Raw genomic sequence first — 261,741 nt, 5'->3', positions numbered from 1 at the left:
AGGATAGGTGGAGAGATTCAAATTTAGGTCGCTGGCATTCTGCAGGAACCTGGAAGCCAGGTCATTTTTTCCTTAAACATTTTTTTCTTCCAGTTTTATTGAGATACAATGGACATAGAGCACTGTATAAGGTTAAGGTGTACAGCATAATGAGTTGACCTATGTACATCATGAAATGATTACCACAATAAGTTTAGTGAACTTCTACATCTCATATAGATACAAATATAAAAGGAAACGGAAATTTTTTTCCTTGTGATGAAAGGTATTAGGATTTACTCTCTTAGCAACTTTTATATATAACATAAAGCAGTATTAATTATATTTAACATGTTGTACATTACATCCCTAGTACTTTTTTGTCTTATAACTGGAAGTTTGTGCTTTTGACTACCTTCATCCAATTCCCCTCACTCCACCCCTGCCTCTGGTAACTACAAACCTGACCTCTTTTTCTATGAGTTTTGTTTGTTTTTGAAGTATAATTGACCTACAACACTATTTTATTTCCTGGCACACAACATAGTGATTCAACATTTCTGTACATTACAAAATGATCACCACCACCATAAGTCTAGTTACCATCTGTCATTATACAAAGATATTATATTATTACTGACTATATTCCCCACACTAAACATTTCATACCCGTGACTCATTCATTTTGTAACTAGAAGTTTGTACCTCTTAATCTCACTAACCTATTTCCCTCACGCCCCTGCCCCACTCCCTTCTGCCAACCACCTGTTTGTTCTCTGTATCTATGACTCTGTTTCTGTTTTGCTGTGTTTGTTCATTTGTTTTGCTTTTTAGATTCCACTTATAAATGAAATCATAGGTATTTGTCTTTCTCTGTCTGACTTGTTTGACTTAGCATAGTACCCTCTAGATCCATCCATATTGTTACAAATGGCAAGATTTCATTCTTTTTATGGCTTAGTAATATTCCTTTGCATATATATATATCCACATCTTTTTGTCCATCTATCAGTGGGCTCTTAGGTTGCTTCCATATCTTGGCTATTGTAAATAATGCTGCAGTGAACATAGGGGTGCATATATCTTTTTGAATTGGTAGGGTTTTTTTTTTTTTTTATAAATACCCAGGAATGGGATTGCTGGGTCATATGGTAGTTCTGTTTTTAATTTTTTGAGGAAACTCCATACTATTTTCCATAGTGGCTGCACCAGTTTACATTCCAATCAGTAGTGCCCCAAAGTTCCCTTTTCTCCATATCCTCACCAATATTTGTTTCCTGCTTTTTTTTGGAATAGCTATTGTAACAGATGTGAGGTGATATCTCATTATGGTTTTAATTTGCATTTCCCTGATGATTAGTGATGTTAAGCATGTTTTCATGTACATGTTGGCCATTTGTATATCTTCTGTGGAAAAATGTCTATTCAAGGTATCGCCCATTTTTAATTTTGTTTTTTTTAATGAGTTGTATGAGCCACTTACCTATTTTGGATATTCACTCCTTATCAGATATATGGTTTCCAAATATTTTCTCCCATTCTGTAGGCTGCCGTTTCATTTTGTTGATTGTTTTTCTTGTTGTGCAGAAGCTTTTTAGTTTGATGTAGTCCCACTTGTTGATTTTTGCTTTTGTTTGTGCTTTTGGTGTGATATCCAAAAAATCATTGCCAAGATCTATGTCAAGGAGTTTTTACCCTATGTTTTCTTCTCAGAGTTTAATGGTTTCATTGCTTACATTTAATCTCTTGGTCTACTTTGAGTTAATATATGTGAATAGTGTAAGAAAGTGGTCTAATTTCATTTTTTGCATGTGAATATCCAGTTTTCTCAGCACCATTTATTGAAGATACTATCCTTTCCCCATTGAGTATTCATCATTCCTTGTCAAAAATTTGCTGACCATGTAAGTGTGGGTATACTTCTGGGTTCTTAATTCTGTTCCATTGGTCTGTATGTTAGTTTTTTTTGTTTTTTGTTTTTTTTCCAGTATGCGGGCCTCTCACCATTGTGGCCTCTCCCGCTGCAGAGCACAGGCCCCGGACACACAGGCACAGTGGCCATGGCTCACGGGCCCAGCTGCTCAGTGGCACGTAGGATCTTCCCGGACTGGGGCATGGACCCACGTCCCCTGCATCAGCAGGTGGACTCTCAACCACTGCGCCACCAGGGAAGCCCTGTATGTTAGTTTTAATGCCAGTACCATACTGTTTTGATGACTATAGCTTTGTAATATAGTTTGAAATCAGGACGCATGATGCTTCCTGCTTTGTTATTTCTCTAGATTGCTTTCACTTTTGGGGTCTTTTGTTGTTCCACATGAATTTGGGGATTGTTTTTTCTATTTCTGTGAAAAATGCCATTGGAATTTTAATAGGGATTACATTGAATCTATAGGTGGCTCTGGGTAGTATAGACATCTTAGAACAATATTAACTCTTCCAGTCTATGAACACGTGATGTATTTCCATTTACAGTAAATCCCGTACATATGAACCTTCAAGTTGCGAACTTTCAAAGATGCAAACATGTGTTCACATGTCCAATCACGTAAATTAGTTCACGTGTCTGGTGTACATTGTCACGTGTATGCATCCTCTACAAGTGGTTGTGCTTTTGTGTACTTTACTGTACAATAATAGTAGTACAGTATCTTTATCTCAAGCCCAGGATGTCCAGAAGCAAGCATAAAAGCAGCTGCGATGTAGCTGATAAGGTACTGTACTTTTCAGAGTACTGTACTGTAAGATTAAAATTTTTTCCTTTATTTTTTTGTTTGTTTTTTATGTAATTTGTGTGAAAAATACTATAAACCTATTATAGTAGGGTAGTATATAGCCAATTGTGTTAGTTGGGTACCTAGGCTAACTCGTTGGACTTATGAACAAATTGGACTTACAAATGCGCTCTCGGAATGGAACTCATTCGTATGCAGGACACTTACTGTATTTGTGTCTTCTTCCTTCTTCAGTTTCTTTCATCAGTGTCTTATAATTTTTACTGTGTAGGTCTTGTACTTCTTTAGTTAAATTTATTCCTAAGTATTTTATTGTTTTTGATATCTTTTTTAAATTTTTTGGCTGCACCATGCGGTGTGTGGGATCATAATTCCCTGACCAGGGATCGAACGCACGCTCCCTGCATTGGAAGCAGAGTCTTAACTGCTGGACCACCAGGGAAGTCCCTGACTCTATTTTAAATGGGATTTTTTCCTTTTTCATATAGTTTATTGTTAGTGTATAGAAATGCAACTGATTTTTTACGTTGATTTTGTATCCTGAAACTTTACTGAATTTGTTGATTAGTTCTAACAGTGTTTGAGTAGAGTCTTTAGGATTTTTTATATATAAGACCATGTCATCTACAGAGACAATTTTATTTCTTTTCCAGTTTGAATGCGTTTTGTTTCTTTTTCTTGCCTAATTTCTCTGGCTGGACTCCAGTACTATGTTGAATAGGAATGGTGAGGGTGGGCACCCTTGTCTTGTTCCTCATCTTAGAGGGAAAGTTTTCACTCTTTCACCATTGAGTATGATGTTAGTTGTTGGCTTGTCATATATGGTTTTAATTATGTTGAAGTATGTTCCTTCTATACCCAATTTGTTGAGAGTTTTTATCTTGAAAATATATTGAATTTTTTCAAAAATTTTTTGCATCGGGCTTCCCTGGTGGCGCAGTGGTTGGGAGTCCGCCTGCCGATGAAGGGGACATGGGTTCGTGCCCCGGTCCGGGAGGATCCCACACGCCGCGGAGCGGCTGGGCCCGTGAGCCATGGCCACTGAGCCTGCACATCCGGAGCCTGTGCTCCGCAATGGGAGAGGCCATGGCAGTGAGAGGCCCGCGTACCGCAAAAAGTAAAAAAAAAAATTTTTGCATCTATTGAGATGATCACATTGTCTTTCATTCATTTTATATGGAGTATCACATTTATTGATTTGCATATGACGAACCATCTTTTCATCCCAGGGGTACATCCCACTTGACTTTTTTTTTTTTTTTTTGTCATGCCTCTTGGCTTGTGGGACCTTACTTAGTTCCCTAACCAGGGATTGAACCCTCACCCTCAGCAGTGAAACCACAGGGTCCTAACCACTGGACCGCCAGGGAATTCCCCCACTTGATCCTTTTAATGTGCTGTTGAATTTAATTTGTTAGTACTTTGTTGAGGATTTTTGCATCTGTATTAAAAAGGGATATTGGTCTGTAGGTTTTTTTTTAACATCTTTATTGGAGTATAATTGCTTTACAATGGTGTGTTAGTTTCTGCTGTATAACAAAGTGAATCAGCTATGCATATACGTATATCCCCATTTCTCCTCCCTCTTGCGTCTCCCTCCCACCCTCCCTATCCCACCCCTGTAGGTGGACACAAAGCACCGAGCTGATCTCCCTGTGCCGTGTGGCTGCTTCCCCCTAGCTATCTATTTTACATTTGGTAGTGCATATATGTCGATGCCACTCTCTCACTTTGTCCCAGCTTACCCTTCCCCCTCCCCGTGTCCTCAAGTCCATTCTCTACATCTGCATCTTTATTCCTGTCCTGCCCCTAGGTTCTTCACAACCTTTTTTTTTTTTTTAGATTCCATATATATGTGTTAGCATACATATTTGTTTTTCTCTTTCTGACTTACTTCACTCTGTGTGACAGACTCTAGGTCCCTCCACCTCACTACAAATAACTCAATTTCATTTCTTTTTATGGCTGAGTAATATTCCATTGTATATATGTGCCACATCTTCTTTATCCATTCATCTGTCGATGGACACTTAGGTTGCTTGCATGTCCTAACTATTGTAAATAGTGCTGCAATGAACATGGTGGTACATGACTCTTTTTTTTTTTTTTTTTTTGCAGTACGCGGGCCTCTCACTGTTGTGGCCTCTTCCATTGCGGAGCACAGGCTCCGGATACACAGGCTCAGTGGCCATGGCTTATGGGCCTAGCTGCTCCGCAGCATGTGGGATCTTCCCAGACCAGGACACGAACCCGTGTCCCCTGCATCGGCAGGCGGACTCTCAACCACTGCGCCACCAGGGAAGCCCCCATGACTCTTTTTTTTTTTTTTTTTTTTTTTTTTTTTACATTTTTAACTTATTTTATTTTTTTGCTTTATAACAAATTTAATCAGTTATACATATACATATGTTTCCATATCCCCTCCCTTTTGCGTCTCCCTCCCACCCTCCCTATCCCACCCCTCCAGGCGGTCACAAAGTACCGAGCTGATCTCCCTGTGCTATGCGGCTGCTTCCCACTAGCTATCTACCTCACGTTTGGTAGTGTATATATGTCCATGCCGCTCTTTCACTTTGTCACAGCTTACCCTTCCCCCTCCCCATATCCTCAAGTCCATTCTCTAGTAGATCTGTGTCTTTATTCCTGTCTTACCCCTATGTTCTTCATGACATTTTTTTTTCTTAAATTCCATATATATGTGTTAGCATACAGTATTTGTCTTTCTCTTTCTGACTTACTTCACTCTGTATGACAGACTCTAGGTCTATCCACCTCATTACAAATAGCTCAATTTCATTTCTTTTTATGGCTGAGTAATATTCCATTGTATATATGTGCCACATCTTCTTTATCCATTCATCCGATGATGGACACTTAGGTTGTTTCCATCTCCGGGCTATTGTAAATAGGGCTGCTATGAACATTTTGGTACATGTCTCTTTTTGAATTATGGTTTTCTCAGGGTATATGCCCAGTAGTGGGATTGCTGGGTCATATGGTAGTTCTATTTGTAGTTTTTTAAGGAACCTCCATACCGTTCTCCATAGCGGCTGTACCAATTCACATTCCCACCAACAGTGCAAGAGGGTTCCCTTTTCTCCATATCCTCTAGAGCATTTAATGTTTGTAGATTTTTTGTTGATGGCCATTCTGACCGGTGTGAGGTGATACCTCATTGTAGTTTTGATTTGCATTTCTCTAATGATTAGCGATGTTGGGCATCCTTTCATGTGTTTGTTGACAATCTATATATCTTCTTTGGAGAAATGTCTATGTAGGACTCCTGCCCATTTTTGTATTGGGTTGTTTGTTTTCTGATATTGAGCTGCATGAAGTGCTTGTATATTTTGGAGATTAATCCTTTGTCAGTTGCTTCATTTGCAAATATTTTCTCTCATTCTGAGGGTTGTCTTTTCGTCTTATTTATAGTTTCCTTTGCTGTGCCAAAGCTTTTAAGTTTCATTAGGTCCCATTTGTTTATTTTTGTTTTTATTTTCATTTCTCTAGGAGGTGGGCCAAAAAGGACTTGCTGTGATTTATGTCATAGAGTGTTCTGCCTATGTTTTCTTCTAAGAGTTTTATAATGTCTGGCCTTATATTTAGGTCTTTAATCCATTTTGAGTTTATTTTTGTGTGTGGTGTTAGGGAGTGTTCTAATTTCATTATTTTACATGTAGCTGTCCAGTTTTCCCAGCACCACTTATTGAAGAGGCTGTCTTTCCTCCATTGTATACTCTTGCCACCTTTACCAAAGATAAGGTGACCATATGTGCATGGGTTTATCTCTGGGCTTTCTATCCTGTTCCATTGATCTATATTTCTGTTTTTGTGCCAGTACCATACTGTCTTGATTACTGTAGGTTTGTAGTATAGTCTGAAGTCAGGGAGCCTGATTCCTCCAGCTCCATTTTTCTTTCTCAGGATTCCTTTAGCTATTCGGGGTCTTTTGTGTTTTCATATAAATTGTGCAATTTTTTGTTCTAGTTCTGTGAAAGATGCCATTGGTAGTTTGATAGGGATTGCATTGAATCTGTAGATTGCTTTGGGTAGTATAGTCATTTTCACAATGTTGATTCTTCCAATACAAGAACATGGTATATCTCTCCATCTGTTTATATTATCTTTAGTTTCATCAGTGTCTTATAGTTTTCTGCATACAGGTCTTTTGTCTCCTTAGGTAGGTTTATTCCTATGTATTTTATTCTTATTGTTTCAGTGGTAAATGGGAGTGTTTCCTTAATTTATCTTTCAGATTTTTCATCATTAGTGTATAGGAATGCAAGAGATTTTTGTGCATTAATTTTGTATCCTGCTACTCTACCAAATTCATTGATTAGCTCTAGTAGTTTTCTGATAGCATCTTTAGGATTCTCTATGTATAGTATCATGTCATCTGCAAACAGTGACAGCTTTACTTCTTTTCTGATTTGGATTCCTTTTATTTCTTTTTCTTCTCTGATTGCTGTGGCTAAAACTTCCAAAACTATGTTGAATAGTAGTGGTGAGACTGGGCAACTTTGTCTTGTTCCTGATCTTAGAGGAAATGGTTTCAGTTTTTTATCATTGAGAATGATGTTGGCTGTGGGTTTGTCATATATGGCCTTTATTATGTTGAGGTAGGTTCCCTCTATGCCTATTTTCTGGAGAGTTTTTATCATAAATAAGTGTTGAATTTTGTCAAAAGCTTTTTCTGAATCTATTGAGATGATCATATGGTTTTTCTCCTTCAATTTGTTAATATGGTGTATCACATTGATTGATTTGCATATATTGAAGAATCCTTGCATTCCTGGGATGAACCCCACTTGATCATGGTGTATGATCCTTTAAATGTGCTGATGGATTCTGTTTGCTAGTATTTTGTTGAGGATTTTTGCATCTGTATTCATCAGAGATATTGGCCTGTAGTTTTCTTTTTTTGTGACATTTTTGTCTGGTTTTGGTATCAGGGTGATGGTGGCCTCGTAGAATGAATTTGGGAGTGTTCCTCTCTCTGCTATATTTTGGAAGAGTTTGAGAAGGATAGGTGTTAGCTCTTCTCTAAACGTTTGATAGAATTCTCCTGTGAAGCCATCTGGTCCTGGGCTGTCGTTTGTTGGAAGATTTTTTTTTTTTCGATACGCGGGCCTCTCACTGTTGTGGCCTCTCCCGTTGCAGAGTACAGGCTCCGGATGCGCAGGCTCAGACGCCATGGCTCACGGGCCCAGCCGCTCTGCGGCATGTGGGATCTTCCCGGACTGGGGCATGAACCCACGTCCCCTGCATCGGCAGACGGACTCTCAAACACTGTGCCACCAGGGAAGTCTGTTGGAAGATTTTTAATCGCAGTCTCAATTTCAATGCTTGTGATTGGTCTGTTTATATTTCCTATTTCTTCCTGGTTCAGTCTCGGAGGTTTTGCTTTTCTAAGAGTTTGTCCATTTCTTCCAGGTTGTCCATTTTATTGGCATATAGTTGCTTGTAGTAATCTCTCATGATCCTTTGTATTTCTGCAGTGTCAGTTGTTTCATCTGCTTTTTCATTTCTAATTCTATTGATTTGAATCTTCTCCCTTTTTATCTTGATGAGTCTGACTAATGGTTTATCAATTTTATTTATCTTCCCAAAGAACCAGCTTTTAGTTTTATTGATCTTTGCTGTTGCTTCCTTCATTTCTTTTTCATTTATTTCTGATCTGATCTTTATGATTTACTTCCTTCTGCTAACTTTGGGTTATTTTTGTTCTTCTTTCTCTAATTGCTTTAGGTGTAAGGTTAGGTTGTTTATTTGAGATTTTTCTTGTTTCTTGAGGTAGGATTGGATTGTTATAAAATTCCTTCTTAGAACTGCTTTTGCTGCATCCCATAGGTTTTGGGTCATCGTGTTTTCATTGTCATTTGTTTCTAGGTATTTTTTGATTTCCTCTTTGATTTCTTGGTTATTTAGTAGCGTATTGTTTAGCCTCCATGTGTTTGTATTTTTTTACAGTTTTTTTTTTCCGGTAATTGATGTCTAGCATTGTGGTTGGAAAAGATACTTTATATGATTTCAATTTTCTTAAGTTTACCAAGGTTTGATTTGTGACCCAATATATGGTCTCTCCTGGAGAATGTTCCATGAGAACTTGAGAAGAAAGTGTATTCTGTGGTTTTGGATGGAATGTCCTATAAATATCAGTTAAGTCCATCTTCTTTATTGTGTCATTTAAAGCTTGTGTTTCCTTATTTATTTTCATTTTGGATGATCTGTCCATTGGTGAAAGTGGGGTGTTAAAGTCCCCTACTATTATTGTGTTACTGTCGATTTCCCCTTTTATGACTGTTAGCATTTGACTTATGTATTGAGGTGCTCCTCTGTTGGGTGCATAAATATTTACAATTGTTATATCTTCTTCTTGGATTGATCCCTTGATCATTATGTAGTGTCCTTCTTTGTCTCTTGTAATAGTTTTTATTTTAAAGTCTATTTTGTTTGATATGAGAATTGTTACTCCAGCTTTCTTTTGATTTCCATTTGCATGGAATATCTTTTTCCATCCCCTCACTTTCAGTCTGTATGTGTTCCTAAGTCTGAAGTGGGTCTCTTGTAGACAGCATATGTACGGGTCTTGTTTTTGTATCCATTCAGCCAGTCTGTGTCTTTTGGTTGGAGCATTTAATCCATTTACATTTAAGGTAATTATTGATATGTATGTTCCTATTACCATTTTCTTAATTGTTTTGGGTTTGTTTTTGTAGGTCTTTTCCTTCTCTGTGTGTCCTGCCTAGAGGAATTCCCTTAGCATTTGTTGTAAAGCTGGTTTGGTGGTGCTGAATTCTCTTAACTTTTGCTTATCTGTAAAGGTTTTAATTTTTCCATCGAATCTGAATGAGATCCTTGCTGGGTAGAGTAATCTTGGTTGTAGGTTTTTCCCTTTCATCACTTTTAATATGTCCTGCCACTGTCTTCTGGCTTGCAGAGTTTCAATGAAAAATCAGCTGTTAACCTTATGGGGATTCCCTTCCATGTTATTTGTTGATCTTCCCTTGCTGCTTTTAGTATTTTTTCTTTGTATTTAATTTTTGATAGTTTGATTAATATGTGTCTCGGTGTGTTTCTCTTTGGGTTTATCCTGTATGGTACTCTCTGTGGTTCCTGGACTTGATTGACTATTTCCTTTCCCATGTTAGGGAAGTTTTTGATTGTAATCTCTTCAAATATTTTCTCAGACACTTTCTTTTTCTCTTCTTCTTCTGGGACCCCTATAATTCAAATGTTGGTGCATTTAATATTGTCCCAGAGGTCTCTGAGACTGTCCTCAATGCTTTTCATTCTTTTTTCTTTATTCTGCTCCCTGGCAGTTATTTCCGCCATTTTATCTTCGAGCTCACTTATCCGTTCTTCTGCCTCAGTTATTCTGTTGTTGGTTCCTTCTAGAGTATTTTTAATTTTAGTAATTGTGTTGTTCATCACTGTTTGTTTGCTCTTTAGTTCTTCTAGATCCTTGTTAAGTGTTTCTTGTATTTTCTTCATTCTGTTTCCAAGATTTTGGATCATCTTTACTATCATTACTCTGAATTCTTTTAAAGGTAGGTTGCCTGTTTTGTCTTAATTTATTTGGTCTTGTAGGTTTTTACCATGCTTCTTCATCTGTAGCATATGTTTTTTCTTTTCTTTTTTTTTTTTTTTGGATGGGTGGTGCTGTATTCCTGTCTTACTGGTTGTTTGGCCTGAGATGTTCAGTACTGGAGTTTGCAGGCAGTTGGATAGAGCCAGGTCTTGGTGCTGAGATGAGGACCTCCAGGAGGCCTCACTCCGATTGATATTCCCTGGGGTCTGAAGATCTCTGTTAGCCCAGCAGCTTGGACTCAGAGCTCCCACCACAGGAGCTCGGGCCCGACCTCCGGCCTGGGAACCAAGGTCCTTTAAGCTTCGTGGCGTGGTTAAAAAAAAAAAAAAAAGGAAGAAAGAAAGAAAAAAAGGAGCAGTACAATATCAAATAATAAAAAACAAAATAAAATTAGAAAGATAAAATATATATTAGGAAAAATAAAACTATAATTGAAACAACTAAAACAAGGTAAAATAAAACCACAACAGAAAAAAGAAAAAGGGTGGGGGGGGGAAACAAGCCAAAAGGAGAGATCACTAACAAACTATAAAGAATAAAAGAAAATTAGAAAAATAAAAGATTTATTGGGAAAAATAAAAATATAAAAGAATCAACAGCAGTGAATCAACAAGGTAAAACAGAACCCCAGTGTAAAATAGGAAAAAAGAAAAAAAAAACATTGGCTATGGGGGTGGAGTCTGGGGTGTGTGTGGAATTTAGTCAGGGGTGGGGTTTAGGGGGGGCCGGACCTAGGCATGTGGGGGCGGTGACATTTGAGCATGGAGTGGGGCCTAGGCAGGGCAACGTTCAAGCGTGGGGCAGGGCCTCTGCTTAGGACCTGCGCTCAGAAGGGGAGAGGCAGCAGGTCAAAAGGAGGGTCTCTGGGGTGTGGAGTTCCGGAGTTTGGAGGTAGGACCCTGAGTAAGGGTGTGTGGGTGGAGTTTAGGCCCAGCTTGTTGGAGGGGGTCTCCGAGTGCAGAGGTAGGGTCCTGGGTGAGGATGTAGGGGTGGGGCTTGGGCTCTGTGTGGCAGGAGGGAGGCTCTGGGGCAGAGGATTAGGCCCAGGAGCCCAAGAGGCTTCCTGGTGCCTAAGTGGACAGGGAACGCACTGGCCCTGTTCCCTTCCATTCCTTCACGCCCCTCCCCCACCGTTTCCCCCAGGGTCTCCCCAGTTGCCACTGAACCCCTAACCGTGGGTGGGTCCCACTGGGTGTAGGAACTCCTCCCCTCCCCCAGCCACCCCTCAGGGGTGCTGGTCCGGAGGTCCGGTCTTTACTTTTGCTCCCCCTTCCCTCCCACTCCCTCAGGACCCACACGGCTGGAGGGGGCTTCCATGGGCAGAATCAGGCCCGGGATCTCAGCAGGTTCCTGGGGGCCCAAGTGGGCAGGGGAAACCTGGCCACATTCCCTTCTGATCCTCTGCCCTCCCAATGGTCCCCAATTTCCCCCTTTGTGTGTGTGATCCATTCCCCTCCCCCAGCTGCCCCTCAGGGGTGCCAGTCCCATCCCGCCTCCACTTCTCCTCCCCCTTCACTCACCCCACACCCCATGTCCTACCAAGTCGCTGGGGGTTCCTCCCATCCCCTTAGGGGTCCATGGTCCCCCACTGGTGCCTGGTAGGTGCCGTAGTTGTGAGGAGACGGGAATTCTGCTTCTTCCTAGTACTCCATCTTGACTCCGCCCCCTGGTCTGTGGTTTTCTTTCTTTTTTTTTTAGTCTCTAGTTTTCTTGAAGTTTTGCTATCTGGCTTTGACATCACGGTAATGCTGGCCTTGTAAAATGAGTTTGAGAGTGTTCCCTTCTCTTCAAATTTTGGAAGAGTTTGAGAAGAATTGGTATTAATTCTTCTGTAACTGTTTCATAGAATTCACTCAAGAAGCCATCTGGTCCTGGTCTTTTGTTTGTTAGGTTTTTTACTGACTCCATCTCCTTACTTGTTATTGCTCTGTTCAGATTTTTATTTCTTCACGATTCACACTTGGTAGATTGTGTGTTTGTAGGAATATATTCATTTCCTCTAGGTTGTCCAATTTTTTGGCATATAATTAGTTATAGTAATCTCTTATAAATCCTTTTTATTTCTGTGGGTATCTATTGTAGTGTCTCCTCTTTCATTTATAATTTTATTTATTTTACCCTCTCTCTTTTTTCTTTGTAAGTCTAGCTAAAGTTTTGTCAATTTCATTTAATCTTTAAGAAAATAAAGTTTTCTTGATCTTTTCTGTTGTTTTTCTCTTCTCTATTTCATTTATTTCTGCTCTGAGCTTTGTTATCTCCTTCCTCCTACTAACTTTGGGCTTTATTTGTTCTTGTTTTTCTAGTTCTTTGAGGTGTAGAATTTAGTTGTTTTGTAAGAGCATTCATTTTTTAAGTTAATGTAGGCATTTAGTTTATAACTATAAACTTCCCTCTTGGAACTCTTCTGCTACATCCCATACGTTTTTGTATGTTGTGTTTCCATTTTCACTTGTTTCAAGATATTTTTTATTTCATCTTTGACCCATTGGTTGTTCAGGAGTGTGTTGTTTAATTTCCACATATTTGTGATTTTTCCAGTTTTTCTCCTGTTATTGAATTCTAGTTTCATGCCATTGTGGTCAGAAAAGATACTTGGTATAATTTCAATCTTAAAATTTGCTAAGACTTGTTTTGTGACTTAACACATGATCTATCCTGGAGAATGTTCCATTTGTGCTTAAGAAGAATGTGTATTCTGCTGCTGTTAGATGGAGTATTCTGTATATTTCTGTTAGGTCCATTTGATCTAAAGTATAGTTCAGTGTTTCTGTCTGGATGATTTATCAACTGTAGAAAGTGGAGTATTGAAGTCCCCTATTATTGTTGTATTGTTGATTACTCCTTTCAGATCTGTTAGTATTCGCCTAATATATCTAGGTGGTCTGATGTTGTGTATGTATATATTTATAATTTTTATATCCTCTTGATGAATTAATGCCTTTATCATTATGTAATGACCCTCTTTGTCTCTTGTTACAGTTTTTGACTTAAAGTATTTTGTCTGATATAAGCATAGCTACCCATGCTCTCTTCTGGTTTCCATTATCATGGATAGCTTTTTCCATCCCTCTACTTTGAGCCTATGTATTTCCTTGAAGCTGGAGTCTTGTAGGTAGCATATATTCAAGGTCTTTTTTTTAAAATACATTTAGCCACTCTGTACATTTTGATTGGAGATTTTAATCCATTTTTATTTAAAGTAATTATTGGTAGGGAAGGACTTATTTTTGCCATCTTGTTAATTGTTTTCTAGCCATTTTGTAGTTTCTTTGTTACTTTCCTCCTCTGTTGCTATCATCCTTTGTGAATTGATGATTTTCCATATCAGTGGTGTGCAGTTGAACATGGTGGTTAGGGGTGCCAACCCTCCATACAGTCCAAAGTCCACATATAACTTATGATCAGCCCTCTGTATTTACAGTTCCTCCATATCTATGGTTCCTCTATACCTGTGGTTCTGCATCCTCGGATTCAATCAACTGTGGATTGTGTAGTACTGTAGTATTTACTTTTGAAAAAACTACCTGAATAAATGGACCTGTGCAGTTCAAACCTGTGTTGTTCAAGGGTCAACTGTACTTTCATTTCACTTTCTTTATCTTTTCCGTATCTATTATAGGTTTTTGTTTTGTGGTTACCCCATGGCTTACTCAAAACATAGATATAACAGTTTATTTTAAGCTGATAACAACTTAAATTTGATCACATGCAGAAACCCTACCTTTTTACTCTGCCCTGCACATTTTACGTTTTTGATGTCACGATTTACATCTTTTTATATTGTGTACCCATTAACAAATTATTGTAGCTATAGCTATTTTAAAAATATTTATGTATTTATTTGGCTGTGTCAGGTCTCAGTTGTGGCACGTGGGATCTTTATTGCGGCATGTGGGATCTTTCATTGTGTCACACGGGCTCTTCGTTGTGGTGCAGGGCTCCTCTCTAGTTGTGGTGTGTGGGCTCTAGAGCACAGGGGCTCAGTAGTTGTGGCACGTGGGCTTAGTTTCCCCATGGCATGTGGGATCCTAGTTCCTGGAACAAGGATCAAATCCACATCCCCTGCATTGGAAGGCTGACTCTCAACCACTGGACCACCAGGGAAGTCCTTAGCTGCGCCTATTTTTTTTTTTTTTTTTTTTGCGGTATGAGGGCCTCTCACTGTTGTGGCCTCTCCTGTTGCAGAGCACAGGCTCCGGACACGCAGGCACATTGGCCATGGCTCATGGACCCAGCCGCTCCACAGCATGTGGGATCTTCCCGGACCAGGGCACGAACCCGTGTCCCCTGCATCGGCAGGTGGACTCTCAACCACCGCACCACCAGGGAAGCCCCAAGTGTTTTTGTTTTTTTTTGGTTTTTTGCTGTACGCGGGCCTCTCACTGTTGTGGCCTCTCCCACTGTGGAGCACAGGCTCCGGACGCGCAGGCTCAGCGGCCAAGGCTCACGGGCCCAGCCAGTCCGTGGCATGTGGGATCTTCCTGGACCGGGGCATGAACCCGTGTCCCCTGCATCGGCAGGCGGACTCTCAACCACTGCGCCACCAGGGAAGCCCCCGCTATACCTATTTTTAATACTTTTGTTCTTTAACCTTTGTACTAGAGTTAAGTGTTATCATGCCATCATATTACAGTATTAGAGTATTCTGAATCTGACTATATACTCACCTTTACCAGGGTATGGTATTTTTTCATGTTATTAGTTAGCATCCTTTCATCTCATTAAAAAAATTTTTTTTAATTGAAGTATAGTTGATTTACAATGTTGTTTCAGTTTCAGGTGTACAGCAAGGTGATTCAGATATATATACACATATATATATATCCTATATAATTTCTTTTATGTGTGGAATCTAAAAACATTGAACTCATAGAAACAGAGTAGAATGATGGTTGCCAGGGGCTGAGGAGTAAGGGAAAAGGGGAGTTGTTTGTTGGAGAGCATCAACTTTCAGGTGTAAGATGAACAGGTTCCGGGGATCTAATGTACAACATGGTGACTAGAGTTAACAATAATGTAAGTATACTTGAAAATTTCTATGGGAGTATGGCTTTAATGTTCTCACCATAACAACAACAACAAAATGGTAATTATGTAAGATGAAAAATGTGTTAAGTAACTTTACTATGATAAACATTTTGTAATATATACATACATCTATATCTATATCTATATCTATCTACCTATCTATCTATCTATCCATCTTTTCTATCTATATTCTTCCCTTCATTTTAGCTTGAAGTGTTCCTTTCAACATTTCTTATAAGGTAGGTCTAAGCAATTAACTCCCTCAGCATTTGTTTGTTTGGGAAAGTCTTCATCTCACCTTCATTTCTGAAGGCCACCTTTGTTGCATGAAGTATTCTTTGTTGGCAGTGTTTTTCTTCTCAACACTTTGAATATATCATCCCACTCTCTCCTGGCTTGCAAGGTGTCTGCTGAGAAATTCACTGATAGCCTTATGGGGGTTCCCTTGTATGAGAGAATTTTTTTTTATCTTGCTTCTTTTAAAATCCTCTCTTTGTCTTTGATTTTAGACAGTTTTATTATAATTTGTCTTGGAGAAGATCATTTTGGATTGAAATTTTGGGGTGACCCATTAGCTTCATGAACTTGGATGACCAAATCTCTCTCCAGGTTTAGGAAGTTTTCAGTCATTATTTCTTTAAATAAGCTTTCTACACCTTTCTACCTCTCTTTTCCTTCTGGGACTTCAATGATATATAGATTATTTCTCCTGATGGTGTTCCATAGGCTTTCTTCATTACTTTTCATTCTTTTTTCTTTTTTTATCCTCTGATTGGATAATTTCAAGTGATACATATTCAAATTCACTGATTCTTTCTTTTACTTGGTCTAGTCTGCTGTTGAAGCTCTCTATCAAATTCTTCAGTGCAGTCATTGTATTCTTCCATTCTAAAATTTCTGTTTGGTTCTTTTCTAATGTTTTCTATCTCTTTGTTGAACTTCTTTTTTTTTTGCTCTTGTATTGTTTTCCTGATTTCATTAAATTGTTTGTGTTGTTTTGTAGCTCTCCAAGCATCTTTAAAAAATTATTTTGAATTCTTTGTCAAAGAATTACTGTATCTCCATTTCTTTGGAGTCAGGTACTAGAAGTTAACTGTGTTCTTTTGGTGGATTCATGTTTCCCTAATTCTTCCTGACCTCTGTAGCCTTGCATAGATGTTTGCACATTTGAAGCAGTCACTTCTTCCAGACTTTATGGGCTGATTTCAATAAGGAAAGACCTTCACCTGCAGATGTGGATATGTTGGACTGTGCTGTGGTCCTGGGTCTAGTGGGGTAGGGTGCCAAGTACAGAGGTGTGTGGTAGCTCGGTGTCCAGGAGTGTGTGGAGACTCTTTGGCTCAGGCTTCTTGGTTCCACAGCATCAACAACTGCATGGTTCTTGATAAGCACTGTGGGGGGTCTGCAGAGACTGCAGGGGCTGGTGGGATCCTCAGCAGTGCCTCCCAGTCCAGCAGTAGGGACCAGGGCAGGCAGCATGGTGACTAGAGCTGTTGGCATACACACACTTTGCTGTGGCATAAGCCGCAGGTGCTTGTATAGTGGAAGGGGCCAGTTGCAGACACACATGTAGTGGTGGGGATTAGGGCAAGCAACAAGGTTTGGTGCCAACTGGGGATATGCTGACAGTTGTGGGGTCCTGGCTATTGATGTGCACTGCCACAGCTACTGACTCTTTTTTTTTTTTTTTTTGGCTGCGTTGGGTCTTTGTTGCTGCACACAGGCTTTCTCTAGTTGCGGCGAGTGGGGGCTACTCTTCATTGTGGTGTGTGGGCTTCTTCCTTATACTTAGCCATCTCTATACATCTCAGCTTTGCCAGTCTCTGGATAGGGTGAAATCAAAGCGGGTCCTTCCTATAGTTTCCCAAAAGGCTAGGGAAGCTGGTCACTCACCCTGTTCTCCCTTTCCCAGTTAGGGGAACTCTTTCTAGCTGGGGAGTTCCCTCTTGGTGCTGAGTAATGCTGATTGGGGAATGGGATGATTCAGGCAAAATGAAATTGTTCTTCCTTCCCTTTTTGTGTGGTTATTCTTAAGTTTTTTGTTTTTCTGTGTTGTGGGTGTTTCTTAAGTGGATTCCAGAGCTCTTCCAGAGCTGTGTTTACTCCTGTATAGCTGTCTAATTGTTGATTTTTGTGGGGCGATGGAGGCTGGGGCCTCGTACTCCACTATGGTGGTGACATCACTTTTCCCTCCTCTTAGGTGAGACAAGAATGCTGGTGGAGCTGGATTTGGGTATTTCCCTTCTCCCATGTCAAAGGCTACAAGGAGCTGGAGTTGGGGTATTTTTCTTCACCCACATTGTGTAAAGTGAAATAATTTCTTTTGAGGGTAGACCTTGTTAAAGAGAATACAACCCTCTGGGTATATTTCTAAATTGTTACTTTTCCCCTCCTCCTGTTGGAAGCATAATGGGATTTTCCTGGAGGTAAAACTCAGGAAAGTGTGTGGGTTCCCTAAAACTGGGGGCCCAGAGTTTTTAACTCTAAGTCTAGTGCATACTGAGCCTTGAGCAATACATCAGTTTCAATTTAAGTGTTCCTACTCTGCTACTGGCTCCAGCAAGGGGCTTTTGCTCCAGGGCTTCTGCTCCAGATAAGCCATGATTCGCTGTATCCTTCTCCATCTCCAGTTTTTGGGGCCAGTGATTTACCCTGCAACCTCACTTCTCTGATGGATCAAATATGAGTTGGGTTTTGGTTTGTTCAGCTGTATTCTTGTCATTAGTATGAGAGTGATGGATTCCAAGCTCTGTAAATGTCAGTGCAGAAACCAGAAGTCCCTTTGTTGGTGCTATTTTTATTCTGTCTTTTTATACTTGCTGCAAATAAAGAATTTGGAAGTTTACTTTTTTTTACATTATCTGGAACAATTTAGATAGGGATCTGCAGGGAATGTGTTTGTCTTCTTTTTCTCTCTCTGATTCCGTGGAACCCAGCACAGTGCTTGGCACAACATAGACATTGAAATAGAATGATACTGAAGGAATGGAGGGCCCCTACTGGAATTTCTCTCTAAACTCCAGTGAGAACCTCACTGCTGGGTCTGTGAATTTCCAGGCCTATGATACTTCCCCTTACTCCTTTACTAGAGGCTAGAATCACAGGAACTTTTGGCTCAGGTCTAGCCACTTCCTTTGAAAAACCCAATCACAAGAATAAACAACTTTTTTTTAGATGGTTCCAAGCCTGTGGGACAGTTTTACTGTCTCCTCTAAGAGACTGGGTTATAGGTTGTGGCAGCCATGAAAATGTGCTCATGGATCTCCAAATACATGGTATGTAATTGATCAAGGACCCCAGCTTCTGTGCTCTGAGATCCATCACGACATTTGCATACAGAAGCCATGCTTCCCACATGCTGTTACCACCCAAGGATCGAGCTGAGCAAAGATACTAAAGCAAGTCCATCCCTGGGAGACATGGGGCTCTTCTGTGACTAATTTTAGTTTGAGAATTTCCCCACGACCCTGGTGAACTTCCCTTAGACATCAGGGGGATAGTGGAGTTCCAACCAAACCTTCCTTCCCTCTCCTTTTGGGGTCAGTTATGTTGTATTCTCACAGCTTTCCTTCCAGTTTCCTGGCTCTCTCCTTATTTTTCCTTATAGGCATTTTATCTAAAAACATTTGCACATTCAATTCCATCTTGATGTTTGCTTCTTAGAGTACGCAGAGTAACATTATGGGTGGATATGAGGTGGGTCGGAAAAGGCAGAGATCCCTGCACCTGAAGAAGTAAGAGTAAGGCAAAAATATTTTAGGGGAAGGAACTGAAGTAAGAGACCTTTAAGGGCTGTTGAAGAGCAAAGGAAAAAAAAGAATAGGGCTATAAAAATCTGGCACATTGGGATGAGATTGACTTTCTGGAATTTATTGCTACCTCTGTCTCCCTCTAAGCAGTGCTCAGGAAGGCTTGTTGAATGAATGGAGTCAGGTTGGCAGAGCTCTGGAAACAGTTAATGTTAACAAAACCAAACAATTATAGAGCTTATTAAGTGCCAGACATTGTTCTTAATACTACATGTGTTAACCCAAATAACAAACCTATAGCATAGGTATAGTATTATTATTTGTCCCATTTTGTAGAAGGGGAAATTGAGGCATAGAAAATGAAAATTTCCCGGGTTAATAGCAAGTGAATGGTGGAACCCAGCTGGCTCTAGAATCCTTGCTTTTTACCATTATACAAGTGCTTCTCAAACTTTAATAGAAAGATGATTCACCTGAGAATCTTGTTCAAAATGCAGATTCAGATTTAGTAGGTCTGGGGCCTAAGATTCTGCTTTTGTAACAAGCTCCCTGGTGGAGCTGAATCTGCTGGTATGAGAACCACTCTTTGAGTAGCAAGACATTGTCTTTGCACGAGGGACTCTCCTCAGGTCACTGCTGCCACAAGCTGGCGCAGAAAGAGTCTACTCTGCAAATTGAGGATCCAACTGTGTTTACAATTTATTGACCACTACAGATTACAGTGGACTCCATTCCTCCTTTCAAAAAAACACGAATCCTAATTTCTCCTAATGGCCTTGGGAACTGTTCAGTGAGGAGCAAGTGAGAGGGAGAGTGACCATTCTGGATCATGAGCCCCCGGAGAAGCTTGAGTCCTGGAGAGATAGGGAGATAAGGCAGGGCTTGGAGGCTCAGGGCAATCACAAAAACTCAGGTCTCCCTTTACCTCCCACAAAAAGGGCATGTTGGGTATGCACAGCATGGAAAGGCATGAGCTGCTTAGATTTTCCAAGGAAATATCTCAGTGGCAGAAAGTGGTCCTGTACTTTAGATGCTGTGGGTTGGAACCAGATTTATTATATGGTTAAATTGGTAAAAATTCAGGAAAATTTCCACACTAGCCCATAATATTTTGGGGTTTCCTTGACTATGTATGTAATTTTTAACTACCTTGGGCAATATCTGTAAATATGCAGAATTTATAATAAGTACATATTAATACTTCCTGAAAATAAATAAGATAAAAACAAGCAACCAGCAGAAAATGGGCAAAGGATATAAATCCTACAGTGTAAACAATGACAACAAAAAGCCAACATGGACTTATGTCTTTTTTGTTCATTCCTATATACCCAGGGTCTAGAAGAATGCCTGGCAAATAGGAGGTGTTCGGTAAATAATTGTTGAATGAGCACCAAATTCACAGGGCAACTACAATTGACTAATGAATCTATAAAGGCTCTTCAACATTACTAGTAATAAGGAGGTCATAAATAATAGTCTCATTCTCTTGCCTATATGGTGAAAATTCAAATAGATTGATTACAAGTTCATTTGGAAGTTATTTCAGTAGTCCTATCAAAAAATTCAAATCTGCAAGCTCCCTATCCAATAACTCCACTCCTAAGCATGCATCCTAAAGTCATACAGGCACACACGTACAACTATATAATAATTTTCATTGAGACCTTTTTTTTTGAATAGCAAAAGCCTGGACACGGCATAACTATTCACCAAGTAAACTGTGTTAGGCTTACAGTGTGAATTACAGTGCAGTCATGAAAACACAAGAATGCACTGACATGAAGAGATTTCCAGGTACTACTGATAAGTGGAAAGTTCTATAAATATAATACAAACCAACCAAGAGACTAGAAAAAACAATCATAATATTGTATAATGTGGTTGTACACTTGCCTACTTATGTATATAATTGGAGTTAAAAAGTTCTAAAGGGATAAAGGCTAGAATGTTAACAATGGTTAACTCTGGAGAAGGAAGTAGAAATTGACAAAATAAATTTTGTCAATAAAATTTTCCTCTATATTAATTTATATCTTGTTTATTTTCAAGAAGCAGATATAATTTAAATTAATTGAAATATTTTAAAAATAGAGGCAGAAAAAATTAACTATTGCTCTCAGCCATCATGTATAGTCTCAGGACCTTCAGTGTAGAATAGTGGTCTATTATATTTACCCAGATACTTAACACTTCTTTTACTTTTACTTCTTTTCTGATGTTCCAGATTTCTCTCTGGTATAATTTCCTTCCATCTGAAGAATTTTATTCAGCATTTCTTTTAGAACAGGTCTACTGGCATTGAAATCTCTTAGTTTTTCTTCATCTAATAATGTCTTTATATCACCTTCCTTCTTGAAGAATATTTTTGCTAGGTACTGGAATGTGGGTTGAAAGTTCTTTTCTTACAGTGCTTTAAAGTGTTTCACTTCCTTCTGACCTCCATTGTTTCTGATGAGAAATCCACAGCCACTTAATAGTTGTTCACCTAAGTAAAATACACTGTTTTATCTAATTGCTTTCAGACTGGTTTGTTTGCTTGTTTTTTCCCATCAGTTTGATAATGATGTGTCCTGGAATGTATTTCTTTGAGCTTATTCCATTTGTGGTTTACTAAACTTCTTGTTTATATAAACTTATGTCTTTTGACGAATTTGAGAAGTTTGCAGCCATGAATTCTTCAAATATTTTTCTACTTCGTGTTTTTTTCTCCTCTTCTTCTGGGACTCTGATGACACTAATGTTGGACATTTTGGTATTACCCTTCAGGTCTCTGAACTTTTGTTTTCTTCTTTTTTCAATCTTTTTTTTCTCTCTTGTTCAGATTGGATCGTTTCCCTTGGTCTTCGTCATGTTCACTGGCTTTTTTTCTCTATCATCTCCCTTCTGCTATTGAGCCCATCTAGCGAATTTATTTTTGTTATTGTATTTCCATTCTAGTATTTGCATTTGGTTCTTCTTTATATCTTATATTTTGTTGCTGTAGCATTTCATTCATTACAAGAGTATTCACCCGTAATTCCGAGAGTACAGTTATAATTTCTGCTTTAATATCTTTGCCTGATAATTCCAACATCTGAGTCATCTTTGAGTTGGTGTCTGTTGATTGAATTTTCCCTTGTGATTTGAGAGTTTTTTGGATCTTCATAAGCCATATAATTTTGGATTCTATCCTAGACACTTTGGATATTATACTATGAGACTCTTGGTCTTTTTTATAACATAGGGAGAATATTGTGGGGTTTTTGTTTTGCTTTGTTTTAGCAGATAATTGACCAGGTTAGTTTTAGGCCTCAAGTATTAACCTGCCTTCTGTTGGCTGTGGTTCTAAAGTCAGTTGTTTAAAAGTGATTGCAGTGCCTGCAGGTGTGCCACCTTGCACCTTGTGGTCAGTCCTGGAACTGGACAGTCCCTCTACTCTGTAGCGTATCTCTTAAACCATGTTGTTTGCTGTTTAGAGTGAGATCCATACATGACCTTATGGGATCACTCCTCTGATCTCCCTTGGTCTCCATGGCTCTATGGGGCCTCTATTTCTGGACCTTCAGTCTGAAAGCTGAGGCTTCAGTTTCCCTTCTCTGCCACAGATTTCCAATGATGGTGTCTGCATTCAGGACCAAGTAGACAGATGACAGAAAGATTTGTAAAAAGTAACAGGGATTTGCTCCATGTTCTTGGGATCACAGATCCTTTCATTGCAGAGAAGTTTTCCCCTTCCTTAGAGTTTTTGACACCTGTGGATGAAGCAAGAAAGAGGAGAAAAAGAAAAACAGAGAGAATTCCCCTACTGTCTCTGAGGTGTGATCCTCTTAATTCTCGTTCCAAGACTAGAAAGAGAAAGATTCTAATGGAACTCTTTGTCTACAGCCGGTGTGCACTTCTGAGTTTCAGGCTGCCTTTGAGTCCAGGCTGGGCAGTATCAGAGGAGGAAAATGACAAACACTATTGATTCAGTGGAACTTCAAAGTTTGGTATTTTCACAAATCTAATCTGCCTGCTACTATTAACTTTTCAGAAATCTAAGATAGCCACTCCATACATTTTATATAGCATTTATAGTTTCATTTGGTAGGAGAATGCATCTGTACAAGGTGGAATGTGATTACTTCACCTTCCCTGGAACCAGAATTTCCTTTTAGTTTTTAAGCAATAGCTTCCATCAGAATATGTCTTTTCAAAAAATATGATTTTTAAAAACTGGACAAATCAAATTATGTTGACAAAAATTTTGTGCAATCAAGGCCACACTGAAAGGATCATATTTGAAATCAGATTTAATTTTATTAGGTTTGACAGTACTATCATCAAGAAACATGAGTTGGGAACTTCCCTGGTTGTCCATTGGTTAAGAATCCACCTTCCAATGCAGGGGACGTGGGTTAAATCCCTGCTTGGGGAATTAAGACCCCACGTTCTGTGGGGCAACTAAGCCCGCACACCACAACTACTGAGCCCTCATGCCGCAACTACAGAGCCCACGTGCTCTGGAGTCCACATGCCACAACTAGAGAGAAGCCCGTGTGCTGCAAGGAAGAGCCCGTGCACCCACAATGAAACATCCCGTGTGCAGCAACTAAGACTCAATGCAGCCAAAAATAAATAAATAAATAGATATTAAAAGAAAAAAAAAGAAACATGAGTTGTATTTCATATGTGGAATTAGTGCCTAAGAAGCTCATCTAAGAATCTGGTCTGAGGTCTATTCATTTGGGCCTATGGATCCTAACCTCACAAAGAATAAGGAATATTACTGGCAGGCCGGGAATTTAGCAAATTTTGGAAATCTAGAGGAAAGGAGAATTTACTCACATTTACTGGTGCTAAAGACAGAACTTGATTGAGATAAACATCTTGGTTTTGGTTTTCTAGCATTGGAATAGATGAGCAAGCAAGAGTAATAACAACATCTCTGAAAGACAGAGGCTATTGGAAATGCAATCTTAGATTCCTTATGTAATGTCCAAACAGCAGTTAATTCTGTGGACCTAGTAGTTGCTCAGCGTTGTATGGCTCTGAATTTATTGACCATACAAAAAGACTTAATATGTGTTAGTAAATACCCTTTGCTTTATCTATGCATTTGGTCAAGCCATCATCACAACAAAACCTGCAATTGAACTACCTTTTAATGATGAACAGTATTTTAGAATTATTCATAATCACATGGAGGGATTAAGAAAAATATCCAAAACATGGTAACAAAGCAAAAAGATAACTTTTAAAAATAATTTTTGAGCACTTTCTATAAGGTTCCCTATTTTTTTGTTTGTTGGTTTTGTTTGATTTTTAAATTTTTATTTATTTATTTATTTATTTTGTGGTACGCGGGCCTCTCACTGCTGTGGCCTCTCCCGTTGCGGAGCACAGGCCCCGGACGCGCAGGCTCAGCGGCCATGGCTCATGGGCCCAGCCACTCCGTGGCATGTGGGATCCTTCCGGACTGGGGCATGAACCCGCGCCCCCTGCATCGGCAGGCGGACTCTCAACCACTGCGCCACCAGGGAAGCCCTGTTTTATTTTTTTAATTAATTAACTTATTTATTTTGGCTGCTCTGGGTCTTAGTTGTGGCATGCGGGATCTTCGTTGTGGCATGGGGGATCTTTTTTTTTTTTTAGTTGCGGAATGTGGGATCTTTTAGTTGCAGCATGCAGACTTCTTAGTTGTGGCATGTGGACTTCTTTGTTTTTTTTTTAAATCTTTTGGCCACATCACATGGCATGTGGGATCTTAGTTCCTTGACCAGGGATCGAACCTGCATCCTCTGCATTGGAAGTGCAGAGCCTTAACCACTGGACCACCAAGGAAGTACCCATGCAGACTTCTTAGTTGTAGACTGCAGACTCTTAGCTGCGGCATGCATGTGGAATCTAGTTCCCCGACCAGAGATCGAACCCAGGCCCCCTGGCATTGGGAACATGGAGTCTTACTTACTGGACCACCAGGGAAGTCTCTAAGGTTCCCTATTTTGTGTAGGGATGTTTGCACAGTTGATTAGGGCTCAGAATTTTTTCAGTTCTGCAAAACCAATTATTATATGATGATTTATTATCTGTCAAGCAGAGCAATTAATCACCAAAGTGTTTTTGGTCTTCGTGGACATTAACCAGTTTGGAATTTTTTTTAAATTTTTTAAATTAATTAATTTATTTATTTTTGGCTGTGTTGGGTCTTTGTTGCTGTGCGCGGGCTTTCTCTAGTTGCGGCGAGTGGGGGTTACTCTTCGTTGCAGTGCGCGGGCTTCTCACTGCAGTGGCTTCTCTCATTGTGGAGCACGGGCTCTAGGCGCGCGGGCTTCAGTAGTTGCGGCACGTGGGCTCAGTAGTTGTGGCACACGAGCTTAGTTGCTCTGCAGCATGTGGGATCTTCCCGGATCAGGGCTTGAACCCGTGTCCCCTGCATTGGCAGGTGGATTCTCAACCACTGCGCCACCGGGGAAGCCCAACCAGTTTGGAATTTAACTTAGCAATCTTATTTTAGCGTTCTTCCCATCCCCTGATTATAAAATTCACACTTATCATATTATCTTTGGCCGGGTTTGTCGTGTTACTGGTTCCATTATCAATGAGTTAAATAAAACTGACCAGCTTACTATCAGTTTGTATAAGAATTTTGTTTTTAACATTTTGAGAATCATTATTTGACAAAATGCAGAAATTAACATCCTTATACTTGTATCCCTGTATGTACCTGTATAAGAATTTCTTTTATATATAATGCTGGAATAAAGCTGATGGCTCATAGAATATTTTGTTCAATTTGATTAAGTAGCTCCAGCTGATCTTTATCAGAATGGCTGCATCAGACTCTCAACAGCAATTCATGATGTTTCCTTTATCTCCACATTCTTTCTCATGTTGGTAATTACTAGATTTCATATTTATGCCATTCTGGTAGGTGTAAAGTGTTCTATCATTTTATTTAAATTTTCATGTCTGTGATTATTAATCAATATTAATAAATAGGATTACATGGGAAGATTGTATTTTATTTTACATATTTTCTTTGGATTTTTTTTGTTTTGGTCAGTTGTCTGTATCACCACTGCCATTCCTGTCTTTTTGTTGTTGCTTTCTTTTATTTTTTCAGATATTAGTTGCTTGTTTTTTCAGACATTGCAACTATATTCTCCTTAACTGTTGTCTGTTAACTTTGCCATGGTTTCTTCATTGGACAGAATTCTTCATTATTGTGTGTTCTAGGACTCGGTCCTTAGTTTTATTTTCTACTTTATCTACACTCATTCCTTTGGCAATATCATTTAGACTCATGATTTTTTAAATTTTAATTTATTTTTATTGGAGTTGATTTACAATGCTGTGTTAATTTCTGCTGTACAGCAAAGTGATTCAATTATATGTATATATACATTCTTTTAAATTTTTATTTATTTATTTATTTTTGGCTGCGCTGGGTCTTCATTGCTGTGTGCAGGCTTTCTCTATTTGCGGCCAGCAGAGGGGCTACTCTTCATTGCGGTGCGCGGGCTTCTCATTGCAGTGGCTTCTCTTGTTGTGGAGCACGGGCTGTAGGTGCGTAGGCTTCAGTAGTTGTGGCACGTGGGCTCAGTAGTTGTTGACTCATGGGCTCTAGAACGCAGGCTCAGTAGTTGTGGCACATGGGCTTAGTTGCTCCCTGGCATTTGAAATCTTCCCAGACCAAGGATTGAACCCATGTCCCCTGCATTGACAGGTGGATTCTTAAGCACTCTGCCACCAGGGAAGTCCCTACATTCCTTTTTTTAAAAAAAATAAATTTATTTATTTATTTATTATTTATTTTTTGGCTGTGTTGGGTCTTTGTTGTGGTGCGCGGGCTTCTCATTGTCGTGGTTTCTCTTGTTGTGGAGCACAGGCTCTAGGCACATGGGTTTCAGTAGTTGTGGCACACGGGCTCAGTAGTTGTGGCTCATGGGCTCTAGAGCACAGGCTCAGTAGTTGTGGCACATGGGCTTAGCTGCTCCACGGCATGTGGGAACTTCCTGGGCCAGGACTCAAACCCATGTCCTCTGCACTGGCAGGTGGATTTTTAACCACTGCACCACTAGGGAAGTCCTGTACATTCTTTTCTTATATTTTTTTCCACTACAGTGTATCACAGGATATTGAATATTGTTCCCTGTGCTATACAGTAGGACCTTGTTGTTTAATCCATTCTACATATAATAGTTTGTAACTGCTATCCCCAAGCTCTCAATCCATCCCTCCCCGACTCCCCCTCCTCCTTAGATACCACAAGTCTGTTCCCTATGTCTGTGAGTCTGTTTCTGTTTCATAGATAGGTTCATTTGTGTTATATTTTAGATTCTACATATAAGTGACATCATATGGTATTTGTCTTTCTGACTTACTTCACTTAGTAGGGTAATCTCTAGGGCCATCCATGTTGCTGCAAATGGCACGATTTCATTCTTTTTTTATGGCTGAGTAGTATTGCATTGTATATATATACCATATCTTCTTTATCTGTTCATCTATCGATGGACATTTAGGTTGTTTCCATGTCTTGACTATGGTGAATAGTGCTGCTATGAACATAGGGGTGCGTGTATCTTTTTGAATTATAGCTTTGTCTGGATATATGCCTAAGAGTGGGATTGGTGGATCATATGGCAACTCTATTTTGTTTTTTAAGGAACCTCCATACTGTTCTCCATAGTGGCTATACCAACTTACATTCCCACCAATATAGGAGGGTTCCCTTTTGTCCACACCCTCTCCAGCATTTGTTATTTGTAGACCTTTTTAAAAAATATTTATTTATTTATTTATTTGGCTGCCTTGGGTCTTAGTTGTGGCACAGAGGCTCTTTGTTGCAGTGTGCCGGCTCCAGAGTGTGCGGGCTGAGTAGTTGCATCATGCAGTCTCTCTAGTTGTGGTGTGTGGGCTCTAGAGCATGTGGGCTTAGTTGCCCTGTGGCATGTGGGATCTTAATTCCCTGACCAGTGATCGAACCCATGTCCCCCACATTGGAAAGCAGATTCTTAACCACTGGACCACCAGGGAAGTCCCTTGTAGATCTTTTAATGATGGCCATTCTGACAGGTGTGAAGTGGTATCTCATTGTAGTTTTTATTTGCATTTCCCTAATAATTAGCGATGTTGAGCATCTTTTCTTGTGCCTGTTGGCTATCTGTATATGTTCTTTGGAGAAGTGTCTATTTAGGTATTCTGCCCATTTTTCTGTTAGGTTGTTTATTTTTTGTTGTTGTTGCGGTGGCTTCTCTTATTACAGAGTACGGGCTCTAGGCACGCGGGCTACAGTAGTTGTGGCACGCAGGCTCAGTAGTTGTGGCTCACGGGCTCTAGAGCGCAGGCTCAGTAGTTGTGGTGCATGGGCTTCATTGCTCCACAGTATGTGGGATCTTCCCAGACCAGGGCTTGAACCTGTGTCCCCTGCATTGGCAGGCGGATTCTTAACCACTGTGCCACCAGGGAAGTCCCTGTGTGGAGTCTTTAGGGCTTTCTATATATAGTATCATGTCATCTGCATATAATGACAATTTTACCCCTTCCCTTCCAATTTGAATACCTTTTATTTCTTTTTCTTGTCTGATTGTTGTGGCTAGGACTTCCAATATTAAGTTGAATAGATGTGGTGAGAATGGGAATCCTTGTCTTGTTCTAGATTTTTGTGGAAGGGCTTTTGGCTTTTCACCATTGAGTATTATGTTGGCTATAGGTTTGTCTTAAATAGCTTTTTCTATGTTGAGATATGTTCCCTCTACACCCACTTTGGTAAGAGTTTTTATCATGAATGGATGTTGAATTTTATCAAATGCTTTTTTTTTGCATGTATTGAAATGGTTATTTGTCTTTTCTTTCGTTGATGTAGTGTATCACATTGATTTGCATATGTTGTACTATCCTTGTGACCCTGGGATGAATCCAACTTGGTCATGGTGTATGATCTTTTTTATGTGTTGCTGGCTTTGGTTTGCTGATATTTTGTTGAGAATTTTTACATCTATATTCATCAGAGATATTGGCCTGTAATTTTCTTTTTTGGTAGTGTCTTTGTCTGGTTTTGGTATCCAGGTGATGTTGGCTTCACAGAACATCTTTGAGAGTGTTCTCTCCACTTCAGTCTTTTGGAGGAGTTTGAGAAGGATTGATATAAGTTATACTTTGTATGTTTGGTAGAATTAGTCTGTGAAGCCATATGGTCCTGGACTTTTGTTTGTAGGGAGTTTTTAAATTACAGATTCTGTTTCACTTCTAATGATCAGTCTGTTCAAATTATCTATTCCTTCTTGATTCATTTTTGGTGGGCTGCATATTTCTAGGAACTTGTCCATTTCTTCTAGGTTGTTGAATTTGTTGGTGTATAATTCTTCATAGTATTCTCTTGTGGGTTTTTTGGTATTTCTGTGATATTGGTTGTTATTTCTTTTTCATTTCTTATTTTGCTTATTTGGGTCCTCTCTCTTTTCTTCTTGGTGAGCCTGGCCAGAGGTTTGTCAACTTTGTTTACCCTTTTCTAAGAACCACCTCTTGGTTTTACTGATTTTTTAAAATTGTTTTTTACTCTCTATTTTATTTATTTCCTCTCTGATCATTACTATATTTTTCCTTATGCTGACTTTAGGTTTTCTTTGTTCTTCTTTTTCTAATTCTTTTAAGCAGTAAGTTAGGTTGTGTTTTGGAGATTTTTCTTGTTTTTTGAAGAAGGCCTGTATCACTATGAACTTTCCTCTAAGAACTGCTTTTGCTGCATCACATAGATTTTGTATGGTTGTGTTTTTATTGTTATTTGTCTCAAGGTATTTTTAAATTTTATTCTTTGATTTCATCGTCAACACATTGGCTTTTTAGTAGCATGCTGTTTAGTCTCCATGTAATCTTCTTTTTCTCACTTCTTTTTCTGTGATTGATTTCTAGTTTATGCCATTGTGGTCAGAAAAGACACTTGAAATAATTTCTATACTCTTAAATTTATTGAGGCTTGTTGTGTGCCCTAGTATGTGGTCAATTCTAGAGAATGTTCCATGTGCACTTGAAAAGAATGAGTATTCTAGTTTTGGGGGGATGTAATGTCCTGAAAATATTAATATCAATTAAGTCTAACTGTTCTATTTATCATTTAGGATCTCTGTTGCCTTATTGATTTTCTGGCTAGAAGATCTGTCCATTGATGTGAGTGGGGTATTAAAGTCTCCTACTATTATTTTATTCCCATCCATTTCTCCCTTTATGTCTGTTAGTATTTGGGTGCTCCTATATTGGGTGCATATATGTTGGTGAGCGTAATATCCTCTTCTTGTATTGATCCTTTTACCATTAAATAGTGTCCTTTATCTTTCTTGATGGTCTTTGTTTTGAAATCTATTTTGTCTGATATAAGTATTGTGACCCCCATTTTCTTGTCATTTTTGTTTGCATGAAATATCTTTTTCCATCCCCTCACTTTTAATCTATGTGTGTCCTTTACCCTAAAGTGGGTCTCTTTTAGGCAGCAGATTGTAGGCTCTTGTTTTTAATCCAATCTGCCAGTCTATGTCTTTTTTTTTTTTTTTTTTGTGGTGCGCGGGCCTCTCACTGTTGTGACCTCTCCTGTTGTGGAGCACAGGCTCCGGACGCGCAGGCTCAGCTGCCGTGGCTCACGGGCCCAGCCGCTCCGCGGCATGTGGGATCTTCCCGGACTGGGATACGAACCTGTGTCCCCTGCATCGGCAGGCGGACTCTCAACCACTGCACCACCAGGGAAGCCCCAGTCTATGTCTTTTGATTGGAGTATTTAGTCCATTGGCATTTAAGGTAATTATTGATAGATGTGTATTTATTGCCATTTTAAACCTTGGTTTCCAGTTGATTCTATATTTCTTCTTTGTTCCTTTCTTTTTCTTTTTGTGGTTTGATGCGTTGCTTTTATATTATGCTAGTGTTTTCTTCTTTTTGATTTTTATGAATATATTGTATATTTTTGATTTGTGGTTACCTGTTTCTCAAGTATGTTAACACCTTCCTATATCTGCTTTCCTTCAACTGATATTCATATAGGCTCAAACACATTCTAAAAAACAACTCCTATTTTGGAAATTCCCTGGCAGTCCAGTGGCTAAGGCTCTGCACTTTCACTGCTGAGGACATGGGTTCAATTCCTGGTCAGGGAACTAACATCCCACAAGCCACACAGTGTGGCCAAAAAAAAAAAAAAAAAGCATGTAAAAAACATACACTTTCTGTGCTTCCCTGGTGGCTCAGTGGTTAATAATCCATCTGCCAATGCAGGGGACATGGGCTGAAGCCCTGGTCCAGGAAGATCCCACATGTCCCAGAGCAACTAAGCCTGTGTGCCACAACTACTGAGCCTGCACTCTAGAGCCTGTGAGCCACAAATACTGAAGCCTGCACACCTAGAGCCCACGCTCTGCAACAAGAGAAGCCACTGCAGTGAGAAGCCTGTGCACCACAACAAAGAGACGCCCCCACTCACTGCAACTAAAGAAAGCCCGCATGCAGCAGCGAAGACCCAACACAGCCAAAAATAAATAAATATATAAATTTATTTAAAAAGCCCCACACTTTCTTACTCTCCTCCTCCACATTTTATGATTTTGATGTCCTCTTTTACATCTTCATGTTTATCCTTTTGCTATTCATTTTGTTTATCATTGTTTTCACAAGAAATTTATTCTTTATTTTTAATCTGTATACTGGCTTATTGAAGTGATTTATTTTCCAATTGTGATTTCCTCTTTCCTATAGCTTCTTGCTTCTTTTTATTTAGAAAAGATCTTTCAGTATTTCTTTTAGGATAGGTTTAGTATTGCTTTTTTCTTTCTTTTTTTTTTTTTTGCGGTACGCGGGCCTCTTACTGTTGTGGCCTCTCCCATTGCGGAGCACAGGCTCCGGACGCGCAGGCTCAGTGGCCATGGCTCACAGGCCCAGCTGCTCCGTGGCATGTGGGATCTTCCTGGACCGGGGCACGAACCCATGTCCCCTGCATCGGCAGGCGGACTCTCAACCACTGCGCCACCAGGGAAGCCCTAGCATTGCTTTTTTCTTTTAGTTTTTGCTTGTCTGAGAAATTCTTTATCTCTCCTTCTATTCTAAATGATAATCTTGCTGGTTAGAGTATCCTAGGTTGCAGATTTTTCCCTTTCAGGACTTTGAATATATCTTGCCACTCCCTTCTGGCCTGCAACATTTCTGTAGAGAAATCAGCTGATTGTCTTATGGGGGGTTCCTTATAGTTAACTCTTTGTTTTTCTCTTGCTGCCTTTAGAATCCTCTCTTTATCTTTAACTTTTGCCATTTTAATGATAATATGTCTTGGTGTAGGTATATTTAGGTGCACCTTGTTTGGGACCCTCTGTGCTTCCTGTACCTGGGTATCTGTTTCCTTCTTTAGGTTTAGGAAGTTTTCAGCCATAATTTCTTCAAATACATTTTTGATCCTCTTTTCTTTCTTATCCTTCTGGAATTCATATTATGCATAGATTGGCATGCTTTATATTATCCCATAGGTCTCATATTGCTTTCATTTTTTTTTCCATTTGGCCTTCTGTCTGCTCTTCTGATTTGGTGATTTTTATTAGTCTATCTTCCAAATCACTTATCCATTCTTCTGCATTATTCAATCTGCTATTCATTGCATTTAGCTCAGCTTTTGTCTTGGCAAAAGAGCTTTCTAATTTTTCTTGGCTCCTCTTTATAGTTTCTAGTTCATTCTTACAGTAATTTGCATTTCTATTGATAGCCTTTCTTAATCCATTCAGTATTTTCCTTATCTCCTTTTTGAGCTTGATGTCTATCAGAATGAAGAGGTCTGTTTCACTGTTTGTTCTTTTAGGGCAGTTCTCTTGATCTTTTAACTGGGAGTGGTTCCTCTGCTTCTTCATTTTACTTATGTTTCTCTTACTCTGTGTGTTTAGGAGAAACAATTATCTACTGCGGGCTTGGAGGGCCATTTTTATGTCAGCGGATCCCTGTATAGCCTGTGTGGGTTTAATATTTTTGGTGCAAGGGCTGTTTTTAGTATGGATGCCTGCTGCCTCTTTCGTCAGTGTGTCCTGGCTGTTATCCCCTTGGTACAGGGTGTGACTGGTGTAGTGGTGACCATAGCCTACACTGTTTAGCAGGACTTCCTCTTTGCTCTGTGGTTGTCACAGCTCTGTCGAGGGCAGGGTTTGCTCCCTAGTTGTTGGAGTAGAAGCCCCCAGATCCATTTCTGAGCTGTCTCTGAGCTGTGGTGCAAGGTAGGCAGGATTGTAGCACTCTCGCTGGGAGAGGAGCAACTGATTATTCCTCTGCCAGAGCTGTCCACTGGTGAGTGCACTCTGTTGTGTCACCTGTCAACTGTTGTGTGGGCTCACAAAGTACACTGTTGATGTCACTGCCCTTGGGCATCCTCAACCATGGGAATGCTGGCAATCTACCCTGGTGTCCCTCAGGCATTGTTTTCACAAGAGCACCAGTGCAGATCCACTGAAGTCATGTCCTAGGACTGCAGTAGTCATGTACCTGGACCCACCGTGGGAGGTGTGGAGGCAGCCCAAGTATCATGATTTTAAATGGTATTTATATGTCAACAATTCTCTTATTTACAACTCCAGTCTAAACATTTCTCTTAAACAAATATATCCAACTGCCTACTAGACATTTCCACTGGAAATGACTGATAGACATCCATAACTTAATATATTTGGATTACACACTTGATTTTTCTCCCACAAATCTGCTCTTCTCACATTTTTCCCCATTTGGTTTGAAGATAACTCTGTCATCTTCATTGCTGAAGCAGTAAGTCATTCTTGGCTCATTTTCTTTCAAATCTTGGCCAAAACTAATATATAAATTTTATTATAATAATTTTTTCATCAACAGGTATGTATTGAACACATACTATGTACTAGACACTCTTCTAGGTAGTGGATATAGAGTAGTCCTCCCTACCATCTGTGGGGGATATGTTCCAAGACTCCCAGTGGATGTCTTGAACCTCAGATAGTACCAAACCCTATATGTACGTTTTTTCCTATAATAATAGGCAGATACTGTATAGAGCATATACTGGACAAAGGGATGATTTACATCCTGGGTGGGACAGAGTGGGTTGGCACAAGATTTCCTCCTGCTACTCAGAACGGTGCACAATTTAAAACTTAATGAATTATTTATTTCTGGAATTTTCCATTAAACATTTTCAGACCATGGTTGTCCACAGGTAACTGAAACTGCAGAAAGTGAAACCATGTTATTATAAATGGGAGACTACTGTATATAACTGAACAAAATAGACAAATAGCCCAACTCCTGAGAAACTTATATTATGAGGAGAGGCAAAAAATAAATAAGAAAATAAGAAGTGAACTATATTTAAAAAGGTGAAAATAATATATGATTTGGCATAAAGAAATAGTGGAACAGATTAAGAGGATAAAGAATCTGTGAGGAATGGGAGGTACACATTGCAATATTAAATAGCTAAATAGGATAAGCATGGTAAGTCTCATTAGGAAGTTAAATATAAAAAGACTTGAAGCATGTGAGGGAGTTAGCTTAGTGATTTTCAGGAGGAAAACATTTCATGCAGAGGAAGAATCTAGAGCAAAAACCCTTAGGAAGATATGTGCTTAGTGTCCTCAATGAACATTACAGAGGTTGGTGTAATTGAGAAAGAATGGTCAGAAGAGCAGTAGGAAATGAGGTCAGGGTGGTAATGGGAGAACCAGATACTTTGGATTTTGTTAAGGTAAGACTTTGCCTTGTACTCTGAGTGAAATGGGAAGATAAATCTTCTCTTTTTAGGGCAGGAGTGACATGGCTAAAGTCTGTCTGGATGCCATGTTGAAAATATAATATAGGGAGGGAAGGGTAAAAGCAGGAAGATATGATAAGAATCTGTTTGAGTAATCCCAATGAGAAATTATGATTACTTTAACCAGGGTGGTAGTGGTCAAGAAAATAAAATAGTCAGGTACTCAATATTTTTTCAACTGTTGAAAAACTTCAAAACTACAGAAAACTTGGAAGAAAAGACCAATGAATATTCATATATTTCCGACTTAGGTTCACTCATTGTTAACACTTGCCACATTCTCTCTCTCCATATCTATCTATCCACCTCTCTATTGCTATACAGATATAGCAGAGAGAGAGAGAGAAATATTAAATGATTTTTACAATGTTACACAAATTTTACAAATATTAAACTATTTTATAGTTAATTAAAGACATAATAACAATTTTCTGCAATACCTCACATACCTGACTCCTAAGAACAAAGGCATACTGTGATGGTTACTTGCACGTGTCAACTTGACTGGGCCATGAGGCGCCCAGATACTTCATTAAACATTATCCTAGGTATGACTGTGAGGGTATTTCTGGATTAGGTTAGCATTTGAATTGGTAGACTGAGTAAAGCAGATTGCCTTCCCCAGCATGGGTGGGTCTCTACCAATCTATTGAAGTCCTCAATAGAACAGAAGGCTGAGCAAGAGCGAAATTACACTCTGCCTGATGACCTTTGATGTGGGAACATTGGTCTTCTGCTTTTGTACTGAGACTGGAACTCACACCATCAGCAGCTCTCCTGGTTCTTAGATTTTCAGAATGCAGATCTTGGGAGTTTGCAGCCTCCATAATCACAGGAGCCAACTCCTTATTTGTTATTTTTCCTTTATTCTTCTGTTTAAATTTTAGATTAAGATTATCTAGTTTTCTTAAAAATCCAACTGAAATGTTGATGTCAATGATTTTTTTTAAGATTTTTTTTGATGTGGACCATTTTTTAAAGTCTTTATTGAATTTGTTACAATATTGCTTTTTTTAATGTTTTGGTTCCTTGGCCATGAGGCATGTGGGATCCTGGCTCCCCTGGTGTGGATTGAATCCACACCCCCTGCACTGGAAGGCAAAGTCTTAACCACTGGACCACGAGGGAAGTCCCTGATGTCAATGATTTTTAATTCATGGATTAATTTGGGGAATTTTTATTTTATATTAATGAATGTCATCTAAGCATAGAATGTTTCTCTATAATTTTCTCTGTACTTTAATGGTGTATTATATTTTTCTTCATGACATCTTGTATATTCTTAGCTAATTCCTAGATGCTTTTTAGCTTTTAAAAAAATATTGTGAAGGATATAGTAAAATGTTTTCTGCTTATTGATAAGGTGGTGAAATACTTGAAAAAAATATTTGAGTCACTCCATCTGACTGGACTTCATTAACCAAAAATCATGGAGAAAATAAAGCAAGATGAGTACCAAAGAAATAGAAGGAATTTAAGAAGAAATGGACAATAGGTGTAAATGAGAGAGTAAAATAAGTAGTTAATCAAAATAAACTTAAAGCAGAATTCTTATACAAACTACTGGAAGAAATAGATTCTAAACCTCTGCACTAGTGAGTCACAGACCTTACAACTCTCACCCAGCTTGTGTGGGAATGAGTTTCTTCATTTATAAAAAAGGGACTAAACTACATTATCTTCCAGGTCTCATTCAGCTCTAAGATTCTAAATAGAATTGCCTTGAACTCGATAATACTAATAACTTAAGTCTTTTTTTTTCTTTTTCTTTTTTTCTTTTTGCCACACCGTGCGGCTTGTGGGATCTTAGTTCCCCAATTAGGGGTTGAACACACGCCTCTCAGCAGTGAAAGCACAGAGTACTAACCACTGGACAGCCAGGGAATTCCCCAATAACTTAAATCTTAAAATCAAATCCAAAGCTTTAAAAATTCCTGTTTCTTTAAATTATGTTAAGCTATAGAAGTGTAATCTTTACAAATAACAGTACTTCTACTCTTTCAAGCAAAAGTTTTGCAGAATTCAATTTGAAAGCAAATCCAGGTCATTTCTCCAAAGTCAAACTGATGGTGGCTGTTGACCAAGAAAAACATTATGGAAATCCATCTGCTACAGTTCATGCATGGGTCTCAGACTCAAACTCTTCCCTGATAGGGTGTAGAGTATCCTAATTAACTGTGACTGCCTGGAGTACCTTTCATTTGGATTTTCCAGGACAAGGATACTGCCAGATGCAGTGAAATACTATTAATATTTTAAAGTTGATCTTGGTTATAGAACACTTGCTGATATTTGCCTTTTGCTTATGTTGGTAGATTATTTCATCAGGAGTAAAAAATGATAGCTTTATCTCTTCCTTTTTCTATCATTTTTCTTTATAATCATGTAAAATTTCTATGTTAAGTGTAATTTCTGCTGTAGTTTTGCTTTTGTTTTTTTTTTGTTTGTTTGTTTTGGCCACACCACGTGGCTTGTGGAATCTTAGTTCCCTGACCAGGGATTGAACCCATGCCCCCTGCAGTGGAAGCGCAGAGTCCTAACTACTGGACCACCAGGGAATTCCCTCCCATAGGTTTTTAATACGTAATTTTTACAGGTAAAGAAGTTTTCCTGAGACTTCCCTGGTGGCACAGTGGCTAAGAATCTACCTGCCAATGCAGGGGACATGGGTTCAGTCCCTGGTCCAGGAAGATCCCACATGCCGCAGAGCAACTAAGCCCATGCACCACAACTACTGAAGCCTGTGCACCTAGAGCCCTTGCTCCTCAACAAGAGAAGCCACCACAATGAGAAGCCTGTGCACTGCAACAAAGAGTAACTCCTGCTCACCGCAATTAGAGAAAGCCCGTGTGCAGCAACAAAGACCCAGTGCAGCCAAAAATAAATTAATAAAAATAATAATAAATAAAAAATAAATTTAAAAAGGAGAATATTGGTCTTTCCTACAAATGACCTCCAAAATAAAGAAAAGAAAAAGAAAAGAAATTTTCCTGAGTTATTTTTAATCAGAATTTTAAAATTTGAATTTTACTGAATGTTGTAGTGGGTTGAATGGTAGCTTCCAAAAAAGATGTGTCCATGTCTTAATACCTGGACGCTCTGAATATTACCTTATTTTGAAAAATAGTCTTTTTAGATATAATTAAATTAAATTAATGATCTGAAGATGAGAACATCCTGGGTTACTGAGGTGGACCCTAAATACAACAGCTAATTTCCTTATAAGAGATGGAAGAAAACACAGAGAAGGGGAGAGTCCATGTGAAGATGAGAGAGAGAGATGATAGTGATACAGCCACCAGGAATGCTGACAGCCACCAGAAGAGGTAAGGAATGGATTCTCACCTAGAGTCTTTGGAGGGAGTGAAGCATTGATAACACCTGGCTATTATAATCTGGCCTCTAGAACTGTGAGAGTTATATTTCTGTTGTTTTAAGTCATCAAGTTTGTGGTAATTTGTTACAGCAGCCCTAGGAAATTAATACAAATGCTTTTCTACATTATTTGGTTTTTATCTTTTATTTATGTAATCAATGTTCAAGGCCAGAATCAAACAATTGCAGGTACTTTATTTTGGGAGGATAGTCATAAGGGAAATGACATGCTTAAAAGATTATTGGTGGGGTTTAAGTTGTAAGCTGCACAAAACTAACTTACTAGTAAAACAGTTTCCTCTGAGAATTCCATTATACACCAGTCTAGTTCTGGAGCTTCCTCTATCACCGAATAACCTTTGTGCCCAGAATTTTGGAGAGAAGACACTAAATAAGTGCTCCAGGAATTAGGGAATCAGTTTAAGAAGTAATACACTTGACCTTAAGCCCTCTATTTTTAGAAATGACTGAAAGTGTGAGAGCATGTTTTAAGAGGTGTTGGGTAACTCAAAAGAAATAGTTTACCCAAATTATTATCTACAAAAATGACCACATTGCCTCATTTTCTAACATATAACTCAGAGAATCAGAATCTGTTTAAGCAATAACATAAATCCAACCTTTATCAAAGTTGAGAGAAAACATGCTCTAATTAGAAATGATGTAATCAGAAAGAATGTAGAACGACCTTCAGTAGTGGATATCAGTTTCCTCAACATCAGAGAGGTCATACTGCTGATAAAAAACACAGTGAATGTAAGGAATGTGAGGAGATGTTTAAATTTAAGTCAGTATTTACCACATGGAAGAGAATTCATAGTGGTCAGAAAATTACATGTTAACAATGAGAGAAAGTCGTTATTTGTGTGGATAATATAGTCAATACCAGAGAATTCATATTGATGTAAAATCCTGTGAATATAAGGAATGTAGGAAGTTGTTTAGAGCTAACTAAGTTCTTTATGCAAACCAGAGAATTCATACTGGTGATAAACTTTGTGACTATTAGTAATGTGGGGAAGCCTTTTTTGTGTGCACACAAGTTACTTAACATCAATAATTTAAACTGATGAGAAACCGATGAATGTAAGAAATGTGGAAGATGTTTAGACTTAATTCAGTCCTTACTGTATGTTAGAGAATTCATACTGGTGAGATGCTTTATGAATATTAAAAATGCAATAAGGCCTTAACTGTGTGTGGACAATTTATCCATATCAGAGTATTCATACAGGTGAGAAATCACAGGAATATAAAGAATGTGGGAAGGTCTTTAGACTTGATTGCATTCTTTCTTCAAGGCAGAGAATTCATACTGGTGATAAATTTTATGAATGTAAGGAGTGAAGGAAAGCATTTATGTGTGGATGAGTTACTCAACATCAGAGAATTCATACAGGAAAGAAATCATAGGAATATAAATAAGGTCTTTAGACTGAATTGAGTTTTTTTCTTCAAGGCAGAGAATTCATACTGATGATAATCATTATGAATGTAAGAAATGTGAGAAAGCCATGATTGCGTTTGTACACATTACTTAATATCAGAGAATTCATAGTGGTGAGATAACTGATTAATATAAGAAATGTGGAAAGACAACCCACAGAATAGGAGAAACTATTTGCAAATAATGCAACTGACAAGGGATTAATCTCCAAGATTTACAAACAGCTCATGCAGCTCAATGTAAAAAAACAAAACAACAAAAAAAGAAAAACCCAATCAAAACATGGGCAGGCAGAAGGGGCTTCCCTGGTGGTGCAGTGGTTGAGAGTCCACCTGCCGACGCAGGGGACACGGGCTCGTGCCCCTGTCTGGGAAGATCCCACATGCCGCGGAGCAGCTGGGCCCGTGAGCCATGGCTGCTGAGCCTGTGCGTCCGGAGCCTGTGCTCCGCAACGGGAGAAGCCACAACAGTGAGAGGCCCGCGTACTGCAAAAAAAAAAAAAAAAAAAAAGGGCAGAAGGCCTAAACAGACATTTCTCCAAAGAAGACACACAAATGGTCAAGAGGCGCATGAAAAGATGCTCAGCATCGGTAATTATTAGAGAAATGCAAATCAAAACTACAATGAGATACCACTTCACATCAGTCGGAATGGCTGTTATAAAAAAGTCTACAAACAATAAATGCTGGAGAGAGTGTGGAGAAGAGGGATCTCTCCTTCACTGTTGGTGGGAATGTAAATTGGTATAGCCACTATGGAGAACAGTATGGAGGGTTCCTTAAAAAACTAAAATGGAGCTACCATATGATCCAGCAATCCCACTCCTGGGCATATATTTGGAGAAAACCATGGTTCAAAAGGATACATGCCCCCCAATGTTCATTTTAGCACTGTTTACAATAGCCAAGATGTGGCAGTAACCTAAGTAACCTAAATGTCCATCGACAGATGAATGGATAAAGAAGATATGGTACATATATACAGTGGAATATCACTCAGCCATTAAAAATAATGAAATAATGCCATTTGCAGCAAAATGGGTGCACCCGGAGATTATAATACTAAGTGAAGTAAGTCAGACAGAGAAAGACAAATATCATATGATATTGCTTATATGTGGAATCTAAAAAAAAATGATACAAATAAACCTATTTGCAAAGCATAAACAGACTTGGAAAACAAACTTATGGTTACCAAAGGGGAAAGGTGTTGGGGGAGGCATAAATTGAGAGTTTGGGATTGACATATAGACACTACTATATTTAAAACAGATAACCAACAAGGACCTACTATATAGCACAGGGAACTCTACTCAATATTCTATAATAACCTAAATGAGAAAATAATTTGAAAAAGAATAGATATGTGTATATGTATAACTGAATCACTTTGCTGTACACCTGAAACTAACACAACATTGTAAATCAACTATACTCCAGTATAAAATAAAAATTTTTTTAAACGTGGGAATATATTTAGACTTAACTCAGTCCTTACAATATGTTAGAGACTGCTGTGAAGCTTTATGACTATAAAATATTCCAAAAAGCCTTTACTGTGTGTGAACAACTTAATCAACATCAGATTATTAATATTGGTTTTAAAAAATCCTATAAATTTAGTCAAAGTGGGAAAACCATTAGTATGCATCAGTAGGCTCCTTGATAATATTCATATTGGTAAGAAGCTCTTTGAGTGTAAGGAATGTGTGAAGGCTTTTAGATATAATTCAAACAATATATGTTGGTGAATTTATACTTGTGTGAATTATTATGAATATATGGAATGTGAGAAAGTGTTTAACAAAGGAAGACACCGTAATATGCAAAATAGAATTCATAATGATGAAAATCCTATAAATATAAAATATTTGGAGAGGCCTTAAATAGTGGCTATCAGATCACTCAACTTCAGAGAATTCATAAAGGGGAGAAACTCTATGAATTCAAGGTATGTAGGAAGACCTTTATTCATGTTAGAGATCTTAGTTTTCATCAAATAATTCACGAGGGTAAGAACAAATTTTAGGAATTTAGGAAGAATTTTAGGCAACATTTACATCTTTCTCAGCTTGGGAGAATTCGTAATATAATTTAATTAACTAAGAAAGCCTTCATGTTTTGTATTTCTGTTTTTAGATAATCAGAATATCTATCCTAGAAAAAAATTGGAGACTGTATAAACTCTATATGCTAATTTAAGTTCATATGTCTCTAACTGGTACAGTTTTACCACGTACAATTTGGAATTATAGTGCTTACTTTGGAGAAATTTTGATATAGACTAGATTGTACATTTTGAAGTACCTTAGAACACAAAGGAAATATTTCTACTTCCCAATGGAGTGCTTTATTTAGTTGCTATGAGGAACCTTCTGCCTTGAAATTGGACTTTAAAATTGCCTCACTAAATAATTACTTAGATAAAGCAAATTAAATTATGAGAAAGTTAGAAATACCTTATTTATAGATCCACAAAACCTCGTTATACTCCCCTCCATATCTCTCCTACTCTTCCCTTACCCGTCTTCCACTTCCAGGACCTTGTTCCTTGTTCATTGATTCCTTACTTTTACTCCTCCTCCTTTCCCTTAACTCACAAAACTACCTTAATGCATCTTAAATTTGATATTCCCACTTGGGAAAGGCTTCAACATGTAGTCATGTTTGGATCTCTATGCCATTGTTTGGACTTCCTGTATCCCAAAATAAAAAGAGAAAAATGTCTATAAAGATGATCATGTGGTTTTTGTCTTTTATTGATATGAAGTATTACATTAGTTGATTTTCAGATGATAAAACAACCTTGCATTACTGGGTTAAATCACCATTAGTCATAATGCTTTATCTTTTCATAATTTTGCTGGATTTAATGTGCTAGTATTTTGTTGATATTTTCAACAATGTCTGTATTCATAAGAGATATTTGTTTGTAGGGTTTTCTTCTTGTGGTGTCTTGTCTGGTTTTAGTATCAGTGGCCTCGTAGAAAGCTGAGAAATATTCCATCCTTTTCTGTTCTTTGGAAGGCTTGGTGAAGAACCTTTTTTAAATGACTATCTGGTTCTGGGATTTTCCTTGTGGGAAGTTTTTTTTTTTTTTTTCCTAACTCAATGTCTTCATTTGTTATAGGTCTATTCAGATTTTTATATTTTTTCTAAACTCAATTTTGTTAGTTTCTGTCTTTCCAGGAATTTTTCCATTTCATCTATATTATCTAATTTGTTGGCCCACACTTGTTCATAGTATAACCTTAGCATTCTTATTATTTCTATAAGGTCAGTAGTAGTGTTCCTTCTCTCATTTCCAATTTTAGTTATTTGATTCTTTTCTCTCTCTTTCTTTCTTTTTGTCAGTCTAGTGAAAGGTTTGTCAATTTTAATGATTTTTTAAAAGAACTGTCCTTTTGTTTTATTGATATTTATTTCATTCTTTTTCTGTACTCTAGTTCATCAGTATCTGTTGTAAGCATTATTATTTACTTCCTTCTGATTGATTTAGGTTTAGTTTGCTCTTCTTTTTTTTTGCTTCAGTGTCTTAAGGTGGAAGTTTAGTTTATTAATTTAAGATCGTTCTTCTCTTTGAACTTACAGTTGTAAATTTCCCTCTAAGCACTTGTCTCCCATTAAGTTTTGGTATGTTGTGCTATATTTTCATTTACCTCAAACTATTTTTTTATTTTTCTTGATGTTTCTTCTTTTGCCAAGTGGTTATTTAGTAATGTATTGTTTAATTTTTACATATTTTTTGCATTTCCTAAATTTCTTTCTGTTATTAATTTCTAATTTCCATTAAAGGGGAACATCCTTTAGTGAGTTAAATCTTTTTTAAATTTATTGAGGTTTGCTTTATGTCTCAACATAAAGGTTTGCTTTATGTCTCAACCTGGAGAGTGTTCCATGTGTACTTGAGAAGAGTGTATATTTTGCTGCTGTTGATGGAGTTCTCTGTAAAAGTCTGTTAGGTCTAGTTTGTATAGACTGTTGTTCAAGTCTTCTGTTTCCTTGTTGATTTTATGCATGGTTGTTTCATATAGGATTGATAGTGGAGTATTGAAGTTTCTGACTATTGTGGAATTGTTTATTTCTGCAATCATTTCTATCAGTCTTTGCTTTATGTGTTTGGGGGCTCTGTTGTTAGGTGGGTATATGTTTATAATTTTTATAATTTAAAGATGCATTGACCCTTTTATCAACATAAAGTCACTCTTTTTTCTCTAGTATCATTTTTAGTTTAAAGTCTGTTTTGTCCGAAATAAGTATAGCCACTCTAGCTTTTGTATGGTTACTGTTTGCTGTGTGTGTATGCATAATTTCCAATCCTTTATTTTCAGTCTTGTATTGAATCTTGATTCAATGTTTGAATCTAAATTGTGTCTCCTGTAGACAGCATAGAATACGATTATGTTTTTAATCCATTCTGCCAATATCTGCCTTTTGAATGGAGAATTTAATCCATGTACCTTTAGAATAATAGTATACTCATAAAGAAGTATTTATTTCTGCCATTTTGCTGTTTGTTTTATGTATGCTTTATAGCTTTTTTTTGTCCCTCATTTACTCCATTACCACCTTCTTTTGTGTTTAGTTGATTTTTTGTAATCACATGTATTGATTTCCTTTTCATTTCCTTTTGTGTTTTTCTATAGATATTATTTTTGTGATTACCATGGGGATTACATATACATCCTAAAGTTATAACAATCTCAATCACATACAAGAACTCTATTCCTATGCAGCTTCATCTCCCCATCTTTATGTTTGACAGCACACATTACATTTTTATACATTGTGTGTCCAATAGCAGATTTAAATTATTTTTATGTATTTGTCTTTTAAATTATGTAGAAAACAAAAAGCAGACTTACTAATCAAAATTACAATAATATTGGCTTTTATATATGCCCATGTATTTACATTGCTGGAGATCTTTATATTATCATTCAAATTTAAGTTACTGTCTTTGATTTGTTTTTGATAAGTTTTTTGTCCTTTGATTTGAACCCAAAGGACTCTCTTTAGCATTTCCTTAGGGCAGGTCTAGTGGTAATGAACTCCCTTGCTTTTGTTTATTTTGGAATGTCACTTTTGAAGGACATTTTTGCCAGATATGAAATTCTTGATTGACAAATTTTTCTTTCAGAATTGTAAATTTATCATTCTACTACCTTGTGGCTTCCAAGTTTTCTGATAAAAAGTCAGTTGATAATTTTATTGAGCTTCACTTGTACATGCCAAGTAATTTCTTTTTTGCTGCTTTCAAGATTCTCCCTTTGTCTTTTGACAGTTTGGTTATAATGTGTCTTAGTGTCGGTTTCTTTAGATTTATTCTACTTGGAGTTCCTTGAGTTTCTTGCATTTGTAGATACACGTCTCTCATCAAATTTGGGAAGTTTTTGACTACTATTTTTTCAAATAATATTTCTACCCATTTCTCCTTCTCTTCTCATTTTTGGACTCCAATAATTCATATATTCTTATTCTTGATGGTGTCTCATAAGTCCCTTAGGCTTCCTTTACTTTTCTTCAATCTTTTTTCTTTCTGCTCCTCAAACATTTCCATTGTCCTATATCTTCAACTGTGCTGATTCTTTATTCTGCCTACTCATATCTGCTGTTGAACCCCTCTGGTGAATTTTTCTCTTCAGTTACTGTATTTTTCAGCTTTTTTCCCCCCATTCTCTCATCGAAGAGTATCTTGTTTTGTTTTGTTTTCAGTGTTTTGAATATTATAATGTTGCTATCAATATTTGTCTAGAGGTTTTTGTGTGAACATAAGTTTTCACTTCTCTGGGATAAACGCCCAGGAGTGCAATTTTAAGTCTATTTTTTTTCCAAAAGAATCAGCCAATCTGTTTTCCAGAATGGCTGTCATATTCTGTATTCTCATCAGCCATATATGAATGCTCTAGTTTTTCTGCATTCTTGCTAACATTTGATGTCAGATTTTTTTATTTTAGCCATTCTGGTAGATGTGTAATGATATCTCATTATAGTTTTAATTTGCATTTCCCCAAACGCTACTGGTGTTAAAATATTTTCATATGTTTCTTTGCCATTTGTATTTCTTCTTTGGTCAAATTTTTTTTTCAATTAGATTAAATTTATTTAAAATATAGATAATCTAACAATAAAGTACAATAAACTGATTTTGGCCTCTAGTTTTCCTCTCTGCCCAAAGTCCTACAACAATGTCCATAGAGATGAACTTTCCAGTGCTCCAGCTCCCTGGATCCTTACCCCTTCATCAACAATGTCGAACTCAGTCACCCCCTCCCCTGGTCACATCTTAGATAGTCATCACCAAAAACTGCACTGTCTCTAAAATCTTGAGTTTAAACACCCTACTCTCTGTCCTCCATCCTTCTTCTACCTACATCATTAAATTACAAACCCCTACAGCCCCAAATTCTTCAGCTCTTGGGAGGTTGCCAAATTACTGGCACTGTGACTTTCTGACTGCTTATTTTTTCCTCGCTTCCCTGTCTAACCTGAAGTCCATGACTTCTCATTGTAATCATTCCCTTGCAAGTATGCCAGCTCCCTGGTTCTCTCCTATTTTCTCTCCAGGGAAAGATCTCCCTCCAAAGCTTTATTTGGCCAGTAGGTTATGATCCTCTAGGACTTTGCCTGAGTATAAGTTCTTCTGGTGGCCTTTCCTGACCACCTTATGCAGAATGCAGTCTGCTATCTCTACCTCAATTCCTTTTCCTTGCTTCTTTCATAGCACTCATGGCAACTTATAAACATTTTATTTGATATGTAATTTTTTCTCCCTGTCTCTTGCACTAGAACATAAGTTCTATCAGGACAGGGACCCTGACTATCTTGTTCTCTCTACATTCCCAGTACCTACCGTGATTCCTTGCACATATTAGAAACTCAATAAACAATAGTTGTACAAAGGAATGATTATCAAATTTTCAAGCCTATTAACAATGTACATTATTTCCAAGTGTCTGTCTGTGGAATGATTACAAAATTTGATAACATATAAGGATATAAATATACCTTAATTAATTCAGTAATAGTGTTAATTATACAACCCACATTCTTTCACCACAATGTAATAAAATCAAATATATAATAATTGACTCTAACCCACTGGAAATCTAAAAAACTCTATTTTCAGTAACTCTTGGGAAAAAAAAGAGAAAATGAAAGATTACAATTAAATTACAAACATTTTAGAAATTATATACCAAAATCAACTGCATGGATCCAAAACTATCTTCAGAAAAATGTATAGTCTTAAATGCTTTTGTTATTAAGCAAGAAAAATAATAAATTAACTATGTATTCATGGGGAAAAAGCTGAGAAAAAAAGCAATGAAATGAACAAACATAAATGAGAGTTAAATTAATCAAGGTAACCATAATATATTAGAGATAAAAGGGGAAAAATTATTTGAACATATCAATAAAATAGATTAACTTTTGTCAAGTGCACTCAAGGTAAAGGAGATAAAGCATAAACAAGTAGAGATAAAATTGGGCACAAATGCACGGGGAGAAAATTAATTTAAGAGTCTTCTTGTAGCTAAACCTTCTTTTTGTTGCTTTCTCTAGATCTCTGCCTAGGAGCCAAACTCAGCTGGAGAGAGCTGCACAAGAGTCCACCCAACGGTTTTTCATAAAGGCAAAGGTTCAACTTTAAAAGGACCTCCCCAGTGCCCCCCAAAATGAGGTAAGTTTCTCTGTCCTGCTCTCAATGACAAGGTTTTTACACTTTCCCTTTGGGCCTCCCCAACTCCCTGCCAGCTTCCTTACAGCAATAGCCTGACCTTTACCTTCTCAGAAAAAATTGCAGCCACATTACCCTTTAACACGAAATAAAATGAAAAAATATAATAAGGAAAAAATAACAAAAATTGACTCTAACTCCACAAGATCTTTGTCTGTGTCATTCACTCACACATCTCAAGCACCTAAGACAGGGCTTGGCTCTATTGCTTTGATCTGGAGGTAAATTCATTTGAGGAGCAAGGTAAATTCATTTGAGGAGCAAGTGGATACCAGGTATACACGTCCCCACCCATTCGAACTCATTCTCTCTGCACCCTCTTCTGATTCAGTGAAAGCAGTGATCTCTCTTCACAACCAAGACCAAGCCTTCCCCCCATGCTTGAACTCCTGCCCCTCCCAGCTTCTCAGGGCCCTTACATTATCAGTTATCCTGTTTCTCTTATTCATAGTCTAAACCACACTCTTTCTAACAGCTTTTAAACATGCTCGAGAGTCTGTTCCACTGAAAACATAACTCTCCTTCAACCAATATCTTCCCTCCAGCTTGCGTCTCCCTCGCTCCTGTGTGATTCCTAGAATTCTTTTTTTTAAACATCTTTATTGGAGTATAATTGCTTTACAATGGTGTGTTAGTTTCTGCTTTATAACAAAGTGAATCAGCTATACATATACATATATCCCCATATCTCCTCCCTCTTGTGTCTCCCTCCCACCCTCCCTATCCCACCCCTCTAGGGGGTCATAAAGCACCGAGCTGATCTCCCTGTGCTATGTGATTGCTTCCCACTAGCTACCTGTTTTACATTTGGTAGTGTATATATGTTCATGCCACTCTCTCACTTCGTCCCAGCTTACCCTTCTCCCTCCCCATGTCCTCAAGTCCATTCTTTATGTCTGCATCTTTATTCCTGTCCTGCCCCTAGGTTCTTCAGAACTTTTTTTTTTAAGATTCCATATGTATGTGTTAGCATATGGTATTTGTTTTTCCCTTTCTGACTTACTTCACTCTGTATGACAGACTCTAGGTCCATCTACCTCACTACAAATAACTCACTTTCGTTTCCTTTTATGGCTGAGTAATATTCCATTGTATATATGTGCCACATCTTCTTTATCCATTCATCTGTCCATGGACATTTAGGTTGTTTCCATGTCCTGGCTATTGTAAACAGAGCTGCAATGAACATTGTGGTACTTGTCTCTTTTTGAATTATGGTTTTCTCAGGGTATATGCCCAGTAGTGGGATTGCTGTGTTGTATGGTAGTTCTATTTTTAGTTTTTTAAGGAACCTCCATACTGTTCTCCATAGTGGCTGTATCAATTTACATTTCCACCAACAGTGCAAGAGGGTTCCCTTTTCTCCACACCCTCTCCAGCAGGTGAAATGTTTCTTCATGTCTTTTGCCCAGGTTCTAATTGGGCTGTTTGATTTTTTACTGTTGAGTTTTGATTATCAATTATAGATTCTAGATACAAGTTCTTTGTCAGTTATGTGCTTGCAGACAATTTCTCCAAAATTTTAGCGTTTATTCTCATACTCTAAATATGGTATTTCACAGAGTAAAAGTTCTTAAATTTTGATGACGTCCAATTTATCAATTTTTTTTTCTTTTACAGGGGCTTCCCTGGTGGCGCAGTGGTTGAGAGTCTGCCTGCCGATGCAGGGGACACGGGTTTGTGCTCCGGTCTGGGAAGATCCCACATGCCGCGGAGCGGCTGGGCCTGTGAGCCATGGCCCCTGGGCCTGTGTGTCCGGAGCCTGTGCTCTTTTACAGACTGTGCTTTTGGTGTCAAGTCTAAGAACTCTTTGCCTACCCTTAGATCCTAAAGATTTTCTCCTATATTTTTTTCTAAAAGTTTTAGAGTTTTATGTTTTACTTTTAGGTTCATGATCCATTTTGAATTGATTTTAGTATAAGATATGAGACTTAGACAGGGGTTTTTTGTTTGTTTGTTTTTCCTAACAAAGTCCAATTGCTCTAACACTATTTGCTGGAAAAGCTATCTTTCCTGTATTTAATTGCTTTTGCAACTTTGTCAAAATTCAGTTAGTTCAGCACATTAGCATGCGTCTATTTTTGGATTATTTATTTTGTTCCCTTGATCTGTCTATTTATCTACCAATAACACAGTCTTGATTTCTGTAGCTGTATAATAAATAATAGGATACACTGATTCCTTCTACTTTTTTATTGTTTTTAAAAATTGCTTCAAGTATTATAGTTCCTTTGTTATTCCATGTAATCTTGTCTATATCTATAGAAAATCTTGTTGAGATTTTGGTAGGAATTGTGTTAAATCTATATGTTAATTCAGGGAAAATTGACATTTCTCCATGAAGTGTCGAGTCATCCAATTCATGAACACAGTAGGTCTCTCCACTTTAGATATTCTTCAATTTTTTTCATTAGTGTTTTGTAGTTTTCAGAATACAGAATACACTTACACTTAAGTATCTTTTTTGAGCTAATTGTAAATGGTATTGTATTTTAAATTTAATTTTGGTATGTATATTTTCATTGTTATCATATGGAAATACATTCATTTTTGTATGTTTATCTTGTTTTCTGTGACATTGCTGAATTCACTTTTCTAGGAGGTTTTTTACTGCCCCTGTAAATAGGGACAGTTTTCTTTCTTTCTCATCTATATGCCTCTTATTTCCTTGTCTTGGTTTATGGCACAGAGTAGAACTTCCTTCACTATGCTAAAACAAATAAGAGTAGTGAGACCAGATATCTTTGCCTTGTTCCCAATCTGAGGTTGAAGACATTCAGTCCTTCACAATTAAGTATAATGTTATTTATACGTTTGTCATGGATTCTCATTATCAAGTTGAGAATGTTCTTATGGTTTTTGAGGAGAAGTGAGATGTAATTTTTATCTTTGTTCCTCTATAAGTAAAGTGTATTTTCCCTCTGGCTTCTTTCAGGATGTTTTTTCAATTAAACTTTTTATTTTGAGATTATTATACATTCAAATTCAGTTGTAAGAAATAATACAGAGAGATCCTGTGTACCTTTCACCCAGTTTCTCCTGATGGTAACATAAAGCTGTAGTAAAATAACAGGATTTTTATTTAATCTTTGATTTTCTATAGTTTGAAATTGATATGCCAGGTGCAGATTTTTTGGTGTTTATGCTGCTTGGTGTTATCTGAGCTTCCTGGATCTGTGATTTGATGTCTGAAATTAATTTGGAGGAAATTCCCGGTCATTATTATTTCAAATATTTCTTCCTTTCCTTTCTCTCTTTCTTCTGGTATTCCCACTATGAGTATGTTATACACCACCACCCCCCTTTTTTTAATGCTATACCTTTTTTTTTTTTTTTCTTTTTGCGGTATGCGGGCCTCTCACTGCTGTGGCCTCCCCCGCTGCGGAGCACAGGCTCCGGACGCGCAGGCCCAGCGGCCATGGCTCACGGGCCCAGCCGCTCCGCGGCATATGGGATCCTCCCAGACCGGGGCACGAACCCGTATCCCCTGCATCGGCAGGCGGACTCTCAACCACTGCGCCACCAGGGAGGCCCTAATGCTATACCTTTTTTAAAGTTGTCCCACAGTCCTTGGATTTTCTGTTCTGTTTTTTCAATTTTTGTTCTCTTTGCTTTTTGGTTTTTGGGGAATCTATTGATATATCCTCTAGCTCAGAGATTCTTTCCTCATCCATGTCCAATCTACTACTGAGCCCATCAAAGTCATCTTTCATTTCTGTTACATTTTCTTTTAAATGGGTTTTTTTCTTCAAAAATGGGGTCTAATATTTCTTTTTGTTTTTTTAACTTCTTTATTGGAGTATAATTGCTTTACAACGGTGTGTTAATTTCTGCTTTATAACAAAGTGAATCAGTTATACATATACATATGTTCCCATATCTCTTCCCTCTTGCGTCTCCCTCCCTCCCACTCTTTTTGGTTCTTTCTTAGCATTTCCATCTCTGTTTACATTGACCATCTCTTCTTTTCTTACATGCTGTCTACTTTATCCATTGGAGCCATTAGCATATTAATCATAGCTGATTTAAATTACCAGTCTGATAATTCCAACATCCCTGTCAAGTCTGGTTCTGATATTTGCTCTGCTCTTCAAATTGTGGAGTTCCCCCCACCCCTTTTGCTATGTCTCATAATTTTTTGTTGATAGCTGGACATGATATACCAGGCAGAAGGAACTGCTATAAAAAGCCTAGTAATAATGAGGTGTTGAGGTGGGGGAAGAGAGGAAGCATTCTATAGTCCTATGGTTAGATCTCAGTCTTTTAGTGATATTACGCTTCTGAACTATGAACTTCACAAGTGTTTCTCATTCCCCTCCACCCCATGTCAGACAGAATGGCTAGAATGCCCTGGAATTGGGTATTTTTCTTCTCCCTCACAGAAAGCTAGAGCCTGTTGGAATTGGCTCTGATAATAAACCAACAATTAGTTTCCCTGAGGGAAGGCCTTGTTAAGAAGAACAGAATACATTTCAAAATGGTTCATTTCCACCTCCCACTGCCAGAAGCATGAGGGGGATTTTTCTCTGATATTTACTGTGGGAATCTGGTCAGGCTCCTGGAGGTAAATTTCAAAACATTTTGAGCCCCCCTCATGACTGATTTCCCCCCCATCTACATTGAGCCTCCAGCAATTTGTCTATTGCAGTTCAGATATTCCTGCTCCAGCTCTGGTTTCCACAGTGGCTTCTGCCCTTGGGTCTCTGTGCCAGTAAGTAATCTGTGACTTTCTGTATTTCCCTGTCTCTTTAATTTTGGGGGTAGTGGTTTGCCCTGTGTCCTCCCCTCTCTTACACAGCCAAGAAGAGTTGTTGATTTTTTTCAGTCTGCTCAGCTTTTTATTTGTTGGAGTGGTGATTTCAAATCCCCTTAAATTCAGAACTAGAAACTGGAAGTCCTTGACAGTGTCTTTTGATGGAAAAAATTTTCACCTTTTATGAAGTCTAATTTGTCTGTTTTTAAAATTTTGTTGCCTGTACCATATCCAAGGAACCATCACCAAACCCAATGTCATGAAGCTTTTGCCCTATCTTCTTCTAAGAATTTTACAGTTTTAGGTCTTACATTTAGGTTATGGATCTATTTGAGTTAATGTTTGTATGTGGTGTTAAGTAAGGGTACAACTTCATTCTTTTGCATGTGGATTTCCTGTTTTCCCAGCACCATTTGTTGAAAAGACTGTCTTTCCTCCCATTGAATAGTCTTAGCACTTTTGTTGAAAATTGTCTGACCATATATGTAAGGATTTATTTCTGGGCTCTCTGTTCTATTCCATTGGTCTATATGTCTGTCTTTATGACAATACCACACTGTTTTGATTACTGTAGCTTTGTAGCAAGTTTTGAAATCAGGAAGTGTGAGTCCTCCAACTTTGTTCTTCTCTTTCAGGATTCTTTTGGCACTTAGGGTCACTTGAGATTCCGTATACTGATTACCAAAAACTAAAGAAGGAAGCCCCATTTTGTCACTGCTGGAGAGAAGACAAAAATGTAAGGAGATAAATTATTTCAAATATGAAGGGGAAAAAAAGGCAAGATTTTAAAGTAAAGTGAGAACGGTAGGAAAGGAGTAGTGCTTTTGCGATGCTGTTTTCAAGGAGAGGTGGCTAGGGAGGCCGGTGCCTGTTGCTCTCGCTTCTGCTCTTCGCAGCCTGGGGGGCTTGCAGCGGCCAGATCCACTACTCGGACCCTGAAGAGGCCAAACACGGCACCTTCGTGGGCCGCATCGCTCAGGACCTGGGGCTGGAGCTGGCCGAGTTGGTGCCATACCTGTTCTGGGTGGCATCCAAAAGCCGCGGGGACTTTCTGGAGGTAAATCAGCAGAACGGCATTTTGTTTGTGAATTCTTGGATTGACCGGGAGGAGCTATGCGAGCAGAACACGAAATATAGTATCCACCTGGAGGTGATCGTGGACAGGCCGCTGCAGGTGTTGCATGTGGAGGTGGAGGTGAAGGACGTTAATGATAATCCACAGGTCTTTAGAGTGAGAGAACAAAGGCTATTTATTCCTGAATCTAGGCTGCTGGATTCACGTTTCCCGATAGAGGGCACTGCTGATGCAGACATTGGTACCAACGCTTTTCTAACATACACTCTCAGCTCCAGTGATTATTTCTCTTTGGATGTACAGGCAAGTGATGAACTGAGTAAGTCACTTTAGCCTGAATTGAAGAAGTCTGTGGATAGAGAAGATACACCAGAACTTCGTTTATTATTGACAGCCACTGATGGGGGCAAACCAGAACTAGAAGGTACAGTTCAGCTGCCGATCATGGTGGGTGCTCAACGATAATGATAACGCCCCATGGTTTGCCCAGGCCGTGTACAGAGTACACTTATTAGATACGACTAATGTTCCAGCAACTGGAACATTAATGACCACATTAAACGCCTCTGACGCTGACAAAAGTGTAAACGGCGAAATTGTCTTTCTTTTGGCAATGATGTTTCTCAACATAAACAAACAAAAAAACAAAAATTCAAAATTGATTCCAGCTCAGGAGAAATTAGGCTAATTGGTAGACTGGATTATGAAGAAACGAAATCCTACGAAATTCAGGTAAAAAACAGTTGATAAAGGAGGTCCTCCAATGTCAAATCACTGCAAGGTTTTAGTGAAAGTGCTGGATGTAAATGATTATGCTCCGGAACTGGCGGTCACATCCGTCTTTGCCTGTAAGAGAGGAGTCTCCACTCAGCATCGTCATCGCCTTCATCTCCTTGTCTGACCGTGACTCTGGTGTCAATGGGTAGGTGACCTGCACCCTGACGCCTCATGTCCCCTTCAAACTGGTGTCCACCTTCAAGAATTACTATTCGCTGGTGCTGGACAGCGCCCTGGATCGCGAGAGTGTGGAGAACTATGAGGTGGTGGTGACCGCGAGGGGTGCGGGCTCGCCTTCCCTGTCGGTCACAGCCAGCGTGTCCGTGGAGGTGGCCGACGTGAACTACAACGCGCCCGCGTTCGCGCAGCCCGAGTACACGGTGTTGGTGAAGGAGAACAACCCGCCCGGCTGCCACATCTTCACGCTGTCGGCGCGGGACGCGGACGCACAGGAGAACGCGCTGGTGTCCTACTCGCTGGTGGAGCGGCGGGTGGGCGAGCGAGCGCTGTCGAGCTACGTGTCGGTGCACGCGGAGAGCGGCAAGGTGTACGCTCTGCAGCCGCTGGATCACGAGGAGCTGGAGCTGCTGCAGTTCCAGGTGAGCGCGCGCGACGCGGGCGTGCCGCCTCTGGGCAGCAACGTGACGCTGCAGGTGTTCGTGCTGGACGAGAACGACAACGCGCCCGCGCTGCTGCTGCCCGGGCCGGGCGGCGGGGCGGGCGCGCTGAGCCAGCTGGTGGCTCGGTCGGTGGGCGCGGGCCACGTGGTGGCGAAGGTGCGCGCGGTGGACGCGGACTCGGGCTACAACGCGTGGCTGTCGTACGAGCTGCAGCCGGCGGCGGGTGGCGCGCGCAGCCCGTTCCGCGTGGGGCTGTACACGGGCGAGATCAGCACGACGCGCGCCCTGGACGAGGCGGACGCGCCGCGCCAGCGCCTGCTGATGCTGGTGAAGGACCACGGCGAGCCGGCGCTGACGGCCACGGCCACCGTGCTGCTGTCGCTGGAGGACAGCGGCCAGGCGCCCAAGGCCTCTTCGCGGGCGTCGACGGGCGCCGCCGGCGCGGAGGCCGCTCTGGTGGATGTGAACGTGTACCTGATCATCGCCATCTGCGCGGTGTCTAGCCTGTTGGTGCTCACGCTGCTGTACACGGCGCTGCGGTGCTCGGCGCCGCCCAGCGAGGGCGCGTGCGACCCCGGGAAGCCCACGCTGGTGTGCTCCAGCGCGGTGGGGAGCTGGTCTTACTCGCAGCAGAGGCGGCAGAGGGTGTTTTCTGGAGAGGGGCCGCCCAAGACCAACCTCATGGCCTTCAGCGCCGGTCTTTGTCCAGGTCTGAGCACGTCGGGAAGAAATGAACATCCAGAAACAAATTCGGTAATATAAGTTCAACTTCCAAGCTTCGGCTTTAGTTTTTAAAAATTTTTACTTATCTAACCATCTTTTCAAATGTCACTTTAAAAGATGTATTCCAAGTGTTCACTAAAATCGCAACAAATCTTACCATTTATTGTAGATATTTATTCTATTACTTATAGCTGCATGTTGAATAGAACTTGGAATCAAACAACAAAAAAACTAATGTAGGAACAAATTGCCATATTCCTTGGATCAAATAGTAGGATACTTCTGAAAGAATACTGAAATATTAAGCAGTCTTGATCATATTTAACACAGAATCTTAACGTAGTCAAATACATTGTCATTTTCAAGTTTATTTGTAGCTTGGAATGAAATGTCAAGCCCTGGACAAAAAATTATCGGCAGATTTACAGAAACCATCTGCCTTCCCTTAAGGTTTTGCGTTTCAAAGTGGGCAATTAAAAAAATCGTTTTAAACAAAAGTAATTTAAAAGATATTTGTAGGGTGATATTTTAATTTTTATGTTAAAATATACAACTATTTTCTTCGTTGCTTTTATGATCAGTATCCTGATGCCAACGACTCTGAGTTCTCCTGGTTCTAGAAAGCTTAGCATGGAATGAAGTTTTTAGTATAGGATCTGGTTAGGAAACACTTAGCACCTTCCATTTACTCACAAATGTCTAAGACACTTTATTTATTTACTTTTAAATTTATTTATTTTATTTATTTATTTTTGGCTGCATTGGGTCTTCGTTGCTGCACGCGAGCTTTCTCTAGTTGCAGCGAGCGGGGGCTACTCTTTGTTGCGGTGCGCGGGCTTCTCATTGCGGTGGCTTCTCTTGTTGCAGAGCACGGGCTATAGGCACGCGGGCTTCAGTAGTTGTGGCACGTGGGCTCAGTAGTTGTGGCTCGCGGACTGTAGAGCGTGGGCTCAGTAGTTGCGGCGAATGGGTTTAGTTGCTCCGCGGCATGTGGGATCTTCCTGGACCGGGGCACAAACCCGTGTCCCCTGCGTTTGCAGGCGGATTCTTAACCACTGCGCCACCAGGGAAGCCCTAAGACACTTTATTTTTACTTCTCTCAACATTTCCAATAACTTTGTGAAGTGCATACTTTAGTCTCACTTTGTGGATGAAAGTGCTGAGGCTCAGAAAATCTAAGTTCAGTATTTTTACTAAGTTTTCTCCAGATTTCCCAAGGATATCCAGAACTTGCTTGTTCTAATGGACTTCATTGCCTTTTATAAAATATTTAAGGTAGCTTACAATGGAAGATATTTACAAGAGCAATTTTAAAAAGTCTGTTTAAAAGCCAAAGTAAAAGATCAAGAGAAGAGTGGGAACAATTTATCAAAAAATCAATCATAGGCTGAGTGCAAATCCTAATACTCACCTTCCTGGAAGTAAGTACAGAAATATAAAAAAGAAGAATAAAAGGAAACTCTCTGTATCAACTCTTTAAGAGAGAAAAAACTCCTCTCTTCCTGCTGTAAATTCAGAGTTGATTACTGGTCATTATATAAGGGTTTAGCAATATCCTGAACAGTATGTTTGATAGCAGTTTTGCAAAACCAGCTGAAACATATTTGTTATAAATATTATTATATATGCTAGTCATTAAGTCAAGAGCATAATGTTAAATTTTATTTTCTATGTTTAATTCTGAAACTACACAAGTATTAAATGCACATATTTTTGTTTGCAAACATTTAAATAAACATGCAGAAAAAGTCCCTTGGAAGTCCCCTTGTGAAAGCATTCTATAAGAAATTACTATAATTTAGTAGTTAAGTTTCTAGATATTTTAATTGATATAGTGCTGTTGCTTAGAGTGTTTTAAGAAACAGGCAGTGAGTATGTTTCTGTAACTTTTCAAATAGTAATTATCATACCCACCCAGGCTTCTGGCAAAAATCAGCAAATAATAAATAATAGTTTTAGATTTCACATTGCCAAGAAAAGTTTCCAGCTCCTTTAAATATGAGATAAACTTTGCAAGATTATAAAACTGGTCAAGATAAATTAAGGAGTCACAAAAATAATTTCTGTTCCCAAATTCACATTACCTATGTCCCCATGTCCAGGCTTAGGAGTTTCTCTAGGGACACTGAATATATTTACTGATGGATCAGAACACAAGCACACATGGAGAGCCTACTGCAAACTAAGTCCTGCTGTAGAAACTAGGGACCTAGCAAGAATGAAACAAGATAGGAGAGGTCCTTGGCTTCAAGGGGACCACATTGTAACCTGTTTAAAATAACAATTGTGTTATGAAAATACTTACATTGGTGTAATATTGCCTTTTCAGTTTTCTTTGTCTAAACAAGGTGTCTATAAAGGAGGATCTCATTCTATTCATGACTTTTAACAAATAGGCAGTATAATGCTGACTGTTATTAGCAAGTTTTCTGGAAAAAAACAGATGTGGGCTTTCCTTCTTTATGCAATTTGCACTCAGAAAACTATATGTAATTCTCATTGCCTCAACTAATGAAAATATAATCAAGTAGATGGAAAATTCTCTGGAAAGGGGAACTAAAATGATCAAAAGATTAGGAGGGATAGAGGAAACTACGTTTTAAGGCCAAACTGAAAAATCATAAACAGTATGGAGAACGTAAACATATTTCTTTTATCAAGCCAAAAAAACTTGAGTTAGAGGTTGACGTTTGAAGCTAGAATGGCACAACTTGTTTCTTCAAGAATTTATATAGGTTGAAAAATCAATTATCTAACAGTACTTCACTGAGAGGTTAATAATAAGATTTCTAATGGAATTGGACATCACTTGATAAATACCAATAGCCCTTTAAATTTGGCCTGAAGAGATTCAGGCATGCCTTCACACAGCTACATTGGGATCACTGTCAAAAAATTTTTAGATGATGCATTATGGATCTAAGAACAGACAAACATTTCTTTCTGTATTATGATTATTGTTGTAAAGGTTAAAATTTTCTGGGTTATTTGAAGGTATTAACTTGGAGGTGAATCTCAAATTTTTGTTAATGACTACTAAACCAAAAAAAGGGGGTTTAAGATTACAAAGTTTGAAAAGTGATTTTTTAGGGCTTCCCTGGTGGCGCAGTGGTTGAGAGTTCGCCTGCCGATGCAGGGGACACGGGTTCATGCCCCAGTCCGGGAAGATCCCACATGCCGCGGAGCGGCTGGGCCCATGAGCCATGGCCGCTGAGCCTGCGCGTCCGGAGCCTGTGCTCCGCAACGGGAGAGGCCACAACAGTGAGAGGCCCGTGTACCGCAAAAAAAAAAAAAAAAAAAAAAGTGATTTTTTTAAATGAAAAGGTACTTCTAGGATGGAGGAAAAGGTGATTATGGAGTGGTGTTGTTACTTAATATTTATTTTTATATAAATATGAATGGATTTCCCATTGGTAGTTAATATGCTTGTGCCATTCAGAATCTTTTTTTTTGTTTTGTTTTGTTTTGTTTTGTTTTGTTTTGTTTTTATGTGCTTTTTTTTTTAATTTTTTGCCTTATAACAAATTTAATCAGTTATACATATACATATGTTTCCATATCCTCTCCCTTTTGCGTCTCCCTCCCACCCTCCCTATCCCACCCCTCCAGGCGGTCACGAAGCACCGAGCTGATCTCCCTGTGCTATGCGGCTGCTTCCCACTAGCTATCTGTTTTACGTTTGGTAGTGTATATATGTCCATGCCTCTCTCTCGCTTTGTCACAGCTTACCCTTCCCCCTCCCCATATCCTCAAGTCCGTTTTCTAGTAGGTCTGTGTCTTTATTCCTGTCTTACCCCTAGGTTCTTCATGACATTTCTTTTTTCTTAAATTCCATATATATGTGTTAGCATACAGTATTTGTCTTTCTCTTTATGACTTACTTCACTCTGTATGACAGACTCTAGGTCCATCCACCTCATTACAAATAGCTCAATTTCATTTCTTTTTATGGCTGAGTAATATTCCATTGTATATATGTGCCACATCTTCTTCATCCATTCATCTGTTGATGGACACTTAGGTTGTTTCCATCTCCTGGCTATTGTAAATAGAGCTGCAATGAACATTTTGGTACATGACTCTTTTTGAATTATGGTTTTCTCAGGGTATATGCCCAGTAGTGGGATTGCTGGGTCGTATGGTAGTTCTATTTGTAGTTTTTTAAGGAACCTCCATACTGTTCTCCATAGTGGCTGTACCAATTCACATTCCCACCAGCAGTGCAAGAGGGTTCCCTTTTCTCCATACCCTCTCCAGCATTTATTGTTTCTAGATTTTTTGATGATGGCCATTCTGATCGGTGTGAGATGATATCTCATTGTAGTTCTGATTTGCATTTCTCTAATGATTAATGATGTTGAGCATTCTTTCATGTGTTTGTTGGCAGTCTGTATGTCTTCTTTGGAGAAATGTCTCTTTAGGTCTTTTGTTTTTTTGCTATTGAGCTGCATGAGCTGCTTGTAAATTTTGGAGATTAATCCTTTGTCAGTTGCTTCATTTTCAAATATTTTCTCCCATTCTGAGGGTTGTCTTTTGGTCTTATTTATGGTTTCCTTTGCTGTGCAAAAGCTTTGAAGTTTCATTAGGTCCCATTTGTTTATTTTTGTTTTTATTTCCATTTCTCTGGGAGGTGGGTCAAAAAGGATCTTGCTGTGATTTATGTCATAGAGTGTTCTGCCTATGTTTTCCTCTAAGAGTTTGATAGTTTCTGGCCTTACATTTAGGTCTTTAATCCATTTTGAGCTTATTTTGGGAACATTCTTAATTAAGAATACATTATCCAAATGAGGAACAAATGAATTGTTAATTTACAAACATCTGTTAACAGTTCAGAAAACAAACTAAAAATGGAATATATAAATATATTTTCAATTTATAAAGTATAAAATAAATACCCTTTGATTCCTATGTGCTTTATGTGAAGAAACTGAGAAAAAATTCTGTTATATTCAAAAGAACTGAAAGCAGGGTCTCAGAGATATTTTCACACCCATGCTCATAATAGCACTATTCACAATAGCTAAGAGGTGGAAGCAAACCTGATATCCATAGACAGATGGATGAATGGATAAACAAACTGTGGTATATACATGCATCAGAATATTATTCAGCCTTAAAAAGTAAGGAAATCCATCACATGCTACAACATGGATGAACCTTGAGGACATTATGCTAAGTGAAATAACCCAGTTACAGACAAATACTGTAAGATTCCACTTATGTGAGGTACCTAGAGTAGTCAAATTCATAGAACCAGAAAGTAGAATGGTGGTTAGAGGGGTGTGGTGTGGTGGGAAAGGGGAGTTGTTTTCTAATGGTTATAGATGGAAGTTCATGTTTGCAAGATGAAAGTTCTCAAGATCTGTTTCACAACAATGTGAATATACTTAACATACTAAATTGTATACTTAAAAGTTGATGAGATGGTAAATTTTGTTACATGTTTTTAACACAATTAAAGGGAGAATGATATATTTCAGAGTTTAAAATAAATATTTTCCCTAAATGAAAGCTATCAGTAAACTTAGACTAGACAATTGTTTAATTTTAAATCTACAGAATAAATACTAGAGCCTACATTTTGGCCACATGATGTCGCTGTCTACTACAGTGTATTCTGTAGGAAGAAAAATATCCAGGACCCTATTGTCACTCCAGAGAGACAGAACAATAAGAGAAGCAGCAGGACTTGAGCAGAGACTAGAGGACAATATTTAAAATTTTGCAAAACATGATATTCTAATTTGATCAAGTCGCTGAGTATTGGTGATGGTGTCTTCTAAGAGTAGGGGCGGAGAGGTCGGGTGTCTGCTACTCTTGCTTCTGCTCCTCGCTGCAGGGGAGGCCAGGAGCAGCCAGGTCCACTACTCCGTCCCCGAGGAGGCCAAACATGGCACCTTCGTGGGCCGCATCGCCCAGGACCTGGGGCTGGAGCTGATGGAGCTGGTGCCGCGCCTGTTCCGGGTGGCGTCCAAAGGCCGCGGGGACCTTCTGGAGGTAAATCTGCAGAATGGCATTTTGTTTGTGAATTCTCGGATCGACCGGGAGGAGCTGTGCGGGCGGAGCGCGGAGTGCAGCATCCACCTGGAGGTGATCGTGGACCGGCCGCTGCAGGTGTTCCATGTGGAGGTGGAAATAAAGGATATTAATGACAATCCGCCAGTGTTTCCAGTGACAGTAAAGACTATCCGGTTTCATGAATCGAGGCTGCTTGACTCGCGGTTTCCTCTAGAGGGGGCGTTTGATGCAGATGTCGGAGTAAATGCTCTTCTCTCCTACAAGCTCAGCTCCAGTGAGTTTTTCTTTCTAGATATCCAGACAAATGATGAACTAAGCCAGTCTTTGTCTCTTGTGCTGAGGAAATCTCTGGACAGAGAGGAAACTGCCGAGATTAATTTGTTACTGGTGGCTACTGATAGGGGCAAACCTGAGCTCACAGGCACCGTTCAATTGCTTATTAAGGTATTAGATGTGAATGACAACGAACCTACTTTTGACCAATCAGTTTACAAAGTACAATTGTTAGAGAACATCGCAAAGGGATCCTTGGTGATTAAATTAAATTCTTCTGATGCAGATGAAGGATCAAACAGCGAGATTGTGTATTCATTTAGTAGTGATGTGTCCCCCAATATAAAGACCAAGTTCAAAATAGATCCCAGCTCAGGGGAAATCAGAACTAAGGGACAATTAGATTATGAGGAAGTGAAATCTTATGACATTCAAGTCATTGCGTATGACAACGGGACTCCACCAATGTCTGGGCACTGTAAAATTTCAGTAAAACTTGTGGACATCAATGATAACACACCAGAAGTCTCAATCACATCTCTTTCACTTCCCATCCGAGAGGATGCTCCGCTGGGAACAGTCATCGCCCTCATCACGGTGTCTGACCGCGACTCCGGTGCCAACGGGCAGGTGACCTGCACCCTGACCCCCCATGACTTCTTCAAACTGCTGTCCACCTTCAAGAATTACTACTCGCTGGTGCTGGACAGCGCCCTGGATCGCGAGAACCTGGCGAACTATGAGGTGGTGGTGACAGCGCGGGACGCAGGCTCGCCTTCCCTGTCGGCCACAGCCAGCGTGTCCGTGGAGGTGGTCGACGTGAACGACAATGCGCCCGCGTTCGCGCAGCCCGAGTACACGGTGTTGGTGAAGGAGAACAACCCACCCGGCTGCCACATCTTCACGGTGTCGGCGCAGGATGCGGACGCGCTGGAGAACGCGCTGGTGTCCTACTCGCTGGTGGAGCGGCGGGTGGGCGAGCGAGCGCTGTCGAGCTACGTGTCGGTGCACGCGGAGAGCGGCAAGGTGTACGCGCTGCAGCCACTGGACCACGAGGAGCTGGAGCTGCTGCAGTTCCAGGTGAGCGCGCGCGACGCTGGTGTGCCGCCTCTGGGCAGCAACGTGACGCTGCAGGTGTTCGTGCTGGACGAGAACGACAACGCGCCTGCGCTGCTGCTGCCCGGGCCAGGTGGTGGGGCGGGCGCACTGAGCCAGCTGGTGGCTCGGTCGGTGGGCGCGGGCCACGTGGTGGCGAAGGTGCGCGCGGTGGACGCGGACTCGGGCTACAACGCGTGGCTGTCGTACGAGCTGCAGCCGGCGGCGGGTGGCGCGCGCAGCCCGTTCCGCGTGGGGCTGTACACGGGCGAGATCAGCACGACGCGCGCCCTGGACGAGGCGGACGCACCGCGCCAGCGCCTGCTGGTGCTGGTGAAGGACCACGGCGAGCCGGCGCTGACGGCCACGGCCACCGTGCTGCTGTCGCTGGAGGACAGCGGCCAGGCGCCCAAGGCCTCTTCGCGGGCGTCGACGGGCGCCGCCGGCGCGGAGGCCGCTCTGGTGGATGTGAACGTGTACCTGATCATCGCCACCTGCGCGGTGTCCAGCCTGTTGGTACTCACGCTGCTGCTGTACACGGCGCTGCGGTGCTCAGCGCCATCCAGCGAGGGCGCGTGCGGGCCCGGGAAGCCCACGCTGGTGTGCTCCAGCGCGGTGGGGAGCTGGTCTTACTCGCAGCAGAGGCGGCGGAGGGTGTGCTCTGGGGAGGGGCCGCCCAAGGCAGATCTCATGGCCTTCAGCCCCAGCCTACCTCAAGGTCCAGACTCAGCAGAAGAAAGGCAGCAACTCTCGGAATCAGAACAGTTTGGAAAGGTGAGTCTTAAAAATTTTTTTTTCTGTCGCCTCTAAAATTGTTCTATTCTCTTTGTTCTCTATGATTCTATTAATTTTTATAATTAATTATTATTGGAGTACGGTTGTTTTACAACGTTGTTTTAGCCTCCTCTGCACAACAAAATGAATCAGCCATACACAGTCTATTAATTATTTTGATTCATAGCTCTGCTTTTATTTTGTATCATTATCTTGTGCAATATATGGTGTGAATTAGAAATCAATTTCTTGCATTGAGAACAACTTAAATGATTTTCTTATTTTTACATTTTGGATTTTCCATAATTAAATCTTGCCATGAAAAATATGATTAAAGTGTTGAGAAAACACTTTAGCAAAATTTGAAAACTTAACATTACGTGTAAATATTTTTTCTCAAATTAAAAAATCACAATTGGAAAAAATTTAAAGAGGGTGATTATGGAATACACATTTTCAATTTACACCATCCATTCTGTCAGAATGTGTTGGGAATTTCCTAAATTATTCTTTTGATCAAGAATTCATTTATCTTTATCTGTTTATGTAACAGTTAATATGTTAGTTTTTCTTTTCATGTATTTAAAAGCAGCCTGAACAGATTTTTAATGCCAGGACCTCCAAAGTATATATCATAGCTCCTTACAACACATGACATCACTTAGAAATAATTGCTAATCTTAGGTATGTCTTTCAGTAGTAAAAAGATTTCACATTTGCAAAATCCTTGGAGTTTTAAGGCACAGTAGAGAGTTTATTGAGAAAAAAAAATCTCCCTCAATTTTGTTTAATTAAAAAAAATTTTTAAGTCACATTGTGGGGTGGCCAGGTGGTGGGACTTTTTCTTCATACAAGTGGAGAGTACTTTAACCCAGTCTTTATGTTAGTGGGGTGCTTAGTGAAGCTTAAAGTATATCACTGGGCTAATGTATGCAGACCTCCCACTGTGCAGAGATTGACCACCTTCCTTTGGTAACACACACTATGCCCGTGATAACATTTTCTAAGACTGAGCTCACTTAATTTCACCTGGCAGCAACTATATTCCTAATGAAGTTGGAGTTTTTCCAAAAGGCAAAGACTGGCATTGAATGACTACATTTTCATTGGTAACTACTATGTTGGGTAATTAAAACACTAAACTTGATGAGTAAATAAGTAAATGTTACACTTGGAAAGGAAATTAAAAACACTTTTTTTTTCAACAAAAGGAAGATGTCTTGGGGTGAAATTACTGTCTTCTACTACTCTTTGGTCCTTAGTTATTTGCTGGTTTTTTCCCCCCCAAATGATGAATTGATGAATCATGAAATAACTTCCACTAAGTGACCTTAGCTTTAGCCATTTCACAGATAGGCCAGAATATCAATTTCTATCTGGGATCTGCTATTAAAGGAATTGAGGAGTTTGGTGGGGAAATACTGAACTTCATTTAAGGATAATCTGTTCCTGTGGGAAATATATTAGCTCCTTAGAGTTGATAAGCCTCAAAATACAGTGAGTATATATTTCCTGGGAATCAGAAAAATTCATCTGAGGCTTTACAGAGGAAAACAAATGGCTGAAGCTCTTTCCTGGGATGAGTCATCCCACCTAGAGTACTATAGCTACTCACCACCTTCTTGATACTAGTGTACAGGAAGTGTGAATGGTCAGATGGAATGTGTCCTACTGGAAGTCTGGCTACTACATTTCTACTCTAGGTAAATGGTAAGCTTTTAAAATTATATCCAGGTGTGCCCATTTCTCCAGGAGTCACAATACCTCACTGCATAAGTTCTTATTGATTTCTTATTCCTTATTTACATTTTCTTGATTCCGTTGCCAAAAGAGATGTCTAAGTGAGAGTAGATATTATTCACTGATACCTTAACCACACATTAGCACAACTTTAAACTCATATAGTTCCTTTAGTATTAACTTCATCTCCTAATAATCATTATGGAATCTACTCTGTTATAAATTTCCTGTGCCATTCCAAGTTGCAGATAGTATACTCTTAAATGTCATGAAATGTGAAGTATTACAGTAAGTTGTGAAAGCCATCTCAATATGAAGTCCATGATATTTAAAAAAATTTTGTCTCTCATTTTAAAGCTAGCTACTACTTTTCAAGATCCATCAAAGCACTAACTGGCATATTGATATCTTAATTATTTCTTAGATACACTCTTTTCCAAAATAATTCTTAAATGTTTACTTTTTAAAAAAAGACTTCTTGATGTGGACCATTTTAAAGTCTTTATTGAGTTTGTACAATATTGCTTCTGTTTTTTATGTTTTTGGTTTTTTGGCCCCAAGGCATGTGGGATCTTAACTCCCTGACCAGGGATCAAACCCGCACCCCCTGCATTGCAAGGCAAAGTCTTAACCATTGGTCCACCAGGGAAACCCATTAAATGTTTACTTATTTTTCATGAACTAGTACAAGAGAATCAATTAGAAATTATCTGTTTGATATTAACAAATAATATTAATGTAACTTACCTCTTTACTTATATTCTTGAGAAAGTTAATTTAAAATATTCACTTATTTATACATTAAAATTTAATTGATAATTTATTCTATTCTAAATGTGAATGATAAAATATGAGTAAGTTGCAATGCAGTCTTGCATTCAATGAGTACATGGAAAACCTGGTATGAAAACTTTTCTTCTAATATTTAAATCACATTTTTTGTTTGTTTTTGGCTGCACCCTCGGCAGTGGAAGCACGGAGTCCTAACCACTGGAGCACCAGGGAATTCCCTTAAAGCACATGTTGATTTCATTTAAAAAGAGTCCGACTATAAGCAAAAATCTGGGCATTCTCTTACCTCTCTAAATTCAACCTCTTCCCATGAATTTTCTTTGCTCAGCTTCCAAATGCTCAGAGAATGCATGCCTTTTACTAACTTTACAGAGACATTTAGTATATTTCATTGCCTAGTCTTACATGTGTTGAGTCATATTCCAAAGTTACTTTTCTCTCTTTAATAATTGGTTAAGCACCAATTATTACAAGTAACAGCTTTTTAAAAAATTGGAATCCAGAAATTCATCCAGAGTGGAGATTAGTAAAAACAGAATCATTTCATATTGTGAACATGTTAAGATATACAGGTAAATTGAAATGTACAAGTGATGTGGAAATTAAAAAAACTAATATACTTTTCCTTGGTATGATGTGAATATAACAAATATCCAAACACACAGTGTTTTCATGCAACAAAAACCAAATTTACAGAATAACTGCATTGTAAAAGATTGACTTGTAGCATCTTTATATAAATAGTTGAGACAGCTAACAAAGATGCAGTTGTTGGATAAAGGACACGGGAGTGGTTCGTAGACATTCTACAAAGTAAGAAACATAAGTGAACATATTTTATAAATTAACAATTGCCATAGTAATGTAGAAGTAAAATTTTCAATGTCTGTTGTTTTGATGGTTACAAATATCAAAGACCCGATTTTTCTGTAAAATGTAGACTTTGTGGCCAAGCGGTTAAAGTCATGAGTCTTGAGTCATATTGAGATCCTACTCAACACCACCAGTTAATATTATTTTTAAGTTGCTTAACCTGTACGCATTTCCACTTCACTGTTTGTAAAAAGTGAATCATATTGGGCTTCCCTGGTGGCGCAGTGGTTGAGAATCTGCCTGCTAATGCAGGTGACATGGGTTCGACCCCTGGTCTGGGAGGATCCCACATGCCACGGAGCAGCTAGGCCCGTGAACCACAACTACTGAGCCTGCGCGTCTGGAGCCTGTGCTCTGCAACAAGAGAGGCCGCGATAGTGAGAGGCCCAGGCACCGCGATGAACAGTGGACCCCGCTTGCCACAACTAGAGAAAGCCTTCACACAGAAATGAAGACCCAACACAGCAAAAATAAATAAATTAATAAACTCCTACCCCCCAACATCTAAAAAAAAAGTGAATCATATTAATACCTACCTCAGAGGGTTGTTGTGAGAATTTAATGGGATAACCCTATTAAAACAAATGAAATAGTACTTGTCACATCAGAAATATTTCCAACAGATGTCCACTACTGTTATAATAGTAATCACTATTTTACTATATTTAACTATATACCATGGATTGGCCTAATTTAAAGTCATGAATTAGCATAAAAGTTCTAAGGATATATTTTGATAAAATATGAAGACTTTGAGGAGTGCTCAAAGGAAATTACAGGGAAACAAAATGGGGGGAAAGTTCAGTGGAAGGAAAAAAAGGTAAATACATTTATTTAATACTTACACATTTAGCCACATGATGTCGCTGTCTACTGCAAGGTATTTCACCACAAAAGATATACAGCATTTATTACGTACTAAGATGCTGGTTTTCCTCACCATCTCTGAAATACGGGCACGGAATGATTAAGAAATGAAAAATAAGGAACTAGAAATATTTAAAAATTTTTGATCGTTGCAAAAGCGACCCAATATTTGGAAAAACGCTTGCAATGGTATTTTTCTGGAGAGAAGGTCAGGGATTCTGGCGACTACTGCTTTCGGTTCTGCACCTCCTATTCTGGGAGGCAGGGAGCGGCCAGGTCCATTACTCTGTCTCCGAGGAGGCCAAACACGGCACCTTCGTGGGCCGCATCGCCCAGGACCTGGGGCTGGAGCTGATGGAGCTGGTGCCGCGCCTGTTCCGGGTGGCATCCAAAGGCCGCGGGGACCTTCTGGAGGTAAATCTGCAGAATGGCATTTTGTTTGTGAATTCTCGGATCGACCGGGAGGAGTTGTGCGGGCGGAGCACGGAGTGCAGCATCCACCTGGAGGTGATCGTGGACCGGCCGCTGCAGGTGTTCCATGTGGAGGTGGAGGTGAAGGACATTAACGACAACCAGCCGGTTTTTCCAATGGCAGTAAAAAATTTGTTTATTTATGAATCCCGGCCGCCTGGTTCTCGGATTCCGCTAGAGGGCGCATCAGATGCAGATATCGGAGCTAATTCGCTATTGACCTACACTCTTAACTCCAATGAATATTTTACCTTGGATGTTAAAAGAAATTATGTGGAAATTAAATCCCTTGGACTTGTGCTGAAAAAACTTTTAGATCGAGAGGACACTCCTGAGCATCACTTACTTATAACAGCAGTTGATGGTGGGAAACCAGAACTCACTGGTACTATTCAACTGAAGATCACCGTTGTAGATGTAAACGACAATGCCCCAGAGTTTGAGAGCACGATTTACAAAGTCAAATTATTTGAAAATGCACCAAACGGTACCCTAGTAGTGACTGTTAACGCCTCTGATTTGGATGAAGGGATAAATAAGGACATTGTGTATTCTTTCAATACAGACATGTCAGCAGATACTTTGTCGAAATTCCACTTAGACCCTGTTAATGGATACATCATTGTAAAGGGTAACATAGATTTCGAGTTCACTAAGTTATATGAAATCCGGGTAGAAGCAACAGATAAAGGAAATCCCCCAATGGCAGATCACTGCACGGTTGTAGTGGAAATTGTGGACACCAACGATAATGTACCTGAGTTGGTTGTCAAATCACTCTCTTTACCTGTATTAGAAGATGCTCCACTAGGAACGGTAATCGCTCTGATCAGCGTCTCCGACCGCGATTCCGGTGCCAACGGGCAGGTAACCTGCACCCTGACTTATCATGTACCCTTCAAGCTGGTGTCCACCTTCAAGAATTACTATTCGCTGGTGCTGGACAGCGCCTTGGATCGCGAGAGTATGGCGAACTATGAGGTGGTGGTGACCGCGAGGGACGGGGGCTCGCCTTCCCTGTCGACAACGGCCAGCGTGTCCGTGGAGGTGGCCGACGTGAACGACAACGCACCCGCGTTCGCGCAGCCCGAGTACACGGTGTTGGTGAAGGAGAACAACCCGCCCGGCTGCCACATCTTCACGGTGTCGGCGCGGGATGCGGACACGAAGGAGAACGCGCTGGTGTCCTACTCGCTGGTGGAGCGGCGGGTGGGCGAGCGAGCGCTGTCGAGCTACGTGTCGGTGCACGCGGAGAGCGGCAAGGTGTACGCGCTGCAGCCGCTGGACCACGAGGAGCTGGAGCTGCTGCAGTTCCAGGTGAGCGCGCGCGACGCGGGCGTGCCGCCTCTGGGCAGCAACGTGACGCTGCAGGTGTTCGTGCTGGACGAGAACGACAACGCGCCCGCGCTGCTGCTGCCCGGGCTGGGCGGCGGGGCGGGCGCGCTGAGCCAGCTGGTGGCTCGGTCAGTGGGCGCGGGCCACGTGGTGGCAAAGGTGCGCGCGGTGGACGCGGACTCGGGCTACAACGCGTGGCTGTCGTACGAGCTGCAGCCGGCGGCGGGTGGCGCGCGCAGCCCGTTCCGCGTGGGGCTGTACACGGGCGAGATCAGCACGACGCGCGCCCTGGACGAGGCGGACGCGCCGCGCCAGCGCCTGCTGGTGCTGGTGAAGGACCACGGCGAGCCGGCGCTGACGGCCACGGCCACCGTGCTGCTGTCGCTGGAGGACAGCGGCCAGGCACCCAAGGCCTCTTCGCGGGCGTCGACGGGCGCCGCCGGCGCGGAGGCCGCTCTGGTGGATGTGAACGTGTACCTGATCATCGCCATCTGCGCGGTGTCCAGCCTGTTGGTGCTCACGCTGCTGCTGTACACGGCGCTGCGGTGCTCGGCGCCGCCCAGCGAGGGCGCGTGCGACCCCGGGAAGCCCACGCTGGTGTGCTCCAGCGCGGTGGGGAGCTGGTCTTACTCGCAGCAGAGGCGGCAGAGGGTGTGCTCTGGGGAGGGGCCGCCTAAGGCCGACCTCATGGCCTTCAGCCCCTGTCTTCCACCGGGCCCCATTAGTGCGGATAGAGACGAGCAGACGGATGTGAAGGTTGATCTTCCTGCTAAGGTGAGTACTTTTTAAAAATCCTTTAAAAAAGTCTTTGTTTTTAATTCTCAACGTTACTACTCCTTTGGAAACATTTTAATAGTTAATTAGTCTTGTTGCTGTCGATAGAGTTTTCAAGGTATTGGTTTTGTGGTTAACGTGTTTGAATTTCTTGTGACTAATGGTTTTGAACCAAATCAGCAATAAGTGGTGAGACCCATACTTGCAGGTTTTTAAAAGTCGCTGTAGAATTATTTAATTGCTACAAATCTGGATAGAAACTAAATATATTTTCCAGGGTAAATTGAATTGATTAGAATATTTGACTTAAACTGTGGTGTTTTAATACCTGCACAATGCTTCAGTAACTTATGACACTTTTTATTGGAAATTCCTACTAGTTGTTAGTCCAAATATCACTGACACACTTCCTTTTTATTATGCTTTTACATATTCAGTTTCAAATATTAGTTTATTAAGCCTGTTGTCTCCTATAGAGCCTCTTTTACTCACTTATCCATTTATCTGTATTCTCAATTCCTCCTTTCTACTTGAACATGATTGTTTTAATTTTTGTGCTCACATTTGGCAATACTGTGTATTGTTGCTAGTTTTCCAATTGGGTAAAAAAAAGCTAGAATAATAAATTTATTGCTTTTAGAATTGTTTCATTTTCTATCTTCTGTTTCTCACTACTTTTTATTAGTAAGCATTAAGAAATTAATAGGAAGTGAAATTTTAATACTCTCTTTATTATATCATCATTTATAAAATATTGCTTTTGAAAGATATTATTAATCTTGTTAAGAAATATTACTTTCTATCTGAACAGTGTAGAGAAAAATACTGTATATCTCATTTTAAAACTATTCAATTAGCAAAACTTATTTATTATTAACCTCTTTTCATGCAGTATTAATGATGCTAATGTCCCCAAAGTTCAATAAGTTAATGTTATTAGTGGTGACCCTCCTCTGGATACCAACCTATTAATGTGTGTCATGTAGCAAGTACAAAGTTCCAAATAACTGGAAGTGAAATTATTTTCCATTCATTCCCCTATTTGGTATTTGGTCAGTTCCCCTAGTAAATAGTTGGTCTCCCATTGAAGTTTCTTTGCCACTGGAAACCAAAGCTTAGGTATGTTAGTGACTAGAGAAGAGGCAAGTATTCTAAACCATTAGAGACAGAAATGAAGATACCAACCTTGCTCCGGTGTACTCCATTCTAATTGTGTGGAATACTTTTCCACACAAGTTATGTACTACAACTTCCTACTTCCTTGTTCAAGTTTCCTTGGTGAAACCTGGTTAATACTCAATGACATTGTGGGATAGGCCAACATATAAAATACATAATCCTCCTTTTTTCCACTTCCATTTCCTCTTTCTGGCACTGTCCTTTGTGCCCTCCTGTCCATCAAGTATGAGCCACAGCATGTCCAACCTCAGTTCACTATTTATTTTATTAGGTATCATTTTCATCCTATTGTGAATAATAGGGCCATCCAGAGTTCTCGTCTTCCAGGATGTGGGACTTCAGTCTTCAAATCCAGCTCCCCTCTTCAATTTTTTTTTATAGTACAAATGGGCGTATAGTTTTATTTTTATTTTATTTTTATTTTTTTTATTTTTTTTTTCTTTTTGCGGTATGCGGGCCTCTCACTGTTGTGGCCTCTCCCGTTGCGGAGCACAGGCTCCGGACGCGCAGGCCCAGCGGCCATGGCTCACGGGCCCAGCCGCTCCGCGGCATATGGGATCCTCCCAGACCGGGGCACGAACCCGCATCCCCTGCATCGGCAGGCGGACTCTCAACCACTGCGCCACCAGGGAGGCCCTAGTTTTATTTTTAAAATAAATAAATTTATTTATTTATTTTTGGCTGCTTTGGGTCTTCGTTGCTGCGCGCGGGCTTTCTCTAGTTGTGGCGAGTGGGGGCTACTCTTCGTTACGGTGTGCAGGCTTCTCATCATGGTGGCTTCTCTTGTTACGGAGCATGCTGTGCTCTAGACATGTGGGCTTCAGTAGTTGTGGCACGTGGGCTCAGTAGTTGTGGCTCACAGGCTCTAGAGCGCAGCCTCAGTAGTTGTGGTGCACAGGCTTAGTTGCTCCCCGGACCAGGGTCCAAACCCGTGTCCCTGCATTGGCAAGCAGATTCTTAACCACTGTGCCACCAGGGAAGTCCTCCTCTTCAACTTCTTGACTAACATGATTCTCAGCTAATAAGACATTTTAAAGACTTTTGAGTTTTTCCCTTTAGAGATGTGTTGTCTCTATACCCGGTAAATAGTGAATAGTTCCCAAATAAATATCCCTTCTATTCTTTTGCATTCCTCATCTATGCATTTAATTACTTACAAAATAAAGTAAATGGACAGGGAGTCCTTTTCACTTCTTTCAGTGTGTTTGATACTAATCATTTTGCACAAATCTGCAGTTTGGGTACTGGAACAGTGAAACTACTTTGATTTGTGTTTTAATTCAGAAAAAATGGGGGAGGCAGTGTGGCTTTTCGTAGAATGGGAGCCTAGAGCTATTTTCACTAGATTGATTTTTTTTTGTCTTAGACAACTATGGTGTAAGAGGTTTATGAACACAAAAGTCAAAGAAAGTTTTAAAATAGCTACCATCATGTCCTTCTATATTGTTTTTTGTGTGTCAGGAAAATATATTATGCTCTATTATTTGGGAATTCTTTATTGACCATTAGAACTATTAATGTCTCAAAGATCATGATTGCCAAGAACTGGAATGAAAACTAAGCTAAAATCCAGGTTTTCAATATGGAAATTGAAACATATCTTAAGTAGAGCAATGTCTAAGGAAAATATTTTTGTATCTCTGGAAAATTATAGAGGTTGCTGAGATATCATATTTCTTAACTAGCTGCATGACCACCTTAATTTAATGCATTTTATTAAGCAATTGAAGAAAACCAAACCATTCTATAGGGTAAATGTTCAGCAAATGCTCAGTATGTATTCTGAGCTTTTAAACTATTATAACACAAATATTCTCTTTTTTGTGTGTGTGGTGCATGGGCCTCTCACTGTTGTGGCCTCTCCCGTTGTGGAGCACAGGCTCCGGACGCGCAGGCTCAGCGGCCATGGCTCATGGCCCCAGCCGCTCTGCGGCATGTACGATCTTCCCAGACCAGGGCACGAACCCGTGTCCCTTGCATCGGCAGGCGGACTCTCAACCACTGTGCCACCAGGGAAGCCCACAAATATTCTCTTTAAAAGTTTATATTTCAAAAATGGAGGATTAGACACACACACCCAAATACCTACAAAAGAGAAATTAATGTAATAAATGTCCCAAGTGATTTGATCTAGATGCCATAGTATAAAAGAAAATAAAGATGCCTGCCCAATTGGTTTAATCATGAAAGTCTTTGTTGGTCAAGGAAGTTTTAACTTGTTATATAATGGGGGAAACTGCTTTGAGAAGAGTTTGGAAATGATGGATATTACTTAGGCAGGGAATGAAATGAGTATATCTGTTTCATGAAAAATGTTATTGGAAGCAGGAAATTGTCCACTTTGACTAAAATATATGAGTGCTGTAGGAGAGAATACAAGTTGAGGCATATTAGATCCTGGAGAACAAGCAAGCGTTTATAAATTGTAAGAGACAAAATGAGAATACCCATCTTTCTCATGGGAGGTGAATAGGTTCCAGTGAATAAAATTATCTGGAATACTTCCCAACACAAATTATATACTGAAACATCCTACTTCCTTGTTAAAGCTTCCTTGCCCACAGCAAGGAAGACTTTCAATTAAGTGCTGATGGTCTTTGCTTCTTTTTTCAAACATTTTTGAAATTCCCTTTCAATGACTTATTTTGGAGATCAGAGTTTTCCTAGAGCTTAATTCTCTGAAATCTTCAACACCGGGAATGTAAAATCCAATCATGAAGAGTGTGTCATCATTAATAACTACCTTTCATCACTCGCAGGAACACACACACACACAAAACCTGTCATGAATTTCCTAACCAACACTTTACCAATTGTATATTTGCAAAGTGCTATGTTAACTACAGTTCGGTCTCTGTAAATACTTAGAACTTCTATGAAAAAAGTATTTCCACTGAAGTGAAAGCTGCTCCTGTGGTGAAACTAAGGATCACAATCAATCAGTGGTGCAAAATGTGTACCCCAGTAGTACAAAATGAGATTCTATTCTCCAAAGGTGGAATGGATGAAAGAATAATTAAGACTTAGAGTATGCATTTCCAGAATCTGTTACTTACGGTTTGGAGCCACATGATGTCGCTCTGTACCATAAAATTGATCCGATAGAGCGAGAAAGAAAGGAAAAAAATCCCTCCTATTCTTACTGTAAAGAAGCTGCATCCACCATCCAGATGCTGAAAAATGGAGGATGCAGGGGGACTGGACTGAACGGTCAGGAGATATCTCTTCATTTTGAAACAAGACCCCCTTCATGAGAACAAAGCACTGCGGGCTTGAGATGGAGTTTTCCTGGGGAATCCGCCAGGAATACCGGCGTTTGCTGCTCTCACTTCTGTTCCTTGCAACCTGGAAGGCCGGGAGCGGCCAGGTCCGCTACTCCGTCCCGGAGGAGGCCAAACACGGCACCTTCGTGGGCCGCATCGCCCAGGACCTGGGGCTGGAGCTGGCGGAGCTGGTGCCGCGCCTGTTCCGGGTGGCGTCCAAAGGCCGCGGGGACCTTCTGGAGGTAAACCTGAAGAATGGCATTTTGTTTGTGAATTCTCGGATCGACCGGGAGGAGCTGTGCGGGCGGAGCGCGGAGTGCAGCATCCACCTGGAGGTGATCGTGGACCGGCCGCTGCAGGTGTTCCATGTGGAGGTGGAGGTGAAGGACATTAACGACAATCCTCCTGTGTTCCCGGGAACACAAAAGAATCTGTTTATGGCTGAATCCAGGCCGCTTGACTCTCGGTTTCCACTAGAGGGCGCCTCCGATGCAGACATCGGGGCCAACGCTCTGCTAACTTACACACTGAGCCCCAGTGAGTATTTCTCGCTGGAAAAACCATCCTATGAAGAGCGAGTAAAACGTCTTGGGTTAGTATTAAGGAAACCTTTAGACAGAGAAGAAGCCCCGGAGATTTTTTTAGTGCTTACCGCCTCTGATGGCGGCAAACCTGAGCTAACTGGCACCGTTCAGTTACTCGTCAAAGTGCTGGACGCCAACGACAACGCCCCAGCTTTCGACAGAACACTCTATGAAGTGAAATTACTAGAAAATGTTCCTAATGGAACGTTGGTAATTAAACTTAACGCCTCAGATTTAGACGAAGGCTTGAATGGGAATATTACATATTCATTCTCAACTGATATTTTACCAAATGTGAAATCCAAGTTCTACATAGATCCAATTACTGGAGAAATTATGGTAAAGGGATATATCGATTTTGAAGAAAGCAAATCCTATGAGATTCTTGTAGAGGGCATTGATAAGGGGCAGCCCCCACTCTCTGGCCATTGTACAGTTATGGTGGAAGTTGGCGACACCAATGATAATGTTCCAGTAATGGAATTCAAGTCCTTGTCCCTCCCAATTAGGGAAGACGCTCCACTGGGCACCGTCATCGCCTTGATAAGTGTGTCCGACCTCGACTCCAGTGTCAATGGTCAAGTGACTTGCACCCTGTCGCCCAGCATTCCCTTCAGGCTGGTGTCCACCTTCAAGAATTACTATTCATTGGTTCTGGACAGCGCCTTGGATCGCGAGAGTGTGTCGAACTATGACGTGGTGGTGACTGCGAGGGACGGAGGCTCGCCTTCCCTGTCGGCCACAGCCAGCGTGTCCGTGGAGGTGACCGACGTGAACGACAACGCACCCGCGTTCGCGCAGCCCGAGTACACGGTGTTGGTGAAGGAGAACAACCCGCCCGGCTGCCACATCTTCACGGTGTCGGCGCGGGACGCGGACGCACAGGAGAACGCGCTGGTGTCCTACTCGCTGGTGGAGCGGCGGGTGGGCGAACGAGCGCTGTCGAGCTACGTGTCGGTGCACGCGGAGAGCGGCAAGGTGTACGCGCTGCAGCCGCTGGACCACGAGGAGCTGGAGCTGCTGCAGTTCCAGGTGAGCGCGCGCGACGCGGGCGTGCCGCCTCTGGGCAGCAACGTGACGCTGCAGGTGTTCGTGCTGGACGAGAACGACAACGCGCCCGTGCTGCTGCTGCCCGGGCTGGGCGGCGGGGCGGGCGCGCTGAGCCAGCTGGTGGCTCGGTCGGTGGGCGCGGGCCACGTGGTGGCGAAGGTGCGCGCGGTGGACGCGGACTCGGGCTACAACGCGTGGCTGTCGTACGAGCTGCAGCCGGCGGCGGGTGGCGCGCGCAGCCCGTTCCGCGTGGGGCTGTACACGGGCGAGATCAGCACGACGCGCGCCCTGGACGAGGCGGACGCGCCGCGCCAGCGCCTGCTGGTGCTGGTGAAGGACCACGGCGAGCCGGCGCTGACGGCCACGGCCACCGTGCTGCTGTCGCTGGAGGACAGCGGCCAGGCGCCCAAGGCCTCTTCGCGGGCGTCGACGGGCGCCGCTGGCGCGGAGGCCGCTCTGGTGGATGTGAACGTGTACCTGATCATCGCCACCTGCGCGGTGTCTAGCCTGTTGGTGCTCACACTGCTGCTGTACACGGCGCTGCGGTGCTCGGCGCCGCCCAGCGAGGGCGCGTGCGGCCCCGGGAAGCCCACGCTGGTGTGCTCCAGCGCGGTGGGGAGCTGGTCTTACTCGCAGCAGAGGCGGCAGAGGGTGTGCTCTGCGGAGGGGCCGCCCAAGGCTGATCTCATGGCTTTCAGCCCCAGCCTGCCTCAGGGTCCCATCTCTACGGACACCGTGAGTCTCAAAACTCTTACAGCAATTTTTCATCATGCCTTTAATATGAAATATTTAATATTATCCTCTATCTTCTCTTTTTTATTTTAAATTATAGCTTTATAAGTAATTATTGTATCCTTTTAGATATAAATTCTCTTGGTACTAATTCATTTACTTATAGTTATGCTTAAAATTTACTTTGTTGGAGAAAATTGTTTTGCATTATAGTGTTTATTTCAGTAACAATCCCCTTTTTATAAGGTTTTAAAGGTTACAGTTAATGGACTAGTTTTCTGTGGACCATATAAAGCATTTGCAGACTAAAATTTTTAGTTGAACGTTTCAATTTTCAAATTTTGGTGTTGTAGTAAGATACTTGTAAGATACATATTTGGCATTATTATTTATTGTCAAAGCCCCATGTTGTAACTACATAGAAATATTTAACATCATCGTGTCAATTTTCCTTTTTTGTTTTCCATAGACTATCCATTATTTGAGTATTTTTATTACACATATTGAATTAATTTTTTCAGTAATATTTGTGCATTGAATGACTCTTTCAAGACTGTTTAAATGGTTGGCCTTGGTATACTAATGGTGAATTGATATTTATAATTAAAATTTTTTAGCTCTAGTGGCTTCATTTTATTCATTTTTGAATACAAAATACATTTACATGATTTAAAATGTTTCCATTCTACGTCCAATATCAAGCCACTTAATATACCTGCTGAATATTTCAAACTTTCGAATTTCTTGGCTATTCTTCTAGAGAATTTTTCATATACTAATAAACTCCCCTCTCCCATCTTAAGACATAATATTTGTGTTGATTTTCCTTCCCCCCTTCATTTAATATAATTTGTCTATCATGACATATTACTTAAGGAGATTTTTCATTCTTTTTTCCAGCCCATGTTGTCCTATTTTGCAGATATGTCATAATTCCCCACCTCCAACATCAACATTTAGTGGAACAATGATTAGTTTTTCTCTATCTTACTTTTTCTTTTCCAATTCACAAATTATTATATTGGTGAGAAATAATCGTGAATTCTCACAGTTGGGAAAATCTTAACATTTTTGAGTTAGAAAACATTTGTATTTATGGTTGCCTTTTGTTTTTAGATTTTAAAAAACTGTACTATGATATAACCCCCCCCTCGAGTTTGTTGCTTACCAATACCATTTTTACAACAAAGCCATACATTTTATCTACTATAGGCAAGAGTGCTCTCCACCTCAAATACAGAGAACTGTTTTTCTACACTTCTTTAAAAAATAATATGGGTTTAGCCAGGAATAAATATTCCACATTTCATATGACAAAATGTCAATTCCCCTTTTTATTGCTTTCCTAGTTCTTGCATTCTCACATGTATTTAATTTTATAAGTACACTTGTATCATACTATTTAAACATTTCTAATACCTCATTACTTTGGGGGAGTCCTATAAGTGGAGAGGGCATTCTCACCACTGTGTAAATTTGTAGTTAACAGTTGTCAGCATTTTAAAAATCAAGTTAAAAAATCAAATTAATTTAGTTTTGAAATATAAACTTTTTATTTATAACTGAGAATTTTCTTTGCTGGGGGAGGAAGATGTTCATAGATTGACTAAACTTTTTTTTCTCACACAATCTTCTCCCTTGACTAGATGAACTATTTGAGTAAATAAATAAACAAAAATATAAGATGTTTCTTATGAGGAGACCAGTATTTTCCTTTTCCAATGAAAAGGAAATTGCATATATGATTTCAGTAACATTGTATAATTTTCTACTTGGAGCCAATAAATAGAATTATTGCAACTGTTCCAGTTAATTGGACTATATTACCAACCTTCTGGAAATTGCTAGGAACTTCAATAGAAAGACAGATTTGATACTTTAATTAACTAATTTAAAAGTTGATATTCAAAGAGATTCTTCACTTAGGGCAGCAATTTATGAAATACCTTAACCACTATAGAAAACCTTCAACTAACAAGACTGTAGGCCAATATATCTTTTGTCAAGGCCTTTCTTCCTGTAAGCAAAGGAACCTTTTATTTGGGGGCTTATTATTGGTTGTCAAATGAACTCTTTGTTTACTCAAAATAAGTGTAATAGAAAGCGATAAGGACTACTACTTATCAGGATAGATCTAGGTTAGTTATTTTAAGATGTTGTTATATAAGTTATGTAAAATGTTCTCATGTTGGGGGGTACTTTGTATTACAGTTGTCTGTGAGGATTTTACAAGTATATCAGAATTCTGGAGAAGGGTGAGCATTGGCAAGTGTCTGTTTGAAAATTCTTTTTAATAACTTTCATTGTCTCCTTTTGAGAAAGAGTTTAATTACCTACAGTTGATGACATTAAGGATGAATTCATGGTAAGATGATATTTTGGCATGACTTTGATATGAGTGGAGCATTTTTACAGGTAAAGATGGAGGTAATTTAAAAAAATTGAACAAAGGTTGTATTGCGGAAGAAGGAAAGCAAGTGATCTATGTTGTCTGCAAAATAGAATTAATATTGGAGAGTAGTTGAAAATAACACTGGAAATGTTGGCTTGTGATCATATCTCAGGTCACATAGAAGTGATTCTAACATCTTGGGATTTATATGTTTAGTGCAATCCAATAAAAGCTGTACCCATGAAGATAAATATGGTGAAAAGACAGATGGACAGATGGACTATAGGCCAACTTTGAATAGGGCAGGTAAGGGAGATGGAGTAATAAAAAATTGATATAGGTGACATGTAGAATGTTCATGCCATTAAATAAAAGGTGAATTTAAGGGTTTGAATTTGGGAGGTATCAATGATTTATCTTCATAATCTTTAAATTGTAATCAAATTATTTTCTAGGCGTCATCAGCATGTACGGCTAAAAATGACAATTATAACCATTGAAAAGGGGGAGGAAGATGTGAGTTTGGGAATACCTTCAATATAAGTCTTGTCTGAAATGTTGGAAGGGGATGAGAACACAAATAAAAGCATATAAGAGGTTGAGGTAGAAAGAGAAGGATAAGGTCATTTAGGAGCAGCGGAAGGATCAGAGCAGCAAAGCACAATAGGTAGAAATTCCACAAGATTTTGCAGTGATGGAGAAGTATGCAAAGGAAAATGTTTTGAGGGGGAGGACTAATATAAGCTGCAGAGAAATTAAGAAATGTTGTAAAAAATATGTGCTAAAAATTTCAGCCTCCATTATTAAATTAAAAAGCATTACTAGGAGTAGTTGATGTTCACTGAACAAAGAAAGAATGGACTTTGATAATCTATAAGGTTTTTAAAATTTGGGTAAAACTTGCTAATTTAAAATTACACTCTTTTCTCAAAATATAATAGTATATCCGGTGACAGAAATACATGCACATGTTTCTTCTCTATACAAATATGTAGGATAGTTTGCACTTCTAATTCCCAAGCCTGGTTCATATCACACTTAAGCTTTCTAAAATGGTTGATACAGTTTTTACATTATTGGGCGGAAAGTTGTTTCACTATGAATATTTTGAACGCTTACCCTACTCTAAACTAATAAAAGAAAACAGATGAGATAAACTGACCCTGCAAATTACAAACATGAGGAGATTTACTATTAAAATAAGGCAAAAAATATATGTAATATAAATAGCTATATCTTTAATTTGAAGAACTATAGCGTAGCTTCGTTGTGAATTCATTTCTTACCCTTTAGAGCCGCATGATGTCGCTGTCTACCGTGAAGTTACACAAGCTTTTATTCAAGTCCATTGCTCCCATTACTGCATCCTTCCACGAGTGTTGAATGATGGCAGGAGCAGAAGAACTGAATTAACAGACTCGGGATCATACAATATTTCATCTTAATGCCTAGACAAGATTTCCTGATGGAACTAAACCAGCAAGTATTTGAAATGCTTATTACACCTGAAGGCCGACTGAGATCCCGGTGTTTGCTTCTCTCGCTTCTGCTCCTTGCAGCCTGGGAGGCGGGGAGCGGCCAGGTCCGCTACTCCGTCCCGGAGGAGGCCAAACACGGCACCTTCGTGGGCCTCATCGCCAAGGACCTGGGGCTGGAGCTGACGGAGCTGGTGCCGCGCCTGTTCCGGGTGGCGTCCAAAGGCCGCGAGGACCTTCTGGAGGTAAACCTGCAGAATGGCATTTTGTTTGTGAATTCTCGGATCGACCGGGAGGAGCTGTGCGGGCGGAGCGCGGAGTGCAGCATCCACCTGGAGGTGATCGTGGACCGGCCGCTGCAGGTGTTCCATGTGGAGGTGGAGGTGAAGGACATTAACGACAACCCGCCTGTGTTCCCGGTAAAGGAACAAAGAGTGTTGATTTCCGAATCTAGGCTGCCAGATTCGTTGTTTCCACTAGAGGGCGCGTCGGATGCAGATGTGGGCTCAAATTCTGCCTTAACCTACAAGCTCAGTTCCAACGAAAACTTCGCGTTAGATGTGAAAACAAACAGTGATGACAGTACACAAATTGGGCTCGTGTTAAGGAAATCGTTGGACAGAGAGGAAGCTCCCGAACATAAATTATTCCTCATGGCCACTGACCAAGGCAAACCTGAGCTCACTGCCACTGTTCAGCTGCTGGTCACCGTACTGGATGTGAATGACAATGCTCCCAGTTTTGGACAGCCAGAGTATGAAGCAAAAATATTTGAAAACTCAGATAACGGAACAATAGTTATGAGACTGAATGCTTCTGATAGGGATGAAGGAGCGAATGGGGAGTTTTCATACTCTTTTAATAGTCTTGTTCCACCCATGGTTAGTAACCAGTTTAGAATAGATCCAAATACTGGAGAAATAGTAATTCAAGGGAATTTAGATTTTGAAAATATAAATATATACAAAATCCGTATTGATGCGACAGACAAAGGCCACCCTCCCATGGCTGGTCATTGCACCATCTTGGTGAAAGTATTGGATAAAAATGATAATGTCCCTCAGATTGCACTGACTTCCTTATCCTTGCCTGTCCGAGAGGACGCTCATTTCGGCACTGTCATTGCCCTAATTAGCGTGTCCGATCTCGACTCAGGTGCCAACGGGCAGGTGACCTGCTCTCTGACGCCCCATGTTCCCTTCAAACTGGTGTCCACCTTCAAGAATTACTATTCAATGGTTCTGGACAGCGCCTTGGATCGCGAGAGTGTGTCGAACTATGACGTGGTGGTGACTGCGAGGGACGGGGGCTCGCCTTCCCTGTCGGCCACAGCCAGCTTGTCCGTGGAGGTGGCCGACGTGAACGACAACGCGCCCGCGTTCGCGCAGGCCGAGTACACGGTGTTGGTGAAGGAGAACAACCCGCCCGGCTGCCACATCTTCACGGTGTCGGCGCGGGACGCGGACGCACAGGAGAACGCGCTGGTGTCCTACTCGCTGGTGGAGCGGCGGGTGGGCGAGCGAGCGCTGTCGAGCTACGTGTCGGTGCACGCGGAGAGCGGCAAGGTGTACGCGCTGCAGCCGCTGGACCACGAGGAGCTGGAGCTGCTGCAGTTCCAGGTGAGCGCGCGCGACGCGGGCGTGCCGCCTCTGGGCAGCAACGTGACGCTGCAGGTGTTCGTGCTGGACGAGAACGACAACGCGCCCGTGCTGCTGCTGCCCGGACTGGGCGGCGGGGCGGGCGCACTGAGCCAGCTGGTGGCTCGGTCGGTGGGCGCGGGCCACGTGGTGGCGAAGGTGCGCGCGGTGGACGCGGACTCGGGCTACAACGCGTGGCTGTCGTACGAGCTGCAGCCGGCGGCGGGTGGCGCGCGCAGCCTGTTCCGCGTGGGGCTGTACACGGGCGAGATCAGCACGACGCGCGCCCTGGACGAGGCGGACGCGCCGCGCCAGCGCCTGCTGGTGCTGGTGAAGGACCACGGCGAGCCGGCGCTGACGGCCACGGCCACCGTGCTGCTGTCGCTGGAGGACAGCGGCCAGGCGCCCAAGGCCTCTTCGCGGGCGTCGACGGGCGCCGCTGGCGCGGAGGCCGCTCTGGTGGATGTGAACGTGTACCTGATCATCGCCATCTGCTCGGTGTCCAGCCTGTTGGTGCTCACGCTGCTGCTGTACACGGTGCTGCGGTGCTCGGCGCCGCCCAGCGAGGGCGCGTGCGGCCCCGGGAAGCCCATGCTGGTGTGCTCCAGCGCGGTGGGGAGCTGGTCTTACTTGCACCAGAGGCGGCAGAGGGTGTGCTCTGGGGAGGGGCCGCCCAAGGCAGATCTCATGGCCTTCAGCCCCAGCCTTCCAGCTTGTCCAGTAGTGGTGGATATGGGTGAGCTTCAGGATTTAAATGATGATCGTCTTTCCAAAGTAAGTCTGAATTTTCATAATTACCAGTTAATATTTATTTTGAAATGTTATAATTGTTTTCTTTCGGTTTATATTTACACTCTCCTATTTTTGAAAAATTTGAATAATTTTACATTATATACGTCTTTTCCTTTTTGTTAATTATTATGATCTCTTTGGTTTATTAATGTTGACTTAAAGTGGAATCAAACGTTATTAATATCATTCTACACCTCAAGATTTTTGTCTTGAAACTCAAATTTCATTGGATACATTCATTTGTGATGAATTAAAAATTTTGCATTGGTAGTATTTTTTTTCTTATTCATATTGTAGAGCTTTCATTACTTTCCATTTGAACTTCAGGAGGGTTATTTCACAGTTACTCATTTTTTAATAATATATTGACATTTCAATGTCACTTTATTACACTTTTTTTTTTTTTTTTTTTTTTTTTGCGGTATGCGGGCCTCTCACTGTTGTGGCCTCTCCCGTTGCGGAGCACAGGCTCCAGACGCGCAGGCTCAGCGGCCATGGGTCACGGGCCCAGCCGCTCTGTGGCATGTGGGATCCTCCCGGACCGGGGCACGAGCGGCATGTGGGATTCTCCCGGACCGGGGCACGAACCGGCGTCCCCTGCATCGGCAGGCAGACTCTCAACCACTGCGCCACCAGGGAAGCCCACTTTATTACACTTTTATCCTTTCCGCTTCCTTCTTCCTTCCTTTCTTTCCTTCTTCTTTTTTTTTAATGCTTCCGTTTAGCCAACACTTTCAAGTTATCCACTTTGTTTAAGGACCCTGTTCATTATATCTTAATCTAGATTCCTTTTGGGGCCTGGTGGTTACAAGAGTCTAACAGTCTGTAGTGCTCATTTACTGTTGGCCTTTTAAACCATTTAGAGACAAAGTACATAGTATTAGTTATCAGACTGAATACTTCCGATTGGGTTGAAGAAGTGAATGGGGAAAGTTCACACTCTTACAGCTACCATGTGACACCCATGGTTATTGCTCAGCTTATCAGGGATTCAAATATCAGACAAATAGTAATTCAACAGAATGTGAACTTTGACCAAGTACATTCATGTAAAATCTGCATTGAACTCTCAAACACTGCAAATCACTTATTTATGTTTGATTTTTATTTGGTGGGTTCCTTTTCATAGAACTATTTATTCTAATTTAATGCTTTCATTATTCACTCTGTCTTATGATTTAAACTCTTCACTGTTTCTTTACATGCAGGAAGCAGAGAATAGTGTTAATTGTTGTGAGTTTTGAAGCCATCCTTCCTTGTCTAAATTCCCCCTACCAATTTTGTTCTTTGCAGCCTTGCTTAACCTCTCATTTTTCAGTTTTCCACCTGTAAAGCTGGGATGATAAATAGTAATACCTATCACAGGTAATTGCTGAAGTACTTAGTAAGTTTATACTTATAAAGTGCTGATGATAGTATTAGCTAAATAGTAAGAGCTTGATAAAATTTGGCTATTAATATTATGAAGAGGAATAGGAAAATCTAAAATGTCAGAAGGTCATCATTATGGCTTTATTATTTTTATTTTATGTAAAGGCTATTTATGGCCTCCCTATAAATAATTAATTTAAGATGTATTTTAATTAATCCAAGATGTCTCTAAGATTTTGAATGCCATCAAAGAAAAATTTGATCCATTTTTCTATGTTGAAAATTGAATTAAGACTTTGGCAGTGGAAAAGCATTTTGGATTTAAAAACTACGTTTAAGCTGCTGAGCCTTTGCTGAAGGTGATTTTAACTTTTTGTGTTGTTCATGTTTTCCTAGGAAGTATTAGACTACCTTAAACTGGAATGGCATATTTTCCCACATTTAAAAGTTGTCTAGGGTCCATCAGAGGACTGAACTGGGGTTTGTGCTCCCCAGTGTGTTCATTTTCTATTTTTGAAATGGTGGAAGCCATTGGTAGTGTTTCTGATTTTTAAAAATAAGTAAGCACACAATAGTTTTGTGGGGTTTTTTTGGTGGCGTTGGGTCTTCGTTGCTGCAGGCGGGCTTCCTCTAATTGAGGCGAACGGGGGCTACTCTTCATTGCAGCACGTGGACTTCTCACTGCGGTGGCTTCTCTTGTTGCGGAGCACAGGCTCCAGGCGCACGGGCTTCAGTAGATGTGGTGCACAGGCTTAGCTTCTCCGCAGCATGTGGAATCTTCCTGGACCAGGGCTTAAACCCGTGTACCCTGCATTGGCAGGCGGATTCTTAACCACTGCGCCACCAGGGAAGCCCCACACAATAGTTTTTAAACACATACTTAAAAGTGACAAATAGACTATTGTTGTATAATCAATAAAGAGTGTCATTTGTATAAATAGTGATATCTAACAACCATAAAAATAGTATGCTTTCTTAGGAAATAGAGAAGAACCATAGGCATCACTCTTGAGTAAACATTTAAAAAATATTCTAGGAGGGTCTCTAAGAACATGATGCTGTGTCAAGAATGATTGAATTAACAAGACCCAGCCCCTGGCTTCAAGAAGTTGATAGAAAAATAAAGATATTTGTCATACATAAATATAACCATCTTAGAGGCAGAATATTATAAGAGATACAAGAGATGCAAATCACTGTGATTGTATTGAACAGAAATATCTGCCTATTTCCCTTGTTGAAGGAGTCCTTCAAGAGTTTTGACATTTTAGTGGTTTTTAAATGGAAAAGTTTCCTTTGGGAGAATATTGAGTATAACTGGTATTCTTGGCAACAGAGGAGCTTAAGTAAAGCACACAGAAAATCCCAAATGTGCCTGGACACAGAGAATATTCTGTTTTGGTGAAAACATATAGTTCCCATAGGAAAGACTATGAGATAAAGCAGGAAAAGTAATATGAGAAAAATCTCTTGGGTAATTTGAGTACTTGACAAAGAAATTTTGACTCACCTCTAACATCATTTGAAAGCTATCAAAAAGAGTGAATCCATAGGAATAAAAGGTGTTTTTCAGGAAGATGAATGCCAGGATTAAGAGAAGGATAAATGGAGTTGTGACAAAATGATGCAATAAGAAGCTATTGCAATAATTCAGGATAGCAGCATTATTTAAAACTCATTTAGGCAGATATTAAACTTGGAAAGCCTTAGCATACAGATGTTAATTATTTTATTTGCAGTTGGGAAAATGGATGTGAAACATTCAAAAAAACTTGCTCTGTTAAGTAGAACTAAAAAGGATAAAACACCCCAAGCTTGATTAAAGGACTGCTTTAATTAAAGGACAGATGAGTACCAACATTTAGCTGATGAAATAAACATATATTATAAAATAAATAATCTAAATCATGTTGGAGATTGTAAAAACAGGTGGATATTCATAAAACATGAGGCTTAGAAAGGATGAAAGAAAAAAAGATATGAGAACCATGAAATCCTGAAACAGAACATGTAAATTCTGATGAAAAAAGAAATTCAGAATACTTCGTCCTCGCAAAATGCACTTAATACAAATTCTTCCTTTTCAAAGATACCCCAAACATTCCCTTATTGTACTTTCTTAAGAAAATTATATGAATTAGTTGCTAATATTTCTTCCTTCCTAAAAACAACGTTTCTAAGTTTTTCTTCCACTAGATTCTTGAGATCCTGTGTTCCTAGAGAGACCAGGAGTTTTCTTAACATAAATCTAAGAAAATGGAGCTTCCTGGACTCTGAACAGAGGATTTTAAAACTTAGGGTTGCTAACGTAATTTGATTTGCCACTTGGATTTTTATCTTTATTTTAAAACTTTGTGGAAAAACATATTTTCAAGGCATGAGAACTACAATTATGGTCACACGAAACATCCAGAAGTTAAATCTCCTAAGAATGCCTTCAGCAAGCATGAGAAATGTTGTCCTACACTTTAACAAATATTTTTAGAAATTCAGAGATTAAAATAAAACTTTGCACCTTATCAATATAAAATTGATTTTTGTAATTCGTACTTACTTTTTGGGCCACATGATGTCGCTCTTTACCATGAAATTCTCTTAATTCAAGACAAAACTAAGTCATCCCTTTTCACATCGGAAAGAGTCTCCACTCTGTTTCAGTACCCGGAGGTTGAACAATGGCGAACCTATCAGGATAATAAAGAAGGGATAAGAAGATTCCTCTAAGTTTTGCGACAACTTACGCAGTTTAGAATAAAATACCAATAATTTGAAATGTACTCAAATCTAGGCGACTCTGGGAACCGGCATCTACTGCTATTTTTTATAATTCTCACAGCCTGGGAGACCGGGAGCGGCCAGGTCCACTACTGGGTCCCGGAGGAGGCCAAACACGGCACCTTCGTGGGCCGCATCGCCCAGGACCTAAGGCTGGAGCTGACGGAGCTGGTGCCGCGCCTGTTCCGGGTGGCGTCCAAAGGCCGCGGGGACCTTCTGGAGGTAAATCTGCAGAATGGCATTTTGTTTGTGAATTCTCGGATCGACCGGGAGGAGCTGTGCGGGCGGAGCGCGGAGTGCAGCATCCACCTGGAGGTGATCGTGGACCGGCCGCTGCAGGTGTTCCATGTGGAGGTAGAGATAAAGGACATTAACGACAATCCTCCTGTGTTCCCCGGAACACAGAGGAATCTGTTTATCGCGGAATCCAGGCCGCTTGACTCTCGGTTTCCACTAGAGGGCGCCTCCGATGCAGATATCGGGGAGAACGCTCTGTTGACTTACAGGCTGAGCTCCAATGAGTATTTCTCTCTGGACATACCAACCACCGACCAACAGGTAAAGCCTCTGGGACTTATATTACGAAAACCTTTAGACAGGGAAGAATCTCCGGAACTTCCTTTAGTGCTCACGGCCACTGACAGAGGCAAACCTGAGCTGACTGGCACAGTTCAGTTACTCGTCAAAGTGCTGGACGCCAATGACAACGCCCCAGCTTTCGACAGAACACTCTATGCGGTGAAATTACCAGAAAACGTTCCCAATGCAACGTTCGTAATTAAACTTAACGCCTCAGATTTAGACGAAGGCTTGAATGGGGATATTATTTATTCATTCTCTAGTGACGTTTCTCCAGATATAAAATTTAAGTTCTACATAGACCCCCGAAGTGGGAAGGTTATAGCAATAGGACATATAGATTTTGAAGAAAGTAAAGCCTATAAAATTCCAGTAGAGGCGATCGATAGAGGTTTCCCACCCTTGGCTGGTCACTGTACAGTTCTTGTGGAAGTTTTGGACGCTAATGACAATGCTCCAGAGTTGACTGTCACTTCCCTGTCGCTTCCTATCTCAGAAGATGCTCAGCCCGGCACAGTTATCATCTTGATTAATGTGTCTGACCAAGATTCTGGTGCCAATGGGCAGGTGACCTGCTCATTAACACCCCAGGTCCCCTTCAAACTGGTGTCCACCTTCAAGAATTACTATTCGCTGGTGCTTGACAGCGCCTTGGATCGCGAGAGTGTGTCGAACTATGAGGTGGTGGTGACCGCGCGGGACGCGGGATCGCCTTCCCTGTCGGTCACAGCCAGCGTGTCCGTGGAGGTGGCCGACGTGAACGACAACGCGCCCGCGTTCGCGCAGCCCGAGTACACGGTGTTGGTGAAGGAGAACAACCCGCCCGGCTGCCACATCTTCACGGTGTCGGCGCGGGACGCGGACACGAAGGAGAACGCGCTGGTGTCCTACTCGCTGGTGGAGCGGCGGGTGGGCGAGCGAGCGCTGTCGAGCTACGTGTCGGTGCACGCGGAGAGCGGCAAGGTGTACGCGCTGCAGCCGCTGGACCACGAGGAGCTGGAGCTGCTGCAGTTCCAGGTGAGCGCGCGCGACGCGGGCGTGCCGCCTCTGGGCAGCAACGTGACGCTGCAGGTGTTCGTGCTGGACGAGAACGACAACGCGCCCGTGCTGCTGCTGCCCGGGCCGGGCGGCGGGGCGGGCGCGCTGAGCCAGCTGGTGGCTCGGTCTGTGGGCGCGGGCCACGTGGTGGCGAAGGTGCACGCGGTGGACGCGGACTCGGGCTACAACGCGTGGCTGTCGTACGAGCTGCAGCCGGCGGCGGGTGGCGCGCGCAGCCCGTTCCGCGTGGGGCTGTACACGGGCGAGATCAGCACGACGCGCGCCCTGGACGAGGCGGATGCGCCGCGCCAGCGCCTGCTGGTGCTGGTGAAGGACCACGGCGAGCCGGCGCTGACGGCCACGGCCACCGTGCTGCTGTCGCTGGAGGACAGCAGCCAGGCGCCCAAGGCCTCTTCGCGGGCGTCGACGGGCGCCGCCGGCGCGGAGGCCGCTCTGGTGGATGTGAACGTGTACCTGATCATCGCCATCTGCGCGGTGTCCAGCCTGTTGGTGCTCACGCTGCTGCTGTACACGGTGCTGCGGTGCTCGGCGCCGCCCAGCGAGGGCGCGTGCGGGCCCGGGAAGCCCACGCTGGTGTGCTCCAGCGCGGTGGGGAGCTGGTCTTACTCGCAGCAGAGGCGGCGGAGGGTGTGCTCTGGGGAGGGGCCGCCCAAGGCAGATCTCATGGCCTTCAGCCCCAGCCTACCTCCGTGTCCTGGATCTGTAGATGCAACCGGAGATCCACAAGCTTCTTTGGACTCCTCTGGGAAGGTGGGTTGCTCTAATATTTTATTTGTTTATGTATGTATTCATTTAGTCTTGTAAAATATTTTAATCATCCTATAAGATACTTTTAAATAGTTTTTATCCAGTTTTTTCTAGTTCTGCCAGGATGTTTAATTTTATTTCCGGAAAGTGAACCTTAACTTTGTAACTGACTTTTGCTTCGACTTCCAGTTGAGAATCGTTATAAACCATACACTGAACAGACATTAGGGCTGAATCCATTTTATTTAAAACCTGTTGTGGGAGTCATATTGAATTCCTGATTAATTTCTGCCACCGACCTGAAAACTATTAGGTGAAAACAAATTTAGTCATTACACATTAACTGCAACACCACTCTATCAAATGATAATTTATTTCTAAAGTAAGCATGGTAGTTTAGTCTAATTATATTGTTTTTAAGCAACCCCATAGCAGATATATGCAGTAACTGTTACCTTGTCAACTTATAGTTTCCTACCTTTCTGGAGACACGGAGGTCAGCACTAGTTAGTGTCTGTAACTTCAATAAGCAACTTCCAATATACCTAGAAAACAGTTGCTTTACTTTAGGAATTTAATTTTGACAATAATTGTTTCAAATATAACTCTTATTCCCACTTGTTCAAAATATGTTTCTATACATTGTCTGACAGTGTAGATCTTAAGAAAATGTTGATTGAGAATATTTTCTACACATAGAAAGTTTTTTGAAATTCATGTTTTATCTGATATTGAAGAAAATACTTCCTGAAAGGTACTTTCTTTCCTGAAGAAGACTTTCTCCTTTTATTGAAATTTTCTGTTAGTAATATAATGCTGGGGCATTAAAGATATACCCATATTTCACACTTTGAATTCCTTGAAATTGTTGTCTGGAACTTAACCAGTTTACATGAGGATTTACTTTTTCTCTCAGTATTCCAAAAGACAGAAATCTGGAGATGAGATTGTGCACCTTTAAAGTCACTACATGCTAAACTTACATTTCCTGGATTATGGTTTGCAAGTTTCAAATTGGTGGTTCTCCACACTCTATCTTTAGTCCAAGCATTCGTTTTGTTTTCTAATTTATATCTTAAAAACTTCCTTTATACTTACATTGCATTCTTGTAATGTGTTTTATATTTCTACTCAGGGGTTTTATTTTATTTTTTATCATGTCAGGTATTTTACAAGGCATTTCTTTTTCTTTTCTTTTCTTTCTTTTTTTTTTTTTTGCGCTTCGCGGGCCTCTCACTGTTGTGGCCTCTTCCGTTGCGGAGCACAGGCTCCGGACGCGCAGGCTCAGCGGCCATGGCTCACAGGCCCAGCCTCTCCGCGGCATGTGGGATCCTCCCGGACCGGGGCACGAACCTGTGTCCCCTGCATCAGCAGGCGGACCCCCAACCACTGAGCCACCAGGGAAGCCCTACAAGGCATTTCTTAATTGAAAACTCAACAGAGCAAATCAGAGTGGACTTGAGAATAGAGCCACAATGTAACCAGGCACATGCAAGTAAAAATCACTTAAATATTTCAGTACTTTTTTTCTCTCTGAATGACACGTTTGGTTTATGCTACAAAGCAATCTATTTTTTTCCTATTTTATTTCTTGCAAAACTTGAATATTCTCTGAACTCTTGTCATAAAACCTGTCTATGTCTGTTGGCACAACTCACCTTAAATCCAGACTTATACCTTCAAATATCTCTGTCCTTGTACTTTTTCAGGTTCCATATGCCACTTGTCCTTGGGCCCAGGTATTTGATTATGTTATATGGTTTGAGGGATGCTAGAAGTGTCATTTGCTTCCCCCCCAAAAAACTGCCACCATTCCTCTAGTATCTCAGAACTAGTATTATTCATTAAGTACTTACTACATATTCTATAATTACAAATTTTACTCTTTATTATTGATGGCTGCATTGATATAATTGGTAATATAGTCCCTTATACTAATCTTTATTCTCTCCCAGAATATGGGCTATCATTGTATGCAAATTTTCAGAAGATCAGTGAACATCTTAGTAATGAATTTATCTTTTGGGTCATCAGGAAGCATGAGCACACTGGGATTCAGGAAATTCAGGATTTAAAACAGCTGGGAAGTCCAAAATAGAGAGGTGAGAGCTTGGAAGACACTTCATTGCTCAATTCAAGCCAGAATCATGAGACCAATAATGAAGCTCCCCTATGCCAGTCCGTTAACTATAGTTTCTAGATAGGGCTAACTAAGTTATGACTCGATCTCAGACACTTTTGAGAGTGAAAGGGGCTCTATACAAATGTATACAAGACCACAGACAAACATAGAGCATATTTCAGGCAAACTGGTTTTTATGGTCAGCCTATCCTCAGGCCTGACAATGCTAACTGCTTTAGCAATATCTAGAGTCCTTATTGAACATTCTGCTTCCCAGACACCACCTCAAGTTTCTGAAATAAGTAGTATTGGAAAATTTGCATTTTAACAAGCATTCCAGGTGATTCTTATCCAACTGAAGTTTTAGAGGCTATAGCCCTATTGAGTTGCTTGGCAAAGCAAGTTCCTATTATTTGACAGGATATAATTTAACTACACTACTTTTCATTCATTATTGGAGATTTGTATTGGGACATTTATGTTATTACCTGGTTAAAAATGCTCATTAACAGCAACGGAATTTAGTTGATATCATTACCTTGTGTTGAGATGATTAATCAATGATAAACTTATTTTTAGACTCCAGATAGTAGCTTACACTGAACATTGCTATTGTGGGTGGATAGATTAACTCATTACATTTTAATTCATGCTTTATAAGAAAAGTAACCCTTAAAATCAGAATATGAATAGACTTTGACCCTAGAATCATTCTAAAGGAGTAGAGAAGTGTAAAAACAGAAGTTAGAAGCACACATACATCGATGAATCAAGTGACCCTTATTCCTGTAAATTTTCTTATTTATTCTATAAATGTGCTATTTTTCAGAGTTCAAAATTATTGATTTCTTTTAAAAATCATTAAAGTATGAAATTAACCTTTGGATAAGACAAAATCTCCCATCAGTAAGTTTTCCTTTTTTTTTTTTTTTTGCGGTACACGGACCTCTCACTGTTGTGGCCTCTCCCGTTGCGGAGCACAGGCTTCGGACGCACAGGCTCAGCGGCCATGGCTCACGGGCCCAGCCGCTCCGCAGCATGTGGGATCTTCCCGGACCAGGGCACGAACCCGTGTCCCCTGCATCGGCAGGAGGACTCTCAACCACTGTGACACCAGGGAAGCCCAGTTTTCCTTTTTTTTTGAAAAAGAGAAACTTCAACTTTTATCAGTAGCATATAGTATATTGCCTGCACCGCGAGGCATACAGGATCTTAGTTTCCCGACCAGGGATTGAACCCGAGCCCCCTTCACTGTAAGCGTGGAGTCTTAACCACTGGACCACCCAGGAAGTCCACCATAGATATATTAATGGAGAATTTCAGTTACTGAATATTTGATTCCAAGAATTTTGAGAGAGAGAAAATATTTTTACTGCAGGTGATGAAAAACTTTACTGACACTTATAAAATTATTAGATAATGCCAAAACTGTATATTTGGGGTATTTGAAAAACATAAATATAACAAAGATGAAATTAGTTGTCTCTGAAATTGGAAATCATAAATTTTAAATTATTTTATTTTGAGTCACAATTAAGATTCTTTTTGCCCATGTAAGATGTGTATAAAAAAGTGAAACGTCCCCCGTATAACTAATTTCTCAATAAAAGCACTTTTCTGTCTTCTTTAAAGACAGGAACACCACTCAGCCTGTGCAGCAGCAATATGTAAAGGCCTTATAGGGTGACACCATTCTATAGGTAATCATTTTATCCAAAGAGCCAATTTTGTTCTTGAGCATTATGAAACTAATGTGGCTAAAGTGAGCCCTGAGAATAACTGCCATTTATGAAGCACTCACTCTTCTTGAGGTATTACACTAGGCACTTAATATATCATAATTCATGCAACCACCATATTATTATCAATATGTTATGAATGTTATGAAAGGGAAAACTGAGACGGAGATAGGTTAAATTATTTTCCCCACGTCACACAACTAGTAAGTTGGAGACTAGGAATTAGAAGAGAGGAATTTCTGATGTTGAAGCCTGTGATCTCTCCTACATTCTAGTGATGATTGGCATGTAGAAGTTGCAAATACCTCACAGAGAACTGATGCTTGAGATTAGTGTCTAAATACGGTTTATTTAATATCAAAATAATGACAAGGAGAAGTGAATTAAGGTTTAGAAGTTGAAGAGACTTAAATCTGTTATCCAACAAAATGCTAGTACACTCAGTATTATACAAATATTAAGGGTGTTTTCAAATTCAGCTAAAGACAGTCATGGTTAGGGAAGGAATTACTTCTCTTTGATTTTCCACTCAAGAAAATGCTGCACTACGTATCGACAATGATTATTATTATATACAAAAGAAATGTAATGTGAGTCTTTGAAAGTCCATAGAGACCCAAATATGTGAAAATAGAATGAAAAGATAGGAACAAGAGTTGCTAAACTCATGGAATTGTACTTACACATTAAGCCACCGGATGTCGCTGTCTTCCACAAAATTGCTTTTCAGAACAAAGGCATAATCCTGTTTCTCAAGGACTGGGAAAGAGCTACATTCCGATATCTCAGCCATTTCAATAAAATTGGATGCAAGAAATCGAATAGAAAAATTCGGAGCGGTGGGTGTGTTCTGGACGCCGAGTCACTGATTTGTAAAACAGGAGAAAGTTATGATGTTGGTCTACAGTCCTATCAAGCAGAGAACCCAGCGCCTGCTTCTCTCGTTTCTGCTCATTGCAGCCTGGGAGACAGGGAGCAGCCAGGTCCATTACTCGCTCCCGGAGGAAGCCAAACACGGCACCTTCGTAGGCCGCATCGCCCAGGACTTGGGGCTGGAGCTGGCGGAGCTGGTGCCACGCCTGTTCCGGGTGGCGTCCAAAGGCCGCGGGGACCTTCTGGAGGTAAATCTGCAGAATGGCATTTTGTTTGTGAATTCTCGGATCGACCGGGAGGAGCTGTGCGGGCGGAGCGCGGAGTGCAGCATCCACCTGGAGGTGATCGTGGACCGGCCGCTGCAGGTGTTCCATGTGGAGGTGGAGGTGAAGGACATTAATGACAACCCGCCGGTCTTCTCTGTCTCAGAACAAAAGCTCTCAATTTATGAATCTCGACCGCTTGACTCTCGATTTCCTCTAGAAGGCGCATCTGATGCGGATATTGGAGAGAACGCAATGCTTACTTACAGACTCAGTCCAAATGACTTTTTCACTCTTGATATTATAAACAAAAAGGACAAAAGCAAATTTCCAGTGCTTGTTCTACGAAAACTGCTGGATCGTGAAGAAAATCCTCAGCTTCAGTTGTTATTAACGGCAACTGATGGAGGCAAACCCGAACTGATGGGATTTGTTACTCTGCTGATCCTGGTGTTAGACGTCAATGATAATGCACCTCTATTTGACCGATCCGTTTATGAAGTTAAGATGTATGAAAATTCAGCGAACCAAACATTAGTCATATGGCTAAATGCTTCTGATGTGGATGAAGGTATAAATAAGGAAATAATATATTCGTTTAGCTCTTTGGTCCCACCCAGCACAAGAAGGAAATTTCTAATGAATGAAAGCACAGGAGAAATAAGAGTAAACAATGCTCTTGACTTTGAGGATAGTAATACTTACGAAATTCATGTAGATGTTACAGATAAAGGAAACCCACCTATGGTTGGTCACTGCACTGTCCTAGTGGAAATCCTGGATGAAAATGATAATTCACCTGAGGTGGTTGTCACTTCTTTGGCTCTTCCGGTGCAAGAGGACGCTCAAGTGGGCACCGTCATCGCCTTAATCAGCGTGTCCGACCGTGACTCTGGTGCCAACGGGCAGGTGACCTGCTCGTTAACACCTCATGTCCACTTCAAACTGGTGTCCACCTTCAAGAATTACTATTCGCTGGTGCTGGACAGCGCCTTGGATCGCGAGAGTGTGTCGAACTATGAGGTGGTGGTGACCGCGAGGGACGGGGGCTCGCCTTCACTGTCGACCACAGCCAGCGTGTCCGTGGAGGTGGCCGACGTGAACGACAACGCGCCCGCGTTCGCGCAGCCCGAGTACACGGTGTTGGTGAAGGAGAACAACCCACCCGGCTGCCACATCTTCACGGTGTCGGCGCGGGACGCGGACACGAAGGAGAACGCGCTGGTGTCCTACTCGCTGGTGGAGCGGCGGGTGGGCGAGCGAGCGCTGTCGAGCTACGTGTCGGTGCACGCGGAGAGCGGCAAGGTGTACGCGCTGCAGCCGCTGGACCACGAAGAGCTGGAGCTGCTGCAGTTCCAGGTGAGCGCGCGCGACGCGGGCGTGCCGCCTCTGGGCAGCAACGTGACGCTGCAGGTGTTCGTGCTGGACGAGAACGACAACGCGCCCGCACTGCTGCTGCCCGGGCCGGGCGGCGGGGCGGGCGCGCTGAGCCAGCTGGTGGCTCGGTCGGTGGGCGCGGGCCACGTGGTGGCGAAGGTGCGCGCGGTGGATGCGGACTCGGGCTACAACGCGTGGCTGTCGTACGAGCTGCAGCCGGCGGCGGGTGGCGCGCGCAGCCCGTTCCGCGTGGGGCTGTACACGGGCGAGATCAGCACGACGCGCGCGCTGGACGAGGCGGACGCACCGCGCCAGCGCCTGCTGGTGCTGGTGAAGGACCACGGCGAGCCGGCGCTGACGGCCACGGCCACCGTGCTGCTGTCGCTGGAGGACAGCGGCCAGGCACCCAAGGCCTCTTCGCGAGCGTCGACGGGCGCCGCTGACTCAGAGGCCGCTCTGGTGGATGTGAACGTGTACCTGATCATCGCCATCTGCGCGGTGTCCAGCCTGTTAGTGCTCACGCTGCTGCTGTACACGGCGCTGCGGTGCTCGGCGCCGCCCAGCGAGGGCGCGTGCGGCCCCGGGAAGCCCACGCTGGTGTGCTCCAGCGCGGTGGGGAGCTGGTCTTACTCGCAGCAGAGGCGGCAGAAGGTGTGCTCTGGGGAGGGGCCGCCCAAGGCAGATCTCATGGCCTTCAGCCCCAGTCTTACGCCGTGTCCACTACCAGACATGGAAGTGGAAGGACAGTCTACTGGAGGCAACCACTCTATCAAGGTGGGTTATTGCTTTTCAATTTTCATATTTTGCTTCGTGAATATTTTATTTCACCGCTTTCCCCCTCAAATATGTATGTTGGAATACCTTCATTCTTTGTCTAAATATCATGTGGTTCTATAATTCCTCAAATATTCCTTAGTAATTCCGTTTGTAATATAGTTTATTCTAAAAGTTCACTTTATATTCTATTTACAGTACCTTGTGCATCAACTTCTGCTGAATACTTCAATTTTTAATATATGCCATTTTTCTCAATTCATTTATATTTTCCAATATAAATATTTGATGTCGGTTGAAGGTTTTAATTTTTTTCATAAACTATTTTTTATTTTACAAATATTTGTCAGATTAGTACTTTATAATTTTATTTAATTTTTAAATCTAAAAATTGAAATAACCTTGTTACAGTAACAAAAACCTGCTCGATCAATTCCCTTCACGATGAAAATGTGGCTTTTGTTCCCTAAGTACGGAATGTGTAGTGCAATGTAACATAATGCATACTAGAACTTCAGTGTTTACACTTTATTCTTAATAGTAGATTATGTAGACTGGAAGATTACCATTTTAAAAAGTCCTAATCTACAGAATTAAATTAAGTGTTTTGAATTTTTAATGTTTTTTGAATTTTTATTTCATTTTTTTACTTTTTTTTTTTTTTACTGATTTTAGTCGGATAATGTCTGCCACTGGCTCTGTTATTAAGATAAATATTTTTTAAAACCTTTGTAGACAGTTTCATTCAATTCAGAATGACTGAAATTTTAGGATGAAACCATAAAATTTCCCAAATCAAGGATTGCTTTGAACATTCTTGACAAAAAAGGAGTTAGCCTATTTCTTTTAAAACTTCTTATTTTTATAAACATATTTAACACGCTCTTTATTAGATGGCATTAAACTGAGAGTAATCATGAATATTCTTTTGCTCTTGGCAGCATAGTATTTGTGATACCTTGTTTCAAGGTGAGAGGGACTTCCCTAGTGGTCCAGTGGTTAAAACTCTGCGCTTCCATTGTAGGGGGTGAGGAGTTCAATCCCAGATTGGGGAACTAAGATCCCACATGCTGGGTGGTGGGGAAAAGGAAAAGAGTAATGAACCCATAGGTTTATTGGTATACTTTAGTAATTAGCTATATGATATCCTTGGAACGTAGGAGCTTTAAAAACTATCTCTCATATGTACTTAATTAGTGAAGCAATTCTTTAAAGCAAAAATAGAATGGACCTACAGCATGGAGTCATTCCTAAAGGGAATGAAGTATTTCAATAAGCAAACATGAGGAGATTTATTTCCTAGTCATGTCTTTTTTGAAATTTAGCCACCCCCATGTGCTAAAATTTTTCCTTCTCTTCTTTAGGTAAATATGTTGGTCTTGAACTTATGGCTTCCACAATTAATAAAAGAACTAGCTGTAGTTAGAACTGTAAATCTTTGGCATAGATTTAATTATTGAATCACTATTTTAAAATGTGTTTAAAATAAAGACTGTAGCTATTACATAAAACCTAAGATTTCCTTGGGTAACCATTTATAATTTTTTTAGTAGGGAAATTTAGGATTAAAATATTTTTCTAAGACAACACTGATAAACTTTATTGCAATCAATAATAATGCAAATTTCAGCATTTAAAAAAATTTGAGGTAAAACAGGAAAATAAAACTGAGTGATTAAATGAGATTTAGAATACTCTTGATACCCTAATCTCCTTAAACCCATTCTGGAATAAAATGGGTATAAACAAAGTGACAAATATAACTTGAATTCCTCATCAGTGGGTTTTTTTTTGTGGGGGGTAGAAAGAGATTACTTTTACAAATAACAATGAATATAATGCAAATTTACACTGTCCTTCAGGATGGAAACTACAGCATTCACCCTGAGCACATACAGTAATTGAAAAAAAAACTTTTAACTGAGACAAAGGTAAATATGTTTTGTATTTCCAGGAGTCAGTACTTGGTAAATTCATTAACATCGAAGCAAATATGTTTTTTGGACAAACTGATAAGTAGCTTGCATATGAGCATGGGTTTGAAACACCCTCAAGTTGGGATGGTAACTTAGAGAACTGGCATTTTGAGTTATCCTCTACACAATTGGACTAAATGTTTAGAATAATTTACATAGTGTAAATATTAAGCAGTAGAACATTATAGAGTGTTAGCAATGGAGTAAACTTAATAAGGAGCCATTCAAAAATGATCTATTTCTAAAAGTCTAAAAACTGTATTGCTAATAACCTACATATATGGATTTTTTTTCATGTTCGTATACATAACATAGTGCTCTAATACGTTCTCTTAGATATCCATATCCAAGATAAAACTCTTCTTGGAATTCTAATTTGTAAAACCGAACCACCTTTAAAGAGCTAGTGGTCACAAAGAATATATAATGAAAGAATTAAAATTCCACACACACACACACACACACACACACACACACACAATGGACCAATATGAAGGAATCACGAAAGAAGCAATATAAGTGAAATAAAGTACAAACGATAAACACACTTCCACTTTAAGCCACAGGATGTCGTTGTTCTCCAAGGAGAGGATTGTTTTAACCGGGGAAAAAAAAATATAACGATTATTCTCGCACCAGAAAGGCTCGCCACTGTTCCGGTGCTTTATAGACTATAAACACACCCATATTGTTAAGATCAGCTGGGATATCAGGAACAAAGACTCAGAAGGAAGGTCTCAAAAGGACTACATATTTCTACTCATGAAGTGTTTATTTACTAACCGGAAGCGAGTCACGATGTTAACTTCAGGACCAGAGAGGCACGGAGCCTGGCTCCTGCTTTTCTCGCTTCTGCTCCTAGCAGCATGGGAGACGGGGAGCGGCCAGGTCCATTATTCAGTCCCCGAGGAAGCCAAACACGGCACCTTCGTGGGCCGCATCGCCCGGGACCTGGGGCTGGAGCTGACGGAGCTGGTGCCGCGCCTGTTCCGGGTGGCGTCCAAAGGCCGCGGGGACCTTCTGGAGGTAAATCTGCAGAATGGCATTTTGTTTGTGAATTCTCGGATCGACCGGGAGGAGCTGTGCGGGCGGAGCGCGGAGTGCAGCATCCACCTGGAAGTGATCGTGGACCGGCCGCTGCAGGTGTTCCATGTGGAGGTGGAAATAAAGGATATTAACGACAATCCGCCTGTTTTCCCAGCGACACACAAAAATCTCTTTATTTCCGAAACTAGGCCTCTTGACTCTCATTTTTCACTAGAGGGCGCCTCCGATGCAGATATCGGGGCCAACGCTCTGCTGACTTACAGACTGAGCCCCAATGAGTATTTCTCTCTGGAAGTACCGACCAATGACGAGCAGGTAACACCGCTCGAACTAGTATTAAAAAAACCTTTAGACAGGGAAGTCACTTCAGAGCTTCTCTTGGTGCTCAAAGCAACGGATGGGGGCAAACCTGAGCTGACAGGCACTGTAGAATTAAACATCACAGTGCTGGATGTAAATGACAACGCCCCAGTGTTTGACAAAGCAGTTTATCGTATAAAATTACTGGAAAACTCAAGAAACGGTACACTGGTTATTAGACTTAATGCCTCGGATTTGGACGAGGGTTCAAACGGCCACATTCTTTATTCCTTTGCAACTGATGTCTCCCCTAATACAGAAGCCTCTTTTCGCATAGATTCAAACAGTGGAGAAATAAAAGTGAATGGAAAAATAGATTTTGAAGAAATTAAATTATGGAAACTTCAAATAGAAGCAGTTGACAAAGGAAACCCCCCAATGTTTGGTCACTGCACAATCTTGATAGAAGTCTTGGACATCAACGATAATGCCCCGGAGTTGCTAGTGACGTCACTGTTGCTTTCTATTCCAGAGGATGCTCCACCGGGGACTGTCATCGCTCTTATCAGTGTAACCGACCATGACGCCGGTGGCAATGCGCAGGTGACCTGCTCACTAACACCCCAAGTCCCCTTCAAACTGGTGTCCACCTTCAAGAATTACTATTCGCTAGTGCTGGGCAGCGCCCTGGACCGAGAGAAGGTGTCGGAATATGCTCTAGTACTGATCGCGAGGGACGGGGGCTCGCCTTCTCTGTCGACCACAGCCAGCGTGTCCGTGGAGGTGGCCGACGTGAACGACAACGCGCCCGCGTTCGCGCAGCCCGAGTACACGGTGTTGGTGAAGGAGAACAACCCACCCGGCTGCCACATCTTCACGGTGTCGGCGCGGGACGCGGACACGAAGGAGAACGCGCTGGTGTCCTACTCGCTGGTGGAGCGGCGGGTGGGCGAGCGAGCGCTGTCGAGCTACGTGTCGGTGCACGCGGAGAGCGGCAAGGTGTACGCGCTGCAGCCGCTGGACCACGAGGAGCTGGAGCTGCTGCAGTTCCAGGTGAGCGCGCGCGACGCGGGCGTGCCGCCTCTGGGCAGCAACGTGACGCTGCAGGTGTTCGTGCTGGACGAGAACGATAACGCGCCCGCGCTGCTGCTGCCCGGGTCGGGCGGCGGGGCGGGCGCGCTGAGCCAGCTGGTGGCTCGGTCGGTGGGCGCGGGCCACGTGGTGGCGAAGGTGCGCGCGGTGGACGCGGACTCGGGCTACAACGCGTGGCTGTCGTACGAGCTGCAGCCGGCGGCGGGTGGCGCGCGCAGCCCGTTCCGCGTGGGGCTGTACACGGGCGAGATCAGCACGACGCGCGCCCTGGACGAGGCGGACGCGCCGCGCCAGCGCCTGCTGGTGCTGGTGAAGGACCACGGCGAGCCGGCGCTGACGGCCACGGCCACCGTGCTGCTGTCGCTGGAGGACAGCGGCCAGGCGCCCAAGGCCTCTTCGCGGGCGTCGACGGGCGCCGCTGGCGCGGAGGCCGCTCTGGTGGATGTGAACGTGTACCTGATCATCGCCATCTGCGCGGTGTCCAGCCTGTTGGTGCTCACGCTGCTGCTGTACACGGCGCTGCGGTGCTCAGCGCCGCCCAGTGAGGGCGCGTGCGGCCCCGGGAAGCCCACGCTGGTGTGCTCCAGGGCGGTGGGGAGCTGGTCTTACTCGCAGCAGAGGCGGCAGAGGGTGTGCTCTGGGGAGGGGCCGCCCAAGGCAGATCTCATGGCCTTCAGCCCTAGTGTCCCTCTAGGTTCGAGTTCTGGAGATACTGGAGACCAACAGGAGTTTTGCGAGAATGTAAGTACAGTAATTCTGAGATGTATCGTGCCTATTAATGTCAATCACATAGTAGTTCACCAACAAATTACTGTTAAGTCCATTGCTTCAATTATTTGTTGTGTTTTTCTTGCGATGGTTTTTTTCTAAAGCACAATGGAAGTACAGCCATTTTTATTACTTTTCACCACAGTCTTCTTAAATATACGGGTTATATTATTTAGTTGGAGAAATAATAATAATAGTAAAAATGAAATAGACTGCTGAAGCTTCCTGTAAATGAGCAAGGCTAAGTCAGCCAGGAAGGAGACAAGGATCACTGATGGGAAATGTAGGATGTGGGTGAGGCTCAAATCTTCTACTTCTCAATTTTGCAGCAAGTTCATTCTTCCTATTCATTTTCTTATTCTATTTGGTGTCCTCTATGCATTATGTTTATGCATTCAAAATTACCCTAACAATGCATAATTTCATAATTTGGTTATTTTGGGTTCAAACATGTTTACATTCTTACCTTCCTATAATCTATAAGTTTGTGTGTTACTGACGGGCATGGGCTGTTAAGGTGGCCTCATTTTATAAATGATTTTGTTTCTTTATAATCAATGACATGCTTCTTTGAGAAAGTTGGTAGACTTTTAGCCTTTCCTTTGAGGATGATTTTACTTTTTTTGTCTTTAATCCCCTCATAATTTAAACTTATTTCCTTCATAGTCTTCAGCTGCTTCATATAGACAACTTAAAATTTTCTCTAATGTAGTGACGATTTTGCTAGTTCCTTGTTGAACGCATTGCTGCTCTCCTCCGCATTAATTTCTGCCATCTTCTATTTTATTTGGAAAATTTATTTGAGCATTGATCATACTTATATTTCTTCCATTCATGGTACCTGTAATGAGGCTGTATGAAAATATTTTAGAGTGGGAAAATTCACACTTCTTTGTGCTTTGAATTTCAAAAGGGTCTTCCCATATAGGGGAATTGTGATACTCCTGCCTGTATTAACCAAGATGCTTGGTCTTCAAAATAACATTGCTCTAAATAATTTAAGCATAACAATCATGGAATATATATAAAGGCACTTCCATTTGACAATGGTGCTGTTGACCACATTTCAGTATTTAACACTGTGTACTTAAAATGTTTTTAACATTGAGTACTTTAGATATATTGATACAAACTCTTTTTTTGTCTCAATGCTATGTTCATGTGAATTGTTTTCTTTAAAGATATCACAGAGAACTTGAAATTAGAGCTGTAAGTGTGTGAATGAAATAATGTGGAAGTTTATTTTGTTCTTTTTGGCTCAAATGTACAAATTAGAGATTCTTTAATTGTACTGAATGGAGAAATAAATTATATATGATATATTTACATATGGGAGGAGAACCATGTTATAGATAGGGTAAAATTAATAGAAATTCTGAGAAGGCTACTTTCTACCTAGAATGTAGGATGATTTCCATGAATATGAACATTAGGAAATCTTCAGAAAAGGAAAAGCCATATCCTAGTTTATGGTACTGGAATTTTCTTCATTGATAGCTAGAGAATAGAACAAGAGTGAACATTGGTCACTAATTATAATCAGCCACCACTATTTGAGATATTTCTATTTGTAAGATATGGTGTGAAGGACTTAAAATACATAATTTCATTTAATTCTTATAACAACTTATAAAGTACATTTGACTATCCAAGTTCTAAAGATTAGATAAGAGATGTTGAGATGTTTATATATCTTGTCCACTGCCATCCAGCTAGTACATGATGGAGATGGTATTCAAATGCATATCTCTTAGATTTGAGAGCCATTCTTTTATTCATTGTAGAACTTTCTAGAGTAAATCTTTTATCTGATGAGGCATAGTTCTGGCTAGGAGAATCAAGCACAAGCTGTATACAGATTAATCCTCCTTTCTGTTTTTCTTAGAAAAACCCTTCATGATTATCTTCATGGTTAACTTTGTACAATATCATAACTGGGATAGGAATTAAGATTTTTTTATTTTGCTAAGTGATTTTTTTCTCAGAAGGTTCATGGACATCATTATCATTTGTCTTAGTGCCACATTGAGATAGGTTTTTACATTATTTGATCGGTAAATAATTAAGAGTTGTCTGATAAGGACTATTGATCAGTTGTTTGGAAGTGATATAAATAAGCAGAATCATTTACTATATGAGGAAAATCAGAAGACTGAGGTCTGCAAAGTTCTTGCAGAACACCAAAGCCAAATAATACATGTGGAAATGACCTTGTTCTTCTTACACTGTGAATAAGAATAATGTTTTGACAAATATAAACGGTAATATGATTATTTCTTGGATCCTGAACATCAGTGAAGGATCAATAATTGTTTCCAAAATTGTACACTTCAATAACAGCTTTAAAGGTATATATTTCTCATGAAAATCTTTGAAAGTGTGTGGGTCTTTCAGGATACAGACTTCTTCAGTCTTGTTGTCTGAGAGATTTGTGCCAATTGAACAAATGATCTGTGATCAAATAACTGTGTATACTTGAATAAGCCATGATAGCACAGAGTGAACATCACTGCGTATATTCTACCATTTTGTAGACAGTACTTCTAATCTGTTAATTTTGAAGAACCTACTGGGTTTCCAAGAATGGCTTCAAGATCTATTTCTAAATATTTATTTATTTATTTATTTATTTATTTTTGGCTGTGTTGGGTCTTCGTTTCTGTGCGAGGGCTTTCTCTAGTTGCAGCGAGTGGGGGCCACTCTTCATCACAGTGCGCGGGCCTCTCACTATCGCGGCCTCTTGTTGTGGAGCACAGGCTCCAGACGCGCAGGCTCAGTAGTTGTGGCTCACGGGCCTAGTTGCTCCGCGGCATGTGGGATCTTCCCAGACCAGGGCTTGAACCCGTGTCCCCTGCATTAGCAGGCAGATTCTCAACGACTGCGCCACCAGGGAAGCCCCCAAGATCTATTTCTCTGTTTAATGTTTTCAATAAATAGTAGTACTAGACCTATTATGAAATAATAGTGGATGATGAGGACTGGTAGAACATTAAACCATGCACTCCAATACTTGACTATCAAGACATACAGCTGGAATTTAAGACTAACCAGATTGATTTAGAAAAGGTCAGGCACGAAGTTCCTTAGCCTTTTCAATCAATCTACAAAATCAATGTTAACAACTATATCGATGTGACTTCTTGGCATTAGCCTATTGCCGGATCTCAGGCCCATCCCCAAAGATGAGTTCAAAGATATCATAATCTTTTCTGTAGGAGCTAGTTGAGATAGTGATATCTGAAATAGCACAGCCAAAGTGCAAAAGACGTGTCATTAGTTCATACAATATATCAAACTCTTTTATGAACTGGTGTTCATCCAATGTCACTTTATATACTTGCAAAATACCACATTTCTGGAAAGTAATTCCTAAATTAACAACTGGTTTTAATTCAGACATGTAATATCATCATCTCCCTTGGGTAAACTTTCTCGTGTTTATTTCTCTGCCTTTAAAGACTCCACATTGCATGTAACATCTCACTCCCCAGTTTCCATAATGAAGTGGTTGGAGGCCTGTTACTTCTTTCTTCTACAAAATAAATCTGACAGGCCTCGAACATCATGTTAAACCTACTGTTATCTAGCCTAATGTTATATTTTGAAAAGAGGCTCATATGACTGGTTGTTTTATAGATGCAGAGCAGAATTCAGTGTCATAAAAGGTGGTGAGCCTGCTTTGTTTGTTTTTTAAGAAATAATTTTTAATTGTCTTTAAAAAGAATTCTAGTAGAATAATAATATTGGGAAAAGAGTAAATTTGAAAAAAATGAAACAAGGTTTGAAATTAGCAATAGAATATATGTGTGTGTTCAAGATAAAGGAAAATATTAACATACAAATAAATATACTAGTAATTTTTTCATTGTAATATTTTTAGATTCGACATGAACCACTAAAACCATACAACAAAATACTCAAGCTAGAGTGATACTTATTCTGAACCACTTTCTACTCTAAACTTCCACTGTACCCTCTTTTTTCCTCCTTAAATCCCAAGGTAATATGAAAAGACGAAGGACATGTAACTAAATTACAACTTCAGGCAATGAAAACTCACATCAACAATTCTGATTTTCTAGTTGGTATTTTATGAAATTGAATTTCCATTAACACTAAGGTCATTTAGCATTTGGTTGAATTGTTTGATTATTTTCTATGTTTTTTTAGCACAATATTAGGCACTTAGAGGCAATGTGATTAGAAGTCATTTCCCTTGTTTTGGATGAACTTACAATCTCAAACCCAAAATTCTTTTAAGAAGAAATAGGTCAGCTATTTTCATGAATATGACTTGATAGATATACAAAAGTCAATGTTGGTGAGTGGAAATACCAATATGGCACAGAAATTTTCATGGTGATTTTTATTTCATTGAATGGTAAAAGTTCATTCTATAGTTAAAAGACTACTTCTTTCATATATTGACACTATTACATAAAGTGTCATTTTGATACCTCTTATTATACTGTTAGCAATGCAACTTACATGAGAAGGCATATATGCCAAATATATTTCATCTACATCAATAGACTTTTCTCTTATGAATTCTATGTTTTAAACTACCAAATTTGAAATATATTTTTGTTTTTCTTGTTGTTCTTCAATGCATATAAAGTTGTTTGTAACAGGAGCACAATTAAATATAAATAATGATAAAGAATTAGAACTAAAAAATAAAAATTAAGTAGAAGGCAAGTGCACATAGATAAAAACACAATATGCAGACTTAAAGACTAAATAAGTGTTATTAAAGCTTCAAATTTGTCTTTGAGTTTCCTAGCAGCCAAAGTAACAAGGGAGACTAGAAGTAAAACAATTCAAATTTGATATTTTTATGTGAGGAAATGTTTGAGTCTATTTTTTCATAATTTTTCAATTGTAAAACTCTACATCAAACATAGGAACAAATATTTCAATTTGATGTTAATCAAGAATAAAATGCCATTTTCCATATACCATCAGTTTCAATATGACTTAAAATCTGATTTTTATTCCACAAATAAGCACTTTGGAAATATGATTTGGGGGGTAAAATAGCTTGAAACACGTGAACTTATTTTTTTCTCAAGTAAAATTCTGTGGTATTGGATGTAGTGTACAATACTCACAATTTCAGGCACAAGGTGTCGCTCTTTACTTGGAGGAAATAGTTTATTCAAGGGTTGGTCTGAGCAGCCAGGAACTCCGCATTTAAAGACTCCATCATGCCGGATGTTACCGTTAAAGGATCCTTTGAAACTTCTCAAAAATTCAGTAAGATTTTTAACCCGAAACTGGAGTCTATGGTACTGTAAATGTAAAGAATCTTATTTGGGAAGTCAATGTATGCAATGTTCGCGTCTGAAAGAAGGGGATTGGACACTGGGCGACTGCTGCTGTCGCTTCTGCTTCTCGCAGCCTGGGAGGCTGGCAGCGGCCAGGTCTACTACTCCATTCCCGAGGAGGCCAAACACGGCACCTTCGTGGGCCGCATCGCCCAGGACCTGGGGCTGGAGCTGGCAGAGCTGGTGCCGCGCATGTTCCGGGTGGCGTCCAAAGGCCGCGGGGACCTTCTGGAGGTAAATCTGCAGAATGGCATTTTGTTTGTGAATTCTCGGATCGACCGGGAGGAGCTGTGCGGGCGGAGCGCGGAGTGCAGCATCCACCTGGAGGTGATTGTGGACCGGCCGCTGCAGGTGTTCCATGTGGAGGTGGAAGTAAAGGATATTAACGATAATCCACCGGTGTTCTCTCTCAGAGAAAAAAAGCTGCTGATTTCTGAATCTAAGCAACCTGACTCTCATTTTCCTCTAGAGGGAGCTTCTGATGCGGATATAGGAGAGAATGCTCAGTTGACCTACAGACTAAGTCAAAATGAGCACTTTTCTTTAGAATTACCAACAAATAGTAAGCAGACTAAAAGGCTGTCACTTACATTAAAGAAGTCTCTGGATAGAGAGAAAACTCCGGAACTTAATTTACTATTAACGGCTGCAGACGGCGGGAAACCGGAGCTCACTGGCACTGTTCATCTCTTCGTCCGCGTCTTGGATACTAACGACAATGATCCGGAATTTGAACAATCAGAATACAAGGTGAGATTGATGGAAAACTCAGCTAAAGAAACTCTTGTGATAAAGTTAAACGCCACAGATCAAGATGAAGGAGTCAACGGGGAGGTGACATACTCCTTGATGTCGATTAAGCCCAATGGAAAACGTTTATTTACACTACATGAAAACAGTGGAGAAGTAAGGGTCAATGGAACTTTAGACTATGAAGAAAACAAGGTTTATGAAATTGACGTACAGGCTACAGATAAGGGGAATCCCCCAATGGCAGGTCACTGTACGGTTTGGGTCGAAATCTTAGATGCCAATGATAACGCCCCTGAAGTCACTGTGACTTCCCTGTCTCTTCCAGTACGGGAGGACACTCAGCCAAGCACGGTCATTGCGCTGATCAGTGTATCTGACCGCGACTCTGGTGCCAACGGACAGGTAATCTGTTCTCTAACGCCCAACGTCCCTTTCAAGATCGTGTCCACGTTCAAGAACTATTACTCACTAGTGCTGGACAGCGCCCTGGACCGCGAGAGCATGTCTGTCTATAAATTGGTGGTTACAGCGCGGGACGCGGGCTCGCCTTCCCTGTCGGCCACAGCCAGCCTGTCCGTGGAGGTGGCCGACGTGAACGACAACGCGCCCGCGTTCGCGCAGCCCGAGTACACGGTGTTGGTGAAGGAGAACAACCCACCCGGCTGCCACATCTTCACGGTGTCGGCGCGGGACGCGGACACGAAGGAGAACGCGCTGGTGTCCTACTCGCTGGTGGAGCGGCGGGTGGGCGAGCGAGCGCTGTCGAGCTACGTGTCGGTGCACGCGGAGAGCGGCAAGGTGTACGCGCTGCAGCCGCTGGACCACGAGGAGCTGGAGCTGCTGCAGTTCCAGGTGAGCGCGCGCGACGCGGGCGTGCCGCCTCTGGGCAGCAACGTGACGCTGCAGGTGTTCGTGCTGGACGAGAACGATAACGCGCCCGCGCTGCTGCTGCCCGGGTCGGGCGGCGGGGCGGGCGCGCTGAGCCAGCTGGTGGCTCGGTCGGTGGGCGCGGGCCACGTGGTGGCGAAGGTGCGCGCGGTGGACGCGGACTCGGGCTACAACGCGTGGCTGTCGTACGAGCTGCAGCCGGCGGCGGGTGGCGCGCGCAGCCCGTTCCGCGTGGGGCTGTACACGGGCGAGATCAGCACGACGCGCGCCCTGGACGAGGCGGACGCGCCGCGCCAGCGCCTGCTGGTGCTGGTGAAGGACCACGGCGAGCCGGCGCTGACGGCCACGGCCACCGTGCTGCTGTCGCTGGAGGACAGCGGCCAGGCGCCCAAGGCCTCTTCGCGGGCGTCGACGGGCGCCGCTGGCGCGGAGGCCGCTCTGGTGGATGTGAACGTGTACCTGATCATCGCCATCTGCGCGGTGTCCAGCCTGTTGGTGCTCACGCTGCTGCTGTACACGGCGCTGCGGTGCTCAGCGCCGCCCAGCGAGGGCGCGTGCGGGCCCGGGAAGCCCACGCTGGTGTGCTCCAGCGCGGTGGGGAGCTGGTCTTACTCGCAGCAGAGGCGGCAGAGGGTGTGCTCTGGGGAGGGGCCGCCTAAGGCAGACCTCATGGCCTTCAGCCCCAGCCTTCCTCCGGGTCTCGATAGAGAAGTCGGAGAGGAAAGGCAGGAGGCAGGATCAAATCACCCTGGACAGGTGAGTTCTATAGATTCCCCCCTTTTGAAGTCGCTGTTAAATTTTTAAAATTCCAGTTTGTTTCAAAGAAAAATTTAATGAATGCACTATACTTTTTTTTTTTTTTTTTGCCATACGCGGGCCTCTCACTGTTGTGGCCTCTCCCGTTGCGGAGCACAGGCTCCTGATGCGCATGCTCAGAGGCCATGGCTCACGGGCCTAGCCGCTCCGCGTGAATGCTCTATACTTTGAGTATCATCTTAAAGAACAACGTTTGTTAGTGAAATGCCAATGATACACATATACAGTTTTAATCATATGAGGTATTAGGTTTTTTAGCCAATAAATATCCTATTTCTCCTAATGTTTTGTTAGAACATGTTTAAGAAAATGTAAGAATGACTTTCCTGTTATTTGATCTGTCACTTCATTTCAACTCTAATCCTCAGTAATGTAGATAATCACTGTGGATTATTTAAATTTTATTTATCCTCTTTGTTTTTTAACAGGCTTTTGTCTTGATATTTTCACATTATTGGATCACTGACTTTTCTCACTCCAGGCTTGTATCAAAATTTTGTCACTCTCTTAATTTGTTCTGAAGGGGTTTTCCTTTCTTTTTCTATGGTTTTAAACATTCATTGCCCATTGAATAATCTTTAGTTTTTCCTCTACCAATAAGATAAAACCTGTTTCCATATTACTTGCAGTTAAAAAATGCAGCCTTTTGTTCTAGTATGCTTATTTCCTTGAAATAATATAACTAAAAGTTCTGTCCATTTTTAATTTCGTTCCATGAAGTGGGGAGAGATTTATCTACTATGTACTGAAACAGAACTTCCAGGTTTATGCTTCCAAAGTAACTAGGCAAATAAAATCATTCATATTCCTCAATCAAGTTATTCAAATTTGCTAAAGGCATGCATATAGGATTATAATATCTGCAATATATGCTAGCTGGCATTATTTCTTATGTTTCTGGATTTATGTGGAAAGAAGACGTTAACTCTGTCAAAGTGAAGCCTATTGACATTTATCAATTTCATTCATCTCACATTTTAAAATTGAACTATAGTTGAGTTACAATGTGTTAATTTCTGCTGTACAGCAAAGTGATTCAAACATATTTTTTTATATTCTTTTCCATTATGGTTTATCATAGGATACTGAATATAGTTCTCTGTAGGTCCTTGTTTTTTATGCATTCCATATATAATAGCTTACATCTGCTAACCTCAAACTCCCTCATCTAACATTTTAAATTTCCTTTTTTTTTTTGTGGTACATGGGCCAATCACTGTTGTGGCCTCTCCCGCTGCGGAGCACAGGCTCCTGACGCGCAGGCCCAGTGGCCATGGCTCACGAGCCCAGCCGCCCCCGCGCATGCAGCATGTGGGATCCTCCCGAACCGGGGCACGGACCCGTGTCCCCTGCATCGGCAGGCAGACTCTCAACCACTGCACCACCAGGGAAGCCCTAAATTCCCTATCTTTAAATACTTTATCGCTGGTGTTTGTAAAATTTTCTTTCCATGTGGTTTAACCACATCTGAAGATTCTAGCAAAGATCATTTACCTCTAGGTCATCCTTCTAATTCAGTGGTCCTTAGCTATATGTAGGATGGTGGAATCACTGACCTCTTTGAGAACCTGATGAGAGTCATATGTGGCCATTCTCCCCTTAAAATTACACAGCATACCACTTGGCATAATATTCAAGGATCCCATGCTGAAACTCATTCTTGGACCTCTGTTTATGAAACTTTGTATCTCAATATTAATTGTCTAAAAACATTCTTTATTCCAAATTAGGCAACAAGGTTAAAATATGAATTATTTCAGACTCAAAAGTGATTAAACCATCATATCATTTATGAAATTTTGTAAATATAAATAAATGTGAATGTTAGGTAGGGCATACATTATAACCCATTTCCCAATGAAGTTCTTGGAATGACTGAACATCATTTAAATTTAATAAAATGGGGCTTCCCTGGTGGCGCAGTGGTTGAGAGTCTGCCTGCCAATGCAGGGGACACGGGTTCGTGCCCCAGTCCTGGAAGATCCCACATGCCGTGGAGCAGCTAGGCCCGTGAGCCATGGCCGCTGAGCCTGCGCGTCCGGAGCCTGTGCTCCACAACGGGAGAGGCCACAACAGTGAGAGGCCTGCGTACCACAAAAATAAATAAATAAATAAATAAATAAATTTAATAAAATGAAATTGGAATGTTTTAAGTAAAGATTAAAATTTTGAAAATCATTACTTTTACACAGTATATAAGTAATCAATGAACATTTTAGATAATTCCAAATTATGTGGATTAATTTCTATGGTACAAATTTAGTGTCTTTTGTACTTATTTTTAATTTCAGGATTACATTCTATGATGTAAAATTGTAATTTCATCCTATTTTGTAATTTGATTGTTTAAGTATTAAGCTAAATTTAGATGTTCCTATCTGTTTAATAATTTAATTATGTCTAACAGTGTGTGAGGACTACATACACACTACAATAAGGTTGCTTACCAATTATGGTACATTGACTAGTTTTGAAAATGGAAGATACAAAATGAAGAAGCTTGATGGTGATAGACAATTTAAATAGTCCAACAGCATCAAAATTCAAATATGTTTTTCATTAATTAAGAGCCAGTGTGGTAGTTGATTTAAGTTATTTTATACTTGTAGAACCATTCTTGGTTATTATTTTCTGGTTCTATAAAGATTTAATTTCTCAGTTTCCTTTATTATATGTAAAAGGAATGGTGATAACTTATTGGTTTAAAGATTTTGGTTTGAATTTAAATGAGCTTATAAATAATATATTTACTTGTTCACAACTAGCTGTGGGATCTTATCTGTGTTTTGTTTTCCCTTAAAGCTGGTCTTGAATTAATGAATAAAATTATGAAGTCTTTTTATTCTCCCTTGAATCATAGTCACCATTGTCATTTTCTGAAGAGAAGCATATTCTGTGTAACTACTAACTGGCCTGGAAGGAAAGATTTAGAGGGAAACTAAATGGTCATTACGAAGTTCATATTTTTTTGACTTTTGTCAATGAGATTGGGCTCCAAAACATTTCACGTGATCTTTTTTATATTAGTGCTCTACTGCCACTTCAGAGTACTATGAAATTTGGAGGCTTTGACTCAACATTTTACAGAAAAATCCTTTACTCCTGCTAGAGTAAAATATTCCAGAATCCATACCAAAGCTTCATTTTTCAACATATTATGTGAATGAGAGCAGTTGTATGAAAAGTAATCACATTTGAGCATCAAGGAACCAAAAACATCTTCCATATTTATGATGAATTATAATATTCACCAGATTTATGAATAAAATAAGTTATATGAATGAAATATTTGTTTCTTTTCCTTTACTATTTGAGGGAATTCTTGACTTTCTCCTAAACTCTTAGAATGAAGTGCTTTTGAAGGATGAAAATCACTACAAATGTGAATTGTAAGCAATATAAGGGCAGAGGTGAGGTATATTATTCTTTATTTTATTGGCCATGATAGCTAAGGAGTAGCTTCTGACATGCCACATTTCAATGATTATTTTATGATCGACTTTGAAGCAGAATATTCTAAAAACTGAAGTATAATAGAATTATTGTACTTTGTTACAAATATCATGTATATTAAATAAATAGGCATTTACAAATGATCCATGAAAATATCCAAAAAGTCGAAATAGATTTAAAGTGAACCAAAAAGTGGCTAAACCAAAAAGAACCTCAGGATCTTTCTTGTACTTACATAATCAGTCACATGATGTCGCTGTACACTCAAAAGGTGAAAAGGGAAAACTTTGTCTCCATGTCCAGATTCCAAACATCCACAGAATAATCGACTCCATATTGACAGGAATGCTGGGTAAAATTTACTAAATGTATACTTACAGAAGGGGAGACTGGTCATAAATGTTGGCAGGCAAGCTATCTCTTAAAACTGACAGTCTCACCTCAGAGATCTCTTTGTCTGCAATGGAGTTTTCCTGGCGAGGAGGCTTCGAAGCTCGGCGCCTGCTGCTCTCGCTTCTGCTCCTCGCAGCATGGGAGACGGGGAGCGGCCAGGTCCATTATTCGGTCTCGGAGGAAGCCAAACACGGCACCTTCGTGGGCCGCATCGCCCAGGACCTGGGGCTGGAGCTGACGGAGCTGGTGCCGCGTCTGTTCCGGGTGGCGTCCAAAGGCCGCGGGGACCTTCTGGAGGTAAATCTGCAGAATGGCATTTTGTTTGTGAATTCTCGGATCGACCGGGAGGAGCTGTGCGGGCGGAGCGCGGAGTGCAGCATCCACCTGGAGGTGATCGTGGACCGGCCGCTGCAGGTGTTTCATGTGGCGGTGGAGGTGAAGGACATTAACGATAACCCGCCGGTGTTTAGAGGAGAACAAAAGGTACTTATTTCTGAATCTGCTCCTCTGGACTCTCGTTTTCCTCTAGAGGGCGCTTCCGATGCGGATATCGGCCTAAACTCTCTTGTGACCTATAGGTTAAGTCTAAATGAGTATTTTACTCTTAAAGTAATAACGAAAACCGATAAAAGTATATTGCCTGAACTCATTCTTCGGAAGTCATTGGATAGAGAAGAAATGCCAGACCTTAATATATTGCTGACCGCTCTGGATGGCGGTAAACCCGAACTAACAGGATCTGTTCAGATTCAAATAACCATCCTGGATGTTAATGACAACGCTCCTGAGTTTGATACGCCTGGCTATAAAGTAGTGCTGTTTGAAAATGTCCCAAACAACACCAGAGTGATTCAACTAAACGCTTCTGATCTAGACGAAGGACCAAATAAAGAAATTTCCTATGGAATCAGAATGATTCTGCCTGTGAGTGAGAAATGTATGTTTTCAATAAATGCAGAAACAGGTGAAATTAGGATTTATGGGAAACTGGATTTTGAAGAGAATAATGAGTATGAAATTCAGGTTAACGCTATTGATAAAGGGATTCCTTCTATGGCAGGTCACTGCACGGTCCTGGTGGAAGTTCAGGACCTGAATGACAATACCCCCGAGGTAATGATCACTTCGCTGTCGCTCCCAGTGAGAGAGGACGCTCAGGTGGGCACCGTCATCGCCTTGATCAGCGTGTCCGACCGCGACTCCGGTGCCAACGGGCAGGTGACCTGCTCACTAACACCCCAGGTCCCCTTCAAGCTGGTGTCCACCTTCAAGAATTACTATTCGCTGGTGCTTGACAGCGCCTTGGATCGCGAGAGTATGGCGAACTATGAGGTGGTGGTGACCGCGCGGGACGCGGGCTCGCCTTCCCTGTCGGCCACAGCCAGCCTGTCCGTGGAGGTGGCCGACGTGAACGACAACGCGCCCGCGTTCGCGCAGGCCGAGTACACGGTGTTGGTGAAGGAGAACAACCCGCCCGGCTGCCACATCTTCACGGTGTCGGCGCGGGACGCGGACACGAAGGAGAACGCGCTGGTGTCCTACTCGCTGGTGGAGCGGCGGGTGGGCGAGCGAGCGCTGTCGAGCTACGTGTCGGTGCACGCGGAGAGCGGCAAGGTGTACGCGCTGCAGCCGCTGGACCACGAGGAGCTGGAGCTGCTGCAGTTCCAGGTGAGCGCGCGCGACGCGGGCGTGCCGCCTCTGGGCAGCAACGTGACGCTGCAGGTGTTCGTGCTGGACGAGAACGATAACGCGCCCGCGCTGCTGCTGCCCGGGCCGGGCGGCGGGGCGGGCGCGCTGAGCCGGCTGGTGGCTCGGTCGGTGGGCGCGGGCCACGTGGTGGCGAAGGTGCGCGCGGTGGACGCGGACTCGGGCTACAACGCGTGGCTGTCGTACGAGCTGCAGCCGGCGGCGAGTGGCGCGCGCAGCCCGTTCCGCGTGGGGCTGTACACGGGCGAGATCAGCACGACGCGCGCCCTGGACGAGACGGATGCGCCGCGCCAGCGCCTGCTGGTGCTGGTGAAGGACCACGGCGAGCCGGCGCTGACGGCCACGGCCACCGTGCTGCTGTCGCTGGAGGACAGCGGCCAGGCGCCCAAGGCCTCTTCGCGGGCGTCGACGGGCGCCGCTGGCGCGGAGGCCGCTCTGGTGGATGTGAACGTGTACCTGATCATCGCCATCTGCGCGGTGTCCAGCCTGTTGGTGCTCACGCTGCTGCTGTACACGGTGCTGCGGTGCTCGGCGCCGCCCAGCGAGGGCGCGTGCGGGCCCGGGAAGCCCACGCTGGTGTGCTCCAGCGCGGTGGGGAGCTGGTCTTACTCGCAGCAGAGGCGGCAGAGGGTGTGCTCTGGGGAGGGGCCACCCAAGGCAGATCTCATGGCCTTCAGTCCCTGTCTTCCACCTTCAGGAGAAGATTGTTTAAGTCCTTCCAGTGAAGTAAGTCCATGATATCATTCAAGTATATTAGTCATTTTGAACTTTTCGTGTATTAGCCCAACTTTTCAAGTAATATTAAATAATGAGATAAAGATGAAATGGAAGCCAGGGATCACCCCATTTAAAATTTTTCTCGTTCTATAATTTTTCATATTATCTATGAATGGTTAGCCTTGAAAGATATAAGTACATTTGAGTGAAAACTGTCTAGGTTCTGATAACTCAAATTTATTTTTAATTTGTACTTAATTTCATGATTAAAGAAAATTTGCAAGGTTAGTGCAGAGAGTTCCCAGATATCATTAACTGGATTCTTTTACTACTCTTTATGTGCATAGGCTTGTAAAATAGCCTTGTTGTCCACCAATATAATTCCAGTAATCTCCTTTTGAGTATTATAAGGATAATAAAAATTATGTTATTAATGCTAAGATGAATAATTTTATGTTATTCCCATGGAGTGCCTTCTTTCTTTCAATTGGGATTGGCTACAGTATTGTTCTTATTTACATAAGTATAATAACATAAAAATATTATAATATCCATCTAAAGCAGGATGCACCTTATAATTGATGGTTTACAATAATTTAATTGGCTTTTTTTCTTGGTAGCACACAAGTAATGGTGCATCTTACAATTAATAACATTTCTTTGATTCAATAAAACATAAGAATTCTTATTGGTCCCCTATTATTTTCCAGAACCTGTTCTAGGATCTTTAATTGTATTATCTTATTTAATTATCATATCACTCCTATGGTGCAGGTACAATATTTATCATCGGAATTTTACTTTAAGAAGTCTGAAACTTAAGCCACATAGACTGTGCAAAGCGGCTCAAACTCAGTTTTGAAGGATCACCAACTCATTATTGCGTACTACTGCTCTGACACAATTATCAGGTGAATCTTCTAAAATGCATTTTACATCTTGTAACTTTCTTCCACACAAAGCCTTTCCAGAGTGTCTTTTAGTGAGAGGGAAAGAAGCAAGTAAAGAGGGAGATACTGAAGATGAGACAGGCAGAGAAAGAATGAAGATGAAGATGAAAAATATGAAAGAGAATAGAATAGAGAAAAAATAAGAGCATAGGGTTAGCCTTAAAAGTGGGGCGATTTTTCCTTAGTAGGGAATGAGTAATAGAGAATATAAAGAAAAATGTTGACATAAGAAGAGAGCCATTGAGTTCATATTTGATGACTTATATCTCTGGGTAAATCATCTGAGAACCAGGTTGTGGGGATGAGGCTGGGAATTTGAGAAGAGAGAAGAAAATATGGAAGAATCTCTGTAGGCAGGAAGTATGAATTCACTTGAGGGCTCAACTGGGGTAAAGGTGAGAGTAAACTTGTAGGGAATATAGTAATCCTGGTTAAGTGACTAACACACTGAGAAGCTCAGTAGAAGGAATGAAGAAAACGGATAGTTAGGCTGTGTGTTGGAAGGTAAATGTTAGAGGGGTGCTATAAGTAGGTGTGTGCCTTTAGGGTGTCTGGAAGGGCATGTTTTAAATGGTTGACTGTGTAGTCTAGGTTAGGTGGAGAGATAAATGAGACAGGTAGGGCCTGATAGACAAGAACAATTAGAACCAAAAAACTATTCCCATTATAAGAGTAAAGGTATGTTAATAAAAGTAACGGAGCAATGAGGAAGATGAGGGTGAGAGAATACCAAATGCTCTACTCACATTTTCAGAGGGGAGCAAAGATTCAGAAATGAACCCAACTCTTATTTCCTGCAGAGTTGTGAACAAAACAGGCAAGAGAATTATTGGAGCTATGTTCTTTCTTTCCTAGCCCTATTTGGCCTGGATCTTGGTGACTTGGTAAAGATAGGTACAGTATTAGTTAAAAGTAAGAGTCCCTTCCTTTCTTCCTTGCTAGAGATGTGTTAACATCTGTATCTACCTGTTGTTACTTGGAAAATCAGTCAGTTTAAATGATAGTAGGAGTTTCTCCAGTGATGGTGTAAGATAAGGAGAGAGAAGAGGGAAATTTAACCTATTGGTAGTAATTTCATTTCTAGCAAATACATAATATACTAGTTCTTGGCATGTTTTATACAAAGAGAATCCAGAATTTTAAAGTATTGTTATATCTAAATGATCTACATTGGATGTTTATGGTACACACACACGCACATACAAACTCATACGCACATTGATGGACATTTCCTTCGAATACAAATATTTTATCCAAATTTCACAGTCATATTTGGGGGAATTTATAAATATTGTGTTTATTTAAAATCTTGTATATCAGTTACCGAATTTCCACATTCATCTGTTTTATTCTTATGTGATTCGTTATGTTTCCATTTTGAGTCAAGGGAGTTGTGTGAATAGGTCTCAAAAATATTACAGGAAAAGGACATTCCCACCCAAATCTACAAAGCTGTGCAGAACTAGAGTCTGAGTTCTAAAAGCAAATGTAGAATATTACCTCTTTTTACAAATTCTGCACCACGTTTTACACATGCCAAAATGTATTTGTGGAAAGATGGAACTCATCAACCAATTTCAACTAGCATCCAGTGCTGAGCAGAATACAGTGATTTACTGTTGGTGGAAAGAAAAACATTTAATCTTCCATTACGTATTTGCAATGAAAAATGTCACGAAATGCAAGAAAAAAAAAACCGCTACATCAACCAAAAATATGGACCGAGTCATTTTTACACTTACACATTCATGCGCATGGTGTCGCTCTTCACTGAGAACAATTCCTCGAAGAAAGAGCCTCCCCTCTTTCCTCCCCGCAGAAAATTTGGCAGATAGTGGAAAACCCCTAGTGAATTCTCCCGCAATAGAAGCCCGTAAAATTAGACCTTGAAAGGCATTTAAGACAGTCTATATACTTCAGTTATCTCTGAAGGCTTTTGAGTGTACCATGCTGTTTTCCTGGAGAGGAGGCCCAGGAGCTCGGCTTTTGCTTCTCTCGCTTCTGTTCCTCACAGCCTGGGAGACGGGGAGCGGCCAGGTCCACTACTCGGTTCCGGAGGAGGCCAAACACGGCACCTTCGTGGGCCACATCGCCCAGGACCTGGGGCTGGAGCTGGCGGAGCTGGTGCCGCGCCTGTTCCGGGTGGCGTCCAAAGGCCGCGGGGACCTTCTGGAGGTAAATCTGCAGAATGGCATTTTGTTTGTGAATTCTCGGATCGACCGGGAGGAGCTGTGCGGGCGGAGCGCGGAGTGCAGCATCCACATGGAGGTGATCGTGGATAAGCCGCTGCAGGTGTTTCATGTGGAGGTGGAAGTTACAGATATTAACGACAACCCGCCTGTGTTCCCTGAAAGTGAAAAAAGAATAATCATTGCTGAATCTAGACCTCCGGAAACTCGGTTCCCACTAGATGGCGCATCTGATGCAGATATTGGAGTAAACTCCGCCTTGACCTACCGAGTCTATCCCAACGATTATTTCACTTTGGGCACACAAAACAACCGTGAACAAACGTCTTCGTTATCGCTTGTGTTAAGGAAATCATTGGACAGAGAGGAAATTCAGGAACATAGTTTATTATTGACAGCTAGTGATGGAGGCAAACCCGAGCTGACCGGCACAGTTCAGCTGCTGATTACAATCCTGGATGTGAATGATAACGCCCCAGAATTTGACCACTTAATTTATAAAGTGAGAATGTTAGAGAATGCATTTAATGGAACATTAGTGATCAAACTAAATGCCACAGATTCTGATGATGGTACAAATGCAGACATAATCTACTCATTTAGAAGACCTGTATCGCCTGCAGTATTATATGCGTTTTCCATAAATCCCGGCAGCGGAGAAATTCGGACAAAAGGTAAATTGGATTTCGAAGAAAAGAAATTGTATGAAATATCCGTGGAAGCAGTTGACAAGGGGAATATTCCAATGGCGGGTCATTGTACCATTTTGGTGGAAATAGTAGATATAAATGATAACGCCCCAGAAGTTACCGTCACTTCTTTGGCTCTTCCGGTGCGAGAGGACGCTCAGGTGGGCACTGTCATCGCCTTGATCAGCGTGTCCGACCGCGACTCCGGCGCCAACGGGCAGGTGACCTGCTCTCTGATGCCCCACAGCCCCTTCAAGCTGGTGTCTACCTTCAAGAATTACTATTCACTAGTGCTTGACAGCGCCTTGGACCGCGAGAGCGTGGCTAACTATGAGGTGGTGGTGACAGCGCGGGACGCGGGCTCGCCTTCCCTATCGGCCACAGCCAGCCTGTCGGTGGAGGTGGCCGACGTGAACGACAACGCGCCCGCGTTCGCGCAGCCCGAGTACACGGTGTTGGTGAAGGAGAATAACCCACCCGGCTGCCACATCTTCACGGTGTCGGCGCGGGATGCGGACGCGCGGGAGAACGCGCTGGTGTCCTACTCGCTGGTGGAGCGGCGGGTGGGCGAGCGAGCGCTGTCGAGCTACGTGTCGGTGCACGCGGAGAGCGGCAAGGTGTACGCGCTGCAGCCGCTGGACCACGAGGAGCTGGAGCTGCTGCAGTTCCAGGTGAGCGCGCGCGACGCGGGCGTGCCGCCTCTGGGCAGCAACGTGACGCTGCAGGTGTTCGTGCTGGACGAGAACGACAACGCGCCCGCGCTGCTGCTGCCCGGGCCGGGCGGCGGGGCGGGCGCGCTGAGCCAGCTGGTGGCTCGGTCGGTGGGCGCGGGCCACGTGGTGGCGAAGGTGCGCGCGGTGGACGCGGACTCGGGCTACAACGCGTGGCTGTCGTACGAGCTGCAGCCGGCGGCGGGTGGCGCGCGCAGCCCGTTCCGCGTGGGGCTGTACACGGGCGAGATCAGCACGACGCGCGCCCTGGACGAGGCGGACGCACCGCGCCAGCGCCTGCTGGTGCTGGTGAAGGACCACGGCGAGCCGGCGCTGACGGCCACGGCCACTGTGCTGCTGTCGCTGGAGGACAGCGGCCAGGCGCCCAAGGCCTCTTCGCGGGCGTCGACGGGCGCCGCTGGCGCGGAGGCCGCTCTGGTGGATGTGAACGTGTACCTGATCATCGCCATCTGCTCGGTGTCCAGCCTGTTGGTGCTCATGCTGCTGCTGTTCACGGCGCTGCGGTGCTCGGCGCCGCCCAGCGAGGGCGCGTGCGACCCCGGGAAGCCCACGCTGGTGTGCTCCAGCGCGGTGGGGAGCTGGTCTTACTCGCAGCAGAGGCGGCAGAGGGTGTGCTCTGGGGAGGGGCCGCCCAAGGCCGACCTCATGGCCTTCAGCCCCAGCCTTCCTCCTTGTCTGAGTTCTGCAGCGGTAACAGGTGAAATAGAACCAGATTCAGAACAGTTGAAAGAGGTGAGGTCGTATTTGAAATTTTCTTATTGTTTTAGCCCTCCTCAGAGTTTTCTATTTAAGATTCTTCAATCTCAATTTTAAGATCGTTCTTTAATTTTGCTCATCATTATGGTATTTCATGAGTGTTACTGACATCATTAGTTTCATTATTCTTCAGATTGAAAACTTAAGGCAAAAGCCATAATATTGTTCATAATGTTAATTATTTGTTTTTGTTGTATTCTTAATAGTTTTAAAGTATTTATTACCTACGTGAGCATTTTCAAGAAACTCCACATTGTGAGTACTTGAGCATTTAGAAAACTTTTGCTTTAATGAGGTAACCATAATTAAACACTTTAAAATCTCTTTATTTTAAAAATTTATTCATCTACCCACATACAGGTTTGTTTTGAACAGTGCCATAACTTTTAACATAAAATCTTTTTAAAGGTGCATTTTTCTTTCTTTTTAAAAAATCTTTTTTTGTTTGCTTCCTCCTCATTTTCCTCTAGACACATCACTGTTCCCCTGTATGATATCCAATATGAAGAACCTTATGATTTCCTTCAACATTTTTATGTTCAGTTAATTATTCATACACATGCATACACCTGGTGGGTTTTTTGTTATTGTTTCTTTTGGATAATTTATTAGAAGAGATAATGCATTTTACATTTCTCAGTCACCAATACCTCGTGGAAATCCCTACAAATCTGACACTTTTAATAGCTGTGTAGTACTCCACACTCTGGATGTATCATTTTTTAAAAATTAATTAAATTATCTTTTTATTTTTGGCTGTGGAAGTCCCAAATAATTAGCTTTTATCTTCCATCTATACCACAAAAATTTTTCCTCCTATATATTGATTTGTTTAGGGTATATTTTACCATATAAAAGTGTTTTAAAAATTTCTCTGTTTTTCTGTTATGGATTTTAACGTCTCTAGGTTTAGTTAGGAAGATCTTCCTTTTAGATTGAACATTCATTAATTAAATTCATTTAACAAACATTTGTTTTTAAATTTAATTTAATTTAAAAAATAAGTATAATTTACATATAATACTATATTAGTTTCAGATGTACAACCTAATGAGTCAATATTTGTATCTATTGTGAAATGATCACCACAATAAATCTACTTAACGTTCATCACTATACATAGTTACAAAATTTTTTTTCTTTTAATGAGAACTTTTAAGATCTATTCTTTAGCAACTTTCAAATATATAATACAGCATTATTAACTATAGTCACCTATAGTCATTCTGTACATTACATCACCAGGGCTTATTTATTTTATAACTGTCAGTTTGTCTCTTTTGACCACCTTCACCCATTTCACCCACCCTCCACCCCTTGCATCTGGCAACTACCAATTTGTTCTCTGTATCTATGAGTTTGTTTGTTAGATTCCACATAAGTGAGGTCATTTTTTCTTAACGTAGGCATTTATTGCTATAAACCTCCTTCTTAGCACTGCTTTTGCTTCACCTCATAAGTTTTGATATGTTGTGTTTTCATTTTCACTTGTTTCAAGATATTTTGAATTTCCCATTGATTTCATCTTTGACCCACTGGTTTCCAGGAGTGTGTTAATTTCCGCATATTAGACCATTGTGGTTGGAAAAGATACTTCATATGATTTCAGTCTTTTAAAATTTGCTTACACTTGTTTTGAACCTAATATCTGATCTATCCTGGAGAATGTTCCATGTGTGCTTGAGAAGAATGTATATTCTGCTGCCCTTGGATGAAATGTTCTGTGTATATCCGTTAGGTACATTGGATGTGAAGTATAGTTCAAGTTCGATGTTTCCTCATTGGTTTTCTTTCTGGATGATCTATCCATTGATGAAAGTGGATATTGTAATGTTGTCTATTAGTTCCTTCAGATCTGTTAGTATTTGTTTTATATATTTATGTACTCTGATGTTAGGTGCATGTTTATTTACAATTGTTATATCCTTTTGATAAATTGACCACTTTATCACTATTAATGGCTTTCTTTGTCTCTTGTTACAGTTTTCTACTTAATCGACTTACAGTCGATTTTGTCTGATATATGTATAGATACCTCTGCTCTCTCTTTTGGTTTCCATTTGCATGGAATGTCTTTTTTCCATATCTTCATTTTGAGAGTGAATGTCTTGGAGGCAACATGTAGCTGGTTTTTACTTTTTCTTTTTTTTAAAACCTATAAATTGATTGGACAATTTATTCCACTTACATTTAAAGTAATAATTGATAGGCAAGAACTTACTATTGCCATCTTGTTCATCGTTTTCTGGTTGTTTTGTAGTTCCTTTGTTCTTTTCCTCCTCTCTTGCTATCTTCTTTTGTGAACTGATGATTTTCCATTGGTGTATACTGTGATTCCCTTTTCTTTATCTTGTGTGTACATACGTACTCTGGTTTTTTGTTTGTTTATTTTGTCGTTACCCTGTGGCTTACTTGAAATGTCTTATAGCTATAACAGCCTATTTCAAACTAACTTTTATCACATACAAAAACTCTACTCTTCTACTCTCCCCTTACTTTATTTTTATTTATTTTTTAAATTTTATTTTATTTATCCATTTTTTAATTTTGGCTCTATTGGGTCTTTGTTGCTGCACGCGGGCTTTCTCTAGTTGAGGTGAGCAGGGGCTACTCTTCATTGCAGTGTGCGGGCTTCTCACTGTGGTTGCTTCTCTTGTTGTGGAGCACAGGCTCTAGGCACGCAAGCTTCAGTAGTGTGGCACGCAGGCTTCAGTATTGTGGCACGCAGGCTCAGTAGTTGTGGCTCATGGGCTCTAGAGCGCAGGCTCAGTAGTGTGGCGCATGGGCTTTGTTGCTCCACGGCATGTGAGATCTTCCCGGACCAGGGCTCAAACCCGTGTCCCCTGAATCAGCAGGAGGATTCTTAACCACTGTGCCACCAGGGAAGCTCTCTTCCCTTACTTTATGTTTTTGTTGCCATAATTGACATCCTTTAAAATTTTATTTATTTATTTATTTATTTTTGGCTGTGTTGGGTCTTTGTTGCTGCACACAGGCTTTCTCTAGTTGCAGCAAGTGGGGCTTCTCTTGTTGTGGAGCACGGGCTCTAGGTGCGTGGGCTTCAGTAGTTGTGGCACGCGGGCTCAGTAGTAGTGGCTCGCAGGATCTAGAGTGCAGGCTCAGTAGTTGTGGCGCACAGGCTTAGTTGCTCCGCGACATGTGGGATCTTCCCGGGCCAGGGCTCGAACCCGTGTCCCCTGCCCTGGCAGGCGGATTCTTAACCACTGCCTCACCAGGGAAGTCCTTGACATCTTTTTATATTGTGTATCCATTAGCAACTTATTATAGCTATATCTATTTTTAACACTTTTGTTTTTTAACCCTTACACTAGAGTTAAGTGGTTATGATGCCATCATATTACAGTATTAGATTATTCTGAATCTGACTATATACTTACCTTTACGAGTGTATTGTGTATTTTCATATGTTTTCATGTTACCAGTTAGTAGCCTTTCATTTCATCTTGAAGAACTCCTTTCAGCATTTCTTGTAAGGCACATCTAATGGTGATGAACTCCCTCGGCTTTTGTTTGTTTGGGAAAGTCTTTATCTCACCTCCATTTCTTTCTCTTTTTTAAAATTAATTAATTAATTTAGTTTTGGCTGTGTTGGATCTTTGTTGCTGTGCGTGGGCTTTCTCTAGTTGCGGTGAGCAGGGCTACTCTTCCTTGCAGTGCACAGGCTTCTCACTGCAGTGGCTTCTCTTGTTGTGGAGCACAGTCTCTAGGCACGCAGGCTTCAGTAGTTGTGGCATGCGAGCTCTAGAGTGCAGGCTCAGTAGTTGTGGTGCACAGGCTTAGTTGCTCTGCGGCATGTGGGATCTTCCCGGACCAGGGCTTGAACCCGTGTCCCCTGCATTGGCAGGTGGATTCTTAACCACTGCACCACCAGGGAAGTCCTCACCTTCATTTCTGAAGGTCAACTTTGTAGAGAAAAGTGTTCAAGGTTGGCATTTTTTTTCTTTCAGCTCTTTGAATATATCATCCCACTCTCTCCTGGCATATAATGCTTCTGCTGAGAAATCTGCTGATAGCCTTATAGGGGTTGTCTTGTTTAATATAAACTTTTTTCTCTTTTTGCTTTAAAAATTCTCTTTTCATCTTTGATTTTACACAGTTTTATTATAATTTGTCTTGAAGAAGATGGTTTTGCATTGAAAATTTGGGGTGACCTATTGGCTTCATGAACATGGATGTCCAAATCCCTCCCCAGGTTTGGGAAGTTCTCATCACTATTTATATAAGCTTTGTACCCGTTTCTCTCTCTCTTCTTCTGAAACTCCAGTGATTATTTCTTTTAATGGTGTCCCTTAAGTCCCATAGTCTTTCTTCATTCCTTTTCACTATTTTTTCTTTTTGCATCTCTTGATCAGATACTTTAAAATGATCTTTCTTGCTCCTTCTACTGTTTTTCTGTCACATTTCAATTTTCTGTTTCTATAGCAGCAAGCTGTTCTCCCTTGTTCTCAGTGGCCACTAGGCATCTAAAGTATCTGGGTTCCCTGACAGTTCCAAGTCAGGTGAGAAAGATACCAGTTCCTTGAGCAGCCCTCCAAAAACCTGAAAGGCTGGATTCACACTCTTCTTTCTCCTTCCCAAGGGAGCTAGCTGCCCCCTTGCTATTCTTTGTTCTTCATGGCTCTCAGGCATCCAAACTACGCCAGTTCTATCCATTCTCTGAGTGAGGCAATATAAAAACTAGTCCTCCAGGCAGCCCTCCAAGAAGCTGAAACATTGGACACATGCTCTACTCTTCTCTTTCCCCTCGAAGGTGGAGTAGTGAACCAGGGTGTTTTTTCCTGGTGCTGGGCTGTGCCAGCTTGGGGGAGGGGCTGATGTGAGTAAAGTAAAATTACTCTTATTTGTTTCAATACAGCTGTTTCAGCTTTATGCTCACTTAGGTACTCCCAACTTCTTAAGTTGATTATGGAATTTTTGCAAAGGTATTTTATTACATATATCACTACGAATTGGTATTTTTGTGAGAGAATTAGGGCTGAAACTTTCTATTCTGACATCTTGCTGGTGTCATTTGATCCATTTTTGAGTTAATTTTTGTATATAATGTGATGTAGTGGTCCAACTTCATTCCTTTGCAAGTGGATATTCAGTTGTCTTGACATCACTTATTGAAAAAGAATTATTCTTTTCCCATTGAAGTGTTTGGGAACCATTGTTGAAAATCAACTGATGAATAAATGTGGGAATTTATTTCTGAATTCTCAATTATATTCCATTGATCTATATGTCTATCCTTATCCCACTACCACATTCTCTTGATTATTGTAACTTTGTACCTAGTATTTTTTTTTTTTTTTTTTTTTTTTTGCGGTACACAGGCCCCTCACTGCTGTGGCCTCTCCCGTTGTGGAGCACAGGCTCCGGACGCACAGGCTCAGCGGCCATGGCTCACGGGCCCAGCCGCTCTGCGGCATGTGGGATCCCCCCGGACCGGGGCACGAACCTGTGTCCCCTGCATCGGCAGGCAGACTCTCAACCACTGCGCCACCAGGGAAGCCCTGTACCTAGTTTTTAAATCAAGAATCATTAGTGCTCCAACTTTGTTCTTTTTTTATCAGTATTGTTTTGGCTGTTCTGGGTGTTCTTGCATTTTCTTATGAATTTTTGGATCAGTTTATCAATTTCTGCAAAAAGCCAGCTTAGTTTTGACAGGGAATTTGTTGACTCTGTACATCACGTGGGGGAGTATTGCAATTTTAACAGTATGAAATTATACTATCTTCATGACCATGGGATTTTCCCTCCATTTATTTACATTTTGTTTAATTCCTTTCAACAATGTTTTATAGTCTTCAGAGTATGCATTTTATATTTCTTTTGTTAAATTTAGTCCTTAATATTTTCATCTTAAAAATTTTATTTATTTATTTTGGCTGCGTTGGGTCTTCGTTTCTGCACACAGGCTTTCTCTAGTTGCAGCGAGCTGGGGCTGCTCTTTGCTGTGGTGCATGGGCTTCTCATTGCGGTGGCTTCTCATGCTGTGGAGCATGGGCTCTAGGCGCGTGGGCTTCAGTAGTTGGGGCTCGCGGGCTCTAGAGCATAGGCTCAGTAGTCGTGGCGCACGGGCTTAGTTGCTCCGCAGCATGTGGGATCTTCCCGGACCAGGGCTTGAACCCGTGTCCCCTGCATTGGCAGGCAAATTCTTAACCACTGCACCACCAGGGAAGCTCCCTTCAATGAATTTTAAACTGTATTTTTTTAAACTGTATTTTTGAGTTATTTTCTCCGTGGTTTCTCTAGACTTTACTATATACATTATAACTTAACAGTATCTCCAGATTTATATTAACTTAATTCTATTAAGACAGAAAGATATTACTCCTATATAGCTCTTTTTCTTCCACCCTTTTTGCTTTATTATTATTATAGCTATTACATCTTATAGTGGGTTGAACTGTGGCCTCCAAAATGATATGTCCACTTCCTAGCCCCTGGAACCTATGAAAGTGACCTATTAGGAAAAAAAGGACTTTGAAGATGTAATTAAGTTAAGGATCTTGAGATGAGTTCATCCTGGATTTTCCAGGTGGGCACTAATTCCAATGAGAAGTTTTTTAAATAAGAGATAGAATAAGCGAAGACACAGACACAGAGGGAAGGCCATGTGAAGATAGAAGCAGAGATTGGAGCAATGCAAATAGCCACCAAAAGCTGTATGAGGCAAGGAATGGAATCTCCACTAGAGCCTCCAGAAGCCTCCAGTACAGCCCCTCAAACACCTTGAGTTTGGATTTCTCCCCTCCAGAACTGTGAGAAAAACTGTCTTAAGCCACCCAATGTGTGGTAATTTTTTTGCAGCAGTTGCAGGAAACCAATATACATCTCTATACATCACAAACCCCAAAGTACATTGTTATAATTATTACATTATATAATTTTATATCTTTTAAAGATGCTGAGAGAAAAAAGGAAATCAATTATATATTTATAGTGTTTCTTATTTGCCATTTCTGGTTCTGTTCATTTGTTGATGTGGATCAGAATTACCATCCATTGTCCTTTCCTTATCTAATACAGCTGTTCTTCTATCCACCTCCTTTGTACTGTAATTGACAAAGTTGTTTCATTTCTATATATTATAGGCCCAGCAATACATTTATACATATTGTTACATACAATTGCTTTTTTAAAAGAAGAAAGGAGAAGCCTCTGGGCATATCTCAGAAGGAGTACTCTTCCTCTCTCCCTGCCAGAGCCACAAGGGAATGTTTCTTGGATGTTCACTTTGAGAACCTAGTGGGGTTCCTGAAAGTAAAGCCCGTAAAATTGGGTGTAGGGGGCCCGCAACTGTGCCCTCCAGGAGTTTCTCACTCTCAAGATAGTCCACAACTCAGCCTTCAGCAATTTGTCAAAATTTCCATTTAAGTGTTCCCTACCAGCCTCTGGCTCTAGTGGCTTCTGCTCCATGGAAGCAGATCTTGGCTGTGACTCTCTGGATTTGCTTGTTTCTCCAGATTTCAGGGTGGAGGTTTTCCCTGTAAACTCAGTTCTCTGATGGGTTCAGGAAAAGTCATGTATCCAGCTTTTCTTCTTGTTATTATAAGGAAAGGAGTGATAAATTCTAAGCTCTTTACATGTTGGAGCTGAAACTGGAAGTTTGTTCTTTCTGTTTATTTTTCTCAGCCTTCTCAAATGTTTCTTCTTGTTCTTGACTATGTACCAAGCAGAGCCTGTTCACGTTTTTACTGTTTCCAATGTGGCTTTAATTTCTGTTATTATATTCTGTTATTTCTGATTTTATATTTCTCTTCCATTTATTTCATGAATTGCATCAGTTCAGCTTTCATGGTCTTTTGTGGCCTTTTCATTTTCTTTTTGAAATTCTGTATCTTTGTTTTGAGTTCTTAATTCTCTGAGACCCTTTAAAATTGTTTCATAAATCTTCTGACTAGAGACCTCTAGAGACCTGTGGGGTTTTTCTGGTTTTTTTTGCTTTTTGTTTTGGCCAGGCCATGCCGTATGTGGGATCTTAGTTCCCCGACCAGGGATGGAACATGTGCCCCCTGCAGTGGAAGCATGGAGTCTTAACCACTGGACCACCAGGGAAGTTCCAGAGACCTGTGTGTTCTTATCTGTTATTTTTCATATTTATTTTCTTATTCCTTCTTGTAATATTTATGTAGATCCTATGTTGGCTCTTTTTTGACTACTATTTATCTTTGAGAGGAGTTCCTTTAGGACCAGCTATCTGCAGGCGGAAAGTGTAAATGGATGGGCCAGCAGTGCTCTGGACTAACATGAACATTTCCTTGTTTACCATTTGTTAGAGGAGTTTGCGTATACCTTAGCTTTTACATACCTCCAACTAATGAGAACTGGCAGCTGCAGAGCAATTTGTCATCTAGAGTTTTCTCTTAACTTTACCATATCCTTAGGTTCACTCTTGAAACAATGGTGCCTCTGCTCACTATCACATTCAGTCCTGTTTTCTCTCCTATTTTGCACTGACAAATGGGTTTACAGGAAAATGCTGCCTGATTTAGCCTATGTACCTAGATGTTTTTGTTCCAAACAAGGGACCTTTGGTTTTATATCTCAGTGTGAAGCACTACTCTGCAAAACTCCAATCTACCAGCTTTTCCCAAGGTCTCCAGTGGCAGGAATCCTATCTCAGCATTTTCTCTCATCGTAGTTCAATCTTCATGGCACTTGGTAACTTCTCTTCATATATACTATGGTTGAAGTTCAAGTGTTTTAAAGAGTTTCATCAAAGATATAACTTTATTAAATTAAAATGTTTATTTTCATTTATCCATAATTGATAGAAATCCCACTTTTTATCTGGTTATTGAAGGTATGTAGGAAATGTATGTTTTTTATTTTTAAGCTAATCATCTCATTGAGCTCTTTTTTAGTTCTAATTATTTTTTCTTTAATTCTCTGGGATTTTATGAGTAGAAAATTATATTACCTATAAATTTATCATCTAACAGTATATTTTATACTCCTTTCTAACACACACACACACACACACACACACACACACACACATACACACACACTTCCTTATCTTGTGTTGTCCAGAATATCCAAGTCAGTATTGAATAATAACTATGACATGAAGTGTGCTGTTATGCTCCTGATTTTTCATGGGAATAATTCTAGTGTTTTTACAGTTTAAAATGAAGATGGCCATTTTTTTGTGACAGCTGTCAAATTTTTATCAACGTTCTTTTAAATATAGATCACAGTAATGATCTGGAAATACTTTGTTTTGAAACTTAATATAATGTGGAATTTGTGTAGAATCCTTTTTGGAGAACGTTGATAGTGTCTTTCTCAGATCTTTATTTTAGGTTAGGTGCTCCTAATAAACTGATGTCAGGTAGGGTGGTTGGTAATGGTTGCAAGCCTTCGTTTTCAGCAACACTTGATGAAAATTTTTTCTGCAGCTCAGAGGAAGATCTGGTGTGACTGCTTACCAAATATGTAGGAATATGAAATTTGATATAGATAAAATATGTGATTGAATCAGATTGGCTAGCTCTTAATACAATGACATTCAGCAAAATTGAGTTAAAAAATTAAGTATAGGGCTTCCCTGGTGGCTCAGTGGTTGAGAGTCCACCTGCTGGTACAGGGGACATGGGTTCGTGCCCCGGTCCGGGAAGATCCCACATGCTGCGGAGCGGCTGGGCCCGTGAGCCATGGCCTCTGAGCCTGCGCGTCTGGAGCCTGTGCTCCGCAATGGGAGAGGCCACAACAGTGAGAGGCCTGCGTACCACACACACAAAAAATTAAGTATAAAAGTCTAGGACTGGGACTTTCCTGGTGGCGCAGTGGTTAAGAATCCGCCTGCCAATGCGGGGGACATGGGTTCGAGCCCTGGTCCAGGAGGATCCCACATGCCGCGGAGCAACTAAGCCCATGAGCCACAACTACTGAGCCTGCACTCTAGAGCCCACGAGCCACAACTACTGAGCCCGTGTGCTACAACTACTGAAGCCTGTGCACCCTAGAGCCCATGCTCCACAACAAGAGAAGCCACCACAATAAGAAGCCCGTGTACAGCAACGAAGAGTAGCCCCCATTCCCCGCAACCAGAGAAAGTCCGCATGCAGCAACAAAGACCCAATGCAGCCAAAAAAAAAAAAAAAGTCTAGGACTTTTTGATCTGTGTCTTAATAACATCTAGAAAAAAACAGATGTGAAGTTTAGTTTTTAATCCATCATAAAAAGTTATGTGATGCAGCTGTTAAAGAACCAGAAGCAATTTTAGACTCGCTATTACTTGATATGTAGTATTTAGAATGAAAGGACTAGATGTCCTCTTCTTGGATATGATTTGACCAATCTGGAGTATGACTTTAAGATCTGAGAGGTACACTTTGAAGATGAAATAGAATAAGATTTTAGAAAGAGGTAATTTTAGAAAAATTGGTACATAGTTATAAAAATTAGTAAGTAAACGTAGCATAGAGTTAACTAGTGTGAAGATTCATGAAAAAGGGTCTAGGGGCCTCCCTGGTGGCGCAGTGGTTGGGAGTCCGCCTGCCGATGCAGGGGATACGGGTTCGTGCCCCGGTCTGGGAGGATCCCATATGCCGCGGAGCGGCTGGGCCCGTGGGCCGTGGCCGCTGGGCCTGCGCGTCCGGAGCCTGTGCTCCGCAACGGGGGAGGCCACGGCGGTGAGAGGCCCGCGTGCCGCAAAAAAAAAAAAAAAAAAAAAAAGGGTCTATGACATTTTAAATGATATTATATTATGGAGAAAAACTTGGTAGTACAAACTTGAGAAAGAAATTCTATAGTAGTATGCTATTGGTAAGGTGTTCAAGTAAAAAAAGAAACAATGAATGATGTAGGCCAGGCCGCTATGTATCGAGATACATAGCCACTTAATTTACATGCCCAAAGCTTAGCTGGATATTTAAGAAACAAAATTGAGTGATACAGATCTCTACCCTCCAACAGCTCCCACCCTGTGAGGCTTGATTTGAACCCTACATGAAGCTATTTTATAGGATGAAAATTTGCTTAACGTGATTGTCATGTCCAGTCTTTTAATTTAGTTCCCATAAGTACATAACATACTCCCAGGGAATAATCGTAAGCACTAAGAAAATCTTATTTATAGCACAGTATCCTTTTGCTGACAAACTCTTTGGTGGGTATTCAGATTATTCTCCTGTTTGGCTTCAATATCTCTAATATGAACTTATGCATTATGGCTAGAAATCTCTTGAATTTACAGATTACGGCCAAGTTTGGTGGGAGAGCTTTATTATAACAGTCTTTGCAATAGAGCCCAAGCAGAAATCAGAACAACGTTTTTGCACAGAGTCCACTTAAACTTGTACTTGCACCTAATTAAAAGCTTGAAAGTATTTGAATTAGGAGACACTATGGAAAATGCCATAAACTGGCAAAATGAAATATTAGAAAGGAAAGGTTCTGCTAAAGAGAAGTTTTATTAATTCATGATTTTATTCACCTAGTAATCTTTTTTAAAATTAATTAATTTATTTTTTCACCTAGTAATCTTATACAAAAGAAAAAAGTCTTGAGACTTTCTCATCTTTGGGATATCCAAATATCCCAAGTATCTCCTAAATGTTGCTTTCCCACAGATCCCAGTTTATATGAGTAAATATTGCTTTCCCTTGCTTCCCACAAACTCCAGTTTATGTCAGTAAATACCACTTTCCCACAAACCCCAGTTATGCCTAAAGATAGGGAGGCAGATGGTGGGACAAATTCTACTAGGAGAGTGCTATCCACTTATACCTAAGACTAATTAAATCTTTTAAAAATAAACATCAGTGGCAGTTTAAACAGAAACAGGAGAAACGGAAAGCCAAAAGTCTGAGAAGTGTGTGAATGGGGGAGAGTTTTTGTCAGGATTTTCCATGCTGATTCTCAGTATGTGTTTTCCTTTCTCCCCACTTCCTAATCCACACCCACACATCCTATTGATCTCAGAGAGGCAGAAGTGAGTGATGGCGTGAAGCGAGATCTTAATTCCTTGCCCAGGAATTGAACGTGGGTAGCCTGGATGAAAACCAGGAATCCTAGCTGCCACACCCACTGGCTCTTGCTCCCAGTGAAAAATACATTTCTCACAGAGGCAAAACTGTAAAAACAGGTACAAAGTTTATTATTAGAGACACAGCACAACAACAAGTGGGAGAGCACACAGAGAAACAGTTTGTTTAGTTTAGAAGCAAGGCCGAGATGCACACCCAGAGAGAAAGGGTGTGGGCGCCCTCCTTAATGAGGAGGAGCACAGTAAAAATGTGGTTAAGTCATCTATATAGGGCAGTTCTTCTGGGTCTTTGTTTACCTTTGGCCAATTACCTGGTTTCTTTTTCCACACCTGCCCTGCCTTAGGACTCTCCCCAACATGCGTGCACAACAGCCCAGAGGCTATGGGATGGCCTTAGCATCACATATTATGGGGTGGTGCCCCCTCCCTTTTGACCCCCAAGGAGCCTTTCTAAGCATGTGCAATATTTCCCTTGCCCCAAGGATGGGAAATGTATGAACTCTTGATCTTTTAACAGGGTTTAGTTCCATTCGGTCCCTGCCAATAAAATGTCCAATGTCCAGTTATTTACCCTATTTCTGTTGCTGGTTTTTACATCAAGGTGCAGATCTTGAAATATAGACTGGAGTCTGGTCATAAATATGTAGTTCTGGAGCCTGTTTGTCTCTTGTATGTGATGTAAACAAGGGGCTGGTAATGAATGTCCAGCCTGGAGCCCATCTATCTCCTGCCTCACTATCCTCCTAAACCCGGGATAATTAGAAGCTTGATTGCAGGTGTAAAATTCACGGGCCTTCCAAAAGTTGAGTACATCTCTCCAGGTGCATTTCATCTGCTGCTAATGGAAAAGCGAAAAGTATAACCTTTTACCCCAAAGCAGTTAGCTTGGTTAGCAGCATTAAATTAAAATGAGAAAATGCAAATCCTAATAATCTCTCACACTGAAGTAGAAAATCAGTTTTGGTTCTGAAATTTGCTGAGGAATAAATTCAATTTTTATTAGTTATTTCACATCCTAATGAGGATTCCCCAGTGATGGATATGCTTATGACTCTACCGAACAACATTTCAATGGGCTAACAGGTTTCTCACTTTAATTTTTTTCAAGACTTGGCGTCAATGATTTTTTTGGTTCCCTAATTCAGAAAGACAAACTAGTCAGGGGCATTTACTGTATATTTACATTGCCTTATGTGGCAGCCTGCCCTACTTCCTTGGAAGAAATAAGGAATGGGTTTGTGATGGTCAGAGGAGACTGGTTCTTAGTGGCACACTGAAGTTACCAATCCCACTTTCAGTCTTAAAACCAGAAAGCTGGAGCTGCCTATCTACTCCTGCCCCCACCTCCATTTTAACTGACAATTTAAAAAATTATTAGAGAAATATTCAAACATACACTAAAGTTGAGAGAATTGTGTAATTAACCCCACATATCCTGTACTCAGCTTCAATAATTATCAATACTTTTAGGCAGTTTTCTGACCAGGAAATATAATGCCCTGAAAGCTTCAATTCTTTATCTCTATTTGGCTTTTGTCTTTCAAATTTTGGTCCCTGGGGCTTTGGACACTGCAGTTGTATTAAAAGAAGGATTTGAGTGAGGAATTTAGTGTTTAATGTCAGTCTCTTTTTCAGCTCTCCTCCCTCTCTGGAGAAGCCACTGGTTATAGGGTGCTAGGCGGAATCTGGCAGTATTTATTGCGGCCAAGAGCTGTTTTTCATAAAACAGATCACTGTCCCGATTTCCGTGCAGAAGACCGGCCAAAAAACAAAGCTGGAGAATTTATGGGTATCAAGCCAGTTCTTACCCCACCTCAGTGCTGTTTTCTAAACATTTACAGAGAGCAAATTTGCAGAACAGTTTTCTGGTCACACTCTGTAAAGTATCTCAGTACTTTCCCCTTCACTTTGCACGTCCTGTTTGGGGATGAGTTGTCAATCTTTCTGGGTTTTTGGTGCTAACCTCCTCCCTCGCCCACAGCGTCGGGGGTCGCTTGCAAAGCACTCCCAGTAGGGCCTCCTGGGGCAAGAGAAACTGCTGATCCGCAAAAAAGCGGAAACGTGGAACCGGAATTGTGCTCGCACACTTTTGTGTCTTGAAAAGCGAGAATCCCGGGGAAGCTTCCCAATCTGTCCCTCGCTGGTAGCCTCTACTGAAATCTTGGCAGCTCCCGGGATATACGAAGGTGCAGGAAGAGATTTAAACTCGCAGCGGAGAGGCTGAGAATCCAGCACGGAATGCATCCCAGCACTTGGTTTTGTGGGCTCCTGTTTCCTTAAGCCTCGAAGGTGTCGTGGTTCACGGTCTCGGTTCCGCCTCTCAGCGCCTCCGCCCCGCAGTTCCTGTCGGAGTTCCGCCCTCTCCGCGGTCACTGTAGGGAGTCAGTGGGTCCGAGCGCCCGGGACCCGACGCTCCGCTTGCAAGCAGTCGCGGAGAAACGCCAGCCGAGGTCAGCCCCAGTTATAAACTGTCTTCAGGTAGAGGTTGTAGACATTAAGACCGCGGCGGTCTCAGGGCGTTTCCTAGGAAACGCCGTTTAAGGGAAGGCGTATTAGTTGTTGGGAGCGTCTTCCTTGCCCCGCCCCGCGCTCGCTGCCGGGGCGCGGGGCGAGATCCCAGCTGGCAGGGAACCGAGACCGCGCTTCCCCAACGCCGGCGGTTTACCTCGTCTCTGCACCCCTAGGCGGCGCTGCACTCCTCCGCACCCGGCTCGCTCCGCTTTCCCAGACGGCTGCCAAGCCTCCAGTCTAGCAAGCCTAGCTCGCAGCCAGCCGGCCCCGGGCAATTCCGGTATTCGGAAGACGAACGTCGGCGGTCTCTGCACCTCCAGTCGGCAGCAGCGGCCTGTCGGCCCTCTTTTTTTTTTTTTTTAAACCACGGCTTGTGATCTCCGGGAGTCCGGAGCATGGTCCCGGGTCACCGCTGGTGGAACGAGGACGCCGAGAGGGAGGGAGGATGGTGGGCTGGAGGGTGGCGGTTCTATGTTTGTGGGTCTCCTGCGGCTCTGCAGCGGGACAGGTCGAATACTCCGTGTCGGAGGAGACCGAACGGGGCGTAGCCGTAGGCAGTGTTGCCCAGGACTTGAGGCTGTCAGCGGCCGCTCTGTCCTTGCGGAACTTTCGCTTCCTTTCCGGCCACGGGGAGCCCTACTTCGAGGTCGATCTGGCCAGCGGAAGCTTGATGGTCAGAGGGCCGGCGGATCGCGAACGGCTGTGCGGGGACAAAGCTGCCTGCGTCCTGACCTCTGAGCTGGTGCTGGAGGACCTGCTGGAGCTGCACAAGATGCACGTTCACGTCCTGGACACCAACGACAACTCGCCTCACTTCCCTGCCGGCGACGTGCAGTTGCGCATTCCCGAGTTCCTGATGCTCGGAGTCCGTTTTACTCTCCCTAATGCCCAAGATGCCGACGAGGGAAGCAGTGGGGTGCTAAGCTACAGCCTGAGCCCCAGCCAGCACTTTCGCCTGGACATGGGGTCGTGCGCGGGTCGACGGCAGCGAATAGCCAGAGTTGGTATTGGAAAAAGCGCTGGATCGGGAGCAGCGTGCCACCCACCGGCTTGGGCTCACCTCCTGGGACGGCGGGCCGCCGGCGCGCTCCGGAGACGCACAAGTCACCATCGTCGTGGTGGACACAAACGACAATGCACCTGTATTTGAGCGCTCAGTATACCGCACCAAGGAGCCAGAGACTGCACCCAACGGGACTGTGTTATTCCGAGTCCAAGCCTCGGACCCGGATGAAGGCTCCAGTGGGGAAATCCGGTACTCCTTAAGCAATAGCACGCAGGCAAAGCTGCGACACCACTTTCACGTGCACCCTAGAAATGGGGAAGTGCGGGTAGCTGCTTCACTAGGTCCGCCTGAAACGCCGTTGGAGGCATACATCGAGGCGAGGGATGAAGGCGCCTTCGGTCTAGCCAGCACCGCCAAACTGCTGGTGGAAGTGACTGATGTGAACGATCACCATCCCGAGGTGAACCTCCCCACTTTCTCCAGTCCAGTTTCCGAGGACACCGCCGCTGGCACAGTGATTGCTCTCCTTAGTGTAAGGGATGAGGACCTTGGTCCCAATGGTAAGGTCGTTTGTAGCATGTCCACTAGAGGCCCTTTTAAGCTGAAGGCTTCCTTTGACAACTACTACAGTTTGCTGACTGATGGGCCGTTGGACCGGGAGCAGGTCAGTGAATACCAGGTCGTGATCACCGCCTTAGATGGTGGCTCGCCCCCACTTAGCACCCGCAGGACACTGACTGTGTCAGTTGCTGATGTGAACGACAATACACCAAACTTTCCTCAACCGAAACAGGAACTTCTTGTGGCTGAAAACAATGGCCCTGGGGCCTCCCTAGGACGTGTGTTTGCCCAGGACCCAGATCTGGGGAAGAATGGCGTCGTCTTTTATGAGCTGTTGGATATTATCTCTGAAGGGCAGGCAGCCTCTAACTTGGTGGCAGTAGATTCCTCCAGTGGGGCTATCACTGCCAAAATTTCCTTTGACTTTGAGCAGCTCAGGGAGTGTTACTTCCAAGTGGAAGCCCAGGATGGTGGCATTCCTCCCAGAAGTGCAACAGTGACTGTGAACTTGTTTGTGGTAGACAGGAACGGCAATGCTCCAGTCATCTTGTTTCCCTTGCCCAGAAATGGCTCTGTCCCAGTGGAAATTGTGCCCCGCTCTGCCAGAACAGGACACCTGGTCACAAAAGTGGTAGCAGAGGATGCAGACAGTGGCTCCAATGCTTGGCTTTCTTACCACATCTCTCAGGCTTCTGACTCGAGCCTTTTTAGAATTTCAGCCAATATGGGAGAGCTCCATACTGCTCGCTTAGTTCTTCCCACTGATGCAGTTAAACAGAGGGTGGTGGTAGTGGTCCGGGACCATGGAGACCCATCACTTTCCACCTCTGTCACACTGGGCGTTCTGTTGAGCAACTCTGTCCCTCGGGTCCTTCCAGACTTTGAAGATGGCTGGGAAAAAGGCGGACACCCTTCTGCCCAGAACATGTATTTAGTAATTGCCCTGGCCTGTATTTCCTTTTTATTTCTGGGGTGCTTACTTTTCTTTGTGAGTAGCAAGTGGAGCCAGATCCCAGGCTGTTGCTCTCAGAGCTGCTGTCGCTCTCCAGAGGAGTTGAGATATGGGAGCAAGATGGCTTCGAATCCTTGCATGACATCTGCCACAATAGATGTCACTACAGTCGAAAGACTTTCTCAGACCTATCTCTATCGGGCCTCTCTGGGACGTGGTTCTGACAATAACAGTTTGCTGTTGCATGGGGAATACAGTGCTGCTGACCTGAGAAATTTGGCCTCTGAGGTAGGACTGAATGTGCCAATATCCTGTATTCAGATTCACAATAGGAAAGGGGATCATGCAAATGTCGATGCCATGGTAAGCAAATTTTATGGGATTTGATTCCCTTGACCAGGAAATGGCCACTAGCTATTTCTGAAATGTTTCTTAGATGAGCCTTTGGCAACATTTAATCCAATGAATTGAATGCTCCTGCTTAGCATCCCCTGTGCCAAGGATTCTGGGAAGATATAGGTGTTAAAAGAGACTGTCCTTGGCCTCAAGAAGGTTACAGTTTATTTTTGAGAAAGCAAGGTAAGAAATTCAAACCTATTACAGAACAATTAAAATAATATAGCATAAAGTTCTAAAATTAAAAAAAATAAAGCACCAAAGTTTCTGGTACAGGTAATAAACAACCTGGGGGGTCTTTTTTATATAAATTTATTTATTTTTATTTATTTATTTTTGGCTGTGTTGGGTCTTCATTGCTGCTCGTGGGCTTTCTCTAGTTGTGGTGAGCAGGGGCTACTCTTTGTTTCAGTGCGCATGCTTCTCATTGCGGTGGCTTCTCTTGTTGCAGAGCCCAGGCTCTAGGCACGCAGGCTCTAGTAGTTGTGGCGCATGGGCTTCGTTGCTCCGCGGCATGTGGGATCTTCCCGGACCAGGGCTCGAACCTGTGTCCCCTACATTGGCAGGTGCATTCTTAACAACTGTGCCACCAGGGAAGTCCCTTGGGGTATCTTTAAATAATTCCTTTTAGGAATTTCTTTAAGGAATTACTTAAAGCAAATATCCCTTCATTAGAAGTATTTTGAGCAACAGATATGTGTAAGGCATTCTGATTCCTAAGGTGAGAATGAAAATTATGTAAGAGTATTTGTGTAATACAAACTAAATATCATGAATGATGAGACGTTTATTCATACCATTACAATACATGATTTAAAAATGATGATAACCTAAAACATGTAAAAATAAATTGCAGTGGATGTTCAAAGAAGGGAGAGAGAGAACATGAGAGGACATCAAGGCAGGGAGGAGGGGATCAGAGGAGGCTTTGTGGTAGAGATAGCTGTTGAATTGGATTGTGAATGCTATACCATTTAATAAAATGCAGCATACTCTCTAGGCTATATTTTACAATGAGTCCCGTTTTGACAAAGTAGTCTTTTTTGAGAATGATACTCGAAAACACAGCTAATAGTTCCACACAGTGTTTATAAGTGCATAAAAATTCTAGTCATGTCTCAAAACACCTATTTGTACTGACAGAAAGAAGATAAGATGATTGGGTATAGGACTTGACAACCTTTTATTTTGTGTTCTTATTGATATATTTCACAAAGAAGACAGATGAGTAATTGTTATGTCAGAAACATTTGTGTGTTCAAAGGTGCACTTACCATTCAAAGTCCATTCAACTTGGATTTAATATTCTTATTATTTTAGAAGCCAGAATACTTAGAAGTAAGTAAATACCATATTTGGGAGTAATGCATCTAATAAAATTAAATTATAACTCAGTTTATCTGTTTGGCATTTCAAAACTTTCTGAGTGGAGTGGGAGCAATTGGCTTAGCAATTTTACAATATTACTTTCCAACTTCTCATAGAGATCATGGATACAAGAGAAAGGTTGTGCAGAAATTAGGGAAGGGAATGAAGGGAATGTTCTACTCTTCTAGGTAATAAGGGAGAAAATTGGATAAGTTATTCTCCTTCAAATAACTATGTTAACTGCAAACAAAATAGATTTGCATCCATTATAATTTTGCATAATTAATGTTCACACATGATATAATGGAATCCAATATATATGATTAGTAAATACTTGCTGATGAATGAATAATTAAATTTGTGAATATATTAATTGGTTGGAAACACTGTTCAACATAGAGGGAAAAACTTTAACTTACTTTTATCTTTATGTGTATATATAGTTAACAGTTTAAAGGCTATTTTCCAACATATTATTTTCTTCCTTATGATATATAATCATGAAACAACACAACAGGGATTTTCTGATCCTAGAGCTAGCGTGAAAAATTTCAATGCTGTATTCTGGGGTTAAATAAGAGTCCAGTTCCTGTAGATAACGAAGTGATTAGTAGGAATGCACATCATAACACTGTGAACTTTGCAGTGAATGAAAATTAAAATGCAGTTAATTTTAAGGGAGAAAATTGGTGCACAAAATGTTAGTATTTCAGGTATCAAAACACAGTGTATAAACTCTCTATTAAGAAAATTCACCATTTATTTCTTTTATTTCATTGCTTTCTGTAACAAGGAGAGATAAGGATACCAGCAAGGTCTATGAAGTTTGAGAATCAGGAACTGTTTGAGAGAAACATTTTGACTAGACTACAAAGGAAACATAAGTAAGTGATAAGAAGATCAATGGATCTGAGAGTTAGAAGGAAAATTATCTACTTTAAAGGAAAAAAATGTAGTTAATAACAGAGGAAAATGTCCCTTGCCACAGAATTTTTAAACTTATGTGAGTGATAAATTAACAGAGATATACTGTTTAGACGTGCAGGGCTATTGTGCCATCTCACTCATCCAGTTGAATAGTCTTTTTCCATCACTGTTGATATTTTGCTTTTTAGGTTGTTCGTTGTCTGTTAATTTTTGTGGACTGGATAATTCCTTATATATATAGAAAGTTTGATGTATAAAAACATGGGGAAAATAACTTCCATAAAGCTGTAGTATTTGTAATTCAACACAGGCATTTATTATTTACTTCTTCCTATCCAAGTGCATATTGATCCAATCTTGATTCTTTAGAAAAGAATGCTTATCATAGTGTTCACTGAATGCCTTAAGAACAACTACAGAATTCTAGAAATAAGGTATTTTTTGCTTCAGTTTTATAAAACATATATCCTTTGAAAAGTGTGAAATTTCATAATTTTAACTGTGTGCCCGAGTCACACAGAATCATGTTGATGCATATGTTTTATATTTTGTTCTAACTCTAAGCTCTTCTGTCTTATTTTAGTTTAGAGTGAATGTTAGTATAATTTACAATACTAAAAAAAATTAACTTAAGAAATTCAGGAAGAAAAAAGGAAATTCAAGGAAACCTTTTATCTATATCTCTTCTTTGTTAATATTTAACAGATATAACCAAAATTGACCCACTGTGCAACAAGTAGACAACATGAGTCTCATGGCAATTTTTTCTGTTTAAAATTCTTGATAGACAATTTAATTTTTTAGATGGTATCTGAGGTGTAAACTCTACTATTTAAAATTAGTTGCATTGGCAATATTTTAATGTAGTAAATATTAATGTAGCAAAAATGCACAACAGCATACAACTGACTTTATTAAAAATTCCACATGAAAATTGTATTTTAAACATACCAATGTTTTATTAGTGTATCATTCTTCTGGGATTAAAGCAGTTTCTCTTTTGCCAGGATCTATGGAGTATAAAATATTTCCCCTTTGCAGTGTCGTTTGCTAACAGAGTGGTAGAATGTTTTTGGCATTCTGGGTATTTTTATTTGCTAACGTATATTCCTTAAGTAGACTTTCCCATAGGTTAATTGGATGTTTCCTTATATCTATTTTGACTTTGAAGCTGATAATCACACGCCGAAAAACTTTAGAGTGCAGTAACTAAGGAAGCGTGCAAGGTATATGATATATATTCAGATTAAAAAATATGTAAATAGATAGCACAATAGTATTCATTGTATAATGCAAAAACCTCAAACTAGTGAAAAGGAGAGAAAAAGAGCATTATAACTTGAGTAGAAAAAAGAAAAGCAATGCTTTTGGGAGATGTATGAATGGGAAAGTTTTGACAACATCTGATAATGTTAATGATATATTGATTTTTATTGCCTTCAATATTTGCAGTTAGAGGGAAACAATAATATTCCAGAGACTAAGTACACTTTAGCTGGCTTGGGATGAAGGTAGACTAAATTACTAAGAGGTTTTTACATTGCTCAAATGAGTGTAATGTGAATATCAGAAATAGCATTTGGCAGAACGTCAAATGAATATAAATCACAATCTAGGACTCTGATTAAAGTATGGGAAGTAAGGAATTTATTGGTAAGGATTATTCTTTTTTTTTTTTTTTTTTTTTTTTTTTTTTTTTTTTCTGTACGCGGGCCTCTCACTGCCGTGGCCTCTCCCGTCGCGGAGCACAGGCTCCGGACACACAGGCTCCGCGGCCATGGCTCGCGGGCCCAGCCGCTCCGCGGCACGTGGGATCCTCCGGGATCGGGGCACGAACCCGCGTCCCCTGCATCGGCAGGCGGACTCCCAACCACTGCGCCACCAGGGAAGCCCAAGGATTATTCTTTAAAACCAAAACTTAATGATAAAGGTGGTTACTCACCTTGTTCCCAATTTTAATTGATGAGATGAGAATGGGTCAGGAAGCCACGTCTCTTTTATACTGCATTTATGAAAAAGAATTAAGATAAGAATTTCTTCCTCAAGCTATAAACACAGAAGGTCATTATATATTTATCTGGAACTTGTCTTGGAATCTGGGAATGAATATGCAGTCACGTTGTCTCCTATGCTGCAGAGAAAGAGAAAAGCCTTTCTGTCCCAACCCAAATTGTTGGCTGTTCCTAGAGCCATCTGTTTGCCATGTACACATATACTGTTTTCATAGCTGAGCTCTATTGACATACCTCAAAGTGTACTCTCTGAATTCAGGCACATTATGTTTATTCTTTAGAATCTTTAAGCAAAGATTACAGCTGTTTTGTTTAGAATCAAAATGATGTTCATACAAAATAAAAACAACCAATTAAGACATCTTAATAGTGGGTTTCGACATCTATATTCATCACTTGAGATTGGCATGTCATTTTCCTTTCTTTTAAGGATTTGGTATCAAGGTTATGCTGGCCTTATTAAACAAGTTAGAAGTGGTTTTTTTCCTCTCCTTTTTTTTCTAGTCTCTGGTCATGTTTGTTAAGATCGGTGTTATTTCTGTCTTAAACATTTAGTAGAATTCACTAGGAATGTTCTCTGTGCCTTAAGTTTTCTTTGTGGGAAAGTTTTAAATCATGAAATCACATTTCTTTATTAGTAAGAGAAATATTCATATTTTTATTCTTCTTGTTTCATTTCTGTAAATTCTTTTTTTCCAGAAATATGTTAATTTTATCTAAATTTTCAAATATTTTGTCATAAAGTTTTTTATAATATCCTCTTTGTGATCTTTGTAACATCTACAGGATCTGTAGTGATATTCCTCTTTCCAATCTTGATGTTATTGTCACCTCTCATTTTTCCTGGTTAGACTTGGAAGTAGCTTGTTATATTAGCCTTTCAAGGACTATCTTGGCTTTTGGGATTCTCTTGCTTGTATATATGCTTTCTATTTAATTGATTTCTGCTCTTAACATTATTTACCTCCTAATATTTTCTTTATGTTCAATTTGCTATTTGATTTCTAGCTTCTTATATAGCTTATTGTTTTTCAGGGTTTTTTATTTTTAATGTATGGATTTAAAGCTGAAAAATTATCCTAAGTATGGTATGAGCTGCTTCATGCAAATCATATTTTTTAAAATGTTAATTGAAGTATAACATACATAAAAGTTAATATATTGTATATGTATAGCTTGCTGAACAATTCAAAATCAACAGAATCATGTAATCACCACAGAGGTAAAGAAGTAGAAGAGCATTACCAACACCCCAAGCCCCGCCCAGCCTCCTCCATCTTTACTCCCTTCTGAAATATAACTATTATCATGAATTCCAACATCATAAAAATAGAATCATATGGTATGATTATGTTTTTGTGTCTGGCTAATTTAATTCAATATCATACATATGACAATTATCTGGCCTGCTGTGTATAGCAATAATCCATCCATTAAATTGCTGTATGTCACATTGTATGAATATATCACAATTTATTTATCCATTTTTCTGCTGCTGGACATTTTTTTCAAGTTTATTTTTGCTATTATGGACAATTCTGCTATGAACATTTTTTCCATGTCTTTTGGTGCACATATTTGCATTTCTGTTGACTGTGTATCTAGTAGTAGAAATTGCTTGGTTATATGGCATGAGCATGCTCAAGTTTAATAGATACTGCCAACAGGTTCCCAAATTAGTTGTTCCAAGTTCCTCTCCTGCCAGCAGCACTTGAGAGTTTCAGTTACTCCACATACTTGAATAATGAGTCTTACCAGAATTTTACATTTTCATTGTTATAGTGGTGTGTACTGGTACCTCATTTTTAAAATTTAAGTTCTAGATTTGTGGTTTTTTCCATGTAATGTAATAATTGAATACTGAACAGTCTACGAAGTGACTATTAAAATGCTTAGACCATTCATCTCTCCTTTCCATTGTATATGTTTTTAAAGTCAGGTTTATTGGTTGTTTGAGAAATATTGGTTCACTGAGCTCTACAGATCTTCCAAATGTGGACACATTTTATTATGCAATAACAAAAAATCACATTTGTCAATACCACCATCGATCTCATCAGACAGACAGTCTTTTAGTATTGGGAACCTACAAGCTTGTGGTGGCAGACAAAAGTTTTCCAAAATTATGATTCTTACTCAAAATCTTAAATTTTATCATTTGCAACAAATACTGTCACTTGTTTTCCTTGCAGTGACAGGCTCATTTCATTCATTTTTAAGAGAACGTCTGCCTTCTGGTGTTATAAATACCCAAGTTCATCTTGTAAATTTCCTGTCTCAGACCTGGAGTCAACTATTTTACAAAGGTCCTTCAATCCTTTTTTGTGGGAGATGGTATTTAGAAATATAATCTGGACAGTAGGTGTGCTTATTCCTACATGGTTGAGTCAGCGTTTCTAGGTGTGAACTAGGGGATATGCATTTTTTAAAAGGTAAAATAAATCACAAGTTCATATTAATCTTTACAATTCAAGTTCAGAACTATTAGGTTTTTACTTAATTTCATCACTTTTACATTTGTATCTCCTTTCTCCCATAACAAAAATCCCAGTGTTCATTTATATCAACATATTACTAATTTATTTCCACACACTACTCAAAAACACACGTAGAAAACAATACCAGCATTACACCAACACTGTGATTACAGTAACAGTTTAATATTTTTGCCATTCTTTTCATTTGTAGGGTATATTTTACTAGGCTTGTACAAGTTACTGTGTTTTAAAGTATCTTGGAATAGTTCATCTCTGTGTAGTTATGCCACCAACTACATAGAGTTAGGTTCATTTGTTTCAAGTTGCGTTCAGAGTGAGGGCTTGCTTTTTTTTTTTTTTTTTGCGGTACGCGGGCCTCTCACTGCCGTGGCCTCACCTGCTGCGGAGCACAGGCTCCGGACGCGCAGGCTCAGCGGCCATGGCTAACGGGCCCAGCCGCTCTGCGGCATGTGGGATCTTCCCGGACTGGGGCACGAACCCATGTCCCCTGCATCGGCAGGCGGACTCTCAACAACTGCGCCACCAGGGAAGCCTGGGGGCTTTCTTTTTTTTTTTTTGGAATTTTGGAATTTTATTTTATTTATTTATTTTTATACAGCAGGTTCTTATTAGTCATCAATTTTATACACATCAGTGTATACATGTCAATCCCAGTCGCCCAATTCAACACACCACTATCCCCACCCACCGCAGCTTTCCCCCCTTGGTGTCTGTACGTTTGTTCTCTACATCTGTGTCCCAACTTCTGCCCTGCAAACCAGTTCATCTGTACCATTTTTCTAGGTTCCACATACATGTGTTAATATACGATATTTGTTTTTCTCTTTCTGACTTACTTCACTCTGTATGACAGTCTCTAGATCCATCCACGTCTCAACAAATGACCCAATTTCGTTCCTTTTTATGGCTGAGTAATATTCCATTGTACATATGTACCACAACTTCTTTATCCATTCGTCTGTCGATGGGCATTTAGGTTGTTTCCATGACCTGGCTATTGTGAATAGTGCTGCAATGAACATTGGGGTGCATGTGTCTTTTTGAATTATGGTTTTCTCTGGGTATATGCCCAGTAGTGGGATTGCTGGATCATATGGTAATTCTATTTTTAGTTTTTTAAGGAACCTCCATACTGTTCTCCATAGTGGCTGTATCAATTTACATTCCCACCAACACTGCAAGAGGGTCCTCTTTTCTCCACACCGTCTCCAGCATTTGTTGTTTGTAGATTTTCTGATGATGCCCATTCTAACTGGTGTGAAGTGATACCTCATTGTAGTTTTGATTTGCATTTCTCTAATAATTAGTGATGTTGAGCAGCTTTTCATGTGCTTCTCGGCCATCTGTATGTCTTCTTTGGAGAAATATCTATTTAGGTCTTCTGCCCATTTTTGGATTGGGTTCTTTGTTTCTTTAATATTGAGCTGCATGAGCTGTTTATATTTTGGAGATTAATCATTTGTCTGTTGATTCGTTTGCGAATATTTTAACCCATTCTGAGGGTTGTCTTTTCATCTTGTTTATGGTTTCCTTTGCTGTGCAAAAGCTTTGAAGTTTCATTAGGTCCCATTTGTTTATTTTTGGTTTTATTTCCATTACTCTAGGAGGTGGGTCAAAAAAGATCTTGCTGTGATGTATGTCAAAGAGAGTTCTTCCTATGTTTCCCTCTAAGAGTTTTATAGTATCTAGTCTTACATATAGGTCTCAAATCCATTTTGAGTTTATTTTTGTGTATGGTGTTAGGGCGTGTTCTAATTTCATTCTTTTACAAGTAACTGTCCAGTTTTCCCAGCACCACTTATTGAAGAGACTGTCTTTTCTCCATTGTATATCCTTGTCTCCTTTTTCATAGATTAGTTGACCATCGGTGTGTGGGTTTATCTCTGTGCTTTCTATCTTCTTTCACTGATTTATATTTCTGTTTTTGTGCCAGTACCATATTGTCTTGAGTACTGTAGCTTTGTGGTATAGTCTGAAGTCAGGGAGTCTGATTCCTCCAGCTCTATCTTTTTCCCTCAAGACTGCTTTGGCTATTCGGGGTCTTTTGTGTCTCCATACAAATTTTAAGATTTTTTGTTCTAGTTCCGTAAAAAATGCCATGGTAATTTGATAGTGATTGCATTGAATCTGTAGATTGCTTTGGGTAGTACAGTCATTTTCACAATATTGATTCTTCCAATCCAAGAACATGCTATATCTCTCCATCTGTTGGTATCATCTTTAATTTCTTTCATCAGTGTCTTAAGTTTTCTGCATAAAGGTCTTTTGTCTCCCTAGGTAGGTTTATTCGTAGGTATTTTATTCATTTTGTTGCAGTGGTAAATGGGAGTGTTTCCTTAATTTCTCTTTTAGATTGTTCATCATTAGTGTATAAGAATGCCAGAGATTTCTGTGCATTAATTTTGTATCCTGCAACTTTACCAAATTCATTGATTAGCTCTAGTAGTTTTCTGGTGGCATCTTTAGGATTCTCTATGTATAGTATCATGTCATCTGCAAACAGTGACAGTTTTACTTCCTTTTTTCCAATTTGTGTTCCTTTTATTTGTTTTTCTTCTCTGATTGTCATGGCTAGGACTTCCAAAACTATGTTGAATAATAGTGGTGAGAGTGGACAGCCTTGTCTTGTTCCTGACCTTAGAGGAAATGTTTTCAGTTTTTCACCATTGAGAATGATGTTTGCTGTGGGTTTGTCATATATGGCCTTTATTATGTTGAGGTAGGTTCCCTCTATGCCCACTTACTGGAGAGTTTTTATCATAAATGGGTGTTGAATTTTGTCAAAAGCTTTTTCTGCATCTATTGAGATGATCATATGGTTTTTCTTCTTCAATTTGTTAATATGGTATATCACATTGGTTGATTTGCATATTATGAAAAATCTTTTTTTTTTACAAGTTAACATCTTTTATTTTTTTATTTTTATTTTTTAAATTTATTTTTTATTTTTTTATTTTTTTGCTTTATAACAAATTTAATCAGTTATACATATACATATGTTCCCATATCCCCTCCCTTTTGCGTCTCCCTCCCACCCTCCCTATCCCACCCCTCCAGGCGGTCACAAAGCACCCAGCTGATCTCCCTGTGCTATGCAGCTGCTTCCCACTAGCTATCTACCTTACGTTTGGTAGTGTATATATGTCCATGCCGCTCTTTCTCTTTGTCACAGCTTACCCTTCCCCCTCCCCATATCCTCAAGTCCATTCTCTAGTAGGTCTGTGTCTGTATTCCTGTCTTACCCCTATGTTCTTCATGACATTTTTTTTTCTTAAATTCCATATATATGTGTCAGCATACAGTATTTGTCTTTCTCTTTCTGACTTACTTCACTCTGTATGACAGACTCTAGGTCCATCCACCTCATTACAAATAGCTCAATTTCATTTCTTTTTATGGCTGAGTAATATTCCATTGTATTTATGTGCCACATCTTCTTTACGCATTCATCCGATGATGGACACTTAGGTTGTTTCCATCTCCAGGCTATTGTAAATAGGGCTGCTATGAACATTTTGGTACATGTCTCTTTTTGAATTATGGTTTTCTCAGGGTATATGCCCAGTAGTGGGATTGCTGGGTCATATGGTAGTTCTATTTGTAGTTTTTTAAGGAACCTCCATACCGTTCTCCATAGTGGCTGTACCAATTCACATTCCCACCAGCAGTGCAAGAGTGTTCCTTTTTTTCCACACCCTCTCCAGCATTTATTGTTTGTAGATTTTTTGATGATGGCCATTCTGACTGGTGTGAGATGATATCTCATTGTAGTTTTGATTTGCATTTCTCTAATGAGTAAAGATGTTGAGCATCCTTTCATGTGTTTGTTGGCAGTCTGTATATCTTCTGTGGAGAAATGTCTATTTAGGTCTCCTGCCCATTTTTGGATTGGATTGTTTGTTTTTTTGTTATTGAGCTGCATGAGCTGCTTATAAATTTTGGAGATTAATCCTTTGTCAGTTGCTTCATTTGCAAATATTTTCTCCCATTCTGAGGGTTGTCTTTTGGTCTTGTTTATGGTTTCCTTTGCTGTGCAAAAGCTTTTAAGTTTCATTAGGTCCCATGTGTTTATTTTTGTCTTTATTTCCATTACTCTAGGAGGTGGGTCAAAAAGGATCTTGCTGTGATTTATGTCATAGAGTGTTCTGCCTATGTTTTCCTCTAAGAGTTTGATAGTGTCTGGCCTTATATTTAGGTCTTTAATCCATTTTGAGCTTATTTTTGTGTATGGTGTTAGGGAGTGATCTAATCTCATACCTTTACATGTCCCTATCCAGTTTTCCCAGCACCACTTATTGAAGAGACTGTCCTTTCTCCACTGTACATTCCTGCCTCCTTTATCAAAGATAAGGTGACCATATGTCCGTGGGTTTATCTCTGGGCTTTCTATCCTGTTCCATTGATCTATCTTTCTGTTTTTGTGCCAGTACCATACTGTCTTGATTACTGTAGCTTTGTAGTATAGTCTGAAGTCAGGGAGCCTGATTCCTCCAGCTCCATTTTTCGTTCTCAAGATTGCTTTGGCTATTTGGGGTCTTTTGTGTTTCCATACAAATTGCGAAATTTTTTGCTCTAGTTCTGTGAAAAATGCCAGGGGTAGTTTGATAGGGATTGCATTGAATCTGTAGATTGCTTTGGGTAGTAGAGTCATTTTCACAATGTTGATTCTTCCAATCCAAGAACATGGTACATCTCTCCATCTATTTGTATCATCTTTAATTTCTTTCATCAGTGTCTTATAATTTTCTGCATACAGGTCTTTTGTCTCCTTAGGTAGGTTTATTCCTAGATATTTTATTCTTTTTGTTGCAATGGTAAATGGGAGTGTTTCCTTGATTTCACTTTCAGATTTTTCATCATTAGTATATAGGAATGCCAGAGATTTCTGTGCATTAATTTTGTATCCTGCAACTTTACCAAATTCATTGATAAGCTCTATTAGTTTTCTGGTAGCATCTTTAGGATTCTCTATGTATAGTATCATGTCATCTGCAAACAGTGACAGCTTTACTTCTTCTTTTCCGATTTGGATTCCTTCTATTTCCTTTTCTTCTCTGATTGCTGTGGCTAAAACTTCCAAAACTATGTTGAATAAGAGTGGTGAGAGTGGGCAACCTTGTCTTGTTCCTGATCTTAGTGGAAATGGTTTCAGTTTTTCACCATTGAGGACGATGCTGGCTGTGGGTTTGTCATATATGGCCTTTATTATGTTGAGGAAAGTTCCCTCTATGCCTACTTTCTGCAAGGTTTTTATCATAAATGGGTGTTGAATTTTGTCGAAAGCTTTCTCTGCATCTATTGAGATGATCATATGGTTTTTCTCCTTCAATTTGTTAATATGGTGTATCACGTTGATTGATTTGCGTATATTGAAGAATCCTTGCATTCCTGGAATAAACCCCACTTGATCATGGTGTATGATCCTTTTAATGTGCTGTTGGATTCTGTTTGCTAGTATTTTGTTGAGGATTTTTGCATCTATGTTCATCAGTGATATTGGCCTGTAGTTTTCTTTCTTTGTGACATCCTTGCCTGGTTTTGGTATCAAGGTGATGGTGGCCTTGTAGAATGAGTTTGGGAGTGTTCCTCCCTCTGCTATATTTTGGAAGAGTTTGAGAAGGATAGGTGTTAGCTCTTCTCTAAATGCTTGATAGAATTCACCTGTGAAGCCATCTGGTCCTGGGCTTTTGTTTGTTGGAAGATTTTTTATCACAGTTTCAATTTCAGTGCTTGTGATTGGTCTGTTCATATTTTCTATTTCTTCCTGATTCAGTCTTGGCAGGTTGTGCATTTCTAATAATTTGTCCATTTCTTCCAGGTTGTCCATTTTATTGGCATAGAGTTGCTTGTAGTAATCTCTCATGATCTTTTGTATTTCTGCAGTGTCAGTTGTTACTTCTCCTTTTTCATTTCTAATTCTATTCATTTGAGTCTTCTCCCTTTTTTTCTTGATGAGTCTGGCTAATGGTTTATCAATTTTGTTTATCTTCTCAAAGAACCAGCTTTTAGTTTTATTGATCTTAGCTATCGTTTCCTTCATTTCTTTTTCATTTATTTCTGATCTGATTTTTATGATTTCTTTCCTTCTGCTAACTTTGGGATGTTTTTGTTCTTCTTTCTCTAATTGCTTTAGGTGCAAGGTTAGGTTGTTTATTCGAGATGTTTCCTGTTTCTTAAGGTGGGATTGTATTGCTATAAACTGCCCCCTTAGAACTGCTTTTGCTGCATCCCATAGGTTTTGTGTCATCGTGTCTCCATTGTCATTTGTTTCTAGGTATTTTTTAATTTCCCCTTTGATTTCTTCAGTGATCACTTTGTTATTAAGTAGTGTATTGTTTAGCCTCCATGTGTTTGTATTTTTTACAGCTCTTTTCCTGTAATTGATATCTAGTCTCATAGCATTGTGGTCGGAAAAGATACTTGATACAATTTCAATTTTCTTAAATTTACCAAGGCTTGATTTGTGACCCAAGATATGATCTATCCTGGAGAATGTTCCTTACGCACTTGAGAAGAAAGTGTAATCTGCTGTTTTTGGATGGAATGTCCTATAAATATCAATTAAATCTGCTCTGTTGTGTCATTTAAAGCTTCTGTTTCCTTATTTATTTTCTGTTTGGATGATCTGTCCTTTGGTGTAAGTGAGGTGTTAAAGTCCCCCACTATTATTGTGTTACTGTCGATTTCCTCTTTTATGAGTGTTAGCAGTTGCCTTATGTATTGAGGTGCGCCAATGTTGCGTGCATATATATTTTTAATTGTTATATCTTCTTCTTGGATTGATCCCTTGATCATCATGTAGTGTTCTTCTTTGTCTCTTGTAATAGTCTTTTTTTTAACGTCCATTTTGTCTGATATGAGAATTGCTACTCCAGCTTTCTTTTGATTTCCATTTGCATGGAATATCTTTTTCCATCCCCTCACTTTCAGTCTGTATGTGTCCCTAGGTCTGAAGTGGGTCTCTTGTAGACAGCATATATATGGGTCTTGTTTTTGTATCCATTTAGCAAGTCTGTGTCTTTTGGTTGGAGCATTTAATCCATTCACCTTTAAGGTAATTATCAATATGTATGTTCCTATGACCATTTTCTTAATTGTTTTGGGTTTGTTTTTGTAGGTCCTTTTCTTCCCTTGTGTTTCCCACTTATAGAAGTTCCTTTAGCATTTGTTGTAGAGCTGGTTTGGTGGTGCTGAATTCTCTTAGCTTTTGCTTGTCTGTAAAGCTTTTGATTTCTCCATCGAATCTGAATGAGATCCTTGCGGGGTAGAGTAATCTTGGTTGTAGGTTCTTCCCTTTCATCACTTTAAGTATATCATGCCACTCCCTTCTGGCTCGTAGAGTTTCTGCTGAGAAATCAGCTATTAACCTTTTGGGAGTTCCCTTGTATGTTATTTGTCATTTTTCCCTTGCTGGTTTCAATAATTTTTCTTTGTCTTTAATTTTTGCCAATTTAATTACTATGTGTCTCAGCGTGTTTGTTCTTAGGTTTATCCTGTATGGGACTCGCTCAGCTTCCTGGACTTGGGTGGCTATTTCCTTTCCCATGTTAGGGAAGTTTTTGACTATAATCTCTTCAAATATTTTCTCTGGTCCTCTCTCTCTCTCTCTCTTCTCCTTCTGGGACCCCTATAATGCAAATCTTGTTGCGTATAATGTTGTCCCAGAGGTCTCTTAGGGTGTCTTCATTTCTTTTCATTCTTTTTTCTTTATTCTCTTCCTCAGCAGTGAATTCTCCCATTCTGTCTTCCAGGTCACTTATCCGTTCTTCTCCCTCAGTTATTCTGCTATTGATTCCTTCTAGTGTAGTTTTCATTTCAGTTATTGTTTTGTTCATCTCTGTTTGCTTGTTCTTTAATTCTTGTAGGTCTTTGTTAAACATTTCTTGCTTCTTCTCTATCTTTGCCTCCATTCTTTTTCCGAGGTCCTGGAACATCTTCGCTATCATTATTCTGAATTCTTTTTCTGGAAGGTTGCCTATCTCCACTTCATTTAGTTGTTTTTCTGGGGGTTTATCTTGTTCCTTCATCTGGTACATAGCCCTCTGCCTTTTCATCTTGTCTCTCTTTCTGTGAATGTTGCTTTTGTTCCATAGGCTGCAGGGTTGTAGTTCTTCTTGCTTCTGCTATCTGCCCTGTGGTGGATGAGGCTATCTAAGAGGCTTGTGCAAGTTTCCTGTTGGGAGGGACTGGTGGTGGGTAGAGCTGACTGTTGCTCTGGTGGGCAGAGCTCAGTAAAACTTTAATCCGCTTGACTGCTGATGGGTGGGGCTGGGTTCCCTCCCTGTTGGTTGTTTGGAATGAGGCAACCCAACACTGGAGCCTACCTGGGCTCTTTGGTGGGGCTAATGACAGACTCTGGGAGGGCTCACGCCAAGGAGTACTTACCAGAACTTCTGCTGCCAGTGTCCTTGTCCCCATGGTGAGCCACAGCCACCCTCTGCCTCTGTAGGAGACCCTCCAACACTAGCAGGCAGGTCTGGTTCAGTCTCCCCTGGGGTCACTGCTTCTTCCCCTGGGTCCTGATGTGCGCACTACTTTCTGTGTGCCCTCCAAGAGTGGAGTCTCTGTTTCCCCCAGTCCTGTCGAAGTCCTGCAATCAAATCCCACTAGCCTTCAAAGTCTGATTTTCTAGGAATTCCTCCTTGCGTTGCTGGACTCCCAGGTTGGGAAGCCTGACGTGGGGTCCAGAACCTTCACTCCAGTGGGTGGACTTCTGTGGTTTAAGTGTTCTCCAGTCTGTGAGTCACCTACCCAGCAGTTATGGGATTTGATTTTACTGTGATTGCGCCCGTCCTACCATCTCATCGTGGCTTCTCCTTTGTCTTTGGATGTGGGGTATCTTTTTTGGTGAGTTCCAGTGTCTTCCTGTCAATGATTGTCCAGCAGCTAGTTGTGATTCTGGTGTTCTCACAAGAGGGAGTGAGAGCATGTCCTACGCCACCATCTTGGTTCCTCAGCGCTTGCTTTTTAAAATTACATATTTTTGAACCACCTTTATCCAATTCCCCCTCTCCCCCACCCCCTCCTTTGGTAACCACAAATCTGATCTCTTTTTCTATGAGTTTTTTTTTTTTTTTTTTTTTTTTGCGGTACGTGGGCTTCTCACTGTTGCGTTCTCTCCCGTTGCGGAGTACAGGCTCTGGACGCACAGGCTCAGCGGCCATGGCTCACGGGCACAGCTGCTCCGCAGCATGTGGGATCTTCCTGCACTGGGTCACAAACCCGTGTCCCCTGCATCGGCAGGCGGACTCTCAACCACTGCACCACCAGGGAAGCCCTGTCTGTTTGTTTTTGAAGTATAATTGACCTACAACACCATGTTAGTTCTGGTGCACAACATAGAGACTTGATATTTCTGTACATTATGAAATGATCACCATAATAAGTCTAGTTACCATTTGTCACCATACAAAGATATTACATTATTATTTCCTGTACTTTCCACACTGTACATTTTATACCTGTGACTCATTTATTCTGTAACTGGAAGTTTGCACCTCTTAATTTTCCTTACCTAGTTCACTCATCCTCCAACTCCTTCCCTTCTGCCAACCACCTGTTTGTTCTCTGTACCTATGACTCTGTTTCTGTTTTGTTTATTCATTTGTTTTGTTTTTAGATTCCACATATAAGTGGAATCTTACAGTATTTGTGGTTGTCTGACTTATTTCACTTAGCATAATAACCTCAAGGTCCATCCAGGTTGTCACAAATGGCAAGATTTCATTCTTTTCTATGGCTGAGTAGTATTCATTTCAACTGGGCACTGTTGCTGGGCACTTAGGTTGCTTCCGTATCTTGGCTATTAATAGTGATTAATGCTGCAGTGAACATAGTGGTTCATATATCTTTTCAAACTAGTGTTTTCATTTTCTTTGGAAAAATAGCCAGAAGTGGAATTGCTGGATTCTATGGTAGTTCTATTTCTAATCTTTTGAGGAAACATCATACTGTTTTCCGTAGTGGCTGCACTGATTTACATTCCTTTAAACAATGCATGAGTGTTCCCTTTTCTCCACATTGTCACCAACATTTCTTTCTTATTTGTTGTCTTTTTGATAATAGCCATTCTGACAGGTGTGAGGTGATGTCTCAATGTGGTTTTGATTTGCATTTCCCTGATGATTAGTGATGTTGAGCATCTTTGCATGTAACTGTTGGCCATCTGTATGTCTTCTTTGAAAAAATGTCTATGCAGATCCTCTGCCCATTTTTTAATCAGGTTGTTTGTTTTTTAGATGTTGAGTTATATGAGTTCTTTGTATATTTTGTATATTAACTGCTTATTGGATATATCATTTGCAAATATCTTGTCCCAATCAGTAGGTGGCGTTTTCATTTTGTTGATAGATTCCTTTGCTGTGCAAAACTGTTTTAGTTTGATGTGGCCCCATTTGTTTATTTTTGCTTTATTCATTTATTCTAGGTTGTCCATTTTATTTGCATATAATTGTTCATAGTACTCTCTTATGATAGTTGTATTTCTGTGGTGTCAGTTGTCACTTCTTTTCATTTCTGATTTTATTTATTTGCGTCCTCTTTTTTTCTTCATGAGTCTGGCTAAAGGTTTATCAATTTTGTTTATCTTTTCAAAGAACCAGCTTTTAGTTTCATTGATGTTTTCTATTTTTTTTTTTAGTCTCTATTTCATAAATTTCTTCTCTGGTCTTTATGATTTCTTTCCTTCTGCTAACTTTGAGTTTTGTTTGTTATTCTTTTTCTAGTTCCTTTAGGTGTAAAAGTTAGATTGTTTAAGATTTTTCTTATTTCCTAAGGTAGGCTTGTATTGCTGTAATCTTCCCTTTTAGAACTGCTTTTGCTGTGTCCCATAGATTTGGGATCGTTGTGTTTCTGTTTTTTTATCTCCAGGTATTTTTCGATTTTCTCTTTGACTTCTTCAGTGACCCATTGGTTGTTTAGCATATTGTTTAGCCTCCACATGTTTGTGTTTTTGGGTGTTTTTTGCAGTTTTTTCCTTATAGTTGATTTCTAGTCTTATAGTGTTGTGACTGGAAAAGATGCTTGATGTGATTTCATTCTTCTAAAATTTACTGGGACTTGTTTTGTGGCCTAGCATGTGATCTATCCTGGAGAATGCTCCATGTGTACTTGAAAAGAATGTGATTTCTGCTGCTTTTGCATGGAATCGACTATATATCTATTAAGTTCATCTGCCCTAATGTATCATTTAAGGCCAGCATTTCCTTATTGATTTTCTGTCTGGGTGATCTATTCACTAATGTAAGTGGTATGTTAAAGTCCTTTTCTATTATTGTGTTACTGTTAATTTCTTTCATTACATCTGTTAATGTTTGCTTTATGTATTTAGGTGCTCCTATGTTGGGTGCATATATTGGGTTGGTCAAAAAGGTCATTTGGGTTTTTCCATAAGATCTTACAGAAAAACCTGAATGACCTTTTTGGCCAACGCAATATATTTACAGTTGTTACATCTTCTTGTTGGATTGATCCCTTTATTATAATGTAAGTTCCTTCTTTGTGTCTTATTATACTCTTTGTGTTAAAGTGTATTTTGTCTGATATAAGTATGGCTACTCCAGCTTTCTTTCTTTTTTTTTTTTTTTTGCGGTATGCGGGCCTCTCACTGTTGTGGCCTCTCCTGTTGCGGAGCACAGGCTCCGGACGCGCAGGCTCAGCGGCCATGGCTCAGGGGCCCAGCCGCTCCGTGGCATGTGGGATCCTCCTGGACCGGGGCACAGACCCGCGTCCCCTGCATCGGCAGGTGGACTCTCAACCACTGTGCCACCAGGGAAGCCCTCCAGCTTTCTTTTTGTTTCCATTTACATGGAATACCTTTTTCTACCCCCTCACTTAAGGTCTTTGCACGACTTTCATTAGATATTTGATATTTTGATGCTATTTTAAATGCTATTTAAATTTTTTATTTTATAGTTTTTGTTGCAAGTATATAAATATAAAAATATTTTTATATTAATTTTGTATTCAGTGTCCTTGCTAAATTTATTTTAAAATCTCACATTTTATATTATTTTATATTTTCTATATATATTATCATGCAATCTCCAAATAATGTTAGTTTTACTTATTTATTTTTACTTCTAACCATATAGTTTTCCTTTTTTATGGCATTGTTGAATTGAAGTGATGATAATGGGTAATCTTGTTTTATTCCTGATCTCAGAAAGTTTTTAATATTTAATGTAAAATACATTGTTTTTTTCAGATATTTTTAGACTAAGGAAGTTTCCTTCCCATTCCAACATACTAAGACGTTGTCTCTTTTCACCTTCATTTAAAAAAAAAAAAATCAATGGGGGCTTCCCTGGTGGCATAGTGGTTGAGAGTCTGCCTGCCAATGCAGGAGACACGGGTTCGTGCCCCGGTCCGGGAGGATCCCACATGCCACGGAGCGTCTGGGCCCGTGAGCCATGGCCGCTGAGCCTGCGCGTCCGGAGCCTGTGCTCCTCAACGGGAGAGGCCACAACAGTGAGAGGCCCACGTACCGCAAAAAAAAAAAAAAAAAAAAAAAAAATCAATGGATGTTAAATTTATCACATATTTTTCTGTTTATTGAGGTGATCTATGATTTTCATCCTTTTATTGTATTCAAACCATGAATTATGTCAGTCTATTTAATAGTAATAAACCAATCTTCCATTTTTAGAATAAATCTAGTGTCAATGTATTATCTTTTCTTAATATCACTAGATTTAGCTTCCTAACATTTTGCTTAGAATTTTAAAAATCTGGGTTTATGATAGAAATTTTCCATTTTTATAATGTTTTTGTCAGGGTTTGGTATCATGACTATGCTGACCTCATATAGTAAATTGGTGTGTTACCTTTTTTTCAATTCTTTAGAAAGTTTGTGTATATAAGTCAGTTTTTTTTTCCTCCCATAAACATTTAGAAGAATTCAAAATGAAGCCTTATTGGACTAGAGTTCTCTTCATGAAAACGTTTTTAATTATAAATCAATATCTATTATAGGTATGGAACTATACAGATCTTCTGTTTCTAGTTGTAACAATTTGCTTCATTGTGTTTTCCAATAAATTTGTGCATTTAGTCAAATGCACAGATATAAATTTATAATGTATAGGCTTAAAGTTGTTCATAATATTTCTTCATATTATTTGAATGTTGAACCAAATGATGTTTCTTTTTGTATTCCTAGTTTGATGTTTTTTATTTCTCTTTTTTTGTTAACTTTTGCTGTAGATTTATTGATTTTATTAGTTTTTTCAGTGAGCCATCTTTTGAATGCCAGAAAATAAAAAGTAAAAAACATATTACCTTTAAATGAGCAATAGGAAGACTGACAACTGAGATCTCAAGAAAAAAATGGAAGCCAGAAAACAATGAAATGACATCTTCAAGGGCTTTTTAAAAAAATCTGATAACCTAGAATTTTATACCCAGAAAAAATATCCTTCAGAAAAAGAAGTAAATAGGGACTTCCCTGGTGGTCCAGTGGTTAAGACTCCGAGCTTCCACTGCAGGGGACGTGGGTTTGATCCTTGGTCGGGGAAGCAAAATCCCAAATAAAACAAACAAAAACCAATAAACAAACAAAAGAAGTAAATAAAAATATTTTCAAACAAAACAAAATTGAGGAAATGCATCTCAATCAGATTTGCATGAAGGAAATAGTAAGTAATTTCTTTAGTTATATGGAAAATATTCCCAAGTAGAAGCATAGAAATATAGGAAGGAAGAGAAGGAAGCAGCAGAGAAAGTAAATACTTACTGAATAAACAAAAATAATGCATAGTAGAATTTAAAATATAAAAAGAACTGAAGTATATGAGGACAATAACAAAAATATGGAGAGAGGTAAATGGAATTAAAAGGTTCTGAGCCCATTGCATTGTCCTGGAAGTAAAAAATTATATTAGACTTTAATAAGTCAGGGATGAAGGATTATCTTCTAAGATAATCCATTTAAGATAGTAGAAAAAAAAGTAACCAATAAGTTAATAGTGGGGAGAAAATAAGATAAAAATATACTTAATTAGTCTAAAAGAAGGCAAGAAAGAGGGAGAAAAGGCAAATTAGATAAGGTAAATAAATACAAGTAGGTGATTAAAATCCAGGTATATCACTAGTTACATTAAATGTAAACAGACTAAACATTCCAATTAACAAAGATGGTCAGACTGGTTAGAAATCAAACACCCATATGTCACCTATTAGAGACACACCATTATAAAAAGGATAAAGAAAAGTTGGAAGTAAAAGGATGGAAAGAGACATACCATGTAAACAGTTTTGAAAAGGAAAACTGTATAGCTAGCTATACACATATCACTTATAGTAGACCCTAAGGCAAGAAGCCATATAGATATAAATAGGGACATTACATAATAATACAAGCAAGGGTCAACCCACTAATTAATAACATAATCTTTAAGTACCTTAAGCAAAAATGGGTAAACTCCAAGGAGAAGTAGAGAAATCCATACCAGAATGGGAAATTTTAACATACTTTGTTCAGGAACAGAATAAGGAGACAAAAGAAAATCAATACGGTTACAGAGAATTTGAATAAGGGGCATAACAAACTTGTACATGTGTGTGTATAAAATCACTCAACAACTGCAGAATGAAACTCTTTAAAACCTTTAAAATGCATGTGAGTACATGGTGCATTTATGAAAATTAAACATAGTATATTATATAAAGATTATATGTATATATATTATATATATAAAGATTATATTCTATAATCTTTTAGTTATAGATTTCTTGTTACATCCCACTGTCATCAAATCATATCCAGTGTGATTTTAATTCTTTCATATTTGTTGAAATTTGCTTTGAAGCCCATCATATAGTCATTTTTTGGAAAACTTTTTGTTTATTGAAGTATAATATACGTATTGAAAAGTGCACACATCATAAATGTACAGCTGGATAAATGTACACAAACTGAACACATCTATGTAACTAGCACATAAATCTAGACACAGAACATTGTCAGCACTCCAGAAACTCCAATCACAATCCGCCCAAGGGTAACCACTATTCTGACTTCTAACAACCTTGATTTGTTTTGCTGTTTTTATACTTTATATATATGGAATTATATAGTATGTATGCTTTTGTTTTACTATCTTTGGCTAAACATGATTATTTGTGAGATTCATCCATGTTGTTTATATAGCTGCATATCATTGATTCTAGTATAGGATTTCAGGGTGTGAATGGTCAATTTTTTTTTTTAAGATGTTGGGGGTAGGAGTTTATTAATTAATTTATTTATTTTTGCTGTGTTGTGTCTTCATTTCTGTGCGAGGGCTTTCTCTAGTTGTGGCAAGCGGGGGCCACTCTTCATCGCGGTGCATGGGCCTCTCACTATCACGGCCTCTCTTGTTGCAGAGCACAGGCTCCAGACGTGCAGGCTCAGTAGTTGTGGCTCATGGGCCTAGTTGCTCCGCGGCATGTGGGATCCTCCCAGACCAGGGCTCGAACCCATGTCCCCTGCATTAGCAGGCAGATTCTCAACCACTGCGCCACCAAGGAAGCCCCTCAATTTTTGTAAATGTTCATGAATATCTATGTTCATGAAAGGGTAGTATTCTGAAATTGCCTGTAGGAGTGCTCTATATATGTTTGTTAAGTCTTTTGCTAATTGTGTTGTTTAAATATTCTATATTCTTTTTTATTCTTTTTATTTGCTTATTTTATGTGACTGAAAAGTTATGTTAAAGCGTCCCACTATAAATGTTGAATTGTTTATTTCTTCTTGGACTTCTGTCAATATTTTACTTCATATATTTTGAGGCTTTTAATTTTATTTAGATATTTAACCAAATTTAAATTTGTAATATTTTCCTGTTAATTGAAACTTTTAACATTATGAAATAACTCTCTTTATCTCTATTTTTGCTGGTGATTAACTATTTTAGTTTTTGTTTGCCTATAATGTCATTCTTGATATTTTTCCTTGGCTATAGAATTCTAGGTTGGCATTTATTTCATTTTGATACATTAGAGTTATCAGCTGTCTTTGGGGTTCCACTGTTGTCTCATTGTGCTGTTTTATGAGCTATTTCTTACTAGTTTTATTTCAGTTTTACTAATTTTGTCTTCATTTTGTGTCTAATATGCTATTAGAAGTTTCCCTTGAGGTTTTTTTTTAGTTATTTTATTTTAAATATTTTTCATTTAAAAATTCTATTTATTATTCAAATCTGCTGGGACATTTTAAATTTATTTTTTCTTCTCTGAAGATATTTTCAAGCTTGCTTTTTATCTCTTTAAATATATTAAATCTTTGATATTTCTAGAGTCTGCAGTCTGAAAGTATGTTTCTGCTGTGTGCTACTTCAGCTATTTTTTTTTTTTTTTTTTTTTTTGCGGTAAGCAGGACTCTCACTGTTGTGGCCTCTCCTGTTGCGGAGCACAGGCTCCGGACGCGCAGGCTCAGCTGCCATGGCTCACGGGCCCAGCCACTCTGCGGCATGTGGGATCCTCCCGGACTGGGGCACGAACCCGTGTCCCCTGCATCGGCAGGCGGACCCTCAACCACTGTGCCACCAGGGAAGCCCTTCAGCTGGTTTTTGATCACAGCTCCATATTTCCATGTGTGCCAGATTTCTCCTGACTTGTGATGGTCATTACCCTGAAAATAATATTTGTCAGGATATCCTGAGATCTTGAATGAAAGTGCATTCAGGATAGATTTTTATTTACACCTGCCAGTGTCTGAAAACTACTAGTTGTAAACTGCTTTAATCTAAGTTCAAGACTTGAGGGTCTTTGGAGACTTAGACTCTATGTATACCCAGCTGAAAATCTTTGGGATATCCAGTATCCAACCACAACTTTATAAGATTTTTTTTCCTTTCCTGTTTTCCTTCTGTTCTGGTTGGCTCCAAGTCAAACTCCCCAGCAGTTCTCTGGGCTGGAGAGTGGGTAGGTTTGTTACACCATTACCTGGAGAATATAGTCCTTGGGGTTCCAGATTACTGTAGTTTGGAGATCCTATAAGAATCCTTAGTTTATGTACATTCTGGTCCTTAATTTATGTCTTTCTCATCCCACAAATTATCTGAATTTATGTCCAAGTTTGTGTTGGCAGATGCTTTCAGAACGAAAAGCAAGTTCAAAATTCTGCTCACCTCTTTGGATTTAAGTTTCCTCCAGAATTTGTCTTAGCAGTTCCTCATTAACTTATCTGGTTTTCAGTGCTTTTAAGATAATTGTTTTAATATTTTATCCAGAATATTTACTTGCTTTTAGTAAGATGGCTGCTCTGAATAATTTAGTCTGCCATTAGCTGAGATTCCCTATTATACAGTTTTATCACCAGCAGACTAGCATCTAAGTAGTATTGAAATGCTTCATAGGGGGATTTAAATATTTTATTATTAATTTTGGAAAGAAAGTAATTTATACATTAATTCTACTATGAAATACTTAGTAACTGAACGAAGAGCGCACATGCTTTCACTTAAAACATTCAGACAATAACTTATGAGGTAAAAGAATCTGAAAAAGAATACATATATATATACACATATATATACATATATATATACATATATACGTATATATGTGTGTGTATATGTATATAACTGAATCACTGTGCTGTATACCTGACACTAACATGACATTGTAAATCAACTAGATTTCAATAAAAAAAGAAAACACAAAACATTCAGATAATCAAACTTTATTAGAGGTAGTATTTGTGGCTTTACTTGACATACAACAATTTCTATATTTCTTCTAGTTACTCCATTTGACATGCTTTTTTGAGCATGAGACACTCAAAATGTGGAGACAGATAAGATCTAATCCATAACAGTGAAAGATATCTCAACAATAAACAGGTAAACTGTCAAATATAATACAAACAAATTAGAGCTACAGTGAAACAAATATGTTTTTATTTGTTGCTGTATGGATTAGAGTATACCTCTCTAACTTACCACAATTTACTTACACTTTTTAAAGAATTGCTTCAGGTAAAATATATAGTAGCCCAGAGGAAAAGCAACTAACTCAGTATGGTGTTTGATGGAGGGTGGGGATAGGCAGGGAAATCTTCCCATGTAAGATATCTCTATAGCAGAACATTAATGGAGCATTTGGGAAGCAAGGAGGTAGAGTGGAGAATGAGTATTTCAGGCAGAGCAAAAACCATAAAGTCCTGGAGGAATGAGAAAGCATAAGAGAAGCTGAAAATAGTTTGCTTTGGCCAGAGTATACTGTACATGTGTAAGCAAGGAAGAAGTTGAGGCTAGAAAGGTAAGTTAGAATCAGATAAGATCCTTCAATGCGATGCTTAGAATTTTAGATTTTATCATGAGGAAATAGGTAGCCAGTAAGGTTGAAAAAAGATTTTAAAATAATTTTTCCATTAATAGTACCACATCATCATTGTAGATGTTTTAGGAAAAGAAATCATCTGTAATCCCAAAACCTAAGTACAGTCACAATTATATGTGTTTACAGCTCTTTTAAAAAAACATGTTCCATGCATATTTTTATTTATTTATTTACTTATTTATTTATTTAACTTATTTGGCTGCAGCAGGTTAGCTGAGGCACGCAGGATCTTCATTGCAGCATGTGGGAACTTTCGTTGTGGTGCACAGTCTCCAGAGCATGTGGGCTCCAGAGCACGTGAGCTCAGTAGTTGTGGCACGCAGGCTTAGTTGCCCCTCAGCATGTGGGATCTTAGTTCCCCGACCAGGGATCGAACCCGCATCCTCTGCATTGGAAGGTGGATTCTTAACCACTGGGCCACAGGGAAGTCCCCAGGCATACATTTTTTAAAAGTTTTCATCATTTTATAATTTCTTTTTTTTTTTTTTTTTGGCTTCATTGGGTCTTTGTTGCTGTGTGCAGGCTTTCTCTAGTTGTGGCGAGTGCGGGCTTCTCATTGCGGTGGCTTCTCTTGTGGAGCATGGGCTCTAGGTGCACGGGCTTCAGTAGTTGTGGCACGCAGGCCCTAGAGTACGCGGGCTTCAGTAGTTGTGGTGCGTGGTCTCAGTAGTTGTGGCATGTGGGCTGTAGGGCACGTGGGCTTCAGTAGTTGTGGCACGCAGGCTCAAGATTTGTGGCTTGTGGCCTCTAGAGCACAGGCTCAGCAGTTGTGGTGCACAGGCTTAGTTGCTCTGCGGCATGTGGGAGCTTCCCAGACCAGGGATAGAACCTGTGTCCCCTGCATTGGCAGGTGGATTCTTAACCACTGCACCACCGGGGAAGTCCTTCCATTCAATTTTTTTTTAATTTATTAACTTTTTTAAGTTCCCCAAGCTTAGAACCTCAGTCTTGGACTCGAAAGTGTGAAGATATAAAGAAAGCAGAAACAAAATTCTCAAGAAAATATATATTGAAGTCAGTGTCATTCTGTGAATTTCTTAATATGCAATTTGAAAGAGTTCCAAGATGCATTCTATTTTAAGATAACTAATGGAAATCACATAAAGGCATTAAACTTAATTTTTTTACAGCTCACTTTAACCAAGTATGCAAATATGTCTATGTCCTACTGAGATATCAAATAACGTTTTTCCTCTCGAAGTTATACACGTAAATTTACACAACCACCTAAGTGAATTTGTAGATGTTGTTTTTTCAGAGCTCTAGGAACTTTTTAGGAATTTATTGTTGAATAGCGTCTCTATCATTGTCATCAAGAGAAAATAAACCTCCATTCACTTATTTATTTATTTATTTTTGTCTGCATTGGGTCTTTGTTGCTGCACGTGGGCTTTCTCTAGTTACAGTCAGTGGGGGCTACTCTTTGTTGAGGTCTGGGGGCTTCTCATTGTGGGCTTCTCTTGTTGTGGAGCACAGGTTCCAAGCCCGGAGGCTTCAGTTGTTGTGACTCACGGGCTCAGTAGTTGTGGCTCACGGGCTCAGTAGTTGTGGTGCCCGGGCTTAGTTGATCTGCGGCATGTGGGATCTTCCCGGACTAGGGCTTGAACCTGTGTCCCCTGCATTGGCAGGTGGATTCTTAACCACTGTGCCACCAGGGAAGTCCCTCCATTCACTTTTAATGTTGACTCAGTAACCTTGATGCATATACAAATTCTTTAATGAGAACTAAATTTGATAATTTAATTTGGTTATCTATTGTAACACCATTGAATCCCTCCATGATTCTTTTCAAAATATGTTGGGGAGAGAATAAGAATAGGGAATAATCCATGATGATTTAATTTTCTGTGCCTACCCCTAAACTAAAATTGCCTAGTTCTCAGAATTATAGCTAAATTTTTCATCCAAGGATGCAATATTCATCCTTGTACTCAGGAAACTCACAGTCTGACATTTTTAGGGTTGCTGCTACTTTCTTAACACATCATTGTTGACACTTGGAAAGAATGAGTTTTTGTAACTTGAAAATCCTATTTATTCTTCAACTCCTGCTAGCTTAAGGAACACTAAATCTACATATCGTAGGGGGCATATCTGTCCAATATAGCCTATGTATTCATTGATTTATGAACCAATAAATCTTTCATATACAGTTTAAATGAGCTTATGATAATTGGATCAGAGGAATACTAGTCTAGTTAGAGAGTACAGCAGAAAACCAATCATGGGAGGCTATGATGAAATTTTAATTATAAAGGATATTGAATATCTTAGGGTGATAACTCTGTTGTAATAGATGTAACATTGAGTTGGAAAGAGAGAACGTGAGATTTTTTTCCCCAGTTCTGCTTGAAATCAACTCTGTATTTCTAGTAAATTATCAAACCATTCTATGCTTCAGTTTTATATCTTCATTAAAGTTACCACCCCATTGTCTTTGGTTCACTGGGTTTATTGGAAAATTCCCCAATAGATTTAGATAAAGAAAAGTCTCACGTTAAAGTGTTGATTGACTGGGGAGTTTTGTGTATATATATGTATGTGTGTGTGTGTGTGTGTGTATACACACACACACACACACACACACACATACATATATATTTTTTCCTATTCAGGGCTGAAAAGCTGAAGTTGGCATCAAGCAACTTCAAGTTGTAGATGTATAAGTTAAATGATCTTTGAGACCCTTAGTTCAGAGATGCTGTATAAATAGAACCATTACTATAAATAGAACTAGATTTTTCTTCTCAATTCTGTCAGTCAAGTAGAGTACGCAAAAAAAAGAATGCAGAAACTTGGGCTTTTGCTGTCTTTTGACTCACCCCTCCTTTCTCCTCAGGTTATTTGGATAATTTTATGAGACTTCTATCCCTATGCTGCACCCCTCTTTTTTCTGGCTAATAATCATTGAGAATTTATAAAATGAAAAATTTACATGCTTTATCTGAATAAATGTCTAGCAGAAACTGTTGGTAGTAAGTACTATTTTTCTTTATTTTACTAAGCTGAGATTTAGAGGAAAAAAAAAAACTTTCCCAATGACACATAATAAACAGTAGAGCCAGATCTTGGAGTCTGGTTTTACATCAAGCAGGATTATTGTAAGAGGACCCTAAGTAGGTGCATGACCTAAGCATACAATGGGATTAAAAACCTGAAGTGGAGTTGCATCTATTATTGCTAGTGAAATTTAATCCTAGATCTTACTACCTAAAAGATACGTGTAAAAAGTTCTGAGGATACCAAAAAATTGAAGAATCTATAAGTCTTTTCTAATTTTAATAAAAGGTTTCTAACTTTGATAAAGGTTTTAGATAACATTAATTTCTCATCAAAATGCCTTAAAGGATCTTTTAATATCACAGAATACATAGTACATCTTAACTTGGCTAATTTAGAGAATTTATATTTTACCCACCTTATAATGTACACATAACTGCTGAAGGATTTATGTAACAAAACCCATCACAAGGAATACACTAATGAGATTTATATTAGAAAAGTCTGGGAATTCCCTGGCAGTCCGGTGGGTAGGACTCTGTGCATCCAATGCAGGGGGCCCGGGTTCAATCCCTGGTGGGAGAACTAAGATCCCACAAGCCAATTCATTTGTAAAACCCCATTACTTAGGCAAAATATTGTAGGTGGGATCCTGCAAGCCATGCGGTGCAGCTAAAAAAAAAAAATTCATTTGTAAAACCCCATTACTTAGGCAGAATATCATAGGTGGGAAGATGGTACTGAAGGAAGAGGCTGGGATATGAAATACAAATCTATTTTGTATAACACTTTTGCTAAGGCCAGCAATTTAAAAAATATATATATAGTCCAAATACATATATATGTATGTATGTGTGTGTGTGTGTGTGTGTGTGTGTGTGTGTGTGTATATATATATATATATATATATTCCAATTGAAGTCTCTAAAAGACAAAAAGCTTGTAGTTATAAAAACAATTGGAGGGCTTCCCTGGTGGCGCAGTGGTTGAGAGTCCGCCTGCCTATGCAGGGGACGTGGGTTTGTGCCCCCGTCCGGGAAGATCCCACATGCTGAGGAGCGGCTGGGTCCATGAGCCATGGCCACTGAGCCTGCGCGTCCGGAGCCTGTGCTCCGCAATGGGAGAGGCCACAGCAGTGAGAGGCCTGTGTACCGCAAAAAAAACCCCAAAAACAAACAAACAAAACAATTGGATAGGATCTCATATAAAATACTTGGAAATTAATTGCTGGAGGCCAGTAACATGATTCTTAATTAGAAGTGCATGTGTAGTGGTCAGATGTAATATTACTATCTCAAGAAACAAGGGCATGGACAAGAGCTTCCTGAAGATTCTTTTAATTCCTTCACCTTTTTGGGATCCAGTTTCTTCATCAGTACCAACCTGACTGGGGATTGTGCTCTTGTGAGCATTAAATGAGTTAATATGTATAGACATAACATGTAAACAGTAGTGCTAAGGCATCAGCATGGCAAGGAGGACCCAAAAAGCCAACAGTTACTTGATACTCTGAATATATGAACAGATACTTTTGAGAATTCACCCTTTTTAGGTGGAGGTATAAATTTGTTTGTTTTCTCCAAGCAACAAACACAATGGGTATAGAAAGGAGATACCATGGCCTTCCTTTAGACTGAGCTTAGGTCATATCCTGGAAAACAGTTCCAATTTGAGGTACCTCAACAATATCTACATTTTTTGAAATAGAAAAAAACAGTATACAGATCGATAAATGCTGTGGCTAAAACCCACTTGGGAACAAGGATATTTTTTAGTGCCAAGTTACCATCTTATTTTATTCTATGGCTAAAATCCCAAGAACTTCAGAGGAGAAACAGAGCCAAACAAGTTTTTCTATTAAAATAAAAGGCCTTGAGTGATGAATGGAAACTTGGAACAGGTTTTAATGGCAATACTGGAAGCCAGAAATTAAATACAAACTTACCAATTTCTGGCATGTACTGAGTCTCAGATAGAATACTGATACTAATTTTATTGAATTAGAGTCATGGTTTACCCTAGGCAGTTGATATTCTCATTCTAGAGAGCTCAACTTGTTGCTGGATTGGCCTGGACACTTGATGCTTCCTCACTTTGAGTCATTGATAAAATATTGAATAAGGGATAAGACCAATGGTGAATCTCAGCAGTCACCTACAGGAATTTTCTTTCCAGGCTGAAGCATTCCATTAATAAACACTTTTTGTCACTGTTATCCAAACAATTATGAAATCATCTAATCATACTGTCTTGCAGCCTTTCTTTCTTCCTTTTGTCTGTAAGGATATATTGGGGGGACTTTGTTTAATGTCTCCACGAATTCCAAATTGACTATGCCTGTAGCATTTCCCTTATCAATGAGTCTAGCAACTGAAAATCTAAAATGCCCATGTGAAATTTTTTTAAAGTCTATGTGGTAGGTTTGATGTTACCACTTTTCAGTTAAGCCAAAGTAGTCCCTAGTATTGAATGCCTTTAGGTGCTCATATACAGTTACTTTAGTGACAATAGAGTTTTGAAGAAATTTATATCAAACTCAATGGCACTTTTTTAGAAATAGGAAATTTGGTACTCTAGTCACATCTGTAAGTTCTTCTAGTACTCTGGAAGATCATTTGTTACTTGGCTTATTTATAGCACTTTTATGCTTCCTATCTCCTCACTGACCTTGAGGTTCAAGTTCTACTTAAACATTTTGTTCAATGAAAAATAAAGAATTTGGGTGAGATACTTTCTAAATCTCTCTCAATCTTTAGTATTCTGTGATTCTTGGTAGGCCATCTCAATTGAAAATACTGATAGGGAAGCAAAGCCCTCAAATAATTGAATAGTTTGATTTTATCTCTTATATTACACAATCTGCCCCAAGCCTTTAATGTATTCTCTGTTTTTACTAGTACTTGTCCAAAGATAGTTTGAGTTCCTTTGTTTATTCTAAGCAATTTTCAGATGCCTCAGTCAAAAATCAACAGTATATTAATTTCTCAGAACTATCAATAAAAGCTTAGAGGATCTTTCCCTAAAAGTTAATGCATTCCCTCTGGAGGGAAGGGACTGTGGAAAAAATTCAGCCATAATGTTATTTGAAAAATCTTTTTTATCTCTCCAACCATTGGATGCTGTACCTGTGATGAACGCTGTAATCATGTTGGTAAGCATTTTCCTTCTGAAGATGCATAAAGATCAGAAGTGCAGTTCGTTTATAACAAGATGGAATTTTAAAACTATTTTGGACCACACTAAACATTGGGATGTTCATTTGTTTCTGTTTTTAAATTATATATCATGTGCTCAGTTTGTGGAACAACATAAATATACAACTTAAAATTGAAAATTAGAACCTTCCCTATTTGGCAGATACTCCCATAATGGTCAGCCTATTTTCTATCCTGACCAGGGATAGAACCTGGGCTCCCTGCACTGGGAGTCTTAACCACTGGACCACCAGGGAAGTCCCATACCAGTATTTTTCTTAGAGGCTTAATTGGGTTGTGTTCTGATTGGTTTTGCTCCTGTGTCCAATGACCTTGTGATAGATGCATTTTACAGATACAATTAAGGGATACAATTAAGGATACTATTTCAAAGTTCTTGTCTAACATGGGGGCAAACAAAATCATGTCTTTTTGTGGCATTTCTCGTATCATGTCACTTTCCATGTTAGTTATGAGCAAGGAATACCTTTATTTTACAATTTTTAATTATAATATAAAGTAGAAAGAGTGATAATACTTTTGAGCAGAGCCTTTCTTAGCATCCAGCAACTTCATTAGTAGGATTCAGTTCTCCAGGTTTGAAATATTTTGAATTTCAAAATTTAAAGGAAATAAAATCATTGCAGTCTCTTGAGTCTTCTCACCATTAGACCTGGGGAAAAAAGGGAGAAGTAGCAGCACTTCTTGAATCTGCTAAAAAAGGATCTGAAGAAAATGAAACAGTCATCACTTATTTATTGAGAGTCTGTAAGTTTTCCTACACTGTGAAGAAATACACAGACATATACGACATGGCTTCTGCTTGTAGGTTGTGTATAATTAAGGTAAGGAAATAATATTAAAGCATTTGGATGAATTAAAGAATGACACATTCAGAATTCTGAATGTTAGCATTGAGAGAGATGTAGACTATGAAAGAAAAATAAAAGACAGTATGTTTAGAGTAGACAATGTTTCATGGATTAGGTAGGTTTTAAGATGGACATTGAAATATAGAGAACATTTAAAAGGGGGAGAGAAAAGATGAAGCTATTTCTATTTGAGAGAATTGCACAGGTAAAGTTGTAAATTTAGTTCTGTTCAAGAAACATTAATTAAGTATCTCTGTGCCAAGCTCTATACTGGGCGCTAGACATTACAGCATTTTTGGGAACACTTCTGTACTCTGTTGCCAAAGTATTTTCACATATCCTAAAAAGGTGAATCTCTTGTGAGGGAGCAAATCCCTTGAAGGAATTCTCATGACGGAAGTCCGTTTCCTTTGCTGATATAGAAAGGGACTGGTTTTTGTTTTCAAAATATAGGCTAAGCTCTAGAGATAATTGGGTAAGCTTAACTTTGGTGCACACTCATCTTCCCCATCATCACTGACTTCCTGTCTGGCATAGTTACAGGTGCTTATCTCTGTCTGATACCTTAAAGGGCCATGCTATATATAGACTGTCAACTAAGGTTACTGATGATAATAAATTGTTGCATTTTAATAATAACAATAACGTACTTGTCAATTACTATGTAGATTGGTTTTTCTTCTTTCCAGTTTTATTGAGATATAATTGACATACAGCATTGTATAATTTTAAGGTGTACAGCATGATGATTTAAGTTACATACATCATGAAATGATTACCACAATAAGTTTAATGAACATCCATTATCTCATATAGATAGAAAATAAAAGAAAAATTTTTTCCTCATGATGAGAACTCTTAGGATTTATTCTCTTAACAGCTTTCATGTATAGCATACAGCAGTGTTAATTATATTTATCATGTTGTACATTATATCCCTAGTACTTATTTATCTTATAACTTGCAGTTTGTACCTTTTGATGACCTTCATCTAAACTCCCCCCTCCTACCCCCCCCACCTCTGGTAACCACAGATCTTATTTTTTTTTTTTTAATTTTATTGGAGTATAGTTGATTTACAGTGTTGTGTGATTTCTTTTTCTGTGTGTTTGTTTGTGAAGTATGATTGACCTACAGCACTATGTTAATTTCTGGTACACAACATAGTGATTCAATATTTCTATGTGTTACAAAAGGATCACCATGGTAAGTCTAGTTAGCGTTTGTCACCATACAAAGATATCACATTATTATTGACTGTATTCCCCATAGTGTACATTTCATACCTGTGACTTATTTATTTTGTAAGTGGAAGTTTATACCTCTTAATCTCCCTCAGATTGTTTTATATACATCATCTCATGTAATCTTAATGATTCTATGAGTTTACTTAAAATTGTCTTCCCCAATTAAAATGAGTAAACTGAAGCTTAGGTTAAGTAACATGACCAAGGCCACACGGTTAGTCATTGGCAGGGGTGTGACTGACTTCAAAATCTGCGCTATTCTGCTTTTCAATAGTGGGTTCTTGAAGGTCCAAGGAAAGGAAGGAATGCATAGTGGTGTGGTTGAGGCATTAGTATTAATATTCGTAGACAGGGCACTTGCCAGCAATCTAAGCAATCCTATTCCACCAACTAGTAAGGTTGGCATGAGACATGTACAATAGTATGAGCAACTAAATCACTGTACTGCCAAATACAGAGTTTGCCGTCTCTTTAGTGCGTCTTTGAAGAGGTAGCTGATTTGTGTTGGTGCTACGTTTGTCTTCTCAGCCATTGAGGGAGTAAGTACAAGTTGAAGCTTATGATCCTGACACATCAAAATGGACAACCTGGCAGATGTCCTTGCTGGAAGATGACAAGATTGCTAAAAGAGGAGCCCTGATTTTTCTCCTGAGATTTGACACTTGGGGGCTTCCATTAAAAACATTACCAAGCCTCTATCATTTTAATCTCTTCTTTAAGTGCCTGTGATCTTTTCAGGGGCACAGGTCCACGCATGGTCAATTCCTAGTGACCAGGTTTCAGAGCTGTGGGCAGAGGTGGCAGCGACTGTGAAAGCCTGGGAGGAGATGAGGGAAGAAAAGGTCACTCTTCCTGACAACTTATAACTTGATTCCACCTATAAGCCATTTATTTTCAGAAATAAGTAATGGGTGAAGACATAGGCCAGGCCTACATTTCATGCACTTGAGAGTTAAAGGCTTTCTGAGATCAAATTACCACAGCAGAGACAGAGTTACTGTAGGGACATTTTGGGAGGAAGCAGACAGAGAGGGAGAAGCCAGAGGCCTAAGAACAGAAACAGGAATAGAATGTGATGGAAATTGCTTCCCACTTTGCACTCCTGAGGGAACAAAGAGGACAAATAAGAAGCAGCAGGGATAGGAGGAAGCTGGGAACTTCTCTGGAATAAAATGGGTTAGGCTGTAGAGTTGTCAGCTGCTGTACTTGGTAGGTGGGAGGAAGAGATGTGCTAGTCCAAGCCTTTGAAACCTGGGTGCCTTGGCCCCTTCAACTATGCCCTGAAGGAGGGAAGCATGCCAAATGTCAGGTCTCCTAGTTTTGTTCCAGTTCATAGCTAGAAAATGACAGCAGAAGATCTAGGGGTGAGAGGATGCTGAGAGAAGAGAAGAGAAAGAACATTTTAGTGAGTGCTTTTGTACAAGTGGGACAATGAATTTTAAACTCTTGTGGAATAGATGGGAGGGCCTGGGAACAGTGGATGTTCAAAACAGAGAAACAGAGGCAATGACAGAGAACAGAAAGTCTTCCTCTGATCCTTCTGCCTTCTTGTTCACTGACAATTGGTTATCCTTTTGTTGCCTCTGCAGCAATACAAGGGGGGAGTCTTAGGGGAACAGAGACCCGGAGGGGTAAAGGAACCTTATATTTATGTAAGATGAGCTGCAGCCATTGAAATTGCTGGCTATTGTGAGATAAATCCCAGCCTTCCACATTTTGCTTAGTAACAGCAGACTTTTCACTGCAAAGCATTAATGGAGTCCAAATTCCAGCCAGGCTTGGGAAATCAAGAGTAACTCTCTTGATGTAATGGTTTTGCAGGCTCCTGAAGACATTGTCATCCGTTAAAGAAAAAAATTTAAATCACTCTTGAAAGAAAGAAAATGTCTTGGGTGATAAATGAAAAAAATTTGAAGTAAAATGAGGAAGAGCTTGAGGGAAGAATCTCTTTAAAATTTTACAAGATCCTCCCCACTGTGATCAAAAGGGGTCAAATAAGAGCTTAGCCTGCAGCTTCATGGAACCAATTTTTTTAAAGAAAGAATATTAAAACCTGAAATATTGGTTATTTGCCAAGGCACACACTGGAAGTAAAAGCCACTTGGCTAGGAGCAGAATTGAGTGTTGGATCGCAGGATACTAGTTTTAGGCTTGCTCCGCGAAAGATGACAGCACTTGCCACCACCACCCTCCCTCTGCCCTAGAAGTTTCTGCAGTATTTAGGAGTATTCAGGGAAAATGTTGGTGTCAGGGAAATAATCCCCATCATCAGTAACGCCAGAGCGCCTCACTTGCGTTTGTTTCTTTGAACGTGGAGCCGCCGCCCAGATATCCGTACTTAGCCAAGGCCCTCGGTGTATTTTCTTGACTTGCGCTTGGAAATCTTTTCCTGGGAGCTGAAAGCCCGAGTCCTAGAGACTTAACTGCTTTTCCTAGAATAATCTCCTTACAAGACCAGTTCAGCAGCCGAAGGACCGTGGAGGCTGGCTGAACAGGACAGTGGGGGCAGGGAAAAAGGGAGTGGCCGTGTTCCCGGGGTCTGCTGGGATCCGGCCGGTCCGGGGCGAAGGAGCTGGGGCTGGAGTGCCTGGAGCGACTGGGCAGTCCGGGTCGCCGTCCGCCACCTCGGTGCGGAATCGTAGCCGGACTTGCTGAGTATTCCTCCCCCTCCTCTTCTGCTTCCTCTTCCCTCCCACTGGACCAGCAGCGGCGGCGGCAGCGGCGGCGGCGGCAGGAATCGAAGCCGGGCTGAGAGACTCTGAGGCGAGCGGAGGAGCTGGGATATGGGGAGTCAGAGCGGGCGGCGGGGCCAGGAGCCCTCCGGAGGGCCCACGAAGGGAGCGGCCCCGGCGTTTGCTAGCTCGTGAGGCGTGGGGGAGCGGGCGCAGGGCGGCACGAGCGGAGGCGGAGGCGGAGGCGCGGCCCCGGCGTGGAGCACGGCTGGGGAAGCTGCTGCCTCCGGCCCTGCCCGGCTGCCTCCGCCGCGGCCGGTGGCTATGGAGCTGGCGGGCACCAGACCTGGGGCGACAGAGCATCCCCGGCTCCGGACGCCCATGTCCTGGCCGCTGCTGCTTTTCCTGCTGCTACTGCTGCTGCCGGGCCCAGCGGCCTCCCAGCTGCGATACTCGGTGCCGGAGGAGCAGACACCTGGCGCGCTTGTGGGCAACGTGGCTCGCGCACTGGGGCTGGAGCTGCGGCGCTTGGGGCCGGGCTGCCTGCGTATCAACCACCTGGGTGCACCCAGCCCGCGCTACCTGGAGCTGGACCTGACCAGTGGAGCTCTCTTCGTCAACGAGCGCATTGACCGGGAGGCGCTGTGTGAGCAGCGGCCTCGCTGCCTGCTCAGCCTGGAAGTGCTGGCGCACAGCCCCGTGGCGGTGAGTGCCGTGGAGGTGGAGGTACTGGACATCAACGACAACTCGCCGCGCTTTCCGCGGCCCGACTACCAGCTTCAGGTAAGCGAATCGGTGGCACCTGGAGCGCGCTTTCACATAGAGAGCGCGCAGGACCCCGACGTGGGCACCAACTCGGTGCAGACCTACGAGCTCAGCCCCAGCGAGCACTTCGAGCTGGACCTGAAACCCCTGCAGGAGAACAGTAAGGTGCTGGAGCTGGTGCTGCGTAAGGGCCTAGACCGCGAGCAGGCAGTCTTGCACCACCTGGTTCTCACAGCTGTGGACGGGGGCAGCCCAGCCCGCTCAGGCACCGCGCAGATCTCTGTGCTTGTCCTGGACACTAACGACAATTCTCCCGCCTTCGACCAGTCCACTTACCGTGTCCAGCTTCGGGAGGACGCGCCCCCAGGCACATTGGTGGTGAGGCTGAATGCCTCAGACCCGGATGAGGGCTCCAATGGTGAGCTCACGTACTCCTTGAGCAGCTACACGTCGGACCGGGAGAGGCAGCTCTTCAGCATCGATGCCAGCACGGGGGAAGTGCGGGTAAGTGGAGAGCTGGATTATGAGGAGGCCTCTTCCTACCAGATCTATGTGCAGGCAACAGACCGGGGTCCAGTGCCCATGGTGGGTCACTGCAAGGTGCTGGTGGACATCGTGGACGTGAATGATAACGCCCCAGAGGTGGTGCTCACGGACCTGTACAGCCCAGTGCCTGAAGATGCTGCCCCCAACACCGTTGTGGCCCTTCTCAGTGTCAATGACCAAGATTCAGGTCCCAACCGGAAAGTGAGCCTGGGCCTGGAGGCCACACTTCCTTTCCGACTGAATGGCTTTGGAAACTCCTACACACTGGTGGTGAATGGCCCCCTGGACAGGGAGCAGGTGGCTGCCTACAACATCACAGTGACAGCCACTGATGGGGGAGTACCACAGCTCACATCCCAGCAGACACTGCAGGTTGAGATCTCTGACATCAATGACAATCCACCCAGCTTCCTGAAGGATTCCTACTCCATTTACATCGAGGAGAACAATTTGCCAGGGGTGCTGCTCTGCACTGTGCAAGCCACAGACCCAGATGAAAAGGAGAATTCGGAGGTGACCTACTCCCTCCTGGAGAGGGAGATTCAAGGGCTGCCAGTCACCTCCTATGTCTCCATTAACAGTGCCAGTGGCAGCCTTTATGCTGTCAACTCCTTTGATTATGAGAAGTTTCGGGAGTTCTTGGTGACTGTGGAGGCCCGGGACAAGGGGAGCCCACCACTGAGCAGCACTGTCACCACCAACGTGTATGTAGTGGACGTGAATGACCATGCCCCTCACATCCTATACCCTACCTCAACCAATTCGTCAGCAGCCATTGAAATGGTGCCTCGAACTGCCCCTGCTGGCTACCTGGTCACTAAAGTCATAGCCATGGACTCAGACTCTGGGCAGAATGCTTGGCTCTTTTACCATCTGGCCCAGATTTCTGACCTGGACCTCTTTAAGGTAGAGCTACATACAGGAGAAATTAGGACTACCAGGAAGATGGGAGATGAGAGTGGAACCACTTTCAACCTGACCGTGGTGGTCCGAGACAATGGAGAGCCATCGCTGTCAGCCTCTGTGGCCATTACGGTAGCTGTAGTGGATAGGGTTTCCAAAATCCTCCCTGACACTCAGAGACATGTGAGACGTCCTCGGACATACTCTGAAATTACACTTTATCTAATAATAGCATTAAGCACAGTGTCTTTTATATTTCTTTTGACAATCATTGTTTTGAGCATCATCAAGTGCTACCGCTACACTGCTTATGGCACTGCGTGCTGTGGAGGCTTCTGTGGAGTGAGGGAGAGGTGCCCTGCAGAACTCTACAAACAGGCCAACAACAATATTGATGCCAGGCTACCACACGGCCTCAAAGTGCAGCCTCACTTCATTGAAGTGCGAGGGAATGGCTCCCTCACCAAGACCTACTGCTACAAGGCCTGTCTGACAGCAGGCTCAGGGAGTGACACTTTCATGTTTTACAACACAGGGGCGCAGACAGGACTGGGCCCTGGGGGAGCCCAAGCAGCAGCAGGTGACAGCAGGCACCTCACAGGCCAAAGTGGGCAGAGTGCTGGGAACCTGATTATTCTAAAAAATGAAGCTGTTTCTCAAAATGAGGTGAGAGAGTAGTCAAGGGGTCTTCCACAAAGTCATGCATTTTTCACATTCCCCCGGCCCCCTCCCAGTATCATGTAGTTGGCTTTCTCGAGTTATTAACAATGACAAGGGTTATCTGGTAAACTGAGTGAGTGTGTGTGTGTGTGTGTGTATTACCTGTGATTGGATTATAATTTTCTATGTTTCCTCTCTAGGAAAATAGGACTAGAGAATTGTTTTACTTTCCATTTTCTTTTCAGATATATGAAACCTTGACCATAAAATTGTTTGAGAAATGAGGATTTGTCTTAAGTATGTGGTGTTAAAGCACAGCTCTGTAGAGAAATAGAATAGGCCTGAGAATAAGATGATGCTATAGAGGGTAACATTGTGAGATTCAAGGAGAAATGGCCTGTGCTGTATCATATACAGGGAAGTTTCCCTTTTGAAATCCTACAGGAGTGTTGTTTTTCAAAAGCTCTGAAACCTCTCGGGGCTGTGGTGGTCACCTCTGTATGCTGTCCCTGTTTATACCATGGACTATCTACAATGAAAAGTATCCAGTTAATATTTCTGGTAATTGCATTGAACTAATGTGATGAGATCTGCTAGAAATTCATGTCAGAGGTGATAAAGCCATAGAATGTGGACCTCACCCTGAAGACAAAGTTTGGTTTGGCTGTTTGCTGTGGTAACTATTCTGTTGGGGCTGTCGGAGGAGATGAATGATGGTACGGCAGGCATCCAAGAACCAATTTGTCTGGTTGGGCCAGGGAGATGGTAGAATGAGTGGATTAGGGATGTGGGGGATATGGTGAAGACCAGGACAAGCTGGGGTTGGGGAGAAAGAATTCTGCCACTAGTTATCTTGTTTGGCCTTGTGTGAACTCCTTGTAAGAGGATTTCCCTGCATTTAGCGTAAATGTAATCTTCTGATTTCCTCTTGAGAATTCCTAAGGTTCTGATGAGATGTGAAGCAGCCTCTTCAAGCCCCTCATGTCTTTAAGTTAAATGACAGTACTTTAAATGGTACTTCAACATGTTCCAAAGCACACTTTCAATTTCTGGATCTAGCTACAGAAGCCTTGGAAAGTGGATGGCTTACTGTACATGAGAGGCAGAGAGACAGGTGTTAGTAGATACACTGGTTTTAAGTAGGTGTAAGGCCAGTTTGCTCAGTATATGAAGGATGTATATAAACTGTTGGACAGTGCATGTGTTTGTCTCCATATGCATGCTTGAAATAATAGAACTCTGCTTTGTGATACTTTTAACTTGGATTTCAGAAGTTTTGTCCCGTAAAAAGTGATGAGTTGTTTCTTCCCAAACAACTACTTTGTAGCTAGGACTTTCAGAGGTCTTACAGAATGAGTTAATAATATTTGTCCCTCCTGTATTTTTGTGATGTGTTTTCATTGACATATTGCTGTCTTTTTATTAATGTCCATAGTTTCACATCCTAAATTCATGCTCATCTTCAGGAAATTAATGCATAAGCACAGAAAAGAACAGAGATGGATTGAGAGAATTTCCATGTACATTGTAGGTAGGTTTATCAGAAGAGCCTGATGTTAGTCAATGCTGAGCAGCCACAGGAGGCAGATTGCAGATTAAGAAGAACGGGGCGGGTGGGGGGAGGGGAAATCAAAGAGCCTCCAGAATTCTTTAGATCATAGCTTTTGGCAGCATGTAGAAAGGCTTAATTTTAAATAAGGATGCTGTAGACATTTGCTGAACAAATTACTGTGAAGTCCTTTTGGGCCTGGGGTGGGCTGCAGATTGTAAAGAGGCACAGAGAGCAGGCCAGGCAAGCTTTGCAACCAGCTGTGAGCCGGAAGCGCAGGCGAGTGACACTCTCACCCTCTCTCTCCTGACTCAAAGCTTGGGGCAATTTGATACGTGAACTATTTCTGTCTTATACTGACCTGTGTGTTAATATGTGCTTTGGTTCACAAATCTTTAATTTAGGGAGAAGATTATGTCAGAAAAGTGCTTGCTTTTGTGGGATTTTGCCAGGAGAGTACATGATTTTAATAAAGGCACATTTTTGCCAGACGCTTTTGGAAATCCAGTGAAGAGAGCCCTAAGATCTACAGCTCCTGGAATTATTGCGGTTATAGGTAGAGAGTGAGTCACGTTGTCATAGCATGGCAAAATGGGGACAAAAATCACTCAACTCTGAAAGTCATCACTGCTAGATCAACCTGTTAAATTCTCACGTTAGGCTTTCTTTCTTCCCTACCCAGTCACTGCAGATGGCAGGAGAGTCCTGGGGTGCAATTGATTCCATGTGCCTACGTTAAAATTAGATGGGGATTGGAAAATATGAGTAAGGGACTTTGCGCTCACTGACCACCCTACTACACAAAACTATTCTGCGCTGCAATATATGTATGGTTTCATTACCTGTAAGTCATACATTAAACAAATATTTATCAACGTCTAGCACATGAGGAAACAAGCTCAGAGAGGTTAAGTAACACACACAGTCACTCTACTAGTGGTATTTTCAGTCATATCTGTCTGACTCCAAAGACTGTGCTTTTTGAAACAGTATGAGTAGATAGAAGTCCCAATGCTTATATTCCTTTTGATATGGGATACTCAGGCATTCGGGCTACCACTGATTCACCTAGTAGTGTCAGTTAACTGCTCTGGAAAAAGAGGAATTCTTTGCATAGAAGTAGGTCGCCAATGGGAGGATCAATGAGTAAAAACGTTACCACCAAGCTAGGATATTTTTGTTTGTTCTCCCATTGGCAAAACCTGTTCAGATCTTTTATCTTTGTTCTGTCTCTAATTTCTCTCTTGTTGCTTATCAAATATCAGTATTTAACATCAGGCTAATCTTCTGGTAGATTTTACCCCCAGTGAGTTTATTTCATGAGCCCCTTGTGCAGTGAGGTTTCTGAAGTAACTGTTCAGCAGTGGGGCAGAATTTCTCTTCAGAGAGCTCTGAAAACCTGGTGTTGAATGTGGTTGGCACCCTCTTCAGAATCTCCAAGAAAAGGAACCAAATCTTAGGGTGGTTTCTGTGCATCTGTGGTCCTGTGACTGCTGATGAGTCACTTTGAGTGCTCTGGGCAGATTTGTCCAACTGCGCCTCAGTGGGACCAGTTGGCACAAGATGTGGGAATCACAAAGGAGTATAGCAGAAATGAGTTAAGTTTACATTCCCTTTCACTTATTTATTTATTTTTTTTTGGCGGTATGCGGGCCTCTCACTGCCGTGGCCTCTCCCGCCGCGGAGCACAGGCTCCGGACGCGCAGGCCCAGCGGCCATGGCTCACGGGCCCAGCCGCTCCGCGGCACGCGGGATCCTCCCGGACCGGGACACGAACCCGCGCTCCCTGCATCGGCAGGCGGACTCTCAACCACTGCGCCACCAGGGAAACCCCACTTTCACTTATTTTAAAGCAAGTTGTAGTCACCAAATCTTCAGTTAATTTTGCCACTGTGTGTACATATTCACTCTAATTCCAGTTGTGGTAACTTCGAAGGGTGAACCCTTCTTTCAGTGGCACCTAGTTTATTTCTTGCAGGACTGACTTTTCTAGCTGGTGACTGACTCTGTCCTGGATCAGAACTTACACTTAGTGTAAAGTGCCATCGTGGTGAATTTATAAAAACTGCACAGTGGTCAGAATAGGCAAAGAAATTGTATCTGAACTTCCATCCTCTGATGGTCACTTTTGAATGGGTGGAGCTGTTTTGTTTTGCCATTTCTGTATTGGTTATAGGACTGTTCTTCTGAGAAAAGGTTTATTTTATTTGGTCTGAGAATACGTTAATTTCTTCAAATTACCCCCTTCTTCCCCTCTTCTACAGACCTGCTGAGCCAGATGGAATTATGGCTGAGCTCCTCTCTGTCTCTTTATCTGATAGCACATATTCTGACTAATGAAGAAAGCTATTTATTGTAGCTTGAATGTCATTGGCCTACCCTTTGGTCTGACCCAGGACTGAGCCTGCACATGGGCATCTGGTCTGACTCAGAACACTCTGCAGGGACACAGGCTGGCATATTACAAATTGTCTACTGGCATGCTGTTTGCTTGACAGAATAGCAGAGTTGGTTCTGGATACTTGCCTTGGTTGGCCACCAAATTTTACTCTCAATGAGAGGTCAAGATGATGTCTGTTTGCAAACGTTTGTGAAAAATTACCATCATCAAGCCCAGAGGTTTAGCTGAATTGGGATTTACAGGTGTCTTTGAATATGAGTTTTGTAAATTTCACCTGGCTCCATGTTCCTGGGCATATTACCGTATGAATATAAATTTGGCTTATTCGTATGGTAATATTTTGAGTACTATAAAAGCATGATTTCAAAAATCAAAGGTCAAGAGAATTCCTTAGCAGTGTTTTAAATCTGCTAGCCTAAACCTTATACAAGTTTTTGTCTTTTGAGGATTTGAACTTGACAAATGCAGAGAAATCTCCGACATTGCAAAAATCGAAGAAAAATGTTAGTCCCTTGGCACATAAGCAACATCAGTTGCTTTCTGGCCTTTCAGGGTCAGAACTCTGGGCTCCAGGGAAGTAAAACTGTGGGTGAGAGAGTAACTGCTGCACTAGCAGGCTGTGCATCCAGAACTAAGCAAACCTAGCATTTTCTGTTGTACTAGAACCCATTAGGTATGTTTTAAAGGTATGTGTATTTTATTTTACTGCTCTGTGGATTAGGATTATAAATGACTGTTTTTAGAAGTAGGTATTCACCTAGACTTCTCATATTTATCATCTTTTCATTTTGATTTACTAGAAGACTAATATGTAGCATAACAATGATTATTTTAAATGTTAGATTCCTTTTTGCCTTCATGACCAACAGTTTATGTGTTCATTTTCTATTGCTTTGTAACAAATCACCACAAATTAGTGGTTAAAAACAACACTCGTTTATTACCTGCACACTGTGACTGGGTTCCCTGCTCAGGTTTTCACAAGGCTGAAATCAACATGTTGGCCAGGCTGAGTTCTCTCTTGGAGGCTCTGGGGAAGAATCTGCTTTCAAGTTCATTCAAGCTCTTGGCAGAATCCAGTTCCATGAGGACTGAGCTCCCCGTTTTCTTACTGTTGGCTGGAGGTCACTCTCAGCTCCTAGAAGTTGCTCTCAGGTCCTTACCAGTATTTTAACAGTGGAGAATATTTTCTCACATGGAATTCCTCTCATGCTTCAGATCTCTCTGATTTCTGTCTCTGATCTCTAGACCCAGATTTAAAAGACTCGTATAATTAGGTCATTCCCACCCAGATAATCTCCCCTTTTCAAAGCCAGCTGTGCCGTATAATATAACTTAATCATGGAGTAAGACCCATCATATTCAGTCTTGGAGATTATACAGGGCATTTACAGTAGGGTGTAGGGATCTTGGAGGCCATTTTAGGATTTTGCCTATCATAATTTATATCAGTGTTCACAAAATATCACTGAAAATTTTGCAGTGGATACATCTTTAATAGATTCCTACTAGGAAGGAAAAAGAGATACCACATGTAGTCTTGTTTCTCAGAGAATCATTTATTGATAGCTTCATGGATTTCCATGATAAGAAGATAGCATATTACTTCACTGAGTAGTCCTATGATTTTATGAATGACATAGGGTATTTTAAACCTATTTTATTTCAAATCTGTCTTGGAAGAGGTGATTCATCCTTTTGTAGCTCAAATATTCCATAGTATAAATAATACCATTACAGAATAAATCAAGTCTTAGCTATAATTTTGATAGAAACAAATGGATTCTTGTTCTTCAATAATACTACATCACCCACGTGGACTACCTAATTCAGTTTTTCCACATCTGGAATTTCATGACTTATTCTACTGAAGGACTATGCTTTGAAACAACAGAACATACTGGGCTTTTCACCAATAGAAATTAAGCAAAGCCCAGGGATGTACCATCCAAGTACTAGAGAACTAAACATATGTCTCATTATATTAGGTTTATCAGCAGTCAACCTCTCAGCTTCAATTTTTCCAAGTTTAATCAATTTTTCCAAGTTCATATGAAATCCATGTACATTTTATTACGTTTAATTTTGTATCATTTTAAAATAAATCAATCTGGGAAAGTCAGAAGTAAAAAAGAGAAAAATATATATCTGTCATTCCATGCAAATTTATTTAAAACACAGACTTTCACGTTAGGAGTACCTAAACATGACTATCAGCCAAACCTACCTATCAGGCAGGTAATTTAATCTCTCTAAAGTTCCAGATTTCTAATTTTTGTAATTTAAGTACGATAGTGTTGCCCTTGCATGGTAGTTGATTTATTTGAAAGCCTTTAAAAAACCTATCAAATACCTGAACCCTGCTAGCTTCCGAGACTATAGCTATGTATTATGAATATTTGAGAATATCAGTATGTTTTATAAACAAAGATATAATCCCTTGCATAAAGTTTTTGGTCTAACAAAGGTGTTAGGATAAATTCAGTACTATGTATAAAGTGCTTATTCCATTGCCTAGTATTGTGTGGCTACATAAAACATATTAATTACTTTCTTCCTTACCTTTTCCCTGCCTGACCTCACTGCCATAAGATGTGTCATAACTATGATTTTGGCAAATAAATCTCAGAAGCATCTTGTTGCTGAGGGACTATTATAGAAAATAGAAGCATGACAAATTAGGTGTCGTTGAGGAAGTGAGATTATGTAATGGACTGAGTTTCCTGGTCAGTCCTGCTAGAACTGTGCCTTTCCGCAAAATAAAGTTGGTGATTTCATTCACCAGATCAAGTTGCAGCAATTTTCATCATGGATGTTACCCAGTCATAGAAAAATTGGCAGCATTTGCTCAACAGATGTCAGAGTCTTTCTTGAAGGAGGGTTCTTACAGCTAACAAGCTGACACCAGTGCTGCTGATGGTCAGGGGAAAGCTGGTGATGATATGATTAATAAAAAGTATTTCAGGGCCTCCCTGGTGGCGCAGTGGTTGAGAGTCCGCCTGCCGATGCAGGGGATACGGGTTCGTGCCCCGGTCTGGGAGGATCCCATATGCCGCGGAGCGGCTGGGCCCGTGAGCCATGGCCGCTGGGCCTGCGCATCCGGAGCCTGTGCTCCGCAACGGGGGAGGCCACAGCAGTGAGAGGCCCGCATACCGCAAAAAGAAGAAAAAAAAAAAAAAGTATTTCAGTCATATTTTCAGGTTTACCAAATGGTTTGCAAATGTTTTCTCTTTTGCTCCCTCTACTACCCCTGATAGAAAATGGGAGCCCCTTCATTTCATCTGTAGATAGTTTTATGGTACTTTATGAGGAACACCAATAGCATTTTGTGAATTTGAGAACCAAGGATGAAGCAGCTTGTATGTTCATATCTTTTTTCTTTCTTTTTTTTTTTTTTTTGTGGTACGTGGGCCTCTCACTGTCAGGCTCCGGACGCGCAGGCCCAGCGGCCACGGCTCACGGGCCCAGCCGCTCCACGGCATGTGGGATCTTCCCGGACCGGGGCACGAACCCGTGTCCCCTGCATTGGCAGGCGGACTCTCAACCACTGCGCCACCAGGGAAGCCCTGTATGTTCATATCTTGCCAACAGAATGGAAGGGACCGGAGAGGGCAGTTAGTGTATGGGGACATTTGAGGTAAAGTATCCTAGAGTTGTAGCTTTTTCTGGGCCTTGACTTGGCTAAATTGTTGAATATCATCTAACCATCCCAAAGTCTGTCTGGAAGTTGAGATGCTGATCACTTCTTCTCTGGATCTTGTGAAGAAGTATGTTTATGAAATACTGTGCATCCCTTGGATGAACTATAAGAATGACAGGAACAAACTTATTGACATTTTGAAATAGTTTATTGGCATTACTGTGGCCTTGTGTCTACCAAATATGATAATTATAGTCCAGAGGAAAATGCAGAATACAACCTCCATCTCTTCATCTTTCCATTCAAATAGGCCTCAATATTCAGTGACAGGACCACTTTAATCTCTGCCCATGAAAACACATCTAGAGGAACATCTGTCATGGGTTTTTCATAATAACATTTTTGCTAATTGATAACAAGATAGTGATGGTGATTGATTTTGTCCCCAGTAATTCCTGAGTAGCTTCTACTCTGCACATAACTTCCAGAACAGTCTCTAGGTGCCCACATTTTCCTTGGTGTCCCCTCCACTTTGAATGGACAGTTTGAAGACACAGGGCAATGTGTCTTTCACCAGTTAATGAAAAATTAGGTGGTGCAGAGCGAGTCAGGTTCTTCTTAGGTTTCAGCTGCTCCCTGTTAAACAGAGCTTAGCAAACAGTAATTGAATAAGAAGGCAAAGCCCTCAGAGGAGCGGGAAACAAGTACAATTTTATGAAAAGGATTATGCAGCACAACAAGGTCAAACCCCGTGGTGGTTTGTTTTCCTCTCCCTTGTATTCCTCTTCAATCAGCAGAAGAGGCTGTTGTCAGTTGCTGGCATTATGACTGGGCACATCCGCCCAGAGTCAAACATGCTGCAGGCTGCAAAGTCAGCAGCAGATTGCAGTGCTCTGCAGTCCAGCCAGAACAGCAGAATTTGTGTAGCTGTGTGCCCTTTTATAGCTAGAATACCAAATGGGGGATGTTCCCTTAACAGGACATTTGAGGGCAAAAACAATGAAAGCTTTTCCTGTTTCAGTATAGACTGTCCTTCCACTAGTGCTGCTTTAGGAACATAGACCTGTTTTGTTTTTTAATTGAAGCATAGTTGATTTACAATATTGTGTTGGTTTCAGGCGTACAGAGATTCAGTTATATATATTCTTTTTCAGATTCTTTTCCATAATAGGTTATTACAAGATATTGAATAGAGTTCCTTTGTGCTATATAGTAAGCCCTTGTTTATCTATTTCATATATAATAGTGTGTATCTTAATACATAGACATGTTTTGAGCAAGGCAAAGCCAAAGCCAGTCCTCACAGCATCATTAAATCCAGTTTTCCGTGGTATTTAATCTGTGCAAGGACCCTGGTGAGCTAATTTAACTTCCTCCTGAAGTGCTATATATATGTGAACATCATCTTAGAGATGCATATGAAATGGCTTCTTCCATACTTTTAATAGCTACATGGAAATATTTAAGAAACAACTCATTGGTGAACATCGTCACTAGGAGATCATCGTTTTTGCCATATTAACAAAAACTCCCTTTGTGATTTTGCAGCCCCGACAACCCAACCCTGACTGGCGTTACTCTGCCTCCCTGAGAGCAGGAATGCACAGGTATGGCTTTCCCTCATCATTTCACTCAGAAGTTACTGCAACTGTTTGACTCAGATAAACTGTCTTCATAGGCCGGAAGCAGCTGTCAAAACTGAGAAGCTTAGATACTTTGCCAGGGGAATGCAGTTGTTTATATGTCTCCGTGTCTATTCCTTGAAGCATTGGAAGTGGTCAGTGCCAAATGCTTATCAAGTGCCGGCAAATAAGAATCTCCTGTAAAATCACAGATACAGGCGACTGTTTACTTTCTCTCATTAAAATTTCTATAAGGAAGTAGCTTCAGCTTCTTTCATCCCTTCCCTATCTGTACTTTCTGTCCTTCCCTTAAAATTATAATGAATACTGATGCTTTCAGACTTGAGTACATTGTGTAATATATATGCACTTGTTGTCTACCTTGGTTTTCCATCACACATTGACTGTTATATCCTGTTAACCACAATAATTGTTGTTCATGTTCACCCCTATTAGAGTCTCCTTATCTTTTCCATCTTGTTGCTATCTTATTGCCTGCCCTCAGTGGCAAGAGCTCTTCAGAGGATGAGCCATGTGAAGGGCCTTTATTGAATATCTGGAGACCAAATCTAGCTTACTCTTAAATTAACCTAGAGTAATAACATTACTTTAAAACTCAGATTAAATATAATTTTACCTTCTCTATTTTGTCTCTTTGACAGTAATTGATTAACTACCATTATTCCCAGACCTGATCTAGTATTCATGCCACGGGGCCAAATAAAAGATTCATTATTTGTGAGTGTCTTTGGGAAACCAAATGGAGAGAGCCAAGCAACTAGTGTTCACTACCACCAGAATAACTTAGTTTTAAAGAAGAAATAAACTCCAGACTTAAGCACCTCAAAATATCTGGGCAACTCTTGAGTAGATCGTCACTAAACCTTGATCAGTTTCTAAAGAGTGAGCTTACAGAGTATGTATTGAGTTAATGAAAAATTAGTTTTAGCCTGTTAAAAACACATTAAATCAAAATAAATCAACATATTCCCAAACATTACATTACAAATTGAGCAGAAATCATTATAATGGGTGCTCTTTCTGAACGAGAAGCAATCAGTGAAAACTGAAGATCAGTAGTTGGCTTGGTGAGACATCACTTTGGAATCTGGTCATAACTTTAGGTCAGAGACACTTATGCAGATGCCAGAATACTAGGTTTCAGAAAGATTCTTTCTATTTGTTAGAAACCAGCTTATGCTTTTGCCTTCATCTGAGCTATTGTGGTGGACTATATGATAGGAAAAAATATGGTTTACAATACCAGCTTCTTTTGTCCCAGTTGAATTAGTGCTTTACTTGAAAAGTACCAAAGCTATAAGACGCACCTTTAAAACTATATTAAAATAAAATACTAAACTATATCAGTTCCTTATTCCATTTTCAAATGAAAAAAAAAGCCACCTGTGTTTCTGTTCAGGTTTCAATTAAGATGTTATGAGATTCAAGTAGGATAAGAAATGAAATAAAAATTAAAACTAAATGTTATTTATTCCTCACAGTGTAGTACATGGAACATATGTTAAAGTTGTGAACTTAAACAACACTCATCTTTTTCACACATACGCTTGGCTTCTTGGCCTTTCTAGCCTCAGATATCATGTGCCTGTTCCTTTGAAAATTCTGCTTTGAGCTGAGCTGGTTCCTAGGGTAGTTCCATCCTCAGAGTAAATCTAATTGAACCCATACAATTTGCTGGAAGAATCCACCAACACCCGAAGGATATTAATATTTGGAAAAAAGAGAAGATTCTAGGGTGTAGATGAAGGGAAGAACAGCAGTAGGGCAGAGCTTAATGAGTGAATTTCCACTAGATATGTTGTTTGAAGTCAAAGGGTAAGAGGATATTGGGAATTCCCTGGCGGTCCAGTGATTAGGACTCTGTGCTTTCACTGACAAGGGTACGGGTTCAATCCCTGGTCCGGGAACTAAGATCCCATAAGCCTCCTGGCACGACCAAAAAAAAAAAAAAGAGTAAGAGAATATTGAACTTAGAGATGACCTTCCCCCACAATATTTCAAGTTTTCCTGCTCTGTTAAGTCTCATGACCCCTTCAGGCAGTAGTACTCTAAGTTTTACTTTAGTAACTTAACTTCCGAGATGAACCAATGCCTAATTTCAAAGAGTCCTCTTATTTTGGTGAGGGTTTTCTTGGGTGATATTTACTCTTAGGGTCCCATTTGTTCCGTTCTTCATCCAGAAAATATTGAAGGTCTCATATCTGCTAACATTAAACATACATAAAGAATATGATGTTCTCTCTGCCCTTGAACAATTTACGTTCTATCTCTACTTGCCTCTAAGGATCTCCCAGTTCTTGTCTCACTCTCTGCAATATTTCGTGCTGAATTAATCTCTTCTGAACTGGGATCCATGAGTGCTGGTGATAAACTTCCTCTAGTCCCAGGAAATGTAGGGTGGGTTATCTATGAGGGAAAGATACAGAAAGAGTAAAACAGAAAATAAAGTTAAGAATTAATTGGGCCAAACTGGAATAATACTACAGTTACCAGCAAATAATGTTTGTGCTTTCCTCTTTCCTGTGAGAACCCAGAAATAAGAGAACTAGCAAAAGAGGCTTGGGGCTTTTGAGAACAAGCTGTCCTCATCTGCTTTGGCATTAAGACGATAAAATGTCATTAGCCTTCTGATGGGCTTCCTGTTAGATTTAATGAACACCACACAGCATTACTGAAAACCAAAATTGCTATAAAGATAAAACATGTTTATCGCCTGCATGGTGTAGCAGACAGTAAGTCAGCAATGCTTTTGCAGTATGAGTAAAAAGTGTTAGCTGCAGCCCTGCCTCCAGAGATGTAAGCACTTTCTGAGGGTGGAAGGAGAGCTGGAAAGGCATTTATGGTCTAACTGTTATTTGGGTCTATGTGTTTACTCAGCTCTGTGCACCTGGAAGAGGCTGGCATTCTACGAGCTGGTCCAGGAGGGCCTGATCAGCAGTGGCCAACAGTATCCAGTGCGACACCAGGTAAAGACCCAGGGTCTCTCCCTTCTTGCTTGGATTCTGGAAAGCCATGAGATGACCTGTTTTTGTAAGACCAGGAATGTCAGTGCCTCTCTTTTTATTCTTACTCTTTTTCTTACATGTGTGACTTCCTTGCATACATGGTTATGCAGGAGATTTTGATTTTCCACTTAATGTACTTCAGCAGTTGAAAACAGATAACATAAGGGTGTGTGTGTGTGTGTGTGTGTGTGTGTGTGTGTGTGTGTAAAGTTATTTTCTAAAATAACTGGGTACATTTCAAATGCTTAGGCTGTCCGAAGTACAACAGGCAAGATCTGGTGGCCTCATGCACAGAGATGGCACTGTTAGCAGAGATCTTTTGGTTAAAGATGATGGAAATCCACTCAAAGTAGTAAGCAGAAGGGACACTGATAGATTGATTAACAGATAGATCGATGAAATGGAGTTTCTCATGGAAGTGGAAAAGTTGTCAGAACCAGGGCACCACTCTGGTTGACTTCAAGTCACAGTCAGGCCTCCTCCTTCCCTGACATGTACATCATTCTGCAGACTGACTTTTATTGCCTTGACATGCACGTTGCCAAACATGACCAGTCTTGCAGTTTCTTAGTTTAGAGGACAAATGGGAACTGATTCCTAATCCAAACTTTCAAGAAAGAGAATCTGCCAGATTAAATCAAGAACCCAATGTCTGGGTGAGCATTAAAAAATTGCCTAAACTCATATTTCCTTATTTTCCTTATTCTTGCCCAATCACTGAAGCAGTGTCATATAATACAAATATGGCTTTGGAGGCCCATCCCTATGGCAGTTATCAGAAAGGAAGGACTATAGAGACTGCAAATGTTGTCTACCATGATCCTCTATTAATAGAACATGATGATGACAGTAATAATTATTAATAATTGAGCCACAATGTACCCAGACACTGTGCCTTGTGTGATCTCATTTATTCCTTGAGACAATCTTGCAAGGGATTTATTATCTCTATTTTACATGTGAGGAGCTAAAGACACAGAGAGATTAAGAAACATACCCAAGTTCACATAGTTTGTAAGTGGCAGAGGTAGGATTCAAACCCAAGTGTGTCTAGCTCCAAATCCAAGTGTATCTAGCTCTTATACTCATAGCATGGCTGGCTTGCAAGAATCCACCCAAATCCAAATGCATACATATATACATACATAACAGATTACATAAGCATATGTGTAAAAAGTTCTTTCCAAAAATAAGCTGGTGCCTTTCAAGTGATTAGGCTATGCAAGTAACATGTGCAGCTAAGGGCCCATTTTCGCTGGCAGCTCTAAGGGTTTTCATTGATTCTAATCAGCCAGCATTTGCTATTTATGAATATTATATAATTCAACTAAAAATCACATTTGTTAAAAAAAATGCCCAAGTTAAAGCAATTCATTAGAAAGCTAATATTGCCAGATGGCAAGGGGAAAAACATAAAATAGTTCATTGACAAATCTGCAACCCTAATGCCAGTGGTGGTGTGAAGAAACGATGGAGGTGGAAGTGGATTCAGACTACCAAGTGCTGCAGGACGGGAGGCATCTGAAAGGTGAGAACTACTCAATCCAAGCAGCCCCATGAAATCATGCCCTCCTACCCTGCCTCCATTTCAGGGTTTTTTCTTGTTCTCATAGAGCTTTGTAGGTCAGGCTGGTGAGCCACAAATTAACTTTGAATACATTCTCCCTTTCATCAGTGATGCTGGTTGGTGTATATTCCTAGGCCAGTGGGAAATAGGAACTGTTTACTGATTATTTTTTATCTGCATCTGGCCCAGGACTCTCCTTCAAATTCAAAAGAATGTTAAGAACACATCTTTTAAAAAATTTTTTTATTTTATTGAAGTATAATTGATTTACAATGTTGTGTTAGTTTTTGCTGTAGAGCAAAGTAATTCAGATATATGTGTGTATATATATACATATATACACCCATTCTTTTTTATATTCTTCTCCATTCTGGTTTATCATAGGACATTGAATACAGTTCCCTGTGCTACACAGTAGGACCTTGTTGTGTATCCATTCTCTATATAATAGTTTGCATCTGCTAATCCCAAACGTCCAATCCTTCCCTCCCCCACTCCCACTCCCCCTTGGCAACCACAGGTCTGTTCTCTTTGTCTGTGAGTCTATATCTGTTTCGTGGATGAGTTCATTTGTGTTGCATTTTAGATTCCACACATAAGTGATATCATATGATATTTGTCTTTCTGACTTACTTCACTTAGTATGGTAATTCCTAGGTTCACCCATGTTGCTGCAAGTGGCATTATTATAGCTGAGTAATATTCCATTTTATATATTTACCACATCTTCTTTATCCATTCATCTGTCAATGGACATTTAGGTTGCTTCCATGTCTTGGCTATTGTAAACAGTGCTGCTATGAACATAGGGGTGCATGTATCTTTTCGAATTATAGTTTTGTTCGGATATATGCCCCGGAGCGGGATTGCTGGATCATATGGCGACTGTATTTTTAGTTTTTTTGAGGAACCGCCATGCTGTTTTCCATAGTGGCTGCACCAATTTACATTCCCACCAACAGTGTAGGAGGGAGGAACCCATCTTGTTGACAGAAGAGAGGGAAGGAGTCGCCATGGCTCCACTTCCCAAATGTCCTAACTCCTCTTGTATAATCCCTTCCCTCCAGTACTATGCCTGGCTGTTGAGTCATGAGTCACAGTTTTCATGGACTGAGCTGGACAGAGTTTATAGCTTCCAGTTACTCTATGGGTGACCTAACCATACTTTTAGTATACCTCTGCACCAGTGATAGGACATTAGAGAGATGCTCCTCTGTGTTCTGCTCTGTCCTTTTGGTACTTTAGAGTTTTAGGACTCAAAATATGTTCTTCAATATTTGGAGGGAATATGGCATAAAGATGAAGATTATGGTTTAGAATCAGATCTGAATTGAATTCCAACTTCAAACTTACTTGCTGGGTGAGCATAAGCAAATTGCTTAAATTCATGTTTTCTTAATTACCCCATCTGTAAATTGGGTATAATTATAACACCTATCTTATCTAGTTGCCATGATAACTAAAGAAGAAAGAGCTGAATATAGTGCTTGACATACAGTATTAATAAATGTCTAATCTTTTTTTTTAAATTATTTATTTGGCTGCATCAGGTCTTAGTTGCGGCATGTGGAAGTTTTCGTTGCGGTGTGCGGGCTCTTCATCGTGGCACACAAGCTTCTCTCTAGTTGTGGCGCTCAGGCTCCAGAGCACATGGGCTCAGTAGTTGCAGCACACGAGCTCTCTAGTTGTGGCACATGGGCTCCAGAGCACGCAGGCTCAGTAGTTGCAACTTGCGGGCTCTCTCGTTGTGGCTCATGGGCTCTAGAGTGCATGGGCTCAATAGTTATGGTGTGCAGGCTCAGTAGTTACGGTGTGCGGGCTCAGTTGCCCCACAGCACGTGGGATCTTAGTTCCCCAACCAGGGATCAAACCTGCGTCCCCTGCATTGCAAGGTGGATTCTTAACCACCGGACCACCAGGGAAGTCCCAAATGTCTAATCTTTTTATTCCTTTTTTTCTGGGATACTTTTGTTTCATGCAGTCTGTGTTGTGGCCTTAGCTGGTAGCATCTTAGCCAGAATTCAGTAGTTCTCATTTCTGAACCCAGATACAGACCCTCTAAGGTTGTCTGGATCATCCTGACATCTGTACAGTCCCGTCACCCCCAGCCGCCCTCCTGGAGATGGCATGAGGAGAATTTATCAGTTCTGCCTGAGAAAAAGGAAAAAAACTTGGTTGCTTTCATTCCCAAGTAGAGCCTGCCTTTCACTGATTCTGTTGCCCTTAGTGTTTCATGACGAAAGTGCAGTTGCTTCCAAAAGGCTTCCTAGTGGCGCCTGAGTCTCCTTTCACTTGTGTCTGAGACCTTCTCAGGAACCAGCACCTTCTGACACCAACATCTGCAACAGTGGCAGCCATGGGAATAGAGAGAGGCCTGCTGTGACCGATCCCCCCTCACATGTGTTCTTTGTAGTTGTTTTTCCCCACTGATGAATTCTTTGGCTTTGTCCCCACACTGTTCATTCATTTGCACAGGCCACAGAAGCCTAGGCTAAGATGCCACGCTCTGAAGGGATCAATGGGGACATCACCAGGTGATGTTTCCTGCAGGATAAACAAGTCGGGCATTAAATCTGTTAATCCCAGTTATTGGCCACTTTCTCCAGCCTTGCCTCTGTGTGAGCAGACCTGGACCACAGGCTTCTTATTTCCTTGGCAGCTCAGTGAGACTGAACAGGGAAAGAAAAGGAGCTGAGTAGGGAGTGCACAGCACACAGTTATCCTTCAGATGGAGGAGGGTGTTGGGGGGCTGAGGGCATTAAAGGGCCAGTCATTCGTGCTTACAACTCTTTTAACGTTCTCAGTGTGCAAGCTCTGAACAGGGTTTAATGAGTGCCCTCTTGTGACAGTTCCTAGAGAGAATCTCAAGAGATTATAAAAAGACTGTCCCTGGGCTTCCCTGGTGGCGCAGTGGTTGAGAGTCCGCCTGCCGATGCAGGGGACACGGGTTCGTGCCCCAGTCCGGGAGGGTCCCACATGCCGCGGAGCGGCTGGGCCCGTGAGCCATGGCCGCTGAGCCTGCGCGTCCGGAGCCTGTGCTCCGCAACGGGAGAGGCCACAGCGGTGAGGGGCCCGCGTACCGCAAAAAAAAAAAAAAAAAAAAAAAAAAAAGACTGTCCCTGCCTTCAAGAGAGCTAGTCTGGCTTCAGGGCCCCTGGCTGCTTTGCTGTCTTGACTGATCCTTCCAGGCTCCTCTTTCTACATTTCATGGGATCTCAGGACTTACCTAAGGCAACAGTAAATTAATTTTGGAGTGGGAGATATTCGCTATTTTCAAAAGAGCTCAGAATTCAAAAGAGCTCAGAGTTCAGCCAAAGAAATCATCAGTGGAAGAATTCCGAGATGCACAGCACTGCCAAATATAACATTATAGCTTTTCAAGGAACACCCCAGAGGATCTGGGGCTGAAGTGTGAAAGGTTAATTAAGTAGGTGAGGCAACTAAGGCCATGAGGTTTCCTTACAGAAGCTTAGTTTATTTATTTTTTTTATTTTTTATTTTTTTGGGGGGGCTTTCATTCTTCTGTGTTGTTGCCTGCATTATCTCTGTTTCTTTTTTTATGGGGGTATAGTTGTTTTACAATGTTGTGTTAGTTTCTACTGTACAGTGAAGTAGAGTTTCCTGTGACATACAGCAGGTTCTCATTAGTTATCCATTTTATACATATTATTTAGTGTATATATGTCAGTCCCAGTCTCTCAATTCAGCCCACCCCCGATTTCCCCCCTTGGTGTCCATACGTTTGTTTTTTACGTCTGTGTCTCTATTTCTGGCTTGCAAACAGGTTCATCTGTATAGAGAAGCTTAATTTAGAGTGACTGCACAGGGGTTCTCAAGGTATGGTTCCCAGAGCCACAATGACAATACCTATCAAATCTGCAATTCTCGGGCTGGGGCCCGGCCATCTGTATTTTAAGGAGGCCTCCAAGTGATCCTGATGAACCCTAAGGTTATAGAGTTGAGAGTAAATATTCCTGAGATTGTCTGATACCTTTGGAGGCTCAGAAACCATGCAGGGAAGCCATCTGTTTATGATTCTTACAGGAAGCAGGAAGCCCAGCAATTGTATGTTCCTGAGACCATTACATAACTTTTCTGAGTCCCAGTTTCTTTCTCTGTAAAATGGAGATAGTAGCAGTGTCTACCTTACAGTGTTGTTGGCAAGAATTAAATGAGATAATACACACAGCCTGGAGAACACTGTTTAGTAAATCGTAGTTATTTTTATGATTTTTCAGGGTATGAATCTCTCCTTCAACTTCAGAATTTAGGTCTGAGTTGTTCTGAGTAGTCTCTGTGGGAAGGCTTTATTATAGAGCAGATTTTTTTTTAAAAACGCCTTTTTGTGTCTTTGGGGGATTGTTTTTGCCCTGGTTTGCTGCATCTCTTTACTCTGTGGAAAACGGACAGTTTATGTGCCCTAGTTTTATAGGGAGATTCATGCTCTTATTTGTCTTAGGGATTCCTACCTCCCTGACAAAATCACCTCCCCACGGAGGGGCTCCATGGAGACTCCATGTCTGATTCTCCCCCAGAAAGAAGCCATGATCCTTAAATTTGGGGGAATCCATATAGGAGTTCTGTCAACATGGATTTTTCCACATCATGAGTGACTGCAGCCTCAGGCCTCGTTTGAGAATTTAGAAAGCATGCTGTTCCACTAACCTGCTCACCCTCAACTTCTGCTGTTGTCATGGCAACGATAGTCCTGGGAGATGTGTGCATATCTTTATCAGGAAAAAAAAAATAAGATCTGAGATCTATGTGGGTGGAGCAGCTCCCTCCCGTCAGTATCCTCCACTCTCACCTTGCATCTCACAGCCCAGGAGTGCCAGCTTGCCTTAGTTGTGTCTAGTAGCCGAGGAAACTAAGTCCTTGTGTAAGATACACTTTTACTTTCCGGGGGCGTGGAGCTCATCATGTCTGTTGGAGTTCTCTGTGTAGCTTATCTTGTGTGTTCTGACCTGGCCTGGAGGGAGGGAGTGAGGTGGTGTGAGAAGGGGAATTAGAATCATCTACCCAGGAGAAGCCAGGAAGTTTAAGTCTCTGCTGGCTCCATCCGTGACTTTCTTCAACTCTTTCTTAGGAGAACACCCTGCACCTCTATTTTTAATGGTAAATAAAAATAAAATAAAAATCATGTAAATAAAAAACTAGAATGAAGAATTCCTGCTTTTCCTGAAATCAAAAGTTTCTGTTGAATAAATAGATTCTGAGATATTTCTCCCTCTCCACCCTGTATTCCCTGTACCTCTCTCATTTTTCCTACACCCATTCTTCCAGGTTCAGTAGCCCTGGGTAGGATACAGTCAGGGTTGGGGCCGTGGTGCATAGTAAAAGAATTTCTTCTATGTCAGAGACCCACAACAGATCATGTGCCTCCTGAAAATAGAATCCCTTGTGCACTCAGGTGTGTGCTCCTGGGCATACATTTTGGAGAGGAGAGTGTAGTGAGGAGAGAGGAGGGGCAGGAACTGTTCTCTTAGGCTGCAGTTTCCTTCAAATCCCACAGATACAGAGAAGCAGCTAATGCAGGGTCAGGAAATGGAGACTCATTACAGTCCCTTTGGTTATCATTAATCCATCTAATGAGCCACTGGAGCAGTACAGTCTGGCCCCTGCAAACTTCATCATGAGAAACAACTTCTGCATATGTCTTAGGAAAATAATACACTTCATTCTTCTTTTGTTTAAGTGTTGCTTGGGACAGGAGAGTTTCTGAATAACCCTCCCTTCTAGCTTTCTCTACACACCGTCCTTTATAGCTGAATTTTTAAGCCCCTTATCGAAAGGGAGATTCAAGTTTCTGTTGGGGAGATCCTAGGGTCTCAAGGACCAAGGAAGGGGCGGGGGGAGTGTGTGTGTCACCAACTCTGCTACCTGACTTGGCTTAAAGACGACAGGCCAGGGCTTCCCTGGTGGCGCAGTGGTTGAGAGTCCGCCTGCCGACGCAGGGGGCACGGGTTCGTGCCCCGGTCCGGAAAGATCCCACGTGCCGCGGAGCGGCTGGGCCCGTGAGCCGTGGCCACTGGGCCTGCGCGTCCGGAGCCTGTGCTCCGTGGCGGGAGAGGCCGCAACTGTGAGAGGCCCACGTACCACAAAAAAAAAAAAAAAAAAAAAAAAAGACGACAGGCCACCTGTGTGTTTGAGAGCTTTGTGGGGAAGTGGCGGGTGAGGGTCAGCAGTTCATTCTGTGGGAAAGAGTGCTTGGATTGTATAGAATTGTATAGAATTGGTGGGCTTGGAGCGCCTCCCTGGGAGGTGCTTGGACAAGAAAGACCTATTTATGGCCTGGGCTGAGGGCAGAGGGGTAGTGATAACTTGTAATGCCTTTAAGCTTTGCAGCTCCAGCAGGCGTTGCCCTCAGCCTCACTGATTCTAGTAAACTAGAAACGAGAGCTGGTCCCCAGCAACAGCAAGGATCTTTAATGACAAACATTTTCAGAGCAACTCAGTCCAGATTCCAAAAGAACTTGAAAAGTTCTTTTTCTCAGAGGCAGTCAGCTTTGCAGTTGAGTAGGTCATTGCCTAACCTGGAGAAACATATTCGGGTCAAGCACTGGCTGGAGACCAGGGTCCTCTAGGGGAGGGTCATAAGAGAGTTCAGTCAGTGCCAGGAGGCCTGGAAACGAGCCTGTGGGTTGGAGAGGAGCCTCCCTCTGCCTCAGCACTTGGAGCTTGTTACCCACAGTTATAGAAAGGACAGGGAGCAGAGATGGATGCTGTTCCACTCTCATCTCAGTGAGACCAAGAGCTTCCTCAGCAGTACGCTGCCTGGAAAGGTCTAACTCCAAGGCAGTGGGCTAGGTGAAGGATGGGAGAAGGCAGTCCTGAGGACGGCAGTACCAAAGGAAATAAAGGGACAAAAAGGATGTTTTTGCGTAGTATTAAAATAGGAATGGAGAGCTTTGTAGAAGTCAGACTCAAGAGGTTAACTACAGAAGGTTAGGGTGTGAAAAGGTAACTTTCAGGAACCAAATTTGCATCCACAAGACAACAGGAACGTTGAGAAGTCTATTGTTGCTAGAGTCGTGTCCCTGGGCTGCTGAATCCCAAGCAGAGTACCCTAAGCCTCCAGATTATAGCTGCGATTGCATGTGAAAAACAACCAAACAAACTTTAAAAAGAAGGAAAGCCTGTCCTGTACAGAAAGTCTGAACAAACAAGTTTGTTGTTGATGGTCCAAGAAAGCCTGCCAGCTTGGGTTTACTTCCAACATTGGCCCAGTCCCGTGTCCAGAACTGTTGCTCTAGGTGACATCGTGGGCCAAGCTGAGTAGTGAGATGACATTCCCCAAGTCACCTCTCTTATTTTCTTTGACTCTGCGTCGTAGATACTGTCTTACCCAAGCACACATATGTCATATGTCTGTTTCCATAGTCACCTGTGTCACCCAAAGGTCTGTGACAAAGCTAGAAGCTTCAGCCAGTGTAAATGACTTACGTTAGATGCACACCAAGCTCCATGTCAGAGTTTTGGGGGGAGAAGGGCATCACCAGATGTGTAAACAGCCCTGAGGTGGATGCCCTTGAGCCTGAGGCTGGCTGTGTGTGTGATGATGAGCAAGGAATATTAGAAGTTAGCAGAAGTTCCCTTCTCTCAGCTAATGCCTATCAGTAGGGAGGTGTGTGTGTCAGTTGGAGGGTCTTTGTCGTTGACGTTTCAGTTTTTGAATCCTGTGCTCTTGCCCCCCTGGGTATGAGAAATAGTATTTTAGAACAAGAGAAAGGAAGACTGGATAATAACTTTTATTTATGGAGAACTGTGATAAGGACTTTACATTATTGCGTCCTTAAACAAGAGAGAAGTGATTATTATTCCCATGTTCTAGATTAGGAAAATTGAGGCTCACAGGAATTAAATGACTTCCTTACAGTCATCCTTCCTTACATTGAGTAGGTTGTTTTTGCTCACTGTTATATTCCCAGTGTTGAGGCAGCTGTCTAGTACATGATGGTGCTTAATAAATATTTGTTGAACTCATCAGGGAATAGCAATGGCTGAGGCAATATTTGAACCCATGTCTGCCTGCTGCTGAACCCTATGCATTTAAATAACACACTACTGTTACTTTGTCCCACTTGCCAGGTGAAGCGAATAGTTGGGTAACTAGGAAAAGACTATTCACTGTCTGAGTTCCAGGCCGACTGTAGGGGTCTGTAGTACTTTCCCATTCCTGCTGTAATCAGTTTCCGCAAACTTTGTGACTTAAAGCCATACAGATTTATTATGTTACAGTTCTAGAGGTCAGAAGTACAAAATGGGTTTTACTGCAGCTAAAATGTAGGTAGGTTCCTGCCACTATGTAACAAGGATCCACTTTCCTTCAGTTTCCAGTAACATGTTCCTCATTTTCATCTGAGCCCTCCCTGGCAGCACCTTTAATGTCCATATTTCTACAACAGTCTGTTCATGACAAGTTAGGTATTCCCCAAGACAATATATGTTTCCTCTACCATACTCCTCACTTCTGAGTCCTCTCTGGCAGAGTCATTAATAACCATATTTCTACTAACAGTCTTTTCAAGGTAATCCAGGCAATTTCTTCATGCTCCTCAAAGCCCTCCAGTCTCTGCCCACTGCCCAATTCCAAAGCCACTTTTACATTTTTACTTATTTGTAACAGCAACACCCCACTTCCAGATACCAAAATCTGTATTAGTTTCTAGGGCTGCCATAACGAATGACCACAAACTGGGTGATTTAAAACAATACAAATTTATTACCTTATAGTTCTGGAAACCAGAAGTCCAAAATGGGTTTCGCTGGGTTAAAAATCAGCATATTGGGACTTCCCTGGTGGCACAGTGGTTAAGAATCTGCCTGCCAGTGCAGGGGACACGGGTTCGAGCCCTGGTCCGGGAAGATCCCACATGCCACGGAGCAAGTAAGCCCGTGTGCCACAACTACTGAGCCTGCGCTCTAGAGCCTGCAAGCCACAATTGCTGAGGCCCGCGTGCCTAGAGCCCGAGCTCTGCTACAAGAGAAGCCACCGCAATGAGAAGCCTGCGCACCACAATTAAGAGTAGCCCCCGCTCACTGCAACTAGGGAAAGCCCGCGTGCAGCAAAGAAGACCCACCCAAAAAGCAGCCAAAAAAAAAAAAAAATCAGTGTGTTGGAAAGGCTGCATTCCTTCTGGAGGCTCTAGGGGAGGACCTTTTTCCTTGTCTTTTCCAGCTCTCAGGCTGCCTTCATTTCTGGGCTCAGTGGCTCCTTGATCCATCTTCAAAGCCAGCTACGTAGCATCTGCAAATCTCACTCTGACTCCCCTGCCTCCCTCTTTCCCTCGTAAGGACCCTTGCGATTACATTGGGCCCACCTAGATAATCCAGGATTATCACTCTAGCACAAGATCCTTAATTTAATCACATCTGCAAAGTCTTTTTTTACCATGTGACATAACATATTCACAGGTTTCAGGAGTTAGGACGTGGGCATCTCTGGGGCACCATTATCCTGCCTACCTCAGAGTCATTTATGTGTAGGCAGCAGTGGCTGTGTGTGTCTGTGTGTAAATTTCAGTAGAGATGAAGGTAAAATAAGGTGCATATTAGGACCCTGAAGAGGGTGTACTAGTGTGGACTAGTCTTTAAAAGCCTTTTAAAAGCTATTAATTGCCAGAAGTTTGCTGGAGACATATTCATCACCCCCTTTCTCTCCAGACCTTAGTTAATTAGGAATTGATGCATGGGGCCACCTGAGGAAATCAAAGTTCAGAATCAGGCTTATTATTGGTAAAGAAGTTCTGGAGAATACCACAGGGGCTCTAGCTCCCAAATGCAAGGGAAGAAAATCAAGAATGGCAGACCTCTCCCTTAGTGAGGAAGGGGAACTGTCCTGGTTCCATTGGCTGAGCTAGAGCAGAGAAAGAGAATTAATTAGGTAAGAGGTATGTCATGAAAGAACAGTAACTGTTGATGCTAATTTGGCACAATCAGGAAACACAATCCAGGGAATTCCCTGGCAGTCCAGTGGTTAGGACTCCACGCTTCAAATGCAGGGGTGGGATGGGGGGCGGGTTTGATCCCTGGAACTAAGATCCCACATGCCATGTGGCGCAACCAAAAAATTTAAAAAAAATTTAAATTAAAATAAATAAACGAATAAAGGGCATGGTAGCTAGCAGAAAAGTCAGTCACTATTTCTAAATCTCACTTTTCCTCAGGGATGCCTCCTGTGTCAGGGGCAGAGTGGTTGTAGGCCAATTCTATGGATGCACATTCATTCAGGATTTGTTTGTTTTTTAGGAGCATTTTGCATAACAAACCTATTCTCACACTAGCTACCTCCTTGAAATCCTAACAGGCTAAGCAATTCCAAAGCCTAGAGCATCTCAGCACCCTCAGCAGCTCTGACTGGAAACTAAATCACCCTCTTGCCTCTGACAGTGACTAGCCATGAGACCCATGGAAGGTTCTCCTTGGAGGCCAGCATCCCCTAGAGGCTCCTTGTGTCACTAAGATGTCGATCCGACTGCTGTCCCTCAATCTGCAGCCAGTGGGGTTGTGTTTAGTCAATGATCAGTGTCATGTCAATTTCCCTCTGTTGGACCAAGTATAAACTGATTCTAAATATCTGCCTTGGGGAAATTTCTGTAGGGAAGATGAGCTTTTCAGTGTGCTCTCTCTAATTCTGGGCACTTAGAGATATAAATTAGTTTCCTTGGTCTTTTCTCACTCAGGGTCACAACCTTGCCTCCAAGATACTAGCCTTCTAAATGGTTGTGATTTGAAGGGCACTAGGAAGATCCTCACAAAACTCACCTAACAGGCAGGTCCCTAGAACTTTACCATTAACCACCACCACTAGAAGCATTCTCTTTTAAAATACCCCTTCATTCATTCATTCATTCATTCATATCCTCTCTCTTCCTCCCTCCTTCCCTCTCCCTCTCTCTCTCTCTCTCTCACACATGCACACACATACACACACATAAAATATTAGACTATCCTGTCCAAGGGTACTCTCCTTGGCTTGGCTTCAGTGTAGAATTTGGTTGGAACTTCCTATAGTCATTAAACAAACATTTGTTAAGTACCTACTTATAGCCAGTCTTTGTTCTAGGTGATGCGAATACGATACTAAATATAACACAGTCCTGTCCTCATCATCTAGTGGGGGAGACAGAAATGTAAAGAAATAAGATGGAAATATTGCAGTGTCAGGACCGTAATAGTGCCATGTATAGGCAGGTCCAATAAGGAAGCTTGTCAGTCCAGAATGGGATCCAGAGTCTATCTATGTGGTAATCCATACAAACCCCATGTAAATGGTCAGCTGGTTCATCTTTCCTGATAAGGACCTCTTAATTGTTTTCACAGGGCCCAAACCCTCCCTCAGCAACCATGAATGTTAGATATTGTGGGAGCCCAGAAGATGGAATTGGGAATTTAGGGGACCAGATCAAAGAGTATGTGACATTCAATACTGGGTATTGAAGGATGGTACATAGAATGCGGGAAGAAAGAGAGTTCCAGACAAAGGGAACAATACCTGCGCGTGTGTGAGCCTTAAACCCAGAAGGCATAATCTGGGTGAACAGAATGAGTGCATTTGATGGGCGGGGTAGGGTGGAGGACTGTTGGGAAATGAGATCAGAAAGGTAGACTGGAGTCAGATTTTGTTGGGCTTTAACAATCCTGCTAAAGAATTAGGACTTTCATTCAGTTGCTGGCAGTGGAGAGCCACCAGGTTGGTTTGTTTGTTTGTTTTTAAGAAAGGAGCCTCTATTGAGCCTCCTTAGCTCTACTGAATCTGCAAAAATCATCCTGTAATGTGTCAAGACAAATTCATAAGCTATCAACCTAGTGTTTTCCTCCACTTAAATCAGGGATTAGAAACTTTGAGTGTCTAGACATGTGGGACCAAGAGGGTGATGAGGGCTTCCCTGGTGGCGCAGTGGTTGAGAGTCCACCTGCCGATGCAGGGGACGCGGGTTCGTGCCCCGGTCCGGGAAGATCCCACATGCCGCGGAGCGGCTGGGCCTGTGAGCCATGGCCGCTGAGCCTGCGCGTCCGGAGCCTGTGCTCCTCACGGGAGAGGCCACAACAGAGAGAGGCCCGCGTACCGCAAAAAAAAAAAACAAAAGAGGGTGATGAATGCAGCATTTTTGTAAAAAGGCGTGGCCTTGGAAATGTTCTTAGGTAACTCTGCTGGACTTGGTTTGATCGTGTCTAAGAAAATGTGGAGCGTGAAGGGAAGGCTTGTTTAAATTCTGCCTGTGTTAGCTTTTTAAGGGAGGTAGCATGGCATTGCACAGTGCCTCAGCTCCCTGTGGTACAACTTCATCATTGTGCCTCAGTTTTATTAATGTGTAAAAAAGGAAAGACTGTAGGCTGCTGTAAGGATTAAGTGAGATGATGCCTGTGAAATGCTTAGCACAGTGCTTAGCTCATGTTACTATTTTCTCAGTTTAATACACCTGGCACTTAGCACAATACCTGGCACACAGTAAATAGGATTCACAACGTCTTTGCTAGATGAAATGGAATGGTCTTAGGGTTCACAGAGTCGGAGGGTGGTGGTGGTGGAGAGGGTTCTCCTGCCCTCCTCCCTGCAGTATTCTGACAGCACCTCCATTTTACACCCTCAGTGCAGAGATATCAAGGTTTGTCTAGAAATGGTTGCTCAAGGCTGCAAAGTGACACAGCAACGGAGAGCCTGGGATTGCTGCTAAATCTTAAGAAGAGCAGATTGTGACAAAGTACGGGGTCGGGGGGAAGACAGAGAAGAGAAAATGTGAAAACCTAACGAAAACCAGACTCAGTGTTCTCACTGAGTGACATGGTGATGCCTCACCCAGTTTCAGGTGGGACAGGCAGGGTGAGACCACTGTGAAGAGTCACTGTCAGGTTGCGGTGCTGAAGGAGGAGCCCGGCAGTGGGCTCTGGGGTCCAGGCAAGGCTGTTGCATGGGGCCCAGCACTTGGAAAATGCCCTGTTTGGTGTAATACTATGCTCTCGCCGCCTTGAAGTTCTTAATCATTTTTTTACAAGGGGTCCCCCATTTTCATTTTGCAGTGGACCCTGCAAATTATGTAGCTGGTCATGGGTCCACGCTACCTGGGGCAGTGACATTTTGCCTCAGCTAGTTTTGTTTTTTTTGTTTTTTTTTTTGCGGTACATGGGCCTCTAACTGTTGTGGCCTCTCCCGTTGCGGAGCACAGGCTCCGGACGCGCAGGCCCAGCGGGCATGGCTCACGGGCCCAGCCGCTCCATGGCATGTGGGATCTTCCAGGACTGGGGCACGAACCCGTGTCCCCTGCAGGCAGACTCTCAACCACTGCGCCACCAGGGAAGCCCTTGAGCTAGTTTTTGAATTTGCAGCTGATTAAGCAAGTAGGCTGGGCTAGTACTCTTTTTAATCTCTCTGTCTCTAATTCTAAACGGACAAAAATCATAACAAATCTGTAAAAATTAAAATAAAATGAATAGGGGACTTCCCTGGCAGTCCAGTGGTTAAGACTCCACACTTCCACTGCAGAGGGCATGGGTTTGATTCCTGGTCAGGGAACTAAGATCCCACACGCCGCGTGGCATGGCCAAAATAAATAAGTTAATTAATTAATTTTAAAAATGGGTAGCACCTTACTCCCTTACTTCAGTCATCCACTACCAAGAGCTTAGTGTGTATCCCCCAGATTTTTTATACTGTAAAGTTTAAAGTACTGTATTATAAAATAATATGCAGTTACATTGTTGATGTAAATATTAACAGTACAGCATCATTTACGTGAAAATATTCAAGTTTCCCTCTGTTCCGCTCCCCTTCAGTGAGGCAACCACCATTAACAGTTTTGTCTGTATGCTTCAAATATATTTTTTAATTAATAAACTTTATTTCTTTAGAGCAGTTTTCGGTTCATAGCAAGATTGAGTGGAAAGTACAGAGAGTTCCCGTGAGCTCCTGTCCTCACACCTGACCAGGCTCCACCACTATTGTTAACCAGCACCAGAGCGTGCATTTGTTACAGTTGATGAACCTATGCTGACACATCACTGTCACCCAGAGTCCAGAGTTTACACCAGGGTTCACTCTTCCAAATATTTTTCAAATTAATTTTTAATTATGTAATTGATGTATAAATGTTTTTTCTATGTCTATTAAAAATATGTAGGCTTTCAAAAAGCAAAATGCGATAATATTATGCATATTAGTATATAGCTTGTTTTTATTTTTTAACAAATACCTTTCCAAGTCACTACATATAGACCTGCCTCATTCTTCTTTAATAAGGGCATACAGTGTTGTATGTCTATATTATGTTATTTATCCAGTTTCCCATTGGTATATATGGTTTTTAAAAAATATTTATTTGGCTGCATCAGGTCTTAGTTGCAGCACGCAGGATCTTTCGTTGTGGCACGCAGGCTCTTCCTTGTGGCACACGGGCCTCTCTCTAGTTGAGAGGCAGCACACGGGCTCAGTAGTTGCGGCGTGCGGGTTCTCTAATTGTGACAGGCAGGTTTAGTTGCCCCGCAACATGTGTGATCTTAGTTCCCTGACCAGGGATCGACCCCACGTTCCCTGCATTGGAAGGCAGATTCTTAACCACTGGACCACCAGGGAAGTCCCTATTCATTTTTTAAACAACGTACATGCTTTTTTAAAAAAAATATTCATTTATTTATTTAGGCTGCGCCTGGTCTTTGTTGCGGCACGCAGGATCTTTAGTTGCGGCATGAGGAATCTCTTAGTTGCAGCATGCATGCGGGATCTAGTTCCCCAACCAGGGATTGATCCCGGGCCCCCTGCATTGGGAGCATGGAGTCTTACCCACTGGACCACCAGGAAGTCCCCACATTCTTATACATATATATTTTGCACTCCTATTATATAGAATAAATTTTCAGAAGTGGGATTATTGGTTATAGGGTATGAACATATCAAATTGGCGCTCTTTTATCTGGGGTTGACTGCACTTGTTTTACACTCCCTCTAACCCACACCTCTCTGTCACTTAAACTCAGTGACACCATCTTCAAGGGACTTAGCCCTCAGGGTTGAGAATACTGGAGCACCGAAAGGAGAGAATTTACTTGGGAATAATTAACAGTAATAGCTCACCTGCATTGAGCACTTAAACCATGTTTTGTGCACTCAAGCCAAGTATTGTTCTAAACACTTTACATGTATTAACTCCTTTAATCTGTATAACCACCCACAGAGATGTCTATTATTATACCCATTTTAATGCTTAGGAAACTGAGACACCTAGGGTTAAGTAAGGTCACACATCTGTCTAGTAAATGTTGGGGCCAGGATCTGAAGCAAGGCTCTTGTGCTCTTAACCTCTGCACACACTCTCTCTAGAGAGTTTAATGCCATAAAGATGTCAGAGTTTCTCTACCTTGTTTATTCCTTAAAACAATATTGTATTTATTCATTTACTTGTCTTTTTCTACACTGTAACTCTTTGAGGGCAGGGTACCTGTCCAAGTATTCTTCATAACCCTATACCCTAATTCCTAGCACCATGTCTGAGTTACTGTACATAATAAATAAATTTAGTTGAATGGATAACAATGCACCTAATTCCTAGCACCATGTCTGATTTATTGTACATATTAAATAAATTTAGTCGAATGGATAACAATGCCTCTGGGAGGTAGCTACTATATCCATTTTACAGATAAAGAAACTACAAGTCACTGTCACCCAAACACTGCAGTAGAAAAGACTAGTAAGCGGAATCGTGGAGCTGCAATTTGAACCCATGGCTTCTGATACCTAATCCAGGGTGCTGTCCACCTTGCCTGAGCTGCCTCCTTCTTGCCTGTTTCTGAGGGCTCTGGAGAATGGCTCCCTACCTAGCAACTGTTTCTAAGCTGGAAGACTCACAGCTAGCCAGTTTTTTGTTTTTTGTTTTTTTGTTTTTTTTTTTAATTATTAGTTTCTGCTTTATAACAAAGTGAATCAGTCATACATATACATCTGTTCCCACATCCCTTCCCTCATACATCTCCCTCCCTCCCACCCTCCCCATCCCACCCCTCCAGGCGGTCACAGAGCACCGAGCTGATCTCCCTGTGCTCTGCGGCTGCTTCCCACTATCTATCTACCTTACGTTTGGTAGTGTATATATGTCCATGCCTCTCTTTCGCTTTGTCACAGCTTACCCTTCCCCCTCCCCATATCCTCAAGTCCATTCTCAAGTAGGTCTGTGTCTTTATTCCCGTTTTACCCCTAGGTTCTTCATGACATTTTTTTTTTTTAATTCCGTATATATGTGTTAGCATATGGTATTTGTCTTTCTCTTTCTGACTTACTTCACTCTGTATGACAGACTCTAGGTCTATCCACCTCATTACAAATAGCTCAGTTTCATTTCTTTTTATGGCTGAGTAATATTCCATTGTATATATGTGCCACATCTTCTTTATCCATTCATCTGATGATGGACACTTAGGTTGTTTCCAGCTCCGGGCTATTGTGAATAGAGCCGCGATGAACATTTTGGTACATGTCTCTTTTTGAATTATGGTTTTCTCAGGGTATATGCCCAGTAGTGGGATTGCTGGGTCATATGGTAGTTCTATTTGTAGTTTTTTAAGGAACCTCCATACCGTTCTCCATAGTGGCTGTACCAATTCACATTCCCACCAGCAGTGCAAGAGTGTTCCCTTTTCTCCACACCCTCTCCAGCATTTATTGTTTCTAGATTTCTTGATGATGGCCATTCTGACTGGTGTGAGATGATATCTCATTGTAGTTTTGATTTGCATTTCTCTAATGATTAATGATGTTGAGCATTCTTTCATGTGTTTGTTGGCAGTCTGTATATCTTCTTTGGAGAAATGCCTATTTAAGTCTTCTGCCCATTTTTGGATTGGGTTGTTTGTTTTTTTGCTATTGAGCTGCATGAGCTGTTTATAAATTTTGGAGATTAATCCTTTGTCAGTTGCTTCATTTGCAAATATTTTCTCCCATTCTGAGGGTTGTCTTTTGGTCTTGTTTATGGTTTCCTTTGCTGTGCAAAAGCTTTGAAGTTTCATTAGGTCCCATTTGTTTATCTGTGTTTTTATTTCCATTTCTCTAGGAGGTGGGTCCAAAAGGATCTTGCTGTGATTTATGTCATAGAGTGTTCTACCTATGTTTTCCTCTAAGAGTTTGATAGTTTCTGGCCTTACATTTAAGTCTTTAATCCATTTTGAGCTTATTTTTGTGTATGGTGTTAGGGAATGATCTAATCTCAAACTTTTACATGTCCCTGTCCAGTTTTCCCAGCACCACTTATTGAAGAGGCTGTCCTTTCTCCACTGTACATTCCTGCCTCCTTTATCAAAGATAAGTTGGCCATATGTGCGTGGGTTTATCTCTGGGCTTTCTATCCTGATCCACTGATCTATCTTTCTGTTTTTATGCCAGTACCACACTGTCTTAATTACTGTAGCTTTGTAGTATAGCTAGCCAGTTTTAATGATCCCTGGGAGGGGCAGAGCCTGACGGGAGGAGGGCCCGTGGAAAATAGTTTCTGGAAGTACTGCAACCAGGAATCAGTTGTTAGAGGAGTCAGGTTCCTTAGAGGACTACTGCGTAGTAATAATACGTATCCTCTATTTTGGCTTCTTCATGCCAAATGTTATTCTGTGTGATTTATGAGCATTGTCTCTTTTTAATGATCATAATCCCATTAGATGGATATTGTTATCTTTGTTGTACATGTGAAAGAATACTGAGAGGCCGAGTGACTTGCTCAAGGTTACACAACAAATAAGTGCTAAGGCTGAGATGCAACTCAAAATGTGTGATCCCCAAACGTTCATTTTAAGCATTCTGCTACCGCAGGTTATAACAGCAGCTGGGGCAGGGGACATTGTAAGAAGAAATTGCCCTCCCAAGACCCTGGAGGACTTTAGTGACGAGAAAATAAGGTAGAGAAAACCATGCAGCCTGAGCCCTCCTAGGTGACGGGGTCACAGAAAGAAGAAATGTTATTTTATTTTGTGTTTTTAGCTGGCTGTGGAGAGCTAGGAAGATTTGAGGCCAGCCATTCCAATTTTTGAATCTGGGTTCTCAGCACGTGGTGTCTTTATAGTCAACCTAGAAATGGCAGAGTTATTTTGGGCACAAAGCTAGAGCTGTGGCTTTAAAAATATGCCACTGTATTTATCTCTTCCGCTCCAAGATTACTGAAAATTAGCCCAGCTGTGGCCTGAGGCACCAAACAGCCACACAGTCTTCTTCCAGCTCACTCAACCCGCCCTGAGCGGGTGAAACACCCAGAAGTGGCAGCCTCTGGGGAGTGGCTATCAGATTAGTTCCCCATCACCAAGCCTACCTTCTGATCACACACACACACCATCCCTTCCCAGCTACTGTAGGGATCAGGATGCTAGGCCTGTGAATCAGCTCAGCTCTGTCTTCTCCCCCATCCCAAGAGGCTTCAATAGAAGTAAAAAATAATAATAATAATTCTAATATTGAGCTGAGGAGTCAGTACAAGAATAATTTTTCAGCTTTATTACCAAATCACTGTTTGATTCAGGGCAGACAATCTTGTGGTAATTTAAGCCTTCACTTTCCTTATCTATAAAATGGAAATCTTAAAAATATATTTTTTATTATATATATATATATATATATATATATATATATATATATATATATAAAATATATGTATATGCAAAGTGCTTAATAAAGTTCCTAAGAAAGTACCTGGCCCATAATAAGCAGTCGATTGATATTCCTTAAACGAGTGAATCTTCTTCTCTGATCTTACTAACAGGTAAAATGTGATGAGCTTTTACTTTATGCTAGGCACTGTGTTCTGTGCTCTCTAAGGATAATTATATTTAGTCCCGTAACAACCCTATGAGGTGGATGGTATTATTCCTTTACACAAGAAAACTGAGGCCCAGAGATAATTAATTTGCTAAACATCACGTAATTTACATGATGTAGCCAGATTTAAGCCTAGTATTCTGATTATAGAGCCCAAAGTCTTAAAGAGAACAGGGAGTATATTTTTACATTCCCCTGTTTCCATGGAAAATTCTTTCCACTGTCAATTGAAGGACTAAGAAGCAGTGGGGAAATGCCCAGGTGGTTTTAGCTTTCTTTCCCTGTCTCTGATCCTGGACAGGATTTGGGTTTCCAGCCATCATTCTTCTGTGGGCTGTAATTACGCAGATTTACTTTGCCCAATTCATAAAGGATCGAGTGAGGGAGAGGAGGCGGAGCTTGTCCAAGCAGTCCACAAACCCTACAGATGGTGGGATAGGGGGTAGGGAGGGAGCGAGATATGTTTTACATCCTGGTCTTTCAGTGGGTTTGATGGCGGATGCTTTTTGCGTTTTGGTCTGAGCATGTATAATTCTACAATCTGCCAAGTTCTGGTAGAGAAAGAGAGGGAGAGACAGAGAAAGACACACACACACACACACACACACACACACGACATGGTTGCTCAAAGCCACAGAAGGCTCAAATGAAATTGGAGCTGCTTGAAGGGCCGCAGTGGCTGGTGGGGTGGGAAAGGAGTCCAGGAGAAGCGAGGTGTCCCTGTGCAGAAAGCCTGAGTGTTCACTTGGAAACCCAGAATCTGCACAGCCTTCCGTGCCCTGACCCTTCCCTGCGTGGCCAGAGGCAGCAGCAGAAGCAGCAGCCCTCGCCGGAGAACAAGCAGTCCAGGGGAGCTGTCTGGTGGGGCCGGAAATGGCTGTAATCATTTAATAGCCTTTGCTGGCTGCACGGACCTAGCAGAGTGGGTGGTAGGCAGGCTTCAGAGTGCTGTCTGGCAAGATGGTCCCCGGCTTTAATCAAAATGATGGGTTTTCTGGAAGCTCTTTATTAACCTCAGCACCAGAATCCCAGAGATGGTAACAAAGGGATGAATGGGGAGCGAAGGGGAGGGGCTGCAACCTGCTGCTGCAATCGCTGGGCTGCCATTTTCCAGAGCTGAGCACTCACTCCTGCAGCCCCACCCCTCCCCCCACCTCCACACTTCTTTCTATTGATTCTCGCTTAGAGGCTCCTGCCTGCATCACCGTCTCCCAAATGGTCACTAAACAGATATAGCCAGAGCCATTGCTACATTTGTATAATGCTTCAGGGTTTTCAAAGGGCCTTCATATACAGCTCAGGATGTGGGTCTCGTTCGTAACTGGACTGAGACTACCTAGATTTGAGTCCCAGACTCCACCAGTTAGTAACCCTGTGACGGTTGGTCCTCAGCCTCTTCATTTATAAAACCAACATATCTATAAAGCAGACATGGATATTGGCAATATCTACTTCCTATGGTTCTTGTGAGGAGTAAAAATTATATAGCATATGCAGATCTGCTTAGCCCAGTGCCTAGCACATAGGAAGGCAGAGTAAATGTTAACTAATTCATAACCCTGATGAGGACAGGATAACCCTGATGATCACCTCCATTTTATGCCTGAGGCAACTGAGGCTCAGAGTCGTTTATGTAAATTTTCCAGGACTATGTACCATTAAGGGATAGAACCAGGGCAAGCCCTCAAGTTCAGAAGAGCAAAGCAAGAGGAGGAGAGGAAAAGAGGATTAAAAATCCTCCAACATTCTCCAGCCTTGCCCCTCTAAAAACTTTCCTGAAAGTACTATTCTTGGTCAAAATGACTGTGGGTTGTTCCGTTAGGAGAAGTCTGTGTAAATCAGATAAACCTCTCCTGGCCTTAGTTGATTGTCCGGAGCAGATTAGAATAGGGGTTGAGGGTAGGTTTACAAAAGTCTGGCATTGCTTCACAATCTTCAGGACCTTCCCTGGCATCTGCACTGGCAAAGCCTCCAGCTCAATTGTTCCCAGTCACTGAGGCTAAACTCCAGCCAGAGTTAGTTTAGAATGAAAGAAGAAAGTAGAGAATGTTGCCAAAAAGACCCTGGGCAGTGTCTAAGGGAAGTGCCTAAAGTGGGTTATTGGATTAGGTGAAGTGGTCAGCTACTCCCATAGGGCAGTTTTTAAAGCTGCAGATCTGCATGCCTTTGTAAAACAAAAAGTGTATGTTGTTTATATTTTTACATGTATCCCTACCTACTGTGGAGAAATCAGCCAATTAAAAAAAAAAAGGCAAAACCTTTTACTATAGTTATGATCATACTCTATGAAACTTTCAAATTCCATTGGGTTGTAACCTGAATGTCAGGGAAGGGGTGATCCTCCACCACTTGATGTCTCTGAGAAGTCCTCTTTCCAGGCTCTAATAGATCCATTCATTTGGGTTGTGGCTGCATCTCAGTCTTGTCTTTGTGAGCCAGTGAGCTGGGTCCCTGGGAGCAGAGGGGAGGGGACCTGTGGGAGATCCCAGGAGCGGAGGAGGGAGACAGCACTGAAAGAAGAAACATTCCCTTGACTGACCTGAGACTGGCCCTGGGCTGGGGTTAGGGGTAGAACAGGTGTATCTTTCCTTCTCATCTTTTCCTCATCTTCCTTTTTCATCTTTCTCATGAGATACTCTCTTCAAGGAGTATCTCCTTGATTCTGCCCCAAAGTCACAGCATTTTATAAGCGAAGCTGGCCAAGGGCTTCAGTGCTCTTGGCCAAAAGGGACTCAGATTTAGGAGGTCAGTAAATGTTGCTTGTCACAGCCTTAAGATATTATTTCACCTGAATGAACCCTCAGAGATGTTTGCGCACACATCAGCCAGAACAGGTTGGGGTACAAGGATCCGGGAGGCACTGGAGAAACCAGATCTTGTTCTGCTCTGCAGAAGCTGAATATGAGGAGGATGCACCTGAATTCTTCTTGGAGTGGAGGCTGAATCAGACCCAACCAATACTCCCAGCAAAGGCCGAAGAAGCTCAGTGACATGTAAAAGAAGCTCATCAACTCTTAGGGATCCTGCTGTGAGAGGCTCCCCCTGCCTATAGGCACGGTCATTAAGGTCCTTTAACTCTGCAAGATAAAAATATCTCTGAACTCTGCACTTCCAGATGACAGTCCTAAAGGCCTCATACAGAGTCCTGGCTGTGGTCAGAAAAATTTCCATCCTGGACTCTGTGAGAGCAACTAAAGGACTACAGAGTGGTGTTGAAACCTAGTTCTCCTAGACACCAAGTCAGAGGCTTTTAAATGCATTTCTCACTTTGTCTCAGCCTCTCAGGGGCAGGGCCTGTATTTGAAAGGTCAACAGGCAGATTCTGGCTGAGGTCAATTGCAGATTTGATTATCTTAGACGAATCAAAGAAATCAGTTTCAGAGGAAAAAATATCTATAGCCCTATGTCCAAAGAGCTGTAGTGTCAGTTCTGCCAGGGGAAGCATGGTGTAGCAAAGGGGTTTATGGGAGAAAAGAAACTCTCCTACTCCCTTTCCCTACAGTCTGCTGGTATTTGGACTAAATTTGCAATATCCTTACCCTGCCGTCCTAGCCCTGAGAGCTGCGCCATGTATAGTTGCCCATGTGTGACTCCATTTATTGAGCTCTTTCACTGTGCTGGAGTCAGCCTCAGCACTTCACATGCATTTCCTGGTTGTCTTTAGGGACTCCAAAGTGCGGCAATGGAAAGTTATTTGATCTGCTAAGGAGTGGGCACCACTTCCATTTCTCACATCAGTCCTTTCATTCATCCATCCAGCAAGTATTTATCAAACACCTGTTATGGGCCAGGAACTGTGCTAGACACTGGCTACACATTGCTGAATAAAACATATATTTTCTTATAGAATAGATTACTAAAAAGGACCTGCTGTATAGCACAGGAATGTACTCAGTACTCTGGCCTATATGGGAAAAGAATCTAAAAAAAAAGAGTGGATATATATGTATGTATAACTGATTCACTTTGCCGTACACCTGAAACACAACACTGTAAATCAACTGTACTCCAGTAAAAAATTTTTTAAACATTAAAAAATACATATTTTCTGCTTCTCTGGACCTTCAGTGATAGAGATAGAGGTGAAGTGGGTGCTGCTTTGCTAGGATGGTCATAGAATGCCTCTCTGAAGAGGTTTCAATTAAGCACAGACTTGAAGAATGAGGAGTCATGCTATGCATGGAGGGGAGACCATTCTAGGCAAACAGAAACCGTTATGTGTACAGATTTTGAGGCAAAAACAATCCCAAGGGGTGTTGAGGAATTGAAAGAAAACCTGTGTGGCTGGAGGATAGTGGTAAGAGAGATACTTGTAGGTGAAATTGGAGAATAAAAAATAACAGGCTATTGAAGGGCTTTGTATACCATGTTAAGGAGTTTGATTTTTTTTTTTCCTCTCAAGGCAATAGAAAACCTTCAAATAATTTTAAGCAAGGGGAGTGATATAAAATAATTTCTATTTTTTAAAGGATTTTTACTGTGTGCATGTTATACTTCAGTATTTTAAAAACGGAGAAAGACTTTAAGGAATAAAGGTGACTCTGGCTATGTGTGGAAGGTTAGAGAGAGGCAAAAGTAGAAGCAGACTGAACAAGGAAGAGGCTATTGCTGTAATTCACATACAAGATAATCGTGTCCTGAAAAAAGGTAGCAGCAGTGAAAATGGGGAGAAGAGGACAAAGTCTAGATATGTTTAGGAGGCTGAAGTGACAGGTGTTGGTATATTATAAATGAAGAATAGAGAAAAATGAATAATGGCTCTGAAGTTTCTGCCTTGAGCATTGGAGTGAATGGCATATCATTGATTGAGATGAGAGATTTAGAAGAGAATAGAGGAGAGGAATCATGAGTTTGATTTCAGATTCCTTCAGTTTGAGTTGCCCATGAGACTGCCAAGAGGAGATACCAGATAGGCAGTTGGATACATGAGATTGGAGAGACCTATGGGCTTTAAGTATACATTTGTATCTCATCAGCATATTTAGATGGTATGTTTACCCATGGACAGGCTGAGATTCCAAAAGGAGAGAGTGAAGAGAAAGAAGAAGGAAAGGTCTAGGGCTAAACCCAAGGAAGCTGCAATACATAGGTAAAGAGGATCCTGCGAGGAAGCTGACAAAGAACAGCCAGAGAGAGTGGTCAGGAGAATGGTTTGATAAGGAACTCATAAAAAAATAAGTGTTTCAAGAAGGGGATTACTAATGCTGCTGAGAAGTTCAATAAGATGAAGACTAAAATGTGACCACTGGCTTTGGAAGTAATATAATCAGTGAGCTTGCCGTGAGCAATGTTAGAAAAGTAGTGCTCGAGGATGCCACATTAGAGGAGATTGAGAAGTGGTGGAAGGTAAGGAGATGGAAGTAGCAGATGTAGAGAATCCCAAACTACAATCAAATGTAAACTGTTTATCTGGCAAAACTTTCCATGGCTCCACCAAAGAAGCAGTGTCAGATACATGAACACTGCTGTGATGCCAAAAGATTTCAATGTCATGGCCACTGGGATCACTTTGCTCAGACAGACCATTACTCTTCTTCTCTAGCTCTGACCTCTACTCTTCTAGAAGTCATTGGTATACTTTATGGTGTGTCTTCCAACTAGACTCTTGGGAAAGTCTTGCACTGGAAACCCCTGTGGATGCATAATCATTTTCTCAAGTCTCAGCGCAAATTTCACCTCTCTTCTGGAATCTCAATTGACTTTCTCAAGTGCAATTAATAATTTTTGCCTCTCAGTCCTATAATACTTTACATGTACCTATATATATCTTATCTTTTATTTTTAATTGAGATATAATTGACACATAATATATTAGTTCCAGGTGTACAATATGATTTACTATTTGTATACATAGTAAAATGATGACAATAAGACTAGCTAACATTGCTCACTATGTATAGTTACAAAACATTTTTTTTATTATGATGAGAACTTTTAAGATCTATTCTCTCAGCAGCTTTCAAATATGCAATACAGTATTATTAACTCTAGTTACCATACTGTACATTACATCCCATGACTTATTTATTTTATAACTGTAAGTCTGTACCTTTTGGCACCCTTCACTACCACCACCACCATCTAGCAAGCACCAATCTGTTTTCTGTATCTATAAGCTTGTTTTTTTGTTTGTTTTTTTAGATTCCACATATAAGTGAGATCATATGGTATTTGTCTTTCTCGGTGTTATTTTGTCAAATATTTAAATATTGACTTATTTCACTTAGCATAATGCCCTTGACGTCCACTCATGTTGTCACAAATGGCAAGATGTCATTCTCTTTTATGGCTGAATTTTATATATATATAAAATTCAGCTGTGTGTGTGTGTGTGTGTGTGTGTGTGTGTGTGTATCACATTTTCTTTATCCATTCATCCATCAATGAACACTTAAATTGCTTCCGTATCTTGGCTATTGTAAATAATGCTGCAGTGAACATGGGGGTACATATATCTTTTCAAGATAGTGTTTTTGCTTTCTTTAGATACATACCCAGAAGTGGAATTGCTGGATCATATGCTAGCTCTATTTTTAATTTTTTGAGGAACCTCCATACTCTTTTCCATAGTGGCTATACCAAGTTACATTCCCACCAACAGTGGACAAGGGATCCCTTTTCTCCACACCCTCACCAACACTTGCTATTTCTAGTTTTTTTGATAACAGCCATTCTAACAGGTGTGAGGTGATAGCTCATTGTGGTTTTGATTTGTATTTCTCTGATGATTAGTGACATTGAGCACCTTTTCACGTACCTGTTGGCCATCTGTATGTCTTCTTTGGAAAAATGTCTATTCAGATCTTCTTTCCATTTTTCAATCAGATTGTTTGGAGTTTTTTTAATATTGAATTCTATGACTTCTTTATGTATTTTGGATACTAACCCCTTATCAGATATAGGATTTGAAAATATTTTCTCCCATTCTGTATGTTGCCTTTTCATTTTGTTGGTTTCCTTCTTTGTGCAGAAGCTTTTTAGTTCGATGTAGTATCATTTGTTTATTTTTGCTTTTGTTGCGTTTGTTATCAGATTCAAAAACATCATTGCTAAGACTGATGGTAAAGAGCTTATTGCTTATGATCTCTTCTAGGATTTCTATGGTTTCAGGTCTTACGTTCAAGTTTTTAATCCATTTTGAGTTAATTTTTGTGTATGGTGTAAGATAGAGGCCCAGTTTCATTCTCTTATATGTGGCTGTCCATTTCTTCTAACATCATATATTGAAGACACTGTCCATTGTATATTCTTGGCTTGTTTGCCATAAATTAACTGACCATTTTTGCATGAGTTTATTTTGGGGCTCTGTATTCTCTTCCATGATTTGTGTGTCTTTTTATGCCATACTGTTTTGATTACTATAGCTTTGTGATGTAGTTTAGAACTTGGTGCCTTCAGCTTTGTTCTTCTTTCTCAAGAATTCTTTGGCTGGGGCTTCTCTGGTGGTCCAATGGTTAAGACTTCATGCTTCCACTGCAGAGGGCACAGGTTTGATCCCTGGTAGGGAAATTAAGATCCCACATGCTGCGTGGCATGCATGCATGCATGCATAAATAAATCTAAAAAATAAAAGTAAAAAATGCTTTGGCTACTGGGTTCTTTTGTGGTTCCATACAAATTTTAGTATTGTTTGTTCTATTTCTGTGAAAAATGCCATTGGAATTTTGATAAGGATTGCATTGGATCTATAGATTGCTTTGGGTAGTATGGGCATTTTACCAATATTAATTCTTCCAATCCATGAACATGGGATACCTTTCCATTTGTTTCTATCTCCTTCAATTTCTTTCATAAATGTCGTAAAGTTTCCAGTGTACAGGTCTTTCGTCTTCTTGGTTAAATTTATTCCTAGGTATTTTATTGCATATTCTGCTTTAATCCAGTACATTTCCTGCCCCACTCCCAGGCAGGGTAATCACAACCAGATATTCTTTAGAAAATTCTTCACAAAGAACCAAAAATATGTTACTAGAAACCTAGATTTCTGGACCCTCTGGTGAAAAAAATCTGCCTTCCTGCTTGTTTCCAAACATTGGCCTTGCCCTAGGCTTGAAGAAATAACTCACGATTTCATGGGGGCCGTGACCATCTGTGCAGCCTCTCCTGTGTTCAGGCTCCTGGTGTGGCGTATGGAGAGCATATGTTGACTCTGTGACTGACTTGTGATGGTTTGTCTTGCAGAACCAGAGGCAGGAGAGGTGTCCCCTCCAGTCGGTGCTGGTGTCAACAGCAACAGCTGGACCTTTAAATACGGACCAGGCAACCCCAAACAATCTGGTCCCGGTGAGTTGCCAGACAAATTCATTATCCCAGGATCTCCTGCAATCATCTCCATCCGGCAGGAGCCTACTAACAGCCAAATTAACAAAAGTGACTTCATAACCTTCGGCAAAAAGGAGGAGACCAAGAAAAAGAAGAAAAAGAAGAAGGGTAACAAGACCCAGGAGAAAAAAGAGAAAGGGAACAGCACGACTGACAACAGTGACCAGTGAGGTCATCTAATGGAAACAAGCCACTTAGCCAGTTTTTGTAATAATGGCAAATCTCTCCCATGTAGCAACTCCCTACTCCTTTTTCCTATCCACATGAGCCCTTTCTTATAGACTTCAGAAATCTGCAGAAAGTTCCCTATGTCTGTCTAGATCACATTTAACAAGTTTTGTCTTAAAAGCTTTACTAAGTCTGGTGTTAACTCTCTCTCTCCACTCTGGCTTGTTTTCAGAACCTAAAAAGCAGACCCAAGTCTCCTTTCTCCTCCGCCACAAAGGAGAGGCTTCCCAGCCCCGCCAGTGAGAGGTTGGACTCTCTGCCCTGTGCTCCGGGGATCCTGTCTTGATGACACTTTCAGGGCAGGCTGAAAGGTTTTGAGATTGAGCAGCTTGAGTGTCTGTGGCCACTGGGTATGTGTGGCCACCGGGGAATATGTTGGCTGGGATGGGCCAGATTAGACTAAGAGGGCTGGGAAACAAAGGCAAATCAACAGTGGGAAATGTGAAACGAAACGGTACCAGACTTTCTAAATCTTACAACTGAAGAGGCGGTGGCCACCCTCTAGCAGACAAAACTCCCCCCATTGACAAGGCTTTAGGAATCCCTAAGTCTCTTGGCTGTGGTGTCATTATACCTAAAACCTGCATTTTACCTACAAGCCAATAGTTAAGTGTTTAACAGGGGGCCAACCAGGGCAACAGAAGCAGATCTGATGTGTTTCCTGTATATGTCCTTGTGCTCACTTTATTAAAAATTCTTTTGCACACGATGTTATGAAAAGGTCAGATTCTTTTCCGACAACACATATGCAAAAGCAAAAGAAAACCCCAGCACCTCACTTTATGCTGTTTGTTGATAGATTTATTTAAAAAAGAGAAAATCTATAACTATAAATCTTTAAAGAGAAATATGATGAATTCAATTCCCCTAAACGATCCTCGAAAGAGAATTCAGTCTACAGCCATTTAAATGATCATTGCTGCTACAGAAGTGCTTTAAGAGAATTGCCTGAAACATCTGTATTATACCAGCCACCTGCCAATCACAGCTTTACTCTTTCAGGTCACTCTGGGGCTGCCTCTTGCATGTATTAATTACTAAATAAAAGGATCTTTCTCTCTCTGTTTTCTAAGAAACAATTATGTGCACTTTGAATACACAACCTTCTCTAACCAACTGTCTCAAGACCCAGAAATTGAAGAAAAATGTTGTTTTCTCATACATACAGTGAGCAGACTTTCCAATCTTCTAATTCTGTGATTTGTCTTGGTGTGATCGCCAACACCTTCTCTTTGGTTTAGTTTTCCTTTTCTATAACACTCTGAATTGCTAATCTTGCTAACACCTATGATGTTACCTGAGCTTAATCTCCCATATGTATGCTGTATGCTATTATAAGACTCCTGATATATATTTACTCTGTGCTTGTGTATGTGAATGTTACTGCAACTATTACCTAGAGTGAACTTTAAGCTTTATTGTTGAATGTAATTCCATTATATTTCCTTTTGTATACCTGTGAAAAAGTGCAGTAGAGTTTTTTTTAACCATTGTTAATCAACTTTTGTGTATGAAAGACACAGTAAAATTTCTTTCTTAAATCAAGATACTGGTGATTCAAGGAATTTTATTTATGGTCAGCCAAGAGCTGTCTCTTGCCAAGACTCTTGCTGGCAAGGGAATGGTTAAAGCTGTTTTTCTCTAGTAACAGTTCTGGAATGCATACTGAAGATATTTCCTGAGGGTGTGCAAGCAAAAATTTACCAATCTGACCTCTTTGAAGTCACAGAATACTTTGAAATTCTAACAATATCTGGAATATCAGCTCATAGAGAATAATAAAATTTACTGTCACCTTAAATAAGAAATTTTAATTTGTTAAAATGTACAATTTAGAAGTTTGATTAATTATATTATCTTTTAAAAGTTAACATAAAAGAGGTGGGAGTCTGTTATTAAAAGCATTAAATCTCAAAAAAAACCCAAACCTGTTTTGTCTACTTTTAGCTTCATTCTCCCATTTTTTGAAGGGTGTGTAACTTCAGCTCTGCAGGATTGCATGGGGTAAAACTTATTGCTAACACATGTGAACCATTGCTACATCATTGTAGGTTGTGATCATATTGCCCCACTGAAACCCATGTATCTGACCTTACGTGCCTTTTGAATACTAGGAGAATCGGGCTAATTTATTAATGGTGATAATTATAATGCATCTGTACAGCACTTTTTACATTTGCAAAGTGCTTTCCAATCCATGTTAGTTACTAGTTATTACAGCTGTAAGGATAAAACACGTCATATGGATTCATTTTTGATTGGTGCTATTGGTATTTCCTCTGTTATTGCTAATAAATGGAAAATGGTGGTATGAAAGAAATGGTGGTCATTTCTAAGAGGAAGAGTAGGAGAAAATAGAACACGGATTATTATTAGCTATTATGATTGAAGAAGGTTGCAGTGTCAAACGTACCGTATCATTCTCTGGCTGTCTCCCTGGCTATTATGTTCATTACTAAGGCATGACACCCAATGGAATCAAGAATCAAATTCCACAATATTACCAGAACGGGCAGCCAGGAGGTTTCTGGGTCACTTCCCAGTACACCATTTCAGTCTTCTCTAATAAGAATTACAACAAACCAATTTTAATCAGTAGAGCCCTCCAGTCATCTTGTTCATTGTTTGTTTAGCCCTTGTACCTCTCTACAATTGGGAAATCAAATAATGCCCCCAAGAAATGAACTTTTATTGAGTACAGGGTGTATGCCAGCTAGTGTAATAGGTAGACTCATAGTACATGTTCTGTAGCAAATAGATGGTATTTTCCTTCTGTAGTTAAATTTTTGTGAGCGTAGGCTTTAGATGCAGTGATTCTCAAGTAGGAACAACTTTGCCCCTCAGGGGACATTTGGCAACATCTGGATACATTTTTGTTTGTTTGTTATTTGGTTGGGGGGCTACTGGCATCTAGCGGGTAGAGGCCAGCAATGCTGCCAAACACCCATAATGCACAGGACAACCCCTCACAACAATTTTCCAGCCCACAAAAGCAATAGTACCAAGATCGGGAAATCTTGAGATGGAGCGGCTGTAAATTTATTGTCAGGTCCATTTGTGAGATGGAAAGGGGACACCATTACTAATTACTTCAGGATACAAGATGTAAACTGGGACTAGCTCAGGCAAACTGGGATGTATGGTGAATCTACTTATAGAAAAAAGTAAACTGGTATTAACTCTGTCACTTACTGGCTGGGGAACCTTGGACAAGCCACTACTCCTCTCAGTTCTTCAGCCTCCATTTCATCATCTACAAAATAGGCATAATTATAATACATACCTTATAGATTTGTGGGGAAGATTTAGGGAGATAATCTCAAAAAGGTTTTAGCACAATGTCTGGCACACCATAATGCTCAATATATAGTTATTATTAAGAATCCTTCCATCTCTTCATCCGTTTTTTGAAAGATTTAGGTATTACCCTCAGGACACTTTTCCTACTGATTAAAATGCAGATGGGGGATGGTAAAATAACATACTTGACAATAAAAATATTTTTACTCCACTTTTTTGCTCACCCCTCATATTCACCTTCTGCAGTGCAGAACAAAATTTGCTTCCTCCAGTGCCTCACAGACCATTGTACCCAATGCCTGATGAAACATTAAATCCTTAAGGTCTTTTCTCAAAAAAGTCTCTGAGCTTGTCTCTGAGCTTAAGCTCCTGTGAGAAAGACACTGATAAATTTGCCTCCATAAAATGTAGTCTAGAGTACATAAAGAAATGGGGAAAATTGGGTAGTGAAAAACATAAAGCCCAGCAATTTGTTAGGTTATGCAATTATCATGTGACTTGGGCATCATCAGTCCACAAAGAACATGAACAATTTAGACAACCACTCAGCCAGTAGGTCTTACAGCAGAGCTAAAAAAATTGACGTCTGATCCATAAACATTACTGAAGGGCTAATTAAACAGCCTCCATTTTTAAGCTCTGCTTTTACTAGACTAACTTTAATTTTATACATTGAATTTTTATTATAAAAGTAATACATGCTCTTTTTTTTTATAAGTCAAAGAATCCAGAGGCATATAAAGAAAAGTTAATTTCCTCAACCAGCTTCTTTCAATTCTCCCTCACACAGGTATCCACTGTTAACATTTTAAGGTATGCTTTGCCACATTTTTCTGTCTGCAGACACATACCCACACGGAAACACTCCTATTATAATTAGGAAGGAGACTTTAGTCAGTGAGCATGGTGCTATTCTCCCTTTGAAGTTGTGTCTAAGAGTGGTATATAGCAACTTTATTGTCATAACCAGTGTCGGGAAGGGGAAAATGTCCCCCTCTACCTGCCTTGAGTTCTTGTGGCTGGACTAATATTAAAATTGACACAAGACAGCTTAACAGGAGAGAAAGAAACAAATTTTACTTCACGCGCATGGATGTCTTATAGAAATGGCACCTAAGAAGTGGCCAAAGCAGGCAGCTTTTGTACTTTTTAGACAAGGAAACGATAAATTAGTAAGGAATTGACAGGTCAAAGAAACAGGTTTTGGGTGATCAATTAGTGAAGAGTCTAAAAACAGTTTGGGCTTGGGGTAGTATTGATAAAGAAGTAACATGGTTTGTTTATAATATGCTTCTGGGACCAAATACCCTGTCTCTGGGGATAAGGGCATCCTTCTACATCCAGATGCAGGGAATGCACTTTTCACACGGGAGATTTATTTCCTGCTTTCAGGGAGACAGAAAGGTAGGTCAGGGTGTCCCTCTTGCATTGGCCATTTCTTAAGTAACTTTAATTCAAAATATGTGGCCTATTTTGGGACAGCCTGTCCTGAGCCCCAGCATCAGTTAGGTAAAATGTAGAGAATTAAACTTTTGTGTATGTGTATATATCACATACACGTAAGTTTAATTGCTTTCTTTTTTAAGTAAAAACAAGCTAATACCATGCTCATTACCCTGAAGTTTTTGTTTTTTGTTTTTTTAACTTACAATAACATGGAGATTTCTCCAGGTCAACTCTAAATCATTTTTTTAAACTCCTGTACAAATCCCATATAATAGATCATAATGTCATAATGTACTCATTTTTTCCTCTATTAATGGACAATTGGGTTATATCCAAATTTTTGCTACTATAAACAACAACTAGCACTTGCATGCAGTGATAAATTCAGTTGCTGAGCTTTATAAAACCTGTTCTAGGTGTATCGCAAAGAGGAAATGTAGGGACTTCCCTGGTGGCGCGGTGATTAAGAATCCGCCTGCCAATGCAGGGGACGCGGGTTCGAGCCCTGGTCCGGGAAGATCCCACAGGCCGCGGAGCAACGAAGCCCGTGTGCCACAACTACTGAGCCTGCGCTCTAGAGCCCATGAGCCACAACTGCTGAGCCCGCGTGCCACAACTACTGAAGCCTGTGCGCCTAGAGCTTGTGCTCCGCAACAAGAGAAGCCACCGCAATGAGAAGACCCCGCACCGCAATGAAGAGTAGCCCCTGCTCGCCACAACTAGAGAAAGCCCACGCACAGCAAGGAAGACCCAACACAGCCATAAATAAATAAATAATTTTTTTTTAAAAAAAGAGGAAATGTAGAAGGCTTTTATGAACGTTAAATGACTCCCTCTGCAATAACCACAGTCCTCTATCTGAACTTGTACTCATTTTTAGCACTCAGCAGTCAATTATGGCTCTGTTTATATAGATGAATGATGAAAAACAGAATAGACATTCACAAGAAAGACAGACAGAAGCCAGAAAGATTTGTTTTCATTTACTTATCCAAAATTGTTTCCTAGGAGCTGCATTTCACCCAAATACTTTTCTTCTTCCAATCACAGATTGAGATGCCCGTGTCCAGGAGGAAGAGATTTTCCTCTACTTTCTACATTCTTCTGGCTGGTCTAAAAATTAAATCCACACGAGACAGATTAACAGGAGAAAGTCAAACAAAAGTTTAATAACACGTATACCTGGGAGAGGCCAGGAAAACTAACTCACCCAAATGGCCAAAACCCTCACCTTAAACCCCGTCTTCAGCTAAAGACAAAAGAAGATGTTGGGGGTAGCAGTTTGGGACTTTTAAGGAGAGGAAGGCAATTCACATGGAGATGAAAAAGCAAATGGTAAACAGATGTTCGCTGGGCCTGCAGAGACAATGGGACACAGAGTGGATTCTGATCTCTAGGCCCTGCCCAGTTCCCCCCATAACCCCTAGTTTTTCTTTGCTTATATCTGATGACAGCACTATTCTGCGAAGAGGCCCTTTATCTAAACTTTTTTTTTTTTTGACGTATAGTTGATTTACAATGTTGTGTCATATCCAAATTCTCTAGGCAGCTAAGTGGGAGGTAAAAAGACAGATTTCCTGTCTTCTGCTTCTTAAAAATAATCAGCCTAAACTAATCCTCATGCCAAAGAGAAACATTTTGGATGGAAAAATTTGTCCCCTACACCAGTTGTGGAACATTGGTGGGTGGTGCATGTGTTAGGGAGCGGTAGCTGGGATGGGCAGTGCTGGATAAAGCCTGGGGTTGCTCCTAGGGCGGGGACGTGGCTTTCTGCAGGCTGAGTTTAAATCCAATAGAAATTTAGTTTCTTTGCATAGATTTGGAATGATAGGGCCAAGAGGCTAAGGAACAGGTCCGTTTCTGCTGGCTAGATGTACATTGTAGAAAAGATTCTTTAATTGCAAGTTAAAGAGACCAACTCCATCTAGCTTAAGCTAAAAAGGAATATCTATTATAAGGATACAAATTTGTCTCATTGAAACTAAGAATTGGAAGGCAGCTGGGCCTCCAGAAGGGACCAGAGACTAGAAAGCCAGAAGAAATCTTTTTTTTTTTTAACTTTATCTTCTCTAGTTATTTTCCTTAGTCTGATTTATTCTTCCCTTATCTCTACAGGCCAGTTTTTTTCTTTTCCACAGCTTCTAAATTCATTTACCCTTGATTCTAGTGCTCCACAAAAACCTAACTTCTCTTTCTAAATCCCTATTCTAAATTCTTCATGGAGAGCAAAACTGATTGGATCACCTTCAGTCAGGTGGTCACTTATGGTCCCATCAGCCGTGGACCAGTGAGCTATGGAGAGGAAGGAGAATTCCCAAAAAAAGGGAGTCAGACACTTAGAGACAACGTTAATAGACTGCTGACAGCTGATATTAATTACCCAAGTATATACTAAACATCAGTGTATAGAATATTAGAAAGTTAGGGCCTAAAGGAAACTTGTTTAACAAATGAGAAAACTGAAGAAGGAAATGACTCATTCAAAGTCACACAGCTAGTTAATGACAAAGCAAAGTCATTATCCTCTTACCATGGACTGCAAGACCAGAGGCCACCAGGAGTGAATAACAGTATCTATTCCATTATATTCTTGACAGCCATAAGTAGTATAATTTAGGGAGGCCATGTTTATTTCACATAGAGAGTAGTATATCATTGTTACATATGTTCTATTCCTCTTTTTAATCAAAATGGAAATCAATATTGATTTCTCTTTATTTGTTCTGAAAGTAACACACGATTATATATACATATATTTTAAAAATAAAATATACAGAAGCCCAGAATTTAGAAAGTAGCAAGTAAAGCATCTATAGAGAGCACCATTGGGGAGTTTGGAATTTATTCTTCCATGCCTTTTTAGATGCATATCAGTACTTGAAAATACCCAATAAACAGCAGCTTTCTTCCTTGTCCAGAGTAATGAATAAATTGATAAACAAGACAAATAAATGGTATAAGAAGGCAAAAATGTTACTTTTATGAATGTAAAGATGAATTGGAGGATGTTGATTAATGTGAGTGCCAAAGTAGGGACTGCTAAATGAACTCTGGAATTATTCAGGGTTTCCCTCCTAGTATCAGGCAGGAAAGACAGCATGGAGGAGCAGAAAAGAGCTAGTATCCCCAGCAGGCAGTTCAATTCCAAGAAGAAAAGGGGCAGAGTTGGGTCAAGTATTGTAACGGAGCAGGATGTTATGGGGCCTTCCTAGGACAGACCCCACCATGTCCTCCACCTGCCTCTTGTTTGTAGAAAAGCTTTCATTTCCCAGTCCTCCCCTGAGTCATAAAAGGCTAGCTCAAGAATTAATGATTGAAAGAATGTGAACTTAGAGTAACAACAAAAAATAGTAGTTGGGTCAGGAGAACTGGTAACTATTTAAACAGTAAATCAGGCATATCGCAGTCGTAGAATCTTTAGGTCCTCCCTGAAGGACATAGATAACAGTCTGATGCACATTCCTGAGTTATTTTACAGATACTAAAACCTCCACCAGATGGAAGAAGTTAACTGCATGATGACCATGAGCACATGGCCCTCAGACTGGTTGGAGCCAGAAGATTGATAATGTTAACACCTGTGATACTACCCTGTAACCTCACCATCAACCAATTAGAGAATTGTGCACGAGCTAATCACGCACCCTGCAACTCCCCTCCCTCACCTTGCCTTTAAAAACTCTTCCCAGACTTCCCTGGTGGTGCAGTGGTTCAGAATCCGCCTGCCCGTGCAGCGGACACAGGTTGGAGCCCTGGTCCGGGAAGATTCCCACATGCCGCGGAGCAGCTAAGCCCGTGTGCCCCAACTGCTGAGCCTGCTCTGTAGAGCCCACGAGCCACAACTACTGAAGCCCACACGCCTAGAGCCCGTGCTCTGCAACAAGAGAAGCCACCGCAACGAGAAGCCTGCACACCGCAACGAAGAGTAGCCCCCGCTCGCCGGAACTAGAGAAAGCCCGCGGGCAGCAACGAAGACCAAGCGCAGCCAATAAATAAATAAGTAAATGAATAAAATCTTCCCAGAAACCCATCTGGGAGTACTGTCTTTTGAGCATTAACCACATGGCCTCTTTTGCTGAGCACTGGACTGTCTTTCACCACAGCCTGATGTCAGTAGATTGGCTTTACTGCGCGTGGGCTACTGGACCAAAGTTTGATTCGGTAACGGTATTAACTGTGTATTCTTCCCCACATCGCCAATCAAATGGATCACTGCAATCTGTCGAGGCAGCGTGCATAAAGGAGTATAGAGAGGTAAGAGTGTGACTGAGTTCCCTTTGCATAGACGGGAGCACTAAGGGCAAGAGATGGATTTTTTCCATAAATATGTACGTGTATTTTAAAGGGTTATACTAGTCTTTCTGTAACTTGCTTTTTCCCACATATAAATTTTTTGAATTATTTGCATATATTCCATGATATAATTACACTATAATTTAACCAGTTCCTGTTAATAGATATTAAAGTTTTTCTAAAGTTTTACTACTGTAAACAGCACTATAATGAACACTCTTTTGCCACATTTGGCATATTGTCCAATATCCCCTCAGGATAAGTTCCAAAAAGTAAAAAAGTAAAGTAAGTAATATGTTTTTATACGTATTACAAAATTGGCCCCTGGAAATGCAATATACTCCCACCAACAGTTTATAAGAATTTCTACACCTTGCCTAATGTTGGATATTATCAGTCATAATGATTTTTGAAAATAGAAGCAAAGCATTGTGGTTTAATCTGTATTTCTTTGATTACCATGAAGTTGCACATTTTTTCCCACCTCTTCTACCAGAAGATTATGATTTGACTGGTCTGATTTATGGTGTAGTATAAACCCTGACAGTTGGTTTTTCCTTGTGTAATGCAAGTGCCTGCCTTAAGCTTTGATTGCCCAGGCTTTCGCTTTAAAGAGGCATCCACTTCAAAATGGGATCCCGAGTAAACACAGTGCCACTTGCCTAGATAGAGTGACAGCCTACCCCGCACCTCTTTTGATTTCAGCGTTGATAACTAACCATTATTTCCCTATTTCCACACCACGACCACCACCCTCCGCCCCAACCCAGCAATTTAAATTCCCTCCCTTATGTTTTAAATTTACCAGTAGAGTGAGCTCAGAAACTCTAGGCCCCGACCCTCGACTCCAATAAAAGCAGAACCCTAGGGCCCATGCATGCTTTCGATCTCTCTCCCCTTGACCTCACTGTGTGGCCCCAGGTATGTCGTGTAATTTGCAGGATCTGTACATATTAAGCCTTTTTTCCCCCATTTCCTGATGGTTATTGTGGAGAGTGTCAATAATAAGAACCATAAGGGCTGGTCCAGCCACAGCACTGGTTATTGATAGGCTGAGACCTGCACAAAACAGGTGTCAATTATTTACCAGAATATGAAATGCCTTTAAGTATCTGAGCAGCAAATTGGGCTTTAAAACAGTGTGAAAAATTGATGGTGTTATTTGGCTTAGTAGATGTATTAGGGAGATTACAGTGTGTGATCTCAGAATCAATGTTCAGTCCATATATTTGTGCGATGGATAATTACTGTAATAAATGCAGACTTGACATTTCAGTAGAAGAACATAGTGCATTAGGCCTGTGTCCCAGAGGGCTTGCTGGATCAGGAGGTTAGAAACCATCCAGAACAGTGGGCCAATTGCCTTGCTTCCAGAACTCTACCCTTCAGTCCTCATAGTGACTGGAGACCAAACCAGAGCATACAAAATTTTGTCTTCCCTTTTGCTGAAAAGGAGCCCACATATCATCGTTTCTGCTTCTGTGGGCACACTGATAGAAGTTTGACTAACACCAAAATAGCAGACTTGGAGCCTGTTCTGTGTGGGTCTTAATGTAACCGGACAAAGCTGGTACCCAACCCAAGTTTGGCTGCTTGTCGCTGGAAAAGCCAATACTTGATAGACAAGTGTTAGTGGAAACAGAAAAGTTGTTTTATTCAGGAGGCCAGCAACCTGGGAAGATGTGGACTAATGTCCTAAGATCATCTCCAAGTTGCCGGTTTGAGGACAAAGGTTTTAAAGGGGAGTTTCAGGGGTGTACAGGCAGGGGGCTATGTGCAGAACTGTAGCAATAGAACTGGGCTTGAGGTGTTCTGGTCAACGGCATCTTGATGGTTTTATGCCCAATTAATCTTCTACTCCAAGGCTGGTCTGCTCCCACCTCATTAAGGTCAGTCCCTAGAATTCTTAAGCAAGCAAGATTAATTCTCTCCTAGTTAGCTAGACATTATCTATAACTCAAAGACATGCCAGGGTCAGTAGGAAAGAAAAATGCATGTAAATTTAAAAATCTGTGCTGCTCAAGATAGAGCAGCTTATGCTATGGCTACATTAGATTTAACAATACCAACAAAAGCAAATTTAGACACTTAGGTCTAATCATACATCTGGAGAGATAACAGAGTTAAAAGAAATAATGTGCGTAAAGATATTAGAAAAAGGTCAGGCACAGAGGAAGCATTTAATAAGTGTGAAGCATTTTTTACAGGTTGACAGTATGGCACCTGAGCCCATTTTGAATGACTGAGAATCAATTTTTTTTCTTCCTTCTCTTTCTCCCTCCTCCCATCTCTCTAATTCATTCCTTTCCCTTCCCCCGTGATTCTTTTCTGCTCCTTCTCACCATTTTTTCCTCTCCCCCATACCTTTCCTCTCCTCTTCTCCCTCCTTCTTCCCTTACCACCTCAATTAAACCCTTATCTCATCTGCAGTGAGTCAGGCTATGATTGAACCTCTCAGTGACAACTCAGAAAGTCAACAAACTACAAAAAGTCAATTTACAGAAAGGGAATCTACCTAATGTTTAATTGGATTAAAATGTAATTTTTCCAATTCAATTTTTCCAATTTCATATGGGACATAGTCTTTTCTCATATTTGCATGCCTTACAAGTAAGTTAAGTTGACATTCCCCCCTTACATTTCAAGGGTTCTAGTGGATAACTTTCAAAGTCACTTTAAATTTCAAGAAAACTGCACATTTTAGACTAGTAGCCAGAAGGGGAAAGTGTCCAGAGAGAGTTGGCCACTTGCAGAGACAATTATTCCCTTCTAATTAATAGAACAATCACATAATTTTGTACTTTTTCACTTCTTTCCCTCATTGCTTGCCTATGGAGTGAGAAAGCAGAGGGCTAAAAGGAGATGTGTTGAAGGCAGGCAAAAGGGTTTTCACCAACACTATACAACAAAACATAAATGCCATTTGGATTAAGGAGTTAAATATAACTGAAACTATAGAAGAACTAAACTAAAACAAAAGCTGATGTCCATTAAAGGCAATAAATTAAAGCATAAAAATAGATTTGACTATATGAATTTATCTTATATCCCTAAGTTAAGGCAAATGGACTGCCAAAAATATTAACAGAAAATAAACGATAATTTTTATTGTATAAAGAAATTATACAAATTAATAAGAAAAATGCTCAGGCTCCAAGAGATATGAACAGACCAGAGAATTTTTAAATACTTTGGAAAATGTTCAACTGTTCAATCTCATTAATAATCGAAGGTAAAAACAAACTATTAGTTACCATTTGTCATCTATTAAATTATTAAATTTAAAAAAATCCATAATTTCCGATCCTCACGAAGATGTGAGATGACACTTTTTCTCCACTCCTTCCTCCATTCTGGGGGAGCTCTAATGACTTGGTCCTTGCAGCCTTTACCCAATCCCTCACTCCTTAAGGGAAAAGACTTACCTGATAGGAGAGTTTGAAAGGATAAACTGGCATGCAGAGACCATTCCTCTTCCTTTTTTTTCCCCTCATGGATCAAACTCCTCCCCCTGAGCCTATGTTCTACTCTAGTCCTACTGGTTTGAGAGAGAGGCTACCACCTGTGTTTAATTCTCGAGATCAGACTAAGAAGCAAATTTTCCTGAAGATAAAAGCATATTTCCTAAAACAAAAAAATAAAATAAAATAAATTAAAAAAAAAAAAAAAAAAGCATATTTCCTAATATCAGATTTAACAGTGATAAAGGGGATATTTTCATCTCCATTATGTCTTGTTCCTTGTTTTATATCTCCATTGCTTTAGATATTGGCCACAAAGAGGAGTACTATTTACTGGGGCCTGTCAAAATTCAACACTTTATCACTGTGTACCCAAAGCTTTAAAGATGTTCAAAGCCTTTTATCCATTTCTGGAAATTACATTTAGACAAAGCTTTATGCACTAAGATCTTCATTATGGTTTTAAAATAATGATAAAATAATAGCTAGTGAACCAATGTTGTATCCACTAACAAAATTGCTACTAAAAGGCAAAAATCAAGATGTAAAAGAATGTATACACTTCATTCAACTAATATTTTTTAGCTTGTACAATGAGCTGAGGACTTTGCTATGTAATTTACAAAGAAAAAAGCCTAGAAGGAAATACAGCAAAAATGTTAACAATGTTTATTTTTAAGTAGTAAGATGAAGACTGATACCCCTTTCTGATTCTGTTTCTTTGTGTCTTTTTAAATTGGCATGTGCTACTTTTATGACTTTATAAAATTATGTACACCAAAATAAATTTCAAGGTGGAGAGACAGAAATAATATGTTAAAAGCAAACATGATGCATCAGTTAGGTTTAGGTTAATATATTTCTAAAAGACTCAAAAGTGATGGAAAGTATATCTCTTTCATAAAAAGAAGTCTGGAGATAGTCAAAGCTAATAGGGTAGCTTTATTATGTCATTAGGGACCTAGGGTCATATCTTCTGCTCTGCCATGAGATTCTGTTTCCTCATTATCAAGGTCTCCCACATAATTCAATATGGCTGCTAGATCTCCAGCCATTTCAAGAACAAGAAGGAGGCAGGAAGTCTTTTCAGAAGGTTTCCCAGAAGCCCCACCTAACATTTCTGTTTACATCTCGCTGGCAAATCAATCAATCACGTGGTCAAAACTAGATGCAAGGATGTGACCTCTTAAAAACAGGGTTCTCTGTTTAAAGAGAAGAGAATTTGGGGGCTGTAGCCTCTGCCACAAAATGGATGATTTTTTTAAAATCTCAGGATGGGGAAAGATTTTATAAGTATGACAGAATACTAAGAAGACAGAAAGAAAAATATTTTGTATAGACAATTTTAAAAAATGCACTGTGAAAACCACTGAACAAAATCAGAAGATAAAATATCTTTTCATTAATGTCATAGAAAAGGGCTAATTTCTATACATATAACTCCTACACATTAATAGATAAAGCCCTCAAAACCAATAGAAAATGTGCAAAGGACATATCACAGACAATGAAAATACAGATGTTTTGAACATGGTTCAACAAAGTTAAAACAGAACTCCAGTGAGATATCATTTTTTCCACCTATTGATTAGAAATGGTTAAGAAATTTAATGACACATTGTTGATAAGGGTGCAAGTCCTATGCCACGTATCAGATGCTTCTTGTGCCTCACCTCACAGCCTCTAAACTTCACCTCTGATTCCAGCTGTTGCTGCAGGAAAAAAAAAAGAAAAAAATCCTCTGTGGGCTTAGACTCATTCTGGCTGACAGTGTCTTCCCTCAAGCATGCATCCAAGCCTTTTTGCTTTCTCTCCTAGAGCTTTTCTGATATCTCATTCATGGGTCACTGGTGGTTGAAGGTACAGGTTTATTCTAGAAGTATGGGACTTAATACCTCTGGGCTAACCTTCAATGAGGTTAGATGAGGACTGACGGACAAATGTTTTTCCCTGTTGACCCTTGTGTGAACAATTACAAGAGGCATCTTACAGCCTCCTCTGAAGTTCCTGGCTGGCTGGAACCCCACTTCCCTACAGTGGTGATCTCGATGATGCATCCTTGCATTGGCTCTTCTCCATTTCACTTTTCTTGGTCCTTCACTTCTCCTTTAGATCAACTCTGTATGATCAGGCCACTCAAGATGGCGGTTCTCTTGCTCTCTGCACATCCCCTGCTCGACCATTCCTTGCTTCACCTATACCCTACTCACATGACTGACCTTCCCTCTTAATCATAGAACTTAATCAGTGTTTGTCCCATGTGTTTGTCCCCTGCCTCAGCTGGTGATTGTTCTAATCCTTAGACCAGGATAATGATCATAATGATTGTTAACCTGAGGGGCTGTAAGGGGTGGGCTCCTCAGCTGGTTTCCCTGGTAACTGATGAGCCAACCTGACTTCAATTCCCCCTATAAATGGTAACCTCTTTCTTTCTCCCCAGCAGCCATCTTTGTTGCCATGTCCTGCCTGCCCTTCTGCTGTACACGGTGGAGTGTTGCTCCAGGACTTTGCTTCTGACTTGTAAGTTTCCCTATCCAACAAGTTGTTGATGTCTCTGTCACTGCCTCCAGGCATTTTCTTTGGTTTTGTGGCTGGGCAAGTACAAGGCTTGCAGGCATTCGGGGTGCAGCCCACAAATCTCCCAAACTAGTTACCTATCACAACCCTGTCTGAGGGTTTGCTTTTGAAAGTAATTTGAGCTCAGACGTGTTGCTAAGGGGATATAAGTTGGTAAAAGTAATTCGACAGTATTTACTACAATTTTTGCAGAAAGTAATTTGACAGTATTTACTACAACTTAAAAAATACTGATAGGGGCTTCCCTGGTGGTGAAGTGGTTGAGAGTCTGCCTGCTGATGCAGGGGACACGGGTTCGAACCCTGGTCCGGGAAGATCCCATATGCCGCAGAGCATCTGGGCCTGTGCGCCACAACTGCTGAGCCTGTGCTCTGGAGCCAGTGTGATGCAACTACAGAAGCCCACGCACCTAGAGCCTGTGCTCAGCAACACAAGAAGCCACCACAATGGGAGGCCCACGCACCGCAACGGAGAGTGGCCCCTGCTCACCGCAACTGGAGAGGGCCTGCGCGCAGCAGTGAAGACCCAACACAGCCAAAAATAAATAAATTTATTTTAAAAAAATGTTAAAAAAATATTGATCTAACAATTCCACTTTAGGAATTTATTTTAAAGATACATACTAATGGGCTTCCCTGGTGGCGCAGTGGTTGAGAGTCTGCCTGCCGATGCAGGGGACATGGGTTCGTGCCCCAGTCTGGGAAGATCCCACATGCCGCGGAGCGGCTGGGCCCGTGAGCCATGGCCACTGAGCCTGCGTGTCCGGAGCCTGTGCTCCGCAACGGGAGAGGCCACAACAGTGAGAGGCCCGCGTACCGTAAAAAAAAAAAAAGATACATACTAATATATAAGCATGGGTGAAATGATGGCTGCAAAAGAATATGCACTGCAGCATTGTATACCTGCCAGGAATTTAAAACAAACAAACACTAAATTCCCCCAAATATGGGCTTGCTTAAATAAATGCCAATGTATCTATACAATGGAATAGTATGCAGGCAGTAAATGAGTTACCTATATGTGGAAAGATCTTTAAAAACTGGTGTAAAGGGCTTCGCTGGTGGTATAGTGGTTTAAGAATCCGCCTGCCAATGCAGGGTACACGGGTTCGAGCCTTGGTCTGGGAAGATCTCACATGCTGTGGAGCAACTAAACCCGTGTGCCACAACTACCGAGCCTGTTCTCTAGAGCCCGCAGGCCACAACTACTGAAGCCCACATGCCTAGAGCCCTGCTCCGCAACAAGAGAAGCCACCGCAATGAGAAGCCCGCACGGCGCAACGAAGAGTAGCCCCCGCTTGACACCAACTAAAGCAAGCCCGGGTGCAGCAATGAAAACCTAATGCAGCCAAAAATTAATTAATTAATTAATTAATTTTAAAAAACAACAGTAATTCTTTAAAAAAACAAACTGGTGTAGATCAGTAAATATAAGCTACCATTTGTAATAGATATGTACGTGCATGCTGGTGTATGTATAGAACATCCCTGGGCAGAGACATAAGGACTTGACATCAGTGGGATATCTCTGAAGAGAACTTGGTGGTTTGGTAACTGTGAAAGAGAGAGACCTGTCTTTATTTTATATAATTTTGTAGTTTTAAAATACTGTGCCATGGGAATACATTACTTATTCAATTTTGTCAAGCAATTTTTTTCTTTTGGTTATTAATATGACATGATTTAGTGTAATTTGCTATGTAGAATACTGGACCCTGTCTGAATGCCTATCTGAAATGTCTGTTACATTAATATTTTAAAAAATTTCCCAGGTCAGAACCACCTAATTCACAGCTAGGATTAAGATACACTTCTCTAGAGAATGCTAATTTTATATGAATTAATTAGGCAAATTGGCATCAGGAGATTTAAAAAAATTTTTTTTTTTTTTTATATTTGACTGTGTTAGGTCTTTGTTCCTGCGCGGGCTTTCTCTAGTTGTGGTGAGTGGGGGCTACTCTTTGCAGTGCGTGGGCTTCTCGTCGCGGTGGCTTCTCTTGTTGTGGAGCACTGGCCCTAGGCGCGCAGGCTCAGTAGTTGTGGCGCACAGGCTTAGTTGCTCCACGGCATGTGGGATCTTCCCAGACCAGGGCTACAACCTGTATCCCCTGCACTGGCAGGAGGGGCATCAGGAGATTTGACTTTAGGTGAAATGGCATCAGGTGAACTAAATTCCCATCACCATCTTTGCATGCTACTTACAAAGACTGGCCATCCCCCTTGGGCGTTATGTCTTTCTAAATACCTAATTCATTTTATAGACAGTTACTCACAGGGTCCCACTTTAAATTTGGCATCTGCCTCTGGCTCTCCTCTTTGCTTATGTGAGGTCTCTCCTGAGAAGAGCAGTTCGCATCTCTTGCCTATTAGCTAAAGTCTGGAACTGAAGGTGTGAACATTCTCTCCAAATTGCAGGTTGAAACACCCTGGTCTCAAGTCAACGATGGCTCAGAAATCCCCTCTGACACTCTGAGGCAGTTTTATTTTTCATTTGCAAATGGAGAAACTATAAGTAAGAGTAAGTTTGTAACATGTTAAGTGTTAGGGACGTAACCAGAGGCAAACTCCAGAATCCTAACTCCTACTTGAGTTAACTTAAGAAAAGATGTCGCAGTGAAATTCTCCAATTTTGCTTAGTATTGCTCAGAAAAACAGATCAGACTTTCACATTTCCAGACTTTTCCAAAACAAATAGTCACCTGAAATCTTTGTCTCTGTAGCTAAGGTGCTATCTGTCTCCCTCATCAGCTCCCAAGAACCACTGTGGCAGAGAAGAATAGGCTGTTATTTGATGCCAAATTGAATCTGCAGAGATTCAGTGAACTAAGTCTAGAGAATATTACAGTGACTCAGTATGGTGTGTATATTTGTGATTTTTAACATTGATAGCAAGCAAGACTTACTTTTAATTTCCTTTTAAATATTACGATGTTTCAAAATGCCCACAGTTACTGATTAGGCCATTGTGTTTCTGATCTTGGTGATAGAAAGTAGCCAACTTTTAAAATTAAAAAAAGACTTCTGGGAGGCTCTAACTGAACTTCCCATTTTTCAAGATTACCCATCCTTGCCATATGGAAACAGGAATACCCGTCAGCTTAGTGCTACTTTTTAGACATTTTCATTGCCCTTTGGTTGTCACAGGCCATTGTCCTATGTGAGAAGAATTGGCAGCATTAGCAGCACAATTGTCATCACAATGCTCTGATCTCCTGAAAAGCAAAGGCTTCAGGAATGGATTTGTCTTCAAAAAAGGGTAGAAAGCCAGAACCTTGATTCCTCCTGCTATGAATAATATCCAAGGCAGCAGAAAGAAACTCTCATGCCAGATGGCACTGCCCCTTGTCCCTGGCCTCCAAACCTGCATTGGCAAGGGTCACAGGGGGTCTCTATGTGACCCTGTGCTTAAAGAAAGAGATCAGGGGCGGAGTCAAGATGGCACACTAGGAGGACACGGAATTCGCGTCTCCTCACAACTAGGGCACCTACCAGGCAGTGGTGGGGGACTTCAGACACCTAAGGGGACGGGAGGAACCCCCAGCGACAAGGTAGGACGTGGGGCGTGGGAGGAGTGAAGGAGGAGAAGTGGAGGCAGGACAGGACCGGCGCCCCTGAGGGGCAGCTGGGGGAGGGGAAGGGATCCCACGCCCGAAGGGGGAAATTGGGGACCATTGGGAGGGCAGAGGATCAGAAGGGAGCGTGGTCAGGTTTCCCTGCGCACTTGGGCTCCCAGGAACCTGCTGAGATCCCGGGCCTGATCCTCTGCTCACCGAGGCCCCCTCCAGCCACGTGGGTCCTGAGGGAGTGGAAGGGAGGGAAGGGGGAGCAAAAGTAAAGGCCGGACCACCGGACCGGTGGCTGGGGGAGGGGAGGAGTTCCTACACCCAGCGGGACCCACCCAGGGTTAGGGGTCCAGCGGCGATGGGGGAGACCCTGGGGGAGACAGTGGGGGAGGGGCGCGAAGGAATGGAAGGGAACAGGGCCAGTGCGTTCCCTGTCCGCTTAGGCACTGGGGAGCCTGTTGGGCTCCCAGGCCTAATCCTCTGCCCTCGGAGCCTCCCTCCTGCCACACAGAGCCCAAGTCCCGCCCCTACACCCTCACCCAGGGCCCTACCTCTGCACTTGGAGACCCCCTCCAATGAGCTGGGCCTAAACTCCACCCACACACCCTCACTCAGGGCCCTATCTTCAAACTCTGGAACCCCATACTCCAGAGACCCTCCTTTCCACGTGCTGCCTCTCCCCTTCTGTGCGCAGGTCCTAAGCAGAGGCCCCGCCCCACACTTGAACATCACCCCGCATAGGCCCGGCCCCATGCTCAAACATCACCCCCTCACCCACGTAGGTCCTGCCCCACCCTAAACCCCGCCGCTGCCTAAGTTCCACTCCCACATAAACTCCACCCCCCATAGCCAAGGCTTTTTTGTGTCTTTTTTCCTATTTTATTTTATTTTATTATTTATTTTTTAAATTTTTTTTAAGATGTCGGGGGTAGGAGTTTATTAAGTTATTTATTTATTTTTGCTGCGTTGGGTCTTCGTTTCTGTGCGAGGGCTTTCTCTAGTCGTGGCAAGCGGGGGCCACTCTTCATCGCGGTGCGCGGGCCTCTCACTATCGCGGCCTCTCCCGCTGCGGAGCACAGGCTCCAGATCTCACTATCGCGGCCTCTCCCGCTGCGGAGCACAGGCTCCAGACGCGCAGGCTCAGTAGTTGTGGCCCACGGGCCCAGCCACTCCGCGGCACGCGGGATCCTCCCAGACCAGGGCTCGAACCCGAGTCCCCTGCGTTAGCAGGCAGATTCTCAACCGCTGCGCCACCAGGGAAGCCCCCTTTTTTCCTCTTTTAGATTGGGGTTCTGTTTTACCTTGTTGATTCATTGTTGTTGATTCTTTTGTATTTTTATTTTTCCTAATCTTTTATTTTTCTAATTTTATTTTATTCCTTATACTCTGTTATTCTCTCCTTTTGGCTTGTTTCCCCCTCCCCCCCCTTTTTTTTTCTTTTTTCTGTTGTGGTTTTATTTTATTTTTTTAGGCACATAACCCATTTTTATTATAGAAAGAAATATACATATAAGTAAAAAGATCATGTCACTTAGTCCCACTGTTCAGTTAACCAGTTCACATATAGTGCATATTATTCCAGATGTTTTTGGTATACATAGACATGTATAAATATTTTGCAAAAATATCATACTATGAATACCATCTATAATGGTATCTTGGCATCTTTATCTTACTTGATGTGCATATAGGTCTGTATCATTAAGACTGCGTAGCCTCCTGCTGGACAGATACACCAGAATTTACTTAATTCCCTGCCACTGGACATTTCGGTCTAATATTTAGACAATGTAAACAACACCTAAAACAACATCTTTGTGTATCTCTGGTATAATTATTTCCTTAGGATAAAGTCTTAGAAATGGAATTGCAAGGTCTAAGAGATGATGAATATTTTAAGGCTTTACACCGTTGTCTTTAGCCGGCATCTGTTATAACTTGCTTCCAAACAAATTCCTCTGTGTAGCCAGTGCCCAGGCCACAGCTTTCAGCACAGGTGAATATGGCCAGGACGCCCCAGGAGACACTCCTGCCCAGTCTGTTGGCCTTCAGGTAGTTGAGCAGATGAGGCATGACCTTCCTGGGGATCCTGGTCTCTCCATCTCCACACTCTGGAATTCAGATATTCTCTTGGCACCACAGGGGCAATCTGGAATATACTTTTCTTGAGGGATATTTTCACCAGAGATCCAGATGGGGGCAATCCCTCTGCCATATCTGAGAATCTGCTTGTGTACAATCCTGCTTATGTCCCAATCGCCAGTGCAGAGTCTGATGCTCCTTACTGCAGTAATGTGCCTTGTGACATCTGGAGCATGTTTTGGGGCCTAAACAGCCACAAACTCTGCAGAGATGAGCACCAGGCTTGAGCTGGAGGCACACGGATTCTCCTATCTCTGGCAGAGGATCCTCAGAAGGTGGCTCATAGGTGTAGAAGTCATTTCTCCTGGGCAACTGATTTCTAAAAACGCGTAGGCAGGTGCAGCATGGTGGCGTTTGGCAGCAGAAAAGGAAGAGACCGCGGTGGAAGGCGTTGGCGCGGCCCGGCAGCAGGGCGTACAGCTGCACCAGGAAGGCTAGTGGGTGGCCGCACAGCAGGCAGGCCAGCCCCACTGTTGTGGTTCTATTTTACCTTGTTGCAGTTGTTTCAATTATAGTTTTATTTTTCCTAATATATTTTTTATCTTTCTAATTTTATTTTGTTTTTTAATCTTTGATATTGTACTGCTCCTTTTTTTTCCTTTTTTTTTTTTTTTTTTTAACACGCCATGAAGCTTGCAAGATCTTGGTTCTCAGGCCAGAGGCTGGGCCTGAGCTCCTGTGGTGGGAGCTCCAAGTCCAAACTGCTGGACTAACAGAGAACCTCAGACCCCAGGGAATATTAATCGGAGTGAGGCCTCCCAGAGGTCCTCATCTCAGCACCAAGACCTGGCTTTATCTAACTGCCTGCAAACTCTAGTGGTGGACATCTCAGGCCAAACAACCAATAAGACAGGAATACAGCACCACCCATCAAAAAAGAGAAAAAAAAATGAAATGACAAAAAAATATGTTACAGACGAAGGAGCAAGGTTAAGACCTACAAGACCAAATAATTGAAGATGAAATAGGCAACCTACCTGAAAAAGAATTCAGAGTAATGATAGTAAAGATGAGCCAAAATCTCGGAAACAGAATGGAGAAAATACAAGAAACATTTAACAAGAATCTAGAAGAACCAAAGAGCAAACAAACAGTGATGAACAATACAGTTACTGAAATTAAAATTACTCTAGAAGGAATCAATAGCAGAATAACTGAGGCAGAAGAACAGATAAGTGATCTGGAAGATAAAATGGTAGAAATAACTGCCAGAGAGCAGAATAAAGAAAAAAGAATGAAAAGAATTGAGGACAAGAAACTCAGTCAAGGCTTTACTGGGACTTGTACTATAGCACGAGGGAGCGAAAACAAGTAACAGCTTCCCTTACTTGCTCCCTGAGGGTTGGCGAGTTGGTCCCTTAATTGGGGTGAGGGTACGTGCGAATTGGTGGGTCGGGCCAGAGGGGCAGCTTAGGTGGTCTGTCTACCCCCTGGGTGGTGCCGTGTGCAGGGATCATGTGCAGTACCCTGCTTTTGCTCCCCCTACCTCAGAAATGGCAATTGAGTTTTGGTCTTTTTGTATCTTGTTCATAATTTGCCACAGCTGGGCATGCATGCAGTTATTTTTAGTCCCTTATAGTTTCTTTGTATTCTGTTGCTTGAGGAAACATTTGTCCAGGGGCAAGCACTGCAGTAAAGGCCCCAGGTCCCAGCCTATCTCATAATCACTACCACTGTTACCACCCTGGTCCAGGATATCATAACCTTTTGCAAGTTTTTACAGTAGTCTCCTAAGTGGTCTCCATGCTTTTCCTTTGCCCTCTTCAGTCTGTTCTCAGCACAGTTGCCCTAGTGATGGTCAATACTGATCATTCCTTTAGAGCTTTTCTATCTCTCCCAAGTAAAAGCCAAAGGTCTAATAATCACCTACAAGGTTCAACACAAGCTACTCCTTTATAACTTTTCTCCTGTTATTCTACCTCTTAACTCACATTGATCCAGCTACTCTGGTCTCTTTGTCCCCTGTATATGCCTGACATGCTGCTTTTAGAGGGTCTATGCATTTACTGTTCGCCTGATCTGCAATATGTTTCTCAGACAGCCACGTGTCTTGCCCCTTCACCTTGTTCTAGTTTTTATTCAGATGCTACATTTTCTTTGTAGCCTCCCCTTCTACTGCACTCCTTAACCTCCTTCCCTATTTTATATTTCTCTATAGAGCTATTTGCCATCTAACTAATATATTAGTTTCCCCCTCCTCCCAATCCCACCCCAAGAACGTAAACTCTATGAAGGCAGAATTTTTGTTGCCGTTTGGCTTTTACTATATTTGGTGCCAGAGAGCTGTCTGAAAGGTAGAGATGTTATTTTTATTAGCAATCTCTCTCTTCTATTGCCATGGGGTATAATAACTAAGTCCACTCCTCCTAAATGCATCTTAATTTAGAAATTTCTATTTTTTGAGACTTTGGGAAGATACTCTCAAATCTTCAGTTGAAGACTTCTATGTTGATAAAGTAATTGTTAATAAATTTCTACTGAAGAGTTCTGTGGTTAATAAAGTAGACAAATGATTTTTTATGTGTTGTGAAATCAAATCCAGCATGCCTAGAAAGGAAAAATTGGTTAATCAAAGGTTATTGGTGGCAAGTACTATTCAAAGAACTAGAACAATATACCACTAAAACTATACAAACCGTGATTAAACTTCTCTGAAGTGATTCAGAAGGCAATGTAATAACACATATTCACAGTAATTCAGGTTCATCTGTATGCAAATAATGAGTATTTTATGTAGTTGTGCATGGAATGTGGCTAATGACAGCTATAAGAATGAACGTCAGACACAGCTTCATTGATTATTTATTTGAGAATTATGACTATAATATAAAGGAAAAATTATGTAATGGTGTGACAGGGTTTCTAATTTACATACACTATGTGTTAAGCAAATGCTTCTTTATTTCCTCTTACTGATCTGATCTGCTCCATGATGCCCCCACTTCTGCTGAGTAGATGGGGAGAAAAGTGTCTCTTCTAGTATCAGTGTGATCTGATTTAAACACTTTAAATAATCCAGTTTTTGTTTTACCTTACAATATTTGGGTCTACCTGAAGCATTTAGTTCATTTATATTTCTTAGAATTACATATTTGTATTCAATTACTTATTTGGGTTTAAATCTCTATCATAATTTGTGCTACCTTTTCCATCTGTTTTTTATCTTCTTGCATTTTTTGAGGGGGGGTGATTATTATTTCTCATTTAAATTTTCCTAGTTTGGGGTAGGTAATATCTATTTCTATTATTTTAGTGGTTAGTCTAGTAATTACAACATGTATATCTAACTTACAAATGTTTAAAATCAGTATTTTCCCCTCCTGAAGTAAAGAGGATATTAGACACTTGAAACTTACTGACCTTCATAACCATTTATATCTATAATTTTAGTGTCTTAATTTTATCTTTATCTTCATTCTTCTTTAAAAACCTCAAAACATTATTATTGTTTTTGATATTATAATGTTAGATTTATTCATTATTTTCTTTTTTCTGGTTTCTTTAATCCTTATTGCATCTCATGTCTCTCGTATAAGATGGGGTTACTTTTGCCTAAAGCATAACCTTTAGAATTGCTTTAATGTGTGGTCTGTTGGTCAGATTTTGGCGGTCTAAAAGTGTCTTTATTTCCTATTTGCCTTCTTAAATTGGAGTATAGTTGACTTATAATATTGTGTTAGTTTCAGGTGTACAGCACAGTGATTCAGTAATTTTCTCTGATTATATTCTATTATAGGTCATTATGAGATATTAAACAGAATTCCCTGTCTATACAAGAAATCCTTATTGCTTATCTATTTTATGTATAGTAGTTTATATCTGTTAATCCCATACTCCTAATCTGCTCCTTTAATAACCATGAGTTTTTTTTCTATGTCTGTGAGTCTGTTTCTGTTGTGTATACAGGTTTATTTATATTATTTTTTAGATTCTGCATATAGGTGATATGATATAGTATTTGTCTTTGTCTGACTTCACTTAGTATAATATTCTCTAGGTCCACTGATGTTGCTGCAAGTGGCAATATTCATAATTTTTTATGGCTCAATAATACTCTGTTTTGTGTGTGTATGTAAATAATATACATATATATAAAACCTCTTCTTAAGCCAATCGTCTGTTGATAGGCACATGGATTGTTTCCATGTCTTGGCTATAGTAAATAGTGCTGTTATGAATATTGGGGTGCATGTATCTTTTTGAATTAGAGTTCTTTACTTTTCAGGATATATACCCAGGAGTATAATTGCTGGATCATATGGTAGCTCTATTTTTAGGTTTTTAAGGAACCTCCATACAGTTTTCCAGTGGCTGCACCAGTTTACATTCCCACTAACAGTGTAGGGGGTCCCTTTGCTCCCACCCTCTCCAGTATTTATTATTTGTAGACTTTTTGATGATAGTCATTCTGACCAGTTTGAGGTTATACCTCGTTATTGCTTTGATTTGCATTTCTCTAATAATTAGCGATGCTGAGCATCTTTTCATGTGTCTGTTGGCCATCTGTATGTCTTCTCTGGAAAATTGTCTATTTAGGTCTGCTGCTCATTTTTTTGATTGGATTGTTTTGTTTTTTCAATATTGAGTTTTATGAGCTGTTTGTATAATTTGAATATTAACCACTTGCCAGCTGTATCATTTGCAAATATTTTATTCCATTTCATAAGTTGTCTTCATTTTGTTGACATTTTCCTTTGCTGTACAAAGCTTTGAAGTTTGTTAAAAGCTTTTGTTTAGTTTGATTAGGTCCCATTTGTTTTTTGCTTTTACTTTTTTTGCCTTGGGAGGATGATCTAAGAAAATATTGCTACAATTTATGTCAGAGAATGTTTTGCCTGTGTTCTCTTCTAGGAGTTTTATGGTGTCATGTCTTATATTTAAGTCTTTGAGCCATTTTGAGTTTATTTTTGTGTATGGTGGGAGGGAGTTTCTAACTTCATTGATTTACATGTGGCTGTACAGTTTTCCCAATACCACTTGTTGAAGAGACTGTCTTTTCTCCATTGTATATTCTTGCCTCCTTTGTCGAAGATTAATTGACCGTAGGTGTATGGATTTATTTCTGGGCTCTTTATTCTGTTCCATTGATCTATGTGTCTGTTTTTGTGCTGATACCACACTGTTTTTTAAAAAATTTATTTTACTGAAGAGTTGATTTACAATGTTGAGTTAATTTCTTCTGTGTAGCACAGTGATTCCGTCTTACATATATATAGATTCTTTTTCATATTCTTTTCTGTAAGTTTATCATAGGATATTGAATATAGTTCCCTGTGCTATACAACAGGACCTTCTTGTTTATCCATTCTGTATATAATAGTTTGCATCTGCTAATCCCAAACTCCCAATCCATCCCTTCTCTCACTCCATCCCTCCCCAAGTTCCTCTCCCCTTGGGCAACCACAGGTCTGTTCTCTATGTCTGGGAGATGGATTCTGTTTTGTAGATAAGTTCATTTGTGTCATATTTGAGATTCCACATATAAGTGATATCATATGGTATTTGTCTTTCTCTTTCTGACTTTCTGCACTTAGCATGATAATCTCTAGGTCCATCCATGTTGTTGCAAATGGCATTATTTCATTCTTTTTTATGGCTGGGTACTACTCCATTGTATATATGTACCACTCCTTCTTGATCCATTCATCTGTCGATAGACATTTAGGTTGTTTCCATGTCTTGGCTATTGTGAATAGTGCTGCTATAAACATAGAGGTGTATGAACATAGGGGTGTATGAATCTCTTTGAATTATAGTTTTGTCTGGATATATACCTAGGAGTGGGATTGCTGTATCATATGGTAACTCTATTTTTAGCTTTTGAGGAACCTCCATACTGTTTTCCATAATGGCTGCACCAATTTATGTTCCCACCAACAGTGCGTGGGGGGGGGTTCCCTTTGCTCCACATCCTCTCCAGACTTTTTGATGGTAGCCATTCTGACTGGTTTGAGGTTATATCTCATTGTGGTTTTGACTTCAATTTCTCTAATAATTAGTGATGTTGAGCATCTCTTCATGTGTCTGTTGGCCATCTGTATGTCTTCTTTGGAAAATTGTCTATTTAGGTCTTCTGCCCATTTTTTTTTTTTTTTTTTTTTTCTTTTTGCGGTATGCGGGCCTCTCACTGTTGTGGCCTCTCCCGTTGCGGAGCACAGGCTCCGGATGCGCAGGCCCAGCGGCCATGGCTCACGGGCCCAGCCGCTCCGCGGCATATGGGATCCTCCCAGACCGGGGCACGAACCCGTATCCCCTGCATCGGCAGGCGGACTCTCAACCACTGCGCCACCAGGGAGGCCCTTCTGCCCATTTTTTGATTGGGTTTTTTTTTTGATATTGTGTTGTATGAGCTGTTTGTATATTTTAGAAATTAAGCTCCTTTCGGTTGTATCATTGGCAAACATTTTCTTCCATTCCATAGGTTGTCTTTTTGTTTTGTTGATGACTTCCTTTGCTGTGCAAAAGCTTAGAAGTTTGATTAGGTCCCATGTGTTTGTTTTTGCTTTTACTTCTTTTGCCTTGGGAGATTGATCTAAGAAAATATTGCTGCAATTTGTCAGAGAATGATTTACCTATGTTCTCTTCTAGGAATTTTATGGTGTTATGTCATATATTTAAGTCTTTGAGCCAGTTTTAGTTTATTTTCATGTGTGGTGTGAGGGTATATTCATAATTTCATTGAACGTGCAGATGTCTAGCTTTCCTAACACTACTTTTTGAAGAGACTGTCTCTTCTCCATTGTATATCCTTGCCTCCTTTGTCATAGTTTCACTGTAGCCATGTGGATTTATTTCTGGGCTCTCCAGTCTGTGCCATTGATCTATATGTTTCTTTTTGTGCCAATACCACATTGTTTTGATTACTGTATCTTTGTAGTATAGTCTGGAGTCTGGAAGGGTTATACCTCCTGCTTTGTTCTTTTCCCTCAGGATTGCTTTGGCAATTTGGGTCTTTTGTGGTTCCATATAAATTTTAGGATTATTTGTTCTAGTTCTGTGAAAAATGGCATTGGTAATTTGATAGGGATCGTATTAAGTGTGTAGATCGCTTTGGGGGGTATGGCCATTTGAACAATATTAATTCTTCCAATCTGAGAGCATGGTATATCTTTGCATTTCTTGGAATCATATTCAGTTTCCTTTATCAGTGTTTTATTGTCCTCAGTATATAGGTCTTTCACCTCCTTGGTCAGGTTTATTCCTAGGTATTTTGGGTTTTTTGACTCGATTTTAAACAGGATTTTTTTTACTTCCTCTTTCTGATATTTCATTGTTAGTGTAAAGAAATGCAACAGATTTCTGTATGTTAATCTTGTATCCTGCTACCTTGCTGAATTCATTTATTAGTCTTAATAGTTTTTGTTGTAAATGCCTTTTATTTTGTTGTGATATTGTTGAGATGATCTCGTGGCTTTGGTCTTTCCTTTTGTTAATGTGGTGTATCACACCGATTTGTGTATGTTGAACCATCTTTGCAACCCTGGAATGAATCCAACTTGATCATGGTATATGATTATGTATTTTTGGATTCAGTTTGCTAATATATTTTTGAGGATTTCTGCATCTATACTCATCAAAGATATTGGCCTGTAATTTTCTTTTTTTGTAGTGACTCTGTCTGGTTTTGGTATCAGGGTGGTGGTGGCCTCATAGAATGAATTTGTGAGTGTTTCCTCTTCAGTTTTTTGGAATAGTTTGAGAGAGATAGGTACAAGTTCTTCTTTGTGTGTTTGGTAGAATTCCCCAGTGAAGCCATGTAGTACTGGACTTGTCCTTGCCAGGAGGTTTTTTTTCTGTTTTTCTGGGTTGTTGGGTTTTTTTAAATACAGATTTTATTTCACTTCTAGTGATTGGTGTGTTTCTTCTCAACTCAGTTTTAGCTAGTTGTATGTTTCTAGAAACTGGTCCATTTTTTCTAGGTTGTCCAATTGTCGGCATATAATTGTTTATAGTATTCTCCTGATTTTTTTGTATTTCTGTTGTTTCAGTTGTTCTCCTCTTTCACTTCCTTTTTTAAAAATTTTTATTGGAGTATAGTTGATTTACAATGTTGTGTTAGTTTCAGGTGTACAGCAAATTGACTCTGTTATACATGTATCCATTCTTTTTTAGATTCTTTTTCCATATAGGCCAATAGAGAGTATTGAATAGAGTTCCCTGTGCTATAAGTTATCTATTTAATATATAGTAGTGTGTATATGTCAATCCCAATGTCCCAATTTACCCCTCCCCCCTTTCCCCCAGTAACTATAAGTTTGTTTTCTATATCTGTGACTCTATTTCTGTTTAGTAAATAAGTTCGCTTGTACCATTTTTTAAGATTCCACATATAAGTGATATCATATTATATTTGTCTTTCTCTGTCTGACTTCATTCAGTATGACAGTCTCTAGGTCCGTCCATGTGGCTGCAAATGGCATTATTTCATTCTTTTTTATGGCTGAATAATACTCCATTGTATATATGTACCACATCTTCTTTATCCATTCCTCTGTTGATGGACATTTAGGTTGCTTCCATGTCCTGGCTATTGTAAATAGTGCTGCAATGAACATTGGGGTGCATGTACCTTTTTGAATTATGGTTTTCTCCAGATATATGCTCAGGAGTAGGATTGCTGGGTCATATGGTAGCTCTATTTTTAGTTTAAGGAACCTCCTTTCTTTCTTATTTTGTTTATTTGGGTCTCTTTTCTTCTTGGTGAGCCTGGCTAGAGGTTTGTCAATTTTTACCTTTTTAGAAAAACAGCTCTTGGTTTTGTTGATCTTTTCCATTGTTTTTTGATACCTATTTTATTTATTTCCTCTCTGATCTTTATTATTTCCTTCCTTCTGCTGACTTTGGATTTTGTTTGTTCTTTTTCTAATTCTTTTAGGTGGTAGGTTAGGTTGTTATTTGAGATTTTTCTTATTTTTTGAAGAAGGCCTGTATTTCAATCTATGTGTGTCCTTTGCCATCCCCTCACTTTCAGTCTGTTTGTGTCTTTCACCTTGGAGTGAGTCTCTTGTAGGAAGCATATTATAGGTTATTGTTTTTTAATTTAGTTTGCCACAGTATATCTTTTGATCAGAGCATTTAGTCCATTGACATTTAAAGTTATATAATTATTGCCATTTTAATTCTTGTTTTCCAGTTGTTTTTGTAGTGCTTTGTTCATTTCTTCTTCTTTCCTTTTGTGGTTTGATTTTCTTCTGTAGTATGCTTTTGGCTTTTGGTTTTATGCTTTTTGGTTTTTGTGGATCTGTTCTATGTTTTTGATTTGTAGTTACCATTGGAGTTCAAGTATGTTGACCCATAACTATATCTACTTGCTTTAAAGTGTAAGTCATTCAAGTTAAAACACATTCTAACAAATCTACATTTTTATACTCCCCTCCCCCACATTTTGTGATTTTGATGTCCTATTTCACATTTTCATGCTTATCCTTTTACTGTTTGTTGTAGTTGTAATTGCTTTTTTCTTTAAATTTTATTTATTTATTTATTTATGGCTGTGTTGGCTCTTCGTTTCTGTGCGAGGGCTTTCTCTAGTTGTGGCAAGTGGGGGCCACTCCTCATCGCGGTGCGCAGGCCTCTCACTATCGCGGCCTCTCTTGTTGCAGAGCACAGGCTCCAGACGCGCAGGCTCAGTAATTGTGGCTCACGGGGCTAATTGCTCCACGGCATGTGGGATCTTCCCAGACCAGGGCTCGAACCCATGTCCCCTGCATTGGCAGGCAGATTCTCAACCACTGCGCCACCAGGGAAGCCCTGTAATTGCTTTTTTTATGTTGACCATTTTAAATGTCTTTATTGAATTTGTTACAATATTGCTTCTGTTTTATGTATTGGTTTTTTGGCCCTGAGGCATGTGGGATCTTAGCTCCCTGACCAGGGATCGAACCTGCACCCTCTACATTGGAAGGTGATGTCTTAATCACCGTACCACGAGGGAAGTCCCTGTAATCACTTTTAATAATTAAAAAATGTTTTAAATCTGTATACTGGCTTATATAAGTGACCTTAACTTTCCTTTTGTGTTTTTTCCCCTTTCCTATAGATTCTAGCTTCTTTTCTACTTAGAGAACAACCTTCAAAGTCTCTTTCAGGGTAGGTTTAGTGTTGCTGTATTCCTTCAGTTCTTGCTTATCTGAGAAGTGTTTCTCTAACCTATTCTAAAGGATGATCTTGCTGTGTAGAGTATCCTAGGTTGCAGGTTTTTCCCTTTCAGGACATTGAATATATTATGCCACACCCTTCCGGCCTGCAAAGTTGCTGCAGGGAAATCAGCTGATAGCCTTATGGGGGTTCTCTTGTAACTGGGTCTGTTCCCCCCGCCCCCCGCTGCCTTTAGAATCCTCTCTTTAACTTTTTCCCACTTTATTTTATTTTTTAAATTAATTAATTAATTTGGCTATGTTGGATCTTAGTTGCAGTGCGTGGGATCTTAGTTGCGGCATGTGGGCTTCTCTCTAGTTGTGGCACGCAGGCTCCAGAGCACACAGTCTCAGTAGTTGCAGCACAAAGGCTTAGTTGCCCTGTGGCATGTGGGATCTTAGTTCCCTGACCAGGGATTGAACCCATGTCCCCTGCATTGGAAGGCAGATTCTTAACCACTGGATGACCACAGAAGTCCCTCTCATTTTAATTATGATATGTCTTGGTGTTGGTCTGTTTGGGTTCATCTTGTTTGGGAGTGACTGTACTTCCTGTACATGGATATGTGTTTCCTTCTTTTGGTTTGGAAGTTTTCAGCCATAATTTCTTCAAATACGTTTTTTATCACCTTTTCTCTTTGTTCTCCTTCTGGAATCCCCATTATGCATAGTTTGGCATGCTTTATATTATCCCATATATCTCAAGTGTTGCTTTCATTTTTCTTTTTTATATGTCTTTCCGTCTGCTGTCTGATTGGGTGATTTCCATTATTCTATCTTCCAGATCACTTATTTGTTCTTCTGGGTCATTTAGTCTATTGATTGCTTTGAGATTTTTTTAAAAACATCTTTATTGGGGTATAATTATTTTACAATGGTGTGTTAGTTTCTGATTTATAACAAAGTGAGTCAGCTATACATATACATATATCCCCATATCTCCTGCCTCTTGCGCCTCCCTTCCACTCTCCCTATCCCACCCCTCTAGGTGGTCACAAAGCACCGAGCTGATCTCCCTGTGCTATGTGGCTGCTTCCCACTAGCTATCTATTTTACATTTGGTAGTATGTATAAGTCCATGCACTCTCTCATGTCATCTCACCTTACCCTTGCCCCTCCCCATGTGCTCAAGTCCATTCTCTATGTCTTTATTCTGTCCTGCCCCTAGGTTCTTCATAACCTTTTTTTTTTTAGATTCCATATATATGTGTTAGCATATGGTATTTATTTTTCTCTTTCTGACTTACTTCACTCTGTATAACAGACTCTAGGTCCATCCACCTCATTACAAATAACTCAATTTCGTTTCTTTTTCTGGCTGAGTAATATTCCGTTGTATATATGTGGCACATCTTCTTTATCCATTCATCTGTCATTGGACACTTAGGTTGCTTCCATGTCCTGCCTATTGTAAATTGAGCTGCAATGAACATTGTGGTACATGACTCTTTTTGAATTATGATTTTCTCAGGGTATATGCCCAGTAGTGGGATTGCTGAGTCATATTGTTATTCTGTTTTTAGGTTTTTAAGGAATCTCTATAGTGTTCTCCATAGTGGCTGTATCAATTTACATTCCCACGAACAGTGCAAGAGGGTTCCCTTTTCTCCACACCCTCTCCAGCATTTATTGTTTCTAGATTTTTTGATCATGGCCATTCTGACTGGTGTGAGATGATACCTCATTGTAGTTTTGATTTGAATTTCTCTAATGATTACTGATGTTGAGCATTCTTTCATGTGTTTGTTGGCAATCTGTATATCTTCTTTGGAGAAATGTCCATTTAGGTCTTCTGCCCATTTTTGGATTGGGTTGTTTGTTTTTTTGATACTGAGCTGCATGAGCTGCTTGTAAATTCTAGAGATTAATCCTTTGTCAGTTGCTTCATTTGCAAATATTTTCTCCCATTCTGAGGGTTGTCTTTTCGTCCTGTTTATGGTTTCCTTTGCTGTGCAAAAGCTTTTAAGTTTCATTAGGTCCCATTTGTTTATTTTTGTTTTTATTTCCATTTCTCTAGGAGGTGGGTCAAAAAGGATCTTGCTGTGATTTATGTCGTAGAGTGTACTGCCTATGTTTTCCTCTAAGAGTTTTATAATGTCTGGCCTTACATTTAGGTCTTTAATCCATTTAGAGTTTATTTTTGTGTATGGTTTTAGGGAGTGTCCTAATTTCATTCTTTTTCATGTAGCTGTCCAGTTTCCCCAGCACCACTTATTGAAGAGGCTGTCTTTCCTCCATTGTATACTCTTGCCTCCTTTATCAAAGATAAGGTGACCATATGTGCATGGGTTTATCTCTGGGCTTTCTATCCTGTTCCATTGATCTATATTTCTGTTTTTGTGCCAGTACCATACTGTCTTGATTACTGTAGCTTTGTACTATAGTCTGAAGTCTGGGAGCCTGATTCCTCCAACTCCGTTTTTCTTTCTCAGGATTGCTTTGGCTATTTGGGGTCTTTTGTGTTTCCATATAAATTGTGAAATTTTTTGTTTTAGTTCTGTGAAAAATGCCATTGGTAGTTTGATAGGGGTTGCATTGAATCTGTAGATTGCTTTGGGTAGTATAGTCATTTTCAGTGTTGATTCTTCCAATCCAAGAACATGGTATATCTCTCCATCTGTTTGTATCATCTTTAATTTCTTTCATCAGTGTCTTATAGTTTTCTGCATACAGGTCTTTTGTCTCCTTAGGTAGGTTTATTCCTAGGTATTTTATTCATTTTGTTGCAGTGGTAAATGGGAGTGTTTCCTTAATTTCTCTTTCAGATTTTCATCATTAGTGTATAGGAATGCAAGAGATTTCTGTGCATTAATTTTGTATCCTGCAACTTTACCAAATTCATTGATTAGCTCTAGTAGTTTTCTGGTAGCATCTTTAGGATTCTCTATGTATAGTATCATGTCATCTGCAAACAGTGACAGTTTTACTTCTTCTTTTCTGATTTGGATTCCTTTTATTTCTTTTTCTTCTCTGATTGCTGTGGCTAGAACTTCCAAAACTGTGTTGAGTAATAGTGGTGAGAGTGGGCAACCTTGTCTTGTTCCTGATCTTAGAGGAAATGGTTTCAGTTTTTCACCATTGAGAACGAAGTTGGCTGTGGGTTTGTCGTATATGGCCTTTATTATGTTGAGGTAGGTTCCCTCTATGCCTAGTTTCTGGAGAGTTTTTATCATAAATTGGTGTTGAATTCTGTCAAAACCTTTTTCTGCATCTATTGAGATGATCATATGGTTTTTATCCTTCAATTTGTTAATATGGTTTACCATATGGATTGATTTGCATATATTGAAGAATCATTGCATTCCTGGGATAAACCCACTTGATCATGATGTATGATCCTTTTAATGTGCTTTTGCATTCTGTTTGTTAGTATTTTATTGAGGATTTTTGCATCTATGCTCATCAGTGATATTGGCCTGTAGTTTTTTTTGTGTGTGACATCTTTGTCGGGTTTTGGTATCAGGGTGATGGTGGCCTGGTAGAATGAGTTTGGGAGTGTTCCTCCCTCTGTTATATTTTGGAAGAGTTTGAGAAGGATAGGTGTTAGCTCTTCTCTAAATGTGTGATACAGTTTGCCTGTGAAGCCTTCTGATCCTGGGCTTTTTTTTTGTTGGAAGATTTTTAATTACAGTCTCAACTTCAGTGCTTTTGATTGGCCTGTTTATATTTTCTATTTCTTCCTCGTTCTGTCTCGGATAGTTGTGCTTTTCTAAGAATTTGTCCGTTTCTTCCAGGTTGTCCATTTTATTGGTATACAGTTGCTTGTAGTAATCTCTCATGATCCTTTGTATTTCTGCAGTGTCAGTTGTTACTTCTCCTTTTTCTTTTCTAATTCTGTTGATTTGAGTCTTCTCCCTTTTTTTCATGATGAGTCTGGCTAATGGTTTATCAATTTTGTTTATCTTCTCAAAGAACCATCTTTTAGTTTTATTGATCTTTGCTATTGTTTCCTTCATTTCTTTTTCATTTATTTCTTATCTGATCTTTATGATTTCTTTCCTTCTGCTAACATTGGAGTTTTTTTGTTCTTCTTTCTCTAATTGCTTTAGGTTTACAGTTAGGTTGTTTACTTGAGATGTTTCTTGTTTCTTGAGGTAGGATTGTATTGCTATAAAACTTCTCTTTTAGAACTGCTTTTGCTGCATCCCATAGGTTTTGTGTTGTTGTGTTTTCATTGTCATTTGTTTCTAGGTATTTTTTGATTTCCTCTTTGATTTCTTCAGTGATCTCTTGGTTATTTAGTAGTGCATTGTTTATCCTCCATGTGTTTTTTTTTTTGTTACAGATTTCTTTTCCTGTAATTGGTATCTAGTCTCATAGCATTGTGGTCAGAAAAGATACTTGATATGATTTCAGTTTTCTTAAATTTACCAGGGCTTGATTTTTGACCCAAAATATGGTCTATCCTGGAGAATGTTCCATGAGCACTTGAGAAGAAAGTGTATTCTGTTGTTTTTGGATGGAATGTCCTATAAATATCAATTAAGTCCATCTTGTTTAATGTATCATTTAAAGCTTGTGTTTCCTTATTTATTTTCATTTTGGATGAACTGTTCATTGGTGAAAGTGGGGTGTTAAAATCCCCTACTATGATTGTGTTACTGTCGATTTCCCTTTTTATGGCTGTTAGTATTTGCCTTATGTATTGAGGTGCTCCTATGTTGGGTGCATATGTATTTATAATTGTTATATCTTCTTCTTGGACCCCTGATCATTATGTAGTGTCCTTCTTTGTCTCTTGTAATAGTCTTTATTTTAATGTCTGTATTGTCTGATATGAGAATTCCTACTCCAGCTTTCTTTTGATTTCCCTCTGCATGGAATATCTTTTTCCATCCCCTCACTTTCAGTCTGTATGTGTCCCTAGGTCTGAAGTTGGTCTCTTGTAGACAGCATATATATGGGTCTTGTTTTTGTATCCATCCAGACAGTCTATATCTCTTGGATGGAGCATTTAATCCATTTACATTTAAGGTAATTATTGATATGTATGTTCCTATTACCATTTTCTTAATTGTTTTGGGTTTGTTATTGTAGGTTGTTTCCTTCTCTTGTGTTTCCTGCATAGAGAAGTTCTTTTAGCATTTGTTTTAAAGCTGGTTTGGTGGTGCTGAATTCTCTTAGCTTTTGCTTGTCTGTAAAAGTTTTAATTTCTCTGTCAAATCCGAATGAGACCCTTGCTGGGTAGAGCGATCTTGGTTGTAGCTTTTCCCCTTTCATCACTTTAATATGTCCTCGTACTCCCTTCTGGCTTGCAGAGTTTCTGCTGAAAGGTCAGCTGTTAACCTTATGGGGATTCCCTTGTATGTTATTTGTTGTTTTTCCCTTGCTTCTTTTAGTATTTTTTCTTTGTATTTAATTTTTGATAGCTTGACTAATATGTGTCTTGGCATGTTTCTCCTTGGATTTATCCTGGATGGGACTCTGCACTTCCTGGACTTCATTAACTATTTCCTTTCCCATATTAGGGAAGTTTTCAACTATAATCTCTTCAAATATTTTCTCAGTCCCTTTCTTTTTCTCTTCTTCTTCTGGACCCCTATAATTCGAATGTTGGTGTGTTTAATGTTGTCCCAGAGGTCTCTGAGCCTGTCCTCAATTCTCTTTATTCATTTTTCTTTATTCTTCTTTTCAGTAGTTATTTCCACTATTTTATCTTCCAGCTCACTTATCCGTTCTTCTGCCTCAATTATTCTGCTATTGATTCCTTCTAGAGAATTTTAAATTTCATTTATTTTGTTGTTCATCATTGTTTGTTTGCTCTTTAGTTCTTCTAGGTCCTTGTTAAATGTTTCTTGTATTTCCTCCATTCTATTTCCAAGATTTTGGATCATCTTTACTGTCATTACTCTGAATTCCTTTTCAGGTAGACTGCCGGTTTCCTCTTCATTTGTTTGTTCTGGTGGGTTTTTACCTTGCTCCTTCATCTGCTGTGTGTTTCTGTCTTCTCATTTTGCTTAACTTACTGTGTTTGGGGTCTCCTTTTCACAGGCTGCAGGTTTGTAGTTCCTGTTGTTTTTGGTGTCTGCCCGCAGTGGCTAAGGTTGGTTCAGTGGGTTGTGTAGGCTTTCTGGTGGAGGGGACTAGTGCCTGTTTTCTGGTGGATGAGGTTGGATTTTGTCTTTCTGGTGGGCAGGTCTGCATCCAGTGGTGTGTTTTTGGGGTGTTTGTGACCTTATTATGATTTGAGGCAGCCTCTCTGTTAATGGGTGGGGTTGTGTTCCTGTGTTGCTAGTTGTTTGGCATAGGGTGTCCGGCACTGTAGCTTGCTGGTCGTTGAGTGGAGCTGGGTCTTAGCATTGAGATGGAGATCTCTGGGAGAGCTTTCGTCGTTTGATATTATGTGGAGCCAAGAGGTCTCTGGTGGACCAATGTCCTGAACTTGGCTCTCCCACCTCAGAGGCACAGGCCTGACACCCAGCTGGAGCACCAATACCTTGTCAGCCACACAGCTCAGAAGAAAAGGGAGAAAGAAAGAAAATAAAGTTATTAAAATAAAAAGTAAAAAATAATTACTAAAAATTAAAAAAATTTAAAAGTAATATAAAAAAGAAAGAAAGAAGAGAGCAACCAAACCAAAAAACAACTCCACCAATGATAACAAGTGCTAAAAACTATACTCAAAAAAAAAAAAAAACCCAAAACAAAGAAACAAAAACAATGGCCAGACAGACCATTGACAAATGGTAAAAGCAAAGCTATACAGACAAAATCACACAAAGAAGCATACACATACACACTCACAAAAAGAGAAAAAGGAAAAAAATATATATATTGTTGCTCCCAAAGTCCACCGCCTCAGTTTTGGAATGATTCGTTGTCTATTCAGGTATTCCACAGATGCAGGGTACAACAAGTTGATTGTGGAGATTTAATCCACTGCTTCTGAGGCTGCTGGGAGAGATTTCCCTTTCTCTTCTTTGTTCGCACAGCTCCCGGGGAAAAGCTTTGGATTTGGCCCTGCCTCTGCATGTAGGTCGCCTGAGGGCATCTATTCTTCGCCCAGACAGGACGGGGTTAAAGGAGCAGGTGATTTGGGGGCTATGGCTCACTCAGGCCAGGGGGAGAGAGGGAGTACGGAGTGCGGGGCGAGCCTGCGGTGGCAGAGGCCAGCATGACGTTGCACCAGCCTGAGGCGCGCCGTGTGTTCTCCTGGGGAAGTTGTTCCTGGATCACGGGACCCTGGCAGTGGTGGGCTGCACAGGCTCCCGAGGGGAAGTGTGGATAGTGACCTGTGCTCGCACACAGGCTTCTTGGTGGCGGCAGCAGCAGCCTTAGCGTCTCGTGCCTGTCTCTGGAGTCCGCGCTGATAGCCGCGGCTCATGCCGGTCTCTGGAGCTCATTTAGGCGGTGCTCTGAATCCCCTCTCCTCGCGCACCCCGACACAATGGTCTCTTGTCTCTTAGGCAGGTCCAGACTTTTTCCCGGACTCCCTCCTGGCTAGCTATGGCACACTAGCCTCCTTTAGGCTGTGTTCATACAGCCAACCCCAGTCCTCTCCCTGGGATCTGACCTACGAAGCCCAAGCCTCAGCTCCCAGCCCCGCCTGCCCCGGCGGGTGAGCAGACAAGCCTCTTGGGCTGGTGAGTGCCGGTCGGCCCTGATCCTCTGTGCGGGAATCTCTCCGCTTTGCCCTGCGCACCCCTGTTGCTGTGCTCTCCTCCGTGGCTCCTAAGCTTCCCCCCTCCTCCACCCGCAATCTTCGCCCTCGAAGGGGCTTCTAGTGTGTGGAAACCTTTCCTCCTTCACAGCTGCCTCCCACTGGTGCAGGTCCTGTCCCTATTCTCTTGTCTCTGTGTATTCTTTTTTCTTTTGCCCTACCCAGGTACGTGGGGAGTTTCTTGCCTTTTGGGAGGTCTGAGGTCTTCTGCCAGTGTTCAGTAGGTGTTCTGGAGGAGTTGTTCCACATGTAGATGTATTTCTGATGTATTTATGGGGAGGAAGGTGATCTCCACTTCTTACTCTTCCACCATCTTGAAGGTCTCTCTTGAGATTGGTTTTCATGTTGGCAATTGAATTGTCTGTTTTTGATTGGTTCATCTTTGTAGTTTCTAGTTCCTTGTTACAGTGATCTGTGTCTCTTTTGATAATCTTTCTTAAATCAGTGAGCATTTTTGTTACCACCTTTTTTTTTTCAAAGCATAAGTTTATTGAGTTTGCATTAGTATTTTTATCAGCAAGAGGGTGTTTCCCTGAGGGAGAATTTTATCCTGGAAGCTAGTGCCTCAGGCCTGCCCAGTCTTTCTCTTTGTCCTTTAGCTTCAAGGAGCTGTATTACCACCTTTTTCAACTTGGGGTCTAGTAGACTGATGAGTTCTGTTTTACTATTTGTTCTTTCGGGGAATTTCTCTTGTTCTTTTAATTGGGAGTAGTTCCTCTGCCTTTTCATTTTACTTAACCGTTTCTCCTAAATTCATAGAGACAGAGAAAGTTATCTGCTGTGGTCTTGAAGGGGTGTTTTTATGTGGGAGTGTCCCTATGTAGACTGCATGTCCAGTGTTTTTGGTGTGAGGGCTGGTTTTGGTATGGACACTAGCCTCGTCTTTCTTCAGGGTGTGCTGGCGGTTATCCCCTTGATGGGGGTGGTGGTGGTGGTGGTGATTAGTGTTGTAGTATCTAGAGCCTGTGCAGGATGTGAGTCAAGGCTTCCTCTCTGCTCTGTGACTGTGGCTGCCCTGTCAGGGGTGGGTCTGTTCCCCAGTTGTTGGATAAGAACCTCTGAGGTTCTGAAACTGAGGGTCAGTTTCAGTCAGGCTCCATTGCCCTTGAGTGCATGCCCTGCCCCAAAGGAGGTGAGTGCTGAAGCAAGTGAGGCCTGTGCAATCAGAAAGGACTATGTACTGCCTGTGTAGGTGTCCGCAGTTCACCCAGAAGCAGCCCAAGGTCATGTCCCTTTCTCTGTTGTGTTCGTCCCAGATCTAGTGCAAGGCTGCGGTGTGGAGTAGGCTGGGGGTCAGGGCGTTGTGACTGCAGGAATTGAGGTGGCTGGGCTGCCCTAAGGTCTGGGCTATCTCTGTGGCAGTCTTCTCCCAGGACCTGTCTGCCCCAGATCTAGCACTAAGCCGCAAGTGACGAGTGGGCAGAGCTGGGGGCGGGGAGGTGCTCTCCCATTGGGAGATGAACTCCTGAGTGTGCTGACAAGGCCATTGCCATCCCAAGCAGACCATACTCTATGCAGAGGCGTAGCTAGATTGAATCCTCTCCAGGGCCTGCCTGGAGACAGGTGCTTAGCCACTGCATGCTCTTATGGCACTGCCCTATGCATGTTGTGACAGTGGTCTCCCTGGCTCCACCCAGATCACACCCTACCTACCCCAGTCTGTCTCTGCATAGCTAGACCAGGTCTTTGCCCAGATGGTGTGCCAGGCTGTGGTGTGGAGTGAACTGGACTAGGGTGTTAGCCCCTTTATGTTGAGAAGTGTAGCAAGGCTGCAGACGCCAGTGCATGGCTCTCTCTGCCCTGATTGTTGGCAAGCCAGCATGTGTGCACTTCCTGCACGTAGAGTCTAGGCTTTTCCAACCCTTCTGTCTGTCTCAGCAGATTTCCCAGCAGGCAAGGGGGCTTGTCTCCTCTGCACAAGACACCAGGAGTGGGCATGACCTCCTTGCTCCCCAGGACAAGGGTCTGCCCATGTGGACCTTCTCTTCCTTATAGATCCCTACCAGGGGTGTAGTTCCCAACCTGGTAATTTTTTTTTTCTATCCTACCTGGTTATATGGAGATCTTTTCTGCAGCTTTTGTTGTTTAGGAGTTCTTCTGCCAGTTTCCGGTTAGTTTTCGGTGAGGATTGTACCGCATGTAGATGTGTGTTTGATGTGTTGGGGGAGGTGAGCTCCACGTCCTCCTATTCCACTATCTTCATCCTCTTCTCCTACTGGCTTATGAGAGATATTTATGCTAGGCTTAGAATTTTAAAAAAATTTATTTTTATTGAAGTATAGTTGATTTACAACATTGTACCAATCTCTGCTGTACAGCAAAGTGACTCAGTTATACACTTGTAGACCTTCTCTTTTTTTAAAATATTCTTTTCCATTATGGTTTATCCCAGGAGATTGGATATAGTTCCCTGTGCTACACAGTAGGACCTTGTTGTTTAGGCTTAGAATTTTAAGTTAACTATAATTTTACATCAGATGTTGACAGTGTCATTTCATTGTATTTTGTCTTCCACTATTGCTGCTGGGAATTTAGTTCTCTGTCATTACTTAAAAAGAAATTGATCTTTTATATCTATTTTAAGATAATCTTTTCATCTTCAGTATTCTGCAATCTCACTATGATCTATATATGTGTTTATTTGACTCTATATGAGATTCATTTGGCTTCTTGAATTAGTGGCTTGGCGTTATGAAAAATTCTAATTATCTCCTCAAATATTATCCCTTCTGTTTTATCCTCTGGGACTCCAGTTAGAATAGAGTGAAATGGTATATATAGATCTGTGTCTTGTAAACTCTTTCATAATCTCCATCTGTTTTCTCTTTTTGCTACATTCGTTTTGCCTTCTAGTCTGTTTTTTTATCTATGTCTGATATGTTCTTAAAACTACCCGTTGAGTTTTAAACTTTCATTTATTACAACTTTACATTTCTAGCAGTTCTATTTGTTCTTTCCTCAAATATACTTGCTCATTCTTCACAGTTTCTGTTCCCTCCATTTATTTTCAAACATTTATTTCCTTAGATACATTAAATACAGTCATTTCATATTTTGTGTTTGATAATTCCATTGTCTGACGTCAATGCTTGTCTGCTTCAGCTGTTTTTATTTCTCCTGGCTCTCACTCTGGTATCTTGTTTCCTTGCACGTTGAACTACTTTTTTTTTTTTAATGATAAGTTGCTCACTTAACTTGAAATTCTATTTTTGGAAATTATTTGAAGCCTGGGGTAAAGAGGCATTATTCTAGAGAAAATTTACTCTAACCACATTCTAGGGGCATTACCAGTTTGATAGCAGTATAAAGTTACATCCTCTGAGGAATTTATCCCTGTACCCACCACCCCTTGCCAACTGTCCAGGTCCAGTGCATACACGCTACAAAATTATGTGAGGTCTAGAAGTGGTTCCAAATTCTTAGTAGTGATTCCTATCCCCCACCCTCCTTGCCCTACTTCTAGGGTCAGGAATAGTGTTTCAGACAGTTTTTATTGTAGCCCCTGGATGGAAGTTACATGTAGCTCACTTAACAGTGATGTGTATCCCTTTCAGAATCTCTCCTTTGATGGGATGAATCTCCTATTAGACTTTCCATGTTGGTTGATTCAAATCTTTTTCACCTCGTCCTTGTGCAAAGTAAGGCTATGACAAGGAAGCTCAATTACCAAGTACTAAAGACAAATGGATAGGAACTAACTACGGATACATGCAATATCATGGATGAATTTCAAAGCATTATGCTAAATGAAGGATGCTCACTGCAAAAGGCTACATACTTTGTGATTCTGTTTATACAGAACAGAAACCACGTCAGTGTGGTTACCAGGGGCTGTGGGTGGGGTGAGAGATTGAGTAAAAAGTGGCATGAGAAAACTTTTGGGGGTAATGGAAATATTCTACATCTTGATTGCG

General features: G+C 41.0%; 6 protein-coding genes and 2 pseudogenes across 17 annotated transcripts; 7 read left to right on the top strand and 1 right to left on the bottom strand.

Moving 5' to 3' along the window:
• Window positions 1-38,067: 38,067 nt before the first annotated feature.
• On the top strand, window positions 38,068-55,388 carry LOC309805364 (protocadherin alpha-1-like; annotated as a pseudogene). Its single transcript has 3 exons — window positions 38,068-38,165; window positions 39,674-39,740; window positions 53,011-55,388. The product of its transcript is annotated as a protocadherin alpha-1-like (transcript).
• A 5,730-nt stretch (window positions 55,389-61,118) lies between these two features.
• On the top strand, window positions 61,119-63,545 carry LOC309804743 (protocadherin alpha-2-like; the record flags this gene model as incomplete). Its single annotated transcript, XM_082622295.1, has 1 exon — window positions 61,119-63,545. One exon carries the CDS (start codon window positions 61,119-61,121, stop codon window positions 63,543-63,545), a length of 2,427 nt encoding a protein of 808 aa, XP_082478421.1.
• A 4,422-nt stretch (window positions 63,546-67,967) lies between these two features.
• LOC309804726 (protocadherin alpha-C2) lies at window positions 67,968-221,001 on the top strand (the record flags this gene model as incomplete). 10 transcript variants are annotated; one of them, XM_082622274.1, is made up of 4 exons in its annotated part: window positions 67,968-70,361; window positions 187,250-187,308; window positions 190,222-190,310; window positions 218,882-221,001. In XM_082622274.1, 4 exons carry the CDS (start codon window positions 67,968-67,970, stop codon window positions 219,190-219,192), a joined length of 2,853 nt encoding a protein of 950 aa, XP_082478400.1. In that variant the 3' UTR covers window positions 219,193-221,001. The 10 variants fall into 10 exon arrangements, with proteins under 10 accessions (XP_082478400.1, XP_082478402.1, XP_082478397.1 ...); XM_082622276.1 differs by lacking the exon at window positions 67,968-70,361 and adding an exon at window positions 74,791-77,172; XM_082622271.1 differs by lacking the exon at window positions 67,968-70,361 and adding an exon at window positions 74,791-77,172 and having other exon boundaries at window positions 187,220-187,308.
• On the top strand, window positions 87,449-90,074 carry LOC309804735 (protocadherin alpha-7-like; the record flags this gene model as incomplete). The annotated part of the gene is given in 2 exon segments (XM_082622287.1): window positions 87,449-90,050; window positions 90,054-90,074. Coding segments are annotated over 2 exon segments (2,463 nt in total). The 5' UTR covers window positions 87,449-87,608.
• LOC309804728 (protocadherin alpha-10-like) lies at window positions 94,525-97,292 on the top strand (the record flags this gene model as incomplete). The annotated part of the gene is given in 3 exon segments (XM_082622279.1): window positions 94,525-94,601; window positions 94,603-94,723; window positions 94,727-97,292. Coding segments are annotated over 3 exon segments (2,739 nt in total). The 3' UTR covers window positions 97,268-97,292.
• LOC309804410 (protocadherin alpha-10-like) lies at window positions 99,919-102,429 on the top strand (the record flags this gene model as incomplete). Its single annotated transcript, XM_082621754.1, has 1 exon — window positions 99,919-102,429. The coding sequence occupies one exon, from the start codon at window positions 99,919-99,921 to the stop codon at window positions 102,427-102,429; it is 2,511 nt and encodes an 836-aa protein (XP_082477880.1).
• PCDHAC1 (protocadherin alpha subfamily C, 1) lies at window positions 136,657-139,117 on the top strand (the record flags this gene model as incomplete). The annotated part of the gene is given in 3 exon segments (XM_082622289.1): window positions 136,657-137,184; window positions 137,186-137,203; window positions 137,207-139,117. Coding segments are annotated over 3 exon segments (2,457 nt in total).
• Window positions 221,002-239,806: 18,805 nt separating the features above from the next.
• On the bottom strand, window positions 239,807-241,488 carry LOC309805363 (programmed cell death protein 2-like; annotated as a pseudogene). Its single transcript has 3 exons — window positions 241,409-241,488; window positions 240,250-240,512; window positions 239,807-240,173 (listed from the first exon to the last, which is right to left on the bottom strand). The product of its transcript is annotated as a programmed cell death protein 2-like (transcript).
• Window positions 241,489-261,741: the final 20,253 nt, after the last annotated feature.

This window comes from Mesoplodon mirus, assembly GCF_964341445.2.
Source record: "Mesoplodon mirus genome assembly, chromosome: 5".
Taxonomy (NCBI): Eukaryota; Metazoa; Chordata; class Mammalia; order Artiodactyla; family Ziphiidae; genus Mesoplodon; species Mesoplodon mirus.
The sequence above is the reverse complement of the archived record's forward strand: the minus strand, read 5'-3'. Positions and strand labels throughout refer to the sequence as shown.